Raw genomic sequence first — 256,657 nt, 5'->3', positions numbered from 1 at the left:
TGTATTGCTCAATGTCTCACCGCCATCAACATCATCATCACGACGCCCTGTACTGTACCGGACGTATTGCTCTGTCAGGTAATAGAAGTGTCGACTCGTAAACGCGATGATGGAACAGTATTAGGGGCCCGTTTATACCGCTAATTAAAACCCTTTACCGCAGCTTCTATCCCCGCCCGTAAGCTCCGAGTCTCTAAGTCATTTTAACGACCTCGGCACCCATTTGTCTTGCTCTGGCATGATCATCGTCGTCGTCGTCATCACAATCATCGTCACTCTAGGGTGGCTAAAATGATCACCATCTGGCGAGGATGCACCAATTGAACGGATGTGAACACGAGTCGTGGCCACGCACGACGAAGGGACGGGATCCATGCCGTAAGAACGTGGAGTGTCCACCGCGGACTTTAAGCATGCCGTGCGTGTGCGTGTGGTCGGAGCGGTGGTGCAAGTGGTTAACGGCATTCCCCTACGAACCTGGCGCCCCCCAGTTCGGTTCCCCGCTGACGACCAACAAGCGTGCCGGATGTTCGAACCGGTCCTGGGCCTGCCTTCGGTCGAACTCAGCCTTAAATGAGCACGTGGTGCCTTGCAAAGGTCAGCACCGCGGACAAGAAGGCGGCCAGGCGTGTGGTGTCGGCCACTACCCAAACACTTGTGTGCCGTTCCGATGCGTCCGCTAGCACCACTTGCCCCAATAGTCTAAGGGGCCGTCCATAAATGACGTCACGCGATTATGGACAATTTTTGACCCCCTCCCCCTCGTCACACGGCGTCGCAAAAAGTCAGACCCCCCCCCCCTCAAATATGACGTCACAAAGCTCTGCCCCCCCCCCCCCAAAATAAAACATGCTTCAAATCGCTTTAAACTATTGTCATTTTAGTGCGTATTTAATGTGGCGCTGCACTCTGATGTTGTCGAAGAAAACATTTATTAAAAAGACTATTTAATTAAATAGAACGTGTTGTCTATATATATTTAAAGTTGCGCATTTTGATGTGACGTCACATTTCTCAACCCCCCCCCTCTTCACACATCGTCACAAATGTCTGAAAACCCCCAGCCCCCCTAGGTGCATGACGTCATTTATGGACAGCCCCTAAGGCTATACGGGGGGGGGGGGAATCTGCGCATTCGATTGACGAACTTAACCAACTCGTCATCTTTTAGGAGCATCACAGCTCCCATAGGCAAATGAGGTAATCATAGCACACGTGAGCACGTTGTTAATGCGTCATTAAGATTGCGCAGTTGGTAACCACCATGAACCCGGCTACCCGAGTTCAACTCCCGACCGCAGCCAGCAACCATCAGTGGCGAGCGATGACTGAACTCGGCCGGTGCCTCCATTCAGCGACCTGCGCTTGACAAACGGGGGTGAAGTATGGTCAAACAACCTCCTACACGACCGACACGCCGCGGGATGAGACCTTCAATCCAGCAGTGACGTGATAGAGATTTTGATTTTAAGATGGCATGAAACATTTAAGCAAAAAATATATAGTTTTCGTTGTTTGGCTGTATATATCCTTTGGTACTCATGATAATACTGCGATATGCACAATCGGTCGATAGAATGTATGTTTATACATAATACAGGTTTTTTTTTGGGGGGGGGGGTTAGATCGCGTAAATATATAAATGTTGTGTCGTTAAACCCGCCACCACCCGACACGGCCAACTAGTAAGGGTTGTCACGTAAACAGAACGTGGCCCATTCGTCACTAGTACAGCATTACACCGGTGTGTTGGAGAGCCAAGCCACAACATTTACAATCTGAGTAGTGGTGGCGGGTTTAACGACACATTTATATATTTACTCGATCTAACCTCAAATACAACCTGTATTATGGATGATATTGGTCGCGAAAGCCTACGACTTGTTAACCAACGAACTATATACAGTATATATTCTATGGGTCTTTCGGTAAAGCCACGTAGATGGAAACATAATTTTAAAATATCACGACGTTTCGATCGCAACACAGGCAATCGTCTATATATAGAGTTCACATTTTGTAGTTATAACAAGACGAAACGTATATTAGACAATACAATTGTCGAATCCCACATGTTAACCGTTAATATATATTTTTTTAAAGAAACATCGTCAGAATTTACACCGGCCAAACACGATCGTCTGTAAATCAGTGGTGGCCAACCCACCGAGCATGCACTTATTACTGTGAGCCATTCGGGTGGCTCTCAACGGACTCCCGATATGTACCAAAACAAGGTAATGACCAACACAACTTACCACGCGACAGGATACAGAGAGAGCTGGGGGGGGGGGGGTCGGCACCAAAATCACAAGAAGATTTATTTGTTTCGAATTCGCTAAAAACGTTTTTTTTAAATGCAATGTTTCAACATGCCCAAAATTACCGGTGTGGTGGTGAATACGAGACGGTGGTGGTCCCTGGATAAAGAAAGAACGTCGTTTTTACCCCCCCCCCCCCCTGGTATAGACGTAAAGTATTATCGCCATCTATCGGTAGAAGCAAATCCTTTTGTTCGTGATTGTTTCGAATTCTGGGATTTTTATTTTCCGTCAGACGTGACGAAAATCGTCGTCTGCTTGTGTTGGCGTTTCTTCTGAGAGTGTCCAGCAACATCTTTTGTGAGCCACGTATTGGCCACCGCTGGGACTCCACGTGAACAAATGTGATTTGTAACGTCGATCCTTACCTCTGTATCGATAGTTACAATTGTTACGTGCAATTGTATTGAAGGGCTGTGTGTGTGTTAGGTCTTGCTGCCGTCTGGCACCGTTGTTGTTTTTGCTGCCTTGCTCAAGTTTACAATTAATGTTGAAAAATCGGTAGGAATGTTTGTACTTATGCTATTCCTACTTAGCTTTACTTATTTATTTGTACTTCGGCGTATTTATTTTCATCGAGTTATTTTTCGTGACTTGCTGCTCTCTCTACTTTTCCCTCCTATCGTTGTTTTTGCATTGCTTGTTTATTGTTTGTTTATTGTTTGTTATTGTAACTCGCTGACCCTCCCCTACTGCACATCTGTGAAAAAGAGCTTTATAGCTCATCGGATTCCTCCAGCCTAAATAAAGATTCTGATTATGATTAAATATGAGATTGCATACACACATATGTATATACATAAGCCTATATTGTATACACATTTTATGCGTGTACACACATATATAAACACAACGTTACGTTATATATAAAAAATGGAAACCGCTCAAGCAAGCATTTGGGAACGCGAATCTCCGTTGAAAATCATGAGCTATTGGTGGACATTCCACATTCCCATGGCAGGTGATACATTTCCATTACATTAATCGCGATTGACTTCCTATGAATCGGTACTCATTCGATGCATTTAAGTATGGGGGGAATGCGAGAATTATTTCCGAGGCACTGCATTTGCCTGCATAGACTAATGGAGCATGTGCTGTTTGCGAGCACCTATTAAGGACGAATGGCACAGGACACCACGCATGCCTGCCCAACCACCTTTGTCTCGCCAGCGCTGATGTGTAACATCATCCCCAACAGTAAGTGCTATTCATTTTAGGCTGAGTTTACCTCGCGGCAGACCAAACCAGCTTCTAATCCCAGCTACCACCGGTAATCATGATTATTTTTAGGGATTCATTTCTCACTCGATATTTTACAGAACCCTGCAAGGCTGACTTGGTGTAGTGATTATCGGCGTAAGGCACTATGACGAGAGTGCAAGTACGTGGCACGCCTGTCCGTAATTTACTATGAGCCAAGAATGTTTGTGTGTCCCGCACGTGACGTCAATCCACGTCGACCAGCCCCCCTCATTAATAATCATGAACAGGTGACGTCCACCACATGGATCCCCCCCCTCATTAATAATCATGAGCGGGTGACGTCACTCCACATGGGGGGGGGGGGGGGGCGAGGCGCCTGCTCCCCCCTCCTCGGCGTCAACTTACAACCCTCACTACAAAGCAGAACCCTCGCGTCACGTGATCTGCGTAACGCTGTTGAGACATCAAAGTCAAAAGGACATCATGATGAACAAGGGATTATAACCTTTACATGAAATAAGTCTGTGTCACCGCAGCCTTACATATTGTACACGCGTTGATGCAATGAATATGACGTCGCGGTCTGCTTTTCGCTTGCAAGTTTCAGATTTACTGCAATACCACCCGTCCTTGGACGGGCAGAAGGCGAGTAATCCTATATTGGTGTACCTTATACTCTTATGCACACGTTTCGGACAAACTAAGGCGATATGGATTTGGCGTGTCTAAATTGAATGAGCGGAACAGCGTTCCGGACTGCTCCGGCTGAAACGAAGCCACCACGATGACGGAAATGATGAATCAATAAAGACCTGCGCGTGTCGTGGCCCGGACTCGAACTCACGTTGCTGCGAATATTGTTTGCACGCGGCTGTCGTCCAAGAGTTTGGCGACCCCACGCGGTCGAGTGTGAACTGCAGCCCTAACAACATGCGGACCCAAGAAGCGGCGGTCCCGTGGCGCACACACGGGTCACGCAATGCGTAATGATGTGACTGCAGAAATCGCGTTACCTGGGAGGGAGGGGGGCGAGGAAAATGAAATAAATAAATATGATATCATAAGCGCATGGCATTCAATAACTGCAGATAAGGCCCGAATTCGCTATAAATAGCAGTCACTGTGTATATGCGCCTACACGCTCCAGTGAGCCCCATTGAATTCTCATCTCAGAGCCATAAGCTGGCTGCATCTTCATCATCATCAATCAGCTGTTGTCTCTTCGCTGCTGGATGAAGGCCTCTCCTTACGCCGGAGCCATGCCACACCGATCCGGTGTTGCTGCTGCTGCCATCCATCCCACTCGTCCTGCACGTGAAACCCGCCTCATCGCTCCATCTCCGCAGCGGTCGTCCTCTATTACGCGTTCTCTCTCTCTCTCCTCTGGCTGCCATTCCGCCACCAGTCTCGCCCATCGACCATCGGAACGCCGAGCCACGATGTGTTCCGCCCAGGCCTGTGGACACTTGTTATAAATTGCCGATATTATTGATGCCCCCCCCATCTAATGTGTTCGTTCCCAAGCCCATGCGTTCCTTGCAGTTGCGTGAACTAGCGTGGGGGCAGGGGGGTGCCTCGCCCCCCGCCTCCCTCACCGCCCCGGTGGCCAAAGGGACGAGTTGGGGTCCCCTTGACAACCACCGTCAGATATTTTTTTTCAACAATGGTGTGAGTAAAAACAAATCATGCCGTATAGGAAAACGATGTTTACATTTACTTTCATGAAAATGCTTTCATTTACGTTCCACCCTTTGTATGAATGTAATTAAATGCGCAACGTAATATTGCAAAGAAGTACTGCTACCGGAGGCTGCGGTGGCTGCGCGGAGCGCCTCTACAGCGTTAAATGTTCGAGACCGTGAGCGTAACAACGATGTGATTCGGCGAGTGGAGCCGCGATAAAGATAAAAAAAAAACAATATCCTAGTTGCGACCGTGCGATACAAATCAAACATTGGGACCCCACTTGACCGATTGCCGCATCCCCTGAGCTGATAATGTCATCAGTACGCCACTGGTTCCTTCCCGTAATCCTGTGTAGGTAATTGCAAGCTGCGCGTTACAAACGGAGCGCGCAATTCTGCCCATTGATTTGACAGCGCATGAAGCGGCACGTGCGCGGAGTCTGCCCCGCGGAAGGGGCGTAAGGCCGGTGACTATACGCACCGTTTAAACGTGTGTGTGTGTATATATATGTATTCATATATTGTATACTAGTTTTACTACCCGGCTTCGAGAAGAGACTTGGATTCTTGTCTTGGATTTATACACGGCCTACGCGGAGGGTGGAGGGGGGGGGGGGATGCGTGAAGTCAGCAAGCACGCCGCGTAACGCTGCCGCTCACTTGCCGTGCAAAATATATCCATTATTGCCCCCCCCCCCCCCCCCAAAAAAAAATATATATACAAAAGTCTATTTTTATACTTTTGCATTGTGTACAGTCTGGAAGCTACCCACATGCCAAATTTCAAGTTTGTTGCATGTTGGGAAGTATGCTAAATATTTCGGACAGACACATATTCACTAATTTCCCTTTTATATATTGTATATTGTTTTTGAATCTCTCTCCTGAGATTTAGAGCAAAGTTTTATTTGAGCTGCAGCAATCCGGGGCTGAGCTACGGAAAATACCCCCCTAGCTCCACTCCCTGCGAGTTGTCTGGCAGGGGGAATGAGCTCATTGAGATTCGGAGTTGGGGGACCCTGGTATAAGTCATACACGAATGCATTTCAAAGGCTATTCGGCGTATTCCAATAGCATTGTTATCCAATGCATAGAGTAAACCGTACGTGGTGTTCAAATCACTTTATTAAACCAATTATGTGGTGGTGATGGTGATGTTGGGGGTGGTGGTGGTGATGCTGCTGCTGCGTTGACATTGGTGTTCAAGCACAATTAACAAAAACAACACTCAACACTTCCCGTCAAATACATTGTGGCCTTCAAAAAAAGAACGGTGTATGTGCTACGAAGAAGGGCCATTGTTTAAAACGTCACCCATTTAAATTGTTGTTCCTTTCAAATCAGTGTTATGTTGATGGATGTGTTGATTTGTTTTTGTTGATTCCATTGTGGGGAGCGTGGAGACATCTCAATTTCATGAAGCCACCGGAGCTTTGCACTTTTAAATAATCTACGAGATTGAAAACTCATTTCTCTAGAACTGCTTTTTGTGTTTAGTTTGTTGTCCTTCGATTAGCGCGGTTGTTCAACATACGTACATGTGACGCACGTGATTTACAGCCACAAGTCCATCTGCTAGCGTTGCAGGGATGTCTACGAATTGTACAAGATCAAGGTGTCATGATGGGCAAAATCCGTTGATGACAATACATTGTACGGACAAGTCCGGTACAATATACGATCATTAGCCAGTTGTAATAGCGCTGTGCATACGTTGCACATGCGTAATGACTTCAGACACGAACTGTAGAGGGTTCTTTTATTGAACTTGGTCGCTCGCAGCGATGACTTTGAAGATCACGGCGTCGCGAGATAGCGCCGACGTGAAGAGCCCGTGACGACGTGAAGAGCCCGTGATGAAGTGAAGACCGTGACGACGTGAAGAGCCCGTGACGACGTGAAGAGACGTGACGACGTGAAGAGCCCGTGATGACGTGGGGAGCCCGTGATGACGTGAAGAGACGTGACGACGTGAAGAGACGTGACGACGTGAAGAGCCCGTGACGACGTGGAGAGACGTGACGACGTGAAGAGCCCGTGACGACGTGAAGAGACGTGACGACGTGAAGCCCGTGACGACGTGAAGCCCGTGACGACGTGAAGACCGTGACGACGTGAAGAGCCCATGACGACGTGAAGAGACGTGACGACGTGAAGACCGTGACGACGTGAAGAGCGTGACGACGTGAACACCGTGACGACGTGAAGAGCGTGACGACGTGAAGAGCCCGTGACGACGTGAAGACCGTGACGACGTGAAGAGCCCGTGACGACGTTAAGACTGTGACGACGTGAAGAGCCCGTGACGACGTGAAGAGCGTGACGACGTGAAGAGACGTGACGACGTGAAGAGCCCGTGACGACGTGTAAGTCCGTGATGACGTTAAGACCGTGACGACGTGAAGAGCCCATGACGACGTTAAGACTGTGACGACGTGAAGACCGTGACGACGTGAAGAGCCCGTGACGACGTGAAGACAGCGACACGGCCCCGAGTCCCAACTAAACAGCCGCGAACCTCGCTCCTCGCCCCCTTTTTTTTTAATCCCCGGCGTGGCCATCCCCCACCCTTGGCCCCGCCTTTTGTTCTCGAAGCCTCTGGCAAGTTCCCGAACCATCGTGGAGCTTGCACATCGTTCCCTTCTCTCTCACCTGTCCTGTTGTCACCGCTTGTGACTGTTGGTTCGACGCGCTGTCTTTACACATGCACGACGCCGTCTTTACACTTGCACGAATGTGAACGGCCAATTCTGGTCGCCGAAATAAATTCGGCCTAAAATGCTTAGCCAAACCTGGCTCAATCATGTCGACATTATCAATGGAGAGACAAAGGCGGTTGGGGATTCCACGCCGCATCCGCGCGTGCGGTTTATGACCGTAATAGGGTTAGGGTTAAAACACATTTGTCTGAACACTTAGTTATTCATAACATTGTTTAATATTAAGAGATACATGACAAGATTATTCGAGTTAGCTTATTCCCCCATAATGTTTATTTTTTGTATCGATTTAACGATACATATTTTAAGAAACTATCGCGAAGTACAAGAATTGTATAGACACATGATTTGTTTTAGACTTAATAATGTTAAAGTATACTGCAAAGGATTGTTTAAAGCCATTTAATATCCTCAATCAGGTGCCGTCGCGCGCAGAAACCCTGCAAAGAGACCCGCGGTGTGATCACGTTGAATCTGTTTAACACGCAGGACGCTTTCGCGACCAATATCATACATAATAGAGGGGTTGTTTTGGGGAGTTAGATCGCGTAAATATCTAACTCCTCCCCACCCCCCTCTATTATCGATCATATCGAATCATTGGCAATGACAAACGGTAAAAAAAGAATGACGGAAACGTTGCACTACCGTAAACTGCTCGCTCAGTTAACGAACGGTAGCTAAGCGTTTACAATGCTCACGTTCTGTAAGCGGGCAATGTGTTTTTTTTGGAGGGGGGGGGGTGCAACATTCTGAAACACATCGCGCAAAGTAACACTGCAAACGATCAAGTGTCAATCTTGATTTGAAGCTTTCGTGACTGCAGGAATCCATACTCTTTGGTTCTTTCAGTAAAGTCACGTGGGTAGAAATTTAAATAAAATAAATAATGTTTTGTTTTATTAAAATAAAACGTTATTTTATTTTTATTTCTACCGACGTGACTTTTCCGAAATAGCCAACGAGTACGATCACGTGTGCTCGTAGCTTCATACGCGAGGCAATGCTGTATACAAAGATCCCCCGTATAGCCCTAACAGACTGTAGGGGCAAGTGCTGTTAGCGAGTAGCACCTATGAAGGTCGGCACGGCACACGAGGGGGTGGGTGGCCAACACCACGCCCGGCCGCCTTTGTCTCCCCAGTGGCGATGTTTGCACATCGCACCAGGTACTCATTTGAGGCTGAGTCCACCTAGGGGAGGCCCAGGACCGGTTCAGACAATCGTCACTGATGTTGGCCGTGAGCGGGAATCAAACCCGGGTCGCCGGGTTTGTAGCGCAGCGCGCTAACCCTAACCCTACCACTCCCCTACACCACCGCTGTTCACACACGCATACGCGGTATTCAGATAATTTTTTTACGCTCCGAAGGTGCATTTTTAATTAACATAATTATTTAACGAGCGAACGAGAGGCACTAATTGAATTCGCGTGAAAATGCTGATAATGATGATTATAAATGCACCCACGTGTGTATGGTGTGTATGTGTGCGCGCGCGTGCATGCAACGTGCGTGGAGCGGTTAGCGCTACGCTGCGCCCTGAATCCGGCATCCAGAGTTCGATTTCCGCTCACGGCCGCCACTAGTGACGATTATTTGAACCGGTCCTGGACCTCCCCTAAGTCGACTCAGTCCCAAATGAGTACCTGTTGCGGTGTATAAACATCGCCACTGTGGAGACAAAGGCGGTCGGGTGTGGTGCTGGCGACCCACCCCCTCGTGCACCGTTCCGGCCTTCATAGGTGCTCGATAACAGCACTTGCCCCTACAGTCTGTTAAGGCTGTACGGGGGATCTTTGTCTTTGCATGTCCAGTGACATCGCTGGATGGCACCATGCTGTAAGTGCAGTGCCGGCCCCTACAGGACACGGTGTGTGGGTACCGACCAAAGGGGAGAAGGTCGTGTGAGGCCATGGCACTCTGGTTGACCCGGGAGGACACGTGACCGGTTAAGATGACAGAAGGGCCCCAAGAGGGGGCTATGGGGGTCACGTGATTGGGACCCAGGTCCTTCCCGATGGTTCTGGAAGGTGGACGTGGCCATGGGCGGAGCCGGCCACGCCGCAGAGAATATAAGCCGGGTCCCGAGAGGGACCAGGGTTGTTGTTGTTGTTCATCCTGGGGAAAGAAACCCTTCGTCTACGATCTCCGTTCTACGAGACTTCCAGCACGTGGACCCGGGCAAATGCTGTTGGTCCCCGGTCCGTAGTACCAGTTTCGTGGTAACGAAACTCGTGGTAACGAAAACTGGTACTGGTGTCGTCTCTAGTGTCGTCTCTGAACTGTGTTCCTGACACAGATATTCTGCTGTGACTATTCCACCTGAAGACGGAACCTGAAGACGGAACTTCGTGGTAACGAAACTGGTACTGGTGTCGTCTCTAGTGTCGTCTCTGAACTGTGTTCCTGACACAGATATTCTGCTGTGACTATTCCACCTGAAGACGGAAGCTTGTGTTGCCTCCGAAACGTCGTGATTTAATTGTTTTCTTTTATTTTGTTTTATTACTATCTACGTGACTTTACCGAATAAAACCAAAGTGTGAATCCTTGCAGTCACGAAAGCTTCAAATCTAGAATTAACTAGTGTAGTAACTAGCGTAGTAACTAGTGTAGTTAGCCGGGTGGTCATCACCCGAGGTTGTTATTCTGTTAAGGGGAAGTTACTCCGTGTGTTGGAACTAAACAAACGCGCTGCCTTCAAAGTCTACGTCTGCGACTCAGTTTTGAACCCACGACACATGCAACGTAGGCTGCCGTACCATCAAGCCCTGATTGCATACTTGGTGGAGGCCAGATTTTAATTAGATTGAACAAATCAAGCTGGGGGCAATGCCAGATCCGTGAGCTTGATAGTTAGTTACTTAATACATCACATCTTTAAGCAGATATTTCTGCTGTTGTTCGCCACTAAGAAATAACGGATATTCAATGTAATATTGTGATATGTGTAATGCTCATTCTTTTAACATTTCTCACGTGAACCTGTTCATATTTTTAAATCTACATCACAGTAATATGTGCAATGTATGCAGCATCATAACATATAATTAATTATTCACTGGTCTCCCTCGCCACAGACTCTCGCCTGATTTAAGCACAAAATATGTTCTGAATGATTGCTCTGATGCCACGCAGCCAAATACTCCAAATGCACGTTTCTAAATGTGGAGGGAAAAACCGGAGGACGCGGAGCAAAATCCGCGACCTGTATACCAGGCGAGGGAGATAACATTTCACCACTGTGGCTGCCCTGGCCAGCTGGTTCCCTGGTAGTGTGCCGTGTGGCTTCGATTGCCAAGGTAGTTCCCTGGTAGTGTGCCGTGTGGCGCTGATTACCAAGGTAGTTCCCTGGTAGTGTGCCCTGTGGCTTCGATTGCCAAGGTAGTTCCCTGGTAGTGGGCCCTGTGGCTCCGATTGCCAAGGTAGTTCCCTGGTAGTGGACCGTGTGGCTTCAATTGCCAAGGTAGTTCCCTGGTAGTGGACCACGTGGCTTCGATTACCAAGGTAGTTCCCTGGTAGTGGACCGCTTGGCTCGGATCGCCCAGGTAACCGCACGCTTTTTCACGAGTGGAAACAGTCGCTCACGGTGGAATCTGGAAGCGCAGTCATTGGCAATCTCTCGCTTCAATCAATTTCACGGTCGTGATTTTTTTTGGTTTCTCAAACATGGCAGCAGTTTAAAATGAAAGGAGTTTTAATCTTAGGATAGCGTAGCCAAACTCAAGCACATGTAACAAATCGTTCCTTGAATAAAACGAATAAGATCTTTAAAAGCACAACATCCAAATGAAATAGAAAATCAGATTAAACAGATAAAGGTCATCATCATCATCATCGGTGATGATTCATCCACTGTGGAATAGATGCCTCTGCAAGCTGCCACCGCCTCTCATGACCTAGCAATGTACCCAGCACCTGCTCACGAACTGATTTGTTCATAATTCTGACCCCATTGATCTTCATGAACGATAAGGAGGGGCTAGCGGGTCGGTTCGGTTTTATCTCCATTTAATTTATGTGCACACCTTTTGTATGTATGTATGTTGAACGTCTTTCGTACAGAGCGAAGCCAACCGTCCTTACCGGAGGTGCGGGGGAACGGCAACAAACTTAACACAAAAAGCAGTTATAATGAAATGAGTTTTCAATTTAGATTGAAAAGTGCATAGCTCCAGTGGCTTCCTAATATTGGGAGAGTATTCCAGACGGCCGCAGAAGCGCATCTGAAAGCTCGCAATGCAGTGATTGTCTTTGTTCGATGGCTTGTGAACAATACCGCTTTATTTTGTTCCAGCAGTCGGTTCTTGATGTTGTCCACAGTTATCCATTCTGGTCCAGGAGCCTTTCTACATTTTCGTTGACTTCTTCAAGTGTGACATCTGGTGCCTCTTCCTGTTTATCGGAGTTAGTTTAATTCCTGGCCTATATATGTTTTTTTTTCTCTCTCCATAGATCTACATACATTCCTCCAACAATTGTATATTTCTCTCTGTTATGAGTTAGAATTGCGTATTTGTGTATGTATGTTGAACATCTTTCGCACCACACGCAGCCAGCCGTGCCAATCTGAGGCGCGCATTTCTTCTTGAGGGCGACCATCTTGTGAAACACCAATCATCAACCTCCTTTTTTCCCCCTTCACGCTCACATTTCTTGCTATGACGTCGTCAATTGTGTTTGTGATTCTCTGATTTATTTTTAAAATTATTCTCATAATCGCTTAGCAGAGTTTTGTGCATTCACTGTCCTCGCATTTCCATCTCTTGACTGATTTGTCTCCTGATTCTCAATAATTATTTGGAAGTTTCAGACGAATTTTTTATCGCTGTTTTCTTTCCCCCCAATACTTTAAATGCACTATGGCTATGCTAGTTATTATAATGAATTAAAGTGGTGAGATCCTATTTGAAATGTAACCTAACCTGCTGCCCTATTTTTTTTTTATATAAAACATCGTGTTGGGTTTTTCCTGCAGTAAGTCTGGACCTCTCTCTATGTTAAAGTGCAAACTTGCATTACACCAGCCTGCGACCGCCTCCTGTGTTGAATTTGTTGCACACATCTGACGATATGGGGTTTGTCCACTTCAATAAAGCAATCCCATTCCTAAAAGCACCATTCAGGGTCCTCCACATGCATTTACTTGATCCTTTCTTTTCTAAATGGTCGTTCATTATATTCAAATCTCTGCTGGCTGTGAACACTAATCAATCATCATCTCTCTCTCTTTTCTCATACCAGTGCTAGATTTTCGAGAAATCTCATTGTCTCTGAACCTTTTGCCTACTTATGCATTGAAGGCGCCCATTACGATGTTGTAATGTACTTTACTCTCACTTAGCAGTTGAGCTCACGCTTAAGTAATTTTTAACCTGCCATGTTTTTGGGGAGCCTTATTGCCAGCTTGGCAACACTATCTGATGAACTTTTGAACCCTAAAAACTCTTGCCTGATTTCCAGAGAGACTAAGAATCCCACTCCTCCACAATTACTATCAATTGTCCCTCTACAATGGGAAATGTATCAGTTACTCAAAAGTAAGAGTTCCCCCCATTCCTCCTCACCTCGCTGATACAAACTATGTCGCAATTTATTTCTGTCAATGTATGTCTCCAAATCGACACTGGTTTGATTCGCGAGATGGAAGCCGTGTGTTGCACGCAGCGACAGACAAATGCAGAAGACATCTAAACTAAAACTAAACTTTTTTTTTTTATTTTACCAGGTAAGGCCCCACTGAGCTACATAGCTCGTTTTCAGAAGCGACTTGGCCACAAATGATAGTTCAACGAAGTGGCTTATCAGGTGGGAATTCATCGCGGTCAATAACTTTAAACGCATGTTTTTAAATGTGGAGAGAAAAACCGGAGGACTTGGAGAAAAATCCACGCGACCACGGGGAGAACATGCACACTCCAAATATACAGGGGACGTCAAGGTGGGGATTGAACACACGACCAGGCGAGGTAGTTAACATCTTGCCACCGTGGCACCCCAATCTTGTCCGTACTCAGTGATGATTTAACAGCCCCTGCTCTCTCACCCACCCAGCTGATGCCACGGCTGGTGGGTCCAGAGCTGCTGGCGACCGTGGGCGGTGGTGTAGGTGCGTCCGTCACGGGTTGGGTTTATGACCATACTTCACCACGCTGCTCAGTGTGGGCTAAAGGGAGCGCCCTTATTCTCTCACCTCTCGCTGAAAAACCAGACGACTATGGGTGCCCCTATCCAGTAGAGATACGCAGGCCCACAGGGCACCCACGCTTCTCTGCCTCGACGAGGCAGCACCCCAAGGAGAGGAAAGGTGAAGGTGCAGCCCTGCCATGCCTTTCTCACACCGCTGCTGATTGACGGCTTCCTGTGCAGGGACCTGTAGAGACCCCCCCCCCCCCCCCCCCATTATAGAGAGCCCCCCTTTACTCCGCGCTGGCCAGACGTCTTGGAGAAGGTGGGAGGACCCACATTGTCTCTGTGGGTGAACATAGGCGGGGGTGTGGAATGTCTCCGGGACATCTGTTATAAAAGCCCGGTATTCCGTGTGTCCGTCAACTAATTGATAAATTAAAAACTTTCAGAAGCCCTGATTCAAAAAAGTTAGAGAAAGTGGAACCCCACCGCCCCCTCTCCCTAGATGTGAGGGTAAAAAGTTGATCCAACAGGTTTACAACAATTGTTGACCCCCCCCCATGTTTTATTTTATAGCTAGCCACATATGCCTACGCATCTTATATACAAGAGTCAGGAATATCTGCACACATTGGGGGTGGGGGTGTTGCGAAGTGCTGAGAAGCCCTCTGCAGGAGATAGAATTTCGTCCGCCGAAATTCTAGTCTGTTAAAACTGCGGGGCAGCGGTGCAAAAAAAAAGAGCTTTATAGCTCATCGGATTCCTCCAGTATAATTACATATTCTGATTCTGGAATGAAGAAACGTAGCAAATTGTTTAAAAACTGCCGTGCCAGGAGATCGAACCCGTCGACCTCCGAATTGCACGTCCAGTGTGCTAACCCATTGGGCCATGTCAGCATCATTAATCGTGGTGTATTTATTGAGTGTTTTGCTTTTGGAACGTGGCATTGGAATTTTGATGCACGCTTGAAGTTGTGGGAGTTCCATGTATAAGGTGAGTGAACGAGACAAGCTTGATGGTAATTTATTTTTTTAAATGCCTTGCAAAGACCAATGTACTGCACTGTATATATCTCACTGAGTGGCAGAGGTAAGAAATAAGTTGTGTTGCGGTGAGTACTGTTGGGCATTGTAGTAGACGCTCACCTGGATGAATAAAGGGACACGGCACAATGCTGCATGTTGCAACGATGTAAGGTAACCTTAAGTGCCTGCATACACAAACGACAAAAGCGCCGAACAAACTTTAAACCAATGTTAACCGCTTGACAGAATGAGTGACGCGACGATCTGCCTTTCTCTCTCGTGAATTCTGCTCCTAGCTCTCACCCCCCCCTTCTCCCATCCGTACTGTAGAAGAGAAAAGGCTGCCTCGCCGATTGTTTTATGAACAATACCAGAAACACGCACCCCCGTCCCTTCACTCGCTCAGGACGTGACCGGAAGAGAAAAGCAATAGCACGCAGCCATCCATCCAGCCAGCCGGCAAAACTTAGAAAGAAAAATATATTATGAAGAGTTTAAAAAAAGGGGGGGGGGGGGGTATCCCCACTACACCCCCGGGACTGCGGGACTGTGATGTTGTAAGGAACACTCATTTTGGGAAGCGGCAACTTTGAGACAACCCACGCGAAGAGAGTTCGAGAACATACGCAGCTTAAGGCCATAATTCGATCGGTTAAAGAAAAAAGTGGGCTCAGGCAGGACATGTTGCTAGGAAGGCACGAGGGCCGATGGTGGTCAGGAATGATGACGGACGGCAATAAGCTGGAATGAATGCGCCCGAGAGAACATCCACACGGGGAGATGGAGCGATACAAATCGGCTTGTGTACAGGTGCTGGGTGGGCAGGAGTGTTACATCGCGGGAGATGACAGAGGCTTGGGGAAGCCTTCATCCAGCAGTGGACTGACCATGGCTGATGATGACGAATAACCCCCATCTATCGCTTGAGTGGGTTTCCACCGAGAAGCAGGATACATTACTCCACTTGGTACAAATTAAACTTCTTTATCTTTAATCTCTGTTCTGAATATATAATTAGAATAAAACAAAGGACGTTTACATGACGTCGTGAATCGAGTGAGGTGAAATGTTGTACAGCGAGGGAAAAAAAGTATTTGATCCCCTGCTGATTTTGTACGTTTGCCCACTGACAAAGAAATGATCAGTCTATAATTTTAATTGTAGGTTTATTTGAACAGAGACACAGAATAACAGAAAATCCAGAAAAATGCATGTCAAAAATTGATTTGCATTTTAATGAGGGAAATAAGTATGACCCCTCTGCAAAACATGACTTAGTACTTGGTGGATAAACCCTTGTTGGCAATCACAGAGGTCAGACGTTTCTTGTAGTTGGCCACCAGGTTTGCACACATCTCAGGAGGGATTTTGTCCCACTCCTCTTTGCAGATCTTCTCCAAGCCATTAAGGTTTCGAGGCTGACGTTTAGCAACTCAAACCTTCAGCTCCCTCCACAGATTTTCTATAGGATTAAGGTCTGGAGACTAGCTAGGCCACTCCAGGACCTTAATGTGCTTCTTCTTGAGCCACTCCTTCGTTGCCTTGGCCGTGTGTTTTGGGTCATTGTCATGCTGGAATACCCATCCACGACCCATTTTCAATGCCTTGGCTGAGGGAAGGAGGTTCTCACCCAAGATTTGACGGTACATGACCCCGTCCATTGTCCCTTTGATGCGGTGACGTTGTCCTGTTCCCTTAGCAGAAAAACACCCCTAAAGCATAATATTTCCACCTCCATGTTTGACGGTGGGGATGGTGTTCTTGGGGTCATAGGCAGCATTCCTCCTCCTCCAAACACGGCGTGTTAAGTTGATGCCAGAGCTCCATTTTGGTCTCATCTGACCACAGCACTTTCACCAAGTTGTCCTCTGAACCATTCAGATGTTCATTGGCAAACTTCAGACGGGCATGTATATGTGCTTTCTTGAGCAGGGGGACCTTGCGGGCGCTGCAGGATTTCAGTCCTTCACGGCGTAGTGTGTTACCAATTGTTTTCTTGGTGACTATGGTCCCAGCTGCCTTGAGATCATTGACAAGATCCTCCCGTGTAGTTCTGGGCTGATTCCTCACCGTTCTCACGATCATTGCAACTCCACGGAGGTGAGATCTTGCATGGAGCCCCAAGCCGAGGGAGATTGACAGTTCTTTTGTGTTTCTTCCATTTGCGAATAATCACACCAACTGTTGTCACCTTCTCACCAAGCTGCTTGGCAATGGTCTTGTAGCCCATTCAAGCCTTGTGTAGGTCTACAATCTTGTTCCTGACATCCTTGGAGAGCTCTTTGGTCTTGGCCATGGTGGAGAGTTTGGAATCTGATTGATTGCTTCTGTGGACAGGTGTCTTTTATACTGGTGTAGTGGTTGATTTCACTCGGACAACTTTTGTCTTTCTTCCAACACCAATTTATTTACAGTTCTCCACATGTCCTCAATGCTCCACAACTCCCTTGTTTCCACAGCTCGCTCGCCGTGCTTCACTCGACTCGCCGCCTTTGTCTCTCCAATCTCCACTTCTCCGTCAGCTCCGATGTCACCATGCTTCCTCCACTGCTGGCTCCTTCGTCCCTGCTCCCCGCTCTCACCATGCTCTCTCCACTGCCAACTGCTTCGTCTGTCTTCCGCTCTCCGCTATCACTGTGCTCTCTCCACTGCTAACTGCTTCGTCTCTGTCTTCCGCTCTTCGTTATCTCCATGCTCTCGCCACTGTTAACTGCTTCGTCTCTTCAGCTGCTCCACGTCTTGCCTCGTCCAGCCCCCGACTCCAACTCTCCGTTTCTCCTCACGTCTCCCCAATTTATCCCCGCTCTCATTACACCCCAATTAATAAACCCGCGTTCCCACGGCGCTCCGCGTGCCCGTGCGCCTGTTACCTCGCCAGACTTCAAGACGCCACTCAGCACTGACAACAACGCCAGCCAATCACAGCCGTCCTAGGCTCCCCCCAGCTTAATTGGCCCAATCGTTACCCCATCGTCCCAATATGACCCCCTACTGCCCTGCTCCCGCGCAATCTCACCAATTACCCCCCATGCGCCTATTTATTCCACTACACAGGTAACAAGCTGAGATTAGGAGCACTCCCTTTAAGAGTGTGCTCCTAATCTCAGCTCGTTACCTGTATAAAAGACACCTGGGAGCCAGAAATCTTTCTGATTGAGAGGGGGCCAAATACTTATTTCCCTCATTAAAATGCAAAACAATTTATAACATTTTTGACATGCGTTTTTCTGGATTTTTGTTGTTATTCTGTCTCTCACTGTTCAAATAAACCTACCATTAAAATTATAGACTGATCATTTATTTGTCAGTGGGCAAACGTACAAAATCAGCAGGGGATCAAATACTTTTTTTCCTCACTGTATATGTCCTATTCCTCCTGTATATTAATTGTCCAAACCATTATTATTACTGCTGCTATCGTTGTAACAAAAATATATAGAACATTTTAAACACATTGCATATTTCTCACAATTGGTCGATTTTTAAAATATATTATGGCAGAGAGGGGGGAAATATGTCAAGCCTTAAAATGAAATGTAATATAATTAACTGTATTTGTTTAGCTGTTTAATTATATAAACGTGCTCTAATGCCGAGCAATTTAAATACATTAAAGTTCAAGCCAGGTGAGAACTCATTAAGAGGGAACATATTTGAGCTCGTCCCATACGGACGGAGTATTTAGTTGCCATGTTAAAGTCTGTGTCACAAAGTAAATACGTATACAAAATAAAGAATAATAAATTGCGAATTACATGACCAAACCAACTCCCATGATCGACACTGCACCGGGAAGGCCTTCATGCAGCAGTGGATTGGTAAAGGAACATAAATAGGAGAGAGTAACTGTTGTCGTTTATGAAATTACGTTATTTTAGATGACTAAACAACAGGTGACGCCTTTTGTATGTATGTACTGTATGTGTGTTTCCCTTATAGGAATAGATTTTACCCTTTTAACTGGCACAAAAACTGACACCTTTATTCAAGGCATCATGTTTGCAATAACCACAACACAAGCAGTCAAAATGCAAACAAAAAAGACAACCCTGATAATAATATGCTCTAAGAAAAGCCGTCTCGGGTGTGGACCAATTAAATTCAAGGACAGTGCCAATATTATTATCAGAGTTGTCTTTTTTGTTTGCATTTTGACTGCTTGTGTAGTGGTTATTGCAAACATGATGCCTTGAATAAAGGTGTCAGTTTTTTGTGCCAGTTAATAGGGTAAAATATATTCCTATATCTTGTTACTGGCAAAGGAGGTCTCATAATGTAAATATGTTTCACTTGTTTTGCACCCCGACGTAGCTAACCGCGCTAATCGAAGGCGCAGGGGGAGTTAGGACAACAAACTAAACACAAAGCGGAGTTCTGAAGAAATTAGTTTGTCAATCGAGATTTTAAAGTGCACAGGCTCCAGTGACTTCCTAATAACGGAAGCGAGAGCGTTCCAGACGGCCGCAGAAGCGCATCTGAAAGCGCCGCGCGACGCGGTGACCGCCGTCTTTGTTCGATGGCGAGCAGCCGAAAGCCGCCGATCCTCGAATGAGATCGGCGAGTTATTGTGGCACTTGTAAAATTGTAAATCATTGCACGGTCGGGTAAGTCCGTACTTGGTTCATCAAGGACTAAACACTGAGGTACCCCCCCTGGTGAGACACTGTTTAACCAATACATACTTCACTTGGAATGGAACTTTCTACAAACAAACTGAGGGCACCCCAATGGGCTCCCCCCTTTCTCCAGTTATAGCTAACATTTTCATGGAGAAATTTGAGACTGACGCCATCCAGACTGCCACTCTGCGCCCAACCTTATGGAAGAGGTACGTGGATGACACTTTTGTCATCTGGCCACATGGCCGGCCTGCTCTAGACCAATTCTTCGACCACATCAATTCCATACACCCAGCCATCAGATTTACCATGGAAGTCGAAATAGATGGCAAGATACCTTTTTTGGATGTCCTAATTAAAAAGAGACCTGATGGTTCAATGAGCCACTCTGTCTACAGGAAAGCTACCCATACGGATGCTTATCTGAAACCGGATTCCCACCACCATCCATCACAGAAGAATTCTCTCATCAAGACTCTGTATCATAGAGCCCAATGCATATCCGACCAGGAACACATAAGCAGTGAACTCAAGCACGTACACCAAGCTCTTAGGGCTAATGGTTATTCCGACTATACAATCCGCAAAGCTATCACTCAAACCATGAAGAAGAACCCTCTTGAGGAGCCTTTCAAAACCATCACTTTACCCTACATTGCTGGGATCACAAAAAAGATCTCCAAAATCTTGAATAAACACAAGATCCAGGTCCGTTTCAACACATTACATAAAATCCGTGATCTGGTTCCGTCTGTAAAAGATGTGATTCCGGACATACAATACCCTGGTGTCTACAAACTAAGTTGCCTCTGTGGTAGTAGTTACATTGGAGAAACCAAACGCCATATCTCGGACCGCATTCGTGAACATAAAGCAGACCTTAAACACGGTAGGACCAACACCTCGGCCGTAGCAGATCATTGTTCTAATTCAGTAGGCTCACATGCCATTGACTTTTCCAAGACGGAGGTTCTTTGTAAGCCATCTGGCTTCCATGAGAGATTCGTTCATGAGGCTATCCACATATACAAACACAGAGACAATTTCAACCGAGAAGATGGATTCTATCTTAGCAATCATTGGAAAGATTTGATAAATCATTTCAGTTCTTGATTGATTGTTCACGCTTACAGTGGCTTTCAGACAGCATACATAAAAACAAATTTCGTCTCCCCCCTCCTCTTTTCAAAAAATAGATGGACTAGTCCTGGGCAAACTGCCAATCGTTGCGCGTGACGCAAACGTTATTTTTTTATATATATAAATAAAGAAATAAATATGCCGTTTTCAAAATAAATTTATGCAAACCGACACACCTGATGATGACCGTTTGAGTTATGGTCGAAACGTCGTGAGAATTTTTTATTGTTTTATATATATTTTGTTATTTTGTTGTTTCTCTTCAACGTGACTTTACCGAAAAAACTAAGAATATGTGTACGGTCATTAAGGTCGACCATACTTCACCACGCGTGGGCAGTGCGGGTTTATTTAATTGCGTGTCTTCATCAAAACTGTTAACGCTTGTTGTACTTAACCTGCAATAATGCATTTTCAGGACTGAGATGAACATTTAACCATATTATCTCCATATATATAAAAGGCAAAGTTGTGAATGTGTGTGTCTGTTCTGTTTAGCGTACTTCCCGACATGCAACAAACTGGAAATTTGCCTTGTGGGTACTTTCCAGACTGTAAACCATGCAAAAATTATAAAAAATACATTATTTATTTTGGGGAGGGGGGGGCCCAATAATGCATATTTGTTTTGCACGGCAAGTGAGCTGTGACGTCAAATCTGTCACGTGACCCTCGCATGTGGCAGCGTAACGCAATGTAGTGTAGCGGTTAGCGCGCTGTCTGTGTGTGTCTGTGTGTGTGTCTGTGTGTGTCTGTGTGTGTGTCTGTGTGTGGAAGCGTAACGCAATGTAGTGTAGGGGTTAGCGCGCTGTCTGTGTGTGTGTCTGTGTGTGGAAGCGTAACGCAATGTAGTGTAGCGGTTAGCGCGCTGTCTGTGTGTGTCTGTATGTGTCTGTGTGTGTGTCTGTGTGTGGAAGCGTAACGTAATGTAGTGTAGCGGTTAGCGCGCTGTCTGTGTGTGTCTGTATGTGTCTGTGTGTGTCTGTGTGTGGAAGCGTAACGCAATGTAGTGTAGCGGTTAGCGCGCTGTCTGTGTGTGTCTGTGTGTGTGTCTGTGTGTATGTCTGTGTGTGTGTCTGTGTGTGGAAGCGTAACGCAATGTAGTGTAGCGGTTAGCGCGCTGTCTCTGTGTGTGTGTCTGTATGTGTCTGTGTGTGTGTCTGTGTGTGGAAGCGTAACGCAATGTAGTGTAGCGGTTAGCGCGCTGTCTGTGTGTGTGTCTGTGTGTGGAAGCGTAACGCAATGTAGTGTAGCGGTTAGCGCGCTGTCTGTGTGTGTGTCTGTGTGTGTGTCTGTGTGTGGAAGCGTAACGCAACGTAGTGTAGCGGTTAGCGCGCCGCACTACGAACCCGGCTACCACCGGTGACGATTATTTGAACCGGTCCTGGGCTTCCCCTAGGTCGACTCAGCCTCAAACAAGTAACTGGTGTGGTGTGTGAACATCGCCACTGGGGAGACAAAGGTGAATCCAAGTCCCGGGCGAAGCCGGGTAGTAAAGCTTGTAATTTATATTAATCAACGCGTTATTATAACACTTTGGCATTTCAATTCAGAGGGTCGCTGGTTCGATTCGAGCAAGTTTTTCAAATCACGTTCTGCTGTCCACTCAGTTTTGTTTGTAATCGACACGCCACTGATTGTGTGTGGTGGGGTGAGGTGTGAGTAACCCCACAGCTTCCCTGCTTCGGCACAAAATGTGTGTTTAAAGAGGGGTTACCTGTCGCTCTCACTTGCGACGTGAGGAAGCAATTGCAGGGCCGCACCTTTACCAAAATATTTCGTTTGCAGTAAGAGCAGCTGGTCAGAACGTCACAGCAACAATACAAACACACACACACGATAGGAGTGCAAAGTATAGGAAAGGTAAACAAATAACTTTAAATATATAGACTAATAAAACTAAACAATTGTTTTTTTTCCTTACCAGGTAAATGTTGACAAATGCAGTGCAGCCCTACTTGTGCGAATGTCCACGTCCAAACTGTTCGGTGCAGGAACGCTGCAAATGAACAATAGGTTCACTTTACATTATGAGACCTCCTTTGCCAGTAGCAATATATAGTAATAGGTTTTTTACCCTTTTATCTGGCACCAAAACTGACGCCTTTATACAAGAGATCATGTTTGCAATAACCACAACACAAGCAGTCAAAATGCAAACAAAAAGAGACAACTCTGATAATAATATGCACTGTCCTTGAAATTGATTGGTCCACACCCGAGACGGCTTTTCTTAGAGCCTAGTCTCCTCTGGTGTTGGACCAGATGACGCCAAAAGGCGTCAAAAGGCGTCTTGTGTTGTGGTTATTGCAAACATGATCCCTTGTATAAAGGTGTCGGTTTTGGTGCCAGATAAAAGGGTAAAAAACCTATTACAATAGGCTCACTGACGCCTCCAAAGTGGATTGCATAATGCTTTGAGATCGTCTAAGTCTCCACTCAATAATTAGTAATTAATCACCGCATGAGGATCAATTTAATTTTTATTCAAAGTGATCAATGTATAGATACCCCACTAACAATGACAGGCACAATGCATAGAGGAAACTGCATTTGAATGATCGGCTTGCACGTCGCCTGCCATGGTGTAGCGGCCAGAAACACTTAAGACTTTTAGTCCAGATGTCGCAGGCACAATTCAAGCCACTAACAACGCTTCTTCTCTCAAATCCCTTTCGCCTCCGCTCACCCAGTGAACAGCAGCAGTTAGTCGCGTTTCGTGGGTTAAAGCGCGGGTGACTTCCACCTCTACCAAAACGTCTGGCGAGCGTGGAAATGCAGTCTAAATACCCTCTAAAGAGGTACTATAGAGGGCCTCTACAGCTCCATCTAGTGGAAGGCTCCTCCGCCAGTCATAGCCTTCTTTACCAGTCTCAATGCACGTATATAAATCACGTTAACGCTCTCCTCTGTAATATATGGAGCCATATTTTTCACAGTACTGTAGTCCAGACTCTTTGTTTGGTTCTTTCGGTAAAGTCACGTGGTAGGTATAAAATAAAATACATTGAATCACGACGTTTCGGGCGCAACACAAGCGTCCGTCATCAGGTGGGACAACCACAGCTAGAAACAATTGCTGAAGTGGGCAGATTCAAATCTAGATTAGTACTGTAGTCAATCGGCTGTGGGGGAAGGGCATCAAGACTCATGCCACGTTGAGGTCTACTCAGCGGCAGAGCGAGCGGGTCCCAATCGGAGAGGTTGCGGGTTCAAATCGTGGCTGGGGTGGATTGGCTCAACCCATCATCCTTCCGGGGTCGATACAATTAGTACCACTTTGTGTGGAAGTCAACAGTGGTTGTCCTATGGATGGACTCGCTCCTTTCATAGGAACGTGGAATGTCCATCACTTGCTCGGGGCTCGATACAGGAGGTGAGCCTATGCATAGACTCGCCCCAGCCATAGGAACGTGGAATGCCCATCACTTGCTCGGAGCTCTAAACAGGTGAGCCTATGCACAGACTCGCCCCAGCCATAGGAACGTGGAATGTGCATCGCCTGTTGGGGACTCTAAATAGGTGAGCCTATACAAGACTCGCCCCTAGCCATAGGAACGTGGAATGCCCATCACTTGCTCGGGGCTCTCAGCAGGAGGTGAGCCTATACATAGACTCGCCCCAGCCATAGGAACGTGGAATGCCCATCACTTGCTCGGGGCTCTAAGCAGGAGGTGAGCCTATACATAGACTCGCCCCAGCCATAGGAACGTGGAATGCCCATCACTTGCTCGGGGCTCTAAGCAGGAGGTGAGCCTATACATAGACTCGCCCCAGCCATAGGAACGTGGAATGTGCATCACTTGCTCGGGGCTCTAAACAGGAGGTGAGCCTATACATAGACTCGCCCCAAGCCATAGGAATGTGGAATTTCCACCACTGGCTCCGGTGGGGGGTGTAAACAGGTGTATAAACAGGTGCGAGCAGCAACACGTTGACTGTCGATTGCTGCGAGGACTGATTGCCAATCAACCTGCACGTGCAGCCGGTCGCGTAAAGTTCATTCAAAGGCGTTGCATACCCATAAAGTTATCCTGCAGTGGCGGGTATAAATATCGCGAGACTTGAACAGCGTCTCGCGAGACTTGGGGCCCGTTTTTACCAGTTATTTATTATTTTATTTCTTGCTTTGTTTACAGTGGGACTCAACAGCGGCGGAGGTGACGGGAAAGCCACCAAGGAATTAACCCCCAGCGGAGGTGAGTCTCTGCCAGTCTGTCTACACCGTCTCCCTTCTACGAGCCCTTTTAAATTGTCGTGGTAAAGCGGGGAGAGCGGGTATCCCGGGACCCCGGCGAGAGACGCCTCTCGCCTAGATCCGGTACCGGCTTTCCTTCGAGGTCCCCGGCAGCTCCGCCAGCCCGTGGCGCTTAGGCCTCTCGGGGTCCGTGCACCTCGCTTTTCTTGCTCATTCTCGCCTCGTTTGTCGTTTACGTTCCAGTTGTTGTAGTTTAAACTCGTGGTGCATATGGAGGCGAGTGGTAAACCGTCACCTTGTTTGCAGGGATTGATGTCTGGAAGCGAGTGTAACAGTTGGCGTCTGTACTTCTGTTTGCTGTGCTTCGGTCGGGGCGGACTGGCTCCCGCCGTGAGAATGTGGAATTGGCAACGCTGCTTCGGACTCCGGCTAAACCGAGCGACGTCCCATTGCGCGTTAGAGCTGGGAGACTCTCTCTTGTACTCGGCCGTTCACCAAAGTACACTACACAGCAACTTGTGAGCGATAACTGCTGTTTTATTTACTTAAGCAAGACATTAATAGTTGTCTGAAGTTCGTAATTCACCAAATGACTTGGCTAACGAAAGTGAAACGGATGTAGGTAAAGTTCCTCCGTCTAAAACTACTGCACTGTTTTGAGTCGACGTTCCACTTTTTGCGCGTTACGGTTGCAGAACTTAAAGCACGTGACCTTATTTCATTGACGAAAATGTCATTGACTTGTATTCGTTACAAATGTGCGAGTTTGTCTGGCCACCCCTTTTTTACCATGTTTAAAACTATGAGTTCTACTTTTGCATGTGCTGTTTGTGTTGGTTGCAGTGGCTGAATGACGAGGAACCTTCAATAACTCCCAAGATAATCTTTCACGCAGAACCAAGCCAATTTATTAGCGTGATTTGTACTTAAAAAAAACCGCACACACGCACAGCTTTTATCCACTTGACAACATCTGATCCTTGAAAGAGCCGCGGGGTGGTTTTTTTACATTCTCAGAGTAAACTGGGAATGTTGGGTTGGGGAAAATAAGTCCATGTTTATTCGTAATTAAAGATTATCACCGGTTTCAGCCGGCTGCTTGCAGCAATTTGTTGGTCGAGTGCACTGGGTAACGTCGCACCGTCTTTACAAAGCGAACCACAGGTCTCGAAGCCGAATGGGCAACGAACAATAACGAATCCGCTTTGCATTAAGCCAACAATTGCTTTGTTTGAAACAGAAAATATTGAGCATCGGCAACTCGGCATCGGGCTCCGCAAAGGAGATCATTAGACAAAAAGTAAAACTTCTCGTTGGAAAAACAGACCTTTAACAAGCTGCTGAATATCACAATTTCGACAAGATTGAGGGCTTCTCCGTTAAAGTAAAGTTGAAGTTTTTTTTTTTTAAAGATCTAGAACCTCAAAGGGTTTGGTTTTTTGGGGGGGGGGAGGGGGGGTGGGTGGTGAAACGAGACAAAAAGACTTTAAGCGAGCATCAGACATGGCCTTCCTGGACAACCCGGCGATCCTCCTGGCACACATCCGCCAGGCGCACATAACGAGCGACGACACGGGCATGTGCGAGATGGTGCTCATCGACCACGACGTGGAGGGTGGCTGCATCTCGAGTGGCCAGTACGGCCCGGGCGGCTTGAGCCGCAGCTGCCCGCCGTTTGGGCCCGACAGCCGGCGCCTTTCGCCGGCATCACCAGCGTCGCCAGGGTCGCCCGTCTCGGTGTGCTCCTTCGCGTCGCTCATCTCGTCCGGCGGGCGCAGCGAGTGCGAGGCTCCCGTGCTGGAGCACTCGCAGTCGGTGGACATCACCTCCGGGTGGGATTTTGGCATCCGCCCACGCTCGAACACCGGTGAGATGATGCGGCCTGATGTGGAGCTGCTGTGAGCAGCGGGAGCAGCAGCAGCAGCAGATTGTCTGTTGTGCGTGACTTATTGTCGTAGTGGCGAGGGGATACAATCGTCCAATGCTGGTGTGGTTCTTGATGCACTACTGCTTGTGGTGCCAATTCTTCGCTGTAATATTCGGAGTCGAATAAAAGACACCAGCTCGCCAAACGCCGATAAGTGGGTGTGGCTGATGGTGCTGGTGGTGCAGTAGCGGCAATAGCATCCAAGTCCCATTGTGTTGATGGTGCACAACCTCAATCTTTGATAAAGTGAATGCAACAGTTGTCATCCTTACATCAGTGAATTGCTGTGGTTGATGAAACCGCATAATCAACAGGAGATTACTGGTGAAGGGGAAGGCTCACGCTTGGATTTTTATACAAGCACTGCAGTGTCGTTGAAATTCTATAAATGAAATTCGGCTGGAGTTAATTCTAAGCAGACCCTTCTAAACATTGAGTCTGGACATTTCCTGAGTACTTTATATTATAACCAATATGAGTTTAGTTCATTTTTCATAGTTAATTTATTTGGTATATCCCTGTGAGCCATTTGGCTCTTGAATCGGGTGCAACCGCATGAGAATAAGTTTCTGCAAGTGTAGATGGTATTTAAAATGTGTTATGCAGTTTAGTATTGATGGTAACACAAGTCATCTTATAAAGTGCGGCTTTTATTCGTCAGGATTCTATAGCTATTGCATTTAGTTTTGTAAAATTTGAAAAATGGTTTGTTTTTGGATCTCCATTTGAATGCCAAATATAAATGTTGAAGTTGTTAAACTAAAATGCTTAAACATAGTATCCTTTTTTGTAATTGTTTTACTTTTCAGGGACATTAGTTCTGTTAAGTGTTATCAGCATTAGGTTACTTTTGCACATCACAGCAATAAAAGCTCCAATTAGTGACAAAATGCTGTTAATTAAGGTCTGCTTCTGCAATTTTAATGACGGCTCCACAAATAATCGAGTATCTGAATTCCTCGTTTTTCCAACATATGCAAACATTTACTGATGAGTTTCAGCATTTAACCATTTTTGTTTGGAAACTTTCGTGACTGCAGGAATCCATACTCTGGGTCTTGCGGTAAAGTCATGTAGGTAGAAAAATAAAATAAAGTGTTAATTTTTAACCATTGTTAACCCCCACGGGGCAAGGGATGGCACCGTCCGTGTGTTCCCCTTTTCTCTCCCTTTCTACCCCCCCCCCTTGCCCCTCGCCTGACAGTTCTTTTTTGCTACCCACCCTACCACCGAAACCCTGCATTTTCATCTTGCCTTGAAATTCCTGAGGGTGGGGGGGTGGTGGTGTCTGAAATGTTTTTGTTAGCAGGGCTGTACCCCGATAGGGGGGGGGGGTTAACAATCCATTAACGCTGGCTGTGGTTGGAATGGTCTAGCAGTGGCAGAGGTAAAGTTTTTTTGTGTCTTGGATCTGGATCAAGCAGCTGGTTTGGTTGATTGCTGCTTCAACCGCAATGTGGAGGGATAAGGAGGTTGGGAAAAATGTTGAATGTTTTAAACGGTTTTGAAATAAATTAATGAATGGTGCAAACTTGTAAATGTGGGGGGGAAATACATTTCAATTGTTAATTAAGTAATCAAGAATGAGGGTGTAAAATATAACTGTTTGCAATGAACAGATGGTAAGCATTGTTGATAGGTTGCCTCATTTTGCATTTTAATTGATGTTGGTAAGAGTGAAAGATTGCTTGGAGAGTGGTACAAATATCCGGATGTAAGGACTGTTGGTCCATCTGATCTCTTGGGCATTTGTAGAATACCTTTTGGACCTCTAATTGGCCTCAAATGTTGAAACCAAGATCATCCAGAAACACTGCAATTCATGCTTGGTTGAAGCAAAAGAAATGGGTAACGCTGGTGGGAATTTACCTTTACAACTGACCTAAAGAACTTGATCACATTTTATACAAGCCTTCGGGTGTTAACTCGGCCCATGATTTCTATGGGGCAGGAAAAATGAATACTAATTCGTGAAAAGTCAAAACAGTGTTTGTCCTATATAAAATGTGTCCTTGCCATTTGGGGAATGTGGAATTTTTCATCAACCAATGGACACTGCCCAAAGCCTGTTTGTTCAGACAATGTGTTTTTCATACTCTCCTTGGATGATGCACTAAAATAATTATTTCTGTAATTGTTATGAACACCTGTAATAAACAGATTGATAGTTTAACTGCAGTTTAAAGTAACCGATTTGTTTACGGTGAAAGTTTCCCAATGTTGAAATGTGATCCACAAGTGTTTTTTTTTTTTAAGCCTGTGGTAGAATAATGCCGTAGCAGCGTTTCCCTGTGGTCCAAAGGGGAGGGTTACAAGATTGGCACTGTTGGCTGCGTATGGTGAGAAAAGTTCAATATATGGGCATTGAAGCCATAATTACATATTTACATTATTCTGCTTTCATATGACGCTTGAAAAAAGCAACAGGTTACAACTGTAGTTTTTATGTTATTTTGCAAGCCATTCAATGGCATCGTGGGTAGCTGAGGTGGGGTGTGCGCTTGTTCCACCATAGTGTGTGTTGCACTGGGCAGTCATTGGTGGTATGCCTTGTGGTTTGCGCCTTGGTATTCACGGGTGGACGAGTCATTGATGGAGGAAATAGCCACCTTCCATGTGTTTTTGGGACACTGTTGAAAGGTTCCCCACTGTTGTCAGGGCAGAGAAACCAGGCTGTTACTTGGAGTCTTCGCCAAGGTCGTTGTTTGGGACTTCACCGTTGGCTCTCTTCTTGTGCCATTTGGGTGGTCGGGTCCCTTTTTTGTTGGCTGGCAAAATATATCTGCATTGAGCTTTGGCAGTGCTCAGGCGTGGATTGATTTTTTTTTACATTCACCTCATACTTAAGGGGTTAATTTTCTAATCTCATTTGTGTATTTTATTAACACTGCATTGGTCACAGCTGAATGTAAAAAAAAAACAGCTATTTATTTATCATTGTCAGGTCCTCCAAGTACATAAACAAGCAACGTCCCCATTTGTAGATCCCTCCATCTTAAAGTATTTCTTACACAACCATCGGCTGAGTGGCCTTCTGGGAGTGCATAATTTCAGCAGCATTGTTTTAAGACGCACCCGGACCAATTTTGATAAGGTTTGTCATCAGCAGTCAAACTTGCTTGAATCCGTGTTTGACTGCTGATCTTGCAGGCAAGGACCCTCTTTAACAATATGGGCTCTTGAGCTCGACCCAAAAAGTAGACCAGTAAGTATTGTATGCGAAATCACTTTGTGACAACTTTGAGTATTGCTGGCAACCCATGACAACACATTGCCTTACATCCTCGAGGCATGAGCGAGTTGTTTTGGCCCTCCAGGAAACACGTTTTCGGGCTGCTATTTCAAATCTCTATGGCACATGTAAGTAGGTTTTGCTGCATTTGTATCTGTGCATACATGTGGCGATTTAATATTTATTGCCACCCCTGGCCTCCCAGGGTCTTCATTTCAATAATCGATTTTTTTTTGCGATCATACCTTTTTGGCATTGGCTTTCATTTTAGTGTTTTGTACATGCCATAAGCTGAAAAGTAACATGACCATCGGAATATCATTAGCTAAATTTGTCAGTTTTTTATTTGATATGGTGCATGCATTGAGTATTTTAATTGGTCATTTTATCTAAAATGTCGTGAGTACACTTTGTGGTTGGCACAGTGCACATGCAGAGCACGAGTACCCAGAGATGGAGGAATCCAATCTCTTGGCCATATGTTGAATTTTCAAGTCAGTTCCTAAAGAAGCTCCCAGCACCATGGACTGAAATGTCAGACCATCATACGAAGTGACACGTGGTACAACACAAATATACATCGGAGTGCCAATCTTTTTTTTATAATATATTGTGCTCCAACAATTATTGTTGCCTAATGTAGAATGAGGGTGTCGATGTCTGTATTGTAAAGTCATCTGTTTGCTTGCTGAACTATTTACGGTCACATGCTCACAGGGTCACTGACCCTGTGAGTAAGCAGCGGCTAATAATACAATCGACATGGAGGTAAATGTTATATCTTTCAAAAACTCTAAATCCGCAAGTCGGACAGTCTGACACTTAATCGAGTGTTAACTGCTTGCCAACAGCCCCTTGGCCTAATGCAACTCCAACGTTTTGGAACAGCCTTAGTTCCTCTTACCATCCTACGTCTTCCTTCAAAAAAATTAGTTCTGTATACAACTGCATTTGCCAATGTAATTTTGTAACTTTTGAGCCATTCCCATTTTATTGATAGGTCAACTGGGACTTTTTGCCTTTTTACTGCTTTTCCAAGCTTGCATTGATGTACTTATGCAATTTTAACGCGCATTATTTATTTAAGGGCTTGTATACTTTATTTTATGTATTTACTAGCTTGACTACCCGGCTTTGCCCGGGACTTGGATTCACGACGCCCGGCCGCATTTGTGTCCCCAGTGGCGATGTTCAAACACCACACCAGTTACTCGTTTGAGGCTGAGTAGACCTAGGGGAGGCCCATGACCAGTTCATATAATCGTCATCGGTGGTGGCCGTGAGCGGGAATTGAACTCGGGTCGCTGGGTTCGTAGCGCAGCGCACTAACCACTACACTACCGCTCCCCACAAACGCACGCTCGTCCATAGGTATACATACATGCGCTTGCAGCAGACAAACACAACTTTCAGGGTGCGTACGGCAGTAAACGACTGAAATAATAAAACAATGCTACGCGAAGAACGCCTTGGACCTGCAACACATTGGCATTTCACTTTACCCGTGATCAGCAGGCACACTCAGTTACGCTTCCGCGCACGGGTCACATGACAGATGTGACGTCATAGCTCACTTGCCGTGCAAAAAAAATATGCATTATTGAGCTACCCCCCCCCCCTCCAAAAAAAAGTGTTTTTATTTTTGCATGGTGTACAGTCTGGAAAATACCCACATGGCAAATTTCAAGTTTGTTGCATGTCGGGAAGTACGCTAAACATTTTGAACAGACGTGCATAATGACAACTTTTGCTTTATATATATGGAGATGTATGTATTTCTAGTGATTTACTTACCTTTCGTATACTTTGTACTCCTATAGTTTTGTGTAGATGTTTAACTTTCTGACCCACCTCCACTGGATATCTTAAAAAGAACTTCATAGCTCATCGAATTTCTCCCAGGGTAAATGCATGTTATGATCTGTGATGGGAACAACAGAGTTTCGTGAGCATTTGTCACTGCCATTTTTAATCCTCGAAGATTTTGAGGTGACTTTCAACAGTTTTCTGTGTGGGGTTATTTGTTCAGTTCTGAATATGCCAGGTAAAATCATGCATTTTTGAAGAGGTTCCTGAAGTGGTTCACAAACGAGTTCATTAACCCATTTTTCCATAATGCCATCACGTGGCCTCTCCTGAAAACGTTATCTTACAAATCTGACGGACCCATGCCCCTCAACCTTCCAAAGAGCTGGATTTACGCGCGCGTTCACCACCGCGCGGCCCGGCTTTTAACGATGGCTGCTTGTGTGGTGCTCTACAGCGCAGAGGCTTGAGCGGTTAAGGAAAGAGCGCCAGAACCAAGTGAAGTGCAAAAACATCCCGTGGAAGGATCGGGGCACTCGGCAGTCTTGTAAGTATGCACACATTCACAAAACGCTGTTGTCGTTTGCGCTGCGGGATTAACGCGGGTCTGAAATTTACAACTTTTTCCCAAGGTATTTGCAGGCGTAAATGCTCTGTGTCAAAACCTCCACAATTGTACGTAAAGTTATTTTGCCACCGTGTGTTTGTGAACAATTGGTGCTCTCAGCACGTGGTGCTGGCGACTTGCTGGTATTGATGGGCAACAAATGGGTATTTAATGCATGCAAGGTGTAGAAACGACGTGTCGAAAAAGCTTTGCGATCGTTATTAAAGCACAAAGTAATCATTTCAAAGAGGTGTCATTTTTAAAGTTGTTGTGCATAAAAAAACAATTAAGGTACCACTGGCAAGTAATTTTTTTTTGGTCTAAGGAGAGAATGGAGCGGCGTACTGCCCCCATACTTGTTAACTCTTTGCAACAATTTGACTTTGGTAACAAACTGGAGATTAAAATTCATTATTAAATGGTGTGTCCATTTTTGTAAGCGTGGTCAGTGACACGTGATGTATTGGCATTTTTTTTAAAGACCATTCGTTGATAATTCTCTACTGTGAGAAATATCTTGACTGCAAATGTGGACTTGGAAATGTATTCTCAACAAAGGATTGACATTGCTTTCAGACGCGTGGAGTTTGGCACAGCAAGCCAATGAATATAATGAGCTGAAATGTGTATCGGTGTTGTAGTTTGTACACTACCACAATCCAGCAACATTTTTGCACCGCCAATTAGCACGATAGGCTACGTACAGTGTGAAACACGTATACCATGCATACAACAAACACGGCTTTCCTGGTTCATCACATCCACACGCTGCCTGAATCTTTTCGAGCTCTCCTAAGTTTATTTGGTCCCTAATGCGAAGCTAGTTTGTGTGTGCGAATGAAATAAGCTTGGCTACCCCACGTGCCGTGCCAATTTTAAGTGCTCAATAACATAACGGTCATTTGGCCAACAAATAAGGTTAAACTGGGGATGTGTTTTGGTATGCGGTTGCGCAGAGGTCACTGCTACGAAGACGGCTGCCAAAGTTCAGTTCCCGGCCACGTAACAATCTGTGGCATACGATATAATATTATAACTGGTTGTCCTTCCGTGTCCATCTCGGCCTTACTCGGGTACCTGGTGTGCAGTGTAAACATTAGCAAATGGGGAAGCTAAAGTTGATCTGGGCGTGGTGCTGGCAACGCATCCCCTTGTGTGCCTTCCTAGTATTAATGTGCTTGTGAACAGCCGTTTGGTAGTCTGTAGGGAAATACAGGGGACTTTTTTTACTTTGTGCACATGCCCTGTTTGTGCATGTGTGGGGAGCACCAGTGCAGTGGTTGGCGTGCTACGAACCTAGTAACCAGAGTTTGATTCCCACTCACGACCAACACTAGTGATTATCTGATCCTGGGCCTCCTAGGACGAATCCGCCTCAATGAGTACCTGGTGCGGTGTGTAGACGTCCCCACCAGGGACACAAAGGCGGCCGGGCGTGGTGCTGGCCACCCACCCCCTCGTGTGCCCATGCCGGCCTTTATAGGTGTTTGCTAACAGCACTTGTTCCAACAGTCTAAGGCAGTGGTTCTTAACCTTGTTGGAGGTACCGAACCCCACCAGTTTCATATGCGCATTCACCGAACCCCTCTTTAGTGAAAAATAAAATGTGATTTTTTTCAAATTCAAGACATAGATATGTTTTTTACTGGTACACAAAATGAGCCGTGCATGAACATTACCTTGTTCAAAGAATAAAACCAACACAATGCATAAACTCACAACAAATTACATACCTGGAAATCAATGTGACTTCTGCTGTTGCCTTTGAGAGATCAGTTCAGATATGCGTGGCTTCACCTTGGCAAGTGCCACTCGCATGTCATTTTCACAGCAAAGTCTGTTCCTTTTCTTCGTTTTTATGTCCAGCATCCTCAAAGGATTGCTCGCAAAGATATGTTGTAACAAATGGTATAAAAAAATCCAGGGCTTTCTTAGTAATAACTGGATACTTGTTCATTTGTCGACACCAAAACGTTGAGAGCGTTGTTGTTCTGAAGAGTTGCTGTTGAACCTGGCTCTGCTGAATTTCAATGATTTCGTCGAGGAATTCATCATTGACATCTGCTGTTTCAACAGCAAACGTGAACGGCTGTCTCACCCATGCTGGATATGACTCTCTTGTAGGGAAATATCCGTCGAGAGACTTTGCAAGCTCATCTTAAGTGCGTGGCAATTGTTTGCTTCAGTTCCGTGGATACAGAAATATCTCCGATTCCAGACGCATCTTCGATCTTACTTGCACAGTCGTCCAGAAGCGGGAAGTTTGCGAAGTTATTGTTCTCTGTTCGTCGTTTCCATAACGGTAGCGTTTTTTGAAAAGCCTTCAGGTGTTCTTCCGCTTCCATGATATTGACTCCACCACCCTGCATCTGCTGATTGAGATGATTGAGAGCTGCGAATATATCAGCCATGTACGCTAAAATGAGAATGAACTCAGGATTTTTGAAGCAATCTGCATGGCAGTGTTGGTGCTCTTGCAAAAACAGGGCTAATTCCACACGCATGGCAAAAACACGATTCAGCACCTGTCCCCGGGATAACCACCGAATATTAGACTGGAGCAGAAGTACCTCAAATTCAGAGCCCATTTCTTTACACAGCTCACTGAAGATGCGGTGCCTCAGAGCACTTTTTCGCACATAGTTCACACATTCCACCACAGTTTTTAATACTTCTGCCATTTTTGGAGGTAAGGTTTTTGTTGCCAACGCATGCCTGTGCAGAATACAATGCGTCACAATGATGTGTGGTGCATCGGCCTTTACTAGCGCACCAAAACCAGACTTTCTTCCCAGCATGACTGGAGCTCCGTCCGTACAAACTGCAGAAACCATATCCCATGAAAGATTGTTGTCTCTGAAGAAGTCATCCACAAGCTTCTTCACATCGGCTGCCTTCGTTGTTGTTGTAAGAGGCTTACAAAATAAAAACTCTTCTTTTATCATGTCGTCTTTGACATAGCGTACAAAAACAGCAAGCTGGCTTAGATCAGAAACGTCTGTGGTTTCGTCGAGTTGAAGGCTGAATTTTGCCGGGCTTGAAATCAGATCCGCGACTACTTGAGCCAAGATGTCTTTACTCATGTCTTCTATTCTGTCACTGACGGTGTCATTTGAAAGGGAAATTTGGGATAGTTTACCTTCGGCCGCTGTTCCGAGTATCAGATTCGCCATCTTTAATGCAGCTGGTTTCACAAGTGTTTCACCAATGGTGTGTGGCTTGCCCTGCTTTGCGATCAGGTAAGCAACTTCGTACGATGCTGTCAGGATCGGTTTGTTAACAGGTACAAATCCAAGAGCAGGCAGAGTGGCCCTTTCATCGAATCTGGCTCTCTTCACCCTGAATTCAGCAAGTGTTGTGTTCTTGTATTCCCCGTCTCCATGCAGCTTCAAGAAGTGTTCCTTTAGTTTTGCCGGTGCAAGACTAGAGTTGCTCAACTTGGCGTTGCAAATCATGCAGATAGGACGCTCACTCCCATCACGTTCCGTGATACATGAGAATCCATGTTGTACATATTCGTCCGACCACTTTCTTCTTTTGCCCGACATAGTTAGTATGGATAAAATATTAAAGAAATCACACGACGTACGACAACAACAGTCACACGTTGACTACTGAGTACGCACTAAATTCCCCGCAGCGCTGATTGGCCAAGCAGTGTAGCATGATCATCTGCAGCCAGTGATGGCCAAGCGGGCCGTGTGTGTCATCACAAATTTACACAATAATTCAAGTGTGTCCGGACCTCCGTGGCGGGGGCTCTGCCGAACCCCTGAGATTGACTCACCGAACCCCTGGGGTTCGATCGAACCCAGGTTAAGAACCACTGGTCTAAGGCTATGCTGGGGGGGGATCTTTTGTTTTTGTGCTCTCTTGCAGCGGAGGAGCAGGCACTGCTCTTTGACAAGAAAGATTTCCGGACAAAGCGCGCGGAGGCGGCAGCCGCCGGCGCGGCCACCTCACTCCTGTCCATGCGTCTGGAGAAGTGTCCCCAGCAGCTCAACAACCCCTTCAACGAGTTCTCAAAATTTGACGGAAAGGTGAGCCCTCGTGCCGACGACCTGGGGCCCTCCTCTGATCCCCTCTTCGAGCCCCCCAGTGTCTCCTCCGGGTGTAAATACGAACCTGACGATGGCACTTGGGAGTTTCCTTTTGACGTTTAAAAGGGGGTGACCTACTTGAAGTTGCAAAGAATGTCATGCTTGGACTTTGGTTTCTTATTACGGGATTTTTATGCCACCATTTTTAAGCTGAGGGCAATCGCATATTTTGACAATTTATTGTCTTTTATAGTACAGTGACGTTTTTGTGGTAAATACGACCAGTGTTATAGAAATGTGAGCAGGGCTAAAAAAAACCTTAACGCATCAATTTGTCACGTGGAAAACTTGACTTTGTTTAAACGTCTGCCAGGTTTATAAGGGTTTCCGTGGCCTTATTGCATCGTCTCTGCACCCCGTGATATTAGCAAAAACAAAGTCAATCTCGCAACCCTTTCAGTTTTAAGTGCAATGCGTTTTCTACCGTCACATTTGTTTATTGCCCTTGGCTCGTTTTTTTCCCCCCACCCTGGTCCGGACATTCGTTTTTAAATACCGCCCCAGTGTTAAAATATTACTACCTCCCTGTCCAACGCTCCTTATGTAAGCACACTATTTTTATTTACAGTTATCTTCTTCCTCAATATGTTTGCATGGTGAATTGCGACGTTCGGCAACAATCGCCAGCTGTGCGTCTTTGTAATGTTTAACAGTCGTGGGGGGGGGGGCATCTCCTTTCTCCAAGAGAGGGAGGGACGGTTAGTGATGAAGAGTTGAGCGATGTCACAGTCCTTGCGGCATACTCTGCTGCCGATGCTGTTTTACGATTTTTTTTTTTTTACAAGTGCCTCCGCTCTCCCATGCTGAATTCTACGTGGAGAGCAAATGTGCAGTGGATTCCAGTGCAGCTGTAACCAACACTTGAACTTTTGTACCCTGACGACTTGAAAGTGTTTTTCGCCTGTGATGGGTTTTTTGTTGATGGGAGGTGAGGGGGGGGGGGTTAGTTTGTGAACTTTTATCAAATAAAGTGGCTTTTTACAATATAACCAGTACAGAAGTCTCCAAAGGTAATATGCTGTTGAGAGCTGAAATAGCGATCGGATTTATTGTCCATGCCGGTCGTTATTAAAAAAAAAACAACAACTCTGACCTGTTCCCCTTTCTGTGCTTGACTCAATCTGAATATTGTTTTCAAATCCAGTTTGGGGTCAACTGGGGACGACCAACCTCGAGACGATAAGACAACTGCCGCTTCGTGGGATGTCGCCGGTGCTTGGTCTTGTGCGGCGATTATTTTCTTGTCTGTGTAATATACAGCCCATTTTCATCAAACCACTGCCCGAGTGAGAGAGCCTCCCCCCCCCCCCCACCCCCACCATTGTGCCAGTCGCGTTCTTTGACCCTACCGAACCACTCTGACTGGCGTGGGCAACTGAAGGTAGGTAGCGTTGCTGTGGCAACGATGGATTTTGCTGCACTGCAGTCTGCATCGTTTGTTTTGTGCATTGCCCTGTCCTATGCAAACGCCTGCCTCCTTCCAGGTTCCAACCCTGCTTTGCTTCTAAGATCTGCCGAAATCGTTTGATTTCGGTCACGGCAATTCGCGCTCGGTAACGTGGAACCCCGCCTTTTTTGCTCGGTTGCCAGTGAAGATGAACACCATCTCATGCTGTCTCCTGGCAGTGAGTGACAGCTGGAACCCATCTTGTTTGCTACGGGTGGGGGCGGAGGGGTGGCGGCAAACCACTATCAGGTCGTGTGTTTAAATCGGCACCTTTTTAGAATAATTGTCCGATTTGGAACAACCCCGAACAAAATGAATGCCGTGCGGTGCCTTGGCCCGGTGTGTTTCAAATTTTTTAATATTCCCACTTACCTGATGACGGCGGTAGCCTTTTTCAAGTCGTTTCCTTCCATGGGTGGAAGCCTGGAGTGGCGTTCACAACTGCTTCTGCACGCGAGTTAGCCGATGGCCTTACATTGACGCTTAGCATTTTGAATGCTCAGAGCACATGGGCAATGAGGACTGATGTCATTCTAAATGGACAGCATCGAAGCGCCCTGCACCGCTAGGCTATTGCATTTTAAATGGCCATTTTGACTTTCCAAGTCTACGTTTTAGGGTGAAGTGCCTTTTGGAGTTTGAGTTGGTGTACGTGCTTAAATGAGCATCGGGGTGTCTGTCGGGCTGTGCTGGTGGCTTTGAGCCAGCAGTGAAAATTGCGTGGGGGCCAATCTGTATTGGAAGATCGGACTTCTTCCAAAAGCGGAACGACGTGCTTTTAATCATTTCTGGAGGGATGATGGAGCCGGGCCCGAACCCGCCTTCTGGACTTCAACCATTTTTAATTTGGGATTCGAGTGGTCTGAGCATAGCACGGGCTTACTGGATAAAAGCAAGTATCCATGTGCGTGCTTAAATTATGGTGTTGGTCATCCATGGTGGAGAGAAGTAGGTACCGTTTTGACTTGAAATGAGTGCTTTTGTTGGGCAGTGCCTTGCCGCGTGTAAATTTGTATCAACAACCGTGGTGCGGTTCACATTTCAGGGTTTTGATGTTGCTGGGTGGCTTTGTTGGGGGTGGGGGTGGGACTTTGATATGGGGTGTAACGATGCATCCATTCAATATTGATTCTTAAGCTCTCGGTACACGCATTAAAAACAAATGTCCGTAAAAAAAATTCAATGGGTTATGTAATGTATACAAATTTGTGCGTAATTTTTGTTAAATATTTGAAGATGTTTTGGGACAGGTGTGGTTCTCGCCACCCACCCCCTTCATAAGTGCTCTCTTAACATCACTTTCCCCAACAGTCTAAGGCTATATGGGGTATCTGTCTTGGTCTGTTAGTAGGGAGTGGTAGTTGGCATGCTGCGCTATGAACCCGGCGACCTGAGTTGGATTCCCACTCGCAGCCAACACCAGTGACGATTATCTGACCATCCAGCAGTGGACAAGATCATGCTTTAGGAAGATGACGAATTTGTTCACGTGAGCCCTGCACTACATGCTGCTACAGTCGCGACATTAAATTTTATAGAATTGCAATGCTTCAAATGAATCTCTGGGGAGCAGGGGGGAGGGGGTGGGAAGAGCGCTAATCATGAGGCCAATAACAAATGTCAACACACTTGCGCTGGCAATGGTGAGATCCTGGATTTAAGTCTCGGCAACCACCAGCGATTGTAGACTGTTCTCAACTGTGGTGAATGGGATACTCTCAGCCTGGTCGCCCCCGCCTTATTTTGATTTATGATGTTCATTTAATATCACATGCCATTTGAAAATAAATAAGGACTTCATATGACACGCCTTGCCAGGCATACAAAAGGTACACTTGTACTGTGGACGAGCGGCTTATCAATAACTAGTTCTGATACGGCTCCCATGAGGGCCGTTCTTTTTATCTAGGGCGTTGCACTGCCTTGGTGCGCGTTTCAAATGTAAATGCCATCTCTTATGACACTACGAGGAGCACAATTGGACTACAATTGCGAGTAAACCTAAGATGTCGTTTTTTTAATTGCTTCTATTTATATATTATAATTGTTTTCTCGATGAGGCAAGGTTGCATATTAAAAGATGTGGTTTGACCGTAATAATTTTCGCCCTCTTTGTCCCCGAGGGGTCTTATTTCATTAGGGTACATTACAAATTATCTGCGAGCAACGGAGGTGCACGCCGCATGGCCATCGTTAAAATTTATTTCAGGTAGGAGGGGATTACAGGTGGAAAGGTTAACGTTTTTAATTCATAATTTGCTGCTTTGTATTCTGAGTGCCGGAACTAGGAGGGATCTTAAAAAAAAACACGGGATTTTCGGCATAAAGTTGCTTTGTGGTTTTTTCCCCAATTGGTATCTATCGGTAATTTTCCAACTGGCAGCATTGTTACAACGACTTTGTAACAATGCGTGTAGAAAATGCAAGAACGTCATAATTCCATGCACTAAAATGACAATTGGAGTTTTGCAGTAGGATGTCAAATGGCTACCGTCGCGGATCTTAACCAGCCAACACTTGGTGCGCTGTAACGAGATTTCTATAGACCTTCACAAATCTGACCTTTTAAAGAACGGCTGTGTGTGTGTTCTTAATCTCGTGTACGTTCGCGCTGTGAATCAAGAGCAGCAGCGTGCAGCATTTCGCCGCGTTTTCAGGTGGCTTGCACTTTCATTTTGTCCAGCCTCTTTTATGCACGGTGTAACTTGACATTTTTAAAATTAATGTTTGCATATCCGTACTTCTCTCACATCCACCGAGCTCCAATTCTCCGGCGAGTCAAATTTGCGACTACCGTAATCTACATTTTAAAATCATGAACTGCTCGACCGGTGCTCCGTTTACGCAAGTTACTCGGTAGCTTGTGGTAAATTCCACATTGACCTGGGGTGAGGGTGGGGTGTTAGTGCTGTAGGCTTGCCACAGTAGTACTTCGTTTATTGACTGCAGGATGATAATTGGTTGATCAATCCATTGATACAATTTGGATTTATAGAGCATCTAAATGTAACTTTGTCTGGAGACTAAAGAGAAACGGCATGCACGCGATGTGTGATTTGCTATAGGAATTTCGAGCAGCATATGGACACTCAAGTAGAGCAAACTTGCAAAGGAATTTAAATATTCTTTTAAAAATGAAACCCGTTTTCAGTTCGATTGATTAATTTTTTGGGATAGTGTCCTTTGACGACTTGCTCTGCAATGGTACCACCTGAACAGATACCATTCTGACACTGCAGAGGAATCGTTTTTATGAAAGCAAAAACGTTTTTTACCATTACATACCATACCCCCTGAAATTCCAATGCCGTGGCGTTTTATTTTTATTGCTAATCGTGGTCGAGCATGGACTGCCCTGCGCGGATGGCGTCTCTTACGAGGGTGGAGGGGGGGGGATCACCGTGCTCTCAAGATTGTGGGTGGAGAAAGTTGTTGGTGAACCAGCACAATAACCCCTCGCCTTTCCCAACCCCTCCCCTCCTACATGCGTGGGCCATTTGTAATCCCGACAATAATTTGTCACGGATCAAATTACCCGCCACATCCTGCAGTTTGTAATGCGTTGACCCCCAGGATATGTTTATTTTGAGTAAAAAAATTATAATTTTTTTGCTTGCCTACCCTGGGTAGCTCGTATTTGGCGTGTCTGTGGCAGGGAGGGGAGGGGGCCTCCCGTGCACCGGGAGAAAACAACACGACTGCAAGTGGATTACAGGGTCTGGCCGTGACGCTCCCGAGCTGGCAGAGCCCCCCTCGAAATGACGGAGTATTGCCTCGCAGGGTCATTTGTAACGCAGACAGTTATTTCTAATAAATGCACTCGTAATGAATGGGATTACGGAGGAGCCCCCCCACTGCCTCTGCTGGTTTTGACCTCCCGAGCGAGGTATTCCGCCGCATGCCTCTGTCATGCGGTTATTAAAAAATGCATAAAGTAAAACCGAACGTAATGCAATTACCCTGCGTGGTTGCAAGTGCATGCCTCTAAACCGGTGCTTCTGGAGACTGGGTTTGACGGATTGTACAGATGCGTGCAACTCCAAAACCCGCAGGGCTGCGGGGTGGCCCCGTAACGGTCGTGAAGGTGTGTTCGTGGAAACCCTTCGTGCAGACCCTTTTGGTGGCTGGGTTATCCCTGTGCGTGGATTTTCTCCTGGTTACTCCAGTTTCCTCCCATGTGAGGGGGGGGGGGGGGAAACGTATTAAATAAAATGTTTTCAAACATTCCATTGCAGCGCCCTCTTGAAATATATGCCGAGACGCGAGTTTTTTTTTCTATATGAATGGCATTCAAGGATAAGGATTTGCATTCATTTAGAATTCAAAGGTTGTGGCATCTCAACTGTGGTGAAGGAAGCGGTCTTCTAAGCCGGTGTGTTGGTGGTATTTCTGGCTGTGACGGGGGGGGGGGGAATACCTGGTGGGCTTCTTGAAATAAACACTTCATCTGTAGTCTCTCCAGTGCAGATGTTGCTCACATCGGTAGCACGAGCGGAGCTACGCTGATCGTCACTTAATCGGAGGACAGTTTTGCGGTGTGCTTTTTGTACAATTTGGGTCGAGTGTGTGAACTACCGGGCTGATATAGTGAAATATAATTTTATGCAAATGATTAAATCAATCCAATATAAGTTTAAACAAATGTATGGTGGTAATGAAGACAACATGATAACAATGAAGCAAATATTGCTTAAGTGATGCACAGCTTCTGCAATGTTATTAAACAAAACTTAACCAAATGATATATACACGGTGTATAAGCAGAACTTCGATTGCAGAGTTACTGGTGTAGTGCGCTAACCACTACCCTTCTGCTCCACTTCCACGCGATTTGATATGAAATGTGCCTTCATTCAAAGAAAACTCAGGTTTCCAAAATTTCCTCGTCGATGAAGAATTTGCGTTGCCCGAAAGGTCCTACCGTTAATGTGCCAAAAGCACGTGACGACATATACGTACTTTCTGTTGTAAGGATGTGTGAAGTCTTTTTAATACAATATTGCGTGCGACACTCTTCAAAAATAATTCGCACCGACACGTTGTAACAAGTTACCTGCTAACACTTTATTTCACCTGTTCTTGCGTCAGTTATAAGCACTCGTATAACTATCTATACGGTCACATAAACTTGACTTCTCCCCGCTCTTATCTATTTTGCACTTCACGTATCCTGCACTCAGCGACTCTGCACACAGCATCTTCGCACTCTGCAACTCTGCATCTCCACCGCTGCCCTCCGGGTGGGGGGTTCAGCCAACGGCCAGCGACGGCGTGAGGGTTGAGGTCCCGTTGACGGCTGCAGCGTCGATGTCTTCACTCTTGGTTTCCCGGCAACAACTCCCTTCGCTCACACACACTCCCGCTTGTATCCCCCTGCGCATTGTGAGTCCTCACGAAGCTTCCACTTAAGCTCCCGTCAGCTTTGCGCCTATTGCCCCATTAATCCCTTATCACCCCCCCATCTCCCGTCTCTTAGACGCCAACCTCCGATCACAGCCTACCCACATGTTCGACCTCGACTGCACCCGCTTCTCCCCTTAATTTTTGTCGGTGCAAACCTCATGGTGCAACGCGCACACCTGTTTGCCCTCGGTTGCACCCGCTTAACTGTGCACACTGCGTATTTCTCTCCTCTACACACATGTTAGTGCCATGGTTGTGAGATGTTCTCTATCGGCTGGTACGCAGGTAGTGGGATTCACCTTGACCCTGTGTTTGTAATTTGAATTGTCTCCCTGGTGGTCGTGTGAATTTTTATGAGTATTCCAGTTCTTCCCACGTTTATAATCAACATGCGTTTTCAAGTAATTTGGCTGCTATAAATGTCAACATCATAAGCCACTTCGTTGAGCTATCATTAGTGCCCAGGTCTTTTCAGAAGAAGAGCTATATCGCTCTGTTGGCCTTACCTGGTAAAATAAAAATAGTAAAAATGTAATATGTTAGAAAGCAGTAGATGGCACTCATATGTATTTTTTGTGTTTTCAAGAATGAGATACTTGAGGTGTTTTTAACATGCACTTTGCCGCAAACATACTTTATGAACAACATTCTGCAAAACTATTGGCAGTATTGCATCACTTGTACCCCAAATTTGACCCTTAATTTTTAGTCTTTATATTTAGTTGCTTTGTCTCAATCTTTTACGTATTTCCTTTAATCCCAACGGGGTTCTTTATGGTAGCTTACGCACGTTTTCAGATTGCATTTTATTGTTCTCCTGCTGTAGAATTCTTATAGTGTCTGGTTGTAAACTAGTCAATGTGTGTTTCTTCATATCCCCGTCTCCCCTTTCTCCTCTGAAGCCACCAGCCCCCACCCGTGTAATTTTGTATCCGATGAGAGCTACAACATTACTCCAAAAAAAACTATTTCAAAGATATGTCTACATAAACATGCACATTTTAATCGGGACAAATTGTATAGTGGCCTTTAACTCAAATATGGAGCTCTTGCTGGCTAATCGTTAAATGTGCCCTGGCATTTGAGCAATAAATATAAATTTTGGCTTGCACCTGCATATTTAAATGTGTATCCACTGTTGATGTGGTGTGTCCGTGCTTGCCCAGCTGTTGGAATTTTGATTGTTGTCTTTACTGTACTGATGTGGAGCTTACATCTTGACTTAAAGCTTTCGTGACTGCAGGAATTCATATTCGTTGGGTCTACGTGACTTTACCGAAAGACCCAAAGAAGATGTAGAGCCTCTTTGTGAATCTGCTGCTGGATTCACAATTTTGGGCATGGGGGATCGCTTGACCATACTTCATGACGGTCAATGCTGCGTTGATGTTGGAGTCGGCGCGGTGCCTCTCGCCTCCTGATGTTGGTCGTTGCCGGGAATCGGCTGATTTGTTGCCCAAAGTTGCGCAGGTCAAACCAAGCCATGTGTTTTTAAGATGTAACATTTTGCGTGAAAGCCGACCGCGTTCACGCTGATTGAGCCAAACGAAAGAAATTCCATCCGCTGAGTAGTGGGAGAATTATCCGAAGCCATGCTACCTGGCTACCTTGTTTATGCCGTTTGCCTTCATAACGGTTGGCTGCATATGGTGCAAAAGAAGTTGTGCAATCATACATATGTAACCCACGTCTTCCTTGAACAAGAGCCCTCAGTTGGCTCTCGCCTGGGAGGAAAATAAAGGATAACTACCTAGTTGCATACAATATGACCGTTATAACATCCGGCCATGCTTCATGGTAGTCCGTCGTCGCGAGAGTGGTCTGAAAGTGAAACCAGCCCGTCGGACTGTGCCGCATCTAAGCGACACGTGATTCGTCCCAGCCGTCGCAAATTGAGTTAGTTGTCCCTCCTCCTCCCCCCTGGCGGAGGAGGAGGGACAACTGTAGCGGTGGCTGGCGGCGGCGTGCGATTGTTCAGCGTTGTAGCCCGTGTGCTCCGCCTCGCTTGCCCACTCTCGCTGGCCGGGCGCTCCTCACTGAGAAAGTACGGGGGTGGTTATTTGCACTGTGGGTTATGTGCATCGGAAGGGAAGAGATGGGAAGTTTTGTTTTTATTTTTAGATGGGTAGCAAAGTGGAACTATTTGGGAAATCTGTTTACACAAAGGACTTATTCCAATGTTATGCTGCAGTGATTTTATATAATCTAAAGCGTACAATATTTGTCTTGGATTTCTTTGATCACGATTGATAATTGTTGAGGGGTGCCAAGGTGGTGGTGTTTACTACCTCGCCTGGTATACAGGAGGTTGTGGTTTCGATCCTGACCCTAACACCTGTATATTTGGAGTTTGCGTGTCTCCCTGTGGCTGCGTGGATTTTTCTCCGGTGCCTCCGGTTATTCCCTCCACATTTTTTTGGATGCTATAAATTTCCACGTGATTAAACCACTTTGATCGATCATTGTGGCCAGGTTGCTTCTGAAAAAAAGCTATATAGCTTGGTGCGCCTTACCGGGTAAATAAAAAAATGTTTTTGATGAGAGTTTATGGTATTGTAACTTGCACTTTCACTCAAGTTTATAAAAAAATACATAATGTCCGGTTATATCTAATTAGTACCTGTTAATCTTAAAAAGCGCCTGCATTTTCTTGCATAATTGGGCATGGGGAGGTACTCCTGTTAATAACCTAGAGCCTATGGTTACAAATCCCGAGTCCTTCCCTACAAGTCATTGTAGTTGGTGCTCCACAAGGTGGTTCCTTATTTCTTCATCCCCAGAGAGACGAATCGCTGAGAGTTTACCTCCGATCGGGGATTTGAGTGCCCACATTCACAATTGCGAATTATGTGCTTCTGGTCCACGCTGCTACACGGGCGGATATTCATATGGCCGTAGTACCTCATTTGGTGGCATTTATATTTGCATGCAAAATTCAAGCTCGGTGTCTTGGCATCCACGAGGTAGGTTATAGATTAAAATTGGAGTTTTATACAAAGTACAACCGCTTCTCTAGTGCGCGGAGTTTGATGGTTTTCGGCCCGTTGCCAATTATTGCACGGAGGAAATAAAATTGGTTTAGCACTCAATTTAATTAAATCCGGTCTCTGATGGGTTCTTTGAAAACCTGCCATTATTAACTGTTCATAAACTTCACGGCCAAAGACTGCATAACCAGGTGGTTGTTTAAGAGTGACCCTTGAAGGTGTTTTTGCCGAGAAACTTGCAATGTCCTCCTAGGTCTGACGTGCGGTTCTACAACTTGCAGTTGTTGGTGGCTTCAGGTGTGTGCGTGCCCGTTTTAAAAAACGGAACGACGCTCGCAACAACGGGCAGCTGAACGTGGCAAGTTGGTGCAGGCGGAGAGCACGGACGGGTGCTGCCTCATCTGCCAGTCTTCTCGGTCAATTCATGCCACCTGGGTCTGTCCCGTGACCTGAGCGAGTCTTCCTCGCTTCACGTGGCTTTCAAGGTGCACAACTAGCCTGGCACAAGCGCCGTTGTGAATGGCGGTTGTCGTTTTTGTTTAAATGGGTTGTGAATTCGTACATGCAGACCTGCTATGGCACTTAACTTTTTTCGGATTTTTTTGTTAACGCAATTATACTGAAGACTTATATTTTATTCCAAAAGTAAACATTTGTGCGACAAACCGAGAGAGTTGTCCAACTCGTGCTTTGTTGTGCGTGGGGAAAAAAACAGTGGATAGATGTGGACTGGGCGCGTGGTTAATTTGTTTTGGTTTCTTAGCATATTGCCGAAAAAGAGAAAAAATGAATGCTTCAGCAGCATATTTAAATGCAAATAAGGCACCGCACTGGAACTAACGACACAGTGTCAAAAATCAACGTATTAAAGCATTTTGTGTTGACGGCCGTTGACTAATGACGCGGAGGTCTTGGCTTATTTTCCATACTTTGATGGATTCCGGATTGGATAGCCACTGTAATGAGGTTGTAATGTAAATGAGTAGTGAAGGCCTGCCAGAGCTGGCTGCTAATTGAACCTCACGAACGAAACCGCTCGCGTTACTTTATTCTCTTTTAGATCCCTGCTTGGAGACACTGTAACAATGTCCCGTTATTTATCGAGGAAAGCCTTGACTCTCAGACTCCGTTTTAGAGCACCTTCATGTGCATGGCTCTTATTTTTTTTAACACGCATTCTTTGCACGTGGTGTTTGGGGGGAGGAGGGGAAACCCCCCCCCCCCCCCCCCCCCACGCTAACACCCATTCTGTACCATTATGAGTATAATGATAATATTCATGCTTTTGGCAATACTCATTTGTACAGACATGCCGAGAATCCTCCTACTCCACTGTAATCTCCTCGCAACCTCGCGAGCCGATGTTCTCAAAGCCTCTCAAGACTCGTGTTCAGGAGCATCCTGCGCTGGAACGTTTGGCCAATTTCCACTGGCAAGTGTTAGGCATGTGGCAGCAGTAAAGCAGAATACCTGAGATAATGCTCAAAACTGAATGCATGGCTTCAAGAATCCATATCCTGCACTGCCACCCCCCCCCCCCCAGCATCTGGAGTCTTGGGATCGCACGATGTCCTCTGCGTGGTTTGAGAACTCCGCGAGCAGCAAAGCTCTGGATTGCGGGTGTGCGTCGCCACACCCAGCAGTCGTTTTAGAATTCCCGTTTGTAAACGTTACGGACACAAAGCTTCCAGCGAGAGAATATTACATTAGTGTGTGTGTGTGTGGTTTCTCAGTCCGGATTCTTTTTTTTCTTCTTCCCGAAGCCATTCATTGTTCCTTCCTGCGCATCCATCCGTGCAATCATTTATTTATTTTCTGTTAGAGTAATTTGTCCAAACGTTTATTCCTTCACCTGTTAATTCCGACGTTCATTCATCAAAGCATTCGTGTAACCGTTAAACTGTTAATCTGCATGACCATTAATCCATCCAGCGAATTGTTGATTCTTTCCTGCGTTAAATAATCCATTCATCTCTGTGTACGTGCATAATTTAGATTGGTTATCCCATATATTAAGCCTAGGCGGCTGGGTGACTTAGGGAGGCCATCACCCATGTAATAACATTGGAAGGGTAAAAAAAATAAGATTCATGATTACAATCCTTGGTTCTAACCAAAGATTATGCCAGGTGTTAGGGGAGCTTTGTGGTCTGTGAGCCCAGTTGGCAATGATGCACAAAACAATGAATTGCGAATAGAAATACTTGAGTGGAGTGGTGGTGCACCGGCTGGCGTACTGCGCCATGCGTTTGGCATTGCGAGTTTGATTCCCAGCCGTGACAAACGGTCCTTGGCCTCCTTTTCCCACTGGAACACAATGGTCTGCACTCTGGAATTATTTACAAGGGCTGATTAACATGAGATGCCGTGACGAAATATTAGAATAGGAATGAGTTTCAAATGGCATCTTGTTTTCAGATCTTGCATCCTTAGAGCCTACTTTCGATTCAATGTTTTATTGTCGTATCTTTGAGTAACTTTCCTTGTTTAGGTAGGAAATGAAATCTGTGTGATAATTTTGAATGTGAATAATTAAATTATTATTTTTTAACAAAGTCCTGTCCGAAAATGTAATTTTAATGTCAATATTTGTAGATTTAATTAACTTGAGCAGAAGTGACATATCGTGAAAATGATGTCGGTGACGGCACTGTCGGGGGGGGGGGGGGGAACATGAAAGTGGTGCCTAGAAAGTGACTACTTCCTGTGAAACAGCAACTTTTGGCTCGATTGTCAGATTTTATTTATTTATCTAAAAATAGAGAACACATTCCCCCCCCCCTTATGTGCAGAGGTATGACAACCTCCCAACCAATCTTAACCGAAGCAGTCAAAGATTCAAGCTAACAGTTGGAGCACCATGCTGCTCAAGGACAAATGGGGTGGTGCCATTTTCAATATCTGGTGCTGAGCCCGTGCTTGAATATTCCACATTGTCACGGCAGGGACCACATTTTTTTTTCTTAGGATGTGATCCCTGACTTTGGGAAACCAGTGTTCTTTGTTCCAGTGGGATGATGGGCTGAGTCGACCCAGCTGTGAGTCGAGCGCTACAACCGCGGTGCCACTCCACTTGAGTCGGTTACCGTCCCCAAAAGAAATAAGCATCTTCACTATTCATGTGGATAGATTGGAAGACAGACTAATATTCCAAATAGGATTTTTTTTGAGGCCGGGGAGGAATGAGCAAGTCCCCGTGAACCGTTTTCTAGGCATTCGGCACATTAGTAATATTGTAAGTATGCCACGGTATCGCCCTTTGTTTATAGCGTGGTTGCGAATGATGAAAGGTGTTTTTTTTTTCTGTCATCACTGGCAGGCTATCGCCTGCCGAGAGACACGTTGAATTAGGCTGACAATTGCAGTAAATAACATACGTCGCGACGGATTACTTGGAAAGCGGCAGCACATTGCGAGTCATTAAGGCAATCCATATTGCATTTTAGCAGGTGGTTGTACTCTTCCAAAAGGGACACCTATTTTAAATGCGTCTACCTCGCTCGACCGGCAAGGAAACAAAATCCTGTGCCGAACTGTCGTCGCTGCTTTCTGGTCGTTGACGCTTGCATCATCGCTGGGCTGATGTTTCGGGGCGACGGGTGCCTCCTTTTATCGCGGACGTTGACGTCGCCTTGCCGTTTTGCCATGTTCTGCCTTCACCCCGCGTTGACGAGAGACTGTTACGGTCTATGCTTTGCACGCGTTTAGCGGTTTGCAACTTAAGTGCCACCGCGTTGGAATTTGAGGCGGGGGGGGGGGCATGGTTTGATTTGAAATTTAGAAGATTGGCTGGCTGTAAATCCTCATGGTCAGCAAGCCGTTTTGCACAGTTGAGTAGTTTAGGGTTAAGCCCGGTTCTTCGCTGAGCGACGCAAATTCGCATTTTGATCAAGTGATTTCGCTCGCCAAAACACTGCAATTCAAACCGTCACTTGCTGCGGGGCCTACACATCGAGTAATAAATGTATATAAAGTGCTTTGTTACCCTCCTTTTGTGTCGTTGTGCACGCGAACATTTGGGAGATCGCGATTGTGCGACGGTGTGCTTTGCGCATCGCGCTACGGAGTGACCCTGCGTTCGACGGTTGGCCACGCACGTTGATTTGAAAGTGGTATCTGAACGCTGTCCCGTGCTTCCCTCGTGTCGACTCGCCCTCGGGAGAATGCGGACATCGGTGTCGGGCAGACAAAGGTGTCTGGGTCGGGTTGCTGGCCGCAGAACACCAAAGTGTGCACCGTGCTGACATTAAGCAGGTGCAGGCTCGCTGCGCTTGCCCCCCCCCGCCCCCCGCTCCCCCCACGACAGTCGGTGCGTTTCTAAGAGGTTGGGGGTTCCTTTGCAATTGTCACCTTTACGTCGAAGACCGCGTGCGCGGTGTCTCTGCTGCAGCAGAGACACCGCTGTCGTGCGGCGTGTCGACTGCTTTAAGTGCGCGATCCATCACGCGGGCCGCGTGGCGTCATCGCTCTGCGCTGGTCTATTAATTGCCGCACGTGATTAAGTGCCCTGTTTATTTCGCACGTCTGATTACATAGCGCGTCCACCGCAGTACATTTTTTATGTTGCATTAAAGAAGGGGGGGAAAAAAGGCATTGGCGGCGGGGAGGGAGTGGAGGGAGGCTGGAATAACTCCACCGTATCTGCACGCTCACTATCGGCTTCCATTAGTGTTGCTTTGTTCCAGCCGCGTGTCGATGGCAAGATGCAAGCTGCTTTCTCTTTTGTGACTTTGCCATGGAAGCTGTAAACATCGCGTGTGGAAATTTTAACGGTGGAATTTCACAGGGTAGATTTTCCCGTGGTTTATTTTTTGTCGGTAAAGATCATGCAATAGGAACGTGCAAGGCCCTTTTTTACCCGAATTTTACACTGCCGCAAGCCGTCCTGGGGGCCGTGTCGAGCCATTCTGTCGCAGGTCAGGGGAAGGCGCCAGGTAGCTTTTCCGCTGCAGGAACAAAGATGCGTGATGTCGCACGCCACGGAATGCGTCGAGCTGCGTGTCGACGGTGCGGTGACGCTGTGAGTTATTACTGACTGGCGTCGGATGCAATAAAAGCGTCATCACCCCTGCTTGGCTCCGAGGTTGATGCCGATGTCTTGAGGCTAGCGGGCTCGGCACGCCAAATTTGCCAGTGGAAAACTTCCTGTACTTGTAATTTTACGTATTGGAACACCGAGCCGGCACCATTAGGGATCCTGGGTTCGGATCGAGGCAGCCAACCGTGCTTAAACCCAGTTCTCAAGTGCGCAGCGCGTTTGATGGTCTCGGGCCCGATTCGCCAAACGACTGCACGAAATAACAAAAAAGCCCCATCAATCATCAAATTCAGCTTTTCACAATTTAACCAACCACGGCTCCGAAGGCTTCATTTTGTATGTTAGGTGATGTACGGTAGTGCATTTTTCAAGGGGCGTAAAGAAGAGATGTCTAGTGTTGGGTACGAGGCATGTATTGATGTGAAGACTCTATAAGTAGAGTCCTGGTGGGGGGTAGTCTTGATGTTTAACATCTAATCTTGATTTGAAGCCCGACTCCTCCCACCACCATCCGGCCCAGAAGAACTCCATCAAAACACCACCATAGGGCCCGCTGCATCTCCGACCAGCGCCACCTAGCCAGTGAACTGGAGCACATACACAGAGCCCTCAAGATGAATGGATACTCAGACCGCACAATCAGCAAAGCTGTATCTCCAGCCATGGGGAGACAACCATCTGAGGACCCAATCAAAACCATCACCTTGCCATACATAGCAGGTGTTACCAAAAAGATTTCCAAAATCTTAAAAAAACACAAGATCCTGGTCTGATTCAATACAGTTAACAAAATCCGTGATTTTGATCCCATCTGTGAAAGATGTCATTCCTGACATGCAATACCCTGGTGTCTACAAACTAAGTTGTATGCGGCAGCAGTTACATTGGGGAAACGAAACGACATGTCTCGGACCGTGTTCGCGAACACAAGGCAGATTTGAAACACGGCAGAACCAATACCTCTGCAGTGGCTGAACATTATTATACAGTGAGGGGAAAAAAGTATTTGATCCCCTGCTGATTTTGTACGTTTGCCCACTGACAGATAAATGATCAGTCTATAATTTTAATGGTAGGTTTATTTGAACAGTGAGAGACAGAACAACAACAAAAATCCAGAAAAACGCATGTCAAAAATGTTATGAATTGATTTGCATTTTAATGAGGGAAATAAGTATTTGACCCTTCTGCAAAACATGACTTAGTACTTGGTGGCAAAACCCTTGTTGGCAATCAGAGGTCAGATGTTTCTTGTAGTTGGCCACCAGGTTTGCACACATCTCAGGAGGGATTTTGTCCCACTCCTCTTCACAGATCTTCTCCAAGTCATTAAGGTTTTGAGGCTGACGTTTAGCAACTCGAACCTTAAGCTCCCGCCACAGATTTTCTATGGGATTAAGGTCTGGAGAGTGGCTAGGCCACTCCAGGACCTTAATGTGCGTCTTCTTGAGCCACTCCTTTGTAGCCTTGGCCGTGTGTTGTGGGTTATTGTCATGCTGGAATACCCATCCACGACCCATTTTCAATGCCCTGGCTGGGGGAAGGAGGTTCTCGCCCAAGATTTTGACGGTACATGGCCCCGTCCATCGTTGCTTTGATGCCGTGAAGTTGTCCTGTCCCCTTAGCAGAAAAACACACCCAAAGCATAATGTTTCCACCTCCATGTTTGACGGTGGGGATGGTGTTCTTGGGGTCATAGGCAGCATTCCTCCTCCAAACACGTTGAATTGATGCCAAAGAGCTCCATTTTGGTCTCATCTGACCACAACACTTTCACGCAGTTGTCCTCTGAATCATTCAGATGTTCATTGGCAAACTTTAGACGGGCATGTATATGTGCTTTCTTGAGCAGGGGGACCTTGCGGGCGCTGCAGGATTTCAGTCCTTCACGGCGTAGTGTTACCAATTGTTTTCTTGGTGACTGGTCCTAGCTGCCTTGAGATCATTGACAAGATCCTCCCGTGTAGTTCTGGGCTGATTCCTCACAGTTCTCATGATCATTGCTACTCCACGAGGTGAGATCTTGCATGGAGCCCCAAGCCGAGGGAGATTGACAGTTCTTTTGTGTTTCTTCCATTTGCGAATAATCGCACCAACTGTTGTCACCTTCTCACCAAGCTGCTTGGCAATGGTCTTGTAGCCCATTCCAGCCTTGTGTAGGTCTACAATCTTGTCCCTGACATCCTTGGAGAGCTCTTTGGTCTTGGCCATGGTGGAGAGTTTGGAATCTGATTGCTTCTGGACAGGTGTCTTTTATACAGGTAACAAGCTGAGATTAGGAGCACTCCCTTTAAGAGTGCTCCTAATCTCAGCTCGTTACCTGTATAAAAGACACCTGGGAGCCAGAAATCTTTCTGATTGAGATGGGGTCAAATACTTCCCTCATTAAAATGTAAATCAATTTATAACTTATTTGACATGCGTTTTTCTGGATGTTTTTGTTATTCTGTCTCTCACTGTTCAAATAAACCTACCATTAAAATTATAGCCTGATCATTTCTTAGTCAGTGGGCAAACGTACAAAATCAGCAGGGGATCAAATACTTTTTTCCCCTCGCTGTACAGGCGTCGGGGTTGGGATTGAACCCATGGTCTGCATATCAGGCGAGGGAGTTAACATCTCGATATAAAGATACCAATGTTTTTGACACTTATGAAACAGACTTAAATGCGCTTTTTATACAAGACGTAATTGGTTCACTGGTATATGGCATGGTATTTTCTTCAATTCCGCTTAGCATGTGCGATCAATAGCTCTGGTCTGCTGCCCACGGAACACGCGGAGCTGTATATTGCACTCTGTCGGTGTGTTTATATTGCTTGTATACGTTTGATTTCCAGCATTACGCTTAAACCTATTCAATATATCCTCGATTATCGACAACATTTAAAATGCATCGCAGGTATTCATGATGTTGTCGACGACTATCCGTGTACCAAATAAGTTCATGAAACGTGTCGTCAAAAAAATCGAACCGAATTATATAATACGCCAAACGTCGCGATTAATCGTCACGCCGCGCCTGGCGTGGCCCAGCTTACCGGGTGCCGTCGGTAGCATTGCCCCCGCTGTGCCGACCATTGGCGCGCGCGGGAGGCCGCCTGGGCGTCTCTGCTTGCGCTGCCGCGGTCTCCAATGGGGGTGCCTGTTCGTGAAAACGTATTGGGGGGGGGGGGGGGGCGCGCGCGTTGGAATGGGGGGACAGCCCCTTCAGTCGTCGCTTTAGTTTATCTTAGTTGTTCCCTTAGCCGAACCCAGGGGAAGTGGAATGGGACCCTCGTTAATATCGAGGAAGTCTCGGGGTCGCCGACTATCGGAGCACGCCACCACCGATTGCGGCGGCGACGCGGATGCGCAAATGAATGCTGACGCTAAACAAATGCGGTTTGATGGGCGCGTGTGCAAGTTGCGTGGCTCCTTCGCCAATACAAAATGCTTCCGTTGATTTTAAGCGACGTCCAGTCCTTTTCATTTCCTATTTTATTTACTCACTCCCAAAGACACTTTTTTTCTCCCCCTCTCTCTCTCTGTCGCTCGCCGCCGCGCGCCTCTCGCTCCCTCCGCGTTTGCACCGCGTTGAGTCTAGGAGAAGAGTTGCCGAGCATGCCAGATGTGGACGGGAGGGACAAAGAGACAGACGGCGCTTTTTACAAGGAGAGGCCAAGAGACATTGCATGCAGACAAGGAACGAGTGACAGAGAGAGATGGGGCAGAGGTGTGTGTGGGGGGGGAATGGAGATGAATGGAAAGAGAATGACATTGAGAAGGGGACAAAGAAACGTAGGCAAATCGGTGGGTAAGTGGGTACGGAGAAAGATGATCGGTAGGTAGGTGCATTTGAATAATCCAAACCATGAGCTACCAATTTTTTTCTGTAAGGCAGTGTTTAACGTTGTGATTTTATAGGCGAGTGGGCGGACGAGTGGGCAGGTAGATAGCTAAGTGGATGCGTTTATCGTTAGTTGAGTAAGTAGATGAGTAGCCAGGTGGATCGTTCGGTGGAAATTGAAAAACAATTTCCGAGGAAGCGATTTTTGTGTCGGTGTGCCTTCATAAACAAAACGGCAACACGCAAATATTATATGCAGTAACAATGTAGCTTGTTACAATCGCCCGTCTTGATGATCTTAATTAGGAGAGAAAAAAATAATTGTGCAAAGACGAACACCAACTGCATCGTGCGATGACTGCCATAAATTGTGATAATTCAATTCAGATTAAGTTTTCTTGGTTTCGCTCCTTCTTTCGCACGTGCGTTTTTAAAGGCTTCGAACAACATGTACGGGCCATGATTGCCAATTGGAGATTCGACCAGCACGGTGGAATTTGACGGTGGCAATGGACGAGTTTGTAACCGGTTCCGGTAAATCGCCGCAACAGTTCCGGTCGCAATCTTGCGACCGATTTTTATGTCTTGAGCAAGGCGCGGATGCCGTGATTGTGGTGGGGGGGGGGTGTTGTTTGGTCAAGTTTAAGTGACGGTTTTAAATTTTTATTCTTTTGGTTTTAACGCTGCCAAACGGCAAGCGATATAACGTCCCCCTCATTTCCGAGCGAATGAGATAAGATCCAATTCAGGTGAATAGAGCGTGAAATTGGCCATAACTGGGGGGAAGTGTGCCAGCAGCCTGCTGTTTTATTTGACATTTATGGCCTGTAAGGGTTGGGGGGTTGTAAGCGGAAAGAGCTTCTCGCCTAATGTCGTGTCTCCCGGACGCATGATTTGGGGCAATCACCTGTACATAACGTTTGTGAATATGGGCGTGGGGTGGGTGGATTTTTGAGAAGATGAAGCTTTAAACTAAAAAAAAACCTGGATCTCAAAATGAGACCGGCTAATTAGAATGTACTCAAATTCGAGATGAAATGGTTTCATCTCAAATACCTTTTTGATTTACCATCTGGAATCATTCGCACGCTGCGCCTTGTATAATTGAAGCGCTGTTCGGTGTAAGTGTACACTTTTGCTCACGCGTAATTGTTGCCTCGTCAAATAATCCAAGTTTTTTTTTGTGTTAATCTGCAGTAGCGGTGATATGCATGGTCAAATCAAATCCACTTTTGAAGAGTGCCCGCTAAACCAGAGTGCTCCTCTCTATTTGTTGGGGTGTAAGCTGGGGGGGGGGTGGGGTGGATGGAAATTCCACATTCCCATGGTGGGGGGGGGACCCAATCACTTATGAAGATAATTTCTGCTGACTTGCAACGTAGCGACGGTCATTGTCCTCACCCGAGAGGACATCAATCGAGGAGATGCAGCGAGGAAATTTGCTCGTGAGCAGCTGCTGGATGGATTGGTTGCTATCGCAGGATTGTCAGATAATCGGCGCCTCCGATTAGCACGATTGGCTACATACGGTGCGAATATTCAGTTCAACATATGCATGTGCATATGGCGGGGTAACTTGAGGGGGAGAGCCCTTCTTCCAGCAGTGGATCGATCATGGTTGATGACGACAACGATGAAGCATTGAATGCGTATTAGACCTTTGTTCTGTTGGGTCTATGCATTTATATTGGGCCTTCTCTCGCCCCGTCCGCACCTAGCACTCGTTTACACCCGGTAATCTGAATCCTCGTTAAGGGGACCCACGCCATTAATTCGCCGCCGCCAATTAATTTTTGTCCGATTTTGAGCCGGGGTTGTCTCGACGTGTGTGTGTGTGTGTGCGCGCGAGCGTGCGGGAGGAGGAGAGCGGTGGGGTGGGGGGTGAGTGAAGAATGTTTTCCGTGGGAACTCCGCCGTGCACACGCGCACCCCTTGTCCAACCGTCGGTCGTGGTTCGTTTCCACCGCGTATATAATGGATACATATCGTCATCGTTAACCATGACCAATCCACCGCTGGACGAAGGCTCCCTCTCCCCGTCGTCATCTCTCGTCGTCCCGTGATTGTTATATGTCCACATGGCGCCTAGACACGAGCGCATTTCGGCGCTCCATCTCTGCGACAGACGTAACCTGTGGGCGCGATCCATCCTGTGACCGTCACTCCGGCCATCATCCCTTCCATAATGAGCATGTGCGGTACCGTGTATATTTCGGATGGAACTCTGCGGGCGCTGATTTAACCTCCTTAAATGACCTGTGTGATTTTTGTCCTTGTCTCAAACATCGCCTGTTGGCCAGGGTATACGATGTTAAAGTCCGACATTTTTGCGTGTAAAATCCTTGTCCGCGTTTTGAATACAAACGCTGCGGCCCTGAAGAGTGAGCACCGCGCTCATGGATTAGCCCGTCAGATGGGCCTCGTAACCCCCCCCCCCACTCGCGTTTTTTTCTTCGTCGTTGCATTCTCAGTTGGAGCAAACGAACGAGCGTAATGTCCCCCAACTTCAGACCCTCGTGGAAATTGTTGCATTTGGACAAACGGAGTGAACGACACTGCAAACTTAACGGCGGTGAGGAAAGGAACAATACAGATACGTTCTTGAACCCAGTTACAGAGGTGCCCAGCACCAACCATGAGTCGCCTAATACAGCCGAGGCAGCCAGAGCAGCACCGGCGTGTCCCAGGGCGAGCACCACCGAATCTCTCGGGGGTCGGGGGTGGGGCCTATTGCAAGAGATGTGGTGGTGCAGTTGACATCATTAATCTCACTGCAGTGTACTAATGACGCTTTGTGCTTGATCGATTCCTGTAAAGCGCCTTTCATTTTCACTTTGTAACTGCAGCCCGAGCTAGGCCGATGAATTGATCATTGTCTCATCGTGCGTGCGGATAGATGGATTGGTATGTTAAACAGATGAGAGATCATTGAGACCAACGGTTATTTTTAAAATAGAGACGCAGAGGACGCAATGGCAGCGTGTCCCATGTGCACACATGCCAGAGGATGCCAATTCCATGTTTCCATGGTGGGGGAGCCAGTCGCTTGCTGTGATGTGGCAAAATGTTGATTGGGCCTCTCAAGCAGATCCAGTTTTTATTCCAAAGAAGGTCGCAACATTTGGTATGCGAAATAGTCATGGGGCCCTGCCTGGATTGACTGTATTGAGATCGGTCCCTGGTGTGTTGTGGTCTGCATTAGGCAATGATGTCTGCAGGCGTGGTGTTGTCAAACCACTCCTTCCGGTATCATTCTATACTTCATAGGTGATTGCTAAGAACACTTGCCCTGGCAGCGTGTTCAGCTATACAGATAGTCCCCAAGTTACGATGGTCCGACTTACGATATTTCGATCTTACGATGGCGATAGTGATACGACAGAATTGTGAAATATTTTAAGTTTCGCGCGGAAGGCAAACGCAGCAGCGTACGAAGTGCGATACTGTACGATACGTTCAATGCATGTATGATACGTAGCTTTGCCGATTTCATTTTAGGGTTGCCACGATACGATACATTCAATGCATGTTAAACATGTTTATAGCAGATAGGATTGTTTCCTGAAAGAAACTTTATTAAATTGCAGTTCATATACGTAGGCTAAGAATTTACCTTGTTTTGTTACTTTACATTTTACTGTGCAATACAGTATTGTAATTAATAAATACATACAGTATATAATTTATACGGTACTGTAAATTACTCTGTTTTGCTAAATTATCACCATTCTTTAAGACTCCTGGGTAGGCTAGGCCATCTTAGACTTACGATATTTTTGACTTACGATGGGGTCGTCGTAACGCATCCCCATCTTAAGTAGAGGACTACCTGTATGGGGAATGTTTCTATAATCGGTGAATGATGCGTATCGCCGCACAAATGTGTTTTTTTTAATGTATGCTGTGTATTGACTGGTTTTAGGTAAACTGGTAACATTAGTTTGTGTGCGAGGCTTTATAATGTCATGAAATAAGATTAATGTCTAATAGTGTGTTCGATAACAAACAGGTCTGGTGGGGTAGCGAGGACATGGGGCCCAATTCTCAATTTTTGGGCCCACAAAAACCCTGGCACATAATTTTTCGAGCAATATTCGATATTCATATTGCCTAACACCGAATACTGATGTGGCGTGATGGAGTGGTGGCAGGTTTCTTATATTTATTTATTTATTCTGTTGAGACCGTTTGCACGCCCTTTTTATATCACCAAATATTGCTTTTTCATTTCGCAATTCCTGCCCGTTCTTTAAGGATTCATAAGGCAAAGAATTTCGCTCTCCAGCCGAAATGGTAGAGATGAGATGTCATGACACATTATTAAAATGAAGCGTCACACGAAATTGTAAAGGCCATATATGTGTATTTCAAAGAGGGGAAAAAAAAAGAAATGGAGAAAAGAAAAACCTCATTTTGACGTTGCATCTGTTTTTGTGCAAAATGAGGCATTCCAGATTTTTTTTTTTACACGCGTGTATTGCGTGTGCACACGTACACGTGCGCGTCGCCGTGTCGTTTTTGTTCCCTCCCACCCCGCTTTCCATTTGATGTTGATTCGTGCCGTGGCCTTTTTGCGAAATTTATTTATTTGTCTCTCTCTCTCTCCGCGTAGGTTCGTACTTATTTATTTTCTCTCTTCACGTCCCGCTCGCTCCGTTGGAGTTGCTTAATGCTGACAGCGTCGCTGCCGCGCATTCAATCTCCCCGCGCCGGCGCGAGGGCGGCCTCCCCCTAACCCGAGCGGCGCGCGCGCGCCTAACGCCACTCCGCCGCCTCGGCCGCAGACTCGAAGTGAAGTGTGGCGCGCGCTCTTATTTATCCGTCCTGACCGCGCGTCATAGCCCATCGCGCGCCGCTCCCTAATAAAACGCGGCCACGCCGACCGCTTTTCCAAAGTAATATGCAGAGTGATGAAAAGCATAACGCCACATCCAGGCGGCGTAGGAATCGGCGAGCGCGCCGACATTGCACTTGACGTGCAATCGCGCAGCGGGCCTTCGCTGCGTCTCCACCTCGCGTGCCACAGGCGTTTTAGTCAACTCCTCGGCAGCCCGTCCACCCCCCCACTGCCCGCACGTCCGTCCACCCCAGCTCCTCGTGCCCACCCCCCCCCCCCCCCCCCCCCCCCCCCGCCGCCTCGCCACTGCAACACCACGGCGGCACCGCCATCGAGAGGCTTTCCCTGCGCCCGAGCACGAGTTGCGCCCACAGTGCGGTGTCGGCGGTGGTGGTGGTGGTGGCCGTCGTCGCACCGTGACACGTCGAGGGGGGGCGGCGACGGAGGCGTTGTGGCTTCTTTTTCAGGCCACGGAATGGACGGACGGGAAAGGCTATTTGCTGCGGCCCTGTGCTTGGCGAATTTTAATATAAGGTGCTGGTGTTTTTAAGGACCCTGCCGGTTGTGGCAGGTGAAGAAATATAGCGGCAGCTTGCAGCAGGCAGTTGATTAATTTTAATAGTTCACACAGCGGCAATTAAATTTAAGTTTACATTTTCACTCTGGGTTTTGCACTTCCTGTACACATTGGGGATTGAAATCGTACATCTTCACTTGGCTGTTGTTCCCTCTTGTTATGGACTATATTTTTTGCCACTTGCATTTACATGAACAATAGGTGGGACAATGCGCAATGCCTCAACTGTTTGTAAATGATGGCACCACGAGACTGAGATCAACGCTGGAAACGAGCCGGGCACAACGTGTGTATCCACGGGGACGCCCTCCCTCGACTGGAGAGATATGTTCATATTTACACTGGAATATAGAAAATATATACACTTGCAGCATTTTCGATTCCTAGCAACGTTATGTTGTGCGTGTTAATACGTTCCTGAATGTTATTGTGCTACACTGTGGGCAGCAGATGACACCGTTATTGTACCGTACTTCTACGCTCCCCATCAACCAGCACTGACGAGCACAGTGAAGTATGGTCTAATCATCCCTGTGACACCACACCTCCCCCACACCCCCTGTCCACAGCGTATGTTGGCCTTCATCCAGCAGTGGATTAACAAAGCTGTACAAGACACATCATGTGTGCTTTATAAACATGTATAGTGGATATCCACGGTGTAGCTGCACGTGCTGTTTATGTATTAGGCATGCTCGTGTTTACACAGCACGAGGGCAGGCCCGCCACCAGGTTCAGATATTTGTCACCAATGTGAGTGGGAATCGAACTCCGGTCGCTGGGTTCATAGCGCAGCGCGCGCCGACCGTTTCGCCGCCGCTTGCGCGCACAGACGCTCGCGCGGCGGGTACGAGGTTGGAGTTCAGCTTTATTCTTCCGAGCGGCTTTCTGCAGCCCGTCGGCCAAATTATTTGACGTGTCGCTTTAGACCCACGCCGCTTTGCTGTTAGTACGTAAAACTGCTTTTTAAAATAAGGTCAGGGAATTTTTGGGGCAAAGTAATGGCTTTTGAGTAAGTTTCACTGCATATCAGAGTGCTCTCGTATTAAGGAGGATGATGAAAATGTGTTTCTCTCTCCCCACCTTCCCCGAGTCCCCGCTGCCTGCCCAAATATCTCCTTCACTGAAGCTGAGCGTCACGTTTCTCTCTGCGTGTGCCAGTGTTGTTTCGTACCCGTTGAACCGGCGGTGCGCAGTGTCTTGGAGGTAGCAGAATGGCGAGCCACTTTTTTAGTTTCTGGGAGATCCTTGTGTATTCTCTGGTCGAAAATCGTGTATATCCATAATCCAGTCGGTAATCCCGCACTAGATGCGAAGGTTTGGTGGATCGTACAAATTTTGTGAAACTCGTTGGGCGTTGAGGTGTTATACCCTGCCTCGCCAGGAGACAGCAGTACAGTAAGTGGACTAGTGATCATTGGTTTCCATCTGTACAGGGATAGTGTTGCTCCCTCACGCTGTTGGTGCTTTCTCTGGATTTTCTCAGGTTTCCTCCTCCTTGTGTATCGTTACTACAGTGAGGGGAAAAAAGTATTTGATCCCCTGCTGATTTTGTACGTTTGCCCACTCACAAATAAATGATCAGTCTATAATTTTAATGGTAGGTTTATTTGAACAGTGAGAGACAGAATAATAACAACAACAAAATCCAGAAAAACGCATGTCAAAAATTTTATAAATTGATTTGCATTTTAATGAGGGAAATAAGTATTTGACCTCTCTGCAAAACATGACTTGGTACTTGGTGGCAAAACCCTTGTTGGCAATCACAGAGGTCAGACGTTTCTTGTAGTTGGCCACCAGGTTTGCACACATCTCGGGAGGGATTTTGTCCCACTCCTCTTTGTAGATCTTCTCCAAGTCATTAAGGTTTCGAGGCTGACGTTTGGCAACTCGAACCTTCAGCTCCGTCCACAAATTTTCTATGGGATTAAGGTCTGGAGACTGGCTAGGCCACTCCAGGACCTTAATGTGCTTCTTCTTGAGCCACTCCTTTGTTACCTTGGCCGTGTATTTTGGGTCATTGTCATGCTGGAATAGCCAATCCACGATCCATTTTCAATTCCCTGGCTGAGGGAAGGAGGTTCTCGCCCAAGATTTGACGGTACATGGCCCTGTCCATCGTCCCTTTGATGCGGTGAAGTTGTCCTGTCCCCTTAACAGAAAAACACCCCCAAAGCATAATGTTTCCACCTCCATGTTTGGCGGTGGGGATTGTGTTCTTGGTGTCATAGGCAGCATTGCTCCTCCTCCAAACACGGCGAGTTGAGTTGATGCCAAAGAGCTCCATTTTGGTCTCATCTGACCACAACACTTTACCCAGTTGTCCTCTGAATCATTCAGATGTTCATTGGCAAACTTCAGACGGGCATGTATATGTGCTTTCTTGAGCAGGGGGACCTTGCGGGCGCTGCAGGATTTCAGTCCTTCACGGCGTAGTGTGTTACCAATTGTTTTCTGGGTGACTGGTCCCAGCTGCCTTGAGATCATTGACAAGATCCTCCGGTGTAGTTCTGGGCTGATTCCTCACCGTTCTCATGATCATTGCAACTCCACGAGGTGAGATCTTGCATGGAGCCCCAGGCCGAGGGAGATTGACAGTTCTTTTGTTTCTTCCATTTGCGAATAATTGCACCAACTGTTGTCACCTTCTCACCAAGCTGCTTGGCAATGGTTTTGTAGCCCATTCCAGCCTTGTGTAGGTCTACAATCTTGTCCCTGACATCCTTGGAGAGCTCTTTGGTATTGGCCATGGTGGAGAGTTTGGAATCTGATTGATTGATTCTCTGGACAGGTGTCTTTCATACAGGTAACAAGCTGAGATTAGGAGCACTCTCTTTAAGAGTGCTCCTAATCTCAGCTCTTTACCTGTATAAAAGACACCTGTGAGCCATAAATCTTTCTGATTGAGAGGGGGTCAAATACTTATTTCCCTCATTAAAATACAAATCAATTCATAACATTTTTGACATGTGTTTTTTCTGGATTTTTGTTGTTATTCTGTCTCTCACTGTTCAAATAAACGTACCATTAAAATTATAGACTGATCATTTCTTTGTCAGTGGGCAAACGTACAAAATCAGCAGGGGATCAAATACTTTTTTCCCCTCACTTTTTTTTATTTTACCACGTAAGGCCCACTAAGCTATATTGCTCTTTTTCAGAAGCAAACCTGGCCACAACTAATAGCTCAACGAAGTGGCTAATCACGTGGAAATATACTGCAGCAGCCAAATACTCTAAATGCATGTTTCTAAGATGTGGAGGGAAAAACTGGAGGCCCTTCAGGAAAATCCACACGACCACGAGGCGAAACATGCAGACTCCAAATATACAGCAGGTGTCCAGGTCAGGATCGAATCCATTATCTCGCCACTGTGGTGAGATAATTGGCTGAAAACGTCTTTTAAAATAAAAACCAAATGCAAGACCCACCTGTAAAATCCTATGACTCTGGTGGCTTTCTTCGATAAATAAGTAAGGATAAGTAAATAGTCTGCAACCCGAGTTGTCTCGGTTTATATACAACATTATCTTATTTTCCCCCTCCCCAATTTGTGCCAGTTTTGTGGTTAGGTATCGCTTCGTGAGGTGGATAACTTGAAAATCTCAGGGCATGTAACATGTCGGAGAATGATCCGCAAAAGTTGAATTTATTTTTCATGACTTCTCCCATAATATCTGTCAAGCTGCCTTTTGAAATCCTTTTCGCAATAGGAGTCGCACTTTCCCATACCCTCTGCAATGAGATTGTTCACGGCACTCGGGCAATTATTATTATTAATCTTTATTCTCAAAGCCTGATTTAAATTAAATGCAAAACCAAATTTAATATGATGGGGGGTGTTTTTTTTACGTGCAGTCATTTGGTCTCCATATACTTACAAGTCTCGATTTGAAGCTTTCGTGACTGCAAGGATTCATACTCTTTGGGTTTTTTTTCGGTAAAGTCACGTAGATAAAATAAAAGAAAACAACTAAATTTATTTTATTTTACCTACGTGACTTTACTGAAAAAAACCAAAGTACTTACAATTAATTTGGTCTCCATATACTTAAAGTCATTTATTTTATTTCTTCCTACTTATAATGAATAGTTGATGAAAACTTAAGTGGTACGTTGACAATCGGTGTTTGGAACTGGGCGCCGTTCCACGTTGACTGCCACTCCAGGAGATTTAAAAAAATTCTTAAAATTTTCGATGCCGTTCCCCAATCCTCCAATGGTCAAACAAGCCACTTACCAATGATGACCCCCCCCCTCAACCCTCCCCTCCCTCACCGTTTCAGTATCCCGAGCCATGACGATAATTGTGTTCACAGTGAACGGACCAAATACTACCGCTGTTTTGACGGTACGTCCCCTAATGCAGCACTTTGCCTTTCCACAGAATGCCAAGGGTGTTCTATGACACCCGTGGCACCATTGAATCCAGTGTTTCTCTGCCATATTGCTCTATGTATATAAAAATATGGCCAGGTGGGTGCAGTGATTTGAGCGATCGGCAAACAGTTTATCGAGAGCTCAAATCCCAGCGGTCCGGGGCTCCTAAGACTGTTTTGAAGAAGGCTTTTGGTTGGAGATGAACATTCAATGTGGAAAGAGGTCGACGTACATGCGTGAGTGACGCAAATCTCTACAGAGGTAGGCTCACAGACACCTACTTTATGTACTGCATACACCACTGCTGGGCAGGTGCATTTTTCATCATTGCTCTGTTTTTGCTCGAGCCACTAAAGCCTGTCCCAAGGTAGATGGTTTCATTATCACCGCACAAAGCTTATGGTGTGAAAGTGAGAGATCTAATGAAAGGGATGCAATCATTATGATTATCACATTTAATGTCCTTTGTCAAGGAAAGTTTCACGTTCTCAATTATTAGAGGGTCGTGCATAGGTGATGTTTCGCCATTTGAATAGTGTTTGGCTTCATGTGGGATGAAACCATAGTACCATAAGAAAAACCTATGCATACAGAGATGGCCAGGGTGGTGGTGGGGGGAATACCGCTGAAAGCTCGAGACGGATTGCTCATAGAATCCATTTGCTGAACTACTGTCATCTCCTGGCCACCCCACAATGCACCCCTACAATACCTGCTATTTCCTGGCAGTTATCCCATCCAAAGAATTAACCAGGCTCAATCGCCGCACCCCCCCCCCCCCTCCCGAGCTTGCTTGTGAGGTACGACAAGATCGGTTGCGTCGGGCTATCTCGGTCACAGCTGAGAAACTCCACTGCGGATGCATCTCGAGACCTTGCTAACGCACGCTAACACAGGGGTGTGTGCAGGGTGGTGTTGGCGTTCCGGTGTTTCCATTGCGTTGGCATCACAGCGCCGACGCGGATGACTTTCCAAGGCAGAGGCATTTGACACCGGCGGAGAATTCCTCGTTAACGACTGTCCCCCGCCCACACCACCGCCCCCCCCCCCCCCCCACCAAACTCTCTCTTTTCCCGTTACAAAGGTTACAGAGCGTGCGATTGAGTCCATCTGTGCTCTGCTGGAAATTAAACTCGCTCTCAATCGGGACGGCCATGGAATCTGTCCGCCAGTCTCTCGGGAGACGCGGGGGAGTGGAGGAGGAGGGGGCAGGTGTTTGGAGCGCACAACCTGTTCCTCTGTGATCCTGTGATCACGGCGTAAGGAGATAAAATGTGCGAAATAAACTGAAATGGATGTTTGTGTCCGTTTTACGTGGGGGGGGGGGGGGGGGGGGGTTGCTGGTGCCCTGCTTTTCAATGAGCGGTCGCGCCGTGGTGGTGTGAGATTGACACGGTTAAAGGTTAAGGTCGGAAATGACGCGGAGATAATGGAGGGTTTTAAATACTGGCAGAAGTGTTTTTTTTTGTGACCCACCTACCTTCAAATGAGATGTTATTTAATGCCACCGAACAATGGGTTAAGGTGATGTGCATGAAGAGGTTAACACCAATCCGAAATTGGAAAAGATTTTGCATCACTCAAGATTGGAAATTAGCATATCGCATGAATTGTAAACAATCGATCCTCGTACGCTTGATTCGATGCATTTGTCCTGAACCGTAAGCGTCAATATTAATCAATGATCTTGTGGATCGTTACATAGGGAAATGTATCACCGAGTAGTGCTCATCTTCATTTGCATTCCAGAGCCAGTGTTGAACACTCCATGTTCTTATGGCAGGGGATGCATCTGTTCACAAGACGAGCACTGCCGAATTAACGAAGTGGTACAACCTCGCCATTTCCCCCCAACCCTAATGATGATGATGATGATTATAATGGGCCGAGTTGACGGCGGCAGTGGGATTAGAGTTCGTGATTGGAGAAATCCTTCTGTTCAGCCCACCGAGCTGTTCATCATCCATTGTAATATATCGCGGCAACGACATCGCCGGGGATGTGTGCATAACTGTTTATTCACTTACGGGCGTAACTCGCGCGGGCGCCGACAATATTGCATTAATAATTTACAGTCCCCAGTACAGACGCGAGCACCGCCTATATCATAATCGTCATCATTGTAACACGATCGTCTTGAGCACTGTCAATTCAGCACCAGTCTCCCGTGGCCACTGCAGCTGTCAACACCGTGGCCACGGTCATAATTCTGTTTTCTGGGGCTACGATCCTGCCTGCCTGCCTGGCGTGCGTGCGAGCGATTTTTAGAGACGGCGCTCGAGAGTAGGCGTCGTGATATGTATGGGGAGCCAGTACAGCCAAGTGTTACGAAAAAGCAATTGCACCTCCAGTTCCAGCAATTACCCACAATTGGCGTACAGCTCTTGTCCACCGTTGCACGAGTTATGGTTAGTGACAGGACTAGGAGCAGCAGCAGCAGCTTGGTAGGTGGAACTCTTAAGTGGATTGTAGGGCCAGAACTTTACGCGATGGCTGCATCTTAGTGTGCTGCAGCTGAAACGCTGCTTTCTGTCGGTAGCAGAGGTCCGTCTCTCCGAGCTCGAATGGGCGCGGTGCTTATGAACCGCGCTGGAAATTCTGTATGCCTAGGGCGTCTCCACAGGCTAACCGCTGTTGTTTTTCTCGCAAAGGCGTACTCGGATCTCGGCGTGCATTTCCTGAAGACTTGTGGGTTGTTGGGAAATTAACATGCGTTTTTTATCCAGAACGTTGCGTGCGGTGTCTGGGAACGTGGCAACTTCCCAACTCGCCGAGAAAATTTCCCGCTTTTTTAAAGCAGCCGTGGAATCTGATGGCCAAATCGCTTTTCGTAAGGTTTGTTTTTGTTCTTTTTTGTTCAGAAGGGCCCCTCCATATCTGGGAGACAGAGGCGGCAGGTCTGCGGGCGCAGTTGGGGGGGCGGCGAGGGGGGGGTGGGACGGGTGGAGGAGCTAGGCAAGTGAAGCGTCCCTTTTTGACTGGGGCTCGCACGTTGCTCGACGATGCGCATGCGGGGGGGGGGGGGGGGTTGCGACTGGCGTGCTCCGGCCCTTCCCCCACGCGCCCCCCGCGGGCGGCGTGAGCCGTACCCTCGAATTAGACGCGGCGGCGTTTGACTCGTGCCGCCACGCCAGGTCACGCCAACGTCACTTCCTCCAGAGCCGTTCGTGCCGCCGCCTTCCAGCGTCGTTGGGCCAAGTGGGCCACCCCACACCCCCACACACGCGCATGCTATTTGGCCGTGTTATTTTCCGAACTCTTTAGTGATCCCATGACTTTGGCGTGGAATCATTTCGGAGGGGAAAAAAAACATAAACCAGTTACGGGTCGAGCTGTCCGTCGTGTGTCACTGCGTCCGTGCACGATGCATGCGCGTGATTTGCACGCTTTGTTATGCGTACGCCAATAAATGCGTTATGGTCATCATCGTCGTCGTCGTGATTGTTTACCAAGGAAGGCATTGCCGAGATCTGCGAATTTTGTTACAGGAGGGGCCAATATGTGATCCCAATTGAAATATTTGTAGACACTTTTTTGCATTGTAATAATGGGAAATATAAGTTGTGTTTTTTACGGTTTGTAGCTATGGAAGGAAAAGACAGGAACCACGGAGAACAGCGAGGGAACCTGTCAACCCCACACAACGGTGCCTGTGTTGGGAATCGAACCCAGGGACTTGTTACTGTAAGGTACAAGTGCTGTCGCTAGTGTCACCGAAAAGGGTTGCGTTTATACTATAAAAAGCTTCATAATAATTTTACAAAAATAAAGTTTACTTGCGTATGGTGTGTGCGTGGTATAAATGCACATTGAGGAAGAGCGAGGAACGGTAGCACAGCGCGCTTGGCGCGTTTAACCATGGTGCCACCGCTCCCCAAGCACAGCGCTCGGCGTGCTGTGCTACGAACACCAGTGATGATCATCGGAACTTGTCCTGGGCCTCCCTTAGGTCGAGTCGGCCTCAAATTAGTACTGTACAGTACCTGGTGTTGTGTGTAAACATTGACACTGGGGAGACAAGCGGTCGGGCATGGTGCTGACCACCCACCTTGTGTACTATGCCGGCCGACATAGGTGCACTTGCCCAAATAGTCTGTGAAGGTGACCAGGGGAATCTTGTCGCCTTGTATACATATAATTATTTGAAACATTACAATATAAATTTTGATTTAAAGCTTTCGTGACTACGGGGATTCATATTCTTGGTTCTTTTGGTAAAGTCACGTAGAAGGGAAACAATAAAATAATAAAATATTTTTATTATAGAAACAATAAAATAATAAAATATTTTTATTTTATTTTTTCCCTTCTGCGTGACTTTATCGAAAGAACCAAGAAATATATATTACAATAAGTTTATTGCATGAACAAATGAGCTGGAGCTGGCCAGGTGCCAGTCGTGGAAATTTTTTTTTATGGTGGCTTGGAAAATGCAGTGCTGTCTGAAGATATATAATGCACATCATAGATTATACTGCAATACAACATGTACGTGCTAAGGATGATTTTATATACTTATGCATCACTGAACAATGAGATACAAAACAGCATTTGGTTGTCTGATCGGCAAGGATGACTTAATGTTCAGGGGACGTGACTGCACAAAAACCTGAAGGTAAAGACACCCCAAATAGCTTAAACAGACTCTTGGGGGGGGGGGGTAATTGTTGTTAGCGAGCACCTAATGGAGACACGGCACAGCACACGAAGGGGGGCGGCTGGCCAGCACCATGCCAGCCGCATTCGTCTCCCCATTGCTGATGTTTACACGCCGCAGCGAGGCCGAGTCGGCCTCTGTGAGAAGAGTCCCAGGACCGGCTGAGAGACTTGCCATTCCCATTGTATGCGAGTGGGAATCGAACACTCGGGACGCCGGGTTCATGGCGCAGTGCATTAACAGCGGCGTCACCGCTCCCCAAACGGCGCATGACCACAGGAACAGAGCGCGTACAAGGAGGCACATCCTAAGTGTATTTACTTATAAACCAACACATTTGCATTTGAATGCTGCACATGTGTTTTATATATAAATATTTATCTCAAAGTGCTTTTTACGAGTATCATTTCGCAAATATGACTATACATAGCCTGGCATTGCCATTGGTAAGTTTTGGAGATTGCTTCGGGGACTTTGTAGTTTTTGTGATCACATATAAGGAGTCTGAAAATGGACAAACATAATTATTTCCCAGCATAGCAACGAACAGCCTCTTGGCTTCCTAAAAAAACAACGCCTTTTTATGCCACAGGACCCACTTATTGTGCGACAGCTTAAATACTCCATTGGAAATACAGCTGATTATCCAATTTGTGGAGTTGAGTGAGCGATGGTTGTTTTGCGAGCAGTTGTGCCCTTACGAAGCAATGGCAATGGGCAGCGCAATGTTATTGGGCAGTAGCTCTCTCCATGAACAATCTTGGTGCCAGAAATCGATGCGCAACAATGAACATCCCAACACCGAGGCGTTTTTTTCCTGCACTACTTGAGCACATGCTGAGCGCCTTGTACGTATGTGCAAAGCCTGACGATGTCGATTTTTAGGTTGTCAAAAAGTTTTCTAAGCAGACGTAAAGAAAAAAAAAATCCATTTCTGTTTTCCTTTCAAATGAGGTACTTTGCAACACATGTGGGTTTATGCCATCGGAACCCAAGTTATTCGAAGAAAATGTAGTGCTAGTGTGTGTGTACATGGATGTATGTGTATACGTGCTCGCGTCTGTTGTGGGGAGCGGTGGTGTAGCGGTTAGCGCGCTGCGCTATGAACGTGGCGACCCGGGTTCGATTCCCGCTCACGGCCAACACCAGTGACGATTATCTGAACCGGTCCCGGGCCTCCCCTAGGTCGACTCAGCCTCAAATGAGTACCTGGTGCGGTGTGTAAACATTGCCACTAGGGAGACAAAGGCGGTCGGGCGTGGTGTTGGCCACCCACCCCCTCGTGTACCGTTCCGACCTTTATAGGTGCTCGCTAACAGCACTTGCCCCTAGTCTGTTCAGGCTATATGGGGGATATTTTATCTTTGTGTCTGTGTCTGTGTGTGGGGAGTGGTAGTGCTGCGGTTTCGCGCCCTGTGCTATGAACCCAGCAATTATCTGAACTGGTCCTGGGTTTCCCCTAGGTCGACTCAGCCCCAAATGAGCCCCTGCGGTGTGTAAACGTCGCCACCTAGGAAGACAAAGGCGTCCGGGCGTGGTTCTGGCCACCCGCCCCCCCCCCTCTTGTGCCATGCCGGCCTTCATAGGTGTGCTCGTTAACAGCACTTCCCCTAACAGTCTGGTAGGGCTCTACGGGGGGTGGGGAATCTTTGTCTTTATGTCTGTGTGTGTGTGTGAGGTCGTGTAGCGGTCAGGGCACCACCTCGATGCTCACGGTGAAGGCAGCTACACGACATTTGTGCGGTGATCCGCCAATCCTTGCTGTGCCCGCAGCGCCGCTGCACTACAGGTTCCAGTGCAGCAGCACAGCCGCTACCGCCCAGCATAGTTGGCGCTCGCCAATAGCGGCCTGGGCCCTTACACGTGGGGTGGGGGGGGGCTTTCTCTGTGTTGTGTGTTCATAGCACGTATTCCTGAGAGGTTAAAATACATATTTATTTTCATCCCAGCCCGTGGCTACTGGGGATATTTTATCTTCATCCGTGAGCCCTCCCATTTGAAAGCACTTAACCAGAGCCCTTCTCTCACAAAGCTTCTCTTTGTTTACGTCAATACCGCACTTCTGGGCTAATTATTTCCATATTGATGCAGCCCTTACCGACAACTTTAAAACCCCCATGGGTTTCCTTGACCCAAACGTGCTGCGTGCAGACTGGCGTTGTCGCCGGAGAACAGAGGAAATGACAAAAGCATCGTCTGATTTTATAAAATCGTTTAACAGTTATCAGATGTCACGGTAATGTGAAAATGCAACGCTTGTACATGCATGCACGATGCATAGTTAAAAGGTTCTGGGAATTGAATAATACAAATCCTATTGTTATTGTGTGTGTGTGTATATATCGTGCATGCATGTACAAGCATTGCATTTTCACACATTTACACGCAATGTATGGAAATATACATAAAAACAAAGACAAAGATCCCTATTATAGCCTGAACAGACCTGGGGCAGGTGCTGTTAGTGAGCACCTAATGAAAGCCAGCACGGCACACGAGGGGAGTGACCGGCCGGCACCATGCCCGGCCGCCTTTGTCTCACTAGTGGCGATGTTTACGCACCGCACGAGGTACTCATTTGAGGCCGAGTTGACCTAGGGGAGGCTCAGAACTGGTTTAGATAATCGTCACCTATTTGCGAAACGACGTACAAGGTGGGGGGGAGACGTAAACGGGAGTGTCACCGTTTGCGCGCTCGTAATCGTGCAGGAGTGTTTGTCCTGTGGATCGACTGGCCCCCGACTGTGAAAACGTCAAAACGTTCTCCACCATTCCAGGGCCACCAGCGGAGGTGAGCACTGCGCTCATGCTCGTTGGGGCAGGGAGACGCCGATTTTTGGACGCCTGTGCTCGCACCACGTGCACACACTTCCGTTAGAGCTGGGAAGATTCCTGCGGGAATCGGTACCCTGCGTGCTTGCGACCCCACCCCCCCCCCACCACCCGTAATGATTCCAGCAGGAATTTCTGTTCTTCGAAAGGCAATTTCCACGTTAAAATATGCGTTCATATTGCATGCGTGAGTGTGTGTATGGAGGAGGCTCGTGAAGGACGCTTACTGGGCAGTTGGAGGCACTCGCCCTCCAGCAATAATGGAGGGCAGAGGAGCGACGCTCGCAACAACGAACGGAGCGCCGGGTGGATAAAATAAAGCAAGTTGGCACAGTAGGAGGCATAGGTGGTGCATCTGCCAGTCATCTCACTCGGTCAACCCATGTCACTTGGGTCTGTCCCATGACCCCCTGTCAGCAAGCCTTCAACACTTGACGTGGCCCTACAAGTGCACCTGGCCTGGCACAGGCACCGTGGTGACATCACTGCGACTTGGTGACAAACTAGCTTTACCCGGCTTTACCCGGGACTTGGATTCTTGTCTTGGATTAATACACGGCCTACGTGGAGGGTGGGGGGGGCATGCGTGACGTCAGCAGGCACACTGCGTGACGCTGCCGCGTGCGGGTGACATCACAGATGTGACGTAACCGCTCACTTGCCGTGCAAAATATATCCATTATTGCGCCCCTCCCCCGCCCCCCAAAATACAACAGTCAATTGTTATACTTTTTGCATTGTGTACAGTCTGGAAGCTACCCCCACATGCCAAATTTAAAGTTTTTTTGCATGTCGGGAAGTATGCTAAACATTTCGAGCAGACACATTCACAAATTTCCCTTATATATAGATGTTGCCCGCTGTTGTACATACGTGCATTAGTGGCGATCTGGGTATATGTTAGTGTGTGCAAATGAATGGGAAAGTGAACATCCAATTATTTGTTAGTTCTCGTGGTGCCGGTGGTAATTCTGGTTGTCCCGTGGTAGTCCCAGTCATGCAAGTGGTTCAAGTGGTAGTCCCAGTGGTCTTGTTAAGTTAAAGGGCAGTAGTCCCGTTGGTGCCAGTCGTTCACATCATGGTCCCAGGGAGGTCTGCGAGGACCTGTGGAGTCCTTGCTAGGCTCTTGTAAGCCAGCCTATACAGAGCAGCTAAGGCTATATGTACACGTGGCCACCCCGTGTGTATGCTAGGCTATTACCAGGGCTACATGTACACGTGGCCGCCCCGTGTGTATGCTAGGCTATAGCCAGGGCTACATGTACACGTGGCCACCCCGTGTGTATGCACATTAAACGTTGTCTGTATTCTTGACAGCGCGTGACATTTCTCAGTTGAGGGCTTGTTTCTCGTGGGTGCGCAACACCGCTGGTGGATCTGCGCTTATAAATGGATAGGTTGTGAGGAATATACGTCGAATATAAATGAATGCGGAATTTGGCGCGTGCGAGCGTGTCAAAGATGTGTTTCTCATAAACTTCTGACCCCTCTGCGTTCCAATAAAGCACGCGACGGGCTCCCAAAAATAAACCGTGATTGGCACACGCCGTGGCAGATACACATTGCCTGACATTTAGTAATTCCGCTGCGATAAATTAACTTCCAGCTCTTAAGCTTGTGTGACAAACTGAAATACACGTGTGTGTGTGTATAGGGTATACAGCAATCCATTTGGCAGAGACCTACATTTTTATGATAAGTGTAAGCGTTTTTTTTACTCTAGAAAGTATTCCAGTCACCCAACTCGTCTTTTAAGAGGGTTCTACTTTTAATAAAAACCCACACGCATACGACAATAATGCTTTCACAATTCTGTTCCAGTGGGCCAGCAACCTGCTTTCTGCACTGCCATCTGCTGGGGACGGTCACTCCCCCCTTGCAGGTTTAAAAAAGCGTTGGTGCAGCTATTCGTGCGCTTGCTGTGATCCTGGCAGCATGCGCTCTTGCACAATGCCAGTGGCCAAAAAATGCATCGTCAAATGTTCCGGTTCACAGCTCGACTCTGCCATACTTGAGTACGTATTTGATCCAAAGTGCTGGAGGGTAAAAAAAAGGTGGCCAGGCATAACGCTGTGCCCCCCTCCCCCCACCCTCTCCTTGTAAACGACCCTTGGCGGTGTGCCCCAATAGTATTTGCTCCGACATTCTAACCTGGGATCTTAGAGAGAGTGTGTGTGTTTACCCCCCAGTGTAAACATCTCCAGCCAAGCTCTTGAGAGACTAGAGGGACTAATGTACGTGTGTGTGCCCCCTCCCCCCAAGGACCTCTTATCTCAAAGAGGAGGTCTTGGTTTGCCTGACGTGTTTGTGTAGAAGAGGAGAAAGGAGGGAGTTTGTTAAATAGGTTTTTTTTCAGATTAGGTGGATTTTCATCGTTTTTGTTTGATTGTTCGGTATACATGGCAGTGTTGAGTCTCTGAAGCGTCCATGCATTATTTAGTTTCTTCGATAAATTACTATGCAGATTAGAATTAATATTTGTATATGAATACATAAAGTATATTAGACCAGGTGTGCACTTGAGAGCGTGTGGACTCTAAATCAGAAGTTTGCTCATTCTCGTGGGGGGGAAGGGGGTTGACTCAGCCTGTCATTCCCCCAGGGGCAATAAAATTAGAAACGCTGTGGGAGAATCCATGAGTGGTTGTCTTACTGAGAGACTGGTCCCCCTCCAAAGCAACGTGGAATTTCCACCACTTGCTGAGGACTCGTGCAGCACGTGTTCACCGTCTAGCGATCATTTGACCCTCAAGTCGGTAATTTTATGTGCGCGTGCGTTGTATGTTGTCTTGCATTGGAGAGCTGAGAGGCGTACTGGGGGGAATACCGATGGTCCAAGTGCACGATGTCTTGCATGTATGTAGCAAACTCTTTTCGTGGCTCTTGTGAACGAGCGAGGAGTCTGAGCCAAAGTTGTCATTTTGCCATTTACTGCCAACGTTCAAAGAGGGGAAAACCCTTGTGTTTTTTTGGTTGAATAAATGGTTCGGTTCAACATTGTATCAGTTAGCTTTATTCATTATGTCACATAAAAGGAGACGCTGTTTTGGGTTTTGATGTAAATGTGTGACCGGGACACCCGCAAGTAGTTGTGCAACTTGAGTCGTGTAAATGAACCAAGTGCGAGTCTAAGTGCCATCAGCGTTGTTCTCTCGAAGCCTTCCGATCAGGGGGCTAAATATAATGTAACGCTGGAGAGAGGAAGACCACGGACAGACCGTGGTAGGTATGGATGGGAATATTTTGAGTGCGGCGTTTTGCCATTCTGTCTAAGTGCCGTCTGCCTAAACGGACAGAGACGTTATCAATGACTCTTGAAGTCGCCTTCCTGCCCTCCAAGCGGTGATTTTAAGCATTTCCTATTGGTGGGTGCGAGTTCACAAGGCAACTCCGTGCAGGCACACACGGGGGCAGGCGGTGGGGGGGGGGGTCATGCAAATAATTACCTCGGCCACTTCGGTGTGGTCATTGTGCTGCCCTCGCAGTAAGCCGTGGTCTGGGTGCGCTTGCTCAGAGAGACATCGCTTGGGGGTAGGGGGGGGGTTAAACAAAAATGTACTGCGCTTTCACCGCGTGGTTTAGAGGGCCCACAATGGCCGTGTCTGAGCACTGAGCCAGCGTTGCCGAGCCCCGTGGGGCGATTTGAGCCACCTGATGCGGTTACGGCAGATTCCCGAGGTGCGTGCGGTTGGATTTTTTTTAAAGTCTTGGCTACTAATGGCTGCACGATCTAAAGCACCAAGCAATATTACGTCTATGTATGCACGTCGAACTTCTTTCGTGCCGTACGTAGCCAACCGTGTTGATTGGAGGTTTTTTTTTAGGTTTGATGCAATTTGGTACTAAGGTTTGTCGACTACTGGACTTCTGTGAAAGAGAGATTTGCAGCTCATCGGATTCCTCGAGTATAAATAAAGATTCTGATTTTGTTCCAGCCAGGCTTGAAGGTCAGCATCTTTCTGGCGATTAACGTGTGGCGAGGACTCCCCCCCCCCCCCCTTTGCAGAGCACGCAGCAGCAGCAGCGCCATTGTGTGGCGGGTGAGAAGGCGCTATTGAATTAACTTGCTAAAACCCATCTGTGGCCTCCCGGCTTCTCGAGCTGTTCGGCCGAAGCCGCTCTGCTGACCGCAGGGAGTTCGAGATCGATTTTCCCTCGCCGAATTCTGCATCGCCGACGACGCGGTTACGAACACAAACGCGACGCAAGTATTTTATTTTCTAGGACGGAATATGGGTTTTGCGCGCACGATCTTTTGGGGTCGTTTTCCCAGTTTCCTGTGCAGCGCGAGTCGATTTGTTCCCCGCAGGAAGGTGTGTTGCCACCCCCTAGTGACCGATCCAAGCAAACGGCGTGAAAACGATTGTCTCCAAATTAGCCGTGACGGTTTCGGAAGGGGGGGGGGATCGGTGCCCTGTGCCCCCTCCACAAGCGTCTTTATGCGGCCGTGACGGCGATGCCACATTAACAGCGATGCTGATGACGACGACGTGTGGGTTGGGGGGAGGTGCTGATGAAGGGGGAGACCGAACGGTGAAGTTTCACGGATGGGGTTTGTCGCGTGCACGCTGGGTATCGAGCTGCCTCAAAACAGTTGGGTGTTTTGGATGATGCCACACGATTCTTAAGTCTAGGTCTTGGAGCCGTATCTCAAAGCAATCTGCGGACGGGAGTATTCTCTTCATTTCTGGGAGCCCACTCTCATTTTGTTTGAACTTAATTCCTATTTCTCCACGTTTGGGTTTGGTCGTGGCCATTCAGTAACTTTATTTAATTTCAAATTTTGCTGTGTGATGTCCTTGTATAACCAGGTTTCCCCTGGTTATACAAGGACATTAGTATCAGTGGGTTCTCACCTTGATTTAACATTACATTTCTGTGTTTGTATATATTCCTATGATATTGTTTGCCTCCTTGGTCTGAACTTACCGTTAACATAATAATTTAAAGTAATTTTAATTGTCTCAAACCAACAAGAGGGTCGGCTTAAAGTTCTCTGCTGAAACGAGCAATCTGGTTGGTGGCACTGAAACCAGTGGTGGAAACGCCACATTCCTATTACAGGGGAGTGCATCCGCTCAATAAGACTTTCCTACTGTGTAGGATTGAATTATTTTTAAAAACTCGGATAGTACTTTGAGGTTTGATTAGAGCAAAGGAAATTGGGAAAAGTTGAGAAATAAATATAATGAGATTTGGAACTGTGCCAAATAAATCATGGTTCATGAAATGCAATAAGAGTTCCTCTCTTTTGATGGTCTGAGTGCATTAGGTCTCTGTAAAGCCTTGTACGCTGCAACCGTTTTAATAAGCATTGTACTTTGTTTAAGAATTTATGAGAAATGAGTCTGCTCAATTGGAATCTTCTCTGGCTGCAGATTAAAGTCCATCAATATTTTAGCGCGCCGAGTAAAAATCCAGCGGAGAAAGTTTTGCTTGTTTTATTCATGCTGCACATGCACGGCCCCGATGTGCAGTTAACGCAAGGAGAGAGAGAGAGAGACTTTCTTTGAAGGGCATATACCTCATTGCTGCTACTACAGCGGGCCTTCTACTTAAGCGCTGCCGATATGGAATGTGCGCGGCAAGGTCCTGGCGTCGGATCCCTGCGTGGGCACAAAAGGTTCTTTTGCACAACGAGTGAGACTGCAAGAAAGTAATCGTGTGTCTTGCAGTGCTGCGATTTAGGGCACCCTTTTCATAGTGGGGGGAGGGGAGAGGAGATCTACTACTTCCTGCTCAAATGAGCCACTGCGGCGACGTGTCGAGTCTCCTCTTCACATTACGCAATCATGTGGCGGGGGTGAATCCGTTCACCGCAGAGTGGTCCTCGTTTTATCGATCCCAGTATTTTTTGTACATTCATTGTGCCATCGGCGACGTTGGACTTGCTTGAACCAATGCTGGTGAACTGCCGGATGCCTGTAGGCAAGGACCCTCTACATTAGAGATCAGCCCTCGCTATAAAAGGCCTCGAAGCTTGGGGAGAGCCCTTTCTCGTGTTGTTGATAATGGTGGTGGCGGTGTACGTTTGTGTGTCTTTGTGTGCTGGAAGTGCAGTGATTCGTGCATTGCTACGAACTCGGCGATCCTATTCCCGCTCACGGCCAACACGAGTGACGGTGATCTGAACCGGTCCTGGGCCTCCCCTAGGTTGACTCGGCCTCAATTGAGCACCTGGTGCGATTGTGTGAACATTGCCACTCGGGGGACAAAGGCGGTCGGGCGTGGTGCTGGCCACCCACCCCCTTCGTGTTCTGTGCGCTCATTAACAGCGCTTTCCCCAACAGTCTGCTAAAGCTATTCGGGGGGATCTTTGTATGTATGTTGATCTTCTTTCGTACCATATCTATCCAAGCATGCTAATTGGCGGTGCGCATGTGTGCCGTCTTCTCCCCCTCCCCCCCACTCCTCCTGTCGTCGCTGTGCGCCTTCCGGCAGGGCCATGTGGGCACAACGGCGACCAAGCGGATCGACGTGTACCTGCCGGGCGCCAACCCGGAGCACGCCCACGCCATGCACGTCGTCGTCATGGCCAACGCGCGCGTCGGGGACCTCATCGGCCTCACGTGCTGGCAGTACACCAACGAGGGCCGCGAACCAAAGCTCAAGTAACGAGCCCCGTCGCCTGCTGACACACAGCCCCCCCCCCCCCCCCCCCCCCCAAACACCTCTACGGCCAACCACGTAACATCTCGCCACCGTGGCGCGTTAATAACTACCTCGCACGGTGTACAGGAGGTTGTGGGTTTGATCCCAACCCTGACTATGCATGTTGTATATTTGGAGTTTGCGTGTGTCTCTCTCTCTCTCTCCCTGTGGTCGCGTGGATTTTTCTCCGGGTCCTCTGGTTTTTCTCTCCACATTTAGAAACATGGCGTTTAGAGGATTTGGTTGTTATACATTTCCACGTGATTAGCCACTTCATTGATCTATCATTTATGGCCAGGTCGCTTCTGAAAAAGAGCTGTATAGCTCCGTATGCTTTACCTGGTAAAACATATATATACACATAAACACCGGCAGAGCACGTGCATTTACCATGCACAGATTGTAATGAACATATTTCTGCGAGCGTTGTGTTACGTCACGTCATGAGCGTAACAATTTTAAAAAAATATACGTTTGTTTTTACGTGCCAAACGAACCAACCCCCACGAGCTTAACTCCTCATTCTCATACTGACCCTACCTCTGCTGCCTCGCCTGGCTCTCAAGGCTTTCAGCAGTTGACGACCCACTGTGTAAATTTCGATTTAAAGCTTTCGTGACTGCAATGATTCATCTTCTTTGGTTCTTTCGATAAAGTCACGTAGAATGAGAATAAAATAATAAATTGATAAAATAAAATAACACAATAATATTCTCACGACGTTTCGGCCACAACACAAGCGGCCTTCATCAGGTAAAGGGACGAGACTGTCTGGTAGGACAGCGCTGTCCTACCAGACAGTCTCGTCCCTTCACCTGATGAAGGCCGCTTGTGTTGTGGCCGAAACGTCGTGAGAATATTATTGTGTTATTTTATTTTATCAATTTATTATTTTATTCTCATTCTACGTGACTTTACCGAAAGAACCAAAGAGAAGACCCCCACTGTGTCTCCCTCGCCTCGTTTTTTCTTTCTGACCATCACCAAAGCCTTTCCTCCACATTTGCCCAATACTCTTTGCCTGCTGGCCCCACATTAATTATTTTGGTTAAGCATATAAAAATAAAATCTCTTATTTTCCCCAGCCCACTGGCAGAGCCAGTGGGGGGGGGGGGGGGGTGGGGTGGCACGTGCCCCCCCAATGATCCGATCGAAATCCCTCATTTCGATCGGATCATTGGGGTTATTAGTAATAAATCGGCATTTTGCGACCCCCATTGCAACTGTGTAACATTATTACGTGCCAGGGACTCTGAGATGATAGGATAATAGTCCGAGTCCATAATTGGCAATAAGTAACGGCAAAGCAGTTGTTATAAGTGACTCACAGAATTGTGCGTGGTTGCGTATACAGTACACGACTTCCCTGAAGGCATACCTTCAGCGAGCGCGATGCCAATCACACACGGTTCGAATTTGACCCTCGATCGATGGCTGCGCCATTGCCGCAGACGCGTCGAATAAAAAGCAAGGGACAAGTCCTTACTTACTAACAACTATCATTTTTCATTGCTGGAGGGGTTGCCCCCCCCCACCTGAAAAATCCTGGCTCTGCCATTTCCCCAGCCGGTATTCTACACCAATCATAGCTGCCACGGTGCACATGTAGTCGCCCATCTCTCTGTACGGCGTCTTGAGATGCATTTCCGTACAGACGCATTGTGATTGAGGTGTGTTGTGAGAGCGATGGGCCTGAGATGGTAGTCATTACGACTTGCATTCCAGATGCCAGGATTGTTTCCTACCGGGTCGTGCTCGTGTCTCTAATGTGAAGAAACAGGTGGTTTGGGCAGCAGTAATGCCCGTGTTAATTTACGGGTCAGAGGGCCGCGCTTTTAACAGAACAATACAACGGGCAGCGCCTCGCCTGTGCGCATGGAATATAAGTGCACGTGGAGGGATGCTAGTAATTTAATGGAAGGATACGGTTGGTAACTTGGGAACTTGGAAAATAATATAGCGGGCGCAATTAAGGAACGGGAAGTTGCACGTGGCCAGGATGGAGTGGGGCGCGTATCACCGGACGGGCATTGGAGTGGCACCCAAAGGTCAGTGACCAAGAGGGAAGCCGAAAGCCAGATGGTGAGGTAGCCGTGAGACCGACCCAAGCTTGGGGTGCAGGTGTCGGACTCTGCAACCAGTTTTCGGCTCTGGCAGAAGGAAAGAGCGCCACGGTGCCGAGATGTTAACTGCCTCGCTCGGTATATAGGAGGTCGTTGGTTAGATCCCAACCCTGCCTGGTGCCTCTATATTTGGAGTTTGTGTGTCTCTCTCCCTGTGGTCGCGTGGAGTTTTCTCCGGGTCCTCCGGTTCTTCCCTCCATTTAGAAACATGCGTTTCGATCATTTGGCTGCTATGGATTTCCACATGATAAGGGCACTTCGTTGAGCTATCACTTGCGGCCAGGTCGCTTCTGACAAAGAGCTCTTATAGCTCGGTGGGTAAAATAAAAGAGAAATTGTTGAGAAAGAAGCAACGATAGTGACATTACCTACGCCTAAACTTTTTTTTTACCGTTGTAGAAAACGATCCGTGCTGGGGTTTGCATCCTCTTTGTATCTCGCGGCGGCACACCAGCACTCCCGGGAGCCGTTTTCAATCGCGGTCGGAGTCAAAACGGGCGGATGGCACGAGGCCGAGGTGACCGAGTCGCCTGGATTTGATTGGATTGTTGCGAGTCGGAGTCGCAGTTCGATTCGACCGTCAGTCTCCTCTCGCTTTGCTGCTTCCTTGAGTTCATTTGTTCTATCTTGATTTGAAGCTTTCGTGACTGCAGGAGAATCCACCTGATGATGGACGATTGTGTTGTGCCTGAAACGTCGTGATTTGTTTTATTTTCTACCTTCGTGACTTTACCAAACGAACCGAATGGTATTCATTTGTTCTGTTTTGTTTGTGCCGTTTCGCTTAAATGCAATCGATTCTCACGTGCACAATTTCGTGCATGTATCAGGAGAATAAAAGTTTAATTCCATCACCGACCTGTTAAAAGCCTAGGTGTTTCACAGACTGATCAACGACTTAAATAGGTTGCTGTTCCTTCCAAGTTAAAATGCAAAGGCTAACACTCGCCTGCCTTGCCCGTTGAGTTCCCCTTCACGTGTGTTTATCTCCCATCAACCTGTAGCAGAAACATTTTTACATGGATTCTTCAAACCTGTTATTCCCCCAAATTGCTTGTCTTAACTGGGGAGGCATTGTGGCTGGAACAAGCTGAGTATTACAAGTCGTGTGGTATGAAGATTTAAGAGCGTGCCTTAACTTTTACACCAGCTTTTAGTTAAAACGGCTCTCAGCAGTTAGCCATTAATGTAAATTGACCCCCATACACTACTTAAGAGCTCAACTCGTACGTTTATTTGTATTGCAAAGATAAAGATTGCCTGTCGAGCTATGTAGTCTGCTGGGGCAAGTGTTAGCGAGCACCGGTTAAAGCCAGTATGACGCATGCACCGCACATTTACACACACTACTCCAGGCACTACATTTATTGCGAGTCAACTTTAAGGAATCGCACGACTGGTTCAGATATTACTCGCCACTGATGTTGGCTACGGATGTGGCATTAAACTCGTACCGTGTGCTCACAGCTGCGCGACTGCTTTATGCAGTGGATGCGCTCCGCATAAAGGGCGCACAAAGAAAAATTGCGTAGTATACAAGGCAGTCAACCAACTCGCAGTGCACCGCACGAGACAGCTGCCTGTCGAGTAGCGAATACAGTACACTGCACAATGTTGTTGCGCGTCCAACTGCATAGCCGCAGGTGAGTGAATTCAAATTTTTGTAGAAGTAGATTAGCTGCATACGCAGCGCCAAATCGCGCAAACCAAACCTGTGTAGAGCGAGGGAAAGCCTGCGCTTTTATTGTACACTCGCACGCAGAAGTACACGCAAAGGGTCGCAAAAATATTTTGAAATCAGAATGTAGAAATCATGTACTGGCACTTATTTCTCAGTGGCTGTTCATGTGCTTTATTGCGATGCCCTGTTTGTCAGTGGCTACCGCTTACGTTTGAAGTCAAGTGGGATTTCAGCAGTTCAGGAGAGAGAGAGAATGGCCCACTCCATAGTGTGATGTGGAATTTCAACCACTGGCTTGGAGCCACGAGCGGAGGATGAGCACACTTGTTGGAGCAAGGCGATGATTTATTTTTTCTTGTTACCACTGCGCTGATTGTGATAACTATGTTTTGGCCATTCCATATGAACAAGTCCTGGGCCTCCCCATGGGTTTAGAAAAGCAACATTTTTTTTCAGTTTTGTTCCGCTTATTTTTTTTTGTTTTGTCTTCAGCATGAAGACTGTCAAGTCTTTCCAACTTTACGTTTGCTTCCGAAATCGTGTTTCTCAGCTGCGCCGCAGTTGCCTCTGACTTTAAAACGGCACGTGTGTCCTGGAAGCTTTGCTTACGGAAACCAAAGAACAGCAGACTGGCAATAGTTTGCGATTGTTACGTGCATTTTTTTTGCATTCTGAAATGACCCCTTTTTTATTGCTTTTGCTTAAATAATTAGTTTCCCCTAATTAACAAGAATATTCAGCCCGCATACTTGCTTTTCCTGCACTGACGGTGCAGCAAGGGAAACGCGCTTCTAAACGCAAACAGCTTAATGTTCCTGTGCTTTCGGTCGGCCAGCGGTGGTGGTGGTGGTCGTGGTGGTGGTCGTGGTGGTGGTCGCGGTGGGTGGTGGTCGTGGTGGTGGTGGTGGTCGTGGTCGTTGTGGTGGTTGTGGTCGTGGTGGTGGTGGTCGCGGCATTAGCGGCAACGGTAGCAGCAGTTATGGCAGCTGTGTGCGTACGCACTAACGCGTTAATTAGGCGTGAGTCCTGCGTGCCGGGCAAGGCTGCGTCCCTGCGTGTGCCGTAATTCGCCCCGGCGTGTAACAAAACTCTTCATCGGAGAGCGCGGGCGAACGGTGCGCGTTCGCCGAAACGCGAGCCGCGGCGCTCGAGAGGGTGGGGCCGGCTTCGCGTTACCGACGCCCTCGACAGCCTGGGGTCGTGGAGATGGGGGGGGGTCGTGGAGATGTGGGGGGGGGGTCGTGGAGATGGGGGGGGTCGTGGAGATGGCCCCCCCGCCCCTCCCGCGCCCCCCTGCCTCTCCTGTCCACCCCTGCCTCTCCCGCCCCTCCCCCCGCCCCTCCTGCCCCCTCCGCCCCTCCCGCCCCCCCTGCCCCTCCCCCCTCCCCCCTCCCCTGCCCCCCCTGCCCCTCCCACCTCTGCCCCCCCGCCCCTCCCACCTCTGCCCCCCCCCGCCGTGCTCCCTTTACGGCTCCCATGTCGGCCATCGCGAGGCATTATCGTTACAGATCCTTGCGGTTTACTGCGATGTAATATCAGCGAGAACACAAATACGCAAATTGGCGTCAGTGGTTCGGGGCATATCAAACCTTGGCGAATGATAATAACGGATTTTGTTTAAGGCTATTGCTGGGGTTTTTTTTTAATATACTTTTTTTAATTTTGGACAGTCTTTTACTTGATTTGAATCCGTATCATCAGCAATAGTAAAGAAATTATGTATTATCCACCGAGGTGCCAATGTGGTTAGTAATCCGCGAGGTTTTTTTAGGTGCAATCGCGTAAATATATAATTGTGTCGCTTAACCCGCCATGACCCGGCACAGCCAGTGAGTAAGGGGTGTCGCGTAAACAGCTGATATTGGTCGCGAAAGGCTACGTGTTAAACTGGTTAGTAATTGATTGACAATTGAAAGGTCACGTGTCAAATTGTGGTTGGGGTTCAACCGAGCCCATCATACCACTGGGTTTATTAATTGAGTACCACTTTTCAGGAAACCAGCAGTGGTTGTCCCGCGGAGAGACTTCCCATTGTAAATTCTCAGCCCCTTTTGTCAATCCACTGCTGCACAAGGGCCTCTCCGCACCTTGATGGTCATGCGGACTACATAACCATACCATGGGGAGGTGGTGTGTACACGACTAGATCGTGGGTCTCGGTGGACATGACTGTCACCCAGCGGTTGCTTGAGGCACTTGGCAGTGATCATTACGGTGTTCATCACCAGGCATTTCTCTGCGTCCATGCCACAACCCACCAGTCGTTAAGTTAATATTACACAATTAGCGCTTCCCGTTAGGCAAAGCCCCACACTATTTTATTTACCAATTAAAGCCCACTGAGCTATGATCTCTTTTTCAGAGGCAACCTGGCCACAAATAATAGCTCAACCATGTGGCTCATGTGGTAATTTATTTCCTACCAAATACTCTAAATGCAAGTTTCTTAATTATGGAGGAAATAACCCGAAAATCTAGAGAAAAATCCATTCAACCACGGGGAGAGAGGAGGGGCATGCTCCAAATGTACAGGTGCTCAGGGTCGGGATTCAACTCACGACCTCCTGCCACCTTACATTCCCCACGTGCTATCCATGAGCCTTGCTGGTTTTTTTCTATCGTTACATTTTGACTAACGGAGGGACCAGCAGTGTACAATTGGAACAGAGAGGAGAAACAATAGAGAGAATATTATAAATTTCGATTTAAAGCTTTCGTGACTGCAGGGATTCATCTTCTTGGTTCTTTGGAAAGAACCGAGAATATTATAGAATAGAGAATTTGTTCTCGACTGGAATCGCAACCCCAGATAGTTGGAATTCATCGTGCCTGCCGCTCTGGGAAGCGAGTTGTTACTTATGTGCCCATTGCTATTAATAACAAGCCACTATCACGTCTCGAACAGTCACGCAATAATATTAAAACCATCATTCTACCAAGTAAATTCCGAATAAAACTAAATACAGTAATTCTTCGTTTAACAGGGTAGATGCATTCCTGTATATACATTACAGGACATGAATGTATAAATTCAAAGAAATAATACATTATTAAAAAATATATGCAAATTTGAATTGCATATTTGCGCTATAAGATGAGCCAGCAGTCATCCCATGGTAGGACAAAGAGCTGAGTTGAAGGGTACCCCCCGCGTATACCCAGAATTCCCATACCACTCGGCCGCGGAGCTCAAGAAAGTAATTCGTCATCGACTGCTCTCAAACCGCGTTCTAACGGTGCGCGTTCCACGTAACGAGAAAAGTGTTCCCGAATTGAAGAGCCGTGTTTATAGCGAAAACGCGTAGTGTGGAAATTCTTCGAGCGTACGTTAAAATGGAAGCGGGCCAGACAAGGGAACAAAAACGCTACGAGTACATACACGATGGGATTTGCCAAAAACAAACTGCTCCAGCATCAAGACCCGAACGGCGAAATGAGAACGCATTAGATTGCATTAATATCAAAGCTCTGATCAAACTACATCATTCAAGAAGCTTGTGTTCCATCATCCACGTGTAAAGCTTGCGCTTCAGTAATCCACATCCGCATGCAACAAAGCACGTGGTCTGCTTTCACATTCAAAGCGTCGTCCCGGGGACAGTAAAACGATCTCAAGCGGATGGATGGGGTGACTGGGCGGGCGGGTGGGCGAGCGAGCGACTGGGACAGGCTGGGCAGAAGCAATTTGCCACGTGGGAAAACCACTTTGGGGGAAAGCGTTCACACACACACACACGCGCGGGGGCCCGGTTATCGGGGGCGGAATCTGCTGAGCGGTGCGCGCTTGCAAAATGGCTTTGTCGTGTCCCACGACGACGACGCGCATGCCGGCAGATAACGCCGAAACAACGACGGGCCCTCCCCTGCTTTTGCGCATTTTTTGCGCGGACCTTGCGGAGTGGTGTCGTTGCGGGGCCGAGCGCTTCGCGGAGGCGTCGGCATGCTCGCGTGAAACTGCGAAGGATAGGAAGGCCTGGGAGAGACAGTGTGGAATGTTCGTTAATGCCCCCGACGGTTCAGGTTTCAGTCGTATTCAACCAGGGAGATAAAGTGTAAAGCATGTATTTGAGGATCCGAATCGGAATCTTTATTTGTCCTGGAGAAATCCGATGAGCTGTAAAGCTTTTTTTCACTGTCCAGTTGGGGGGGGTCAGAAAGTTACAACAGCAAACTATACAAAAGAACTATAGGAGTGCAAAGTATAGGAAAGAAAATCACAATTTACTAAAACCAAAATGCAATTTTATCAGGTAAAGCCCACTGAGCTATCTTCTTTGGTTCTTTCGGTAAAGTCACGTAGAATGAGAATAAAATAATAAATAGATAAAATAAAATAACACAATAATATAGCTATTTGTTATTGAGCATTGCTCCTCTGCCACCTCTTGTCAATAGAAGGCAGCTGCTGCCAGATGTCACATAATAAACAGATTCCCTGTTTAGTTACATAGATTTTAGGGGTAAGTACTATTTGTGAGCACTTTACGAAGGCTGGCGAGGTATGAAGGGGGGGGTGGAAGAGCATCAGGTCTGTCTGGCTTTGCCTCCCCGGTTTTTAGATTAGCACACCCACACGAGGTGCTCGCTTTATGTCGAGTCAACTTAAGGCAGGCCCAGGGCAGCTTCAGGTACCAGGAATACCAAAGAAATGTTATCCACGGGCAGGAATCGTAGCACAGCGACTCAAACCACGACCCTATAGCAGCCCCTCCCCCATGACACGCACGCAATAACCTCTGGTCTATGGGTTATAATCATTAATGCAGGCAATACCAGCTAATGTGTAGAGCCAGCTGCAGAGACCGTGGGTTGCATGCAGGGTGCTATGCACACACAATAAATTAATCGGGACATTTTTATTTCATCGATTGCGCTGGGACAAATGATTCATTTAACGGTAGGCCGCAGTTCAAAACGACCGCACTCTCGGCTTCTGTAGAATGTTGTGGTCTCCCGCCCGCTCTCATATCTCGCCCGCTAACACAGACTTTGTTCTGGGGGTTCCCTCCCCCCCCCCCCCCCCCATTGTTTGCTCAAATGTAACTTTTCTTTTGGTGTTGTAGTTTGAACTGCGGTCGGATAGACGTTATACAAGGCCTCGAGACTTTCGCAGATAACTCTTCTCGACTGTGTTAAGGGAAAGCAAGCGGCGTTTGGCTTGATAATGTCGAGTGATTTACGGCCGTTTGATGCGACGCGGGATTGCCGGCCCAGGCGGCCATGCTGAGATCACCCCTGGTATGGTTGTTTTAAAGGAAAATTTGCCCAAAACCAAAACCTCAGAATGGCGTTGCACATTGCCTAATCTGTCAAGGTTAACATCATCATGGACATCTCCCCCCCCCCCTGCCCCCCGTTAGCACCACGCCTCGCCGAAGCCACCTTCTCCTCTAGCAGATCCCACAGTTGTTGTGAAGTTGCTCTTCCAGTATCTGACCATGTTTGTCCGTTGCTCGCTGAGCTGCATTGGCCTTCGGTTGCTGAACGAATGTGTGATCAGGTCACACTCATTTCCCTTGTTTATTTGAGCACTTGATAGTTTCCTATTTAACCGACATTACTTGGCGATGCAGCTCCTGCTGCGTTGGCAGTGGCACGCACAAGCACAGTTAGCAAAATAAAAAAAACGTAACGCATTCATCAATAAGACTGTGGCCTTATAATAAAAATATATAAACCATAGGTGACGTTTTGAGCAGTGACCCTTCACGATTGAACAAAATGCATCTGCGCACCCGATACCCTGTCAAGCACCTTGCTCGCGGCCTCCTGCCAGCAATCTTGGATGACTCCGCATCTGAGCGATCCATCCGCCAACCCCCCCCTCCCCCCCCGTGCAAAGCGGCTACCGTGCTACGCGGTTGCGTGGCCCCACCCCCTCCCCGCGTTACTTCCCCCCAGGTTGCACTCTGGCTGCCGCGCCACCCAGCGAGATTGGGCGCTGATGAAGCCGCGAGCAGATTTGTGCAGCCGCCAAATTTTGCGCCGCTGTCTGGGCACGCCCGCGCGTCTGTCGCAGGAAGAGGCAGAGACCTACCGCTGGCACTGGCTTGACAATAACGCTGCCGCGAAAAGGATGAGCGAAAATATTTAATCGGAGACAATTTGGCCACTGGGTCCCTCCTTTATAGCACATGTGCGATATTAATAAGAGCTGTTGCCCAAAATGTTCCCCCGTGATATCGTGTTCCTTTCACGGCACTGTCATTGATGAATGTGCGGTGTTTATTATTTGTGCTTGTGCACCACTGCCAACATAGCAGCGCCACATAAATAGTTTACCATCAGTTTGGTTGAATTTGGGTGTGCGCGTTCGTGCGTGCGTGTGTCTCCGGGGGAGCGGTAGTGTAGCGACCGACATCCGTGACTATTATCTAAACCGGTCCTGGGCCTCCCCTACGTCGACTCGGCCTCAAACGAGTACCTTGTGCGATGTGTAAACGTCGTCACTGGGGAGACAAAGGCGGTCGGGCATGGTGCTGGCCACCCACACCCCCCTCATGTACCATTCCGGCCTTCATAGGTGCTACTCGCTAATAGCACGTGTCCCAACAATCCGTTGAAGGCTATTCGGGGGATCTTTGTGTTTGTGCGCGTGTGTGTGTGTGCGTGTGACCCTGCGTGTGCTCATACCCCTAGCAGCTACTCTTGCGGCAGACACTTGCGTTCTCTTTCCATGATGGGTGGCCTTGCAGATAGCAGCCAAGCAGCTCTTAATGACTAATGCAGTCACTTACCCGATCTATTGATCATGTTACGCAGCTTTGAAACAGAAGTTTCCTAATGCCGCTTTACGCAAATAAAACTCGGCACGAAAAGGATGTTTTTTTTCTATTATGTATGATAACGCGACGTTTGTATCAAGTGTTTCTCTGCAGATAACGCAGGTTCCCGCCATAGTAATGTGGAATTATCTCGGGGCCACCAAAGGGGAGGCTAGCACTTGCCAGTTTAAGCATGTAGAGTTTGAAGCATGGAGTTGATGTCGACGCTTTCTTGGGCTCGTCACTCTGGTCCACCCTTGTCAATGAATTCCTTTCTTGGGAGCCAGAATGGGAGCCAACTGAAACAGAATATCTCAAGAGGGTGATCTGGGAGACATCCATTGAAAATTCAAAGGTATAAATATAGAGTGGAGCACCCGGAAGTTTCCTAAACAAAACAAATCGCGCTTGTTAATGACGGTCGCAGCCCTCTGCCACGTGGTGCACGCGCGCGCTCGCACTCTCTCGTGGGAAGCCACAGTGCTGCAGTTTGCGCCCTGCACTGCTTTGAAAGAAAACCTGGGTTTGATTCCCAGCCATGTGCATCAATGACAAGCACTGTCCGGACCTGTCATAGGTGACCCGGCCTTCAACAGGTGGTGTGTGTGAACATTGCCGCCACTGGAGGATTTTTTTTGTGCCGGCGTGTGCGTGTTTTTGTTTAGCTGTTTTGTTTATTAACCCGCTTATGTTAACCCATAAATATTATCTCTCATGAGACCTGCTAGTAGCCATTGAGACTCCTCCATTCCACGTAGACCTAATGTGGGGAGTAGTGGTTAGTGCGCTGCGCTACGAACCTGGTGACCCGGGATTGATTCCCGCTCATGGCCAACACCAGTGACGATTATTTGAACCGGTCCTGGGGCTCCCCTAGGTCGACTCGGCTTCTAATGAGTACCTGGTGTGGTGTGTAAACATCGCCACTTGGGAGACAAAGGTGGCCGGGCATGGTGCTGGCCACCCACCCCCTTGTGTGCTGTGCCGGTCTGCATAGGTGCTCGCTAACAGCACTTGTCCCAACAGTCTGTTCCGGCTATACGGGGGATCTTTGTGTATGCATGCGACTGGATAGCGGTTGTGTAGCGGCTATCGCGCTGCGCCATGAGCGACCCGAGTTGGATTCCCGGTCACGGCCACCAACACCAGTGACGGTTATCTGAATCGGTGCTGGGCCTCCTCTAGGTCGACTCCACCTCGAATAAGTACCTGGTGCGATGTTTAAAACATCACCACTGGGGAGACAAAGGCGGTCCATCGTGGTGCTGGCCTTCCACCCCCTCGTGTGCCGTGCCAGCCTTCGTAGGTTGCTGTGCTTTACAGCACTTGCCCGAAAAGTTTGTAAGGGCTATACAGGGGGGGGAACTTTGTATGAGTCCAAACACGCTCGCATAGCGTGCCGCTATTAGTCCGTGCTCGCTAACCGCTCTGTGTTGCCCCCCTTCCCTAACGACCTGTGTGCAGTGCTGAACGGTGGCGTGTGTCCTTGTGCGCGCGTGTCTGTGTGTGGCGTGCCCGTCAGAAATAGCATGGAGACCTACTGCCTGCACATCGCCGAGGACGACGGGGAGGTGGACGCCGACTTTCCTCCGCTCGACGCCACCGAACCGATCCACAAGTTCGGCTTCAGCACGCTGGCGCTGGTGGAGAAGTATACGGCGCTCGAGCAAGCGAACAAGCAGTCGCTCTTCGTCAAAATGTACGTCCGCGCGCCCGGTGGCCCGCCACGTGCACTTGTTACCGGACGCATTCACACACGTGGTCACGCTCGCCCCTGCCCGGCCGCCGTTGTCTCCCCAAAGCCGATTGTTTACACACCGCACCAGGTACTCATTTGAGGCTGAGTCGACCTTGGGGGGGGGAGGCCCAGGACCGGCTCAGATAATCGTCGCTGCCGGTGGCCGTGAGTAGGATTCGAACTCGGGTGCAGCGCTAGCTGCTACACTACCGCTCCCCATGCTCGCACACATTCACACGCACGCACAAACACGCTTATACTCAGACTCCTGTATAGCCTTTAACAGACTCTTGTGGTAAGTGCTGTTAGCGAGCACCTATATGAAAGCCGGCCCGACGCATGAGGGTGTTGGGTGGCCAGCACCACGCGTGGCCACTTGTCTTCCCAGCGCTTGATATGTTACACGCCGCACCAGGTATTCATTTAAGACTGAATTGACCTAATGATGTTGGCCCATTGCGGTTTGTAGTGCAGCATGCTGACCACTTCACTCCCGCTTCCCCCTCGCACAACAACCGCCATTCACCACTAAGTGGTAGTGACGTCACCGCAGCGCTTGTGCCGTGATAGGTGTACCTCGAGGCCACACACACACACACACCCACGCACTCGTACACAAATACAAAGATGCTTGCAAAATCACGCACAACACGCATGCATCAACATACTCATGTCCACACACACACTTGCACATTGCGTTTGGTTCTGTTAAGAGGGTGACCTCTGCAGGGCAAGATCAGGATGTTATCATGGCCCAAACAGCAGTGAAGCAGATGCAGAGCAGGCTACAGGAGCGATGCTGTTGTGGCTCATTCCACAGTGTTGCTCTCGGAGGATGCTCGTAGGAAAATGCCGCTGGTTGTGAAACTGATATGGAGCACATCTGCTAAAGTTTGGCACAAAGGCAAAGTTAAAGTGTCGTAATAAGCAACATGTTAATGGCCAAATCAAACGGCACGCTTCCAATCTCGTTCAATCACGGAAGCTAAGCAGGATGGGGCTGGATATGTGCTTGGAAGAGCGACCACCATGCATAACAGGTATTATAGCCTGCAGGACTACGTGGTGGGCAGTACGGCGAAATAAATTGTTGTACTCTACTTCTATGCTCCCCACATTTATACTCCCTCACTGCATTTTACCAACCCACACCGACCAGCATGGTGACGTATGTTGAAGTAACCTCCCAGCTACATGCACGGTGTAGGGGGGGGCCCTCATCCAGCAGTGGATTGACAGTGAGCTGTAGATGTTCATGAACGGATGAGCAATATGCTCGTGGGATTACAAAAAGCGGCTTGGGGGGGGGGGGGTGGGGAGGGGAAGACAACCCGGCGCAGCTTTCGCTGAGATCAGATTCAGCCCGAAAACCCAAGCGGTCGGTGTCTGTGTCGCCGTGTTTAACTGTACCATCTCATCACCATTCCCGCGCTGCTCTGGCTCCTTCCCTGGTCATTCTTCTTAATTCCGGAGTTAACAAATCTCTTGCTTCCAAGGTCGACACAAGCTCATTCAGCCGTCTCTGTTGTGACAGGCCGTCACTCATTCGCGCATTCACATACTACTCATGGCCCCCCCTATTCATTTTTGCTTCTCGACTCTTAAACTATTGAACTCCAGGCGTGTGCATCGGTGTGCGTGCGCGCTTGCGTTTTTTTTTAAACTTGTGATCTTGAGAAAATCTACAATTCTACTTTCTCATTTTTCTTGGAACTTGCAACATTGGTGCGCAAATACGCTCAAGGTAAATATAATTTTTTTTTTAAATCTTCATTTCACCATTTAAAGCGACGTGCGTTCACTGTAGAAAAATGTTTGATGCATTCATTCCAAACTGCCAACCAAAGGATTCTCTTTTATTTAGTTGGCATATTATAGGCCGATTATGATTGTGCGAGCACCGTCGTATTGCTGCTGGAACTCTCGGACAATGGTATGGGCAGACTGCTGCTGTGTCATGAACAACGCAGTCGCCGCGTTGAGGCCGTTCGCTGTGGTTATGTTCGACACCGGAGAATATGCACAGCTCTGGAGCGCGCTCTGTGCGATCTCTGCGTTTCACATTTCAGTGCTGCTCACACCGTCAAGGTCAAAGTACTCGCTCGGACGAGCATGGGGCAGCAGCGCTCATCCCCCACCATCCATTGGTGGCTCTGAGCCAGCGGTGGAAATTCCCCATTCGTATGGCAGGGGGTTAAAGCACCTTTTAAGGATGAGGGTGGTCACTCGCCTTTCCACAAGGCACCGCTCTTTTTGTCAGTGACATTTGTGATGTGGCCGAGTCGCCCCCGCCACCGAAATTGTAACTGTTAACCACAGACCACGGCAACGCCGCTTGGTTTTTAATATATTTCAGTGTGGGCGGAGGGGGGGAAGGCGCGGGATAAAAAAAAAATCAACAAAAATCTAAAAAATATGGAAAGAGAGGTGCGTTATGGCTGAGCTCCTCCCGGGTTTAATCAGCCGGGCAAAGGTGACCGCGTTGTGACGCACACCGCGGGCCAGGCACCGCGGCCCTGCGACGGCTACAAATGAATGCCCATCCCGAGGGACCAGGAAGCAGGTTTTGGGCTCCCGCGGAGGCAAAGAGAATTGGATTACGGCCTTCGAGCAGGGAGCGCATTACGCCGGGGCTCCGTGCCAGAGATCGGTCACCACTTTGGCCGCCAGCAGCAGATTGTTGTTGGCCTTCCGACACCCGCGTGTTTATTTATATTTTGCTTGTGTTTTGTTGTTGTTTTTCTGCTGCCGTTGCTTTAAAGTCTTCTTGCTGTGCACGTAACTTATCGTGGACCTATTGACACGCAAGTGAAATGCGGCTGCCCTTGGCGGCTTGCGATTCGGCTGGAATGAAAACGGGCTGCTTTTGCTACGGCGTTAGAACTGCCCGCTAAAAAGTATTTTCTTTCCGACATGCGCATCGTTCTCGTCTCGCCGTTTATACGTCGAGTGCACGCAACTTGTGTGTCGTGACCTCCGCGGGAGCGTTTGTTTCCATTTCAGACGCTTGCCTAATTGTGGCCACATTTAGAATCCATGTGAATTATATTGTAATGTGTATTGCTTCGTGAAGCAAACATGACATTTTGAAAATGAAATTTGACATTACAGACCTTCAAAGGACCAAGGGGGGTAACCTTACAGAACCATCCACAACGCTGTCTTAAGTTGCACAGCTGATTGGCTTGTTATGTGCTTGGAGCAAACACGTGCACACGAGTGCTTATAGAAGGTGATAACACGAACAAAAAAACCTGCATTCGTATTCGAAGCCTACTTGCTGTACTGCAGAGCAGGCGGGTGTTACATGCACATTATGAAGTTGGTGTGCTGCTCAGCCCTGCCCGTGGATGTGAGTGTATGCGTGGTATACGTCACATCTCGTGGTGTGTAAGATACACTTGAAGGGTATTGGTTTAAAGGCCTTTAAACACCAAACTAAAGTTCCCCCTTTTGTTTCGTCACTTCCCGACTTACCATCGAACATCTAACCTCCGTCTTTCCGTCTCTCTGCCCGCCCCCCCCCCCCCTACTGGTTTGCGAACGATGCATGTGCAGCAATGTACCCCACAGTGGGTTCTCTCTCATCCAAGTGGATAACCTCAACGTGTCGATGCGGGAGATCCTGCAGAAGTCCATGAAGAAACGCAAGGGAAGCTCGGCCTGGACGGGTGAGTCGACGCCACCCCCACCCACAGAACCTCCGCCCAGTCTTACGGCGTCCGCTCGAATTTCCCTCCTTTGTCGAACACAGTTGAGAGGTCGGGTCCCGCAACTTTAACACCAGGGCTCTACGACACATTCGGCCGCTATTGAGTGGTGACGTAACCAACACGGTGGCCCCAAAACATTACCAGGCTGCGGCGTGTACAAAATTCTCTGGCTCGTGCCGTGACGGGTACTGCAAGATCCGACCGTGTCCGTTCAGTGTTCGCCGAGCTGCATTGGTTTCCGAATACATTGAGGTCGCACTCATTACACACAAAGTGCTTGCCACAAATGAACCACGGTCCCTCGCTGATCTCGTCAAGGAGCATAAAGCATCACGCAAACTTCAGTCATTTTCGCGGCAGCGGCTTTTGACGAGCCATTGAACAAATACGGTTGCCCGCATCACTGCGGCCGTCTGGAATGTTCTTCCTTCCGATGTTAGGAAGCCACTGGGAGCTCTGCACTTTGAAATCTATATTGAAAACTCATTTCTTTAGAACTTTCTTTGCGTTTTAGTTTGTCCTTCCCCCGCACCACCGATTAGCACGGTTGATTATATACGGTGCGAAAGGGGTTCAACATAGAGAGGGCACGTAGGGTCATTAACCACCCTCTCTGTAGAGCGGAGTGTTGGATTGCTTTTTTTAATATAATAAAGTACTCTACTTGCATTGTGACGGATGCAAATTCAACCTCCCGGGCCACATTGCGTCCTCGCCACGCCCGTCGTAGTCCTGCCCAAAGTCAAGTCAAGGTGACCTCCTGCTCAAATGAACATCGCGGAGGTGCTCTTCTCCCAGATCATAACTCTTGAGCCAGTGCTGGAAATTCCACGTTCCTATGGTGGGGGTGAGTATATCCATAGGACGACCACTGTTGATGTACCCACAAAGTGGTATGCATTGTATCAACTCTGGAACGACGATGAGGCCGAGTCCAACTGCCACTAGAGCGTATCGAAGGAGTAATAACGGCGGTGTCATGTGAAGCGATCTGTCGTAGGCAGAGCAATGTAGAGTTTCAGCGTTGTGGGTGGTTGCATTTAATGTCTTGAGTGATGTTGTTTTCCCGGGTGTCTCTATTTTTGGAAGTACAGATTTATTGAAAATAATCGCCGAATTTTTTTTTTATTTTTACTTTAAAAACCCATCCACAAATAATTATGAGGTGCGTTGACGACTCTTAAAGTCGATGTTATGTAATGCCGTGATCTGTCATGTACAGCTGTGTCCTTTTCTTTGCCCTTCTCCCAAAATCTGAACGTTGCCAGCAATTTCAACGACAATTTTCTTACGAAACTGCGGGGTTTTTTTTAGATTCGGCTTGAGAAGGAATGTTTAAAGGTCATTACGTGTCTTTTCGTTAATAATTCTCCGTATTTATCGCTGATTATATGCAATAAATTCGTGCTTGTGAGAATAAATACTCCGGAAAACAACATCCCTCTTTATTTTATGCGGGCAGATCGAGCTGCTGAACAGGTGGACATTGTCTACTCTGTTTCAGTATCATCCACCCACACCGCTGTCATCCCGTAAAGTTTGTGGCGTTGGGAGTGAGATGAACCTCCCTAAGTATGTCCGTTGAACTTCTTTTGCACCGTACGTAGCCAACCGTGCTAATCGGAGGTGCGGGGGAAGGACAACAAACCAGACACAATAAGCAGTTAAATTGTTGATTTAAAGCTTTCGTGACTGCAGGGATTCATATTCTTTGTTATTTCGGTAAAGTCACGTAGAAGGGAAACAATAAAATAATAAAAATTTAAAACAATAAAATTCTCACGACGTTTCGACTGCAACCACAACAAGAAAATTTTCTTGTTGTGGTTTTCACACCTGATGATGATGATGATTGCTTGTGTTGCAGTCGAAACGTCGTGAGAATTTTATTGTTTTAAATTTTTATTATTTTATTGTTTCCCTTCTACGTGACTTTACCGAAATAACCAAGAATACAATAAGCAGTTCTAAAGAAATGCGTTTGTCTATCGAAAATTTAAAGCATTTCTCCAGGTGCTTCCCAATATCGGAAAGAATTTGCGTCCCAGACGGCTGCAGAAGCGCATCTGAAAGCGCGTGATGCTGTGACCGTCTTTGTTCGATGGTTAGTCAAAAGCCGGTGCTGCGAGGATGACCGGAGTTTGCGTGTTGATGTTTTTATGCTCCTTGGCGAGAAAAGAGATGCCCAACAATAGCTCGTGTTCTTTTATTCAGGAAATGCCCAATGAGTCTCAAGACACGTTTTCAGGAGGTACCTTCAGTGGGATATTTGTCCAAATATATTTACGAGTATTTGGTGTGAGGGGGAAATGAGTATCCAGATATAAAAAAACAAAGATCCCCCATTTAGCCTTAACAGACTCTTGGGGCAAGTGCCGTTTGCTTGCACCATATGAAGGCCGGCACGGCACACGAGGGGGTGGGTGGCCAGCAACACGCCCCATCGCCTTTGTCTCCCCAGTGGCGATGTTTACACTCAAATGAGTACCTAGTGCGATGTTTACACACCGCACCAGGCACTCATTTGAGGCTGAGTCGACCTCGGGGAGGCCCAGAACCGGTTCAGATAATCGTCACCGGTGTTTGGCCGTGAGCCGGGTTCGTAGCGCAGCGAAATAATTGTTACACTATCGCGCCCCCCCTTATCCAGATAAATCCACGTACATACATGCGTTCGTACGAATGTGAGAACCAAACTGTGTTTAAATTCCTTCTGTATGGTGGCTTCCTAATCTCTGGAAAAACCGAGAATTGTTTTTGGGATCAAAACCTCACCATCCTTGTCGTCTACTGGAAATCACTTTTGTACCTCCGAATTCCTTTCACATTTACCTGCAGTCGGCAGCTCTGCTTTGCAGACTTAAAGTTATAAACGCTTTTTTTTGTTACAATATTACCAACCTCTGCTGTTTTGCACCCAATATTTTCTGTACGTGATGCGTCCTACCAGCCTTTGTTGTATTCTTTGCTGGTTGTACCGTGATGTTGATGCACGTCCTTGCCATTCGGAACTTGTCCACGCACAGTCGTTTTTAGGTTAATGCTTTTTTGCTGTAACCAGGTTTCTATTGTGTAACCAGCTCCCCATAAATAATTACCGTTTATTTTCCAATGGGTTTTTACCTGTGCCAAAAATGAAACTATAAACAAACTAATGAGGGGACTGATCCTCAAAACGCTGTACAGATACTCAATAATCCATTATTCTCCTGGCCACTTTGCATTGTGGAATAGCTTCAAGGAAACTTCATTTATGTGACATCGACAGTTTATTTTCTGAAGGACATCAACTTCCTAACTTTCACTAATTGGTACTTTATTTAATGATCATGGAGAAGTGGTGAGCTGAAAATCACCCCTGGTTAGGATTTGAACTCGCGATCTTCAACTCAAGAGTCGATCGCTCCAACCACACTCTACATGGCTTTCTCGGTAGAGGAGTAATTTTTGTCAATAATCCCTCACCTCGTTAAATATAGAATGGAAGCTCAATTGATTTACCTCGGTATTTTAATTAATTCGTCATGAGGCTGCCATGCCTTCTGCCAATACAGTACGTTTTGGATTTATGGAGAATAGAAATGTGACCACAGCACAAGACGCTGAACAGAGACATAGACGAATGTGACCCGGGAAAAAGAGATGTATATATTTATATATTATTAGGAAAGACGGAGAAGGGACGTAGTAGACTCCTGGGTAGAGAAGGGATAGGGTAGAGCTCGTGTGCAGAAGAGCATTTGTGCTCCGTGGTTGATGGACTCACCTGCAAAAGGGCTTTGTCTAATTTGTTCCACCTTGGGAGCTTTTTTTTTAAGCCTTCGAGCCGGATGTAATTTGGGTGATTGGCAGGGTGCCCCAGCTGACGGCCTTGGTTTCGTGTTCCAATTAAAGAATTCGCAGCTGGAAGGTCATGTGGTCAGGTGACCCGTCGTAAGGTGCCCGCTTGGAGTCTCAAGTCTTACTCATGTTAGACCCTTGCAGCTTATTGTATTTCCTCGCCTAACAAGCCGAGCAATGCCAATCTATTGAATGAGTCTTGATGAAGGCTGGCATGCCAACATCATTTTATTATTATTACGTGGACACATCATGGATGTTAGCTTGTCTTCGGGCTCTAATGTGTGCAGCTTGTGCCCATTGGGCAGCCCATTGCCGATGGTAACAAGTCCCACAAGCCCATGCTGGGGTCTAGTCCTTCGACAGGACAGCCGCTGTTGACTTTCCGCAACGAAAACCAACTAACGGTTTGTTAAATTTGGCCGAGTGAGCAACTGTTATACGCTCGGATAATGAGTATAAATGGCTTGTTTAAGAAAATTAAGATTTACATTTTGATACATTTGTGGGGGGGGGGGGGTGATGTATGGCGTGCGTGCGTGAGCGATACATTAAGGTAATTTATTCTTTGCTCACGCAAGTGCTTGTGGCGCGTCAATTTAATGTGCTGCGAGTGGGCAGGAGTTTGGTGCAGCGCACAAAGCCAATTAGTGCAAAGACCATTACACTGCATCTTCCGTAATAAGGACCTGGCTTCTGGTGTGTGTGCCGCGTTTCGGTTTGGAGGGGGGGGGGTCGGTGTCCACAGCGAGGTGGCGTGAACGTTCCCTCCCCCGCAGTTCAACGAGAATCGCCTGCAGCAAAAGGCGCGCAACGTCGCGTTGGCTCGTCGATTCGAATTGGTTCTCCTGCAACGGCGTTCAGTTTTGGATGCTGCCCCGGCGCTCGCGTAGCTCATGCGTGAGTCTTCCTGTTCGCATTCTCGCGTCCCAACCCGTTAGCGGCCCACATGTTGGCATTGAAAAAAATCTGAAAAGTAACTCTAGCACGGGCGGTTATATTTTTGTTGCGTTTATTGACGTAGCCGGTTTAACAGAAAAGACCGTGTTTGAAAAAAAAAATACCGAGGCTTGCTATTTTACGGCTGTTAATGATGGAATGATCGTCTGGCTTTAAGCTTAGTCCTGTGCTCCTTGAGACAACACGCTCCTGTTGTTATGGTTTTGTAAGAGGTCGGGCAAAGGTGGCGGCTGAAACGTGAGCCCAACCAGGGAGCGCAGACGCACGTTAGCATTCGTATTACTCAAGCTATGTCAATAAAAGCAGCGGTGGGGGTGGGGGAGAAAAAAACCCCTATGCCGCTGTTATGTTTATATTTTTTCTAAACGATATGTGGGCAGCTAATGGCTTGGACGCGATTTGTGATTGGGGAAAACACGCATGTACTGACGTGCGCACACGCTCACTCGTGCTCGCAAAGATGAGGGATGCCACTCTTGTAGTGGAGCAAGTGGTGTGCGCGGGCCAGTGTGTGTGACGGGGGTAGAGGGGGGGGGGGGCACGTGGTCGGTCGTGTTCTCAAACTTGGCGCTGCGAGGCCGGGATTCATCTTGTCGGGAGGCTCAACCTCGGTTCGGATACCGGTTTCTGACAGCGTTGTGCATCGCGGCGACGAACCGGGCGAAGCGCGTAAGCGGTCGTATTGCGGTGCGCGGATCGCTTGTGCCACTGCTCCCCGTGCATATACACTACACGCACACGCGCACAAGGCGTGCGCACGCGCGATAGTACACGCGGTGACTTCTCGTAAACTTCGCAAGCGCGCTTCGTGTGCACGCGTTTGTACTTTGACAAAGGGTGCTGACCTTGCAAGCGGCGGCTTTGGATCGTTGAGACGTTAGTGCAGTCTGCCAATCATCGCATCCCTGCAAATGCACACGCGCGTGCACAAAGTCCGTGGTTCAGGCAGCACCGACTATTAAAAAAAAATACCCACGTCAGCACTCTGTACATTTAAGGGCTATATGGAAGATAGTGTTAGCTAGATAACCCCACGACTGACACGGGTGTGGTGGGAATGCCATCATCCAGCAGTGGATTGACTAAGGGCTGTGATTTAGGACAATACGTGACCTATGTATGTATATATTTGTAGTAGCCTTTTGGCCATCCAGGGACGGGTGTATTGCAGTAAATCTTAAACTTGCAAGCAAAAAGCAGACCGCGACGTGATATTCATTGCATCAATGCGTGTGCAATTTGTAAGGGCGCGGTGACGCAGACCTATTTCATTTTAAGGTTATAATCCCTTGTTCATCACGACGTCCTTTTTACTTTGATGTCTCAGTAGCGTTACGGAGATCGCGTGACGCGAGGCTTCTTGCCTTTGTAGTGAGGATTGTAAGTTGACGCTGAGGAGGGGGGAGGAGGCGATTCGCCCCCCCCCCCCCCCATGTGGCGTGACGCCAGCCGCTAATTATTATGAAGGGGGGGGGGGGGGTGTCCATTTGGAGGACGTCACCTGTTCCTGATTATCAATGAGATGGGGAGTACTCCATATTGAGTGACGTCTGCCGCTCAGGATTATTAATGAGGAGGGGTAGGGAGGTTGTCCATTTGGAGGATGTCACCTGCTCATGAATATTAATGAGGGGGGCTGGTCGATGTCGAGTGATGTCACGAGCGTTAAGGACAGACATTCCTGGGTGATTTATAGTAGGTATATGGACACGAACCGTGGCGTTGGCAGATGTTATTGTATCCTGCAATTGGTGGGAATGGGGCTTGGGAGAGCAAAGAGTGTCGTTTTGGCGACAGGAAATGTTTGCGTACCACCGAAGTTGAATGTCCTCCCCACGCGTCTCTCTCCACGGTGCGCTTCAAACCCTTGTGCTCGTGGGAGCTGGTGTGGTGAGGGGTGTGGTGAGGGGTGTGGTGAGGGGTGTGGTGAGGGGTGTGGTGAGGGGTGTGGTGAGGGGTGTGGTGAGGGGTGTGGTGAGGGGTGTGGTGAGGGGTGTGGTGAGGGGTGTGGTGAGGGGTGTGGTGAGGGGTGTGGTGAGGCTCGCTGGACAAGACACGGTGAGTCGTGAAACTCGCCCAAATGCCAGCGTCGGCCCCACGTTGTCCGCTAGCGCACGCCGGGTTAGATTGACCGCTTAACACACAGGGGCCGTGCGTAAATTGTCGGTCTTCGTTTTTTCTTTGGTTCCGCGGCAGTGGAAATATTAACTGTGACCATCAACACCCCCACACACCACCCCCCCCCCCCCCCCTCGATACGATGAAGTCATAGGAACAAGTTGTGTGCCACCTGCCTTTTTGAGTGCTGCATCGTGCGAGGCAAAGCCAAAGCGCACCTCCCTGCTCGATCGAGCAGTTGTAGTCCATTAGCCCAGAGCAGATATTTCATTTGCAGGTACCACCTGAGGTGGCACAACCATTAGTGGTTCCAATTTCTTTTGAAGGCCAATAACAGTTAATTATTTGACAACCACTTGAAATAAGTTGGTTATCAAACGATTTACACTTTATTAGCCACGTAAATAAATCTGAACAACTCCATAAAAGTTTTTTCTGCCTTTTTATAAAGTGGTGCCAATTTATGCTCTGGCTCATGGATTCGCATCGCGGCGGCCGCCTCTATTCCTCTAATGCGATCACGGAGCCGGTGGTGGAAATCCCACATTGGCTTGGCGGGGCGGGTGGGTGGAGAGCGGGCAGTCGCCTCGCAAAGCAAGATTCCTGTTGACGTCACTCAAAAGCATCGTTCAGTTCTCTATCACGACGGCCGGAGTATAACGGCGATGGGGCCGAGTCGACCCTCCACGCAAATATTTGATCTTTCGCGACCTTCCCCCCCCCCCCCCCCCCGCTTCCCACGGCGAGTCGAAGAGCTCCGACCACGGCTCTAACGGAGAGAGAGCGAGAGAGTCCGCGGTATCGCCGCCTCGTATGCGGCCCACGGAGACGGTTTCGCTGTAATCGCACCGGCTGGGAATGCGCAGCGGCGTTTGTAAGACGCCGTGTGTTTTGGCTGCGGGCCTGCAAAATCAATGCACCGCGGTTACGTTTTGTCCCTGGCCATGCCTGCGTTCGCCGGAGTCCGTCGCGCAGGTAACGCGGTCCCCTAATATGGAGAAAGAGCCAACTGTGCAAACTCGATGTACGGGGCTCGTCGGCTCTGCGTGCATACGCCCGTGCCTGAGTGCGTGCTTCTCCTCCTCCTCCTTCTCCGGAAATGAGCGTCCGTTATCAACGTGTCGTCTTTTTTTGCAAATCGAATGATGAGTGTCGGAAGGTGATAGCCATGTACAGGCGCAGATACCCTTTTGTCACTCCGCTGCTGGATGAGGTCCTCCCCATGGTTGAGTTATTTGTTCTTACTTCACCACGCTGGTCGGCACGGCTCGGTGAAGGTGGTGGTGGGGGGGGGTCCATAGGCAGCGTTGGAACGGTGCGCAGTGGATTTTGCTGCTGGCCAGAACGTAGCACAGCTCCACAGGCGCCTTTGACACCCTGGCGTGCATGATGGTCACCGCATTCCATGTACTATCCATGCTCTCAAACCTGCTTGGCTTCGGAGAACTGATGAGATCAGGGGGGGGGGGGCATTCCGGGTGGTCGAGGCGACGATAGCCAAAGGACAATTCTATTCTAGCCTTGCATGGTGTGATGGCAGCGATATGCTGAAGAAGCTACGAATGCTGATGTCTGCCAGCCACAAGAGGACTTCAGGAGAGACTTGGTATATGGTTGCCGTTCCTCCTCCTGTGTTGGATGAGCCGCAGACTGCAGCGGCTCACGATGTGATCCACAGTTTGGTTTTGCATGGCCACGTTCGTACCGATGTGGCTCACGGAGGAGATGTGCACGTGGGCCTGTCGTGGATGTTTTGATGCGGTTGATGGTTCCACCGGTGTTCTTCGAGGACGAGCGTCAAAACCCAGGGGGTGCCTGGAGTGTCGCATGAGGACCATTTGAAATTGATTTGTATACCTTCCGAGTGAGTGGATGTACAAGTGCTGTAGTCAACCAAACCAGACATCTCAATTCACCACCCTCGTATTGTGGGTCGAGTGCTAAAGTGTCGCCTGGCCCAGACATCCTTGGGTCACTTCAACAGTAAACCGTCGATATTTTACGAACGCTCGTCAACCCACTGTACGAGCGAAGGCATCGACCATGCCGTGTCTGTCACGGGAGATGTGTAACCGTACTTCATCAAGCTGGTTCATGCGGGATGATGGGGAGGGGGAGGGGGGTTAAGGAACATTGAGACCAGGACCGTTTCGGGTGTCCACTGGCAACTGACGTTGGCAAAATGGCCAGAAAATGGGATTTGGGTCGCTGCATTAGTGGTGCAGTGTGCTTAACCACTGCACCGCCTCTCCACCACTTAGAAAATACCCGCAAGTAAAATGTATCAATCAATTAGAATCGCTTCGTAAATACGGTTGCCATGGTTTCACTTCATGAAGCGGGGAACGATTTTTTTTTTCCCGATAAACAGGAATTAAAATGTCCCACAAAGTGGTTAGAAATGCAGTAGTTTTTTTTTTAAAAAGCAAAAACACCCAGTGTCTCCATGCTAATATGCACACTGGGTTAACGCTGTGAACTCATCCATTTTTATATCCAACCCGGTGGTAGTACAAATTCCACATTCCTCTGGTGGGAACCAAGTGTGTCCAAAGGGTCAACAACCCCAGTGGTGGAAGTATTAAAGGCGTTCAAGAAGAGGGAATGTCGCAGTCCTGGACTTGGACGGGCGATGGGAGTGGGGCGCAGCATTCTCCCCACGCTCGCTCGCTCGCTCGCTCCCAGTGAACCCTTCTCGGCCCATGAGTCAAGACGGTCGGCTGAAGAGGCTACGGGTACTGACGTGGGCAGCGGCAAGTGGCGTCGCGGAATGAGGGGGGGGGCAGGCTAATGTGTGCGGGGCGAGGGCGCGGGTCGTCGCTATGGCAAAGGCGTTGCGCCGCCGGGCTGTGCCGTCGTCGCAGCGGCCGCGCCGGCTCGCTGCGGGTGCGATGGCCGAGCCGCCGCAAGGGGCCCCCCTTCGTCACCAATGGGTGAATTCGTTTCCCAAGGAGTCGCACGAACAACCCGGCCGGGAGGGACGGGGGGGGGGTGGTGGGGCGGCTTCACCTGCCCTGCCTTCACCGTCGATAAAATAAGTCCACAGTGGTTGCTGTGTGGGGGAGACTGACCTCCCCCCCCCCCCACCTGCCACAGACCCACCAACAGAGATGAGCAACACTTCCGCTTTGTAACGCTGCTGCCTTGTATAGGGGAGATCGTTGGACCTTTTTTTGTATTTTTAACAGGGGCGTGTAAATAAATATCTGCAATGTGTTGTCGGGTTGGGTGCGTAGTTAGCGGTGACGTCTCACAGACGGTTCTAAGGGAACCGAATGGAGGAGCTCGCGTGCGTCAACGCTCGCGGCTCAACCTGAAAACACCCCACGGAGTTATGCAGCACAACTGCGAAATGCTACGCAGTAGTAGTCGTCGTCCGACAATGTTTAGACTGACATTCCCCCCCCCCCCTCGTGTACGCACGAAATGTGCGTGCGCTGGCATTGTAAACGGTTTTTCTGCTTTTGCCGGCACCGATGACCAGAAACTCCGATACCGGGCTTCCGGTATCTTTGCAGAGCTTCTTTCGCACCGTGCTAATCGGAGGTGTGGGGGGGGGGGGCAGGACAGCAAACACAACAGCAGCAGCTGCAGCAGCCATGTGTAGCACGGCACATTTCATCGCAGTTTAAAAGAACTTCCGCGATATCGGCGTTGCTGCGGGAATGGCCTCCGCTTGCAATCTTGGTCGCACAGCACCGGCATTGCACCCTGAATGGTAATGGGGGATAGAGTTGCTGCTCTGGCCTTCGTGTGCGAGCGGCGCTTCCATCGGAGCGCTGCATCGCGCTTGGGAATTAACAGCCCATGGGCAGCTTCCAGTCTAAAAATAATCGGCATCCAGGCAGTGGTTCACCTTCGTCACCGCTTGCGGCCAATGGAGATATATATATTTTTGTTGCAAAAGGTTACGAATGCTTGGCCTGTCCGTAAAATTTCCACAAGGGCCTTAAAAGGTTTCCGTTTGTTTCCAGCGGCTGTTTTCTTTTTTTTTACGGCAGTGCTTTGGGCTTTTATTTGTCGCACACTTCGTGAACTACACAGAGGCGTTTGAGTAAATAGTTTTTTTTTTCAGGTCGTCTTCAAGACGCCCGATTTTGCGTTGTATTAACCAAAGGTCACTGAAACGCGCAACGGGGAATGACGATAATTTGTTTACCCGAGGAAGCTTCGCCGAGTCCAGGGTCGTTTTTATCAGGAGAGCCTTGCACATTTTTTTCACCTTTTATAAAATGCGAGGATACTAGAGTTCCCCAAGAAATCGCACACATGGGGGAAGAACATTGAATATCTTCCACAAAGACCAGCCAAGCCCGCTTGTTGTTGCCGCCTTCTGTTGAGGACAAGGCAAAGTCTGCACAGTGGTGTCGTGGACTCGGACCATGTTCGTGCCAACGTTGATTAAAATGAGTACCGCTTTGCGGAAAGTTAATATTCATAACAACAACAGCAATTTAAGTTACAGCTCTTTGTCAGTTGACCGCTGGAAGAAAGAGAACTCCCTGTGTCGTGTTGGTTACGGGGATATTTAACTCTAGCTGGTTTGTGAAAGGGGGAGGTGGGGCAGCGTTGGTTCAAATATCACTCGCCAATGGTGATGTCAACTGTGGCTGGGAAAATCGCACTCCTCAGGTTACTGCCATCGCTCCCCTCCAGGAAGGTGTAAAGGTGGTTGTTTATGTGGTGTGTGTGTTCCTTGCCAAGCCATAGGAATGTGGAATTTTCACCGCTGGCTCAGGGGCGCAGAGATTGAGCACCACCCAGTGCTCGGTTGGGCAAGGAGTGTTACTTTCTAATGAATGTAAATATTTTGCAGCCCTTTATGCAGTCAGTACAGCACGGATGAGGACCTCCTCACGCCATGCCAGTGCCAGTCATGGGGGTTGTTTGACCATACTTGACCACATTGGTCAGTGCGAGGTGGTGAGCCTTGGACCCGTGGTGGTGAGATGTTAACTACCTCGCGTGGGTCCAATCCTGACACTTGTATATTTGGAGTTTGCATTTTCCGGGTCGACGTTTGTTTTAGAGTAGTTGGCTGCTATGAATGTAATGTCCACATGATGATAAGCCACTTCGTTGAGCTATCAATTGTGGCCAGGTTGCTTCTGAAAAAGAGTTGTACAGCTCAGTACGCCTTGCCTAGTAAAATAAATAATGTGGTTTATATCACTCGCGATGGATGTTAGCTGTGGCCAGGAATGAAACCCATTTTATAGTTTCGTAGTGTGACGTGTGATAACCACTCTGTCACCATTCCACTCCTAATTTCCTGTTTTGTATTTTAACAGTCGTGCCTGTTACAGTTTATCGGCTAGTGCGCTCAAATGACTTGGGCCTTCAACATGAATGCAATGTTATTTCTGTATTTTTGGTATTGTGTGAATATAAAATTATATTAATATAAAACCACAGTGGCATTAAGTTGATCAAAGATGATATTCTTCTCAAAGGGTTGCTAATTAAGAGTTAAGTCATTACGAGGAATTTACATCAATTGAATCATTTTGTTTTACACATCACACATCAAATGCACGTCTGTCAATTAGCGTACAAATTAATTGGGTGACTTGTAGCGGGGAAAAAGCCTCTCGGAAAAAGAAATGTCCTTTAAAATATCACGGGGTTATTTAGTAACTATTTTTGTCACTTCTTCACTGTTTCAAAGCCGATTCCCTCATAATAAAAAAAAAATCTGAATAGTTAACAATTTAATATAATAGTAAGACCCCTAACACACGAACAAAAAAACATCCCAGTTTATTTTTACGTACGAACGAGACTCCGAAGCTTTGAATGTACATCTCCGCGTATTACTCAAGAACAAGAGAGCTTTTCCCAAACGCAAAGTTAACATCATTTGTAAAATGGATTCGTGACTGTGGTGACGAATTATTCATCTCGCCTCGTGTGCCTCACTTGGAGACGATCGTGCGTGGGTTTTAACAGCGTTTGGGAAATTGTCCCGTTTAAATTATTCCAGAAATTTTTTTTTTCCCCCACGACCATCGAGTTATTGATTTGTGTATACAACTTTGGTGTTAATTGGATTAGCGTTGTTTATTTCTAGATCAAAGGCCAGGGTTGTAGCTCAATCGGCAAAGCTGTTTGCTGCAAGGGCATCGATATCATCACCACCACCACCACCGTCATCCTTATAATAATTTTGCTGAGATGGGCAGATCTAACCCGTCTCACACCGTGCAATCTGAATTCTCTGCTCGCATTACATCAACTTGGAGTTTTGTCCAAAAACGTCAAATTTAGCGGTGGTTACCTGGGAATCCACGCCCGCAAAACAGCTCAAGGCTGGTCCCGCATTACAGGGTTATAACAGAGTTAATGCGCTGCCTTAACTCGTCTGGCAGCAACAGGCTTGGGCCTAAGTAATTACGTTTAGGGCATCTAAATTTACGCCTAATTTTTTCTTATTTTTTCCCTCCATCGGAATTCTGCCTACGCGCGGGGGAGTGTATTAGGGGAGATGTATTTCCCAGCGGTGGAGTGTCGCCGTTTATCTGGCTATCGGGGAAACGCTGTGCCAGAAAGTAATTTTGCCATGCGCGCTAGTGTCGGGGAGATAAGCGCGCGAGCGCCCGGCCGGTCGAGGGAGAGAGAGGGGGCACCCCCAGCGTTAGAGATAGCAGCCGGGTGAGGGATCTTTCCGCATTTACATTTAGATGAGTATTGATCGGCCGCCGGGGTGTTGCCGGCGCTGGGAGGGCTATCGATTCACGGCTGCGCGGACCGAGCGTCTGCGGGCGGTCGGGGGGTCAAGAGCCCCTTCCTGCCGGCCGCGACGCGCGGCCGGCACGCGGCTGGCGCCGCGTGCACGCGCGTTTCTGCTCCGAGAACGCGCGCACGCGGACTTGCACGCGAGCACTTTTTGGAACGTGTCGCAGCCCTCTTCCAAGACCAACAGCAAGGGGTGGAATTTTCACGACCCCCAAGTCCCGCCGCGCGTTGGTCTTTGCGGTTGCGCGTGGTGAGAATGCTGCGCCGACTCCCCCCCCCCCCCCCCCCATCGCCTGTCTAATAAGTCCAGGACTGAGACATTCCTCTTCTGTACGCCTTTAATACTTCCACCACTGGGGTTGTTGATCCTTTGGAAAGACTTGGCCCCCACCATAGAGATGTGGAATGTTAACTACCACGGAGTTGGAATTGAACTGGATGAGTTTACAGCCTTAACCCAGTGTGCATATTAGCAAGGAGGCACTGGCTTTTTTTTTGCCATAAAGGATATAACACCGATTGCTTTTCACTCCCCGTGCTGGGAGCTTTTTCAGTTCCTGTTTCAAATACAGACGCACAAGGGTATACTGTAGTATACAAAGACAACAAAGACCCCCGTGCCGCCTTAACAGACTGTAGGAGCAAGTGCTGTTCGCGAGTAGCGCCCAGTAAAGGGTGGCACGGCACGTGAGTGGGGTGGGTGGCCAGCACCACGCGCGGCCACCTTTGTCTCTCGAGTGGCAGTGTTTACACGCCGCACCAGGTACTCGTTTGAGGCTGTGGGTATGCAACACGCAGGTGTGCATGTACTCAACATATTTGCGTGACAAACCGGAATACCGTATGCGTGTACCCCAAGTGTGTATTGGTGCAAAAAACATGCACACCCATACACTCAAACTCTTTCAGTTCCTGTTCTGAATACATATGCACACAAGTACATAAACGGAGACAAAGAACCGCAGAAAGTCTTTAACAGACCGCTGGGGAAAGTGCAGTTAGCGAAGGCCGGCACAGCGTACGAGAGGGTGGGTAGCCAGCACCACGCCCGACCACCTTTGTCCTGTGGTGATGTTTACACACCGCACCAGGTGTTCATTTTATTCTGAACACATCAAGTATATATATACACACACGCGCGTTAATATATGTACAATCGTATGCACAAAAGGGCACCATGATGTTGATGTGTACACATAAACAAAGGTTGTTTCTTACGAGCACTAAAGCAGTGGTCATCCCCTGTTTCCATTGCTGAGCCAGTGGTGGAATTTCTACCTTCCTATGGCAGGGGCGAGTTTATCCAAAGGACAACCACCCACAGAGTGATATTCATCTGTCGACCCCGGGGAGGGGGGGGGGGGTTGATGGGCCGACCTGACCACCAACATACGGCTCTTCCACCAAGCGACCTGGGAGCATCACCGTATGTCGTTTGCTAACAAACTATTATCGGTTTACTTGGGAGTATTTGTGTTAAGATTATTAATCTATCGCGCGCGCGCACGCACGCGCGCGATCGTTGCTGAAGCCACGGAGGGTAAATGATGCGCGGCCGTGCGTGGACCAACGGGGGCTTGGTTCCATTTATTTTGCCATCGATTGCACGCGCCGTCCATTTGCCTAATGCTCGGCCGTGGTGGTGCGAGGCGCCGCTAAATGGCTCGCCCTCCTTCTCACGGGTGTCGCGGCCATTAACAGGCCAATTATTACGTTCGGCGGAATTGTGTGCATTTTTTTTTATTTGTTACAGGTGTCGGAAATGATTTTCGCTTGAGCGTCTTGTTTGGCGAATAATTCGTTTCGACTGGCCCTCCGTCCTTCTTTAAAAAAAAATGCTTTTCATTTGCAGTGAAATGTTCGCTTGCAAAATCTGCTAATGATCTTGGAAGAATTAATAATTTACCATGTTATGGTTTGGAGTTATAAAGTACCGCATTATCTTGTCTTCGTGGGCCCACTATATACTATATATGCATGCGTTTAATTGTTTCCAGTGGATTTTATTTTCCAAGGAGAACCAGTGCCCTCTACTGGTCTGGTATAGCAGTTGCCAGCCAAACATTAGCAGAATCCTCACGTGAATTTGAAAACTTAAGATTCCTTTTCGTTTATTGGAAAGCAACACTATGCGACTCGGCCACACAAACTCGTGCACTGGCACGTACGCATGAACATGCACGGAACGAGTGCAAATACAAACACCCCGCCCCCCCCCACCACCACACTTATGGATCGTAATTGATATTTGGGTGAGATCGCCACGCAAGAAGCAAAATGTGTGTCGTACACCCCTCCTCCACCCGACGCAGCCAAGGAATAAATGTGTCACGCCATGAACAAACGTGCCAATTTATTACGGCTTTCAGCAGCACCACACCGGGTGTGTGGGGGAGAGCGATCCGCAACATTGGGTTGGACGCTTCCCTGGTAGTTACAACCAGCAACATCAGGCAGTTGCCAGATGTATCAGATTTGTGGTGGTGCTGCCGAGTCACTAATAAGTTGGCACGTTTCTTCACGTGGAAACTTTGTTCGTTGGCTGTGAGCGGGGGTGGGGGGGAGTGTACAAAAACACATTTGACTTGCGTAACCAAACCCTACAAAAGTCGGGGTCACGAAAGCCTACACATTAGATATGCCCCATAGATCCCAAAGGATCGGGGGGGGGGGAGGCGTGATGTTTGTGAGAATCCATGAATGCAATTTTTTTTCAAGCATATATAACCTGTTAACAAACAAACTCAACACGTTCATCAATAACACCGTGGCCCGCAGAGGAAAAATATAATATAGGTGACGTTTCGGGCAATGGGCCTTCTTAATAGCCCGTGATAAAGAACGCCAGAAGAGAGACCGTGGACAATTACAGTTGGAAACTCCACATGGCACCATTCGGCCTGATGAGAAATATACAAATTGTTTAATTTGGCATGTGAATATTTCCCCATTAGTGGCTATTGAGTAACAGAAACACCCTTCAATAAGCAGTCGCCTCTTGTATTTGGTATATTATTTTTACTTCTAAGGCCCACAGTATTATTGACAAATGCCAGTTTGATGTTACTTGCACTTGTTCACCACTACCAGTGGAGCACCGACAAATAATTAACAACCTATATTATCATAGTATGTTTTTTGTTTGCATTTTGACTGCAGGTATTGTGGTTAATGAGACATAAATCCTTGTAAAAAGGTTTCAGTTTTGTTGCCAGAAAAAGGGGAAAAACCCTGCTATTACATTTTGGTACTGGCAAAGGAGGTCTAATGATGATCTATCGGTGGGCTGCTTTGAGCTCAGAAGTGCAAAATGTGTGTCGTACACCCTCCTCTACCCGACGCAGCGAGAGACAGAAACAGGAACCACATGCATTAGAAGCCGTCTGCACGTTAAAGGCGCCATTCGGAGGAGCACGTGGGCGATGAAGGGGCACGCATCACTGGGGAGGGGGGGGGTGTGATGATAACCAGTGGGGGCGAGAATAACAACGGAGTGCCAGCTGAAGGCGGAAACGGCGCCCGGGGGGGAGGTTCCACCGCGGAGATGGAGTGGTGAATTCAGCGGGAGCTGGATAAGATTGTGACGAAGGCTATACAGGGGATCTTTGTCTTTGTTGCTCATTGTGGGATCGCCGCCGCACTGCGGGGGAAACTCTTTTCGGCATGCGTGCGTGCATTTGGGGAGTGGTCGTGTTGTGGTTGGCACGCTGCGCTATGAATCCCAGCAGTCACAGTTCGTTTCTCGCTCACGACCAACACCGGTGACGATTATCTAAACTAGTCCTGGGCCTCCCCTAGGTCGACTCTGCCTCAAATGAGTACCTGGTGGGATTTGTAAACATCGCCACTGGGGAGTCAAAGGTAGTCGGGGCTTGGTGCTGGCCACTCACACCCTCGTGTACCGTTCCGGCCTACATAGGTGCTCGCTAACAGCACTTGCCCCAACAGTTTGTTAAGAATATACGGGGGATCTTTGTCTTTGTGTGCAGCTGATTGGCTCATAAGTGACAACATCACATCCCTCTAAGTCTGAAAGAGGAGGATTTCTCCACAAATCTGGCTGTCGCCTGATGATGCTGGTTGTGATTGCTGGTTGTAATTACTGGCTTAATGTCGTACTCTAAGCGGAAATGGTGTGGGTTTACTCTCCAGTACACCGGTGTGCTGTACTAGAAACGAATTGCGCGTTTTGTTTACGTGGCAAACCTTACTAATTGGCTGTGTAGGGTAGTGGTGGGTTTAACGACACCATTTATCTTTCCACGATCTAACCCAAAAAACCTCTTATGGATATTGGTCGCGAAAGCCTATAGTATGAAACCAACGCATGGTGTGTGTGTGTGTGTGCGTGTGCCCTGTGCAGGGCCTCAGTATCGGCTGGAGAAGCAGAGCGCACCCAACGTGGCTGTGGACCTCGACAGCAGCCTCGAGTCCCAGAACAGCATGGAGTTCTGTCTCGTGCGTGAAAACAGTGAGTCGCCACGTACCGCCAGCGTCGCCTGCGGCGTCGCGCGCGGCGTCGAGCGAAGCTGGTCTTCCTTCGTGTGGCCTATGAAGATAAACTGTTCAGAGATTCACCCCGGAGGTGATTTCAGCCACTCGGTTGCTTTGTCTGAGAGTTGGAATTTCGGATGCACGACATTTCTTTGACGCATATTTCGAGCAGTGCGTCCAAGTGAATGGGGGGAGATCTCTGTGGGGAGCGGAGAGTTGGGGCGGTGAAACGACGCTGGAAGAGGACACTGCAGATCTCCTTCTGGGTGTGCAGCGATTGGTCGATTCGTCAATTAAATTGGATTTGTATGCTCGTCGTAAGAATCCATTAATTATTATTGTATGTAGGTGATATGCAAATGATGGGCTAATGGTAACAGGTCCCTGCAGGGTGGGCTGGTAGGACAAGTCTCTGCGCTGTCTATTGCTGATTTTACACCCAACAGCACGAGATTTCACTTCGTTGAAGTTTTGAAAGGGGCCAGACGGACGGACACATTAATCTATTGCAGGCTGGTACACTCAGTTTACAACTTCGTTCCTACCAGTATAATCTGCTAATAGACCGAACAAAACTGTACAAATGAACACAAATATTAACAATACTTGCCAGTAATAGCCAACCTGGAATCGAATTGCCACCCCCAATCTTCACAATTGAGTCACCAGGGAAGGGTGCCACGTCGCATGCCTTACCTGTCAGCCATCACTCGGAACGCGTCCTCCAGCAACAACAACAACAGGAGTCAGAGCAGCGGCGTCCACGAGCGTCGGGCAGCTAAAAGGCAGCGAGTTGGCAGCGTGGAGAGAGCGGGGGGGTGCGTCTGCCACTCGCCTTGCCTGGTCTGTCCACCCATAACGCTCGGTTCTGCGCCCTCGACCTCTTGCCAGCGAGCCTCTGCCGCTCCGCGTTACGTCAACCGCGCACCTGGCCCGGCGCAAAACGCGAAGCCCGCATCCCCAACCACAGCATGCCCAAACAGCTTCTGTTTGACAGGATAGAGGGGGCTAGACGGGCACAGCACGGGCTAGAGAAAAGACGGGTTGATGCGGTACAGGAAGCTGTGGAGCCGAAAGGACTTGCCGATGGCCGACTGGTACCAACGGTGTCAAGATCGGCCTCTGGAGGAAGAGGCTCGTGAAGGACGCTACTGGGCAGTTGGAGGCAGTCGCCATCCAGCAACAACGAGTGGAGGGCCGGACAGATTAAACAAAGCAAGTTGGCACAGTGGGGAGCACAGGTGGGGTGCATTTATCAGTCAATACATGGCACCTGGGTCTGTCCCGTGACCTCCTGACAACAAGCCTTCGACACTGAGGGGCCTCATTGTTCACCTAGCCTGGCACAGGTGCTATTGGTAACGTCACTTCCACCGAGTGACGAACGGTGGCTGTTATTGTATCTGCGTGGTATAGGGTGGTGTGCGAGATGAGAGAGCGTGGCACGTGTTGTTTGAGTGCGTCATGCGGTGCACTACATGTGGGTGTGTACGCTTGCTGTATATCGCGCATGCACCTTTACTTGTGTGCCTGATGTGCAAATGGGTGTGTCATTTTCATTTGGGGTGGCGTGTTTGTAATATGTTCTGTGTGCACATAATGAATAGCTGTGGAAAATATGTGTGTGTGTGCCCGCGCGCATGTGTCACATACGTTGGTGTCGCGGTTAATGCACTGCTCTACGAACACCAGTGGAGATTATCTGAACCGGTCCTGGGCTTCCCCTAGGTCGACTCGTTCTCAAATGAGTACCTGGGGCGGTGTGTAGTAAACATCGCCACTGGGGAGACTAAGGCGGCCGGGCGTGGTGCTGGCAACCCACCCCCTCGTGTGCCGTGCCGGCCTTCATAGGTGCTACTCGCTAACTGCACTTGCCCTCCAACGTTGGCGTTAAGGCTGTACGGGGGATCTTTTTGTCTTTGTCGCATACATCTGTCATTCGCGCACAAATGCGCGCGGTGCCTGTGCTTGGCATGTGTTGCATACAATCGTCTTGCGTGCAGCAATCACAAGCCGTGTGGCCGTAATTTTGAGCTGTGCGCGTATTCGCCACGGGAAACGCGCGCGCGCGCGCCATTATATCTCGCACCCTTTGCTCATCCACAAGATGAAATGGTGAGCTATTGAGACACGAAATAGCATCGCCTCTTTCGCAAGGGCCACCCCGGGTTTATTAACGCGCGCCTGCATCCTCCGCCGCTGCGCACGTGCGCAGGTTCACGCGGCAACGAGAGCCTGGAGGACGAGTTGCCGCTGGAGCTGGCCACGGTGCAGGTGTCTCTCAACAGCCACCAGTACAAGTCGTACCGTGTGAGCTGCGTACACAGGTTACGCATCCACACGGACGTGCAGCTCGGTGAGTCTGTGTGCCCCCACGCGCCTCTCTGCTCCCACCCCCACCGCCTCGCCACTCTGGCCCATCGCTTTGGGTTAGGGGCTGGTGACGTGCGACGGTAAGACCGTGTGATGGAGCAAATTCTGAGGGTTGGTTGTGGAGGGTCAGTAAAAAAAAAGATTGTGGAGTCTCTGTGCACGTGTCCATTGCCTATATTACTGCTTTTCTTGGAGCTCTCGGCTTCCTGATAGTCACTTGGCGAGTGGCACTGGTAAGGTCATGATTTATGCAAGGTTTCTCGGTTTAAATATCCCAGAATGCATGGCTTGTTGCTGTTGCCATCTCTGTCTTCTGCTGTAGCAATCTCTGTTCTTATGTGCCTGGTCCCACATTTAATAATCCCAAAATGCACTTCTAGTGCTGCACCCCAGGCAGCCCCCATTCATCATCGTCCTCCTTTGAGTGCCTCCCCACCGTGTGTAATAATCCCAGAATGCACCACTGGTGCTGCCCTGACATCATTTCAGTGTTAATAAAAATGTACCTCCCGTTGGACAATCCCATCATGTACCACTGGCTCCTGCCCCTTCATCTCTCTCCCACTGATGTATTAGACAGCCTGCTGCTCCTTTCAAAGTGATGCCCACTGCACGCAGCACAAGGATCATCATGATGCAAAGGCTTGGTTTGAAGGAAAGCCGCCAAACCCTGGAACCTGTGACTCAAGGACACTGACCAGTAGCCAATCGGTTCTGCTGCACTCTGCGTGCCCACCTGCATCAAGCAATTCCCAAGTTTAAAGTCACGCAAAGCACCTCAGATTTCTGCCAAAGTCTTGAGCATTCACGGTGGGATGACATGAGGACTTAGTTTTGAAATTACCTGCAGAACAAGGTTCCCTCGAGCAAATGTACACATTCATAAAGACAGATCTCTAATTTGGGGTAATGGACTTGCAGTGCATGTTCCATTAGTGGCTAATTAGATCTGGCATAGCAAATGAAGGGCGGGGGGGGGGGTAGTGTGGCCAGAACTATACCTGGCCCTCCTTTTTATTCCCACCGTTGATGTGCAAATCACTGCACCAGGTATTCTCAGTTTTAGGATGAGCAGACGCGCAGAGTAAGCCACTGCTAAATTCAGATACTAACTGGCCATGTGTGTTGTGCACCATGGACAGGAATGGAATCCAGGTTGCTAAAATTGTAGTGCCGTGTGCCAATCACTGTACCCACGTCCTGTACACATGCACATGCATCCAGTTATATGTAAACGCGCAAAGACAAAATATAGAGCCGTGGTGGCGAGATGTTAACTACCTCTCCTGGTATACAGGAGGTCGTAGTTTCGATCCGGACCTTGACGCCTGCTGTATATTTGTAGTTTGCGTGTTCTCCCTGTGGTAGCGTAGATTTTTCTCCCGGGTCCTCCAGTATTTCTCTAGATATTTGGAAACATGCGTTTAGGGTATCTGTAAAGGAGAGCTATAAAGCTCGGTGGGCCCTTACCTGGTTAAAGTAAAAGTGTATTTGTAGACTCTTTGTGCACGTTCTCTTCGTGGCACGGTACACTGGGGGTTGCAGCTTAGCCATCACTACACCCAGCCACTTTTGTCCCCATTACAGTTGTTTATACACAGCACCAACAGGAAGTGATGCGAGGTGGCTGCAACCTAGGGGAGGCCAATGGCAGGTTCAGGCACCCACTCGCCACCAATGATGTGCATGGCCGGTATTGAAACTAGCTCTCTGGGATCATAGCGTGCACATGCGTACACAAACATACACGCATGAGCACACACACGACACACATGTATATTTATATATATACAAAAACAAAGATCCCCCATATAGTCTTAACATACAGTTGGGGAAAGTTCTGTTAGAGAGCAGCACCTATGAATGCCGGGACAGCACACGAGGGGGTGGGTGGCCAGCACCACGTCCGGCTGCCTCAGTCTCCCTAGTGGCAATGTTTTAACGCACACACCAGGTACTCGTTTGAGGCTGAGTCGACCTAGGTGAGGCCCAGGACCGGTTCAGATGATGATCACTGGCAGTGAGTGGTAATTGAACTTGGGTCGCCGGGTTCGTAGTGCAGCATGCTAACCGCTACACTACCGCTCATTCACATGCATACACAGATGCACAAACACACGATGGTTCACACATGTACACACTACACACCAAGATCCCCTATATAGCTTATATGGACTGTTCGGCCAAGTACTGTTTGCGAGAATTAATGAAGGCCAGCACTGCACACGGATGGGGTGGTGTGGCCAGCACCATGTTTGTCCTCACCTTTGTTGCCCCAGTGCTGGTGCCTACGCATCTCACCAGGCACTCATTTCAGCCTTGATTTGACTTACGGAAGGCCTAGGACCACTTCAGATATCACTTGATGATCCCTGATCTTAGCCATGGCCTAGGAACTGGGCCCAGGTCGCCGGGTTCGTAGCGCAGTGCGCTCGCCGGTACACTGCGACGACTCAATTGCGCGCGCGCACAGTGTAGTGTTGGCGCGTTGACACGAACGTCGCCCCCTGCTAACGGGGGGGGGGGGGGGGAGGGGAGGGAGGGGGACTAAGAAAGTGCTGGGACACCGGGAGAGAGGGGAGTTGCCCCTCGGCCTCCGTGCCCCGCTCCCTGTGAGTAATGCGTCCGCCACCCGCCGCAAAGGTTGCGCTACATTAGGAGCTCGAGGACGCGAAGGAGCCGCGTGATTTAGGGGCCGGGCGAGCCCTCCCTGCAGACACCGCTGGATAGGTCGACGGCGTCTTCGGCGGTTGTGCTGAGCGTGCAGCGGCTCGTTCGGCGGCGGCGATAATAAAACGCTAATGGTGGCGATGGTAATCATCGTGCTCGCTCAGGAGCGTTAGGCGGGGGACCGTCCGGTCGCGCCGCTGTCGCGGTGCCCCCCTCTCTGCGCTCGCGCGCAGCGAGTGCGCCGACGGGCGGCACGCGGAAACACCATGCGGCCCTGCCTGTGCTCGCGTGTATACGTGTACGTGTGTTGAACTTCTTTTGGCACCGTACGTAGCCGACCGTGCTACTTGGAGGTGCGGGGCAAGGACGACAAGCTAAAACAACAAGCAGTTGTAAAGAAATTCGTTTTAAGTCGAGACAATCTTTTCAATCTCAGTCTCACGGTGTCGTGGCATGGTCACCGTTCGGTTTTCTCCTTCACAGCAGCTGATGGTTTGCGGAAGTTGATGTTGATCTCTGAATAGTGATAGCCGTTTATTTATACTTACAGCAGTGTTAAAAGGACACCTATATATAATGTACAATGTTTATTTTCTCTCTCCCTCTCTCTCTGATATTCTACCATACAATAGAGGTGTGTGCCAAAGTCAAAGTGTCTCTGTTTGCTTGTCTGACTCTTGATAGTCCCCACGAGCATATTGCCCTGGCGCCGGTCTCCGTCTGGTAGGCCCCGAGTCGGTGTTGTAGATTCCACATTCTCATTGCGAGGACGAGTATCTCTCCCAAGATAGGATCATCGGGAGGACCAGGATCTCCCCCAAGATAGTATCATTGGGAGGACCAGGATCTCCCCCAAGATAGTATCATTGGGAGGACTAGGATCTCCAACAAGATAGGATCATCGGGAGGACCAGGATCTCCTCCAAGATAGTATCATTGAGAGGACCAGGATCTCCCCCAAGATAGTATCATTGGGAGGACCAGGATCTCCCCCAAGATAGTATCATTGCAAGGAACCAGTATCTCCCCCAAGATAGTATCATTGCAAGGAACCAGTATCTCCCCCAAGATAGTATCATTGGGAGGACCAGGATCTCCCCCAAGATAGTATCATTGGGAGGACCAGGATCTCCCCCAAGATAGTATCATTGTGAGGACCAGTTCCTCCGTCACGATAGTATCATTGCAAAAGACGCAGTGTCTCCTCCAAGATGGTATCATTGCGAGGACCAGTTCCTCCCCCAAGATGGTATCATTGCAAAGAACCAGTATCTCCCCCAAGATAGTATCATTGCGAGGACCAGAGGACACGCCTCCAAAATAGGACTTCAAGTTGCGTGAATTCAATGATGTACAGGAAGCATGGTGCCGCCCGGCTGGATGTAACTGCGTAATGGGAAAAGAGCTTCGTGAACCCTTTTGAGAAGGGGGTGGGGGTGAAAGATGATTGTGGTTTTGTAGTTTGAGACCACATTTTCCAATATGCTGCTTCGAAAAACCTGGAATTTGGAAGCACAGTTGGGGCATTTTATTTGTTTATTTAGCAAGCAGATGTTACAGGCAATGGCCTTCATAAATAAAACGACCAACTTCTACGTTTTATTTTAAACAATAAACCAATGTGCATTGATAATCGAGTTCACTGAACGTAGGCGGACTACAGCTTTTCCTGAGAACAATGGCCTCTTTAATGTCGCACTGCTACCAGTTTGCACTGTTTGCTCTCGAGCGCAGTGATCAACCCTTTTCGGGTTTATTTTCTACACCGCCGCCAGCGCAATCCCGAAAGTGTTTATTTGCATTCAGCGGGCCCACCGCTCGTAAAAGGACGTAATGACTCTAAATTGGCTCTCACCTGGCCAAGTTAAAGACGACATCGATTGATTGAGTAGCTCTGAGCGGCGGGGAGAGGGGGGGGCGCGGCTCGGCCGAGCGGGCAGCTTCCGCGGATTTCCCCACCCCCCCCCCCTACTACTGATGTCCCCTGAATGATGGGCCTTTGGTGACCTTGGCGCTGGTGGCCAGGTTCTGACTAATGGGGCAGCCGCTCCGTGAGCCGGAAAATAAAACAAAAGGGCTTCACCTCCCCGTGTCTTGACCGCCACTTATTTGTTTCCTGCCTGCAGTCCCCCGACTTGTTTTATTGTTTTTTTGTTTCATTACACTACTATCATTATTTTTTCCGGTCGGATGCCTTGCACCGCTCTCGCCGCGGCGCTGCTGCGCTAAACAATAATAAATAAATAAACCCTCACGGGGATATTTGGACAGGGTCAAGGTGTGTAACGCAAATTAGAATTATTGTGAGTTGTAGTGTTTGCTTTCAGGTTTTGTGTACGTGCGTGTAATATTTTTTCACTTAAATGTAAATGCATTTTGGAAATGGTGGCGTGTCAGGCTGAATGATCAAATCGAAGCACCTGATGAAATCCTGGATTTTAAAGCTGGGCTTTAAGCCACCAGTGATTACACCAGGTTCTCAAACGTAGTGAATTGATCGCTTTCGCCCAGTCACCAATGACCACGCAAACATAACCATCATCGCCTGAATACGGACGCTTGTGTTGCGACCGAAACATCGTGTTTTCTTTTGTTATTTTTTTTTCTATTTATGTGACTTTACCGAAAGAACCAGAGCATATGGATTCCTGCAGTCACGAAAGTTTCAAATCAAGACATAACCATCATATACAGTTTTTATAATAATCGGCCAACCCAACTCTACAGGATGACATTTGAAAAAAACTATAAATCAAACGACCAAACTACTGGGAACCACGGATAACGTCTGGCCCATGGGTCCACCTTGATATAAGAGTGATTGGTTTGTAATGTGACATTGTTCTGTCTTGCCACTTCTATGTGGAAGGTTGCACTTTCTATACTACTTCTGTCTGAAATTCCTATCCTCTGGCTTCCATGCCTAGACTCCCTTATTGTTGAAGTAAGGCTCATCACTCTCCCTCTTCGGCTCGGCATACGACCGTGCCGAGGAATGTCTCCCGTACTATTACATGAAAACATTTACGGAACTTTATCCATCCGCTGCTGGATTGAGAACGCCTCTGCAAGCTGTGTTGGTCGGCTCAAATGCACCACGCTGGTCAGCGCGTATTGGTGCAGCGGGGAGTGGGCAGGGAGCCAATGCTGGTGGAGATATCACTCGCCGCTTTGCCACGGCCAGGAATAGAATTCGTAGTGTCCTGTGTGTACCGCTGAGCCACGGCTAACACCCCTGCAACAAGAAAATTAGCGGAAAATACGCCCACACAAAATGCAAGTTTTTTTTTTACACATGCCATCAGCCACATGACCTTGGAGTGCAATATTTCAGCAGCAGTGGTTTACACTGGTTTGTCCACTCGCCGTCTCGTCAGCCGAGTCAGGCTTCATTAAACCAATGCTGCCGAGAACCACCAGATGTCTACAGGAAAGAACCCTCCTCTCTGTTAGGTATGGGTGCCCTACATTCTTGACGATAATGTCAACCCAGTCCCTTCTCGAGCCTGTAGAGTTGTTACACCCCTCTTTTCCTCCCTCTCGTGAAAAAAAACAAACACGTGGGCCCCCCCCCATTTGCCTACTTTGTACCCCAGTCTCAAGACAAAGTCAAACGTGTCGATGCTTTAGTAATCCACCATTCCGTTGTAAATTGCCTCTGCTGGGGTAGAGGGTGGAAAACGCACGTCCGGATGCAAACGCAGCACGGGTGCATGCAGGCCGTGTAATGTTGCACAAAGCCCTTTACTCTCTCCTGCCTCGGCGTCTCCTTCGCCCCCTCCCCTGCACGCTGCAATGATAGCTCCCCCTGCTCCATACCCCCCCCCCTCGCCCTTTCCCACGACGCTCCAACATAATCCCCGCTGGTAAATGGAGTGCTGCTTGCGCTGCCACTTCTCGTTTGGGAGGCAGAGGAGCGTGCTCCAGCCGCGCACGGCGGAGAGGGTGGCCCTTTGTGTGTGTGTGTGTTCGTTCGCTCGCACGCGGACGAGCGAGCGCGAGTGGGTGGGTGGGCGGGCGCGAGAGAGAGAGTGCGACCAGTAATTCCCCGTGCCGCCTGGCCGACTGATTGCCGGTTGAGTTTACCGAGATTTTCCACGCTGCTTGCTGACACATCTCATCAGATCACGTTGGGACATTACACGCTGGGTTTTAGGTTGGAAGAGGAGGAGATTGGTGGGGGAGAAAGTAGCAGCTGCCGCATCTAGGAATGCCTGTGTTGAACCGTAGACAGTGGGGGCGTTGGGCAGACAGTGCCGTAAAGGAATATGCAATAAAAAAATGATCAGGTTTAATCTTCGAGATGCATACTTGGGCTGTATGGCCTGGGCTCTTGGATGTCAGTTTCAGACTCTTATTAGCCAGAAAGAGGTTTAAAAGTCAGTCGGGCACCCTGCCGTGATGTCGCTGGAGTGCACCTGCAATTATAAAATATTTAAAAATGAAGGTTCAAAGTTGTGTTGGGCAGCCAAACAGCATTGAGACTGGGTACATAACCAGCAAGAGCAGTACTGCGTTTTTCGAGTTTAAGCTTCTTTTGGATATTGAAGACATTGACTGGATTTACAAAGGATATCGATCAACGTATATCACAAAAAACACATGGGTCTCTTTTTATTTATACGTAGGATTTGTTTAGTTTTTATTTTCCAGCAAATGGCATTTCTCAAAGAATGTCGTTGTCCCACTTTTGCCACATCCTGAAACGCTTCCTCAAGTGTGAGATTTGGACATAGCTGCGACTGGACAAAATAGATCACGCCTTCGTTTACGTGACCAATAGGCCTCACCTTACTGTGACCTCTCAATGGCTTCTTGACAAAACAGAATCGGCAGCCACACGCTCGACACTGTCGGACGGATGCCTGTCCTCCAGGCCATCGGCATATCCCTCGTCCTGCCAATGCCACAATCCACCCCATGCCCGTGCATGAGAAACGTGCGAGATGTTAACTTCCTCGCCTGGTGTGTTGGATGCTGTGGGTTCGATGGCGACACCTGTATATTTGGAGTTTACACATTCTACCCGTGGTCACGTGGATTTTTCTCCGGGTCCTCTGCTTTTTCCCCTCCACATTTAGAAAGATGCGTTTCGAGTATTTTTTTTTTGCTATAAATTTCCACGTCATAAGCCACTTCGTTGAGCTGTCATTTGTGGCCCAGTCAATTCTGAAAAATAAGCTAATAGCTGTTTAAGCTTTACCTGGTAAGGTAATTATTTGCATATTTTTTGTACGCGATTTCTTTACATTTACTATACTTGGCACTCCTGTATGTTTGTTGAAATGTTATGATATGGCCATACTGGACATCTGTGACAAAGAGCTTTATAGTTTATCGGATTCCTCCAGTATAAATATTCGGATCTCATTGCTCCATCTCCACTGTGGTCATTCTCTCGGCCATGCTATCTCCTTTTACAACCATTCCATAACCCAATTTCTCCCATCTGCCACGTCATCCCTTCCAGCCGCGTGTTAGGGCGCTGCGGTGGCGAGACGTTAACTCCCTCGCCTGGCTTACAGGAGTCCGTGGGTTCGATCCCGACCCCGACGCCTGTATATTTGGAGGTGGTCGCATGGATTTTTCTCTGGGTCCTCCGGTTTTTCCCTCCGCATTTAGAATCAACACGCGTGAAAAAGAGCTTCATAGCTCATCGGATTCCTCCAGTATAAAGATTCTAAATTCTGATTTGCTCATACGGCTTTAACGGGTGCTTGCCAGCAGCTGGGTCGTCCTCCAGCTAATAACCTGATGCTTACGTCTGCGGCGTCGCGTGTGCCGGGCAGGTATATCGGGTGACAAGGTGGAGATTGACCCCGTGACCCCACAGAAGACCACTACCAAGTTCCTCTTCAAGCAGAAGCCGGTGTCGATAGACGCGGACCTCCTGTGCGCCTGCGACATGGTGGAGGAGAAGGCCCCAGGTACTCGGCATGCACGCACGTACTCGCCCATGTGCACGCCGGCCAGCCGGCCGAGTTGTCCTTCCGACAGCTGTTGCGAGCGCCAAGCTTACAGCTGTTGAGATAGTGATCCACTGCCCATTAATGCGAATTAGCTGTAATTTGACCAAATGGAAAATCGTTTTTTAGTGAATGCTTGGGGAGTCAAAATGGGTAGAGGAATTAGGCATGCAACGGCCTATAAAGTCACTTCCATTCTTACGCTCGCTATACCTGCGTCGAACCAGAAGTGTAAAATTATTTTTGATTCGTACGTGCTGTAATAGGATCACATGACCCGTCCAGCCACTAGAGGAGCTACATTTACAGCAAATTAAAGAAAAAGATACAACTTTGAATGGAGCTCTCTGGTCAATTGTTGTCTGGCAAAGTATTCTGTTTTCATATGAGCGTTGCGGCTCCATTGGTGGTTCTGACGACGAGTGGAAATTCCATATTTTCCAACAGCATATGATTAAATAAACAAATAATAAACCGTCATTTACAGCCCTTTTTTTGTTACTCCACAAATGGGTAAAGGCCCCTCCCCATGCCACGTCAGTCGTGAGAGTTGACCGAACTTCACGTTTGGTCAGTGCAGGGTTGGTTAAAAGGGGCATGGGCCCCCACAACTGGTTCGGATACCGCTCGCCACCGACCTTCGTCGTGGCCGCGATTCGAACCTCGGGGTCATTGGGATCACGGAGCGCTGGCCAGTGAACGGCAGGAACATTGCGGAAAAGTCGTTGGGACACTTGAAACCGATCCTGCTCTGCTCGTCGCCAATAAAAATCAGTTCGGTGCTGCAACAAAGTGCCACGTCAAGGAGTTGACCGCGATGATGCCTTCCTCTTCCTGGAACTCTCTCTAACCTCCGTCATCTATCCGCCCGCTCACCCGCCCGCTCGCCCGGCTCCCCACTCGCACGGTAAAAAAAAAAAAACCTGACGCTGCAGGTACCGAGCAGCATCTGATTGATGCTCGGGGCTTTGGAGGAAGAGAAGAGCGTTATTGTTAGCGTGCGTTTGTGCCAAGCCTGGACAATGCATGCAAACTTTTAGACCCGGTCACCTGTAAAGTCCCTGAATAGAGGAGAGTAGCGGAACCTGCATATATATATAAAAACAATCTTAGAGGCAGAACATTTTTTTTGGCGGGCTCATCTCGCTTGCGTCGGCATTCCGGTGACCTTGGGGGGGGGTCGACGATGGGATGTGGGGGCGGGTCGCCTTTGCTTAAAAGTCTGGGAGAAGAGTGCTCCTTGCGCGGATGCCGGATGTTTATAATACAGGGCCTAGGCGGCCCTTTTCTGATATCATATACGAGCCACAAAGATGCATTGGTGGGTGTAAACATGACGGCGGAACTAAAATGGAGTAGTTGCCCTGTGGGGGTAGTCCAGGCACTGCCACAGGAATATGGAATTTCCAGCACAGATTTTGCCACCCTATAGCATTGGAATGTTCGTCCCATCATCAGTTACATCGCATATTTTTTGTTTGATTTAAGTTCAACGTGTATTTTTCCTGAACATATTGGGGGAAACCGGGGGAGCCTGGAGGAAAATCCCCTCCACGCAGAATAGAGGGGAAGGCGTATCAACTCCACCCAAGAGGGCACCTCGCAGCCCTTCTCGCCGTGGGGCACGTGCGCGACCACTGCACCGCCCAGACGCCCGCAGAAGCGCACCGCTCCTGTGGCTTGCCCCTTCCGGTGTCGGTCGCCGACGCAGCGCGACGCTGTCCGAGCGGGGGGCGGCTTGTTGTCTCGCGGCACGACGCAGGCGGTGCAATGGCAGTATAATTTGAGGACTTGGTTTTTCTCCACTTCATAAAGGCACCACCTAGCGAGACCGGCGCGGTCGCTTTACTTTTTCCCCCTTTGCTGTCGCGACTCTGGGCCTGACGCCGGTGCGGCAATCGGTGCGAGGCAGCGGCCGGCGGCGGGGCCTCCGTTACGCTGGCGCCCGGTAACCTTTTCCGAGAGAGGGTAGCGCGTCTCGCGGGTTTTTAACTTTAATTGCGGTGTCCACCCGCCACCCGCGACCGCCCTCGCGCCCGCCCGCCCACCCCCAACGCTGTTGTCCGCTGCGCTATCTGCCGCCCGCCAATCGCTGACCCATCCCGCGCGGGTGACGGCACGGGCCACGACAGCGGCGTGATTGATTGTCTCGTCTCCCCCGGACGCTCGAGCGAGAGAGGCAGGGAGCCAGGGGAGAGAGAGAGAGGCAGGGAGCCAGGGGAGAGTGAGAGAGAGGCAGGGAGCCAGGGGAGAGTGAGAGAGAGCGAGAAAGCGTGAGAGTGTGAGCTGGGGAGTGAGAGAGAGAGCGAGTGAGAGTGTGAGCTGGGGAGAGTGAGAGAGAGCGAGTGAGAGTGTGAGCTGGGGAGAGTGAGAGAGAGCGAGTGAGAGTGTGAGCTGGGGAGAGTGAGAGAGAGAGAGAGCGAGTGAGAGTGTGAGCTGGGGAGAGTGAGAGAGAGCGAGTGAGAGTGTGAGATGGGGAGAGTGAGAGAGAGAGAGAGCGAGTGAGAGTGTGAGCTGGGGAGAGTGAGAGGCAGGGAGGCAGGGGAGAGTGAGAGAGAGCGAGAAAGCGAGTGAGTGTGAGCTGGGGAGTGAGAGAGAGAGAGCGAGTGAGAGTGTGAGCTGGGGAGTGAGAGAGAGAGCGAGTGAGAGTGTGAGCTGGGGAGTGAGAGAGAGAGAGCGAGTGAGAGTGTGAGCTGGGGAGTGAGAGAGAGAGCGAGTGAGAGTGTGAGCTGGGGAGAGTGAGAGAGAGAGCGAGCGAGTGAGAGTGAGCTGGGGAGAGTGAGAGAGAGAGAGAGAGCGAGTGAGAGTGTGAGCTGGGGAGAGTGAGAGAGAGAGAGCGAGTGAGAGTGTGAGCTTGGGAGAGTGAGAGAGAGCGAGTGAGAGTGTGAGCTGGGAGAGTGAGAGAGAGAGAGGCAGGGAGCCAGGGGAGAGTGAGTGTGTGAGTTGTGGAGAGAGATGAGTGAGAGGTAGTGAGAGATGAGTGTGACCTGGGGAGTGTGAGAGATGAGCGAGAGAGGCAGTGAGCTGGAGAGAGTGAGAGAGAGAGAGTGATGGAGAGTGTGTGAGTTGTGGAGAGAGATAAGCGAGAGGTAGTGAGGGATGTGTGACCTGGGGAGAGTGAGAGATGAGAGTGAGAGAGGCAGGGAGCCGGGGGAGAGTGAGTGTGTGAGTTGGGGAGAGATGAGCGAGAGAGGCAGTGAGCTGGAGAGAGTGAGTGATGGAGAGTGAGTGTGTGAGTTGTGAAGAGAGATGAGTGAGAGGTAGTGAGAGATGAGCGACAGAGGCAGTGAGCTGGAGAGAGTGAGAGAGTGATGGAGAGTGAGTGTGAGCTGGAGGAAGTCAGAGGATGAGTGAGTTTTAGCGGAGGAGAGGGGGAGATGAGAGTAAGTGTGAACTGGGGGAGGGTGCGAGTGAGTGTCGGAGGGAAAGTGAGAGAGCGTTTAAGCTGGAGAGAATGAGAGGGCGCGTGAGTGTGTGAGCTGAGGGAGTGATCGAGAGGGCAAGAGTGGCAGGGAGCTGGGGAATCGGAGAGTGAACAAGTGACAATGTGAGCTAGGGGAGAGCTGAGCAAGAGTGAGCGAGGTAGAACGAGAGGTCAGAGACGGTGACAGTGAGGGTGAATGAGTGAACGAAAGAAAGGTACAGACTGAGAGTGTGAAGTAGAGAAGTCAGAAAGTAGAGATACTGTATAGTGACTGCACTGGGGGAGGGGGGGTGAGAGCATGTGAGAGATTTGAGCTGGCGAGTGAGAGGTGAGTGAGAGATGAGAGAGGGGGTGAGTGAGCTGGGATGAGAGATGAGAGAGGGGGTGAGTGTTAGCTGGGGAGAGAGATGAGAGATGAGAGAGGGTGAGTGAGCTGGGGAGAGAGATGAGGGGCTGAGTGAGCTGAGGGGGGTGAGAGAAGAGAGAGGGTGAGTGAGCCGGGGAGCAAGAGCGATGAGAGGGAGTGAGGCAGAGCAGCAAAATGAATGAGATTGGTAGATACTACGAGTGAGTGTGAGAGGACAAATGCGAGAATCTCAGAGAGTGTGAAGTAGAGAGAGAATGACAGATGAGAGCAGGGAGACACAGCGGCCGAATAAGAGTGAACAAGGGAGAGATAAATGAGAGGTTGAGAGCGAGCGAGGAAGAGTTAATGAGGGAGTATGAATGAGAGCGAGGGGGAAACGGCGAGCGAGCGGGAGATGGACGGGAGCGAGCAAGTGGGAGAGTGATTGAGGAAGAGGAGGGGAATGAGAGCGGCGGGGAGAGGGTGCCCGAGAGCGCGCTGCACTGAGGTCACGGGGAGCGCCGCTCCGTCACACGCATCCTGGTTGTCGCTCGGCTCGCGCACGCGTTGGGATCGCGGGGTTTTGTTTTTTTAATTGAACGTCAGCAGCAAAAGGAGAAAGGGTGGCAAGTGGCGAAAGTGTACACGTGTATACCTGCCTGTCTGCCCGTCTGTATACCTGCTTGTCTGCCCATCTGCCCGTCTGTATACCTGCTTGTCTGCCCGTCTGTATTTCTGCCAAACTGCCAGTGTCTGTCTTTGCGTCAATTTGTCTTGGCCTGCCTTTTCCTGCCTGCTTTGTGTGTCTGTCTGTCCGTCTGCCTGTATCCGCTACCTGCCTTGTCTTTTCCACTCTTGCTTCCCTGCGTGTCCCCTTTCTCTCATGCCTGTTCTCTCCTCTGCCTCTTTTTGTGGCAGCGAAGAACACGGGCGTTCACCGTCTGCCATGTTCCGCGTGCGCTTTTGTGGTCTAGTTTCGACCGTGTCCTTCGCGTGTATCTGTCTCTACCCTTCCACTCGGCACTGGCACCGAGGTGGAGTAAACGATCTCCTTGCTTGTACTCAGCCGAAGGATATATTGGTGCGGCGTGCTTTCTTTGGGTGCACTTTGCGCGCACGCGGTCGCGTCCCTCCCGAATGAGGCTTAAATATCAATGGTCTCGCGAACGTTCGCAAAACCGTTGAAGGAAGGAGACGCAACCCAAGTGAGGTTCTATAGACCTCTTAACTTGTAGCTATGGATAACTTCTGGAGTTGTGCGTAATGGATAATTTTTTTCCTTCGATTGGGAACATTTTTTTAAAAAATCGAATCACGATTTGAAGATCAATTACAGAATTAGACATGTCCCCTGGTCAACAAAAACATCATCAGCAGTGTACAGAAAAAATATTTTCTATCCGGCTGACTGACAGTGGCTCAAGCACTTGAATCGAAGTCAGTGGAGCACAAGTTAAAATCCGCAGAGGGGATCGACACAGCCCATCCCAAGGGGTCTACAGTGATCATCTTTTGGCGAAACTGGCCCCCCCGGCAATAGCAATGTGGAATTTCCAACAGATGGGAGCAAGAGGGGGGGGGTGGAGATGCTTTGACGTCAACACAAGCAGCTGGTAGAATACGAACGAACCAAACTCGAATGCCCATGTCCACCTCACCAAACGTAGCCTGGCCGCCCCAGAAAAAAAAATTCCACTCGCCGTGTGACACGGGCATAGCATGGCTGCGCACGGATCGCTGGGGTGGGGAGGTCGGGCTATTAATATTCACACGCGCACGCTCGAGCCTCGATAACCCGCGGCAGGAGCCGGTAGCTCTCCGCCACTCCGCCGAGCCTCATTATGGTAATCTCCGGCAGGCGTCCGACGCGCGGCTGTGTTCTCGCCCATTAATTAATCGCCCGGCTCCCGACGAAAGCAGGTGGTCCTTCCACCCCCCACACCAGCCTCCCCTCCCTGAAAGAAAAGAGGGGTGGGGGGGGGAAAAAGGCCCCACCACCACCGCCGGCCTGACATTTAAATAATAGTTGCAACATGCTTCCTTATTATATTTGCCGCCGTTCGCCGCTATTAATCACGCGCGCTTGTCGGTGGCCCGATGAGATGTCAGCGCGGCGCGGAGCCAGCCAGCCGCACAACGGCCCGCCCGCCCGCCCGCCCGCTCGCTCGCTCGGCAGCGGCGGCGGCAGCTGCGCTAATAAACGCTCGCGACGACAACGCCGCCGCCGAGTTGGCCACGGCCAGCGCCGCGCCGTCCTCTCCCGGCTCGCGCGGTCGGCCGTGATGTGCGCGCCCCGTACCTCTCTCCGATTTAGCACGGTTTGGCAACGTAACGGTGCGAAAGTGGTGCAACGTGTGTACATCGTATATAATACAACCCCCCCCCCCCCCACCTTGCTTTGGAGGTACGGGGTTGGTGGATCGCGCAGAGATCGCCACGTACGCAAGGCGCGCGGCTCGACTCGGCCCTGATGGATGCAGAGTGGCGGGGGGTTACTTGTTACAGTGTACAGCAAGGAGTTTTAAATTATCGTCTCCCTCGTACGCGTGAGTCTATCTACTCCCATCTCGGTGGCCTCTCGCCTTAAGCATGACCCCCCCCCCCCGAACAGTCGATACATATCCCAAAAAAATGTTACTCAAATAAGTTGAATTTATTCCAGAACACGGAGTTTTGGAAAATCTATAATATATTTTTTAAACCTCACCTTGATGAGAAAAAAAAAACTTTTCATGGATCTTCACACCTTGTTGAAATGTGGAGTGATTTCTCCTGGTTCTTTGGGAACCTGTTGAAAAAGTCTTTCCAGGGAAAATTAAGAATGTTTTGAGACACCACAAATGATGCATCAGCCATGATCAGTCCACTGAAGCTTGGAAAGCTGAATGGATTTCAAAAATAATTCGCAAACAAACACCTCATGAAAGGACCCAACGCAGAAGATCCCTGGGTTTGATCTTCCACGAATCTCATGGTCCACCCTAAACCGCATCCACTGCACAAACCGTGGCAGTAGATGCGGATAGCCGATGGTGCACAAATAGAAAATAAAAAAAACTCTCAAGTAGTGTGCGACTGTGGTCATCCAGAACAGACCGTTGAAGGTATAACGACGCAATGTCCAATCCACAAATACGAAGGAGAGGACATCACAGCGACGACGATACACTCCGCTGTTCTTGAGACGGTGCTCGGCGTTCACGTTTTTCTCCGAGAGGATTGAAATAATTAGAACATTTCCTGTAAATTTACTCCAGAGCGGCGGTGCATCAGAAATAAAGTATATTAAAAAAAAGCTTTAACTGCAGTAACTCTGCGGCCATAACGTAAAACTGTAAATATAGGCGACGTTTCGGGCAATGGCCCTGCTTCATAGCACGTACAATTCTACGTGACGAATGTGAGTTTTTTTTTGTTAATTGCGGTTGTCCGCTGCCAACGCACCAAGCATGACCAAATAATTTGTTTAACTGCAACCGTGATTATCGCCGTGCGCTTTTAACCTGCACGAGGATGCTGTGCATTTAAGAGTTTAAAACAGCTGCACGTGTCGGGATGGCATCTGTCTTACTTACCAAGAAATTAGATACAAAATTAAGACTCGAGAAGAATTGGGTTAAATCTCGGTAAGAAAAAAAAGGAAAATTAAAACAACATTCGCATCCCACTAAATCAGGAGGAAGCCTTTTTTGTGTGCGTTTGCAATGATTAGGCACTGCCAAATGACTTTGAGCTCTTACCCAGCACGCACGCGAACACTTCCTCGAGTTAATGCGTAGCTGTTCGACACCTCTTTGGGTTCGGGGGTGTGGGGGGGGACATTGTTACAAAACCAACGTCCCGTTAAGCTGCTTGTCCGTACAAAAACCAGAATACGGACACAAGAGGGACGGTTCACATTGCAGTGCTGCCGGAAATATGTACGCGGAACGTAACGTCGTATCCTATGGACGTGGGGTGGCGCGGAAATGTATGTGTGGCCTTGAGCCGGTCGTGGAAATTCCACATTCTCATGGCGGTGGCCAAGTCTCTCAATAGAATGAGCACTGTTCACACCCCACAATGCGCTGCACGTTTGTTCGACACCCGTATGAATGGTACGCTGGTATAGTGCAGCGGTCAGCGCGCTGTGCTACGAACCCCGGCGACCCAGGTTTATTTCCCCGCTCGCGGCCAACACCGGTGATGATTATCTGAACTGATCCTGGGCCTCCCCTAGGTCGACTCGGCCTTAAATGAGTAGCTGGTGCGGTGTGAACATCGCCACTGAGGAGACGAAGGCGGTCTCGGGCGTGGTGCTGGCCACTCACCCGTGTGAGTGCCGTGCCGGCCTTAATAGGTGCTCGCTAACAACACTTGCCCCCAGCAGTCGTGTTAAGGCTATGTGGGTGGGAGGGTTGGGGGTCTTTGTCTGAACAGTATGCTGAGTAGACCCCTGACCGGGATTTGAACTGCCCCCCCACCCTACTGGGTCAGAGTCTTATTTGCTCTGCTCACGTAGGGAATTCAGAGCAATGCCTCTTCAGTGAATGGCATGACTGATAGCACAATTGGGATACAATCGATGTTTGTGGAAAAGTTTTAAACATGAGTACATGCAACTCCTAATTCAGAATTGAATTATCTCATTTGGCCATACAGTGCTGATGGCAAGGCTACCCGACTCACAAATCGATGTTGGTGGTCTACTCAGTCCATCGTTACTGCACTGTGGCTAAAGCAAGTACTATTTTGTGAGAAGTCAACCGTTGTCGTCTTTTGGACATATTGGCACCCACAACCATAATGGGTCGCTGCGGTGGCGAGATGTTAACTCCCTCGCCTGGCATGCAGGAGGTCGTGGGTTGGATCCTGACACCCGTACATTTTGGAGTTTGCACTTTCTCCCCGTGGTCACGTGGTTGTTTTTCCCGGCTCCTCCGGTTTTTCCACATTTTAAAAAAAGATGCGTTTCGAGTAGTTTGTTTGGCTGCCATGCATTTGCACATGATAAGCCACTTTGTTGAGCTATAATTTATGGCCAGGTCTGCTTCTGACAAAGAGCTACATAGCTCATTGGGCCTTACCTGGTAAAATAAAATTTACCTCGGTTTTTATCGTCGATTTTCCACCACAGGCTCTGGGGCCGCTCACAGACAAGCACCGTGCTCTTGCTCATTCGGCCGCCAGGCCGGACCCTGTCAGCCGAGCCTCACATAAGTTACACTTGATTAAAAGTTGACAAATTGTGCTTCCGTGCTGCTACGCTCGGCCTAATGTCTTCGCGAGCGAGCGGCAGGCACGCAGGTGCTTAACGGGAAAGGTGGGCGGGCGACTGGGAGGGGGGGAGAGAGAGCATTGGGTTGGAGGAGCGGGGAACGCACCAAAAAAAGCGTTAACAGCGAAGGCACACGCGGGCGTGGTGCTACGGGGGAATGTTTGATTAGTCGGCCAGATGGCGACGTGCGTAGGGCTCACGAAAATAATGCGCTTTTTACAGACTACGCGCTGTCAGGCCCGTGATCACTGCATCGCGCCGCTACCCGCCGCTCCGATTCTGCTGACAATTTCATTTGCTGATTAATTGCGAGCACGGCACGCCACCATCAATCAGCGTTCACACGAGCGCCGGGTGGCGGTGGCTGCGGTGGTGGTGGCGGTGGCTGCGGCGGTTGACGCTGGCGGCGGCGGCGGCGGCGGCAACATCTCTGCGCGAAAATTTCTGACGCAAATGTCATGTTTCTGTGCCCAAGTGGCCGGGATTACAGAGAGCGAGGAAGGGTCAGTGACTCATTCGCAGCGGCAGTTACAGAATCATCACCAGCGGCAATAACGTTATATTCTAAAGAATTGCGGCTCGCAATCGGAACGTTTCAACTCCTGTTTAGGGCTTGATTCCGCTTTCCATCACTCGGGCATCAACAAAACAAGGATCACTTTGTGCAGGTCAATTGTAGTCAACCTCCATCTCTGACTGGCCCTGGCCACAGGGACGTGGAACCTCAGACGCTCGTTCGGTGCGAGTAGACGCAGACTCTCAAGAAGCCTCTTCCAGGGAGGGAAAAGACAACTCTGGGGGTGGTGATGGTGGTGGTGACGACAACAACGTGCATGTGATATACAGCACTTCGCAGACGAACATTGGTGGATCGCTTTGATTTGTGATGCTTAAAGACTCCCTCAGCTGCAAGGTGGCCAGCAGATGGCGAGACAGTAGATGAGTTTTTGAAATCTTCTGTGTGGTGCTGTAAGTGGTATCCCCCTCTTCATTTTTTTCCTCCGGTTACTCCAATTTGCTCCCAATATATAGAGGGTTGCCAAAAGATGCCAATGAAGGCCCCTACTAAAAAAGTAACGTTACTTTTAGGCATTCCTGTATGTATGGATTAATAGTGGTCATCAAAAGATTAATAGTGGGCATGAATGGATTACTAGTGGGAATTAATGGATTAATAGTGAGCATTAATGGATTAATAGTGGGAATGAATGTATTCAGTGGGAATGAATGGGTTAATAGTGGGCATAAATGGAACCAAGTTAGTTAACAAAGAATAGCTGTTAAGCTCCTGATCGACTTGGAACTAGGGACTTGCATTAGCAAATCATTCATTCTCGGGCTTATTGCAAACACAGCATTTATTAAAAAAAAACTATTCCTTGCCTTCAAATGTGGCAGATTAATGGTCTCAAGCCGATCACATTGAATTTGGTTCTTCCATTTCATTTGGGCAAAATTCCAGCTACGAGAATTCTAAATAAATTCGACGGTGGCGCGATGAACCTCGCTGCCATATGCAGAGCGGTTGGCAAAGTGCTCCCCTTTTTTTCACGTGGATCACAGGTTACTCGAAGGGATCTCGAAAGGTAGCTCTGTGATACCCGCTTCCGTGGGCTGTTCTCTGACACGAAGGGTTGGCGCACCGCCGTGCGAGTGATCCAAAGGGGGGTACTGAATGTCGTGGCAGTGTGACGCCCATAGTGCAATCGGAATTTAAAAAATGCGTGGCTAAGTGACACAAACAAATCGTGTTCATTTCTAGCCACTGCAGTAATACTTGACAGTTTAATCAGCAGGTGCTAAAATGAGTCTCGGGACTTATTTTAGGAGGGTCCTGCGTTGGGGCGTTTGACCAACCCCTTGTTGGAAGAAAGACTGCCCGAAGAAAAACCTGCACATACGACAATGTAACACCTAAACGATCCCTACACATTGGCTGGCAACCTGTTTGTTGCGTTGCCATCTCCGGCATCACCTCGCAGGCTGGGAGCCCGCCTCTAGAGCACTGGATTACAGGCGTGCATTAACAGCACACCAGGCCATTAATTATGCCTCGTTAATGTCCGAGGAGGCAGATGTTGGTCGCTCATATGGAACAGAAAAAAAAGATACCAAGGTTCCTGTTTTGCTGGCACACAGCCACGTGGGCTGGTCGGGTTGGCACTCATTGGCCCATCGTTGCGTCTCGCACACGCTCAGACATAGATCTTCCATTTAACGTCAGAGACTTCAGCAGAAAGTTGCCGACAACCACCCGGCTAAGGCCACCGTGGCATCTAGGGGGGTGCGGTGTAACCAGCACCACATCCGACCACCTTTGTCTTCCTAGTGCCTGTGTTCACAGACACTGCACCTGGCACTATTTTAAGGCTGAGATGACCTAGGGGAAGCCCACGGCATGTTCAGATACCGCTCTCCATGGATGGGAATTGAGGTAAAGATGGCTGGGATTGTAGCGCAATTTGTCAAACCACTGTCCCGCCACTCTCCAAAGACAGACCCCCGTATAGCCTTTACAGACTGTTTGGGGAAGTGCTGTTAGCAAGCACCTATGAAAGCCGACACAGCACACAAGGGGGTGGGTGGTCAGCACCATGCCCGACCACCTTTGTCTCCCTAGTGGCGATGCTTACACACCGCACCAGGCACTAATTTGGGGCTGAGTTAACCTAGGAGAGGCCGAGGACCGGCTCAGATAATCGTCACTGGTGTTGGCCGTAAGCGGGAATCAAACTCGGGTCGTCAGGTTCGTAGCGCGGCGTACTAACCGCCACCTACACCACCGCTCCACACACTCGCACACGTACACACTCCTTATTCGCTTACACACAAACTGTGTGAAATGCACAAACGCAATGATCCCCTGTATAGCTTTCATAGACTGTTGGGGCAAGTGTTGTTGGCAACGACCTATTAAGGCCTGCACCGCTGATTTTGGTAGTGTGGCCAGACCACACCCAGCCGCCTTTATCTTCTCAGTGCTCATTTTAACACTCGGTGCCAGCTAGTCAATTAAGGCCGAGTCAACCTAGGGGAGGACCAGCGCCAGTTCAGATTGCACTTGCCCGTTGATGTCAGCGATGGCCAGGAATCAGCTCGTATCTGCGGATTGATGGTGCTTTGCACTACTAACCACTGCGCCACCACTGCCTACAAACGCACAGGCATGAACAACACACGCACAAGGATAAACAGCAAACACACTACAAAAGCACGCAATCATCTTCAAGGCTCCCAGTGGGGCGTCCTCAAACATAAAAGTAATTAAAAACAAATGCCGGCAAACAGAACTGGCACGTTACTATTCTCTTCGTGGTAAAGCCTGCTATCCTGCTGCAGGGTGGGAGGACCACACACCGATCGCCATGTGTGCGAGGTGCCAACCTGCAGGCGTATTAGCCGCGTGTGGCAGTACGGTAAGTAGGTTGCGACCTATGTTGTGACGAATCTTATCCCCTCTCCGAAACTTAAAAGTCCTTTTTTGGGCATGGGTCAGATTCTCGGGCTTTGTCTGGCCATGAGCTTCTACTCTGTGCTTTTTTTTTGTCGAGTTGCATCCACTGTCCTCATATCTCGCTCCACGGCATCCTCCTTCTCCCTCTACTCCTTCTGTTCCCCTCCAATTACATCTTCTCTGTCTCTTCTCAACATGTGTCCAGTCATCAACATTGCAGGACTGGCATCAAAAGAAAACTTGAGATTGTCGTTTCCTTATCAGAAAGTCGGTGGTTTCCTACTTCAACTCGTGTGGAGGGGGCACTCCCTCTCCTGTTTACATCCTTGAGTCACGGGTGGAAATTCCACATTCCTATGGCAGTTGCAAGTAAATGTACATAACAAAGGCTGTTGACATCCAACAAAGTGGTGCGTATATTATACAACCTGGATTTGGTGATGGGCTGGGTCATCCCCCTCCCCCCCCCCCGCTGTAGACATTTTTTATCGCAGCCTTTTGATTGCGAGCCACGTGCCGCTATTATTAAAGTGGTGCATTAATCGACGCGACACTCCGCCGCCTGAATGTGCGTGCAGCTCACGCAGCCTGTCTAGGAGTGCGGCGTCGTCGCTTGTTGTGAACGATCAAAATATCAAAATAAACAGCGCGGCAGCTGCCAGTTATGTCGATGGCAAAAGGAGAAGTACTAATGTGGGAACACGACTCAACATGATACCGCTGCAATGTGAAGCAATGGATTGTTGTGTTTTTAAGTTCCTGTTCAGTGCAACAAATATATTTCCCAATTTTTATTTCGCTTGTGCTCCTGGCGTCTCGCCGTGAGAACGCTCGCAGAGCAGTGCGCAACTCTTCGAGAGAATTGCTCACGGAAGCGGGTATCACACGAGCTCCTAATCTAATCACGTGACCTGTGACTCACCCGGACACACGAGAGGACAGCACTTTCTCACCTGCTCTGCACATTTTCCTTACACGACAAGCCTAACCTATATTTTACTTCTGAAAGCTGTAATTTAGCCAAAAGAAGTGCAGTCGTTCGTCACCAGGTAAGGTGCACCGAGCTATATAGCCCTTTTTTAGAAGCGACCTGCCCACACATGATAGTCCAATGAGAAGTGACTTGTCACGTGGTCATTGATAGCAGCCGAATACTCTAAACGCGTGATGTTGATTTGAAATGGGGAGTGGTGAAACTGAAGGACCCGGAGTAAAATCCATGCGACCACGGGGAAAGACACGCAAACTCCAAATATACAGGTGTCAGGGTTAGGATCGAACCCACGACCTCATGTATACCAGGCAAGGTAGTTAACATCTCGCCACCGTGGCGCCCTCTATCCACCTGTATTCGAACACGGAATTTCAGCGGTGCACTCAAGAACTCTGAGCCAGACAGCCACCCACCCTTATTGCTGTATTTATTTAAAACCCAAAATGCCTGTTGAATTTTTTATATTAGGTATCGATTGCCCTGGCTATGATAAAGCGCGTGTGCAAATTAACTCGCGTGCAAGACGCAAGGTGGATTTGTTGCATCGCAAAATCGTGAGATGGTGATGGCTGGGAGAGGCCTTCATCCAGCAGCAGATGGATCATGGTTCGTGTGTGTGGGGTGGAGTGGTGGCGCAGAGATTAGTGCACTGAGCCACCCGGGTTTGATTTTCGTCCGTGGCTAACAACTCACATGGTAAAATATGACCAAACAACCCCACGGCTGATACGGCGTGAGCGCTTCCATGCAACAGTAGTTCGACAAAAGGCTGCAAATCGTTTTTTTTTTTTTACATCTGGGTACGTGAATGTATGCCCATCAGCGCTATGATCTCATTGACCCAGATTTCATTCCAGTTAATGATACAAATCATTGGCCGTTGGTATCTAATAACAAACTTAGCCTTCCCTGGTTCCACTGGGTCTAAAACAATTACTAGCTGTGTTGTGGTTATGAAATTCAGTTCTTCCGAAAAACAAAGGTGGGCCGGTCCCGCGTGTTTTTGTCCACACCTCCCCTTTGTCCGGCTGTGTGACCTTTAACAACAGGAAGCTTGCCAACAATGTTGCTTGCACCCCAAAGATGTGTCTTTATGGAATTATAAACATTGGTGGTTCTTGATATTTGTTTTGTGTGTGCGTTTGTGCAGCACACGCTATGTTCAAGCTTGTCTACCTCAACAACCACGACTACAAGCACCAGTTCTTCCAGGCTGATGCTTCCACCATCAACGAGATTGTTCTGAAGGTGAGCGCTTGCACTTTGTCGCAGGCCGAGCTAAGACGGCGTGGGACCTTCTACCCGAATGCACCGTCTCAAGACGTTCAGTGAACCGTGGAAATTATCCTGGCTGCCCTGCAGGCGCTGCCGTTATTGAGCCGCGGGAGCGGGGCGTTTGTCGAGCCGTGCCGTCAACGTTCATCTTGAGCCCTCGCGAGCCGAATAAAAAAATCCCAGTCAAGTGCAGACTTGGATCGAACGTGTGTGCCGGGGTTATAGGTCGTAGCCACCTGGGTGTGGAGTAAACCAGGGCTCGGACACAGGATGTCAGAGGTCCTGCTGTTTCCAGCTTGAGCTTCGGCTTCGTGAGAGATTCCCAGTAACCAAGGCGTGAACGTAGAACCCTAGAGGTGCTGGCTAATGCTATCATGTATGTTGGACGGCTTTCGCACCGTAAGTAGCCAACCCTGATAATCGGAGGTGCGGAAGAAGGAGAACAAACTAAACACAAAAATCAGTCCTAAAGAAATGCAATTTTTCAATCGAGATGATTTAAAAGTCCACAGCTCCAGTGGCTTCTTAATATCGGAAGAGCATTCCAGACGGGCCGCAGAAGCGCATCTAAATGCTCGCGATGCAGTGACCGTGTTTGTTTGCTGGTTTCTGCTCCATGACGAGATGAGCAAGATTTTGCGGTTCATGTTTGTAATTCAAGCCCATGAGCGGGTTTGGGCTTGACTATAAAACTGCAGAGGTCCTCGCTGAATTCCCCAAGATGGGCGGCAGCTCCTGGTAAAGCCCCAGTGCTTGATCTCAGAACATAAGAGATCTCAGTGTCCCACCTTGTTCATCAGTAGCACCCTGTGAGATGACCAGTCCCTCCACTTGAACCCAGGACTCGGAGGTGATGGCACATTGTCCCTGGTAGATTCAGTCGGCATCATAATCCTCTGGGCTTAATTCATAACCTCCCGTGTCTCAACATGCCCATGAGTACCCTGTGAAGATACCCAGTTCCCAAGACTTGAAACCTACATCTAAGCGGTGCTGGCTCCGTTGCCTCAACACTTACAACAACCTCCAGCCTGGCTCTCCAGGCCTTGAACCCAAGTTCATCAGAGGGGCTGACTCACTCGTGATAATGATTTGTTTTTGACGTACCGGCCCCGTATGCTTTGGCGTCTCGCAGCGCTTTACATCACGTCTCATCTCAAATGTCCGAAAAGGGCACCCCCCGGTAGCCGCTTTCCCTGTGGGCACGAGGCGACTCAACACCTGGCCTACAAATGCGCATTTGTCTGCCCGTGAAGGAGGAGATGTTGTTTGGTAATCCCAATCGAGTCATTTGCGGGTGGTCTTAGTATTTGGCAACATTTGTCCGTGATACCGGCACGCAAAAAAACCCCCTACTGTTGCGAATGAAGTTGAGGGGTCTTCAATGTCTGCCGTGAGCAAAGCAGACGGCGAGTAATTTTATCAAGTGGGAAAACCCTATTGTTATATTTTATTAAGGTTATTGCACACCGCAGTAATAATCAGGGCAGCCGCGGGAGTCGGGTGGTGAACCTCTGCAACAAGCGGCGATCACGTGACCGCTAGGCCACGTCACCCGCCCCCATGCAACATCCTACTCTGGACATCGGCCACCTCCGTAAGAGACGAAGAATTCGAAAGTAATATCCCGCTCATATGAGAAATCAAGGTGGTGCTTATCTCCCGTTTACAACCCTGAGCCAGTGGTGGAATTCCACATTCCTATGGCATGGGTGAGAATAGCATAGGCCTACCACTGTTGACTTTCGCACAAAGTGGTACTCATCAGAAATCCTGGCTCCATGGCCCAGTGAATCTGTCTTCTCGGAGGCTCCCAGCCCCTTTTCACTTTACATCACCCTGCCTCTTGAAGATAAAGCGGTTGTTTGTGCCATGTATTAAATTATAAGAAGCAAAAAATCAGCGAAAGAGTGTCACCTCCGTGACACTTGGATCATGGACACTAGGCTGGCAAATGCGACAGCGCGGGGAGGAGGGGGGGAAAAAAAAGAGTCTTTAATTAAAAGCGCCTTTCTGTGGCATATGCCGCCGCTTGCGCGCTGCTTATTAAACAACGGCAAAATTGCGCGCGTTATAAATTTTAATTAAAAATGGCCATATGCCGCTGACGGCTCGGGAAGTTTGCGGAGACGCTTGTGAGGTTTGCTCGCGCTCGAGTAAATTTTCCTGATGGCGGTGGCCCCGTTGGGGCCCAGCGATCTCCCTCCATTTCCGCCACCGCCGCCGCTGCTGCTGCTGCTACTGCTGCTGCTGCCACTGCTGCTGTACACAAACACAGCCAAGCTGCTTTGGAGGGAGCTACAACCAAAGAAACAAATGACCGATGTTTTGTATACACACCTCGGCTGTCTATCACGGGCTGCGTGACATGACTTTAAAGCATTGTTAACGAGACGCAAAAACAGTGGCAAATCTCAGCCACGTGACATTCAGGTGTACCCTTCGTAGCTTCCTCTAGTGTCGTCACATCCACTTTGGCTTCATTGATACGTGGGAGTTGATGGGCACTGATCCATGTCCCTGAACTTCTCAGAGCACCAACCAGCCACAACTTGCAGGCAGAAGCATGTTGATCACAAGATTTGGACAAAAGTCCTTGTGAGGATTTCACTTGGTGGTTGCTGCACTTCGTGGTGATGTAATGTGTGGTAGGGAGCCTCTGATCTGATGAAACATTTTTTTTTTTGTAAACGCCAATTGCAGATTTGACACCAAATCTTGGTTTGGTATCGTACCACAGCTCGCGATAACATTTTCAGAGTGTGACCTGTCCGCTCGCATGCTACTCTCTGTCCTGTGCCCGTCCCTTATCAAGCCGAGGCAATTCCCACAGTAAATCGTGATATAAGTCTAGTATATCTACGGTGTAATAATCCCATTTATTTATGCTATGTGGCTTTCTATTTCTCAACTCCCTCACTCCAACCCTGAGAAAATAGCCTGCGAATGCGTCCTGCCTTTCCCATGCTCCAGTCTGTATACTTGATAAAGTCCCAATTCTGGGTATCCGTAAGTAAGAATTTCTATCGTTTTTGCCCAATATGTATGCAGGCAAAAGCAGGTGCAAGTGCTGTGGGTGGGTGAGACGTTATCTCCCTGGTCTGGTACACAGGAGGGTCGTGGGTTCGATTCCGATCCTGTCGGCGTCTGCTGTATATTTGGGAGCCCCCACGTGTTCTCTCTCTCCCGCCGTGGTCGCGTAGATGCGATTAAATAACGAGCTCCGATGAGCTGTCATGTGCGGCTGTGGCCAGGTTTGCCTCTGAAAAAGAGCGATAGTTCAGTGGGGTTTAGCTGTTTAAAATAAACGGGTTGTTTTAGGGGTAGTGGCTCGTACCTTGTCAAGGTCGTTGTTATAATGGCCACGAGGGTGGTGCTCATCTCAATTGGCTTTTTTAAGCTCGTGGTGGAAATTCCACATTACTTTGGCAAGGACAAATGCGTCTGCTGGGAAAACCATTGTTGGCTTTTTTCCCCCCCACGAGTAGTCCTACGCTGGTGATAACTCATTTTAAATTATCCTGGAGGGATGATGGGCTGAGCTAGCCCTGGCTTCAGTGTTATCGATCTCATGAATGGTGACACTCTGCAATCTGAGCTATATCCAGGCACCTCGCTATTGGCGTTTACTCAGGTATTGCTTAAATACAGGTGACGCTTATCTGTGTTTCTAGGGATAAGTTTCGGATTTTCAGATTCTAAAGACAACTTTGTATTTAAAAAAAAAAAATTCAGGCAGTTCACATGATACAATAATATAATGTATCTTCGCGCTACATTAACTGATATTACCTGACACCACTTTTAGGGGTAACATCACGGAAGTAATGGAACATGTGATGTCATATTATCAGATCGATCTAACACAAACAATTTTATATTTAGGCAAGATTTTCGAAAGCCGAAAATTGGGAAAAACATCCCCAATGTGTACGTTGCGATACGGCCCCAAATCAAGGCATTATGGTCCCACAATTACTAAGTATTGCCACAATACTTTATTAAATAGCGTTCTTGTGGAAGTAGTGGCAGTGCTGATATCACGACACCTATGGGTTACAACAATCCTGTTAATGTGGTGATTGAATGCACAATCCATAAGGGAGTTTTTTGGGTTAGATCACGTAAATATAAATGTGTTGTTAAACCCAACACCTGACAAAGCCAATTGGTAAGTTTGTCACGTAAACAAAACATGCCAATTCGTTACTTGTACAGCACACTGGTGTGTTGGGGAGTAAATTGGTTTACTGTGTTGGGTGGTGGCGGGTTTAACAATGCATCTATATTTACACGATCAAACCCAAAAAAGCTCCTGAAGGATAATATTGGTTGCGAAAGCGTACGTGTTTAACTGAATTCACAATACCTGTAACTTTTGCCATGCAATTGTCCCATAATCCCCCCCAAAATGCTCCTGTGCACAGCTGGGAACTGTAATTGGCAAATCAAAAGCTCATGCAAAAATGTGAAAGTGAAGCAACAACACAACTCTCACAGAGGATCGGATGGGAGAGCGACAGGCCTCCTGCCAGGGTTGTGCTGCGTTGAAGGGGAATCCACATTATTGAGGCTGCCTTTGTGGTGGTGAATGGTATCTGCATTAATGAAGCAAATGCCCTTATGTGCCCAGGCGATTTAATAAGCCTAGGATACATCGCTCCAGCAAGCTGCAGCTTGCAATTAGTAATCGTGCGTGTGAGTGTGTGTGTGTGTGTTTTAATTTGAGGTTTTCAAATGCAATCGAGGCTCGTTTTACACTTTGGCTCGTGCCCTTTTTTTCATTCGAGCCAAGTAATCAGTACACCGCTCGGCCACCGAGAAAGAGTTAATAAGCTGCAATTACGGACCATTACCATAATTATCTCATAAAAGCCGTATGCCTCGCGCCGCGTCCCGGCTGCGCCTTAAAATTTCATTTTGCGGAGCTCGCCGCGTCGTCGTCGCCCTCGCCGCGTCGTCATCGCCCTCGCCGCGTCATCGTCTCCCTCGTCGTCGTCGCCCTCGCCGCGTCGTCGTCGCCCTCGCCGCGTCATCGTCTCCCTCGTCGTCGTCGCCCTCGCCGCGTCGTCGTCGCCCTCACCGCGTCGTCGTCTCCCTCGCCGCGTCGTCGTCTCCCTCGCCACGTCGTCTCCCTCGTCGTCGTCGCCCTCGCCGCGTCGTCGTCGCCCTCGCCGCGTCGCTCTCGCGGCCGAGGGCTAAAAAAAAGAACGGGACACGGAGCCGGCTCGCCGTTGTGGCCATCGCCGCGCCATCGCGGCACTCGCTCGTGCTCTCCCCAGTCCTTGCCAATGGTTGGAGCGGACGTAGCGGGGAGCGTGTGAACAGTTGCTTGCAATGGATACCCATTGTCATTTACATGCATTCATGCATCCCCCCCCCACACCCCCCACTTCGCTCAAGGAGGGCTCACAAGTGAGGTCATCGCATCTACCCCTCTGTTTAAGGAACGAAACGGGAGGAGGATTTCTCCGCACATCTGGCTGCCGCCTGATGATGCCGGTCGTAATTGCCGGGTGTGTCGGGTGGTGGCGGGTTTAACGACCCATATATTTACGCGATTTAACCCAAACAAAAACTCTGCTATGGATGTGCTTGCGCTTGCACCAAGCGATGGTGTGTCCCGCAAAGTCAGGACGGGTCTGCCTGTTCAAACGGGCAATGATTGGTGATCATGTCAACCAAAGATCCTGAGCTAGTGGTGGAAGTTGCACATTCCCCTGGCAGGGGACCATCACGGAATAAGACAATCGCCGTTAGCATCGTACACAATGTTTCGTCTTTATTTTTTTTATAGTAGATGGATGGATGCCTTTTTTAGTTTTTACTCTTCCACCCTCCGAACTGGGATTTAAACTCATGACCTATGTTGGCTCCGCTGCAAACAGTGCCACCCGTCTGGATAGAAAAAAAGAGATTTGTGATTTTAAAACAAAAAAATATCACGTCGGTTATCCAGCAACCATTTCTCATTGGCCGCGCTGACGGCAGTGCTACCTGGCTGGATCTCTAGAGTCACGTGCTCCATTGGCAAGACACCAGAGAAGCGGAACTCATTCAAACTGGCACAGACTAAGGTCTGAACTCGAGTTGCTAACATGAGTGGTATGAACAGAGTCATGTGGCGGTGGAGGAGGGGGGGTTGTAGTGAACAGAGCCATTAGTGAGGTGTAAGAGGCAGGGCCTGGGCGAGAGAGAGAGAGAGAGGCTTGTCTTGCTCACGATTTCAGTTCAGATAACATCGGATCGGTTTCCATCCCGTCTGATGTAAACTGATGCTTCGGGGCAAACCCAGCTCACGAGCTCAAACGAGCAACAGTGCATGGCACTCATCGCTGCTGGTGGGCCCCTTGGCCAGTGGTTAAAGTTCCACGTTCGCGTGGTGGGTTGCTGGGTCTCTCTCCTGGTGGGCGAACGACTGACCGCCGGGCGCGTCTTCATTCCGTGGAGATGATGCGACAGGCGAGAGTCGACTCCCGACCGGGGAATTGAACTCGCGGGCGGCCCCCCTTTACGACGGCGAGTCGGGCTTGTTGTCGAACCGCGGTGTGCTGCCGACGCGGGCGACACGAACTGCCGCGAACCGCCCCCCCCGTGCCTCTTCGGTGGCACGGGGGGGGGCGGCTTTTTGCCAGCGGTGTCGGGGAGCGGCAGGGTTAAGGCTGCGCACCACTCTCCCCCCCCCCCCCCCCGGCGTGGGGGGGGGAGTATCTCGGCGTGCGACGCCACGCCGTTTTGAGCGCCGCGCCTCGTAAACTTTACATGTAACCCACGGGACGCGCGTGACCTTTTCCCGTCCGTGCCCCGAGGGCCCCCCCCCACCATGCCCACCCACGCGTGCGGTTGATTATCACTGCCCACCGCGTCATGGCACTTCCCGTGTGTACTCGCACTGCTTTTTACACGTCTCAGAATTTGACCCCGAATGTGTTTTTTGACACGGTGTTATTTGGGTTATGGTCGTTTTTTGTTTGTTTCGTTTAGCTACCTTATCTTGCGCGAGAACCTCTTGCGGCGTGTGTACATCAGCATTGGAGAGACAAAGGCGGCCAGGCGTGGTGCTGGCCACCCATCCCTGTTCATATAGAGTCCCGGCCTTCTGTCGCCTACTCTTCATATGTGGAAACTGACACAAGTTGGGATATAATTGGCAAAATAAAGTGAAAGCAAATGAAACAATACAATCACACTTACCCCAAACAGTGTTGAGGATTGCAGGCGAGATGTTCACTACCTTGCCTGGCATACAGAAGGCCATGGGTTCCATCCCGACCCCGATGCCTGTATAGTTGGAGTTTGCACGTTCTCCCCGCGGTCGCTTGGATTTTTCTCCAGGTCTTCCTGTTTTTCCCCCTTCATTTTTTTGAATCAACACGCGTTTAGGGTATTTGGCTGCCTCAAGTTTCCACGCGATAATGCACTTCCTTGGGCTATCATTTTGTGGCCAAGTTGCTTCTGAAAAAGAGCTACATAGCTCAGTGGGGCGTTAGCTGGTAAAAAAAAAACAAAATTAACAATAGTTTATTTTGTGTTTGTTCGTCCTTCCTCTGCACCTCCAATTAGCCCAGTGGGCTCTGTACGGCGCGTTTTCTCCCAAACGGGTCCTGACGATCCGCACCCCCCACCCCCCCCCCCCCCCCCACCACCGCCCTCGGCCCCCCTCTCCTTCCAACTCCCGCCGCCGCAGATCAACTACATCCTGGAGTCGCGGTGCAGCGCCACGCGGACCGCGTACCGTTCGGCCAAGCAGCGCAAGCTCGCGCGCAGGTCGAGCTTCACCTTCAAGGATCGGCGCAGCACTGGCGACCGGAGCGGCGGCAGTGGCGGAGCCAAGCCGTCGTAGCGGCGGGGAGCGGAGGCGCGCGCCGGGGGTGGCGTCGCCGTCCGCCCGTCGCCGCCAGAGGTTTCCGTCTCGATTTAAAACTTAAAAAAAAAAAAATTTGTACGCGTTTTTTTAATTCCATTCCCCCCCCCCCCCCCCCCAATCTTGTTTTGTCAAAGCGAATTGTCCACCGAATGTTGCGCAGCGGCAGTTTGGTCTGGGAGAGGTTGGGGGGGGTGCGGGGGTGGGGGTGGCGCAGGGTTTCTCTTCCCGGCGGCGAAGAAGTGTGCAGCAAATGGCTCTCTGAATCGTAGCTACGTGGATACCCTGAAAAATAATTTGGGTAACGGCAAAAGTTGGGTCGGAAGTCGAAGCGTTTCCCTACTCAAACGAGCAATGGGGGGGGGGGGTGCGGCATCAACTCCGTTCGGGCAGTGGTTGAAATTTGACAATCTCGTGGCGAGAGGTTTTGATATCCACCCACCAAGTGGCATCTGTTCGCAGGCTACATCCGACCTGAGGTGAGTCCTATACCCAAAACCTGCCCAGGGTTTGTCTTGTTTAAGATGCGTTGGATGCAGAAGGCGTACTGGTTAGTGGGCGAGGCGTTCTATCGCTTTAGCATAAAAAAAATAAAAATCACTTTTGTATTTTTTTTCCACCAGAGATAATGGGTTTGATTCGTGTATTTTCTGAAAGGCCGTTTCCACTTGATATTGACAGAAATATCGGCCACACATTTGCCGTTCTGCCAGTGTATTTGTGAATAGGGCCCCCACCGTGCATTCGTCCTCAAAAAGGGCCTTTTTCGTAACAGCAGCAGATTTTCCAATGTCGTATACATCCAAGATTAAGATCCCACCGTATAGCGTTGTGCTGTTAGCGAGTAGCACCTATGAAGGCCGACACAGCACACAAGGGGGTGGGTGGCCAGCACCACGCCCGACCGCCTTTGTCTGCCCAGTGGCGATGTTTACTACACACCGCAACAGGTACTCATTTGAGGCCGAGTCGACTTAGGGGAGGCCCAGGACTGGTTCAGATAATCGTCACCGGTGTTGGTGACTGTGAGCAGAAATCGAATTCGGGTCTCCGGGTTCGTAGTGCAGCGTGTAGTGCCGACCGCTACACCACCGCTCCCCACAGCACACGCTGCAGCAAACGTAATGGCGTGGCAGTTCACACCCTCCCCAAATTCACGTGAAAGTTTTTGATTTGGGGTCATAGTTTTTTTTATGGTCTTGTTATGCGTTTAGAATCCAGTGTGGCCATAGGGTTTCACTGAAGCAATTGCAACGTATATGGATAGGAAACCGATCGATTTTTATATGCACGATTTGACGTGCATGTCATTAGTGTAAAGGTCGATTTGAATCAATTGATACAACCCTAAATAAAATACCATTTGAGCAGCTTTGTTTTGTAATCTGGTTCTGCGTCTCATGGACGCGGCAGAAGATTTACGCCTTTTGCAACCGGCTTTAGGCATGCGAATTCAGATAATTAGGATGAGAAGCGGGAATGTAGCGATTCATTGAAATCTATTTTTACGCTGACCATGTACAGTCCCTGCAAGAATCTGCAATTTACAATGTATGCAAATTATCATAGTGTCACACTTAGGCTAATGGCGTGTACAAGACTGTAAAAATGGGACGATGGAACAGATGAGGAACCAATACAAAGGAGTGCTGAACAAGATGCGCAATTATCATTGAACTGAATTTGCGGCCCCAAATTGTGACTTAGATTTTTTGGGTGGGGTGAATAACGAGATGGCCAATGAGAGGACGCGGAAATTGAGAATCCGTTTGTAATCGCCAATCAAGTTGTCGTGTGTTCAAGTATTATCCCCATGCTATTAATGAGTGGACACTGATGGTAAATTTATATTGGCAGGGTGGGTTCGTGTTGTTTCAAAGCTGTGAAAGTCCCCAGCCAGATTCGTGTTGTTTTGTGAGCATTGGCATGGTTATGTTTTTGCTAAACCGATGTCGGAAACAAAGGCTCATTTAAATCCATCCGAATTGTAAATCCGGAATCGTAATTCTATTGGAATTCCACAGACGACTTATTGCAAGGAGCAAAGAATGCAAGTTTTCTCAATTTTCTTCCCGTTTTGCAGAATTGGTGTGCCGAAATTACACGTCTACAGTATATGGCATTATATAAAGACAAGTTATGGGTTTTTTTTTAATGCTCATCTGTTGGGACAGTTGTCCTCTTACTTGGCGACTGAAAGCCAGTGGTGGAAATTCTGCATTCCTTTGGCAGGGGAGCGTTTTATTCACTGGACAAGCACCGTCGACAATCTCACAAGGCAGTACTCGTTTTATTGACTCTGGCGGGGATGATGGGCTGAGTGGACCCTTGGCCAAGGATTTCACGTACTGTATGACCTAATCGTGAGGCACGTGCTCAGCGGAAGCGCCAACGAACTTGTTATTTTATGCGTAAAATTGATTGCGTGCAATCAATATAATCGGTGTCCAGAACTTAATTTGGATTAATTGTGTTTAGCGTTAAAGGAATGGTAATGTAATACTAACACAGACAACCGAGTTAGACGAGTAATGAACGCCTCATTGGGCCATCAATGGCTCAGCAGGGGACCCCCCCCCCCCGCATGGACGTTAATCATTTTGCTTTATTCATGAAACAAAATTGTCGGTACTATTTTAAAAACTACTCCACACGTTGAAGAGAGACGATGTCACCGTTTTTTTTTTATAAGAATCCGTTTTTTTATTTCTCATGCCGATTTACTACGATGACTTGAGTTTTGAAAATGTCGTGCTCGATAACGGTGTGCTGGCAGAACTGCTGCCCCTCCCCGACTCTGGGTTTTGGCAAAATCTGCCAAATCGGTAGAAAGCAAAACAGAAGTTGGGGCGTCGCTTTCCCCGCCAAATATCGGTAGAAGCTGCCCCTTTATGCCCTTGCGCGAATTTAAGCCCTGTGCGACAACATTTCTAAGGAACTGTTCTTCAATGGCCTTCAATTGTCGAACCAAAACAATTTACAAAAGGTTTAGCAGACGGGACTGACTTTATACAAAACCGGTTCATCGATACCATGCCTACTACCACCCGTTACACCGCACTGCCATGACCTTTTGATACAGAAGTGTGTGTTTTATACTGAATGTGCTGCTCCTTCAGATGAGTTCAGTCTTCCACTTGTGTTCGTTCTCCATTGATTTTTTTATTGTTAATATTATCGAACGTCTGAATTCCACGAATTGGACCTCCGGTTTACGGGGAAGGGGCTTGTGGCGCTAAGAGGTTTAACATTTTCACTTCGCAAGCGAACGGAACGAGGAGACAAACAAAAACCCCAATCCATTCTGTGTACGTTTTTATTATTTTATATCCAGGTGAGGCTGTCTGGGCTGCAGGAGGTCACAGTCAAAAATAATAAGGGTGGTGTTTTCCGAATCATGTCATTTGCTCTTTTTGTTTCAAGCAACAACGGTCAGTGCTCCGTCTAGGCATGATGCTGTGGCCACTTTTGAGTTAAGTGATCGGTCCAAACTAAAGACGAAAAAAAACTGATGCTATGCCTACAAATTGTACATATAACAAAAAAAGAAACACTGTTGGGGAAGCAGTGCATTACAGTGATCACATTACCAATGACAGGTCTTGTAATCCCGTATTAATACTCCCATTTTCATTGTCTAATCACATTACTGTTACTTAGCACGTGCCCCGGTTGATTATTTTTGATTGTTAATTTTAATGTACAGGGGCGGGCGGTGATAAATGATGGTGTCGGCAGCTTGGGGTTAATGCGGAGACTGCAACAGCCCAAATATAGATCGCGTTGCAATGCCGTAGCAGAGTGCTGTCATTTCTGAGATGAAAGCAAAAACCCCCTTGTTAATTTTAATTAAGTAACGAAGTAAGCGGATTACTGTTATTTTGGAAACGCCAAGTACGGGATTACATTGCATTACTTCTAATATCTGGAGTGATCGTTCATCGGAGTCCCACCCCAAGCCCCCCAAGCACTGTATATCACGCACGCATATCCACGTGCATTCGTAAAGAACCTATATGTATATACACGCACACACAATGTAACAACACGACTGTGTTTTACCCAGACAAACAATCAAGAATATACGACTCTTTGGTATAAATGTGGTGGACGTTAGCATAAATAGGAGAAGCCTTATTAAGATACACTACTGTCAACCATGACAATGATAGACTGTTGAAGCAGGCGCTGGGAGTGAGCACCTATTAGGGCTGGCGATGATGAATCCAAGGGTGATGTGGTCGGCACCGCATCCCGTCCCCTTTGTTGTATCCCTCCCATACTGAATTGGACACCACGCACTGCACAAGCTACATGCTGTCAAGGCCGAGATGACCCAGGAGAGGCCAGGCGTCAAATACCCATTGTCACGGTGTTGTGCACCGTGGCCAGGAATTGAGCCTAGGTGGCCAGGATTGTAGTGCAGCGCACGAATCACGACGCCACAGCTGCCCTTCCCCACACACACACACACAAATATTCCCCGTATAGCCTTAACGGACGTTCGGGGCCAAGTGCTGTTAGAGAGCATCTATGAAGGCCGGCACGGCTCAGAAGGCGGGTCGCGGGGGCCCAACACCACACCTTTGTCTCCCCAGTGGCGATGTTTACACATCGCACCAGGTACTCATTTGAGGCTGAGTCGACCTAGGGGAGGCCCAGGACCGGTTCATAGAATCGTCACCGGTGTTGGGCGTGAGCGGGAATCTTAAACTCGGCTCGCCGGGTTCGTGTCGCAGCGTAGCGATCCACTGCACCGCCGCTCCACCCCCACCACAACCACGCGCGCGCGAACACTCACCAAACCGCAGAGGGGGTGATTACTGTGAATATTAAAGCGCCATTGTAAGTGGATGGGGATAGCTGTTAGGGAGCACTCTGGCATAACTACAGCCTCTCATCTGCGTGCTTCTTTCATCATTGTCCCTTCTGAGGTTGTCCTCTGTAACATACGCACCAGTCAAATGTTTCGTATCTCTTCGCCCGCCCGCATCGGTATTTGTCGAATGCGCCCGGCCTCCGGGTTGTGGGCAATCGGGAAGCTGTGTGTACAGTCACAAAAGAAATACATCGGCGTAATGTATTATAAAGACGTGTGCTGCAATTTGCCTCTCCCCTTTTTTGTACAAAGTATCACACAAAAGGCACTTCGTCTTGTCAACCGTAAACGATGTGGGGGTGGGAAAAAAAAATAGGCAGGTGCCGCTTGGCAGCTGAACATTTTTTTTTTGTCTCGCTAACGAGCACGTGGTGGTCAAACGCTTTGTGTGCGTTTTTGTTTGAATGAGCTTCATTCAGGCTTCTTTTTAACGGTAACATGGGAACGTCGGGGCCTGTTCACTGATGCGGGTTATGAATGCCCCCCCACCCACCCCTCCTCCTTTTCATTCCCGGGTAGCATTCTAACAATGCGGGAATGATGTACACAGGCCACTTGTCAAACTGTGTTTGATATTGCTCAATCGTGCGCGCACGCGCGCAATTAGCGTTTTTGCTTTTCGTGTAAAACCCTTAAAGAAGCCACGTGAAATTTTAGTTTAAATTTTTTTAGTTTCGTGTCGGGAGGTTTTGTTCACGATTTGATTGATATTTTAATATGCCAATATTTCATTTGGCAACATTTTGCGTTGTACGCTATTTCTCACACTACTCCCCTTTGGTCAATGGGGGCAACACCACAGAACGTCAAACTCCTCGTCAACGTCCAAGCGTTTCCGTGCGCAAATGCGCAACAGAGCTTTGCCCATCTTCGTCGGTGGCCCCTGGTAGTTGAAAATTATGGCAGGAGCCATAGGACAACCACTGGTTGACTTCTCACAAAGCGGTACTTGTTTTATTTACCCCGGCGGTGGGAGGGGGGGGGGATGATGATGGGCCAAGTTGACCCTTTACATTGATTTAAAATGACGCGGCATCCCGTTTGCGAGTTGATGGCTCTGGCACAGCGCTACGCAACAGATGGATTGTGGTAGCCAAACTGCAAATTTACAACAACAATATTTAACAGAGAGGGGGTTTCATCCCTCACTCGTCGTTTGTCAAAGTCTGCGTCTTCTGGGCTGTCTTTTTTACGTTAATGTCGCTCAACGGTATTTTTTTTAATATATACTGTCAATGTTCCACCCACTGGCTCTCCTCGGATATATGGACAGATCCTTTTGGCAGGGCACTACCTCTTGTTTTGTGCTGAAACCCCCCCCCCCCCCTGTAGGAGTGGAACTCGAGTCACCCCATCGCCCCGGCGATATACGTTTTTGTTTGTCGCCCTTCTGAAACGGAAGGAGGAAAAAACAAAGCCCCACCCTCTCCACGTCGCGATACCGCAGAGAAATAAAACATCGTGTCGCTTGAGTTGTTTTCTCCGGTGAGGAGGAGGAGCTTTTTTGTGCCCTTGAGGGCACAGACACGAGGCCCCCCGTGGTAGCGGCGTCCTCGTCCGAAACGGAGGGGGGGGGGGGCTCCCTCGCATTTCACGCGCTCGAGGGGAGGCGTCGCTCGAACCAGAATGTGCTGCATCACTTGCGTCGCATCGTTGTTATTGTAATAAAGTGAAAGTGTCTCGGATTGCAGGTTGGGGGTGGTGAGCGGGCGGGGGGTGGAAGGCCCCCCCCCCTCCCCTCCTCATTTTTGTTGCTCGTTGTGTGAAATTAATGCGTGTCCACCTTGGCCCTCTTAAAGTGCCCTCGCCTCACGACGCCCCCGTGCCCGGCACTTGAGGCTATTGTCTGGAGAAAACCGCCCCAGCGCTGTTCGAGCGTCACGGGTGGCCACGACCGCGTTGCTCCCTGAGATCTGTTTGAGTTTCAGTTTCTTTATTTTGGTATAGCTCTGTGAGCTAATCGGCTCTTGAATCGAGTGCAACCACAACAAACCAAAAAAACAAAAACACGAACAAGCAAATAAAGAAACTGAAACACACATACGCACAAATGAATACAGAAATGTGGAAACACCAAAATAAAGAAACTGAAAATGTTCACCCGCCCAAGCGGCCCCCTCCTCTCGCTTGCGAGAGCATCGTTCATGCGGCATGGGTGATGGAAGCCTGTTCACGCGCAACGGATTTGAATGTCTACTCGTGACCAATGGACGCGTGATGGGGTTTGCGTTAGTGATGTGGAGGAAGCCTGCTCTGGTTACTCATAAGTGAAGGACACCGCGGTGGTGAGATGTTAACTCCCTAGCCTGGTATGCAGGTGGTCGTGGGTTCGTTGCCGGCCCTGACGCCTGCTGCTGTAAATTTGGACTTTGCGTGATCTCCCCGTGATCCCGTGTTTTTTTTTTCTCCGGGACCTCCGGTTTTTACCTCCACATTTAGAACCGTGCCTTTAGAGTATTTGGCTGCTATAAATTTCCACGTGATAGGCCACTTCGGTGATCTATCATTTGTGGCCAGGTCGCTTCTCACAAAGAACTGTCGTCGCTCAGTGGGCCTTACCTAGTCAAAGAAAACAACTTTTAGTTGGAAGGTCTCCTTGTGAAGCTCCCAAACGTTCTGGTTGGCCCAGGACAGTCCCGGTCTCAGAGCCTGTCCCAGATTTCCGAAGCATCTGCGAAAATCATGTTGTCTTCGGTGTTCTGACTCAATTCATTGTACAGGTAAAATGTGTGGGGCTAACCAGAGTAGAGTAGAGGACTATGTGGCGAGTGAGGTGTGGGGAGTGAAAACGTGAGGTGTAGTGGGTGAGGGGCAGTGAGGTGAGAATGGGTTCCCCCTATTTTTCTGGCAACAAAACAGCTGTGTTAAGATGTTAAAACACCAAACTGAAACCTTTTACAAGGAATCATGTCTGCATTGACCACAATACTTGTAGTCAGAATGCAAACAAAAAAACACACACTGATAATATAATGTATTGTCTAGGAAACTGGTCCACACCAGAGACTCTGGTGTGGACCAATCAGTTTCAAAGACGATGCAAATATTATCAGTGTTTTTTGTTTGCATTCTGACCACAAGTATTGTGGTTAATGCAGACATGATTCCTTGTAAAAGGTTTCAGTTTGGTGTTTTAAAATCTCAACACCTGTTTTATTGCCAGAAAAAGGAGAAAACCTCTTCTCATATTTTAATACTGGAAAAGGTCCCATGATGGAGTAGTTGAGGTATGGTGAGACGAGATATATATTGAGGTTCGGTGAGATTGTGATGAATGAGTGAGATGTCGCGTGAGGAAAGATGAGGTGTGTGAGATATCGTTCGTGAGGAGCGGTGGGTGAAAAGTTGGGAGGTATATGGTGAGTGAGAATTGGCGAGTCGCATTTCGTCAATGAGGAGCAGTGGGCGAATCATGGCGAGGATCTGCGGGGTGCTACAAAACAATGCTAACACTTATATGGGACTCGTTTTAATGGAAAAATAATGGAAAAATTATGGAAAATACACTAATATAACGCATGTATGTTAATAGGTTCAAAGAGTCTCCACGTGGTCGCCATTATTGTCAACGCGTGCCTGGAATCTTCTCCAGGTGGTATCCAGAGCCCGGAGCCACATTTCTTGTGGTGGTCGTGAATTCTCGGAAGTGTTAATATTTTTATGGAGCACCCTGAATAGTGAGATTGTCAGTGAGAAGCGGTAGGAGGGTGGTGATGGTGGTGAGTTCCAAATGAAAAATCGTGAGGAGTTCCCACCCCATGCCCGATTGAGCGAGCAGCAGCGATGAGGCCAGCAAGCAGCACGTGGCCTCCACACCAGAGTAGAGCACCGAGACTGGGCGGGAGGGTGCAGCCACTCCAGCTACACCACACATCACACGCCACACACACCACACACACTAAGTGCTGGTGGCATCATCACCAGAAGACTCGTGTGTCCTATGAAGAAGGGCCATTGCCCGAAACGTCACCGATTATACTTTTTTTTTCATTTAAGGCCACTTAAAACGGATTGTTTTTTTTTGTTAGCGGGTGGACCAGTTTGCCAACGCATCGTCGCTAATTGAACCGTTTGGACTCGGCGCCTCTGCTCCCGCTGTTGCCAACTCGCCGAAGGATCTCAATAGCGAGGACGACCCCCGCCTGTCCCGGTGGTTTTCGCCTTTGGCGTGAATTGTCCCAAGGGCCGCATGGGCCGATGCGGGGACAGGCAGCGGATTCCCGCACACCAAAGACGACGATCCCCCCAGTACAGCCTCAACAGAGCCGTAGGGGCAAGTGCTGTTGGCGAATAGCAGCACCTTTCGAAGGTCGGCACGGCACACGAGGGGGAGGGTGGGTGGGTGTCACCACGCACGGCCGCCTTTGTCTCCCCCGGTGGCGGCGTTTGCACACCGAGCCCAGGTACTCTTTCGAGGCAGAGTCGACCTCGGGCGAGGCCCAGGACCGGTTCAGATGATCGGCACTGGGAGTTGGTGGCCGTGAACGGGAGTCTCACACCGTGCACAAAAACACGCGCACTGCCACCTCTCCTCCTCCCGTACCACCGCACGGAGCCAACCGCGATAGTTGGGAGGTGCGGGGGAAGGACGACAAACTACACAAGAAGGAGAAGCGGTTTTAAATGAACCAGCTTGTTTGCACGTTCGAGAACGGAAGCTGTAATGTTTACGCAAAAGTTGATCGGAGTAATAATTGTATGTAAGTTTAATGGCAGTGAATCTTGCACGAAAGTATTTCATAAAACACTTCACTGCAGTTCACTGTAGCGCTGTATTAATGGCAGGGAATCTGGCACAAAACGAAATCATAAAACACGTCACTTCATGTCACTTTAGCACTGTATATAACTGACCTTCAACTTGTTCAAATTCAATGCGCTAATACTTTCTCTTCTGCTTTCGGTCGCTGGGGTTGAAATAAATTGGAATTCGATACAATATCAAGGATAAATGTCTATTTTACTATAATGCAGAAGCATAAATTAAACTTGCCTGTTGTCTGAAGTGCTGAAGAAATAAATAAATACACCAAATCAACTTATGCTGCGTAGAATTCTTTATTAGATTCACTTTCAAGAAAAACGTCAAACTTTAAAGCGAATTTGCAAAAAAAAGTATTTCCGCTCGACCTGCTTGAGTGTAAAAATCCACCCGCTCATGAATATTAATTATGGGGGGGCATATGAAGTGACGTCACGCGCGTTACACACAGACATTCTTGGCTCAGTAGTAACGAGAGGTGGTTACGGCCTTCGGCCAGGACGGTCACAAAAAAAATTGCACACGAACGATGCATTCACGCAAGCGCCCGATGCTCCGTTTTGAAGTTTTCAAATCAAACGGCATTGAATTGTATTATGTTTTGAATTAGATAATTGTATTTCTTCATTAAAAGCTTTCATCATTTTACATCTGGAAGACTTCATTGACAAAGGCCGTTTCGTGTGAATTTGCTCTCGTCGTTAAGTAGATGATGGCCTTGCCGGGGGTTGGGTTGGACGCGGACTTTCACCTGTTTGGGATTGCGGGATCGAGATAAGGCGACGTGGAGCTGCTGGGCGTGCGAGAAGACCACCGTCTGCAGATCGATTCCAACGTAATCGAACGTCTGTCCCTGCCACTCCGTCGTTCATGCAGGGGGCACGTGTAAGTTTGCAGCGCCCCCTGCATGAAAACGACGGAAAGTGTAGCGTCATTTAATGAGACAAAATAATGATAAGACAAATAAACAAAAACTACCGTTACTTAAAATAACGGAACGGAGAGGAAGAGTCGATGACGTATCTGGGTTCCGATAAAGTGGTGGATGTCATCTGACCTGATCGATTACTCATTTGAGATTCAGATTGGTTTTGGCCGCTGCAATCGAATCTCGACGAAGGATCAGGAGAGGATGGCAACGTGAGGGCGGAATCCATCCGACTTGTCACCAGTTGCTGGAGTGAATCCGGCCGCTACGCCGGCTGGTAACGAGGCGGAGAAAACCCCCGCACCTTGCCACCAGAACTACTACCACCAGCAGGCCTACCACTTGAACCACCACCACCAGCAGGCCTACCACTAGAACCACCAGAACCACCACAACCAGCAGGCCTACCACTAGAACCACCACCACCAGCAGGCCTACCACTAGGACCACCAGAACCACCACCACCAGCAGGCCTACCACTAGAACCACCAGAAACACCACCACCAGGCCTACCACGAGAACCACCTCCCACCAGAACTACCACCACCAGGCCTACCACTAGAATCACCTACCACCAGAACTACCACTACTAGGCGTACCACTAGAACCACCTACCACCAGAACTACTACGACCAGGACTACCACTAGAACCACCTACCACCAGAACTACCACCACCAGGCCTACCACCAGAACCACCACCACCAGGCCTACCACTAGAATCACCTACCACCAGAACTACAACCACCAGGCCTACCACCAGAACCACCACCAGCAGGCCTACCACTAGAACCACCAGAACTACCACCACCACCAGGCCTACCACTAGAACCACCTACCACCACCAGGCCTACCACTAGAACCACCAGAACTACCACCACCAGGCTTACCACTAGAACCACCATAACTACCACCACCACCAGGCCTACCACTAGAACCACCTACCACCACCAGGCCTACCACTAGAACCACCAGAACTACCACCACCAGGCTTACCACTAGAACCACCATAACTACCACCAACACCAGGCTTACCACTAGAACCACCATAACTACCACCAACACCAGGCCTACCACTAGAACCACCAGAACTACCACCACCACCAGCAGGCCAACCACTAGGACCACTTACCAACAACTACCACCACCAGAACTACCACCGCTAGGACTGCCACGAGAACCAGCTACCACCAGAATTACCACCACCAGGACTACCACCAGAACTACCACCAGAACTACCACCACCAGAACTACCACCACCAGACCTACCACCAGAACTACCACCACTAGACCTACCACCAGAACTACCACCACTAGAACTACCACCACCAGACCTACCACCAAAACTACCACCACCAGAACCTACCACCAAAACTACCACCACCAGACCCACCACCAGAACTACCACCACCAGACCCACCACCAGACCTACCACCAGAACTACCACCACCAGAACTACCACCACCAGGACTACCAGCAAGACCACCGCCAGAACCACTGTGAATATCACCAGGCCCACGGACGACGTCGACCACGTGGATATTGCCAATACTCTCACGTGATTGGACTCCAGGCTGCCAGCAGAGCACCATTACCCGTGTGTGTGTGTGTGAAGATATGGATCGTCACTCGTGACCTGCAGCGTGTTTGGTTGATGAACGCAACATGGATGAGACGAAACAGTCTGCTAATACAGTACACGCGTCCTCATTGTTGAGGAATCGATCAGTAGAGTTCACGGTCACCATTGCAGCAGCGTCAGAAGAGAGCGATAACGAGGTGGCGGACCGGCGGTGAGCGAGTTGACGGTGGTGGAGTCAATTGATGCAGGATCATCAAAACCCCAATTGATTTTCGTTTACGTCTTATCAGGCACAGTGGATGGAGGGGTAACCCGATTGCGTTTCAGGTCGTGCTCAGGAGGCCTGTGTATTCCATGTGCGCTCCCAATCCACCACCCTTCCCTGACCTTTGCCCCCGCGAGTCACTCCACCGCATGAGCATCACGGGCGATGTTGGAGTGCGACTGCCTCTTAAGGTGCCCCAAATAGCATCCTTCACCAGCCTCCTACACAGAGGCAGATCTTGATACAAATTGGTGGCAGTCATCGGAAAGTCCACTCAGTGCCCACATCCTCCTGGACCAACAACATCAGGCCGTCTCTTTCCTCTAGCACGTGTTCACGCCCGTTTCATCAAGCTCTGTCGTTGAGTGGGATAGCTTTGGGGCCGTCCGTAAATGACGTCACGCACCTAGGGGGGTCAGACATTTGTGACGATGTGTGACGAGGGGGGGAGGGGGTTGAGAAATGTGACGTCACATCAAAATACACAACTGTAAATATAGACAACACGTTCAACTTAATGATATAGACTTTTTAATAAATGCTTTCTCCTACAACATCAGAGTGTAGCGCCACATTAAATACGCACTACATTGACAATAGTTTAAAGCGATTTGAAGCATTTTTTTTTGGGGGGGGGGCAGAGCTTTGTGACGTCATATTTGAGGGGGGGGGGTCTGACTTTTTGTGACGCCGTGTGACGAGGGGGGGGGGGGTCATAAATCGTGTGACGTCATTTATGGACGGCCCCTTTGTTTCTGAACAATGAATGTGAATTACGTGGGTTAAACCTTTTACACGAACGCTTCGTGGAATTGTTTACTGTTATTGGCCATACATGCGAGTTGCATCAGTTGTATGCGCGTTGCACTTCTTTCGCGCCGTACGTGGCCAACCGTGCTACTCGCAGGTTACCACCTCCAGCGGTTCAGGCAAGTGGAATGCATGGTCCTGGGTTCATGCCTCAGAGAAAGGGTTCAGATGCCACAAGTTCTCCTGCGTCCGAGCAGAATTGAGGGCCGACTCGAGGCTATGAGAAGCGATGGGATTGCTTGCGTATGGACGGCACCTGTGGTACAATGTGGAAAAATAGAAAAAAGGCACGGGAGGATTACGCAGAAAACGCAACACAAATACAACGCGAGGACACCTTTGATTGAGCATCTGAGACCGCATCCACAAGATGCCGTGTAGAGAAAGTGGAAACGTTTATTTTGGAGGAAGAGGCAGGGAATAAACAGCACGGACAGATTGGAGTTCCGGACAAGACGAGCAGCAAGAGGAGAATGAGAGAACGCTCAACTGAGCGAATTTTGACTGGGGTGTGGTGCTTCCACAGAAAGTCTGGGATGCTGCAGCAGAGATTTCGATGGGAGATGAGAATCAGAATCGTATTGATTTATACAGCAGGAATCCGATGAGCTATGAAGCTCTTTTTCACAGATGTCCAGAGAGGGGAGAGGTATGAGAGAGCGTGGAGGAGAGGAGAGAAGAGTTATGATGAGAGGAAAGAGAGGAGGTGTGGACAAGAGGGGTAGGTGAAGATGATGAGCGAGGTCTTGAAACTGATCCGGGATTGGATTGGGAGCCAGTGGAGAACATAAATCCGGAGTCCCCTCGTTGCACTGCCATCGGCTTTGCAGTGCATTTTAAAAATGGTTTTGCCTAAAATAACCTTCAATTTGTATTCTTACACTCGGACCCGGGGGGCCGGGCCAGGACACGCTGCTGCTGGTGGGACGACGTCGCTCGGCTGGCCTGGGAATGCCTGGGAATTCCCCAGGAAGAGCTAGAGTCTGTGTGTAGTAGTGTATAGTGTAGTTTATAGTGGTGTATAGTAGTGTATATTAGTGTACTGTATAGTAGTTTATAGTGTAGTGTATAACGTAGTAGTGTATAGTGTAGTATATAGTGTAGAGTAGTGTATAGTGTAGTAGTGTATAGTGTAGTGTATAGTGTAGTAGTGTATAGTAGTATATAATGTAGTGTATTGTATAGTGTAGTGTATTGTAAGTGTAGTAGTGCTCGAGTCTGTCGCCAGGGAGAGAGAGAGGTGTGGACGGCGACGTCTCCACACGCTGCCGCCGCGACCCTTGCCAGGCCAAAGCGGACTGAGAGACAGCTGCAGCACGAGAACCAACTTGCTGTGCTGCCTTTTACAGCACGGAAAGTTTGGCCGTTCACAAATCTGTGATCCACGAACCACTTGCTTCCACATACCTGCAGTACAGGCGTGAGCCACCACACCTGCCTCTTTAACGAGGTGGAATGATGGAGTTGAATTTGCTTTCATGGTTGTGCTGTGAAGCCAATCCAGGCTGGGCAAAGAAACGGTCTAACAGTGTCCTCTGCTGGTTGGAAATAGCGTCGTACATCGAGTATCGGTGGATTCATAATAATGCATTCATATATGCTGCATATAAATAAAGTATAATGAAAACTTAAGAGGATCAAAGTAAATTTTGAAATGCACCGTCTTAAATTAATTTGATATCGAAACTTCACATTGCTTTGATGAACACAAAAAACGCTTCCTATGTCATAACATTTAGATGTTGAGATATTTTAAATGTGCATACGTCCACTATCGCACACACTTTGAAGATAAAGGACAAAATACAGTGGTACCCCGGAGATCGAACTTAATTCGTTCCAGAAGGCCATTCGAACACCGATTTGTTCGAACACCGAATTAATTTTCCCCATAAGAATGAATGTAAATGTCATTAATTAGTTCCAGACACAAGAAATCTCTCATTATAAAGCATTTTTTACACGAAGTTTACAGTAATTACATGCATAAAATCCGACAAAAAAACAAGAATTAATAAATATATGGAATAAATGAAATGAATGAACATTGAACTTCACTCTTTGCCTGTAGTAAGGAGAGTTGATGGCTTGAGTGTAAGGTGGTGAGGAGGTGGTGGTGGTGTCATTGTTTGGAAGGGGGGAGTCTCCTTTGTCTGTGCAAGCGTCATGCACGCTGCTGGCCATCAGCGTCTCAGCCGTAGAGGTTCTTTCAAGTCGCGATTCCCTGTTCGACCTCCGAATTTCGTTCGGTTTCCGGGGCAAAAAATGTTGGGAAAGATCGTTCAAACACCGATTTGAACGAGTTCTGGTGCGTTCGATCTCCGAGGTTCTACTGTATAAAGGTTGGTAGATCACAGATTTATTAAATGACCAAATCCACCGCCAAATGGCAGAACTGCAAGTGGGTTCATGAACCCGGCTGTGGACCTTTGCGCACTATGACCTCATACGTGGCTTATTTCGTCACTAAACATTAACAATGGCTGTGTACATGCACATTCTAAAGTTTATTGTGACAAAAGTTACATTGGAATGAATCATTTTTAAACAATTCATTAAAGTTGCAGCTCATTTCTATTAACACTAAATACATTTTACACTCCCGAGATAAGTTGCACAGAATATTTTTTTTTTTATATTTGACAATCATTGTTTTCGGACTTTGGGATTATTAACATTGCCTACCAATTTATGCAAACAAAAGTGACGTGTCACATGGTACCACATTTGGCGGGAAAATTACAGAAGTGACGTCATGTTTTCGGACCAATTCAAAACAAACAAATTTCAGATCCAAAATTTCAGATCGAGGTCCGATATTTAGATTTTTCGTATTGGCGGCACATCCCAAAAAGGGGGTTCACATTCCACCACGTGAAAATCAACATGTTGGGATTGTTATGAGGGCATCCCTCGAAACCATCAACCCACAATAACAGGAAGAGCAGGCGCGCTGATTAAAACTTATGTTTATTTAATCCACGCTTCCCACTCATAAAATGACCAGAAACACGTGAACATTTTTTTTTTAAAATAAGGGAAGTCGTGTACATCACACCAGCAGGTATCATCACGCGGGGAACAATTCACAGTATCTCCTAAAACAATAACACCATTGTGTTGCGGGTCCAGGATCTCTCGGCTTTGACATTAAACCAAAAAAAAATCCTCTTCGAGCAAATGTGTCCAATTGTGTGCGCGTTAAGTAAAATACATTCAGTCAGTCCTCGGTTGTTTCGTTCGAGGCAGCGTCAGGCGCCGACAGAAATGTAGTGCACCTGTGCTGTGCTACAGATTACAGCTTCGTGATGAACTTGCTGACAATTCGCTGCAAGACAAACGCTTGGATTTCACGGGAAGGCTGAAAGTGCAAAACGCGCAAACGCACGTGACACGGGCGGTCAAAACTTCCAGGGCTAGAAACCACAGAAGGCCTATGTAAATTCTCTTTCGTACTACAAATCCACGTGCGCACACCAGGCAGTTTCAAGTGCAATGGCCATTTATTCTCTGCGCAGAATCTTAAAGAGAATGCCAAGAGGTGAAGCCACGCGACACAGATGGCTCGGTTGTTTTTTTTTCCAATCGGTCACACACCAACAACTCCTACAACGAAGTTACAAACGTAAACGTGAAATGTCCATCGTAAAAAAAATAAATTAACCCACCCCCTAACCAAAAGCGGGAGAGATTTGTGTTGAATGTACACGAGACACGGTGACACGTGGCCCCGTACTGCTGGTTACAGGAGAGAGGTGTTACCAGAAGTGACTTATGAATTAAATAGAACGACACCACGTTACGAAACTGGTTGTAAAATATAACTGATAAGGAACAAGGTAAGTATGAAATGGGACGAATGCTGCATTTAAGGATGAATAAAATAACATTATTCATTGCGTTAGTCTCCTATATATAAAGACTGCATGCACGTCTTACAGGGCTGAGGAGTGGTGGGGGTTTGTAGTTACAGTTCAGAGGAGCCACGAGTGGCACTTTGGGGTTTCCAGTTGCATGGGACACACAAAAGCAGATTGGGGTGCATTAAATTACTGCAATCACATTCCAGTTTGTTCCAAAGATGGCTTTCACCATTCTTGATGGGCAAGAAGGAGCATTTAAAAGGGCTTTGTCCACCCGGTTTAATTAAAAGCTATCTGGGTGCCTTTTTTGGGGCATAGCAGTACCGGCTGAACCAACTAGTTGTCCGCGGAGAGTTTGCATTAAACAATAAATACATAAATAAGAACCCAAGTGTGTATGTTTGCTGCATTATGTACACTGCGTCGTGTGGACCTAAAGTGTACAACCAAGAAACTCAACAAGCATGAAAATATACGCTCCAGACAAAGCCAATGCTGTTTAGACGTCACACAATTTAACACGGCCTTAATCTATCCATTTAAACCCCTTGCATCAATGGCTCTGTTCAATGGGTTGGGTTTGTTTCCACCTCATGAGTGTTTAAAATGCTGAAAGTGTTGCTCCCTCTTCATGTGACTAGATTGGAGTAAGTGCTTCAGTTACACGTCTGAAACATCACAACAGCTCATTATAACAGTCCCTCGAAACGTAGCTCTTCTGCGAGAGTGAAATTAGTATCGACAATAATTACCGCTTCAGATTGTTACCCGGGAGAAGAAATGGACGATGCCGAGTTGCAGGGGGTTTGTGCCGTTCGAGCTGTAGCACAAGAGGATGTCACCCTGTCCCTCGTTACGTCTGTGACTCTGATACGCTGTACGCCCGTGCAATCCCATTTGTTTACGGACATAAAATAAGAACGCAGAGAGTGGGCACTGTCAATACCAAAAGCGAAAGGGAGGTGCAAAGTGAAAAGCCAATGTTTGGCACGAGTTACAGGGGTGACCCAAACTGGCCAATCATATCCTGATCTCGGCTTTATCCCAAACTCTATCCTCAACCCTAACCCCCACCCAGACACTTAACTTGCTCTCTCTCCACATGGTTCCCCCACAACCTCCTTTTCAGCGACGATCGCCTCTCACTTCATCGGTGAAGAGTACAACACAAAATTTTAGTGAAGAGAAAATAAGAGGAAAGATAAAAATGTCAAGGAGACAATTTTTAAGCATTCTTTCACAAATGTCACTTCACGAAAATAAAACCAGATGGCCGGCTCAACAACTGAAGTACGCGATCGTCCGTGCACACACACACATGCACAAGCTAAATTAAAACACTGTAATAAAGCCTTAGTTTCTCAAACTGATGCCTTACAGCAACTCGGTTGCATTTTATCCTTTGAATCCCCGCTTCGCTCGATTGCACTTTGCATCAGAAACTAAGTATCGTATGCCCCTCATGTAAAAAAAAAAAATCACCCAAGTATAGTCTCATATAAAAGTGTGTTGTGTGTACGGATTCTCTTGACGGGCAGCAATAAAGTCACATTTTTAAAGCCTGGCTTGCAAAACACTTCTCAAAAGGCAACGGTAGAATTGTTCCCTATCTGCGATGGACAGTTACGCTTATTACGTTTACGATTATTACTATTGTATGCCATAATCCGATTCCACATTCGTACCCTTGTATAGACCCCTACAAGTGAAACTGATGCAGCCGTGGGGGGAGGGGGGTGGTGGGGGTGTCGCACGACTCGCGGAGATGGTGGTATCACGTCCCTCGGTCGAAGATCCTCCAAAGTAAAATATCACCGCCCCGACTAAGAACAAACGAGCCAAAATATCACCGCTGTCATCACCTTCCTCAATGACCCACGGCGTTTCGAGTTGGTGCAGCTTCGTAAAAAAATTCCATGAGAGAGACTGTATTTGAACAAAAATCAGTACAGTACTCACACTTTGCCTTACCGCCACTAACAAAAGTTCAATGTAACCAACTCGGCTCACAGCCGTGCGTCTAAACAGTCTTGTTGATGAACAGTCCGTGGCTCAGCGCAGGAAGCCTAGACTAACGAATGCAAAAAGACAGTGGAGAAAAGCACTTTCAACTGTGGCAGGAGCAATCTCGTTAAGAGTTCGTGAGAAACGCGTTTTGGTGCCGGGCCTTATGACATTCTTCACGAAGGATGCTCAACACCTTCCCTTTCCACGTCCGCGGTGGTGCCACACATTGGAGTGGGCCTGGCGAGGGCTCCATTCAAGCATCACGAGTGAGAGGCGCGATGGGGGGGGGGTGCAAAGGTCGTCGTGAAAGGAGACGGACCCCCGGACGTGGTTCACAGTTGAAGATCTGCACGAGCTTCCGGTCACAAACATCGCCCCTTTCCCTGCGCGTCAGAAGTCCGGTGTCGGAGCATCCGCGGCACAGTGACGCGACTGTAAACAGCGGCGATGCAGTACAACGTCGAACATCAACGTCGAGCACCGTCCATTGGGATTGCATTCCAACGTAAAAATACGGTACACGTCACCCCGGGGATAAAGTATTGGATGGCACTGCACTACTTTATAGACTCCTTCAGTTGCCTAGAGAAGGCGAGTTTGCGCGTGCTTACGAATGACAGTGCAGGGCTGCCGTCTCTGGACGCTTCATAACTGGTAGGCATGGCTCAGCAACCCAAACTATACACTCGATGCAGTCCACTCTGTACAATGAAAGCCAGATTTTCAGCACTCAAGACTGCGTGGCTGATTATAAGAGTACAATGAAATACTTGTTGGCTCCTGCCTCATTTAGGATCAGTCACAATGAGTAGTTGGGCTGAAAGCCTCCTCTCTTCGATTGAAAGGTTGCTGGCAAACAAGCTTGAGTGTTGTGAAATCTTCCAGTATAGCTCTGGGCTTCAAGAACCTTCATTGAAATTGAGAGCTTAGCATAGATCAGTATCATTCTTGGCAAATACTTTCCCGAGTGTCACAGTGTAGCCTCCACCACACAACGAAGACCATCAAAGACAGTCTCGCTGACGCAATTGTTGTTACCATAGTGCCCCTTCATGCGTGGTCGGCATTGTAAATTTCAGTCAACCCCCAACTCACCATAAATGTATGGAGGTGGGCACAGCTTCCCATTCTTCACTGTTTCAGTCACTTCCAAGAAGACATGCGAGGGCAAGCTGAATAAGTGTAGAGTCTCGTAGCGTTAATAATATTGGTGTGCTCGCAACAGCACAGCAAAACCTATTTCAGCTCATTTGTAGGGTTAGACCATTGTTCTTTTGTCTTGGTAACGGGACGCCACGGTAAATGACTCCATGAACTTGGGATCTTGCGACACTGCGGCACTTTTAACAACGTTTCCCCGCTGCGTCTCCCAGCACCAACGCCATCCGCCCGCACCCAGAAAACCATCAGCGCAACGCATTGGCTTCATTGGTTGATTGCGAAAAACATTCCTTTCGCGTTTGAATGCTTCCAGCACCCTGCCCCCCCCGCTTGCCCCCTCTAACCCCACCCTCCTCCGCGGTCATGCGGTCACGAGCGCGTGGGTACCGTCACGACGCCCACCGTCTCCACGGGAAACTTGCTCGGGGGCGGCTTCCGCGCGCCGTCACCGCTGGCGCGCAGGCTCGGTAAAGAGCCCGAGCGGCGTCGCAGCAGGCTGCTGACGAGCACGCCGTGCTCCCTCGCACCGCCACCGCTGCCCGCGGCGCAGTATGCCCGCGATCGCTTCCTCCTGGGCGCTCCCCGCTCCTCGCCGCCGCGAGGCCGCCCGTTCACCGCTAGCTTCACCGTCTGCGCGCAGGCGGAAGAGGAGGCGGAGGAGGAGGAAGAGGAGGTGCAGGAGGAGGAGCCGCCGCACGCGGAGCCCGGCGGTTGCGACAGTCGCGGTTCGTGCCCCGCGAGCGACGGGGGACGCCCGCCAGAGCTGCTGAAGAGGACGCCTGCGCTCGACACACCGGCACCCGACATGCCGGCGTTCGTCACACCGTTAGGCACGAGTGCACCGTTCAGCTTGTGGTGGCTGCCCTTGTCCAATAATGCCCGGTCTTCGGGATCGACGCTGGGCGTGTCCGACTTTTCCGTTTTGCATGGCTTGGCTCTTTTCCTCTGCAGGGGGGAAGATGACATCAAAATAAATATTTGCGAAATAAAAAAAAATCAATCGGTGCTCGAGGCTAGATACTGCACGTTGTGTGACAATGAATAAATGCAACACACAAATAGAGAAGCGGCGAGTTGAATCGTATAAGTTTGTACATTTTTATATGCTTACGGTAACTGCTTTTTGTGTTTAGTGTGTTGTCCTTCCCCGCACCTCCGATAAGCACGGTTGGCTACATATGGTGCGAAAGAAGTTCATCATACATACAACTGATGTACAAGCGTGAATGGCCAAGTGAAGCGTTGGGTTAGGAAATGTGAATTACAATCCGAAGGTTTACAAGTTCAAATCTCAGTCAGGGATCAACTTTGCTCATTATTCTTTCAAAGCCATAAAAAGTAGTGCCACTTTCTGGGAACACAATAGTGTCTGACATTTGTTAGGTACCAGCAACGTTAAAGCTGTTCAAACCCTAGCTGGGGACTGACTTAGCCCAACCTCCCTCTGGAATCAATAAAACTAGCTTCCAACTTTGTGAAAAGTCAGCAATGGTTGTCCTATGAAACGGCGTTTCCACATGTATGTACGTATGTATGTAAGTTACAGCAGCCCTTTTTGCCCACTTCCAGCAATTGTTTCTTGCTGTGGTTGTCCCACCTGATGACGGACGCTTGCGTTGCGTCCGAAACGTCGTGATTTAATTAATTTTCTTTTATTTTATACCTACGTGACTTCACCGAAAGAACCAACGAGTATGGATCCCTGCAATCACGAAAACTTCAAATCTAGATTATGTGGTCCTTCTTTCACACCGTATGTAGCCAACCATGCTAATCGGAGATGGAATTTCTACTCGTGCATAGGAGCAGTCAAGAAAAGATAATTGGCCAAACTCCCCCATTCATTAGCTTGCAAACCTCTTATTAGGTCGGTACAAATTAAGGGCATTGTTTTTATTAATATGTAGGTGGACTGCCTTGTGTGGACGTGAAAAGCAATGCAGGGTGCCACCTGACCTTTTTATGGTCCTGAAGAAACTGCAGCGGCTCCACGATGTACAGGTCACTGAGCACTGCGAGACAGGACAAGGCTGGCGTTAGCGGTGACGCTCGGACATCTCCGGTAACTAAAGCACGCTGCTGCTTGACGATGCCTGGAGGATGCAGGCCCCCCACGCCGGTGCATGGTCAATCTAAGTCTCAACAGGCTAAAGTCAACAACTACATAAATATCATTAGACCTCCTTTGCCAGTGCCAAAATGTAATAATAGGGTTTTTCCCCTTTTTTTCTGGCAACAAAACTGAAACCTTTTTACAAGGATTCATTTTACTGCATTAACCACAATACCTGCAGTCAAAATGCAAACAAAAAACATACTATGATAATATATGCATTGTCCTTGAAATTGATTGGTCCAAAAGGTGTCATCTGGTCGAGCACCAATTGGGTCGAGGCTCAAAAGAAAGCCGTCCCTTGGTGTGGACCAATCAGTTTCAAGGACAATGCATATATTATCATAGTATGTTTTTTGTTTGCATTTTGACTGCAGGTATTGTGGTTAATGCAGACATGAATCCTTGTAAAAAGGTTTCAGTTTTGTTGCCAGAAAAAAGGGGAAAAACCCTATAACTACATAAATAAATAAACAAATAAACAAAAAACATTTTTTTACAGTAAGACAGCGGAGCTGGTCAGGTGACTTGGGGATCCCATGATGCATGTGTCAGGGACACTGAGCTGAAGGTATTAAAATTCTGGGTTTGAATTAATTTTACAGCAATTTGTGATTAAAACAGGATGTCAAGTGTACCGTGTTTATGGTCACATCCTGGTTCCCTGACTGCATAAAGTAATCACCTTCATCACTTATTCGGTGTGATACATCTCTTGAGGACTTAAGCCTAAGTCTACCGACGGACAACAAATTCCCTTTGCAGGGCACATCGATTAGACGCGGGAATCCAACCGCAGCAAGCCGAAAAACAAACCAAACGGCATGTCGCGATGCGGCAGCGACCCCCACGGCCTCACCTGGCGACCTCGTGAGCTGCAACGACCTGGAGCGGGTGGCGCCGTTGGGGTGGAACGGAAGCTTGGTGCTGCCGCAGGTCATGAGGCACCTGCGGGGGCGGCACGGGAGCGCACCGCATGAACGCACGCAGCCAACATCACGCGCAACGTGGCGACGAGATGGAATTACGACTCGCGGTGTTTTGTTGTTGTGCGTTGCCAGGTGGCAGGTTGTATCGACGCCAGTGGCCCGGCAGGATGTCTCTAATCCGGCGCTCTTGTCGGGTCACATCGAACGCGTTTGTGATATACGCATACGCGACCTGCTGGCCAATAAGGACTGTCAATCAAGCGTAACACAGCGAATGGGCCGCAGACCTGTACATATGCATATTGGAGTGTTACCCCCACAGATGTGTGATTGGTTTTCCCTTCCGCACGCTCAACACTCGTTAAAGGACTTGGCCAAACATCCTGTGAAGAAACGTCCTGAATAAAAGGTCTTTATAGGTTCACAGCCCTCAGCTAGTGCTGGAAATTCTCCATTACTTTCGCGGGGGACTATCCACTGGGAAAAACACTTTTCTGGTGAAAGTGAAAGTATTATAATGATGCACGTTTACTGCGCTCGCCCAAGCCTTTGCAAAGCCTGCACACCGAATATAACTGCGTGGGTGTGGCCAGATACCTTGGCACTTGCAGCATCGGATTAAGTTTTATGGGGGCTCGGGTTTGTTATAGTTTTGGACCCCCTAATTGTATATTAAATTCCTACTGTTTTACAGCCAACCATGCCTGCTGCTCAACTCCCCATTGTTGCTTACCTTGGTTATTTAATTTCTGCTATTTAAACGTGATCTAACTGTAAAGCTAAATTAAATTTAAAATAAACAAAACTATTTTAATTTCGGCACATGACTGGTAGTTATGCACAAAAAGTTAACACTGTGGATTTAATTCGCCAAATTTTCGTTTGCACTTCATCGTAGAGCTGACCCGGGAGCGAAGGGAGGCCGGTACCCATGGCCATAAGCTGCACGTATGTCAGTTGATTTATAGAATGTTCCTTTACTACCCCTCTTCCCCCCTTATGAACATTTTCACTCACCCCACCCGCCCCTACGCAGGGTCCCCCCACTTGTTCGGGGCACCAGGCCCTCGTGTACCTCCCTCTACTACCGTCCTCGGCGCGCCGCTCGGGAATTCCTGTCGATTTATTTGCACCTCGCCTTTGGAATAGCGACGCACTGTACCGGGGCGCGCGATTTTGTTGCAATAAAAAAAAAGTAGTTTCTAATTTTTTTGGCCCTGGAATGCAGGTCCTAAAGCCCCCCGCGCATTAAATCCGACGCCGGACTGAACCCGTGCTGCGCTCACTGTGTATCGGGGTAGGATCCGCAGAGACTGCCGTCGCCGTAGGCGACGTTCGCGGTGCTCTTGGTGGGCGCTCGGGGCCGCCGGCAGCGCTGCCAGCAGAGCACGAACACCAGCAGCACGCAGACCATCTCGGAGATGAGCAGCGACACGTCGCGCTCCGACACCTGCCGACGCAAACCACGCCACGCCCCCGTCAACGGAGAGCCTCGCGTCCCACCGACAGGCACACGCCGGCTCGGCGAAGGAAAGTAGCCGGTTTAAGAGAGCGCACCCGTTGTGATCTGTCCGCCGCTGGATGAAGGCTTCCCAAGCTGTCGCCATGCCTATCAAAGTCTTAAAATGCAACATTGCATTAAGCTCCTGCACGTGAGCTGACTTGATCGCTGCTGGTGGAGGGTAGTTGTGCTACCACCAGCGCAAAACTTTAACTGCAGCTTTCAAACCTCTACACTCTATATTTGCCCTTGTTCTCCTTCGTTGCTTATTCAAAGTTACATTTGATCGAGAGGTAATTTCCAACGAGCCCAGCTACCACTAGCTATAAAGTTATCCCAGCTGAACAGAATGTATCTATCTGCGTGAGTAAGCGGACATTGGCCGATGTTCATCTTTGTTGGTGGCCCTAAACCAGAGAATTAACCACATTCTTGTGGAGGGAAATAGTTTCAGATAAAGTGTGTTTCGCCCATGTCTGCTGTGCGAAATAGGTCCTTAATCTCAATCGGCTGTCACCTGGTTCAATAACAAGACGCAAGTAATTGAATACTCATTTCTAGACGGCCACACTCAAGCAGAATTAATCAAAGCCTCTCTTGATTTATGCACCACTGGCACAACACCCTCCATATTATCATGGACCACCAACCGCAAAACATTTTTTTTTTCAAAATTAAAACTACCCGATCTGCAACAATTCCCCAGATGGCTTCCCACCACCTTGCGGTTCACAGGTTTGGAAGCACTGCTGCAGTGACTATCTTTACGGGTAATATTATGGCCCACTCTACGTGACATGACCCTGACGTGAAAGTGATTCCAACCTGACCGGCGGTAGGCTGGGTTCGTGCTGGACATGCTGATGCGTCTATTCGACCCTTCATCCGTAAGACGCAAACGTTTTAACACTTAGCAATGGAACTGGCATTATTCTCTTGGCACGCACACCGGTCGCTCACGCCATGCATTACCTTTGCCTGCAGAGTCTCGGTGGCCTGGCTGAGGTTGTTGATCAGGTCCGACAGGTTCCCCAGCTGCGCCTGCATCTGGTTGATGGTCTCAGACTGTCTCTTGTCCTAAGGCACCAGCAACGGCAGCACAAAAAGAGGACGGGGCCTTAGCGGTTGGCTCCACCGTGATCCCGACACCCGAGCGAGCTCCAAAAACCCGACAGCGTCTAAAAGCGGTTACCGCCCAATACTGGCATACTTCCACGTGTGTGCATGCGTGCTATTCAGCAGCATGCCCGCTAGTTGACCGGCAGGAAAGTGGGGTGGCAATGCCACTGGTTCAACTGCTCGTGAACAGAGAAGTGACATGAGCAAAGATAGAACTAGTTGAGTGAGGATGTTCCAAACCAGTTTTATTTAGCTGCTCGTATGTATGTTGAACTTCTTCCGCACCGTACGTAGCCAACCGTGCTAATGTGAGGCGCGGGGGAAGGACAACAAGCTAAACACAAAAAGCAGTTCTAAAGAAATTAGTTGTAAATGTTTAGTTTTCAGATGATTCTAATAGGTTTCTGCTAATTTAAGCCAGCTTAAGCTTACATGGGTATATAAGAGGAGGTATGGTTTACAGTTGCCCCCATTATGGAGCGTTGAAGAAATGCTGCCCTGGTAATTCACTAATGTGCTGACCTGCTCCTCCGCAAGGCGAGAGGTGTTCTGTAACTTGATGATGGTCTTATTGAAAGCTTTCTGCATCTCCTCCATCTGCTTGCGATACCTGCGGAATGGATGCACGGAACACACGCGGCTATGTTTGAACAAGGAAATGCACCGTTAACCTGCGAGAGCCAACTGCCAGACAGCCCATCGACGGACATCGCCTCTGCATTAATGGAGACATAGATAAATGTGACTATATAAGGTAATTTGTTTTTTGAAATGACTCTTAGAGTACCCGTTGCTATGCAATAGAATATGAGACAGCTCTCATTTTCATGCTTGTCTCTCAATCCTGTACCCGGAAGCACTAAAAGTAATCTTCTTTTTTACGTAATAAAATACCAAGATACTCTAATGTGTTGTGAGGTTTTTACATTCTCTAGGATTTAAAAATATTCTGGCAAAATAATTACATGAACAGGAACACAAATTTAAATGTAAAAGCAATGTGAAATGAATGTCAGTCTTCCGTATTCGTTACTCCCACTTCTACGCTGTTGCCATCTATTATGTTAACTACCTTGCCTGGTATACAGGTCATAGGTTCGATCCCGACCCCTGCTGTATATGTGGAGTTTGCATGTTCTCCTCGTGGTCAAGTTGATTTTTCTCCAGGTCGTCCGGTATTTCCCTCTACATTTATAAACATGCGTTGAAAGTATTTGGCTGCTATAAATTTCCACGTGATAAGCCACTTCGTTGAGCTATCATTTGTGGCCAGGTCACTTTTGAAAGAGCTATATAGCTCTTAGTTTTCAAATATTCGTTTTCATAGGAGTATGATGTAAAATGTTACAGTAGCCTTCTGTTGAGAATGTGGACAAAAGGAATTCTCCACAGGAATCCCACTGCTGCCTCTGTACAGACGAGATAAAGCATACCCAGCCTTCTTATCTTATTTTATAATTATAGAGAGCGCACAACGTACAGTTTTGTGAAAACTCTGCAGGGGCACTTTGTGAAAGATATTCAAGATTACGGCATCGTGATCACAACAATGAAGAGGATGATGAGAATGACGAACCATGACTACGGTGACGGTGCAAGCAATAACTGGGATGACGAACGTATTTTTTATATTTTGAAAATGTTGAAGACGATGATGACAATAATGATGTGCGGCGAAAAGGATGTGCAGTGTGAAGGATTGTCTACTGCAAGGTGCCTTGGTAGTGGTTTTTCTATGAAAGATTATTATTTACGATGACGAACACTGTGGTGATACCCACGATCACGATGAGGGTTTACACTCATAATTAATATCATCGTGATGATAACGACCATAGCGAGAATAATGATGACAATGGCAACGCTGCCTCCCTGCTCTCCTTCATAACGAAGGCAGCAGATCTCCCCAAGGGGGCATCGGCGTGTGGCTTCAGTGATGGCACGGGTGGCGTCGCGAGTGGCAGGTGCAGAAGCGTAAGTGTGTGAGTCAGTGAGCGGGTGACGTCCACCTCTGGCTAAGCTCCTCCAGGTAGCGGCTGCTGAGCGACATGTTGACTTCGAGGGCCTTGATGCGATTGTTGAGACGCATGAACACAGACTCCTTCTGGCTCGAGCCGTGCACGAGACCGCCCGGAGCGAGCGCAACTTCGCCCGCGATGCTCGCCTCCGCGTAGAACTCCGACGCCGCAGCCGCGGCTGCAGCAGCGGCAGCAGCCGCGGCCGCAGCGACTGTACTGCCCACGGTAGTGGGAGGCAATGCCCTGGTTGGTGCGACAGCGCAGGCAGCCGCGGTGACGGTTCCGGTCAATGGATGGGTGGCGGGCGAGGCCGAGGTCATGCGCCAAGTCGGCGTTTGGTAAACAACGGCTTAGCGAATGAGAATAGTCGACAATCTAAGCGCGACTATTCGTTGGTAACGGCAGTGTTCAATTGTTACGCGATGTCGCAGCAAGTTGTTCAAACAGTGAACTCAATCAAAAGAGAGATACAGTAAAACCGTGAATTGCGAGTAACTTGGTCTGCGAGTGTTTTGCAAGACGAGCTAATTTTTAAAATAAATATTAATTTGGTAAACGAGCAAGGTCTTGCAATACGAGTAGTGTACGTGTACGCTTTGTCTGCCGAGCGTCACGTGATCACAACTGACATACGAGTGCTTTGATATACGAGTGCTTTGGATTACAAACACGTTTCCGGAACGAATTATGCTCGCAATCCAAGGTTTTACTGTATTTATATTTTAAGTATATGGGAATAAAGCTTCCCCAATGTTACGTTAATTGACAGTAACATAAAATTGCTGCATTTAATGAGAACAGACGGGGCTCAAATGAGAACCAAGTAATTTAAATATTGAGTACATGAGCAGAGCATCGTTCACTGCTGTCAATAGAGGGAATTGTTTAAATGTGATGTCGTTTGAGGACAGAGTTGCAAAGGAGGCGTGAAGCTCAACATGCAATTATTATCATTCTCCTTTGAAAAGTAAAAATGTGTCTCCTTGTTCAAATAAGCTTAGCGCAGTGTTCTTATGCTCTCTGGCCATCACCCAGCAGTGAACATTAAACATTTCCATGATGGAGTTCAGTCTCTCCCAAGGTCAACCAATGATGACTTCCCACAAAGTAGTACCCATTATATGCTGCACAGATGATGGGGCCCAGTCGATCCACCCTAAGTATAGGAACTCGCAACCTTCCAATTGAGATGTACTTTACGTATAGTATGTTAATGAAGCCTCAGACTTGCCAGTGATGATAACTTATTTTCGATTGCACTAATGTGTCGTCTTTGACACCTTCTGAAACCCTGCCTCATTTTCGAGTCTCCGAAACCCCGAGGAGTCACAAAAATGATATCGAACACAGGGAAGGTCGTCGCACTGAACACACCTGCCATTTCCTGCTCCTTGTACTGCCGACTCCTCCACTGCGAGCAACTCTCCAGCTGGGGTGGACGCTGGCAGAGTCCTGTCAACGGTGTCCACTACCCTGTCTCCAACCGTCTCCACCGTCTCAGAATGCTGCGTGGGGGGCAGCACAGCCACCGCTTGCGTTGCTGCATCACCCGTCTGTTGCTGCGCCTGCTGCTGCGCCTGCTGCTGCGCCTGCTGCTGAGTCTGCTGCTGCTGCTGCTTCGGAGGCGTCGGCTGAAGCGTCTGCGTCTGCGAGGGCTCCACAGGAGTCGACGCCGCCGTCGAAGCCGTTGTCGCGTTCGACACCGAGCCCCCGTCGTTTGTCTCGGCCGCCCCCAGCACGGAGGAGGCGGCGGAGGAGGCGGCGGCAGCTTGATCCTCGAACGTGTCAGGCGGCGACGCTTCGGCTACGATCTCCGTGTCCGGGGGAGCCGCGGCGTTGTGTTCTGCGGCGTGGCTCGGAGTGACGTCCACCGCCTGCTGCTCCTGAGCAACGCCACGCTCGGGTGAGGCCGCCGCCGACTTGGCGTCCTCCGCTTTGGCCTCGGCTTGAGGTCCCGCCGCCTCCGTCGGTTTCTCTCCGCCGTCGCCGCCCGGGCTCCGCTCGGCCGGGGAGGACGGCCGCTCCGCGCCGGCGGCCTCCGTGTAAGCGGCGGCGGGGTGGGGTGGCAGCAGACAGCGCTCGCCCAAGAGCCCCGAGCCCGAAGAGGTTTCCGACAAGTTCACCTCGCCGGCCTCGGGCAACGTCCCCGCGTGCTCGGGCCCGGCGACGCGAGCGCCCGCCGCCGCCGTCATCGAGTCCTCGTCGGGGGCGTCGGGGGCGGGAGAGGCGGCGCTCTCCGGCGGTGCCGGAGGTCGTGGCGCCCGCCGCGTGTCCCGGTCCCGCCACGGGAGGCACATGCGCAACGCCAGCTCGGGCAGGCGCGCAGCACACGAGCGCCCAAGCGCCGCACCCCCTCCCCCGCACAGCGTGCGTGTCTCCGCGTGAAGCCACGCCGCCCGCAGCTCCTCCAGCCAGGGGGACTGGTCCTCCTCGGGGCCCAGCTGCGTCACGATGCTTACCGGGGGCGCCAGCCCTGGTGGGGCGGGCGACTCCGCCAGTCCCACGGTCTCGCGTTCCTCATCGCCGCCACCTTGGGTCTCATGTTCCTCGACATCGTCTTCGCCCTCCAGGGGAACCACCACGGGGATCAGCGTGGGGGGGGGCGATTCCTCCGAAGCGATGTGGTTGGCGGCGTCCGTGACTGAACCGTTTTCCGTCCGGTTGCCCGCAGGTTGGGCGCTGAAATGAAACGACACGTTGTCTTGGTCAGTGCGAGAGAAAGCCCCTCGAAGCTCTGCCTCGTATGTAATGTTGTTCTCAACGTCACATTGACGTGTTCATGCTTGCATTGTTACGTACGCAATTTCCACAGGCGGCGAGGTGGAGCTGTTTGCTGATGTCTCGTTGCTCAAGCTGCTGACGTTATCTAAAACATAACAAAAGAAAGCCACCATAATTACCATGCACCACGATATATATTTTTTACAAAGTATATATTGAAGAGAGAAATGAAGTGTTTTGGCAGTCCTAATAAATGTCAACTTGGTTACCAACATTACTATCAGCTTTGTATTTTATGGGCCCAAAACCCCAAAAATTGTACCTCCCTGTACCACTAAGTGGCAAAATTAAAGTGTAACGATGTCCCTTCAAGCCCAGTAAAGGTGAATTACATAATAGTTTCAAATGAATTCCTTCATCCGAGTAAATCGCACAATTCACTTTTATTCGTCATAGAATTAAATCACGACAACAAGGTGGCAATAGCGACGGCTCTGGCCCAAGGACAGGCGAAAGAACAAACCTAATGAAGAAAATAATAATACAAAGGCTTATAGAGTTACCGGTCAGGTGAATGCAAAGTGAGCCCCACCAGAGAGCACGAATTTTGCAGGAATGTATTTTCATTTGTCCCCCGGGATAGCCTAGTGCAGTGGTTCCCAACCTGTACTCCGCGGATCAAGAGTGCTCCCTCAGGCCGTGGGAAGTGGTCAACAGGGATGTTGCAGATACAACTTGTTTTCACAACACGCCATATTTTTCAGCCATCTTATTGGCCTAAAATACCATGATATATAGAGGACCGCAGAGCTTGGGAGGGGGTGTAATCCGTGTGGCTGCCTTTCCATGTGGTTCTTACTCGTGCTCCCGAGTCGTTCCCTTTTCTTTTAGAGGGTTAGTGAATGCTGTGCGACGGCACAGTAAAAGTAGAAATTACATATTATCTAGCTAGTTTATATACTTATTCAGTTATTTTTTTTTACAATGCGAGTCAATAAAAAGCAACGTGTTTGTTTCACGGCATCAGCATTTTATAAGCACTGTTCGAGACGTGTTAATTTTGAAAAACACATTACTACTGGTGCATGGTGGTCCAGGAAAATGCTCTGAGGGTTTTATATTGATCCGCAGGTGCAGAGGTTGGAGACCACTGGCCTAGTGTTGGGTACAACCGCTACTAAATCAGCTGTGCACAACGTTTATGCTTTTATACCCAACTGCAGCCACCCTGGGAATCTCTCGCAGAACGTTTCATCTGATATGAAGGGGGAAATCGCGGGACACCGCTGCAACATCATTTATTGGCAAGTAACAGGTGATGGTGTGGCAGCATGACGGCACAAATCAAAACACTTTTACCCGTAACTTTATTGAGTTTAAAACAATAATGCACGTCAAATGTGTAAAGCGATAACATAGATTGTAATGTGTGGAATGGCTCGATGAGTCGGATAATATATTTTGCAGCATGGTCCTGCTTTGCCCAATTAATTTGTCAACGGTGTTAAACCTGGATAAAGCCCGCGCATGAGAATGGACAGCGTGTTAAACGGCGCACACGCATCACTCAGTTAACCTGCACGCACAAATGGCTCCGACCAATCGCGTCTCTCTGTTGCAACAAGGGACGGTGTGACTCTCAACGGCTCTCGCCACCGTTAGCGATACTGTGGAATGGTCACAGTTAATGGTGAACTCACCGTGGGGAAACGTGGAGGATTGCGACACCTCCGCTTCGTTGCTTCCGCCGAGCACCTTGGCCGCAATGTTCACCATGCTGAGGATGGCATCTAAAAAGGAGGGGGGGACACGCAAGCGGGAACGAAACTTAGGTCATCAAAATTTACACTCTCAACGGCTCTGTTATTATTATTTTTTTTTCATCGAGGGATGAAGAAAGTGGAAATGGTAGGAAATTTAAATCACAGCTTCACAAGGCAGGAAGGGGGCACCACTTGTCACAGTGCCCATTACCAGCTTCAACGTGGGGTCTTCCACACTCAAAAAGCTGCTTGAAAATAAAACAAAGGTATGGAAATTTAAGCCACACTATCCTTTTAAAGGGATGAAAACAAAGGTATTTATGAACACAATGTCTCTCCCTATTTGCATGAAAAGTGGACACCTCTATTGTGTTCCCCAGTCATCTGTTGGACATTGGTCTGAGTTGATTAAATATTAAGTGCATGATAACAGCACTGTTAGAAGAGAATAGAATTGTAAAACACATGATGCGACACAAAAGGGAAGGTAATGTAAACATCAGAATTCAAATATTTCCAGTCTCTATTCAAATGTCATCTCCGTTGGCAGCCCTAAACCAGTGGTGGAAATCTACACTCCTGTGACAGGTACCAGACTCTCCACAGGATAATACCTATTCATTTCTCATAATACGATGCTCATTCTATCGGCTCAGCCCCTGATAGGGATTAGAACTCAACATTTTGTTTGTGGGTTGTGAATAAACTAAAATGTAACAATTTTTTATTTTACCAGGTAAGGGCCACTGAAGCTATATAGCTCTTTTTCAGAAGCGACCTGGCCACAAATGATAGGTCAATGAAGTGGTTTATCACGTGGAAAATTATAGCAACTAAATACTCGAAACGCGCGTCTATAAATGTGGAGGGAAAAATCGGAGGAACCGGAGAAAAAATCCACGTGACCACGGGGATAACACGAAAACTCCAAATGTACAGGAGTCAGGGTTGGGATCAAACCCACGACCTTCTGTATACCAGGCGAGGTAGTTAACATCTAGCCACTGTGGCGCCCCCTAATAGGTAGTGTCACCCGGCTGTGACTGGAGAAGGGGCTCAGGTGTCAGGGCACCGTGTCTCACCTGTGGCAGATCCGATAATATTTTTGGAGTCCGTGTCCATTTTGCTTCCATAATCGATGGGGTAATCTGGTGAAGGGCGATTAACATCAAAGTAACAGCATTGCATTAGGGCAATATTATCTCAGGAAGACACCTCATTACCATTGTCTGGTCAACAACACTGTATTCTGAATGAATAATGTTAAACAAGCCCATGTTTCGGGCAATGGAACTTCTTCATAACAGGGCAGTTCTTTGCGTTTTATTTCAGTTACTGTTTTCAAAGAGGCCAAATTGTGAGGCTCCAGGAGGCGTATGTGCAGCCAATCCGTTTGAACAGGGTCTTCTAACCAGAACCACGTGGACAGAGTTGGCAATACGAGTCTTCCCCTTACATTATCGGAGCCTCCTAAGAAGAGGTGAGCGAGACTTTACTCAGTCAACGATGAAGTAGTCGAGCCTCATTCAAGCGTATTCCAATGTTCTTCTTATTCTTCTTTCGTACGGTGCATTGCAGAGATAGGCGACGTGATTTTTTCGAACGGGAAGTGTTACAGATGCTCTTCCCAATTCGAGAGCCCTTCCCGAGCATTTTGTTAACGACCGAGGCTCACCGGAGTCTTCATCGATGATGCCGGGCACCTCGGGGTTGTAGTGAGACTCGGCAATCTCTTCGTACTCCTCCACCATGCTGGTGCCAAACACCCTGCAAGCAAGAGGCAAATGTCTCTCTCTCTCTCTTAGCGAGGACAAGCCCTTAGCAAATCACGATCTTCACTGCTAACATGTACCCAAAAGATTATACAGCGTGCTAATGGTACAGGTAAAGTCCCTTCTGTTGGCAAGCACCAACCTATTGAATATCTTTATGAGCTGCCATCGATGCTTGCTAAGCACATGGATGGGCACGCACGTGCACGAGTAAGCACAAGCGAAGGTAAAATTATAATTTACTAGCTTTACTACCCGGCTTCGCCCGAGACTTGGATTCTTGTCTTGGATTAATACACGGCCTACGCGGAGGATGGGGTGGGGGGGGGATGCGTGACGTCAGCAGGCACACTGCGTGATGCTGCTGCATGCGGGTGACATCACAGATGTGACGTCACCACTCACTTGCCGTGCAAAATATATCCATTATTGCGCCCCCACCACCCCCCCCCCGAAATAGAAAAGTCTATTTTTATACTTTTTGCATTGTATACAGTCTGGAAGCTACCCAAATGCCAAATTTCAAGTTTGTTGCATGTCGGGAAGTATGCTAAACATTTCGAACAGACACACATTCACAAATTTCCCTTTGATATATATAGAAGACGAGAAGCCTAAGGAAAAGGTTATAGACTGTGTGCAATTGACCCCGATAATGACGTTGCAAATGTAACCACTAACGAACATTCATCCTCATGACCACTCACCTGATGAGGCTCAGTGGACAAAAATGTTCTTTTCCAAAGTGAGACAATAGCTCCACCTAAAATCCAGACAATACAGCATTAAAAGCAATGACACGACCAATATGCAATCTGCATGTCTGCAGTCAACCGTCCCATGCTGGGCATTCCCATCGTTATTAAAATTATGATCCCATACGTTTGTAATCTGGCCGGGTGGCATTGTGGTTGGAGAATTTTACTCTCAGAGAATTAAAGGTTCAAATTACGTTTGGGAGTCAACCCAGCCCATAATTTCCCACGAGTCGATAAAAAGAGCGACCACTTTGTGTTAAGTCAAAAGTGGAGATCGCCTGTAGAAAGAATGGTGCTTGCCATCGGAATGTGTAATTCCCACCACTGGCACAAGGCTATCAACAAAGATGACCAAAAGATACAATTGGTGTTTTATTAAAATCGCGAACAACAAACTGATCGACCATTTGACAAGGTACGCATGGCTCAACAGCACTCAATTTACATATGAGTGAAGCAGCAATTGATTGGAGATGTTATTTGTGCAGGGCAGGAATACGTCAAGGGGCTCGCTTGACTGAAGCAACGCTCCTAAGTTGCCCGACACTGCAAAAGCTAACAGAGGTGCGCCCCTCCTTTAGGCGCAACCACGCACGCACGTGAACGGTAAACGCTGCGTGATCATCTTTGCCGTGCGCTGCGTTGAAAATCACCGGGGGAAAAATAGGAGCAAGCGCGAGAGCTCGCACGGCAGCCTCTGCTCGTGAATTAACATCACCCACAGCTGTTGTGCATGCAGGCGACAATGCTCCCTCCAGTGTGCAGCGCCGCGCAATAAAGCTGAAGCTGGGGACTGAGACCCACTTAAAATAACCAACATTGCCCGGTGGGTGGCAACACCGATGGTCAAAAAGACAGCACGCGCGGCGGTGCAGGGTGCATGCAGTGCTGGAGTGTACGGATGTTGAACTTATGTTGCATCGTACGTAGCCAACTGTGCTAATCGGAGGTGCAGGGGGAAGGACAATACACTAATACCTACCTACTTTATCAAGGGCGATATTAGCACGTAAAATCAAGATTGTTCGATTGATTCATTTGTTTTTCTTTCAATGGGTAATGCTGTATTACATGAGAGCAGCAACTAGAGTTTGACACGTGGCTGTGCTGAGTTTTTCTGCGCGGTAAATTTAATTCAGCCAGGTAAGAGCCATCTGTGACAATAAGTTCCTTAACAGGTGAAACCTGGGGACAAAAGATTAAAATAACGTCAAAAAGAGTTCAAAGGTATTTTTCTACATAGACCACATATAATAATATAAATGCAGGCAGTAAAGCATTAATATTTATGTTAAATAATACATAATGCGCTAAAATAATGTACTTGACATTATTTGTTGGGTTTATAGTTCGGTTTGGAGTAAGGCTATGCATGTCTTTCAGAGCAGAGTTAGTCACACAGTCCGTAAACCCCAGGTGAACCTGTAATGCAGTGACCAAACATTCCAAAGCAGGAGCCTCCTTGAGAAAAAGTCTTAAGATTCAGTGGGGCTCAACTAAGAAACACACGTATCAGTGCAACGTAGTAGTTATTCATACGTTGTAACAAGCGTCCTTAAATCACTTTAGGACAAATGAATTGTGGGTAAGTTTATAATTTGGCCCCAATTAAGAGGGTTAGGAAATGGGTTGGCTTTTGAAATGAAGAAAAGGAAATTCTAATTTTCCGGCACTGGATTTGACTGCTCAAGCGGGGTTGTGTTCTGTGTCTCGTCTCCCTGCATCAATGCATTTCAAAGCATCACCCATAACGACAGTTAATCACATTAGCTAATTACTTTACGCATTAGTGAATTAATTAGTTCGTCTGATTGCTCGCTCACACGTGTACTATCTTCTGGGATTATGCTGAGGTGTTTGCCACCCGCCCTAACCCCTAACCATGATATCCCCAGCAGATGCAGTTCTTCTACTTAAAGCACATTGGATTTTTTTTTTAATCACAGCCAACTGCCTTCCACCAACACGGTGCTTTCCGAGGGTGTGATCAAGGAGTCTGTTTTGCCATTTGGGATTACACGAAACATGTTCTTCTCACCTTCACCGATTGCCATTAAAAGCCTGCACTTCATTCAGTGTTTATTAAAGGAATACGCAACCCACACAACTAATAGTTCTTGTCTTGCAGAGACACATCTAGGCTGCGAATCCCGCACTGTAGTAGTTGATGAGCTAAAAGATTTCGTTTATTTTCAGGGACTGTTACTCAAAGAACTGAAGTGATGCGACAGTGATGTCACTGCTGCAAGTTTGAGAATAACTTTAAAGTATTTTATTACTACTAACCAAACACCAAACGCATGTCGGACAGCATGGGATACAACAGCCTACGTGTGTCGTAGGGATGAAATCTCGGATTTAATGAAATTTTCATTTAATTATTTCAGAATTTGAAGGATAATTTCGAATTTTTTTTCAGATTGACATTACGTCTGCAGTGTATACAGACTAACGAAAGTGATGTCACCTCATACCACGTGACGCCATATTAGCCAAGAAAAGTGTGGACATGACTTCACGTTAGTGACATCACTTCCAGTTTCTAGAACAATCTGAAAAAAAACTTTTTTTTTGCCGGATCAACTGAAATTTTATATCTAGGCCACATGTTTCAGATAATTTTGAGTGTATTGCTACAATGGTGGTAGGGGGTTTAGGTTGTGTCTCCATTTAAAAGGTGCTTGTTTTTGTTCATTTGCGCTCTAGATCCCCAGCTTCATCGAGACCAAATTCACATCTTAATTTGCAACAACAAAAAACCCCGCGTGCTCCCAGTATGCAGAAAAGTCCGAATTCGTCAAACAAGCGCGGGGATTAACACCGGTGCACAGCTCAACAGCAAACGGACGCGACTCAAAAATACCTTTATGTATTTGGCGAACATCTGAAGACGGCAATATGGAGCAAAAGTCAGAACAGAAGGAAAAACACAATCACAAAGACACAACGGCCTCATTTTCTAAAGTTACTCGTCTTGGGAAAATAAATTCGGTATCAATGCATTGCATGTTTGCATCATGCAAAACGGTCACAGTCGTATGGCGAAATGTTCTGCTTGTCACCGATGTGTCGATGTAATTGTTGTGTAAGAATATTCAGAATGAGACAGTTTGAGTGATTTGAATTTGCACGATATTCAAAGACAGTAGCCACACAGTGACAATATTTATCAACAAAAAATATTCCACCAATGCTAATCATGTAGTCATAGCACAGCTAAAATCCTGGTTCAGGGGTTTATTCAGCCATCATTCCTCCGGGGTCAATTAAAATGATCACCACTTTGTGGGAAGGTCGCAATGATCATCCCAAAGGAAGGCTGGCCTACAGTACGCAATTCAACCGAGCATAAGCAATGCTTGGAAAGACATTTATGATTTCAGCTGCCACTCCACGAGTCCGTGTCGGTTAGAAGGTCATACAGTCCTGTGCCCTAGGCTGTCTTCTCCATTGACAGCTGCAAGCTCAGGGCTTACTCAGCAAGCTCGACTGCAGTTAACCGCAGTGGATTCTGGTGCGCCAGGACGCGTTTGTGCACGTGAATTCGCGTGCTTGGCAGCACTACCCAAGACTTTCAATTTTGGTAGAATATAATTACACGATGGTCGCGGTTGAGACGAATGTGGCAGCCAAAGAAGGGAACACGCCGCCGAAGATTGTCGCATCACAAAACCGTGGGGAGATGGCGATGGGCTTGGGAAGGCCTTCATCCACCGGTGGAGCGATCACGGCTGATTATGTCAATGATGATGGTATAAAATAATAATAATAATAACAAAATATGACTTAGATTTAAATAACGTCTACATGCAGATTGCTGCTGTTAGTCCCCGACTATGGGAAATTGTCGAGGCATGTAAAGTGTGCCAAGCAGCCTGACGTGACAGCTGCACCAAGCTGCAGCAGAGGTTGCAACAGCAATACCTTGAGGAACTTGGCAAACATCTGCTCGTCGAGCGGGAAGCTCTGGACAGTCCTCTCATCGCGCGCGTGGAATTTGCCCAGCTTGTTCCACTCTCTTGTCGGGTACCTACAAAACGCAAAGAATCTAAGGTCATCGCTTTCGCGTCTTAGCTCGTTCCGGGGGAAGTGTTTGTTAGCGAGCACCTATTGTTATCAACCCTTTCCCGTTCCGATAACGTATGTGTACGTCATCAGCTTTTCTTTATCGGTACTGAGGCTCTTACAAGGCCGTGCGTGGGAGGGCGTGTGCCACAGTTTGGTGCCAGCTATCGTCCGGTTGTGTCACTACAGTTCTCTGCGGTGACTACAATGTCTTTAAAAACAACGGCGCTACGCCTCTCTAAGTAAAATTAACACCGAACCGCTTGAGCATTCCGAGATTGAACAGGACCCACCGTGCAACTTTCAGATGTCTCGGAACGGGAAAGGGTTAATAGGACTGGCATGCCAAGGGGTGATTGGGGCCGGCACCGTGGACGTCCGGCTGCCCTTTGTTTCTCTGGTGGTGTTGTTGATGCACAATTGTAGCAGGCTATGTTGAGCAAGGAGAAGCATACCCTCCGAGGTGTACACGTCCAATTGCCACTGATGTGGGTTGCCAATAATCCTAACGTGCTGCACTTTGATCACAGTACAGTGCAATAACCATTTTACCATTGTGCTTATGTGTGTGTCTGTGGGAACGCATGTGGCCCTGGGCCTCCTCTAGGTCAATGTAGCCTTAAATGAGTACCTGGTGTGGTGTGTAACTATCAAAGGCAACTGAAAGTGGTAGTAGCCACCTACCCCACTGTACCGGCCTTCATGGGTGCTCGCGAAGAGCACTTGCCCCAAGAGTCTGTTCAAGATTATGGGGGACCTCTGTTTTTATATATGTGTTTGTCGCTGTATGTTTTGCATGTGTGTCACAGCAGTTTGTGCACTGCGCTACGAACCTGGCGACCCGTGTTTCGTTGCCGCTCATGACCAATAACAGCGGAGAATATTTGTACCGGTCCTTGGCCTCACCTAGTTATACCCGGCCTGATGCGGTGTGTAACATCGGCACTGTGGAGATAAACGTGGCCGAGCGTGATGTTGGCCATCCACCCCTCCTAACCCTAAAAAGGGAACTTGGTGCAGTGTTAAGACCATCGATCCCAGGGAAACAAGGCATCCTCCACCATGGTGCTAGCCACACCACCCCTCATGTGCCTTGCCGTCCTTAACAAGTTCTCCCCGAGGCCAAACAGGAGATTGTTTTGACGTACGCGCACGAGATGCAGATACACAGGGGACGCTTCGCCAATTATGAAACTCGTGTCAGTCCACGAAGAGGGATGCCACTTTGGTTAGCAGCGCAGGTGCTACAGCTGGCTTACCGGTCGCTGATGGAGATGAGGAAGTCTTGAGGGGTGGACGAGAAAAGCTCGAAGTTTGCGATGTCGATCTGCTTCACTTGCACGGGCTCGCAAAGCTCAATCACAAACCTTGGGGAGGGACGGCGAGTGCACAGAGCGTCGGGATAGCGGCGCGTGGAGCGACAGCAAGGGTTGAATACGCAACTTGGAAGAACAGGTTGGTCCCTTCACCTGATGAAGGCCACTTGTGTTGTGGTCGAAACGTCGTGATTTTTGTCATTTTTTTGTACCTACGTGACTTTACCCAATAGAACCAAAGAGTATGGATCCTTGCAGTCACGAAAGCTTTAAATATAGAATAGGCAAGGTTAAACTTAGGGCACACTAAAAGACAAAGATCCCTCGTATAGCCTGAACAGACTGTTGGGGTAATTTCTGTTCACGAGTAGCACCTATGAAGGCCGACACGGGACACAAAGAGGTGGTTGGCCAGCACCACGTCCGGCTGCCTTTGTCTCCCCAGTGGTCATGTTTACACACTGCACCAGGCACTCATTTGAGGATGAGTCGACCTAGGGGAGGCCCAGGACTTGTTCAGATATTCGTCAATGTTGTTGGCTATGAGCTGGAAATTGAACTCGGGTAGCCGGGTTTGTAGCACAGTATGCTAACCGCTACACTATTGCTCTAGCTACATCACTGTGTTACTGTCACTAGAATGACATTCACACAATAATGTAGCTAGAGCTCTATGACGGCAACACTGACCATGACTTTAAAGTCTAAACAACACTTCGCACTCTGTTGAACACAATAGCTTAGTCATAGTTCAACATCAGAGGTATTTGCTTTTTGCATTGCATCTGAAGTGGCAGTCACCTGTGATTAAACCAGATTTTCAAGTTTGTAGCCAGTGTAGTTATTTTCAAATCAGTGTATTTCACATGTCAAACTATATATCCACACCTTAAAAGAAGCTGACAGTACGCGTTGTAACTAGAAAGCAAATAGGAAATGTTTAATGACTAAAGGTTCTCATGCACAAAGCCTGGTGGGTACCGTACACATTTCCGAGCAGAGCACTAGCACGCAATGACCGACCATGCAAATGTTGTCATAGGAATTCTGTTATTTATTTCGAAAGTACACATTTGCATTGCCAAGTTTTCAAGCATCGTCGTAAAAAGCCCCATTTCTTAGGAAACGTCCCATCTACTAAAAGGCAAAGCAGAACAGTGTATTTGCCAGTGTTCGCAAGCTTTGCATACGTTCCTCCTTAAAACTCCAAGGCATGACCTAGGCTGGCTTCACAAAGTAATAAAAGCGCGCACGATGATTTCACCACACCACCCTGGGGGAGGGGGCGGTTTGCCTTCCCTACTGGACATATGTGAAACAGAGCTTCATAGCTTATCGGATTCCTCCAGTAAAAATAAGCAATCTGATTTTGATTCCTTTGCTTGAGACACATTAAGAGTCTTCCGTGCCGGTGGAACACACTCCGCATGCATGGCCTGTTGCAGGCTTGGCCAATGAGACCTCAGTGTGGACATTTTTTATTGGCTCGACACTTACTGGCAAATGCTGCGGCCGATTGGTCAATTTTGCAGCAGAAGCTTTACGGGGGGTGCGATCAGTGCAACACGTGACCCTTTAATTGCTTCTCCACATTGTGACGGTGCGTAATGACAGAAGAGATGACGGATGTCAATGCGGTTGGGTCAGCGCAATGTATGCGGCTGTGTCAACTGAACTAACTAACGGCCATACATGCATAAGTCCATGAAGATATATATTATTCTTAGTTTCTTCGGTAAAGTCACGTTGAAGAGAAACAACAAAATAATAAAATATATATAAAACAATAAAAAATTCTCACGACGTTTCGACCATAACTCAAACGGTCATCTTCAGGTGTGTTGGTTTGCATAAATGTATTTTTAAACGGCGCATTTATTTATTTATTTAAAAAACGTTAGCGTCACGCGCAGCGATTTGGCAGTTTACCCAGGACTAGTCCATCTTTATTTTGAAAAGAGGAGGGGGGAGACGAAATTTTTTATAATGTATGCTGTCTGAAAGCCACTGTAAGCGTGAACAATCAATTAAGAACTGAAATGGTTTATCAAATCTTTCCAATGATTGCTAAGATAGAATCCATCTTCTCGGTTGAAATTGTCTCTGTGCTTGTATATGTGGATAGCCTCATGAATGAATCTCTCATGGAAGCCAGATGGCTTACAAAGAACCTCTGTCTTGGAAAAGTCAATGGCATGTGAGCCTACTGAATTAGAACAATGATCTGCTACGGCCGAGGTGTTGGTCCTACCGTGTTTAAGGTCTGCTTTGTGTTCACGAATGCGGTCCGTTGCCTCTGTGGTAGTAGTTACATTGGAGAAACCAAACGCCATGTCTCGGAATTGTTTTACGTGTGTGTACATGAATGTGTATTATGGATAAAAAATGTATTTCATTATTTCAAATATTGATTTTTTGGAATTTTAGGCCCAATTTTAAAATGTATTTTGAAACATTAATCACTACATTTAAATTGTAACGTTTCATCAGTAAAACAATAATTGCATGTAAACATGTTTAAATTTCCATAATTTAATCACGTATTCTTTAAATGATGGCATGTGACAGCACTTGGTGGGAAAATCACAGAAGTAGTACAATGGAAGTGACATCACTTCCTGGCATGTCACTTCCGAAACTAACATTTTTTTTGGATCATTTGAAATTTAAAGGCCCACTTTTCAGATTTTATTTGGACCAATCTAAAACTATGGAATACACCCCTTATGTATATATATATAAATTGCCGTGGTGCCATCGTTCGTCCATCGAATCATACCCAAAGCATAAACTCACCATATTTTGGCACTGCATGGGTTGAGCATGTAGTGGTCCATGTTTTCCATCAATATTGCCGAAGTGCTCTGGAAATACATCGCAAACACAACACAGGGCATCAGCTGTGTCTAATGTCACCATTATTCGTTATTGTTATACCAAACCGATCATGCCACAGGCAGAAGGGTTTTTAAGCATACAATTTCACATTTTTTAAAATTATACAAATCAGTCTTTGTTAAAGTGTAAGAGTTGACACATTTTCACATTGTACACGTAAAAACAAACTTCTGCGCACACTACCAGATATTACCTTTTTGCAATTTGAAACCAAATCCCAATACAGAGCAGAGGCTGTTACATGGCATGAAAATAGGTCATTCAACATCTACAAACAATTCCATTTTCGGAAAAAACTCCTTTTCAGTTTTCAATTTATGGGGTTAATTTCAGTGGACTTCTATAACGCAGGATACTTGTATTACAAAGCCGACTAATACATCATGCGCACCTTCATATCAGACATTTGGAAAACCGTTTACGTGGAGGGGTGGAATATTCACGGGACCAGCGTTAAGGCACTGCCCCAGCGACGCGTTAATGGATTTTGACTCACGCGCGCCAAAAATTCCTCATGTCCACCGAAGAACACAACCGTGGAGTAACTGGCAACAACATAAAATGAACGCGTGACTTTGAATCAAACAGACAGGCACGCCTTGCAAGCAAAACCTAAAGGAAGACTTGTCTGGCAAACCGCCTTGCGCTGATGCTGACAAATGAAGGCAACTGCGACTCGCCTGGGAAACTCGAGAGAGGGAGCTGAGAGGGGGTTGGGGGTGGTGGGGCACACTACCTTAGCCTCAGGGTTTGTCGCAAGAATTTTCGCTCCGCACTCCACAGACGCGTAGTTGTTGAGATTTTTCTGGGTCTTTCTCACTTGGTGGAGGCTGCTGTCAACGCTTTGTAAGGTGTGACCTGCAAATGCGCACAGCAGCACATTGGACAAGACAACGACTAGAATTAAGTTAAAACAAAAGCACGCTCGCTTCGGCTCATAGATTCAACGAGCGAAGTAGGGTGAGGATGAGCAAGACTTTAAAATAGCAACGTACATTTCACATTAGGTAGTCGTTTCTAAACTGCATACTTTTTTCTGTCCTTGCAAATTAAAAACGAAATAATGCTTGCGGGAAAAGGAGGGGAGGGGGAAACAGATAATTTCTCTGCTTGCTGCTTTGCGAGATGGCAGTGACATTTGATTTATTAATGATGTGTACAGTTTGCCTTTGAGGCAGAGTCGTCGAGAAAAATGACTATAAATTATTAAAAGCCAACACAGCTGGTAGTCAAACTGAAAATAGATGTAAACAATTTATAACTGGCACTGTTAAATAAGAGGTGCTTGTGAACTTTTGATTATCTTTCTGTAAAAGGGGACTCCATACTTAAAAAAAAAACTAAACTATTTTATTGACCACGTAAAGCCTGCTGAGTTTTTACTTTTTTTATCAGAGGTGACTTGGCCACACATGAAAGTTCATCTAAGTGGCTTATCACGTGCAGGTTTCTAGTAGCAAACAAAACAATCTAAGAACGTGTTTCTAAATGCGGGCGGCAAAGCCAGAGGACGCGGGGAAAAAATCCACGCGACCACTGGGAGAGAGAGAACACGCAAACTCCAAAGATACAGGCATCATCGGGGTCGGGATCGAACCCAAGAACGTCCTGCGTACTGGGTCATTCTGTTTGGCAAAGTGTAAATATGTGTGGGGAGTTTCAGTCATGTGTAAACATTCCCATGAGAGACCTTTATCCGGTAAAGGGCGAGGTCTCTTCAGCTAAATTGCGGTGGAAACAGAGAAAAATATACGGGCAAAGGGCAGTCATGTGCCACGTTGCCATTGTAAAACGGGAAAAAAAAACAAATGTAAATTTTGCAAGCACCGTCGTCTGCGATGTGGCCAGGTGGCACTGCAGTAGCAATCAGAATATTGTTTAAATCTCGGTCAAGGGTTATGCTTATTTCATCAAACCGGTATCAAACGTGTCCAGAACTATGGGAAGTCAACAGCACGTCCTACAGAGGAACCGTTCAATATTGGAAAGCACTTGAATTGTCAAAACACCTTAATGCAGGATTTTGTCCAAAACAAAAATACGAGACTCACAAAGGCATCCTAGATATATACAGGGAAGTTTAATTTTCACCAACGGCTGAGGGTTGCCAACATAGGAGAGTGCCATGCCACACTTGTTTTATAAGCGAGACACTGGATTTTTATATTACCATGTGGTCATTCTTTCACGTGGGGTTGTGGAAAAAAAACTTTTGTATTTTAAGTGGACAGATATATAAACAAGACATTATCTGCTTATCCAATTTGATACTTACATTCTTCTCAACGCTGCTATCGATTGTTTAGTGGTATGTACAAAACAATTATGCGTCGAACTAGGACCCATATTTTAAAGAGAAAATGCTTTCCGACATTAATTCGTGCAAGCCTGACTCTGCTGCTGAGACACTATGTGGAAACCAGTCCAGAGTTGGCTTGTCTTGCATCAATGCCACTGAAATGATTAACTCACAAAAGTCCATAGGGGGCCATGGGGTTGGTAAAAAACGAATTAGTGTAGTCCATCAAAACATGCCCTGCTATTGGAATGCATCTCGAGCTCATTCCATCGCCAACCTAGAATTATCAGCTCTGTTCCTACGTACGCAAAGTCCTTCGCTACGTCCAAAATTCTCGTGACCCACGGACCCCCCCCCCCTCCCCCGCCTACACGTTGATGTGTGATACGGGCACGAGGGCAGGGCAAGCGAGACACTTGCTTTGCTTCTCTTTCTCCTCCTCCATCACTTTCTTCTTCCACTCGTCGAAGGAGGGGATGTCTTCGTGGGGGCCGGGGTGCGTGTCCGCAGGGTCGCCGACGTGCTGGGTGGTGGCGGCGCTGCTGCCCTCGGTGGGGGTCGCTGGCTCTCCCTCCTCTGCTGCGGGAGCCACCTCTTTTTCGTCGCCCGCCGCTGTCTCCTCGCCGCCTTCGCTCTCTGCGTCCTTGGGGGCCAGCCGATCGTCTTTGAACGGAGGAGTGCTCGCGTCGGCACGGCGGGGCTCCTGCATTGAAAGATAGTCAGTCAATAGGACAGAGAGAGTCCCGTATTGAGAACCATCGAGCATATTTTGCAAGACAGACCTATGGCAAAAAGTGCCTCCACACTTAAAACAGCAATGTGGTAATGCTCAACTACTATGATATCTTGAATATTTGGTAAAAAAAAATCCAATACTTTATGGGATCTATAGGATAAGCCTCAATTCGTACAATCCACCAATCATCCTTTCAATGCGATTGATAGCTTACAGCAGTGTTCATCACTAATTTTCAGAGGGGGGGGGCGGGCACTTTCGCCGATAAGACATCAACAGTGTGAGGGCCGCCACACATTGAAAACCATTAGGTTTGACAGCATGATGGGGTGTTTTCGCATTTGTGTATTGTTGGGAGCCACACTAAAGCCCACCAGGGGCCGCTAGTTGCCCCCGGGCCTTGCATTGAAGAACACTGGCTCAGAGGCATGCACCACCAAGTCTGGATAATTTGAAACATTCAATATTAAAAAGGCAATTCACACAAGATACACATCTTCACCAAAATATCTAAACGCGTCACATTGGCGATTTGTTCCATGGTGGGTGATGGATACACCTTGCCGTGTTTTCACCAAAGGTTTAGATGAAAGGGAAAACTTCGGCCAAATTGAGAAGCATGCCCCCCCTCCCTTACCTCTTCAGCCTTCGTGCCATCAAGCTTGGCTTCAGGTGCCACCTCCAGCTGAACGGGCGCTGCCAGGGGCTTCTCTTCATGCGTGGCCAGAACTGGTGGCAGCTCCTTCTCCGGCCCCTCCACGTGGTCTGTTGGGTCCTCTGAGCGGGGTTTATCCTCGATCCGTGGGGCATCGGGGGGCAATTCAGTTTCCCCGCTGGAGCTGCCAAGAGACGACATCAATAGGCGACTGGCTGTGAGTTCTGGCAACACACAAGAGCTTCATACCCTGGCACAAAAACGAGTTAAGATCACCACCACCACCCACTATCATTCACCATCAGAGTTCATCATCATCTTTATTCTTTGGTTCTATTCGGTAAAGTCACATAGGTAAAAAATAAAACAAAAATCACGACGTTTCGGCCACAACACAAGCGGCCTTCATCAGGTGAAGGGACCAGGCTGTCTCGAGGACAGCGCTGGAGTGAAAAACAGCCACGCTCAGACCGCGACCTTTAAGCTGTGTGCGAGGAAACAAGGTGCCTTGACAAAGGAATTAGCATAAAAATTAGCATTTGATTGGCTGACTTAGCATGATGAACGGTGTAGAGGTGGTGTACATGCGGGTGCACATGCCGGTTGGCGCGGGGGGGAGGGGGAGTTTACCTATTGATGGTGTGAAAAGGGAATTTTTAAGAGCTGCAAAAGTTTGGGGTACCACTACTTGAAAAATATACTGTACCATTGAAAATTAGTTTAATGCTTGGTTAGATTTAGAACATCTTTCCAATGGTTGCTTAATTTGAAACCATCTTCTCGGTTGAAATTGTGTCTGTGTTTGTAGATCTGAATTGCCTCGTGAACAAATCTCTGATAAAAACCCGTGGGTTTGCAAAGAATCTTGGTATCGGAGAAAATTATATCGTGATCACCCACAGTATTGTAACAGTGATCAGCTACGGCAGAAGAATTCGTTCTGCCGTGTTTCAAATCTGATTTGTGCTCGCGAATTCGGTCAGAGACATGTCGCTTTGTCTCCCCGATATAGCAATCACCGCAGGTACAACTCAATTTGTAAACCCCGGGGTACTATGAATGACATCCTTCACGGATGGGATGGGATCAGATCACGAATTTTTTGTACTGTATTGAACCGGACCTGGATCTTTTGTTTGTTTAGAATTTTGGAAATCTTTTTAGTAACGCCTGCTATATATGGTAGTGATGAAGGCCGCTTGTGTTGTGGCCAAAACATCGTGATTTTTGTTGTTTTATTTTTTACCTACGTGACTTTATCGAATAGAACCAAAGAGTATGGATCCTTGCAGTCACGAAAGCTTTAAATCTAGAATCATCTTTATTACTCATGTTTTGTAGATCACAATAGAGACAGAGACACAACTTTCAGCTTTATGAACTTTGCTGGGCAAGTAGAGTTTGCGAGCGCATATTTAGGATGGTGCAACACACAAGAGGATGACGTGGTTAACACAATTTCTTTTTCCCCACCCTTGTCTCCCAATAGTTGCAACTGGAATACAAACCTGTGCGAGGTATCCACGATGTGCGAACATTAGCAATGGGGAAAGAAAGGTGGCCACATCACCTCTTCATGCGCTGTGCTGGCTTCAAGAGATGAGCGCTAATGGCTATTCTATCAATTATCTATTTTTATTTTACCAGATAAGGCCCACTGAGCTATGTAGCTTTTTTTTCAGACGTCGACCTGGCCACAAATGATAGCTCAACGAAGTAGCTTATCACGTGGAAATATATACCAGCCAGATACTCTAAATGCATGTGGAGTGAAAAACCAGAGGATCCATATAAAAATACACACGACCACGAGGAGAGACACACACAAACTCCAAATATACAGGCGTCTGGGTGTGCAGCGAACCCACATCCTCCTAAATACCTGACGAGGCAGTTAACATCTCGCCAACGTGGCACCAACAATTACACTGGCCCCACGAGTATCATATCTCGTATCTTACCTATAAATGTAATTTTTGTCTGTCTGTGTGTGTGTGGCCGAAACTTGCAAAGGAATTGGCTCGCAAACCGTGGGGTTTACGTTAAAAAAGAAGTATCCAGGTACCACGCCATAAGCCCAGTGCTGAGCCAGCACTATTCCGATTTCGCGTCCGTCACCTGTAAAGTAGTTTAATTAGCGATTTAGTGCTGTTTTAGGTTATTTATGAGCTCGCGCCTCACAGCGCGCGCCAAAGCATCCGTCTGCGCATGCTCGCCCCTACCAAGTCACACGCGTTCGGTGGGGGGGAATTCTCATTCGTGTGAACAGCGTACAAGGTAAGACACAGATTTACAGCTCCCTTAAAACATTTATTACCATTACTGTTCACTCATTGCTATTACTGCTATTTAATATTAAATTATTTAGAGTTGCATTGTTTATTTATTGATTACACGTGTAGTACTGTAGTGACTGTGATTGTCACTGTGTGGTGCCGGGCTTACGAAGCCATGGCGGATAATGTGCTGACATTATGTGTAGCCCGCTTACGGGGCAGAGTACCACCAGCCCTAGTGGGGCTTGGGTGAGCGCCGGTCAGCGCGGAGGCACCGCGAGCAGTGTGCGGTGCGGGCTCCCAGTGAGGGAGCGAGAGGGAGCGTCAGGCAGCCAGGGTTACGTTGGGGCATGATACGCTGGTTGACCTGCTGACACGTGACCGGATGATATTGGAGGGGGACCACCGGTGGATGGGGGCCGCTGGGCGGTCACGTGGTCTAAAAGAGCTCTCGGGAGCCTTCGAGAAAGAGCTCGAGAGATCTGGAAGGTGGGCGGGGCGAAGGGCGGAGCCAGCCCCAGCCCAGGGGGGTATAACAGGGGTGCCGTGAGGAGCTCGGGGTTCTTCGTGTGCTGGTGTTCGAAGATCCACGTCAGGAAGAAGAAGCCTCTAGCCACGCGGTCCGGGACCCAGCTTGTGGTCTGGGCCGGGATAGCGAACCGTGTCTAGTTCTGCCGTAGCGAGTGTAGATTGTGTGATGTTGTGTTAAAGTTACGTAATAAATAGTGTTGCTCCTAAGATAACGTCTGCGACTCAGTTGGACTCACTACACACGCACCGCTCGGCGCACGCCAAAGCACACATATGCGCATGCTGGACCCTACCAACTCACACGTGTTTGGAGGGGGGGAGGGGAAAATTCTCATTCGTGTGGACACAAGGTCACACACACACATTTTCAGCTCCCTTCAAACATTGTGTGTGTCAGTCACTATGTGTGTGCGTGTGTAAGTCGATGTGTGTGTGTAAGTCGACGTGCGTGTGTAAGTCTATTTATGTGTGTGTAAGTCGATGTGTGTGTTTTTTCCATTTGTGAGTGAGTCGATGTACAAGTGTTTGAGTCGATGTGTGTGTCTAAGTCCATGTGTGTGTGGGTCGATGTGTGTGTAAGTCCATTAGTATGTGTATATAAGTCCATGTGTGTAGGTCGATGTGTGCGAGTCGATGTGTGAGTCCACGTGTGTGTGTAAGTCCGTGTGTGGGGAGCTATAGTGTAGCGGTTAGCGCGCTGCGCTATGAACCTGGCGACCCGGGTTCGATTCCCGCTCACGGCCAACACCAGTGACGATTATCTGAACCGGTCCCGGGCCTCCCCTAGGTCGACTCAGCCTCAAATGAGTACCTGGTGCGGTGTGTAAACATCGCCACTAGGGAGACAAAGGCGGTCGGGCGTGGTGCTGGCCACCCACCCCCTCGTGTACCGTTCCGGCCTTCATAGGTGCTCGCTAACAGCACTTGCCCCTACAGTCTGTTAAGGCCATATGGGGGATCTTTGTCTTTGTAAGTCCGTGTGTGTCTGCAACTCGATGTGTGTGTGTATATGAGTCGATGTGTGTGTTTGAGTCCATATGTGTCTGTGTGTGTGTAAGTCGATGTGTTTGGGTGTGTGGGTCGATGTGTGTGTGTGTCTTTTTCGCCCGGGCAACGCCGGATACTTCCTGCTAGTAAAATATATGCCTGGTGAGCCCATGCAGGTGAATGCAAAAGCTGCCCTGTTGTCCTGTCCAGTATTGTAAGGCTGTGTCAAAGTAAAAAATGTAGGGCTTTGGGTCTAGTTTAAATCCATTAATACGAAACTGAGCCAAGTTAAAAATGAAACGCCAAACAAAGTCTGCTTACTAATAAGAGTCTAAGCCACAGTTGGGATCTGAGTTATGTTTTACAGTGCTGTTCCTGGTGGCACACTTTGAGTTTGCTCATTGATTGGGGGTAAAAACAGGAATATGCGTTCAGATTAGTTTTTTTACGTAAAGGCGGAAATTTCCTGACATTTCAGATTTTTTTAGCTCAGGCTAACAAATGCGAAAAACTTAGATCATTAAATGGGGCATTGTTATAAAACGCCTGGTACCACTTTGCAAAGTCTGAGAGAATGTTTATTCAGCTGAGTGTGGAAAACGTCCAATGGCAAATGCAGCCTTTATCATTTAAATTAACTCAACTGTATCCACAGGAACGCAGAGCAATTATTTATAAGGCTGGATTCATGTTTAATTTCTCTTGTGGGTAAAAGGTTTCTTTCCAATACATGCAGCAGTGTTCAGTTTTCTTTCTCCTGCATGTGAAGTTATTTGCCTATTTATAGTACTGTACAGTACTTGCAAATGCTGCTTCAAGACGCGTCTGCGTGAAATGTATGTAGAACTTATTTTTGGCACCGTACATAGCCAGCCGTGCTAATAATGTCAACTCGTGTTAAGATCCTTGCATATACACCACAACAAGAAATGGACATTGCTTGCAGGTGTTGCAATATGTAACAATCTTCATGACACATAGCCACTACCACTACCGATAATACATACTCTCAGAAGCAACATCTTTACATTGTAATCCCTTAAAAGTTGAAAAAAGTAATGATAATTTATCACGCTGGTCCTGAGTTAGTAGTCAAAATTATGCATTGCTGACAGTGACCACTTTAATATGTTTTACTTCTGATAAAGAGATGAGGCTCATTTTAATTACATCGGGGAGGTAATTATGTTCGGCCTTTGTATATATCTTGGCTGGGATTTCAACTCATACTCTCAATAATAGAAGGGCTGCTTGTCTGTCAATTGCGCTCAATTACACCCGTTAAACGTCCTCAGTATTTCCTGTAAATGTATTTTGCAATTGGACATTATTTATCTTTAAAGCTTAGTTGAATTTAATTAATTCACACTGTACACTATACAGCATCAACAGGTTCCAGCAAGCCATTATATCCTGCATTCTTAAGATAGGATTGACAATATTTGCATGCTGTGTAAAAAAATGAAATGTTATTTTTTATAGCATTTCTCAACAAGCCAGAAGTTTCTTTGCAAACGAACAGGAAGTGACACTGGGGGCTGCTTTGCATAATGTGTCGACAACTTGAACGTGCGCATGATGCCAAAAGAGAGTGGGGAGCTTCGTGGTTCGTGCTTTTAGAAACAGTAGAGTGAGACACACTTATGTATACGTACGTAGCCAACCAGGCTAATCGGAGTTGCGGGGGTGATGAGGACAATAAACTAAACACAAAAAGCAGTGGTAAAGAAATGCGTTTTTAATGTAGATTATTAAAATGTGCGTAGCTCCAGTGGCTTTCCAATATCGGAAGGAAGAGCATTCCAGAAGGCTGCAGAAGGCGTTCCAGACGGCCACAGAACTGAAAGGAAGTGTTTTTTGCTTCTGAATCTGTTTAAAAAAATTTAGTTGTCTAATACTCATTTACCGTTGTTTACTTATTTATCTTTATGAGGCCATCGTAGGTGTATTTACTTTAAATTACTTAATTAGGTGACAAGGTACAAAGATATATAGACAACATATGTGTGAACATATTTTTACACAATCACTGGACTGTGATGGAAGCAGGTGTGCATAAGAGTGGTTCACTCTGCGTCAATCTACCAAATGAGCTCTTGGGAGACAGATAGGAATACAATAAGAGGAAAATATCTATGGGACCCTTTTTGCCGGTATCAATACGATGAAAAAACAATAGGCTTTACCCTTTCCGGCAATAATACACAGGTGTTAAGATGTTTAAACACCAAATAGACACCCTTTGAAGGGCATCCAGTCTGCATTAACCACGACAACCTGTGGTAAAACGTGCAAAGAAACGTGCGTTGATAATGTTTGCTTCGTCCTTGTGATGTTTACCTTTTGGCAGTTCTGCGATCTAACGCTGGTGAGACAAGGCCATAAAGGAGGTGGTCTCTGGTGTAGGCCAATCAGTTCCAAGGACAATCCGAACATAATCAAACCATGTTTTTTGCAGGTTTTATCACAAGCTTGTGTCTTTAATGCAGACTTGATGCCTTGCAATAGGCATCAATTTGGTGCTTGAACATCAAACACCAGTATTATTGTCGGAAAGGGTAAAAAAAAGCCTCGTCTTTTTCCATCATTAAGAGAACAATGTTTTTTTTAGAGTCATTGGTGAGTCTTTATGCACAGGGCAACCTGGTTAATCACAGGTAGAGACCAAGAACTTGACTTCCAAGAAAGTGGTTGTCAGTTTAACACGTAGGCTTTCGCAACTACTATTGTCCATAACAATCGTTTTTGGGGTTAGGTCGCGTAAATATGAATGTGTCGTTAAACTCACCGATTAGTAAGGTTTGTCACGTGAACAACACGTGCCCATTAGTTACTACCTCACACCGGTGTGTTTGGAGAGTAAACCCACAACATTTACAATTAGAGTACGACCTTCTGCTGGTGATTACAACCAGCTTCATCAGGCGATCAAGCCAGATTCGTGAATAAATACTCCTGTTTCGACTGTCATTTTATTTGCCCGAGTCGATTGTTGACCAGAATTTGAACTCACAACCCCTTCCAACTCTAAGTTGAGCGCTCAGAGCCCAGTGTCATGCTGCATCACACAGAGGGCAGGTGGCCGTCAGGACACAATCTGAGGCGTTCAAGCGTGCCGGCTCGGTGCAATGACTAAGGGGTCGCCACAGTATAATTTTCTCACGATACAAGACGATATCAAGTTTCGTGATGAGACAATATTATCGTGACATCAGTTGCTCTACTTTAAATGCGAATTAATTTAACTAAAAAGTTATTCGACTGCAGTGCACACAGAATAAATTATAATCCTACCATAAGTCTTCTAATGATTGCAATTTGTCACGCTCATAATGTCGACGCTCCCAGTTACACCATAAATAATTAGATCATGAAAATAATTGTGAAAGATACGAATTCGGAAAATCGCCAATAAATCTGGAAATCATTTTGCAAAGTCATAGTTGAATGCAAAACATATATGTATTTAACAACTAATTACTGACTGTTAAGAATATATATTTTGTCAGGATATAATATATCTTACATATGACCGCACCTCGTAAAGCACATTAGTATCGCGGCATTATATTATTTCAATTCTTCTTTTTAATAAGAACATGTTCTTTGTCTCTTAACTGTTATCATTCAACATGTTATTGTTAATTTCAATGTTAGGTTAGAAACACTTATGCCAGTGCCCTCCAGTTACCTGGGTGAAATGTACGCCTGTCTGTATGTTTAACTTTTTTCGCACCGCACGTAGTCAACCGTGCTCATCGGAGGTGCGGGGGGAGGACAACATACTAAACACAAAAAGCAGTGCTAAAGAAATGAATTTTCAGTCGAGATTTAAAAGTGCATAGCTCCCAGTGGCTTCCTAATATCGGAAGAGTGTTCCAGACGGCCGCAGAAGCACATCTGAAAGCGCACAATGCGGTGATGGTATTTGTTCGATGGGCAGCATAAAGCCTCTGCGAGGATGACCGGAGTTTGCGTGATGGTTTATGCACCTTGAGATCAGAAAGGTAATATGCTTAATTTGTGGCAAGCACTTTGTGTCACGAGTACGATCCTATAATGCATTCGTTCGGCAACTGGAAGCCAATACAGCTCGACGAGCACTGGCGGCACGTGGTCAGATCTTGCGGTACCCGTCAGGACACGTGCCAGATGATTTTTTTAATGCTCCAGCTTGGTGTTATTTTTGCCAGACGTCGCGTAGAGAGAGAACCCCCTCGGCCACCCGGTCACGTCCACATCTACAACGCACAAACACGGGCGCCGCGTGTTCACAGCAGAGACGGTACCTGTCGAAAATCTTGGGAGGGATGGGTGGCGATGGGGGCACGACCTCCGGGCTGCCCTCCTCCCCTGCACCCTTGCACTCGGCAGTGGATTGTTGAGTGGCCGCCGAGTCTCCATATCCCAGGGTGCTCGCCATCCCAAGCTTCTCTATTGCACTAGAAAAGACACAGAGATCCCACATTTAGCTTTATAGATCGTAGGGGCAAGTGACATTAGCGGGCACCACCACCCCACCACCCCAACCCCCCCACCACCCGCTGATACTCACACATCGTATCAGGTACTTACTTAAGGTTAAAGGGGCATAGGCCTAAGACAGGTCCGAAATGAACCCAGTTCACCAGGATTATACTGCAGGTGATGTAACCAATATCATGCCCAGCCTCCTCTATACTGCCAATGCTGATGTTTTTGCACGCTACATCAAATAAAGTCAACCTAGGGGAAAGCCCAGGACCGATTCAGGTATCGCTGGCTATTGAAATTTGTTGCTATGAAGAAGGGCCATTGCACAAAACGTCGCCTATTATTTACTATTCTCTTTAAAGGACAGAGTTATTGGCGGATGTGCAAAGTTTTGTACTTATTTATTTGTTTGTTTTTATGCGACAATGGACATCTGGGTACCTGTCTTCTGTAGGGGGTGGGGATGACGTAGGATGGACAGACACTGGCTCGGACTGGCCATCTTCCGAGGTGTGTTGCAAATTGTCGCCCGAGACCAGAGTCTCTGACGCGTTGGATTCACTGTGCATTGCACCATCATACGATGACTTCTGTGACTCCTGATGGGCACACACAAAAATGGTAAAACCGTTGCAATGACCCAAAATTACAATCTGTTATTATTGTAAAGTGTGACACTTTTAAGTGTGAAAAAAGATACGTTATTTTTTTTAACAAGAAAGCATGTCAGCAATATTTGTTAAACATCTATGGCTTTCAATGTGTCCATAAACTCTGACGAATATCAAAATGCTTTTTTATGGTATCTCTAAATCGTGACAATTAAACTAAATTATTCATCTATTTTGTGATTTTACCAGGTAAGGCCCACTGACCTATATAGCTCTTTTTCAGATGCGACCTCGCTATCAAAAATGATAGCCCATCGAAGTGGCTTATCGCGTGGGAATTTATAGCAGCCAAATACTCTTAAATGTATATTTCTAAATGTGGAGGGAAAAACCAGAGGATCCAGAAAAAAATATCTATATGACTACAGGGAGAAAATGGAAACGCCAAATATACAGGTGTGAGGGTTGGGATCGAAGCCATGACCTCCTGTATATCAGGCGAGGTAGTTAACATCTGCTTATAATCGAAATGATGAAAGTAATTATACACAGGGGCATAACACATTTTGGGACCTAAGTGGTTCTCCAGGATACCATAGTATCTTCTTCTCTGCAGCACACCAGCTTATGGTCAGCAAATTATCAATGCAGTAAAGCATATTTTCAAGTCAAGTCTATATTTTGACGTGGAATCTTTCGAGGAAAATGGCAAGTGCAGAACGGCATTAATCATTTACTGCAAAACATATTTTGAGTGTTCATATGAACTGCACCTTTTATGAGACATTCTTGGTCTTTTATACGGGTGGGGTTGTTGTGTAACGTTGTTGTTGTTGGACAGGTGCATGCGGTGATTTGTGCTCTTTAAGATTAACACCAGGTGTGTAAGTATTTATGCATTGGAATTGCCGTCCAGTAGCAATGACCAGAGAACGCGACTTTGACAACGCATTGCTTTTACACAGTCGACGTGTGTATGTACGCACTGTCATCTCAATTACAAACACATTTATTCGGCCAGTTACATAGGCGAGGGCAGCTTCATGTGGCAAATGCGAGTGTGACACTGACACACTCAGCGAATGCAAGCGTGACGTTGAAACGCAGCTTAAATTAAACGCACAACTCTCACCTGATTTTCATCCTCATCATGGATAAACACTTGAGCTTCACCAGTATAAGGATTATTCACATTCTTGTTATCCAAACGTGCATTCATTTGCAAGTCCGGCTTTGTGTTCAAAGGCCCTCCCATGGGCACCTAAGGAATGCATTTTTCATGATAATAGCATGAGAAAAGCACGAGCACATTAATTCCACTTCAATTACTGGACAATGAGCGCGTGGGCACGTAACACCGCTGGGAAATTGTGCTCATGTCCAGGTGCCAAACCCGGTATCATCTAATATCGTTGATTAGGAGGTGATGTGCTGTGACTGCACAACACAGATCACTGCCGCGAAGGTTATTTTATTCAGGAAGATATATGGTGGCCTTCAGCCAAAGATAAGTGCTTAAGGCCACAAATGGGTAATTCATCTCAGCCACACATTCACCTGCCTTTGATGTGCTGGAACTACCAGTCTGGGCAGTTGGACGGGTAAGCTGGATGTGTTAATTTATTGGAATCCACTTAATCTCTTTATAACCTTCAAAGCAATTGACTCAATTAGAATTGTAAATACCCATCTCCAGACCAGCGTCAATAAATGAGTACCACTTAGTGGGGCAGTTAACAGTGCTCATCAAATACGCAATCAAGTACAGTGGCCACTGCTGGCTTAGAAGCGCCAACATAGTCATGAGAACGGTTATCCATTTAAGTCGGTAGACACTTTGAATTTCGACCTTAGAAAATATTTTCTGAAAGCAGTGGGAAGCTAAACTAAACTAAAAATATTCTTGGCTCTTTCGGTAAAGTCACGGAGAAGGGAAACAATAAAATAATAAGAATATAAAACAATAAAATTATCACGACGTTTCGACTGCAACACAAGCAATCATCATCAGGTGTGAAAACAACAACAAGAAAATTTTAAAAAAGTGGCGGTTTTTTTAACGTTAGCACCACGGAGAGCGATTTGGCAGTTATTCAGGTGGACGAGTCCATCTATGTTCGGAAAAGAGGAATATGAATCCCTGCAGTCACGAAAGCTTTAAATCAAAATTTAAACTAAAAATGTAACTATTTTTTTTTATTTTATCAGGTAAGGTCCACTGAGCTACATTTTTTAGAAGCGACCTGGCCACAAATGATAGCACAATAGAGTGGCTTACCATGTGGAAATGTATAGCAGCTAAATACTCTAAATGCGTGTTTCTAAATGTGGAGGGGAAAAACTGGAGGACCCGGATCGAACCCACGACCTCCTGCATACCAGGCGAGGGAGTTAACATCTCCTAGCCACCGTGGCGTCACATTCGAGGCCAAGTTAGCGTGACTGAGGACCCCACTTGCAAAACTGTGAGCCCACGTGTGATTGCTCAAAATGTTGGCCCCCCCTCGGCAGGCCGAAACCAAACCCGCATCGCGGGGAGCGCAAGCGAGTCAGGCACAAGGCCATGGGTGGCGCCACGCCATGGGTGGCGCCACGCCACCCCCCGCCCCGCAAATTCACGGCAAACACGAGGAGCTCGAAATTCGCATATGAAACACGCGGGTTTCAAAATGGACCTATTAATAGGTGACATGAAGCAAGAGATGAATTACAATGCATTCCCGTCATTCATCTATCCATCTTGGTGCCGCTGAGGCTACAAATAGAAGGTTTTGTTTTCAAATATAAAACCCAGTCAGGGGTAAACAAAGTGAGCTGGTAAAAAAAATTGTACATTCTTAGGGACACCATTGGAGATGAGTGCTGCCTCATTCTCTAATGAAGATGCAGACAGGTTGCCTTTCTTCTACTGTAAGGCAGTGCAATGCTGAAGACAGTGGTAGTATTGTATCAGTTTTGTGCTTGTTCACCGCGGTAACACGACTCAAAATCAAAATGAACAGATTGGTTCCGTATCATGGGACCTTTTGCCAGTATCAAATTATGAAATTGATTGGCCTACACCAGAGACAGCCTTCTTCCATAGGCCAATCAGTTTCAAAGACAATGCATATATTACCAGAGGATGTTTTGTTTGTATGTCCACCACAAGTACGTGTGGTTAATGCAGACTTCATTCCTTGCAAAATGTATCTATTTGGTGTTTGAACATCTTAACACCTGTTTTATTGCCAGAAAGGTTAAAACATATTCTTATGTTTCATAGATCGGTTCTGCTTTATCTGTTATTAAAGTAACATCGATCCATGGCAGAGCGACAGTTTATATATAAATAGAAAACCAGCGATCTGCCTCCCAAATCCCATCTAACCACCATTAGATCAAGCACAGCCATGACGAATCTGGAGTGCCGCCTCCCATAGTGCACTGCAAGTCATAACGGAATTGCATTTAAGGTCTTACTGCATTCATGTCACGAGGTGGTGGGGGGGAGCACTATTAAGGGGTGCTCCTTAAATTAACTTTAAAGATCTTGACTTAAAGCTTTCGTGACTGCAGGAACATCAATCCATGGCAGCAATTCATATTCTTTGGGTCTTTCGGTAAAGTCACGTAGATAGGCGACTTCACCGAAAGACCCAAAAAATATAACTTTAAAGACCTCATAATAAAAATTCTCAGAGAATTTTTTATTGTTTTATATATTTTTTATTATTTTATTGTTTCCCTTCAACGTGACTTTACCGAAAGAGCTAAGAATATGAATTACTGCAGTCACGAAAGCTTTAAATCAAAATTTAAAGACCTCATTAAAAAAGACAAGTCGTCCTTATCTAGTATACGGACGCCTAGGCTGTGTACCCCCTAGCTGTCTGGCAAGTTTTAAGCTCCATTAATGAAATGTTTAATTAATGTGCGGGCAAGGCGAGCCGTCAGTGCCCTCTATTGAGGTTACTGCACTGATGTAGTACAACGTATGTAGGAGTGACGTCACGGCGCTATCACTCGAGTGTTATCAAACCCTAACCCCTGTATTTAACTTTAAAGTATTTTTTGCTGAGGGCAAATCTTAACCTGTTCGGACAGAATGGCACACACAGCTAAAGTATGCATCTACAATAGAAGAGGTATGTATTCATGTCCACGTCTTCCTTCGCGCGAGCACGGCTTTGTGTTCCTCAATTACCTGCTCCTCGGCCTCTGGCACTGTGTCACCATCACCCAAGTGTGGCCCGCTGCCTCCAAGCGCCGGCCCCGTGTCTTCATCCAGTCCAGGGCAGCACCTGCTGGAACAGCGGCAGCAGCAGGTTGCGCTCATTACACACAAAGTGCTTGCCACAAAATGAACCACAATGCCTTGCGGATCTCGTCAAGGAGCATAAATCATCACGCCAACTCCAGTCATCCTCGCAGAAGCTGGTTTTGGCTGGCCATAAAACAAAGACGGTCACCGCATCCGCATGCTTACAGATGCACTTCTGCGGCTATCTGGAATGCTCTCCCTTCTGATAATAGGAGGGCACTGGAGCTATGCAATTGTAAATCATCCAGATTGAAAATTCATTTCTTAAGAACTACGTTTGTTGTTTAGTTTGTTGTCCTTCTCCACACCTCAGATTAGCACGGTTGGCTAGGCACGGTGCAAAAGAAGTTCAACATACATACAGTAACAGCAGAGGGGGCATGAGCGACGCATTAATTCACGCAACACTACCGCCGCCATCGCTAGCCCACGTTGGAATGCAGCTCCCAACTCAAACAAGCAAGGTCATGGCATTCACTTCCACTGGTGGACCTGAGCCTGTGGTGTAACATTCACATTCCTATCGCAGAAGCCAGTGTCTTCATGAGATTACCATTATATTCTTGGTTCTTTTGGTAAAGTCACGTAGAAGGGAAACAATAAAAAAATATATAAAACAATAAAATTATCACGACGTTTCGACTGCAACACAAGCAATCATCATCAGGTGTGAAAACCACAGCAAGAAAATTTGAAAAAAGTGGCCGTTTTTTTAACGTTAGCACCACGGAGAGCGATTTGGAGTCGCGGCATCTCTTCAGAAAGGTGAGAGACTCGATCAGCTGAGCCTTCTTATCCCGGAGTTTGTTGAAGGATCTCAAAGCTATGTGGAAACCCTCCCCGTAGAGGCGGTTAAATTTTGATTTAAAGCTTTCGTGACTTTACCGAAAGAACCAAGAATATGAATCCCTGCAGTCACGAAAGCTTTAAATCGAGATTACCATTGTTGGCTTACTGCAATCTGAAGCTCATTTGATTCAACCGCGAGGGATTAAAGGCAAAATGTAATCCGCATATGACATTAAAGGGAGTTGCAAATATCACTTACATTTTTCTAGAACAGACATGGGCAAAGTACGGCCCCCGGGCCGTACACTGCCCGTTGGGCTTTTTAATCCGGCCCGCCGAACTTGTCCAAATATTATTATTATTAAATTAAATTTTACCTTTTTCCTGTAATGCCCCCATTTCCCCATTAGATGGCGCACTTTGACCGGGAGTGTGGTGTATAGGGCTCGAAAGGGCACATGATCTCGCAATGCATTGTGGGCCGTCAGCGCCATTTGCAGGGTTTGTTTATATTTCTGAGTTAGATACGGTGCTCCCTTCACTTTTTCGCTTTGCCCTGTGAGCCCTTCAGTAAAATGAGCGGATCAAGGAAACGAAAAGTGGACAATGAGTGACGAGTGTTTAACACGGAGTGGACAACAAAATACTTTTTCACTGAAGTCCAATCGAAGGCTGTATGCCTGATATGCCGAGAAACTGTCGCAGTTTTCAAGGAGTACAACATCAGCCGTCACTTTGCTACGAAGCATGCTAACTACGCTAGCAAGCAGTTAACGCAAGAACGGGCGGCTACGGCTCAGAGGTTGGCGGCTAATTTACAGACTCAGCAACATTTTTCTCACCGACAAACTGCGATTCAAGAGTCAACTACCAAGTTTTTTGGTGCCATTCGAAATAGCAAAGGCTAGCAAGCCTTTATCCAAAGGCGAGTTTGTAAAAGAATGCATGGAACAGACAGCAGACATCTTGTGTCCGGAGATCAAAAGCAAATTTGAAAACGTCAGTTTATCACGCAGGACTGTGACTCGCCGTGTGGAAATGATTGATGAAAATATAGCCAGCTAATTAAACAAAACGTCTGATTCCTTTGAGTTATATTCACTAGCACTGGATGAAAGTACGGACATAAAAGACACTGCTCAGCTCCTCATTTTTATCCGAGGCATTGACGACAGTTTTGCGATAACAGAGGAGTTTTTGACCATGGAGTCGCTGAAAGGAACAACGCGGGGAGAGGACTTGTATAACCAGGTGTCTGCTGTCATCGAAAGAATGAAGCTACCTTGGAGTAAACATGTCAATGTCACAACGGATCGATCGCCAAATTTAACTGGAAAAAATGTTGGGCTGCTGAAAAGAATCCAGAATAAAGTGAAAGAGGAAAACCCTGACCAGGATCTTATTTTCCTTCACTGCATCATCCATCAGGAATCCCTGTGTAAGTCTGTATTGCAGCTTAATCATGTCGTGAATCCAGCCGTAAAACTTGTTAACTTTATACGAGCAAGGGGACTTCAGCACCGTCAGTTTATTACGTTCCTGGAGGAAACTGATGCGGATCATCAGGACTTGCTGCACCACTCTCGTATCTGCTGGTTAAATTTGGGGAAAGTGTTACAATAAGTGTGGGAGCTGATAGAGAACATCATCACATTTTTGGAGTTGATGGGGAAATCTGACGAATTCCCTGAGCTAAGCGACAAGAACTGGCTTAGTGACTTTGCGTTTGCTGTGGACATTTTCACACATGAATGAGCTGAATGTGAAACTGCAGGGGAAAGATCAGTTTGTTCACGACATGTACAAACATGTGAAAGCTTTCAAATCCAAGCTCACTTTGTTCTCCAGACAAATTGCGAACAAATCTTTCGCTCATTTCCCCACACTTGCCATGCAGGAAGAGGCACCGCGAAACGCAAAAAAATACAGCAAATCACTTGAGGACCTGCACGGAGAATTCTGCCGTAGGTTCTCTGATTTCGAAAACATTGAACAGTCACTTCAGCTGGTGTCCTGTCCCCTGTCACAAGACTCTGAAACAGCACCACAGGAGCTGCAGTTGGAACTGATAGATCTTCAGTCTGACTCCGTCCTAAAGGAGTTCAACTCTGTAAAACTGAATGACTTTTATGCTTCACTTAACAGAGCCACGTTTCCAAACCTCCGGAGGACTGCACAGAAGATGCTGACTGTGTTTGGCTCGACTTATGTGTGTGAGCAGACATTCAGTGTCATGAACGCCAACAAAGCCCGTCACAGATCAAAGTTAACGGATCAGCACCTCAGATCTATCCTGAGAATTGCCACACCCAAAATAACTCTGGACTTGGATGCACTGACAAAAATGGGAGATCAACAACACTGTTCCCACTGAAACTGATGATGTGTTGCTGCAGCGAGGTTGGAGCCAAATCTCCGACAAACAGCCTGCATGGCTGCTCTAACCTGTTAATGTAGACAATAAAGAAGTTCATGTGAGGTAATTGGTTTGGGCGCAGGCAACAGATGTTTTCATGATGTTTGATCAGTCACGTTACGACATGTTTTTGTATTGTTCATGTTCGTGCAATTTGTTAAACTGCCTTGCAAATAAATGCTTTGCTACCTGTTAAAGGCCAAATCCTTTCATGTAATGATTTTTACACGTCATTTATATTAGTTCACACAAACACTCCATCCATCTGTTCCTGGCCCGACCCCTCCATCAAATTTTAGAACCCATTGTGGCCCGCGAGTCAAAAAATGTGCCCACCCCTGTTCTGGAAGATACATTCCTGACTGTCTAACTGAAGTATGAAGTTACAATCAAATGCACAATTATGGCACGTCAATCATGCCAGGGTGACGTAATTTAAAAAAAAAAACACGCCACTGCAGTAACATCAGTGCTATAACAGGAGGCCTGAGCATACATTTAAAAAGTCTTCCCGCTCCCCCCCATTAATAAACAGGCTCCTGCTGGACAACCTAGGATATACAGAATAGGTGCCTATCTACAAGATAACATCAATTTGGGTTTTGCATCTCTTCTTTGGTTGGCAGTCGACAGTGATTGTCCTATACAGTGACACAGGAATGTGGAATTTATGCCAATGGCTCCAGGCTGTTAATGGACTTCAGAGCCATGCCAGCGTTGTATGAGTGGGGGGGGGGGTCTATGTGACCAATTTATTAGCTGTGGGTGCTTGTTTGCTCTGTCATCTTCACTCGAGTGCATGTGGCACAGCCGCCGCGACGCCGCGTCCGTTGCCATGTCATGCTAATTTGCTGGCTGCAGCCAAGCGGAAGTTTTGAAAGCTGGCGGGCAAAGTGGCCCCCCCCACCCGCCGCCGCCGCCCCCCTTCTGGAGCGTTTTTTTGTTGCGTCAATTGCTCCCGAAAATAGCGGCGACGAGTCGGCGAGGAGCGACACGTGTAGCGATGCATGACCGCCCCCTCTGCCTTAATCGGATCACGTCGCCCGTCATACCCTCTCAATTCCCCTCCCTCGACCTCCCCACACACGAACCTTTCAGCTTTGGCCAAGCCTGTGTTTTTGAAGAGTTCATTGGCTCTGAGCGCTCGGGACGGAATCATCGAGTGACCTTTGACAAATGTACCGCGGCATTCATTTTATTGACCCTGGACGAATGAAATGCCGTCATCCACAAAACCAGGATTCAGACACGTACCCTTTAAATGCAGTTACACTACATGAAAACACATCCCATGTTTAAAGATCCCACTTGCATTATATATACGGTATTATATAAAAAAAGCGCATTCTATAAATGCACTCAATTTGGTAATTGTGGAATTAATGAGATTTTGTAAATGAAACTAATATATACCGTGGCACTCCCACTCCTGAATTATAAACATATTTTAAGGACACACCGAGTAAAAAAAAAATTCTACGAGCACATTGCCACGGCACTGAATACAGGGCCCAACAGTGCTCGTCTGGCAGGTGATGATACAACCTGCGTCATCTTTCCACAAGGGTCGGCCTTTTTTGTTTCATTCCTCGCCAGCTCCGAATATCACCTTGCCCCGGGGCCTACACCAGAGACACGCTGCACCCCCTTCAAGGCCTCTATGATCCAGAGAATGCAGATCTCCTCTGGGGTCCCAGGTCATATGGGGGGGGGGGGGGGGGCTTCGGTCGATGGGCAAACCGAGTTTTTTTCAGTGTAGCCCCCAGACTCTGGAACCCTCTTCCACGAGATCTCAGGATCTCCACGAGTCTGCGGACATTTTTAAGACGCGTCTTAAAATGTATTAATACCCTTTCGTTTTTCCAACTATTTGTTAATTAAGAATATGACCTTTAGAATTTGTTTACATTTCAAGAGTTATTTTATGCCGTGCGTATTGCTGCTGTGTCTCGTGCAGTGCTTTGATCAGGATTAGTATTGTTACGTGGCGCACTGAACAATGAGAGGTAAAACAGTAAAATTACGGCAGGGCAGGCTACTGACAGACACCCAGACCTTTAACATTCACAGGTTTCAAATGACTGCACCTTCATAAATAACATGCAAATGCAGCATGTTATAATACTACTGTTTGGCATGGGGTTTGTAGGTCAGCGGCGACACGCCTTCTGTGGACTCATAAGGTCCGAAAATGTTATCAGGATCAGCAGATTCTCCATTGAGCTCGCACACGCCCACCGCCCCCACCCAATTATTTCTGCATGGAATTACCAAAGTGTGACATCTGTTGCAAAATGAACAAAAAAATACCCCGTGACGTAATGTGAAAACGTTAAGCATTAAGAGCTACTCTCCACTTATACTGTACACACATCCAAATGTGTTCCTCCGCCTCCCCCTCCCCTCTCCCTTCCTGACTGTTTCAGTAGAAATGATGCAACCTTTGATCATAGTCGCAGCCAAAAAAAGCTAAACGAAATGCGGAAATGAGCAAAGCAAGCGTAATGAACTCCTTTAAAAAAGTTTTTTTTAAAACAACGGTTTCATTTTAAAGTGCACTAAAAAGTAAATAACTCGATTGGACAACGGCCCGTGGACTCCATGTTGATTACAAGAGACACGTGGCGCACGCTTCTTGGGCGAGCCGATTCCACAGTTTAGGGACCGCGGCGTTTTTCACCTACACAAAAATATATAATGAAAATTCCGTCCATGAAAAAAAATTGTAATTGCTTGAAAGGAGGCAATTAATTGATGAGTTTATGCCGGTTTTCATACGGGCATGCATTGTCACCGGATCCGAGTACGTGTGCAAATTTTCAACTTGATTGGACAACAGGAAGTAGACTAAATTTTGATTACAAGATTTGACCACGACAAACACGAGTCAAGTTAAATAAAACCGTTGAAAAAAAGGCCCAACACCAATATCCCCAAGTTTCACAAACCCCAATTCTTAATGGTGCTGTGCTGCCTGCAGATGCCAGACATTATTGCACTCACGGATTTTCGATTTAAAGTGCCGCAATTTATCATAAATTCTACACGATGGACTATTGGTCAAAAAGCGCGCGTGTGTCCACCCCTCCACTTAAATGAGTGTTCATCCCCTTTGGGTCCGCTTAGTTAGTGCGAGATTTCGGCATTCACCATGGCGAGGACCAAAGTCTCACGACAACTATACATATGTTGGGCTTTACAAAAAAAAGCGCTTCTCAACTCATCGATCCCAGACAGCTGATGAGTACGTCAAAGCCGAAGTAACAGTATGTGAACTATACTCTTTGGTTCTATCGGGTAAAGTCACGTAGGTAAAAAATAAAATAACAAAAATCACGACGTTTCGGCCACAACACAAGCGGCCTTCATCAGGTGAAGGGACGAGACTGTCTGGAGGACAGCGCTGGAGTGAAAAAAGCCACGCTCAGATCACGACCTTTAAGCTGTGTGAGAAGAAACAAAGCGCCTTGACAAAGGAATTAGCACACAGCTTAAAGGTCGTGATCTGAGCGTGGCTTTTTTCACTCCAGCGCTGTCCTCCAGACAGTCTCGTCCCTTCACCTGATGAAGGCCGCTTGTGTTGTGGCCGAAACGTCGTGATTTTTGTTATTTTATTTTTTACCTACGTGACTTTACCCAATAGAACCAAAGAGTATGGATCCTTGCAGTCACGAAAGCTTTAAATCTAGAAAAGTATGTGAACTCGCAACCTTCCAAGAGCGAGTCGTGGCGTGTTGTAACCGCAAACGCCGCATGGCTAGATAAATACGATTTTGTTAAAACAGCTGTTATCGCCTGGAAACACTAAAACGCGGCCTGCCTGCATTATGCATAACGCAAAAACAATGCGGAGACATGACACGCGGTAACCCTTATAAAGTTCCTATCTACAATGGGAGATGATACACGGTCGCACCCACGATAGTTGGGTGGGATGCGCGTGTGGTATAAACTGTTTACACGTCGAAACCAAATTGTATTGCGTGTCACACTATATAACCACGCAGGGTGGCGCAAAGCTTATGTAAACTTGCACCGGCAAGCAGGACAAAAGAAACACAAGTTTACAATAAGGAAAAAAACAGCTGTTTCATATCACAATTCCAGAAAAATAATGTTGCGGCGTAGAAAGTTGCGATGCCGGCATTTCACGTACGACACTAACTTTCACCAAACATTCTCGATATGCTTAGTCGCAGTGTGCCGCGTCCAAGGAGTGCATTACAGAAGACGGGATAACGAAGGGCGGGAGGTGGGTGGGGTGGGGGCACAGCTGCCGAGTTCAAAGGTGGCTGTAGCGGGCCCCCGCTACAGCCACCTTTGAACTTGACAGCGCGCACGTGGCCAACTTGAGTCGCTTGCGTGGGCCACACCTCCTGCAGCGTCCGTCTATTCCACGCATTTCCTTTCGAGCATTTCACAACGGTGGCGACGAACTACATACAACACGGCGTTGTTGGATAGACACGTGGATACGCACACACCCTTATAAAGCTTCCACCCCCCCACCATGTAGGTATTAGCAGGAAGTTGCGGAAAGTTCCTGTTTTGCGAGCGCTTATTAAAGGCCGGCACGGTACACGAGGGGGTGAGTGGTCAGCAAAACACCCGGCTGGCTGCCTTTGACTCGGCACTGCTGATGATTACACACCGCACCCAGTACTCATCTAAGGCTGAGTCGACCTAGGGGAGGCCCAGGATCAGTTCAAATATTCGTCACCGGTATTGGCCGGGAGCGACACCCAAACGCGGGTCGCAAGGTTCAAAGCGCAGTGCGCTAACCGAAATGCCACCGCTCCCCACGTACACTCACACACACCCAAAAAAGCGGTGCCGTAAATGCTTAAGAATTACAAAAATGCTGCCTTAAAGCATTTAAAGTATAGGAGGGCTCAGGGTTTTATTTGTGACATTTCTGCCAGCGATAAGGATTTTCACAAAACTAGAGTGAAACATTGCAATGTAAGTTAATACACAAAAAATAGTGTCCCCATTTCCACGTGGAATCTGCCAGTGTATTCAATTAAGTAAAATTTGCGTGATCTATAATCCATATCAAATCACGTATGTTTGTGTTAACAATCACGCATACGTATGCCCGTATATTGAATAAGGCCATAACATTGATGCTCCGGTGAACTTAGGACAAATAACATGTTAATTAAAGTAATAAGGGGTTTCTTTTCTGCTGTCACAAAGATGAAATAAAGATCTTTGCATTCGCCGACCTGATTTTTTGTTTAGTTGCGAAATATAAAACAACATCCGTGACCTCCCACTGTCACATTGATGATTGATGAGCGTGCGTGAACAATGATAATCTTAACAAAGATAAACGATGGAGTCGAGTTGACTCAAAGGGTTAGAGATCTGACAAACCTTCCGATGAAGAGCCCTGCTGCTTTGTAACCTGGGATGTCAAGGTGAAATTGAACGAAGATTTTTTTTTTTACATACGCCTCTCTACTTAAACAAGCTTGGTTGGGGTGGTTCTCATTATTCTTATTATTATTGACAGCGCCGAGGCAGTGATATAAGTTCCACGTTACTAAGACAGGGGCCAGTCACAGTACGGAACACCAACTACTGACTTTCCGTAAAAGTCCGACTCATTCTTTGACCGCAGAGAAGATTTAGCCAAGTTGTCCACTGACCAAAATGTAAGCTTTGTGAGACCTTCCAGTTATGAATTGAGTGATTTAGCCTCACTAGGCACCATCCAGCCTAAAGTACGTGTAGTCGTGATAAACTAATAATTCAGATAATTACAGCCCACTGGCAATCCAGTGCCGGATGAAGGCTTTCCAACGTCATATCGACCACAGGGGTTTGCCAAGCCACACTGGCCATTATGGTTAAGTAGGATTTCTACTGTTGCAATAATAATGGCATAACTGTTTCTACAAAATATAAAATTATAATAAAAAAACTCCCCGTCCTTTACAAATTGCATCTCCTATATGATTTTCATATTTATATATACATATAAATGTATATATAAATATGAAAATCATAGAGGATTTGACCGAACACACAACAAACAGTAATGCCACTAGCTCATTTCAATCGCAATCATTACAACTGCGATGGGCATAAAGTATTAACGCCGCGTGCAGCTCGCGCGCGCCCAGGCCCGTGGTACCTCGACGGCGAGACTCGTGGCTTGAGCGAAGGGTATGGGACACAGAGCAAGATGCACACAGCGCACAGCGCGAGGTACGGCATGCCGGGCAGCACCCTGTTCCCCGGCGCCACGCGCTCTTGCAAATCTGCGCTCGGCGCTCGATGCGGCTCGCCCGGCGTCCACCGGTCGTCTCCGCGGAGAGCGTAGTTTCTCCCGCGGTCGCAGGCGCACGCCGCGCAGTCGGCCCAGCAGCAGCGCACGAGCGGAGGGTTAACGCCCCCCATGGCTCTCGCTTGACGATGCGCGGGCAACTCCTTCATTGGCGCCTCCGTTCTACCACCGGGGATTGTGAGGAGGGGCCCGATTGCAGCGACGACGTTCCATCCCATTGCTCAACGGACGACGTGCGTGGAGGAGTCGGGAGGACGGAGCTTTTGACCGTTTGAGTTCATAAGTCGCCGCGCAAAATCGTGATGTCCTGCGACATGCTGTTGCTGTGCAGGGTAAGTAGTTACAAGGCTGCGTGAGAGTTACGCACTGGCCATGATATGCTTGGAGAGCGGCAGGCAGCTTTAAATGTCAAGAGTCAGAATCGTCCAGTTCTATGAGACCTGTTAGACCTGTATGACGCTATCTAAGCACTCAAACACACCAGGATATATACACGTCCGGACACAAGCCCATTGACAAAAGGAATGAACCAAAGTATAAACTAGGAGACAGATCACATAGCTCCAACCACTCTTAAACAGCAACCGATGCTTTTGTAGTTCCCGAAAAATGTCCAAAGCTCAAATTTACACTTACGTATGAAAGGTTTTTTTTCTCTTGTAATGTTTATATAGTAGCAAAGCTAAACTATCGCTATTGTATGTTTGTGAATCTCCCCAAGGAACGGGCAATGGTTTGGTCCAATCGTTCAAAGGGGGCAGCTTCCAGCGCGGCACTTTTTACATCATCACTTGCCACGATCCCACGGATGACACACATACAAATGTTCACTGAAGCGCAACACCCTGTAATCCAAGGCAAATGTTGTGCTGCAATTTGTTTAAAAAGTAAGACCTCTATCTAAATAAATGAAAATGAGATTTGCCTCCATTTTATATCTAGCTTCGAGCCATTTTGGGCAGAGTATTCGACTCGCGAGTGGAAAGTTGGAAAAAAAAATCCCGGTCATTGTCGACTAAGCCCATCATCCCTCTTGGGTCAACAAAATGGGACATTAAATGTGATTGTTCTAGGGACAGACACCATGGTCTCTGCCAAGATAATTTGTAAATTTCTACCAATGCCTCAAGTCTGCCAATGGACATGAGCAGGGCCCCGTGATCATTTGCACAAGGAGACACTGACTGAAAACATTTGTACATCGTTTTTGAAGGTTCGTTGCCCGAGACATCAATATCTTGATTATCTTCTGAGTGACAATCAAAATACACCTGTTATTACTTCAATAAACCAGTTATTCCTATTAGAATGACTGAAGCGGAAACTTTGTAAATGTCTCAGGCTTATGGCTACATATTGACACACATACGATTACAAAAAAAACATTACTGACATAAATTAAGTCGCATTTCATTTTTTTTTATGAATCCACCCATATAGAACACTTTTCCGAATGAACAAATGTACGGAGACTACGTAAAAAAATTGCTGCTCATCTCATTTTCGATGCGGACAAGAGGACTCGCGCCATAGTTTCATCCCATTCTTACTGCGGACGAGATAATTAATTTAATCAGAATAATAAAATACCAGTTCCTCCCATGGTAATCTGTGAACAAGCACATCTGCAACGCATGTGCCATTGATACAATGTTCGCCACATTTGGTGAAATAATAACAAAAATTCCCGTTATAAATGTGTCTGTGTGTATATGAATCGATTGGCGGTGACCCGGGTCACCATCATGACCCGGGGGTGCCAAAACCTCCATAACTCCGAAACCAGAAGGCCTATGACGACGGGAGATGTCACCGAGCCCGATACGCACGCCAAATATGGAAATAAAAAACTAACGCAAAACACCCATAAAAAAGGGGGGCTGCTGGGGATTTGTGCGTGGCAACGGCTGTTTATCGCTTGTTTTGAAGTACATCAGGATGCTGGTCTGGTCATTCCCCAGCACGTTCTGCTTCTTACGGGGGCGGCCACCCTCCTTGTCTTTGGGAGCGAGACCACTTGGGAGGCAATGGCGCACCAGGCGCTCTCTTGGTACGGCCGGCAGTCACGGTCGTGCTGGCGGGATCGACATTGTCGTCCTCATCATCGCTCCCAGCGTCGTCCTCCGGCAGGACAGGGTAGTACCAGCGATGCTCCCAGAAAAAAACCTTAAACTATGCCCGGCCCACCAATATTTTGCGGTGACCCGGGCTACCGCCAATTGATTCATATGGCCGGGCATGGTGTTGGCCACCCACCCCCTCGTGTGCTGTGCCGGCCTTCAAAGGTGTTCGCTAACATCACTTGCCCCAACAGTCTGTTAAAGGCTATACAGGGGATATTTGTCTTTGTGTATATATGTTGCATGTGTATTCTTGCCAACACTGATGGGGAACTTTTAAAGCCCATCCTCTGGCACACACATTGCATTTAAAAAGCTTTCTTTGGGCAGTTGTGTTCTACAAATAATACCTACTTAGGAGGTAATGAGCTAGTTTACAGTTCCCAAAGCATGGAAAACATTGACACAGCATGCACAACATTCACTCACGCACACAACAAAGATAAAGATCCCCCGTATAGCCTGTAACAGCCTGTTGCGGAAAGTGCTGTTAGCGAGCACCGATGGAGGTTGGCACGGAACACGAGGGGGTGAGTGGCCAGCACCATGGCCGGCTGCCTTTGTCTCCCCAGTGGCGATGTTCACTACACACCGCACCGGGCACTCATGTGAGGCTGAGTCGACCTCGCACACACACATCACCTAACACTTACACCCCGTCATGTCCACTGCCCCTTTATGAGAGCCTCAAATCCTACAAACAACAACACAATGGTTGTCTAAACACTGGGTGTAAACTATTGATATGTCAGTCCTCCTGAAAAATCAACCAATCCAGTGACATTTCTTACAGCATCAACAGTCCCGTCACTGTGAACGGGACTTTTAAACACGGTTTGTCCTGCTACGTCAGTCTATATTTGTGTGATCTAACCTGCATTACAACCGCACCTCATCCAAATGTTGTATTCTGAGGAAAGAGGAGGGAGGGGGGAAAGAGTTGCTTTATAGAGAGATTAAAAGGCTCAGGCAACTCACAATGGCCAAGTTGGAGCGGTGAGTCAGCACCACTGACATCCTGCCGTTTGATTTAGCAACCTGATTGTCAACTGTGGCAAATTTCAGGGTCTCAGCCTGGTCACCAAGAATGCAGAATCACTCATAATGATTTAAATTTGTCAAGTCACTGACATTAATTAATGCCAGCTTTGGTAAATACAGATCATGTGATTATTCGTTGAGTGACACACAGCAAACCATTGTATACAAAACATGAAGGACTGCTGTCTCGCGTTGGGAAACGAGAGGCCTAATTTGAAGCGACTCCAGGAATAATTCTGTGGTGTCATCTTCCGGGGCCATTCCCCCAGTCCAGCTCTGCTCCATGAAGGAGTTACATCAGCACACTTCTTCATTTCACGTTATGACTCAGGATACAATAAGTGTGATTGAATACAAAAATGTCTGAACACGTTATAACAGTAGTCAAGTGAGATTCATTATGTATATTCGCAGATTATGTAACGCTTTTGAAGGTGCTTTTGTCCTCGGAAGTATTCAAGCCGCAATAATAAAGGTAGGGGGCGCGTGATAGCCGTGCAGGAAGCTGCAAGTGCCCGTTAGGGAAGAGCGGGGCTTGGATAGCAGCCTCTGCCTGGGATGACGAGCCTCGACTGACAAGAGTCAAGATGCCGAGCCTGGTCCCTTTTAATGCTGTTTTAATTGTCTGTAAGTTTTAGCACGTACTTTTATCAAGTTGGCCAGTTTTTTTAATAGTGCAAAACGTGTCCATAGTTTGGGGGCTAAATGACACCCAAACCACGACGGCACACCTACCCATTTGCAACCATATTACCACAACGGCAAGGAGCTCCACTGTGGTTGTGTATCACGTGCCAAAAGAGGCAAAGAGCCTCGATAGGTTTATTTCATCTATGGTCAAATAAAGGACACCGACTGATGCGAGAAAACATATGGTATGTGAACCCAGCCTCGCTCATGATACCGCATCACCCGGAAGGCTCGTGTCTAATGCTCACGAATGGCCCCCACATCTCTGATATATACCAACTATGCCTCCATGTTGCTTCACACCATCACGCTTACAAACGTCTCTCGCCCATTTTTTTTAATGATACAGTTGCAATTGAATGACAAAGGCATACGCAATGAAAGGTGAAATAACACGTAAGGCTTTCACGACCAATATTATCCAGAATAGGTTTTTTTTTTATTCGAACCAATCTAACCCAAAAAAAATCTATCAAAGGTGAAATATTTAACTAATATATTTGCACAATACACAGTTCTGTGCTTATCTCAGATGGACACATGCTAAGGTGAGCAGTCTATAGACACCGACGAAATATGGCCTTAAATGCTGAGATACAAGCAGGTAAAACCTAAAGGCAAATTCTTCCTTGTTAACTCGGTGGAGTTTTACTTTGCTTGGGGGGTGGCAATGCACTAGGGGCTGACATTAAATATTCAATGTGAGCTGCAAAGAGATTTACAAGCTTCTGTCTGCTGCTCAATGAAGCTGAAGGAATACAGTGTTGTCTTGCAGGTGAGTACAATAGAATGTTGTTTTATCACGACGCATCAACTTTACAATTGTCCATCATTCAGACATCTGTCATCCAAAACACGGTTGATCTATTTCCAAAAGTAAATAATCGGTTTTCTGGAACTCATTCAGTTGGTAGTGCTTCAGTGCATGTAAAGGAGCGGCTCTGGGGAAGATGATACGACAAATCTACTTCCAGTAACTTCAAAAGATATCTCTTACACAACACTCTCAAGGGTTCCTTGCCACCGTAATCAAGATGTGCATACGCAACACGAGCGAACGTTCCTTCGCGCTCTATCCAAATCTGTAGACAAGTGTCAGTCATTATCATTAGACCACCTTTGCCAGTACCAAGAAAGCCGTCCCTTGGTGTGGACCAATCAGTTTCAAGGACAATGCATATATTATCATAGTATGTTTTTGGTTTGCATTTTGACTGCAGGTATTGTGGTGAATGCAGACATGAATCCTTGTAAAAAAAGGTTTCAGTTTTGTTGCCAGAAAAAAGGGGAAAAACCCTATTATTATTAAGTGTCAGTCATTTACCATAATCTCAACGAACCCTCGGTTTCGCAACTTTGCCTCCCAGCCCACACCCCGCCCCCACACTCACCATGCCCCACGACTATACAATCCCTCGTCCCAGCCATCTCAAATTGAGCAATCACTGGAAAGATGTGATTAGCCTAGTTAAACTTTAGCTACCGTGCAGTTTACTGCTAGACAGCCGGTTTAGATTTATTTTCATAAACATACCCATATTCCCAGTCTGTTACCCCCAGTTTCATACACTACCATCGCTATGGTAGTGTGTACCACAAGTTGTTTTTTAGCTTGCACATTTCAGTTTGAACTCCATACGTTGTTAGCCTGCGCATTGCCAATTTACCCACCCGGCAGCATAACAAAATTAGGCTTAATCCTAGTTTGCTTATCTACTTCCGCCATCTACATCACAAAGCCCCAGTTTCGGCCCAAGTCGTTGCCTCCCAGCGCACCCTCGGCTTCCCAACTTCACCTCCCAGCCCACACTCCGCCCCCACAACTCTCAATGCCCCCCTCCCTCGCGACTATATAATCCCTCGTCACAGCCATCTCTGTGAGACACACTTAAAGCGTTTGTGCTTTCGCTACGTTGTCCCCACCTGAAGAAGGACACTTGTGTTGCGCCCGAAACGTCGTGATTTAATTTAGTTGTTTTCATTTATTTTTACCTACGTGACTTTACCGAAAAAACCCAAAAAGTTCTTAATTGTGTTGGCTCAGCATTCCAACATAGCCGCATGGCCTTGAAATATCTTGTGTTTTTATGGTTACATTTATAATTTATTCAAATTTTCAGGTATGTCAAGTTAGATTGATTGCAATACTGTACACTATGATGCTTACAATACAAGGCATCTATGAATTGCACGTGTGTGTGTGTGTGAAAATATATAATTATTGGATCAAACGCCAACCCGCCAGGCGTGTGAAATCGTACCATGCCTTATTCCGTTTACGGTTTATTTAGGAGTACATTTTTAAACGTGGTGGTAAATATTATCCGTCTGTAATGAAAGTGAATGTAAACACGATCAAGACTCAACACGCCCACGTAAACATTTAACTCGCTACAGCCCACCTTCCAAATGAGAGATCAAATTGCCAGTTGGGGCTTATTCTGTGCTCTGTGCTTGGGCGACCTTTGGAAAACACTAAGTTTAGGTTTGAGTTCTGTTTTCAGTGTTTTACTTAGCCCGGAAAACAAGCCGTGTTGTCAGGTTTAACAATGAAAACCCGATTGCATTCAACGACCTCAAGCTATTTAGCACATTGGTTGCTACAGCAGATCATGCGTATTGTGTTTTGTTTTTTAAGAGTGTGACTTATCTCTGATTGTTAAAAATTATGGTGGAAATATTATGATTGGCAAAACTGTACAATCAGTTTGAGTATAATGGGGAGCATTATTAAAACGACAGTTAGTGCTGTTTAACACATAGGCTTTCGCGACCAATATTATTCATAATAAAGGTTTTTGGGTTAGATCGCGTTATTTATAAATGTGTTGTAACCCTCCACCACCCGACACGGCCAATCAGCAAAAAAGTGTCACGTTGACAAAAGACAAATAGTTCACTACTTTAGCCCACCGGTGTGTTGAAGAGTGAATCCAAAACATTTACAGTTTGAGTACGACGTTTCGCTGGTAATTACATCCAGCATCATCGGGCAATTCGCCAGAATGGTAAAGCCCTCACTTGCTCCCGGTCTTAAATAGAGCAGCAGGGTGACGTCATCATATAACTCATTAAGGTGCAGTGGTTTGAGGCAGAGGGGGGGTATTGTAATTACATAATCGATATGGTAATCAGGCAATGGTTATGATTAGTAATGAGTTGTAGATTAGTAATTAGTTGTAATGTGTGTTATTGTGATTATATGCTACGTTAGTAATCCATTAATTAGTATGTGTTTCCTCTATAAGGAATTGTAATATGTATTATTTAATAATACGCTTCCAAGCCGCACTAAGCCTGTAGCTGTCAGAGCGATTAAAGTTATTTCTATTTCTCTCAATTTCAATGGATTCTCTAATTAGACTTTGCCAGTAATAATTAGTTTTACACAACACTTCAACGTTATCAAAATCAATTGAGTGTCCTTGTGGACAAGCATGTTCTGCCACTGCCGACAGTTGTGTTTGAGATAATTTAATATTTATTTGGTGTTCTTTTAGTCTTATGCTGATGTTACGTCCCGTCTGTCCAATATAGCATCTGCCACAAACAATTAATCCGATATACACCTTCTGTTTATAATTTAGGTAATTCGTCTTTAGTGCAAGATACTTGTTTTTGAATTTTGTGTACTGTACCAAATCTTACTGTAATGTTTTGCTTTTGCATAACACGGGCTAATTTGTCAGTTACTCCTGAGATATATGGAATTTTTATTGTTTTAACAATCTGATCGCTTTCAGCAGTGTTGCTTTGCGATCGTGATTTGGCATTCAGTGCTCTGTTAATATGAGTATTATTGTAGCCATTCTGTCGTAATGCTTCTTTAACGTGTTTGAGCTCTCACTAGACTTTCACCGTCTGACACTGTTTTTGCCCGATGTATGAGCGTCTTGATAAGAGAGGATTTCTGAGCTGGAAGATGATGCGAATCTGCATTCAGATAAGTATCAGTGTGCTTTGCTTTCTGTAAACGCTGTGTGTTATTTTACCGTTTAGGCCATGTCCAAGCAAAATATCTAGGAACGGGAGTGTGTTATTCACCTCCATTTCCATGGTGAACTGGATGGCCGGGTTTTGTGCATTGAGATGATTTAGAAAATCATTACGTGTATCTTTACCATGTGGCCAGACAACCAAAGTGTCATCCACATATCTAAACCAAAAAGATGGCTTTAATGTGCTCGAGGCAAGTGCTCTTATTTCAAAGTTGTCCATGTACAGATTTGCTATAGCAGGAGATAAAGAAGAGCCCATTGCTGCTCCTTCCTTTTGTTTAAAGAAATCCCCTCTCCATAAGAAGTGTTATTTAAACAATGGTCAGCAAGTTTCGGAATATCTTTTGGTAAACCTGTATTCTTTACTAGTGTATCAAGTAATTTAAGCGATTCATTCACTGGAACCTTAGTGAATAGAGAAATCACATCAAAACTTACCAGAATATCATTAGGATTAAGTTTAATATTTGTAATCACATTCACAAGATGTTCTGAATTTCTTATGAATAAAGATGTCCTGCCAATGTAAGGCTGTATTTGTTTAGTTATATATTTTGCTAATTAATATGTGGCAGAGCTAATTGTACTTACTATGGGTTGTAATGGGATGCCGATTTTATTAATCTTTGGTAGCCCATACAGTCTAAGTGGTTTTAAGGCCCTTGGCTTAATTTGGTATTGCTCATTCTTAGGGATTAATGAATTTGCAATTATTGCAGTAGTCTTACGTTCTAAAGTATTAGTTGGATCTCGTTTAATTTTAATGTAGGTACTTTCCTCTAGTAAATTTCTAATTTTATTATCATAATTGGCTCATGACATCACTACAGTAGTGCGGCCTTTATCAGCTGCCAGGATTTGGATATCTTTATTTACAGGAGCTCTCTTAAGGCTTTTGCTTTGTTAGAGCTAATATTTACTTTTGGAACTGTAAATGTTGTGGATTCACTCTTCAACACACCAGTGGGCTAAAGTAGTGAACTATTTGTCTTTTGTCAACGTGACACTTTTTTGCCGATTGGCCGTGTCGGGTGGTGGAGGGTTACGACACATTTATAAACAACGCGATCTAACCCAAAAACCTTTTATTATGAATTAGTGCTGTGTTTGCAAAAGGGCTATCCAGTCTAAACATAACAAATATAGAACATAAAAAAATACTCTAAATAAAATTAACGTCAAACAAAAATCGTCGTAAGGACTGCGAAATGCACATTAAAACTAAATGTTTTATTCGGCATTTGGGAAATAATTCGCAACACACTTTCTGCCATAGGCGTGATAAGCAACGTGTAGGCGGGTTACGCACTGGAGTAGCACCCAGAAGACGGAGATCAAAGCGAAGACCTGAAACAATTATCCTCTTATTCTTAGTTCTTTTGGTAAAGTCACGTTGAAGGGAAACAACAAAATAATAAAATATTATTGTTTTTTATATATATTATTATTTTGTTGTTTCCCTTCAACGTGACTTTACCGAAAGAACTAAGAATATGAATTACTGCAGTCACGAAAGCTTTAAATCAAAATTATCCTCTTGTGGTATTGTACGAGGAGAATTTGGAGGCTTGAGTGTCAACCAAGAGATCTGGCCGACGCAAGGAGGAGATGGGCAAGGTGTGGTAGCATGTAGCATCAACGTAAATCCTCACAATAACATATTGACCTCAGCCTTGAGGCCCTCGGGGGAAGCACTCAAAAGAACGGCCAATTGAAAGCCGGCGCAAGTCAACTCCCCCAGTTTTGAGTGTCCCAAGCTCGTGCTATGCAGGGCTTAGCAGTAGCGCCAGCAGGTGGTGGGTACAGAACGACGCCTACAGAACACAGCCAACGGGCGGGGACCTGCGAGGAAAATAAATTCAGACATGATGTCCGAAATAAAATTCAGACACGTGAGGCATCATTAGTGAATCACAAAACACGGCACACTGAACGTGACAGTTAACCAATAGTTAGTTCTGCGTGAAATGAAAACCAGATTTCACGGCAGCACGCGGGGGGGGGTTAGTTTGTGTGCCACCTCTGGGGCCAACGCGATGCGAAACCAGTATCGACACAGCGCTTAATGCGTTCCAGGTGCAGCGCGACGGCGCACGCGGAGCACGCGGCAACATGCTTTGCCTCATTGTTGAGATGAAAGTCACGAGTCCCATGTTATACTACAACGTGTTCGCCGTAGTACATATATTTTATGGCCTGTGTATGTACATGGTGGCGTTGTGGCACGCTCTAACTTCTTAAACAGGGCAAAGAGAAAGAGTTGGCGCTGATTGTGTGGCCCAAATGACTGCCTCGTGAAATAAAACCTACTTATCCATATTCCTTCACTTGAATAATCTCATATTATTAGCTGAGGAGTTAAACTGTTTGTGATGCAAGTTCAATTTTAATTGAATAGTGGCACAGTTTCTTGCAAAAGCATTGCAGGAATTGTCGTATTATCGCGAGGGCTGCAAGATGCCAGCAAAGGAATCGGTGCGGTCCACAATTATATTTATTCCCCTTGCACAAGTTATTTTTTTCCCGTGGACTGAATCTATCCATGCGGATAGTTGAATGTTACTCCCTCGTGTGCGTGGGTGTTTTCCCGGGTATTCTGGTTTTCTTCTAACATTAAGGCCAAAATTTCGATTTAAAGCTTTCGCGACTGCAAGGATTCATCTTCTTTGGTTCTTTCGGTAAAGTCACGTAGAATGAGAATAAAATAATAAATAAAATAACAATAAAATTCTCACCACGTTTCGGCCACAACACAAGTGGCCTTCATCAGGTGAAGGGACGAGACTGTCTGGAGGACAGCGCTGTCCTGTCCTCCAGACAGTCTCGTCCCTTCACCTGATGAAGGCCACTTGTGTTGTGGCCGAAACGTCGTGATAATTTTATTGTGTTATTTTATTAATTTATTATTTTATTCTCATTCTACGTGACTTTACCGAAAGAACCAAAGAAGATGAAGGCCAAACATTCGTATGTGATATCTGGCCAAAACAGACCAATGTATGACCCTCCTGAAAGTCTAAAGTCTCGGTGAGCCTCTTTCTTTGGTAAATAATTATTGTTCATATTATCATTACAGCACAACATCGACTTTAATGAAATAAACATTTTTTTTACATCTATAAAAACTAGATCTCAGCCCAATGATTGGCGTCAGTTGTGTTAAGTGCACAGCGTCATTTGCTGGGGTTGAACATCTGTGATGATCTGCATAAAAAAAAACAATATAAACCGAACTGCCAAAACAGCTGACACAGGAATGAGGCAACGCCAAGTCACAATTCGTAGACAGCGAACTCCGATACGGCGGAATTGTTCTGCACATGTTAGTGGGATTGTGTGACAACCAATTCGGGGTTAGCGGCATATTTTTAGCCACTTAACTATGAACGTGGTCGAGCACATGCAGGGATTGACATGTGAACGTCATGGAAAGTAACTTGTCAAGTTAGAGTGGTTAAACAGCACACTGGCTCGAGTTTGATGCTCACAGATGTTGCCCAGTGAAATCTGCAATAAACAGAGTTTTAGTATATTTATGTTAAACCCAGTTTTCATAAGCTGGTCACCGATATGCCCTGGCTCAGTGACCACTGAGCTCAGAACTGTGCTGGACACTCCAGAAACTTTAAAACGAAATAATTGTATTTCCGCTCCTCGCTAAAAAAACTCACTTATTTTCACTTGCTCACTCCCTGACCCCTTAATCTCCCCCCTCATAAACACCAACCACAACCGGTTCACTCTTCGTATTCTCATTATATGGCTATCACTTATTCCCCTATTCATTAAATCCATTCATCATCATTTAGCTTTCAACCAAATTCACACGTCACAGATTCGCACCCTTTGCGTCATCTATTTTATTCACCCCATCTCCATCATCACATTCACACGTTGTACCATTCTTAATTCTCGGTAAAGCGCCTTGGTTAAGGCGCCTTGGTTAAGGCGCTATATACATTACGTTAAGATAAGATGGGCAGGGACACTGTGTACGACCTTGCGCCCCTCCCCCCCACCCACATACTATGAGCATACTATGAGGCTTACGCCTCTTTAACTCCACACAGATATAGTGGTGGAGAAATAAATTTCTCAAGTGCCCAGCATCCGTAACCTTTGACACTTGAGATATTTGCAGCAGAGGGGTCATGTGTGTGGGGCAGATGGTTTCCTCCTTCTCTTCGTGGTGAAGGGACAGGTGGGGGGGGGGGCAAAGCTCCCAAACATCATTAAGAGTTAATTATTATTTTACAAACATATCTGGAGTGCCCGGCACAGGAAGGAGAGTGCCATGGTCACCGAGGCTGAGCGTGTTGGTCACCACCGCATGAATAAATTACAAAAACACGTCATCCACTCTATATAGCGGGGCATTAAAGACAAGGCGTTGTGATTTTCTCCACCATTTAATTTACCATCTTTTGCAAGAGCGGTCCAAGGTGCTAATGTCACAACGCCAAATTGTTAAACAGTTCAATAATTCATAATAAAGGTTTTTGGGTTAGATCGCGTTATTTATAAATGTGTCGTAACCCTCCTTCAATAATACCGATACGCATGTAACAATTCACCTCTTCTTGCGATTTGGAAAATAATCACTACCTTGAGTTACGATACCAGAATAAATTTATTTTATGCTTTCCAACTAAGGATGAAGGCGCTCAATGTATTAGCTATGTCTGTGTGTCCATCTGTTTGTCACGGGAGAGTCGTGATAACCCTCTTAAAGATAATCCAATATAAACAAAGTCTCAGTATAAATTATGTTCAGGCTAACGAAAGGAAAGAGCCAGAAAATATGAGACTGACAATACATGACAGTACAAACGAAACAAAATATTATACCTTACAAAACACATCTGACTTCCAATCATTACAAATATTCTAATTGCCTGTAAGGGGGAATGAATAATTTTATCCCTACTCATAAGCATCCTCTGGGAGAGATTTCATCATGCTTTTTATAAGCCTCCTACTGGCAATGCTTCTGTAAGACCGGGGGGGGAAATATATATATGAATAATTATTTATATATTTCGGGGTATTTACATAACCCACTGCAAGCTATACATGTAGGCAGAACAGGAATGTGTGCATGCCACTGAGTTGCATGGAGACTAACGCTGTGCACATGAATAACAGTACAGCGGCTGGCAGACACGATGCAGTGCCTGTAATTCACCCGGCCTGGATAAACGGCCGAAGCATTGTAACCTGGAATTAAGAAAGGCTCTGGCTATCCCCTTACAAAACCAAAGGGGCGACAGATACAAAAGAACACACATCATCCCAAATTCCACGAAATTGACTTGTCCATTATGCGGGCCAGTAGATAAAAGCATGGGCTAACTGGAGTCCTGCTCACTTGTCAGCCAAAAATAGACAGCGATTACCACTGGAAAGTTCAAGTCAATGCGTTTCACTGCTCAAATGTTCTCAATCTTTGCTGTCTCCCTCTGTCCCTCCTCCTCCTCCTGCTTGTGCTCAATCCACGCTGTCGCTCTTTTTCTCTTCTTGCCCCTCTTCGCTGGAACAAACTTCCCCTCCACATTAAACAGTCACCTTCGCTCACGGGTTTCCATTCCGCACTCAAAAACTCGCGTATTTTCCCTTGCTCACCCCACGACTCCTTAATATCCCCCTCTCATAACCACCGCCGTTACTTTTCCCTATTCATATTCTCATTACACGGCTTTCACTCATTCCCCATTCATTCAATTCATTCATCATCATTTACTGTCATCAATTTTGCTTTCACCGAATTCACACATGACAGATTTGCCCATTGCTTCCTCTCATCTATTTCATTCACCTCATCTCCACCATCACACTCATATGTACTATAATTAATTCTGTGTAAAGCGCCTTGGATAAGGCACTCTAGAAATCCCTTTAAGAAAACATAAGAAACGCCTATGTGGTGCTGGTATTATTACCCAGGAGCGACCCAGACCCAGTGGTGAAAATTCCACATTCTTCAAATGGCAACCACTGCTGACTTGACAATTATTGACATTTCCATGTATCTATCTGGGAGAGGTGATGGGCTGAGGCAACCCATTGCCAGGATTTGAACTTGCAACCTTCTGGTTGTGAGTCAACTGAAGTGCAACATAGGGCCACCCAGCCGGACTGTCATGTAATTCAGAAAAATGTGAAACTGCGCAGAGGATGTTGACGCAGCGACTGACCTACAAACGCAGAATAATCGTAAAGATGCGGTCATTGCGCGTTGTTTTTCATAAGCCTGCTGTTTTTTCCTTTACTTTGTTCGGTACAGTGAGGCAGGCGGGCTGAACAGAACTGGAAAAAAAATTAATATTCTTTGAAGAGTGAGCTTCTCTGCCTGTGTCATTAGTGCTTAACCCTTTGCCGTTCCGATGATGTCACGTTTAAGTCAGTTTTTCTTCGGATTCCGTTCCGATTAAATACGTGTAAATCATCGAAACAAAACAGGAAGAAAAGCTAAAATATCTTCATCAGTACCGAGGGACAATCACCCTGCAACTAGCAGACGTCTCGGAATGGGAAAGGGGTTAAGAAGCGTTGAAACGCCACTGCATACACGTAGGTGCCAGGTGGCATGAAGCCTGCTAAGGTTGGCAACTTATAGCACACTGTACCTCATTTCCACAAACGTGAAAAAACACACGCAAAACAAAATACACTTAAGAATTTTCCTGAGAAAAAAATCCAATATTCGCATGTGGTTAATGTATGGGAAAGGGGCATCGTTGAGCTCCAAAACCACATAAAATTATGCTTTCCAATTTTAATTGCTTAAGTTACGGTTTCATTCGAGGTGATAATTCAGTGCCTAAAGAAACCCCAAAAGCACAGAGATAAAATTACAGAAACAGAATATGCATTTATACTGGAATCCTTATGCAAGTCAGCAACCTGCTACACTGCCTCCAACAGGCAGCTGTGCAACTCAGGCATTTTCCATCTTAGAATCAGAATATATATTTAGACTGGAGGAATCCGATGAGCTATGAAGCTCTTTTTAAAAGATGCCCATCTCTGTATGATCCACCAACTCTGCCCCCAGGTCACTGGATTAAAGGCGTGCACAGTCACCACCACACCCAGCATATGCTGTAGTAATGTACGAGCCATAGTGACGATTATTAAAAGTCACGTGGAAGTGTCTTCTCTCTGTCAAACGAGCATGCAGAGGTGCTCACTCCCATGAGGAGTCACGAGCCGGTAGTGGAAAAACCACAATCCCATGGCAGGTCTAATCTTTTGCGCCCAGAGGTTGATACTCATTTTATCAAACGTGTAGGGATGATGGGCTGAGTTGATCCTCTCACAATATTTGAACTGAATGTGGGTCAGCCACGATGTCGCCCAACTTGATAATAAAATAATAATAATCACGGAAACAACAAAAATAACTGCATTTGGTTAAGGAGGGCCTCAACATAGCCCGGAATGGTGAAACAGATCGCGAGCTGTTTTCGTGGCTTGTTTTGTCTTTCCGAAATGCGCACCACCAATTGGACGAGTGTTAACATCGCCCCCACCGGTGTCAATGTCACATCAACCCAGTTTAACCTGCGCAGAATGGAAGCAACTTGACAGCAAGGGCCGTGTCAACAACAGCTCTCTTCCCCCAGCAGGGCATTCCTGCGTGTGCGGCACACATGCAGACGTACACACACGCCGATGGGCTAAATTTGAACATCAACCGACTTTAACTCCGACGGCCTCATCGTGGAAAATACTTGGAAGTGATTTTTCAATGCCATGCAGAATTCGATGTGGCAAACCACACGTACACAGCGCGGTATTTATACCCTTGGCTTTTGAGATTCCTTTCTCCGTACCTCTTTGCAAAATACCATGTCTTTCGGTCCTGCACAGTGTCGAATCTCACACACGAGTTACATGTCAACACGAGTACTTGTCAACACCAGCAAAGACAAAAACGAGGACACAACAACTGGCTCGTACCTGTCCTCATGTCTCAATTATATATTTATCCACGCAACCTTCAGTCCTTGTCATGTCCCAAAGCGATCCCAAGTGGGGTGGAGATTATTCTGTGTTTGGAGAACGAAGGGAGTTAAATCAAGCCTGGTCTTGCTTGGCCAATCGATTCGACATGAACATTTTGCAAGAATAACATCTCGTCCTTGACAACTCATTTGCAAATGAAAGAACAAAAGTCTCGTCAACAGGCTTGGCAAAATTGCCAAGTCAACTTGCTCTGAAAAGTTACCATGTGTTTAAAAGGCGAGCATAAAACGTCTGAGATAAAACCACACCAAGTAAACTGTGCGACATAGCTTGTAATATCTTAAGTTCGTTATAATCTATTTTCAGTGCATTTGTGTTAGCCCTCTTGAGGGAAAGTTGTTGTTGCACTGCTTATTGGTAGAGCAATGGCCATTTAGCTTATCTCTATCGTAACCAATCTCTAGCATTAGTTGTAGTTCCATATTTCTCCCCAAAGGATTGCTTTTGTGAATTGGCAATAATAAAAATCGGTAAATGACGAGAAAAATCCATCATTAGCGAAAATATCATGGATATGACTGATAGCTTTTATACATGCAATGACCACCTTTGTGTGTTGTTAAATTTGATTTCCCAATAGCATATTTTAAATTGGGACAAAATCTCCAGAAACTACCTGGCACACCCCCCTTTGCATTACACAACAAATGATTTAGTTCTATTTTTCTGACAAGCCTTGCCAATGTAAATTCCCCAATTGTCTTCCCTGGTTGCCGGTGGCCTTGATAAACTACAAACATTAAAAATAGACGACAGAGGAAAGCGCGCATTAAATGCCGGTAATTATACACCACGTACATGTGACAGACAAGGATAAACTTCAAGTGATTTTAAGCAGCCCTGACATATTAAAGCTGTAACAAAACCAAAGCAAACATTTTCAGTCATTTATTGACAATGGGTACATGTGCCTGTCTGAGTGATGGAGTGGTTGAGTGCTTTACTCACACGAATAGGCTGCGAGCTCTCTAATCAGTCATTTGGGATGGGGGGCAGCTAAGGTTTTGGGGGACTGATGTACCGAACCAGACCAACAGCGATAACCATCGCTCTGAGCGACGTGCACAATGGTTGGCATGGGATGATGCCCATTTGTCATTACGTCGCAGTGTGTCGGTGACCGCCGTGTGAATATACTTGCTATTTGGTAATCATCCATTGGCCATTGTGCAAAAGCACAAATACATGTCTATGGGACCTTTTTGCTAGGTTCAAAAATGATGAAATTATTAGCATGTTTTGCTACAAGTATGTGTGGTTAATGCAGACTTGATGCCTCTAATAGGTGTTTGAACATCTTAACACCTCCTGATTTATTGCCAGAAAGGGTAAAACCTATTCTCACACAAGTACGATAACAAACAACCCCAACGTGTTCGTCAATAACACTGCCAGGAAAGGAAACGTGTACAGTGGGCGACACGTTTTGGGCAGCAGCCCTTCTTCATAGCACATACATAGAGGTGTCCTCTGTCACCCTGAATGTAGTGAGTAATATGTAAGTGTAAAATGTTAGTATTAATATGTTAGTGGTGGTGGAAGGGTTGATAAGGGAAGAGGGCGTGGGTGGTGGGGGAAGGGGGGGACCAACAAACCAAATTGACTACAGAACAAAATGGTTAATAAAGTTAAACACGCAACGACACAATGAATACATACGTAAACACATACACGGGGCTTTTGTTACATAGGTTGTATGTGCCGGACTGCCAATTAAGCCTCTTACTTTTTAATTCAGCAAAAAAATATATTGGTAATTTGATTGGAAAATAAAGAAACTACGTTTTCGCGAAACATTGAGAAATTAACTAAAAATAAACCTGTCCACAAGACTGTGTGTAATTTACAGCTCCGTACGATGATTTTGCATGGCTAACTTCAGTCAATCTAGTCGTTTCTTTGAACCCAAAGTCCCTGAAACCATCTGGCTGGCCTTGCTCCCAGTCATTGCATTGCAACCCCATCGCAAACTTTTAATAAACCCCATATCAACCTCGTGGCATGCAAATGCTGCCAAAACACTACAATGCAAATTTTCTTATTTTTTTTGGAGTGGACAGAACACGCACATTTTGTATAGTGGACTACAGTAGTCTGTGTGGATATTTGAGTATTATCTCCTCCATCGTGGGTTTCTTTGATTCCCTGGTTCCCTCCAACATGTACATAAACCAGTGGTTCTTAACCTGGGGTGCGAGATGACCTTTTTGGGGGTGCGAGACATGCCAGATTTTTTTTAGAAGGTAAATAATCGAAAACACAAAATAAGCACAGGCAAGTAAGTACAACTACTTTGTTTCATCAAACCTTATACATTTATTAACATTATACTTTTTTAATGATTGAAAAACAAAGGGGTGCATGGCTGCAGGAAAGGTTAAGAACCACTGAAATAAACCATTAAAAAGGAATTGGCCAAACATCAAAAAGTACGACCCTCCTAAAATTGCACCCGGAGACTCAATGATAATCAAATACCTTTATTACTATTGTTATTCATCAATTATTCAGCACACAGATTTTGGGGGAGCAGTGGCACAGTGGTTAGCGCACCACACTATGAATCCAGCAACCTGAGTACGATTCTCAGCCATGGCTAATTAAACCATGAAAAGGGAGTTAACATCTCGCCACGGCGGCGCCACAGGAGCCAGTGACATCTGAACTGGGCCTGGGTAGCCCTCTCTATTCCACTCCAGCACCCAAGCTTCACCAACCAGCACTGAGAAAGCATGTTGGGTCAAACAACTACCACGATTGACAGCATTCATCCAGCAGTGTACAATGGAGAATTCCCAGCTCACTGAAGCACAAAACAAAGAGACATTTCATTTTAGGATCAATAAGTTCAGACCACCGAGCTGAAAACAAAGAACTTTAAAGTGTTTGACGATGTATCTTCATTTGGCCACTGCAGACAGGGCTGAGAGCAATAAAAATCTATAAAAACAGGGATATATTTATTTTAACGTGCCAACCACAGGCCATCAAATCAACCTGTCAAGGTACTGGCTCAGGACCAATGGGGTATCTTTCCCCAGCGTCAGCTGGCTACAGCCTGTCACTGATTTTTATGTTATTGCAATTCTACACTCTCGTGAAATTGTAAACGAGGAAAACAATCTAACAGCCCTGAAAATCCTGTACTTTCAAGGATCACGATTTGTTTTTTTTGAGCAAACAAACAGCAAAAGAACCGGAATATCCTAAGCCAGTGGTAAAAATTCCACATTCCTATGTCAAGATCCAATATCGATCTCCACAGGCCAATCACTTGTGACTTCCCACAAGTTGGTACACATATCAAGTATTGTTCATGATGATGATGATAATAACAATAAAGTTTCAACTTATAAAGGTCCCGAAAGCAACAGCACGATTTAAAGTGGTGTGGTAACACAATTCTAAAAACAGGGTGAAGAAATTTTTTAAAAGTTTGGTTGAAGTTTATTTTATTTATTTTATTACACAGATGATCGCATTTAGCCAGTTACCCAGCTATTTTACAAAGAAAATCCATGATGCGTGAGCACAGCATCAACAAAACAAAGACATCAATATTGCAAAGAACTAGCACGAGGATATTAAGAAATATTATTGCACAACAAGCGAGGTATTTAAAAGTGGTAAACAAAACCTACACAATTTAACATGTAGGCTTTCGCGACCAATATTATTCATAATATTGAAATGAAAACCTACACAAATAAAAAAACAATGCAAATATAACGAGGGAAAAAATTAGGTACAGGTGCAAATAAATGTTAGTCTAAAAGTGACATAACACACAAATAAAATAAAGACAGTGCAAACATGTGGGAGCAAGAGGCACCACAAACACGGTAAAGGTAAAAGTATGCTCTGTGCTTTGTTTTAATCGGGAAATAAAGAGGGGGGAGAGAAGGGAAAGTACACCAAGCTGGAGATGAGTGGCAACGGTATTCCAGCATGTGGAGCAGCAATGAGAATAGAGCCGCAATGTGGTAATATTGGTGTGGAAGAACGTGGATGGGCAGGGAGAGTTCCTCGCAAGCTTGGGTAAAGTACTGGAGCAAGGGGGTACAGAGTTGGCAATGCAGACAACAAACAGGAGATCGTTTCCGATGGCAAGAGTAGCAAGGGGCGAAGGTGTAGTCACCCACTGAACAGAGATCGGCTGCAAGTGTCGTTCGCAGCCCTTGAATATAATGATGATGCGAGTTATTATAAACGTGCTCTTTACCGCTTAGACAAACAAATTAAGAGTGAGGCAGCACGTAAAAGCCACGCTGATATTTGTAGGTTCTTTGACAAGATAGCATCTCGGTTATATGTTGCAAATCCAAAACCACGGCATTGACCAAACCACAAAAGGGGAAGCAGACGACTATGCAAAGAATACGGTCAGCGAGTGGCTGCGCCACAAATATCTGCCATTCAATGCGTTGTTGTTTCATTACATTAAAGCACCATTGTGCACCGAGCAAGGCAAAGGGTGAAAAGTTACAGACATTCACTTAGCCGGGCATGCTCCGGATTAACATAATTTAATACAGCAGCCTCCAGACTTGGCACAAAAGGCAGCATTGTAATTCCCAACGTGGCAAATGCTCTGTTTTAATGTAATCTGTGAATGTATGTTGTATTTGTGTGTACAGGATATGTATTAATATATCCGCTGCTGGATAAGGACCTGCCCGTGGCATGCAGGTCATGGAGTTTAACACGTAGGCTTTCGCGAGCAATATCATCCATAATAGAGGGTTTTGAGTTAGAGAGTGTAAATATCTAAATGTGTCGTTAAAACCCGCCACCACCCGACACAGCCAACTAGTAAGGGTTGTCACATAAACAGAACATGCCAATTCGTCACTCGTACAGCACACCGGTGTGTTGGTGAGCCAAGCCACAACATTTACAATCTGAGTACAACGTTTCGCCAGTAATTACAACTAGCTTCATCAGGCGACAACCAAATTTCTGGACAAGTCTAACTGTTTCGTTTCTTATATAGAGACGTAGATGTGGTGACCACCCTTCTGCACTCTTGTGCCACGTGGGGGGCGGGGGGGGATTACTGAGGCAACATACATTATGCATGTGCATTATGCGAGCCCTTTGAACTTGTCCTTCCTGTCTATTATGTTCATTAAAATAGCCCTATCAACTGTAATCCCTATTGAAGTACGCTGCCCTTTGTAGGCATGCATTTAAGTAATGGATGATTTGATAATTCGCTTCCACGCAGCACTAAGACGGTAGCTATCCGAACGGTGAAAGTTATTTTGATTTCTTTCAATTTCGATAGATTATCTAATTAGTCTTGGCCAGTAGTAGCTAGTTTTGCTCAAAACTTCAACATTATCAAAATCAATTGAGTGTCCTTGTTGGCACGCGTGTTCTACTACTGCTGACAGTTGCATTTGGGAGAATTTAATATATCTCTGATGTTCTTATAGTCTCGTGCTGATCATTCGTCCTGTTTTCCCAACAACGTTTACCACACGTGCAGTTAATCCTGTACACACCTTCTGTTGATAGCTTCCGTAACACATCTTTTGTACAATATATTAGATTCTGTATTTTATATACCGTGCCAAACATCTGGCTAGTTTAGCAGTTATTCCCGCAATGTACGGTATTTGCTCGTTTTAATTACTTGGGCAGTTTCAATGCTCTTGTTATTTGATTTGGTTTTGGTATTCAATGCCCTCTTGATTTGTGCATCATTGTAACCGTTCATTTGCAGCGCTTCTTTAACATGTTGAATTCCACATGTCAGACTGTCACTATCTGACACTTTCTTAGCTCGATGAATGAGCGTCTTGATAAGAGAAGATTTCTGTGCGGGGTGATGGTGTGACTGCATTCAGATAGGCATCAGTATGCGTTTTCTTTCGGTAAACACTGTTATTTAACCATTTCTACCCCGTCCGAGCAGAATATCCAGAAATGGTAGAGTTCTGTCAGCTTCCACTTCCATGGTGAACTGGATGGATGGGTTTTGCGAGTTGAGATGATTTAGAAATGCGTTCAGTGTATCTTTGCCATGTGGCCAGACCATCAATGTGTTATTCACATATCTAAACCAAGCAGATGGTTTTAGTGTGCTTGAAGCTATTGCTTTTGTTTCTAAATCTTCCATGTACAAATTCGCTATCACAGGAGACAAAGGAGAGCCCATTGCTGCTCCTTCCTTTTGTTTATAGAAGTCACCTTGCCACAAGAAGTAGGTGTTCTTTAGACAGTGTTCAGCTAGTCGTGGGATATCTTTGGCTAAACCTTTGTTCGTTATCCAATGAACAAATAATTGTGGGATTTGCACAAAGCAGTTGTAATTTCATGGACCCGAAAGGATAATGGGACGAGTTAACTGCCAACTGGGATTTGAACTCCCTCTAACCACAGGCGGTGTGTGAGGGCCAATAAAACCAGTTAAACAATTAGATTTGACCAGGATCATAATATTGGCCCCATATTTGCAGTTGCAGGCAGGGGTGGAGAGGAATTGTGGACATGGGGAGAGGGTTGAGGAGTGGGGGATGAAGTGTGGTCTGTGCTGTTTGTAAGTGACGTTGCGCAATTAGCGGTGAAGTTGCGTCACCTCGAGAGCTGTGCATAAGCTCACAGAGTTCAGGCCTTTTACGCTTTTTAGCTACAAACATCGCACTTAACTTATTTGCCGTCGAAAATGAGTAGTCTAAACTAAAAACTATTTTTTATTTTATCAGGTAAGGCCCACTGAGCTATATATCTCTTTTTCCGAAGCAACTTGGCCACAAATGATAGGTCAGCGAAGTGGCTTATCATTTGGAAATGTATAGCAGTAGCCAAATACTCTCAACACATGTTTCTAAATGTGAAGAGGAAAACCAGGTCCTGAAAAAAATAATCACACGACCACGGGGACAACATGCAAACTCCAAATATACAGGCATTGGAGTGGGGATCGAAGCCACAACCTCATCCTCCATCCTCATGTATCATATATTTAAATTAACCTGTAATAAACATTCTCACAATTGAAAGCCATTCTGTTATGCTGAAGGTTACTGGAAATCTTTGGGGTTTTTTAATCCAATACTTAAGTTCACACGGGGAACCTGGGGGGTGATGTTTGCATAGGGGGCGTCCGTAACAAAAAACACCTCAAAGCCCAACATGATACGCGTACACATGATGTAAGATGAAGTATGGCAGTGATAAAAGTCCAATGTCACTGTAACATTACCACATGTGAAAAAACGTGTAACCTGATTGATTCTGTAGCCAGTGTTCATTACAATGGCTTTTATGACCCATGTAAGAGCTGTGTAAGTGCTAGTAACATTATCGTCGTCATCACAAAGCTAAATGAAGGCTCTTCACATGCTCACACTGCTAGCTTAGACTCAACATTACTAGAACAGAAAATTATGCCTACTAAATACAGGTAGTCCTCTACTTACGATGGAGATGCGTTACGACGAACCCATCGTAAGTAAAAAATATCGTATGTCGGACCATCGTAACTAGGGGACTATCTGTAGTGGCAGTCTCACCAGCATTCATTATTATTATTACTACTGTAGCTGAGTACCGCGAGGCTCGGGAAAGTGTGAATTTGTGGAAAGGTGCAAGGGCATGCATGATGCAACCTTTGGCAAGTCTCTGTGAGGTGAGTGAGGGCAATTGGGGGCGAACAGGTGTGCGTGTGGGAACACGGGGTTGGCGCCATGGAGACGGAAGCTTAAGTGGGAGCACGTGCGGACTCAGAATGAGGCGGGATATATAAGCAGGAGTGTGTGTGAGTTCTGGGTCGCCGGGGGAGAGTGAATTCGCCGTCGTTGGGAGAGGAACGAGAGTCTGCGTGGACAACATCCCAGCCGCCGCCGAAGGGATCGAGATGTAGAGGTCTCGCCTCGTCACCGGATGCTGTTGGATGATCCCCCGCCTGGGGCAGACGAGTGGGTAGACAAAGGGAAGCCGTACTGGGGCGTAGATAGCTGAAGGAATGTCTGCGTAAAGGACAGAGTTCTGACGTGCACCATAACGGGTGGAAGCGTTGAGTGCAGAAAGTGTAAACAACCAGTGAGTGTACAGTGGACAGAATGTGTACGAGTGAATAAACGGCAAGCAGCCTTAAGTAAGAATCCTCGTCTCCATCTGTTTCTACAATCCTCCTTGGTGTCAAGAAGTACTATTCTACATTTGGTGTCGGAAGTGGCCGTCGTTGAACCTTCACAAGAGCAACGCTGTTTATTTTCAAAGAAGCCGAAACCCTTCGCTGGCGTTGAGTAGAAGCCGGCAGCGAAGTGCAAGAACCAACCGGTGGTGCAGATGGACGACGAAGGATGCACCAGAGTTCTCCCCGCGATGACCCCGGAGTCCGGAGCCCCGGGGAGGTGCCCCGGGGGGGGGGGGGGGGGGGGCGACTGCAGCCTGCGCGGGAGGAGGCTGCGGGCCCCGACTGGCCACCATCGAAGGAGAGCTGGGGCGACATCGCCGGCCGACTCGACCAGCTGCTGACGTCGATGGAATGGCTGGGAGTTGGCGAGTCAGCAGCGGGGCTGCGGGAGGACGCGGCCGCCATTGGGTCGCTGCGGCGGTTCGCGCCGCTCCTCGGCTGCGGCGGTTCGCGCCGTTACTGCGGCTGCAGGCGTTCCCGCCATTTGGCACGCGGCTGCGACGCGGCATTCAGGCGCCATTGCCGTCGCTGTGCGTCTGCCGCCGCGTGTTTTCTGCAGGCTGCTGCGCCTTCTGCGCTGCGCCGGCCTGGCGGAGCGCCACTAGTGCCCTGCGATGGCGAGCGGGGTGCGATTGGAGTGAGAAGAGCGGGGGAGGACGTCGGCTGAGAGGGTGAGAGGAGCCCGCGATTTGAAGAGATGGTTCCCGACGTCTGGAGTCTGGGGGGCCGCCTGCGTTATGTTTGTGGGGTGAGCCGGCACGCAGGAAAGCGCACCGCCACTGCGCGAGGGGCTTTTTGCTTGCGGGGGGGGGGGAGCAGGCCGGCGCCGTTAGTGTGACGGGCGCAGCGGGACACTGCTTGAAGGGACTTTTCGAAATTGGCCGTCCGGTATTGTGTTTTCCTCGCAGACGGTCATTCCCCCCTTGTTTTTTTGCATTCTTGGATTGTTGGTGGTGTTATATTGTTCTTATATCGTGGCAATAGGGGTGTTAGCTTGGGGGTTCTGTGTTAGAGTGTGTTGTTGTTTTGTGACGTTTTTGCTGCTTGTCGTAGGGGTCGTCTAGATTTTTTTTATATATATAAGGTGACAATGACAGCCGGGACGGCTGATTTTTCTTCACGGAGGGGGGGGTCATGTAGAGGAGTACCGCGAGGGATGAGCACGGGAAAGTTTGAGTTTGTGGAAAGTTCATGCAAGGGCATGCATGATGCAAGCTTGCGCAAGTCTCTGTGAGCGAGGGCAATTGGGGGCGAACAGGTGTGCGTGTGGGAACAGGGGGTTGGCACCATGGAGACAGCAGCTTAAGTGGGAGCACGTGATGCGAGGGGCGCCTTGCAGATGGAAGCTTAAGTGGGAGCACGTGCGGACTCAGAATGAGGGGCGGTATATAAGCAGGAGTGTGCATGAGTCTGGGTTGCCGTGGGGAGAGTGAAGTCGCCGTCGTTGGGAGAGAGAGGAACGAGAGCCTGCGTGGACGACATCCCAGCCGCCGCCGAAGGAGGGCTCGAGATGAACAGGTCTTACCTCGTCGCCGGGCGGTGTTGGATGATCCCCTGCCCGGGGAAAATAAGTGGGTATACAAAGGGAAGCCATACCGGGGCATAGATAGCTGAAGGGATGTCCGCGTAAAGGACAGATCTGACGTGTGCCATAACGGGTGTAAGCGTCGAGTGCAGAGAGTGTAAACAACCAGTGAGTGTACAGTGGACAGAGTGTGTACAAGTTAATAAACGGCAAGCAGCCTAAAGTAAGAATCCTCGTCTCCGTCTGGTTTTACAATCCTCCTTGGTGTCAAGAAGTACTATTCTACACAACCATAAGCAATTAATATTCAAAATTGATTTATTAATACTCACGAAGAGATGACAACAATGATGGTGATAATGATCATGAAAAGGATAAGTCAACCCTGAGCAATTGGAAGTTTTGGTAGTATGCTATTTAAAATCACAAATATGAATTCTTCCACAGCAGTGTCGCATGTGAATGCCACCAGCAGAATGCAGTGTGGTTGCAAGGCGTGGCGATGGCAACAGAAAGGGAGGGGGAAATTGCTGTTGCCTTTCGATGGGAAGGGGCAAAGCTTTTGCACACATTACAGTGTAACTAAAACTGCACGTAATGGACATGCTCTTTGTAAGTAATATTTGTCAAAAAGGTTACACAACCTGAATGCTAGTCAGTAGAAAATGTAGCCAAGCAGTTAGTATAATCACCGCTTGCCAAGTTTACAGTAAATGACATGGCATTTTATGCGTGTGCAGCAAAGACATTCCAAATGAAAATAAAATCACCCTGTGGGCTACTGTGGAATGAATACATGCAGGATGACTGGGAACATGAACACTCGTGAACAGTCAGCTGGTGGCGACTATGCACGCCTGTAGTCCAGCACTGTGGAGGCGAGGGTTGGTGGGTCACACAACGGTTGTGAAACTCCCTTCCCGTGGGCGTCCATGTATGTAGTGAGATGTTAACGTCCTCGCCTGCTATGAAAAAGGTCGTGGGTTCGATCCCGCCCCTGACGCTTGTATATTTGGAGGTTGCATGTTTCTCTCCCCGTGGTTGCATGGATTTTTCTCCAGTTCCTCCATTTTTCCCTCGACATTTAAAATCAACATGTGTTTAGAGTATTTAGCTGCTGTAAATGTCCACATGAGCCACTTAATGGAGCTTTCATTTGTGGCTAGGTCGCTTCTGAAAAAGAGCCATACATTTTGATTTAAGGCTATTGTGACTGCAGAGATTCATATTCTTTCGGTAAAGTCACGTAGAAGGGAAACAATAAAATTATAAAAAATATAAAACAATAAAATTCTCGTGACGTTTCGACTGCATCATCATCAGGTGTGAAAACCACAGCAAGAAAATTTGAAAAAAAATTATTGCTGTGGTTTTCACACCTGATGATGATTGCTTGTGTTGCAGTCGAAACATCGTGATAATTTTATTGTTTCCCTTCTACGTGACTTTACCGAAAGAACCAAGAATATGAAAAAGAGCTATACAGTGAGGGAAAAAAGTATTTGATCGCCTGCTGATTTTGTACGTTTGCCCACTGATAAAGAAATGATCAGTCTATAATTTTAATGGTAGGTTTATTTGAACAGTGAGAGAGAGAATAACAAAAAAATCCAGAAAAACGCATGTCAAAAATGTTATGAATTGATTTGCATTTTAATGAGGGAAATAAGTATTTGACCCCTCTGCAAAACATGACTTAGTACTTGGTGGCAAAAACCTTGTTGGCAATCACAGAGGTCAGACGTTTCTTGTAGTTGGCCACCAGGTTTGCACACATCTCAAGAGGGATTTTGTCCCACTCCTCTTTGCAGATCTTCTCCAAGTCATTAAGGTTTCGAGGCTGACATTTGGCAACTCGAACCTTCAGCTCCCTCCACAGATTTTCTATGGGATTAAGGTCTGGAAACTGGCTAGGCCACTCCAGGAACTTAATGTGCTTCTTCTTGAGCCACTCCTTTGTTGCCTTGGCCGTGTGTTTTGGGTCATTGTCATGCTGGAATACCCATCCACGACCCATTTTCAATGCCCTGGCTGAGGGAAGGAGGTTCTCACCCAATATTTGACGGTACATGGCCCCGTCCATCGTCCCTTTGATGCGGTGAAGTTGTCCTGTCCCCTTAGCAGAAAAACATCCCCAAAGCATAATGTTTCCACCTCCATGTTTGACGGTGGGGATGGTGTTCTTGGGGTCATAGGCAGCATTCCTCCTCCAAACACGGCGAGTTGAGTTGATGCCAAAGAGCTCCATTTTGGTCTCATCTGACCACAACACTTTCACCCAGTTGTCCTCTGAATCATTCAGATGTTCATTGGCAAACTTCAGACGGACATGTATATGTGCTTTCTTGAGCAGGGGGACCTTGCGGGCGCTGCAGGATTTCAGTCCTTCACGGCGTAGTGTGTTACCAATTGTTTTCTTGGTGACTATGGTCCCAGCTGCCTTGAGACAAGATCCTCCCGTGCAGTTCTGGGCTGATTCCTCACCGTTCTCATGATCATTGCAACTCCACGAGGTGAGATCTTGCATGGAGCCCCAGGCCGAGGGAGGTTGACATTTCTTTTGTGTTTCTTCCATTTGCGAGTAATCGCACCAACTGTTGTCACCTTCTCACCAAGCTGCTTGGCAATGGTCTTGTAGCCCATTCCAGCCTTGTGTAGGTCTATAATCTTGTCCCTGACATCCTTGGAGAGCTCTTTGGTCTTGGCCATGGTGGAGAGTTTGGAATCTGATTGATTGATTGATTGCGTCTGTGGACAGGTGTCTTTTATACAGGTGTAGCGCCATGGATGGGCTGCACTTGCAGGCAATGACAGGCAGCCCTGAAGCAGTTGGGGGGCTGTGAGGGATTCTACGATCCCTCGCAAACACTCCCAAAGGCTGGGGGGCTGCGGCTGCATTGACCTGCAACGGCAGACATGCGGACCTCAGTGGGGGACTCTGGGGTCACCCACGTTCCTCACCGAGGTTCGCACCTCGGCTGAGAAACGGATATAAGGCGAACCTCCGGAGAGGTCCAGGCAGTTTAAAAACCGAAGCAGTTGGAGACGGAAGCAGTTGGAAGATAACCAGTTTAAGAAGGAAGACCTGCTAGAGGAGGACTCTGAACCCCTAGCTTCGCCGTCCTTTTAAGGGCCGAAGCTCTGTGAGGTCAGTGTTGGACCTGTACCTTGGCTGGGTCAGGTCAGGTAGTCTCACATAGTATATTATAGCCGGAGGACCTGGAGCGTAGTCGGGTTAGGCATGCTACATAGGAGGCGTATAGTATACCAAGTGGAAGAGGTCCTCAAGATCAACTGCATGAAGAATTGATGTATAGTAGTTAGGGTACGTGTGGATAATAAAGACGTGCCCCCCCCCTACGAAGTGTCTCCGGAGCAACACTACACAGGTAACAAGCTGAGATTAGGAGCACTCCCTTTAAGAGTGTGCTCCTAATCTCAGCTCGTCACCTGTATAAAAGACACCTGGGTTTGCAGAGGGGGTCAAATACTTTTTCCCTCATTAAAATGCAAATAAATTTATAACATTTTTGACACTGTTCAAATAAACCTACCATTAAAATTATAGACTGATCATTTTTTTGTCAGTGGGCAAACGTACAAAATTAGCAGGAGATCAAATACTTTTTTCCCTCACTGTATAGCTCAGTGGGTCTTACCTAGTAAGATAAAAATACAATAGAAATACAATTTATGTATGTTGAACTTCCTTCGCACCATTCAAAGCCAAGGTGCTATACCCTGGCTTGCTGAAGGCAGTACAGAAAAACATGTGGAATCCACCTGAATCCACATCGGTATGGGATAGTGTTTCCCTCTTGCACGCAAGGGTTTTTTTTCCGGGTGCTCCAGTTTCTTCCCACATGTAAATACTCAATATTTAACCGATAACACCTGAATATATAGAGGACCACAGAGATCGGGTAATTGCGCAGCTGTCTAAATGTCAAAATGATGGGCCACTTTGTTGAGCTATCATTTGTGGCCAGGTCGCTTTGCCTGGTAGGATGGGGATGGTTTAGTCTTACTTGTATGTGTTTGGGTGAGTTGTTTACCTTTCTTGTACTTTGCACGACTATCATGTGTTTGTACTGTTTGTTGCTGTAATGATCTCACCCGTCCCGACTGGACGACTGTGAAAAAGAGCTTTATAGCTCATCGGACTCCTCCAATTTAAATATTTTTATTCTGATTCTGTGGTACGTCCTTGGTGCCTCTGACCGAGTCGTTCTCTGTCTACGAGAGCGAGCGAATACCGTGCGTGTTCCAAGCTGAAATTATAACCCTCGTGGCAAGAAGTTGGGGCACACCATCTATTTACTTCACGGACGAGAACCTTTCGTCTACAGCTACGCTACACTCAATCACCATCTGTCACAAATCCCTCACCTTCGCCATAGGTCTATGAACCCAAAAGACAATTGCAAGGCTTTTGTGGGTGGGTGGGCGGTGGGGAGAGGTGAGCTTTAATGAAGCACATATTGTCAAACACCCTGCATGTGAGGTACGCTATTATCCGTACCGAATCTACACGAATCAGTGTGTTCGGTCGAACTCACTTTAAAAAACGCAAGCCCGTGAGTGGGCAGCCTTGCCATTTGCTCTTTTAACAGTTCTCACCAAATACCTTCCAGTTGTGCTACTGGTTATACTTCCTTTATTCTGTAACAACCTATATGGAGAGGAGTATTGTGAGTAACCGATGAGGGGGCGAACAGAAGGAGGTGCGAGCGGGTTGACAGTCAAGGATGACGTAACGTCACGGGTTACGCAAGGGGCTTCGGAGAGCACCTTCGGGAACAAGGGCGGGGCCGAGCTGGTGGGGAGGAGCCGCCAAAGGGGTTCTCAAGGGGGACCCCGTGACGAAGGCGGGGTCGTCGTGGGGAGCCAGGGTAAGGACCGACCGGAGTGAGTGTCTCTCCCCTCGTCGCGGAGCAGTGTTGGCTGAACCCCTGCTCCGGGCAGATGAGTGAGAGAGCCTAAGGGATAGCCAAGAGTAAAAGAGTAGGGTAGAGGACCAGGGTCTCTCCTCATCGTGGGACTGTTGGATGATCACCCGTCCGGGGCAGATGGGTGAGAGAGCCAAGGGATAGCCAAGGGTAGGGTCCAAAAAGTATAAGTGTCCGGGGAAGGACCAAGATAGAGTGCACCTACACTAGTGTGAGCAACAGCCCTTTAGTATTCCTTGTCTCCGCATGGTGCTACTACACAACATATAGACAAGCAGGGACTTTAGGTCCACGGGCAACAACAAAGACAGCTGCTATGAAACCTGTATATTGTTTTCTAAATGGTGATACAGGTTGACTGGAACTCACTAAGCTCTGTGAGAACTCAGTGATGGGGCTTGTTACCCAAACAAATATATTTAGAGAAGGAATTGTTGGGATATTACAGCAACGTTGCTTCATCTAGCCATTGTAAAGATTACAATGTTGGACATGACATACAAAGTCAAGTGAATCGTGACACGTGGGCCCCCATGCTCAAATAAGCATGGAGGTGGCGCTCATCAATGTAGTAATGCTGAATCAGTGGTGAAATTCAGCATAGGCCAGTATCTCCAGAGGGTAACCACTGTTTGACTTTCCAGTGGAAGCTTCTGAAGGATGAAGTACTGGATGAGTCAATCCGTGAGCAAGAATTTAACTTGTGCTCTTCTGGGGAAGGACAAACTAAACTAAATACAAAAAAGCATTCCAGTGTATGTTGATTAACTGTGACTAACCCAACCGATAATAGGTACTGCATATTGTCAGATTAACATAATCCATTGTAATTTATATGACTACATTAACCCCCTCTGGTTTTCGCACCTGATAGGCTCACAATGATGACATCACCTTTCCTCTATTGAAGACTGAAACAGGAAGACTTCTTCACAATTATGGAAAATCGCCTGATGAGGCTGGTTGCAATCACCAGCGAAACATCGTACTCAAATTGTAAATGCTGTGGGTTTACTTTCCAACACGCCGTTGTCCTGAAGTAGTAACTAACTGGCATGTTTTGTTTACATGAAAAACCTTACTAATTGGCTGTGTCGGGTGGTAGTGGGTAAACGACATATTTATATTTATGCAATCTAATCCAAAAAACCTTTATAATTGGATTGTGACCTTATGACTGAGTAAAGTGCTCTGACCACCTGGGCAGTTGAAGGTACCAGAAGAGACGGTTATTAAACTCCGTGAAAGGAAGACAGAACCAAACACGTACTTCGCCAATGGGTGCTGGTGATATAACTGCATCGATGTTTAAAAAATATATGGGAGTCATGTCACGTAAGTTCCATTGGGATGCGCCTGATCATTCTTACTTGGTGATAAGAGGCCACTGCATGTCTATTTATATTATCCACTACAACATCGCGCAATACATTCTGAACACACAGCCTAGGCGCCTATCTACTAGGTAACGGCGATGTTTTTTTCCCTTGCATGTCTTTACGGTTCGTCGTTACGCGACAATCCCTCCCGCAGTGTCGCCAGGAGGTAGCCTCGTGCTCGCGAATTTCCAGAACAAAACGGACAATGCCACGGCCACGTGAGCGGGTGCCGAGGAGAGTCGACGGGGAAGGCTCGACATCGGCAGCGGCCGTGGCGCATGGGCGTCCGCAACAGAGGCCGTTGATTCACGCTCGCATTAGCCTCCGCTTCACGCTCACGCGCGCATTCGCTCACAGTCACTGGGCTGACAACATCGCTTATGGTCACATGCTTTACCACTGACCCGATTCCCAGCTGCATTGCCGATAAATGTACTGCCATTTGTTAAATAAACTCGTTATTTATTGCACTCTATTTTGTAATGCAGTGGATAAGTTGTCTATGTATTAATCAGGCTGGATCGGTGCTGTGACCAGAGCACAAGGCTAAATATCTAAAGGTCGTGAGTTCAAATGTCAGTTGGGGGTCAACACAGCCCATCAGCCCTCGAAGGGTCAACAAAATGAGGGATACTTTGTGGAAAATCAACAGTGACTTTGTTATAAAATGACTAGACTCTGCAATATGAACGAGTTATTTTAGTTTTTATTACGGAAGAGCAGCACAGCTTTATCCCAAGGCTTCAGAAGATGTCCTGTTATTGCATATTTTTGAAAAACATCACATTTTTTAAAATGAAAATATATTGCCCAGGAAAGCCCCACTGAGTCCCAAGACTTTCTTTTCATGACTGTGCCACTTACAAATGTTTTCCCAGTTCCTTTTTTTTAGTATTTTTAGCAATGTCCTTATCGAGACCATGTCTTACAGATTAATGACTTGGACTTTAAAATCCCCTATGTTTTAAGTCATGACTTTTAGATTATGGTTATGGATTTCATATTTAATATTGACAACAAGAACAGGTGTCAAACATGTGTTGCTCCTGCTCCGTTAACGTCAACATTACAGGCATCATAAACAGACGTAAAAATATCACTGATGCATATAATACTACGTGTTAAAATGGATATGGTTGCAGGAAAAAACTATTTGAAAAAAATATATATAATATCCTGAAAAAGAACCAAAAAAACATGTTACTGAACAACTGAAATAGAGGATGTTTTATCAGCCGTAAAAAAAAAAAACTGGAGAAAATATTTTAATAACTAACGTATAAAAAACAACAACCCGACTTTGTGACCACACTGAGCGGTCAGTTCACCCTGCCATTGCTCCAGCGCAGTGCCCTGGATATTTTCCACTCATCGTGACATAAAAAAAAATCTGCATCGATACGTATCGCGATGTGGTAACTTTGCTAATTCTACAAAATCAAATGATCAATTTACATTTCCAAGTGAAAAACATCTCCAGCACTTTCCTAACAAATGATGTAATCAAAACACAAAAAATGTAATTCTCAACGACTGACCCAATTTCTATAAAACCTTTATTGCAAAGCAGGCCACAGTGCAATAACCAGACACATATCCCCCGTATAGCTTCGGTAGACTTATTTGGGCAAGTGCTTATGAAAGCCAGGACAGCAGCACACAAGGGGGTGGCCAGCACCACGCCCAAACTTCACTAGGTACTCATTTGAGGCCGAGTTGACCTAGGGGAGGCTCAGGACCGCTTAAGATAATCATCACCGGTGTTGGTGGCCGTGAGCAGGAATCAAACTCAGGTAGCACAGCGCGCTAATTGCTGCACTACAGCTCCCCCACGACTACCATAACCAGAAAGGCAACAATGATAGCCAAAACTATTTATAAAAAAACTATAATTAAGCAGTCTCAGCAAAATATTGGAAATTAATAAGTTGACAATTGTGTTAACTCGGTGAAATAAAAACACGTTTAGATCCAAATCAATGGGCCTTCTCAGTCAATATTTTCCCATTTTTCTCTGTCATTATCATCATCATTGCCGAGTGTTTGTGACCTCGGTGATGAGGATATTTCACTCTCGGTAATGCTAGGTTTTCCTATAAACATTCGTATGCAGTTCTGCTGGCAAAATATACAATGCAATTTGTTCATCTTAGTCCAGCGGTCGGTAATCAGGGGCGCCGGAGCCCCACTGCTTCGTGACCTAATTTATTGAGGCCCGTTTCGTATTCACATGCATTGTGGCTCTGGAAATATTGAATTCCTTACCGATTTAGAATAAAAATGCCCCTTCGTGTTACTTTAGTTGCCGACGGCTGTCTTAAGTCTCTGTTCCTCTTTCCTTTAACCTGACATGACATCAGCAGTTTCATCCAGACTGTCCCCTAAGTATGTGCGCACAACACTTACATTCCTGTCTTACTACAAAGGTTTACAGTATACACAGCAGTGTTCTTCACTACATTTCAGAGGGGGGGGGGGGGGCACTTTCGCCGATAAGATATCATCAGTGACGAGGGCTGCCACACATTTGAAACAATTGACAGCATGACGATGGGGGATTGTTTTCACATTTATGTGTTGTCGGTGGCCGCGTGTCAGGGGTGGCACTAAAGGCCACCAGGGCCCGCCAGTGTCCCGTGGGCCTTGCGACGACGAACACTGGTCTAGATATTTCACCGGACCCTTTCGTGGGTTGGTCTTGCCGTCCGAGAGATATGCAATCGTCCTCTCCAGCGCCATACTTCAACAGCTTTGCGCTCTCCTTCCTCTCAAGTTGCATTGAGTGCCATGTGTTCCACGATAACTCATTTAATCACCGCGAATACTGCTTATAACATCATGTTAAAAATCACAGGTCACACTTTGGTGACAAGACTCGGACGAGTCAAAATTGAGTGCGACAGGAAATCATTGAGGAAGGCTGAAGGAAAGAGCGTTCTTTTTCTTATTACGCTGAAACAGCATCCTTGCAGTCTTGACTTATTCATGGAGAGAGTGTGTTTAGGGAGACATTGGTGCAAGAGGGAATTAAGAAGCTGAAAGCGTTTCCTTTCACAAGATCGCAGTTGGCACTGAATAGGGGTCCTTTGAGACCATGACGGTATGAGCTGTCCGCAATCAGTGCTGACTGTGACATATGTGACATCTGCCAAATGACATACTTCTGAGTGACATCATCTCAGTGTATTATACTGCGCGAAAATCCTACTATAATGAGCCAAGAATGTCTGTAGTAACATGCGTGACGTCACTCCACATGCCGCACCACCCCGTCATGAATATTCATGAGCGGGTGGAATTTTACCCTCCCGCAGAAGGTCGAGTGGAAATAAATAAATATTGCAAATTCGCTTTAAGTTTGACGTTTCTTTATTTTAAGTTGATATAATAAATAATTCTACGCAGCAACAAAGTGCATTTGGTGTCTTTATTTATTTCTTCGGCACTTGAGACAAAAAGTCTAATTTATGCTTCTACATTATGGTAAAATAGAAATTTATCGGTGATTTTCCAGATACTGTATCGAATTCCAAATTATTTCAAGCCCAGCGACCGGAAGCAGAAGAGAATAAAGTATCAGAGCAGTGAATTTGAACAAATTGAAGGTCAGTTAAATACAGTGCTACAGTGACATGAATTGAGGTGTTTTATGACATAGTTTCGTGCAAGATTCACTACCATTAATAAAGTGTTACAGTGAAACGCAGTGAAGTGTTTGATGACTTTGTTTTGTGTAAGATTCACTGCCATTAAATTTACACAACATACAATTATAATCTGCTACATTTTTTCGTAAATATTACAGCTTCCGTCCTAGGACGGGCAAACAAGCTGGTTACAAAAATAACCCCCGACTGTCTCCCTTCATCAGCATGCACACACATGCCATAACTAAAAACGGTTTGACATTCACACCAACTGTGTGTGATTTGGACCATGTGGGTATGATCAAATCGAGATGGGCAGCTTTGGAGAGAGTGGTCAATCCACTTCCTCTGCTGTTTTCCAAAACTTTCTACCCTGATCATGCGCACACTGCCAACTCCATCCAGGTCCACTAAGACTTTCCTCTGCTCCTATGCTTGCAAATGACCATTCTTCCCCTTCTGGAATCCCGGTCAATCTTTGTACGTATGTTGCATGTACGTTGAACTTCAACCGTGATAATCTTTACTGTATTGTGGGTTTGCTTTCTCTCTGCTCTGACCCAGTTTTATGAATATAAAAATCTGATTCCCCTGCCTATTGTACAGAATCTTGAGATACTACTTTGTGAAGATACTTTATTAATTCTAGTTATGTTGAATTTAAAAAGAGACTGGCCCCCACCCCCATAAAATTGAAATGTGGTATGGAGCAGCTGGCCAGGAGGCTGTGTGGCACAGCGAATCGTGGACGGGGGGTGGGGTGATTCGGAGAATTGTCCCTCTTCCCTCTTGGATCAATAAAATGAACACCAGCTTTGTAGAGAGACTGGTCACTGCCTCCGATTGCATCTCCCAATTAGCACGGTTGGCTATGTACGTTGCGAAAGACGTTGAACATACGTACTTACGTATACGCCGCGGAAACGTGGACCTTCCACGCAATAACACATGGCCTGTCAATGGAGAGTGGTAAGTGCTACCAATCAGAGTTGTGTTTGTGCCGGGACACACTGGTTGTCGAGTCATGTAGTCAGCATGCTGAATGCTGAGTCGCTATTCACTGGATTGGGAGGTCTCTGTCTTGTAGCAGTGAATGTTGACTATGGAGCCTTTCCAGAATGCATCGTCTGTTGTGAAGTGCATGTTAAAGTCCCTGCCACATCGATAGCAGGACGGGGCTGATGTGTGCCAAGTGGCATGACTCAAATTACATCACTAGTGGTATGAGTAGAAGAAATGACGTTATTTCTGACGGAGCTTTAGTAAATGTGAAATGTACATATCTAATTTAAATTACTTTAAAGCGGGTACATTTTTCAAATTGCAGCATTTAATAGCCAAATATTCATCGTCACTGTGACAGAATAATCATGTACGTGCATAGAATACAAACTGGCACGGCAATTAGGTCAATTCAAGTATGTCTTACCGACAAAATGATAACACAGTATGTTTTAGCGTGCTAAGTTAACGTGTGTTATTTGCCATAAAAGCAAAGCATTCCACACTCCCACAGGGCCACAACGTAAGTGAACGTGAGCTCACACTGCTGACCCTGGCGTAAATCTTGCCAACATGAAATTAAAACGAAGTCTCAATCTGAACCGGCGTCTTATGGATTCAACTTGTTCATGCAGCTATATTGCTGCTTTGCAGTGTTGTCCCGTGTTGGCATCGCACCATGGTTTGAAGGCCTATTTTGTTGTTGATAAAAAAAGCCAATCTCACGTGCCCACAAATGATGTGCAATCATGAATCACTCGAGGACCACACCTCATAGCAGCAGCAGCAATCAAGCAAGCAAGCTTCTCTATCCCCCCCCCCTACACGCAGAAGCGTGCGGACCTGAATCTGCAATGAGCTACATCAGCAAGTTGCCTATGAACAGGTGGGGGAGGGAAAGATCGGTAGGGTGAATGAGGCCTCTCGATGGACACATCTGCGACCATTCGTGGCGAATTTCCCTTGGTGCTGCAAATCAAACACCACACTGGGTTCGAGGTATGGGTCAACATTTTCCACACCAATTAAAACAAGTGTGTGTTGTTGTTGTTGATCGGAAAAATGGAAGGAACCGGAAAGAGAGGGAGGCCTCAGAGATTGGCTTGACGACTGCACAACAGATCGATGCCAGAAAGATGTGGCCACTACTTTACATTATTGGCACAAGACAGAGAGGAAAGTGGAAACAAATGACGAACGTGCAGTGGACACCTACGAAGCTATCTTCCCATGGATCGTGATGATGATGACTCAAAGTGTGGGTCGGTAAAGTTTAGTTTTACGAGCGTCGTTAATAACGGGTACTCTTACTTGGTTCAATACTGTGTATGGTATTCTGGTTAAATACACGGAACCCTGATTCAATAATATATGGTCAAACACTGCATTCTTACCTGGCTATATAAAAAATTACCTCACTTGGTGAAACAATACTCTTACACCTGGTACTGTACAGTATTCTGCAATGTTTCAATACAGTATATCAGCTGGTTAATCATATACATTGTAACACGGTTGACTACTGTAATGCATTACTGATAAATAACGTTCATCTCACGTGGTTTAACTGAACCCTCACTGTGTTCAACTACTCTTATTATCCCACTTGTGTAACAGCAAGAGTGGCGGTGCACCTCAGCTGGTCAAACGTTGTACAGTACTCTCACAAAGTTATATAGCAACTCTGATAATCCCACTGGTTTTAAGAGTAAAAGCGTGAGTGTGTCTCAGCTGGTTAGATACAGGACAACGCATCTCTCTCTGTGAGATCCACTGGGCAGCATCACCACCGCTCCCACCGCAACTTGAAGCGATCTGCTGCTGCTGATGCTGCTGATCATCTCCAGGGTCATCAACTACTCCCCCTCACTCTTTAAAAAAACTCGACAGACATTACTTAGCGAAGAGAATCACACCACCACCACAGACACCACACCACCACCACCACCACACACACCACCCCCCGTCTCTCCTCACCTCAGGATAACGACGAGCAGAGCCGCAGTCACGAAAATTCTCTTCATATTTTGACAACGGGAGGCATCGTCGCCGCGCTGGTAACGTGGGCGACTTGCGGCGAGCGAAGCTCAGACGTCGGTGAGGGTGAGATTGGAGGAGCGGGAAGACAAACGTCGTTTAAATGGTGAGAGATCTTAATTCGGAGTTTGAAAATAAAAAAAAGTGGCAAGCTGAGACGCGCGCCTCACTGCCCCAGCGCGGCCACGACGGTCGATATGACGTCACGTCCGGGAGAGGGCTCGACCGAGACCCCGCCCCTTCTCCCACACCCCCCACCAACTCCTCCCACCCTCTCTCCCTCGTCTCCCCCCTTTCCCCCCCCCACTCGCCCCCTTTCCCACTCCCCCCCCACTCGCCCCCTTTCCCCGCCCCCACTCGCCCCCTTTCCCACCCCCCCACTCGCCCCCTTTCCCACTCCCCCCCTTTCCCACTCCCCCCCCACTCGCCCCCTTTCCCACTCTCCCCCCCCCGTCTCCCCCTCTCACTTCCCTCCCTCTCGCCCCCCCTCCCACTCTCCCTCCTCTCCCACTCTCTCCCAACCTTCCCTCTTCCCCACACACCCCCTCCCACTCCCCCTCCTCACTCTCCTCCAGCACCTCCTCCCCGTATTCCAGTGGCCAGGTGAGATCACTCACTGAGCCCAAGGCCATGGCAGAAGGGGGTCAACAACTCGTGTTTTTGGCAGTGTTCAGGGCAAGTTTCAAGTTGACTCAAGAGGTCAATGCAGAGTCTCACTTGCAAGAGTGGGCCGAGTCGTCAAAGCGACAACAGTTAAATAATATTATTTGTGTATGGCAAAACGTTCAGGAGTTACATGGCAATGTCGATGTCTGCTACACACGACAAAAGGGAGTTTGCGTAGTTTTTGCTATTCCTCCTCCATTGGTAGGAGGGAAGACTGCAGTGGTTTACTGTGGTTCATAGTTTGGGTTTGCATGGCCACAATTACACCGTGGTTTGTCTTTCACGTAACGATATGGGTCTTTGTATCTCTACGCGTCTCTGAGTCTCTATGCATCTCTATGTATCTCTGGGGGGAGTCGCTATGTATCTCTCAGAGTCTCTGTGTATCTCTGTGTCTCTTTGGGTTCGGTCTATGGTACATAATTTGGGTTGCATGGCCACAACCGCACCACTGTGGCTTTTATCATTGGTTTCCCATTTACGCAGGAGTTGCGCGCATCGGTCTGTTGACGTTCTGGTGCGGTTGATGGTTACACCAGTGTATTCGAAGTCTCCACCACATCACGAGCACCGTGGCATGGTGGAGACACACGTGTACGTTCGTTCGCTCTGTATTGAGCTCAATTAACTCCTTGCTGTGCCCTGCCAATATGAATGCACGGACATGCTGTTGGAATG

At 47.3% G+C, this 256,657-nt stretch overlaps 2 protein-coding genes across 7 annotated transcripts; one reads left to right on the top strand and one right to left on the bottom strand.

The window, feature by feature from the left end:
- Positions 1–24,905: 24,905 nt before the first annotated feature.
- MAPKAP1 (MAPK associated protein 1) lies at positions 24,906–153,716 on the top strand. Of its 3 annotated transcripts, none has more exons than XM_032959056.2 (12): positions 24,906–25,049; positions 25,892–26,915; positions 32,471–32,560; positions 36,500–36,660; positions 79,154–79,323; positions 91,454–91,630; positions 95,243–95,340; positions 113,399–113,506; positions 115,745–115,885; positions 124,362–124,499; positions 139,164–139,261; positions 146,976–153,716. In XM_032959056.2, the coding sequence occupies exons 2-12, from the start codon at positions 26,552–26,554 to the stop codon at positions 147,129–147,131; spliced, it is 1,701 nt and encodes a 566-aa protein (XP_032814947.1). In that variant the 5' UTR covers positions 24,906–25,049; positions 25,892–26,551; the 3' UTR covers positions 147,132–153,716. The 3 variants fall into 3 exon arrangements, with proteins under 3 accessions (XP_032814947.1, XP_032814946.1, XP_032814945.1); XM_032959055.2 differs by having other exon boundaries at positions 24,907–25,049; positions 91,460–91,630; positions 95,228–95,340; XM_032959054.2 differs by having other exon boundaries at positions 24,907–25,049; positions 95,228–95,340.
- Positions 153,717–163,330: 9,614 nt separating this feature from the next.
- LOC116945011 (SUN domain-containing ossification factor-like) lies at positions 163,331–255,546 on the bottom strand. 4 transcript variants are annotated; one of them, XM_032959060.2, is made up of 25 exons: positions 255,254–255,546; positions 207,135–207,234; positions 204,081–204,209; positions 202,779–202,936; positions 202,154–202,306; positions 194,053–194,254; positions 193,100–193,382; positions 191,117–191,238; positions 190,279–190,346; positions 187,426–187,533; positions 186,026–186,131; positions 184,965–184,985; positions 182,051–182,106; positions 181,247–181,338; positions 180,654–180,719; positions 179,509–179,598; positions 177,887–177,953; positions 176,462–177,766; positions 175,079–175,330; positions 173,592–173,679; positions 172,923–173,027; positions 171,736–171,899; positions 170,380–170,468; positions 169,364–169,419; positions 163,331–168,352 (listed from the first exon to the last, which is right to left on the bottom strand). In XM_032959060.2, exons 1-25 carry the CDS (start codon positions 255,298–255,300, stop codon positions 167,777–167,779), a joined length of 4,503 nt encoding a protein of 1,500 aa, XP_032814951.1. In that variant the 5' UTR covers positions 255,301–255,546; the 3' UTR covers positions 163,331–167,776. The 4 variants fall into 4 exon arrangements, with proteins under 4 accessions (XP_032814951.1, XP_032814952.1, XP_032814949.1 ...); XM_032959061.2 differs by having other exon boundaries at positions 207,135–207,231; positions 255,254–255,545; XM_032959058.2 differs by lacking the exon at positions 255,254–255,546 and adding an exon at positions 216,599–221,980 and having other exon boundaries at positions 207,135–207,231.
- Positions 255,547–256,657: the final 1,111 nt, after the last annotated feature.

Source organism: Petromyzon marinus, chromosome 22, assembly GCF_048934315.1.
Source record: "Petromyzon marinus isolate PM22_M1 ecotype Great Lakes invasive population chromosome 22, UKy_Petmar_22M1.pri1.0, whole genome shotgun sequence".
NCBI lineage: Eukaryota > Metazoa > Chordata > Hyperoartia > Petromyzontiformes > Petromyzontidae > Petromyzon > Petromyzon marinus.
The sequence above is the reverse complement of the archived record's forward strand: the minus strand, read 5'-3'. Positions and strand labels throughout refer to the sequence as shown.

Coding starts and splice junctions, on each gene's coding strand:
- MAPKAP1 (XM_032959054.2), top strand. CDS start 26,552: ATGGCCTTCCTGGACAACCCGGCGATCCTCCTGGCACACATCCGCCAG. Junction 115,886..124,361: donor CCACACGGACGTGCAGCTCG/GTGAGTCTGTGT, acceptor TGTGCCGGGCAG/GTATATCGGGTGACAAGGTG. Junction 124,500..139,163: donor GGTGGAGGAGAAGGCCCCAG/GTACTCGGCATG, acceptor GCGTTTGTGCAG/CACACGCTATGTTCAAGCTT.
- LOC116945011 (XM_032959058.2), bottom strand. CDS start 216,969: ATGGGATGGAACGTCGTCGCTGCAATCGGGCCCCTCCTCACAATCCCC. Junction 177,954..179,508: donor ATCCTCCACGTTTCCCCACG/GTGAGTTCACCA, acceptor GTTATGTTTTAG/ATAACGTCAGCAGCTTGAGC. Junction 168,353..169,363: donor TTCTTCAGGACCATAAAAAG/GTCAGGTGGCAC, acceptor TCCCCCCTGCAG/AGGAAAAGAGCCAAGCCATG.